The 288,358-nt window shown below is 39.8% G+C and overlaps 1 protein-coding gene, 1 non-coding gene and 4 pseudogenes across 3 annotated transcripts; 3 read left to right on the forward strand and 3 right to left on the reverse strand.

The window, feature by feature from the left end:
* The first annotated feature begins 1,317 nt into the window (after nt 1–1,317).
* RCOR1 (REST corepressor 1) lies at nt 1,318–149,088 on the forward strand. Of its 2 annotated transcripts, XR_013160526.1 has the most exons (13): nt 1,318–1,693; nt 1,772–1,831; nt 65,153–65,236; nt 106,175–106,227; nt 107,532–107,693; nt 108,804–108,922; nt 112,958–113,036; nt 115,223–115,417; nt 130,486–130,563; nt 130,798–130,855; nt 131,493–131,722; nt 134,918–135,015; nt 136,124–149,088. XR_013160526.1 is itself a non-coding variant. In XM_077123622.1 (12 exons), the coding sequence occupies exons 1-12, from the start codon at nt 1,399–1,401 to the stop codon at nt 134,957–134,959; spliced, it is 1,455 nt and encodes a 484-aa protein (XP_076979737.1). In that variant the 5' UTR covers nt 1,318–1,398; the 3' UTR covers nt 134,960–149,088. The 2 variants fall into 2 exon arrangements, 1 of the variants encoding a protein (XP_076979737.1); XM_077123622.1 differs by having other exon boundaries at nt 134,918–149,088.
* On the forward strand, nt 80,820–81,007 carry LOC143652838 (U2 spliceosomal RNA). Its single transcript, XR_013160892.1, has one exon. It is a non-coding gene; the product is annotated as a U2 spliceosomal RNA (small nuclear RNA).
* Nucleotides 96,165–97,566, reverse strand: LOC143652685 (solute carrier family 2, facilitated glucose transporter member 3 pseudogene; annotated as a pseudogene).
* Nucleotides 149,089–162,264: 13,176 nt separating the features above from the next.
* LOC143651560 (uncharacterized) lies at nt 162,265–167,947 on the forward strand (annotated as a pseudogene).
* A 42,101-nt stretch (nt 167,948–210,048) lies between these two features.
* Nucleotides 210,049–211,324, reverse strand: LOC143651561 (AN1-type zinc finger protein 6 pseudogene; annotated as a pseudogene).
* Nucleotides 211,325–234,099: 22,775 nt separating this feature from the next.
* Nucleotides 234,100–235,290, reverse strand: LOC143651562 (uncharacterized protein C6orf136 homolog pseudogene; annotated as a pseudogene).
* Nucleotides 235,291–288,358: the final 53,068 nt, after the last annotated feature.

Raw genomic sequence — 288,358 nt, forward strand, 5'->3', positions numbered from 1 at the left:
CCTCGCTGGGGTGCCCGGGGTGGCATAGGGGGCAGCGCAGGCAGCAACCCCGGAAAGGTAGCTCAGCCTCGGAAGAAGTTGACCCTTCTCCCCTAGCGAGGGCTTGGGACAGAAATCGCTTCTTCCTCTTTGCCTTCCTCGGATTCCAGCCCACCTTTCTCAGCCTATCCCTCCCTTTCTCTAGATGCCCACCACCCCTCCAGACAACCCGGTCTCCTCTATTTATCTTTAAACGGCCTTCAAGGATGATGGCTCGAACCTATCCCGCCGCCCGGACTCGGGGGTATCAGGGCTCCCCACCCCGCACCCAGCACCCTGGCAGGGGCCGCAGGACCTGCCTGCCCACCGGGCAGCGGCGAGGGGGCGGCTCGGGCACTTCCATCAATCCCGACCACTTCCTCCCCTTCCCACCCACCCCCCACCCCCCACCCCCCACCCCCCAATAAGCAAGGAGCACCCTCCGGCTCCCCTACTTCTTTCTCTTCAGGGGTGGCTGTCATCTGGGAACCCTGTCCCCTTGCACCATGGTTCCCCGAACCTTGGAGGCAGCCCCAGGTCCCTTGGGAAAGGGGGGGGGCAATTAGTTTCTTCCAATTAGTTTCCCCTCTTTGTATAGAACCCGTTCAAACTGTGGCATGTAATCCTCCGCGCTAGGGGAAAAGTAGTCCCAACCTTGTATTCTATTTCTGTCTTCGCGTCGGGTACATTTTACTTTCTGAAGCGGAGGGGACTCTCGGTGGCGCCCTCCGGCAAAGGAGGGGGCAGAGGCAGTAGGGGTGTGCGCGGCGGGAGGGGTAGGGGCCGCGGCCGAGGGGAGGGGGCGGGGAGGGCAGCCGACTCCTCACTCTTGCCTAGAGAGAGGGATCATGGGGCGTAAAGAGATTGCAAACCTCAAACCACGTACAGCGGGCGATACGCGTCAACCAAACATGACCAACGGAAGCCCGGAGCCTCCCCCTCCTCGCTTCCCCGCCCCCGTCCTCCGGACAGGCGGCTAAGAGAGCCAACCCGGCTGCCGCTCGCCGTCCGAATCCCGTCAGGACCAATGGGAGCACGGGGGGAGGGCGGAGCCAAGCCGCGTAGGGTTGGGCTGCGCGCGATTTCCCCCCCTCGCCTCAGGCTCCGCCCCCGCCCCCTCCTGGTCGCTGCTCCCGAGTAGTTAGTACCAGTGAAGTGCGGGCGGCGATGAGAGCCAAAGTTGTGCTCGGCTCTGCGCTGCGGGCTTGAAGGGGCTCTAAGCAGCTTTGCGCTCCGCCCGCCAGGGCCGCCCGCGGCCCCGACCCGCTCCCCGGCCTCCCGCCGCCCCCATCTCTCCCCCGCGCCGCCGCCCCCTCCCCGGCGTCCTCTCCTCAGGAGTCGCGGGCCCCCGGCACCTCGGCCCGGCCCCGGTCCCCGCCAATGCCGGCCATGGTGGAGAAGGGCCCCGAGGTTTCAGGAAAGCGGAGAGGGAGGAATAACGCGGCCGCTTCAGCGGCCGCCGCGTCGACCGCCACCGCCTCTGCCGCTACGGTCGCCTCGGCCGCCGCTGCCGCCTCGGCTGCCGCCGCCGCCGCCGCCTCCTCCGCAGCCTCGGCGTCTGCTGCCCCCAGCAATGGGCAGAATAAAAGTTTGGCGGCGACGGCGCCCAATGGCAACAGTAGCAGCAACTCCTGGGAGGAAGGCAGCTCGGGCTCTTCCAGCGACGAGGAGCACGGTAGGTGGCAACCCGCGCCCGCCCGCGCCCCGCACCTCCGCGCCGGCAGCGCTTACCGCCCCTCTGCTTCCCCCGCAGGTGGCGGCGGCATGAGGGTCGGACCCCAGTACCAGGCGATGGTGCCCGACTTCGACCCGGGTGAGTAGCGCCCCGTTCGGGGCCCGCCCGCCCCGCCCCCGCGCGAGTACAGTCGCGGGGACCCCGGGGCCCGGGCGAGCTCGGGGGGATGGAGAGCCCGGCGACAACTTTCTTTTTGTGTGTGTTCGCCCTGCCGTCCGAGGGGAGAACAGCAGGGTGAGGAGGAGGAGGAAAACACAGACGCGCGCGCGCGCGCACACACACACACACACACACACACACACAAACGTGTTCTGCAAACGTGCATTAGACACGGGGGGAGGCCGAAATCGCCCCCTGTTGGGTCGTTTCAGCTGCCCCCTGGCACCTCCGAGGACAGAAATTGGCGGCGGCCACACCTGGCTTGGGGCTGCGAAGGTCCCTATGTTCAGGTGAGGTGCGCTTCGATCAGCGCCCGGGGTAGGGGTGGCAGTGTCGATGAGTTCGAGTACGGCCAGCGCCCCGGATTTTGCATGGCTCGCTTGTCTCAGACACCCCTTTTTCCCGTTGCCAAGCGTTGCCCCACATTCATTTTACTTCTACTGCCTGGCCAGTCCCTGGGCTTTTGCTTGCTCTGCATTCCCTTCCCTTCCCTTCCCTTCCCGAGGGCAAAGGGAATAACGACCCCCACCCCCCACCCCCAATCAACTAATAAAAGAAGTGTATTTTACCGAGGATGCCTGCTGGGCGAAGAGAGGCTCACGTGTGGCAGTTTGATTCTTAGGACCTATTTATTTGTAAATGCATGTCTTATTTCCTTTTTTTTTAAAGGAAGGGGTTATGAAAGAATAGAACCATTAGAAGCTTTAGCCTAACACACGATTTCCACCTACAAGAAATCCCTACACCCTAGTATAGAGCCTGTTCTTCCCTTGCTGCTATTCTGCTTGAAAGCAAATTAAAGTGATACAAGAAAATCCAATCAGACAAAGGAATTCTTCGGATTTTAATGCATGAGATTCTAAGCCCATCTCCTGTATGAGACTGTCTTTAAAGATTGTTGGTATAGAAATGTTTGAAAGGACGTGGGTTTTATTTCAGAAATAAAGTTCAAAAGAGAATCTTGTAGAGCTGAAGTTAACAGTCTTAATGATTGGAGGTCTGTAGAACTGGAGATTTTTTTCTAGGTTATACCATCAGTTTATTTGAAAAAACAAACACATAAATACTTTTCTAGGAAACAAGACTGCAGAAAATTGCAAGGATCTGATCATTGAAAAATGTGATCCCTCTTAAGCCATTATTAAGGTAATAAACTCTGGATGTTCTTTGAAGTGAAAGTGCACAGGGATCCCTGAGTGACCTTTTGGGCAGGCACTTTGGAAATAAATGACTTTTCCCAAATCTGCCTCCCAAATTTTGATCTGTTGATTTAAATCTCTTAAATTTATGTAGTCCAAAACCCAATTTTGAATTCTTTTTAAACCCCTTTTAAACTGTCTTTTGATAGTTTTTCCTTCCCCCACATCTTACTTTTTTGGTGGTCACTTCTCATTTATGTGCGTGACAGGGAACCACTGGGGGACCAGGCTTTTTCTCCATGCTGGGCTGCTCCATTCCTTGGCTAGCCACCAGGGGAAGCTTACTGTTTGGGTTACAGTTGACCCTATTCTCATTTTGTAGGTCAAGTCCATCTTTGCTTTAATACTCAGGACATAAAACTTGTCACCAAGTTCTCCCCACATACTGTTTTTAAAAATCGACTTCCACAAAGTTTTAGTTTTAGTAAGTTGGCCAGTTTTGGATTCATTTCAGTTACATTAATTTTTAAAGCTTTTACTTAAATATGTTGGATGGGACTAAGGAAAAGAGCATATTTGATAGTAACAAATTAGATTTCTGCTTTTTCTCCTAAATATTGATATCAGTCTTTGCATTGTTAGGAATGTACCTGATTTCTTTGGAGTTATGCTCTTATTTGAAGCAACGTATATAATAGGATCATATTTTAAAGTGTCTTTTTAACTTTGATGGAATATGTACAAATTTAAACTTGCTAGAGACCTACCATACCAAAAGGTAGAATACTGTAAATGTTCTACTACATGGTCTTGCTGCCAACTGATTTAGTTTTTTATATTGACATTTCCGAATTTCTCATTTTGTGCTTGTTTTAACCTGGAAAATGATCTAAATGGTGTGGAATAATTTCGGACCTGTTTTGCCAATCTGTCCAGTTGGGACACATTCTTAGGCTGAAAATTGTGGTACTTTACTGTTTCCCAGTGACTTTTTGGTGTGTTCCCTAAGGGAGGGGAGACTCCCATTTTGTAATAGAGATGGTACGCCATGTTTGTTTCATGGGGAAAACTTTCTTCTTAAGGTTTTCAGACTTATGTTTCTTTTCATGTGTACAAGATAGAAATGATAGGGACTGGAGGGTGTGATTGTTACTGCTTTTTCTTTCTCCCTTTTGAGTTTTCAATGCACGTTTAATCTCCCTTACAAGGATTTTAACAACCAGATGTATGTAGAACTCAGCAGAAAGCTTTTTTTTTTTTTTTAAACCATTTCTCTAGTAAAAGTGTGTGAGTGGAAGAGGTGATATTAACTTTTTTTAAAGTCAGATTTTTACTTATACACAGCATCCCAACTTGACTCTATTTGGCTTTAAAAGCAGTTGGTTGGAACTAGGGCCACCTGATATTCCCTGTATAGTCCAAGGAAGATTCAATCATCCCTCACAAATAGTGAATGAAATAGAACACTGTAGTCCTAAATGGTTGCTTCAGTTCTTAAAATTTAATTAAGACCTAGGATAGATCAGTGGAGAAGGGCATGTCATCTCTGTTTACAGTGAAAGAAAAAGTTTTATCAGTTGAAGTTTAACACCAAGCCAGAGTACAGCACTGCCCCTTTATTCAGGCTTTATTCTCAGTGTAGTGTTCAGTGTGTCTTACCAAGTTCCAAGGTAGAGTCTCTGCTGAGTTGGCACAGGTTTCTTTTAGAATTTAGCAGTCAGAGTGGAGTAAAGAGGGAGGCCTATTCCATCCTACCTACACTATCAAAGCATAATTTATTTTGAAATGAGTGGTGTTTTTCTCTGCAAGAATGTGGTTGTTCCTATTATCTTCCCAATAAGGATGCAGAGGAGGAACCTGTAGCCTATTTCTTTAACATAATTTGTTTGGTTCTCTTCTGTGCTGACCTCTGGCTAAAGGAGCACAATGACAGGATTTTAAGGTTGGCTCATGTCCTTTGTTTCGTAAAGCACTTTCATCCCAAATTGGTTTACAGTATCACAGTTCACTAATAATAAAATTAAGTCTCTTAACAGAACAGAAGATTTTTAATGGTGAAAATTTTTTGAGTTAATGGTCTTTAAAAAACAATTACATTGAACCCAATATACTTAGTCACATTTGAACGTTTTTGGTTGTTTTTGGCTTAACTCTCACTTCAGAATTGATATGTATTCGTAAAAAGTGTTTTAATGTTGAATAGATGATTTTACCAAAGAGGGTGTTTTGACCTGTTTTTCATTTGTTTACACTAATGGTTCTAAGTTCCTCTTTGGGCCCATTACTCTCTATGCTTTAGTTTCATTGTAGAAAGACAATTTATACAAATTATATATCTTAAAATTCATAAGTCACAGTGAATGCTTTGTGATTTAAGCATACTTTAAGACAGCGTTCACTCAAATGAGAGGCCAGGGTTTTAGCAGGTAATAATACATCCTGTGAGTGTTGAACTTCATTAATTAGTGTGGTAGAAAGACACCCAGACCAGTTGTCAGGAGATTGAATGTCCTATCTCTGTGACTAAGAAGGTGATAGAAGATGGAGCTGGTCATTTTATCTCCAGGGGCCTCAGTTTCTTCAATTGTGAATCAGGGATTCTTTTCATTGTTAGTAGTTTATGCTTATGTCAGTTATAGAATAGCATCTTTATAAATTTTATGTTTCTTTTAGAAGCAAAATAGAGTAGAATCTGTGAGTTTGGATTGTCAGAGTCTGTCAGATCTGTTTCAATCATGACAATGTCCCTTGCCAACTGTTTGCTGACCCTGGGCTAGTTATTTCATTTTTTTTTTTTTTTTTTGCCTTCATCTGTAAAGTGAAGATAATAGAACTTCTTACTCAAGAGAAAGTATTAGCTGAGGTAATATAGATAAAATGCTTAGCACAGTGGCTGGCACAGTCCCTGCTAAGTAAATTTGTTGCTGTCCTTACAGTTATGATTGGTGTAATTTAAGTTGCTGAGTAGAGGTCCCTGCCATTGCACTTTGCTTGATAGGTGAGATTGGATTGTAATGAAGCCACTGCTTAGAATGCAGATCGTGTGCTGAGATATTGAAGAGGACTGCTTTTGAGTTAAATATACCTACCATAATTTAAATACTCTTTATTGGAAGAGGGAGAACTAGTCCAAAACATTTATATGGAGGAGAATAGTGAGGTCTAGAGAAGGTCAAGTTTGTTTATCAAACTTTTTCCAGATAGTACAAAAGAAACCTTGAATCCAGCCCTGAGCTAGAAGATGTATACGTTAACCAGGTTCCTGGCTGTGGAGTTTTCTCTCAACTTTTAAGTTCTTGTCTTGTCCCTGAGAGTTAACACTTTTGAAGGGAATACTCCCTTCCCTGGATGGTGACCAGTCTAAAGGTTAGACTGGTTGAGGCTAACCAGAGCTGTTGTTTTAAAAGCAGTGTTAAATTCATTCTATTAAAGAAATTTAGGCTTTCTCTTAGTCATTTTCCTATTTTTTTGTATGTATTTTTTGTTTTTCTTTATTAGAGAAGTTTGGGGTTTATAGAACGATCCTGTGTAAAATACAGGATTCCCACACATCACCCCACCGCGAACACCTTGCATTGCTGTGGAACATTTGTCAAATTGATAATAGCATATCTTTATAATTATACTATAACTAAAGTCCATGGTTTAATTTAGGTTCTAATTCGTTGGTATTTTAAAATTCTTTGGGGCAATTTGGTTGAAAGCAATCTTAGTCTTTGGAGATCAGACATTAAAGTTCTGTCTAGTTGACTACATTTTTCCTCAGTTTATTGTGCTTTTTATGTTTTTTCCTTTCCCCATTATGTATAGACTGTTGTGGTTCAGTTTTTATATAGTTTAGCCTTAACTTTCTTCTAAGCCTATCTTCAGAGGGTCTGTGCTTACTGTACAAATAAGAAAAGAAGACAGTGATCTTTGTTAAGGAGTATGTATTATTCTACAGGGAACTTGAAATCACTTTCTGGGGAGAGAGTTTCTAGTAGCAGAGTAAAATCTGAATAAGATAGGAATTTGGAATTGAATGCTGAATCAGTGATTTGAACTGGGTTGATTCCTACGGCTTTAAGATAGTAATTGTGGAAAACGTGACTCTAGAAATAGGAATACAGTTGCAATATAAGTAATTTCTTCTGTGTGTTCTGCAAGTATTGTTCTTTTATTAATGTATATAGAATTAAAAGTGATATCTAACCTTCTGGCTTCAGTTGTTAACTTTTTAAAATGGAATATTTTAAAGTTGGTTTAATGTGGTAAGTGTTTTGCTAAAATGTTTAAAAGCAAAAATTATTTTAAAATAGCATTAATATGTCATTTAAATGGCATGTTATTGGTAGATAAAACTCTTATTTTTCCCAAATGGGCCAGATTTTTAAAAGATGTCGGTCTTGGTAAGAATTGCACACTAGACATAATTCTTTGAAGTTTCTTGATTTTTCTGAGCTACAATATCATCAGAGCAAAATCGTAGATAATCTGGTGTTGCTGTTTTGTAGATAAGGAGTGGAAGGCCTGGAGAGAAAAAATTACTTGTATTTGTCTGTCTTTCCATACTTAATCATTAAGGATATATCTCAAGGTAGATTTTTTTTCTTTTTTTATTAATTTTTAATTTTTAAAAATATGTAGCAACAAACAAACACAAACATTCTTAACATGTGATCATTTCATTATCAAGGTAGATTTTTTTAACTTGAGGGCATATGAGGTCAAATACCAAGTTTTATACTTTTGGCTGTTTTAGCACTTCATTTAACTGGGTGCACTAATTGGGAACAGTAATACATGTTAATAATTTTAGTATCAATAGTAAGATTAAACTTCTAAAAATTGAGGTGATATTAATTATTATGCATAATTTGAGTGTCTTTTTGCAAATTACTATAAAGTAGGATAGAATGGTAAAGATAGAGTTGTTTAGAACAGAAAATAATAACATGTGCCAACCATTGTGATTAAAAAATGTTAATATTAGGCTACATTTACCTCAGGTGCATAAAGGTTAATTGCCCTTTCCCTCCTTCAACTTGGAACTGATATATATATCATTCCTGTGATAGTTCAAATCCTGAGAAGCAAATGCCAAGATATAATTAAATATGTAAGAGATTCGTTGGAGAAAATGCCTGTGAAGGACAAAGAAGGGAGAAAGTTTTCATGGCCAGGCCTTCTCTCTCAAAGAAGAGAGAGAAGGATGGATGGCTAGAAGAGTCTCACACTGCAGTGTAGACTCTTCTTGGAGACTTGGAGAAAATCTCAGCCAGACCAAAGAGTGTTTGTTAGAGGAGTCTGTGGGGCAAGAATGGCCTGGTTCTAGCACACCTACTGTGTGTGGTGATTGACTAGGAGCAGCCTGGGGAGAGCCTGGCCTTGGTGTGCATGCTGAGACGTATCCCAAAGGTGCCGGGTGGCTGGGGACTGTCAGCTGTTGTCTCTTGGCAGGGAATCTGTGTGGCATGCTCTCGAGGCTGTTGTGATTCCCTTGCAGGTCTTCAATACATACTTATGTATGATAAATAATATATTTTATTGTTATTGTTAAAATTTTTATGTAAATAGGTCATATTATGCATGTCCTTTTTCATCTTGCTGTTTTCACTTTGAAGTGATGCACACATGTAGAAGTAATTGATTTATAGTAACTTCTGTGTAGTATTCCTCTATATGAATAAGCCGTGCAAAGGCTTAATTGGTCTACTTATACTTCAAGAGTACTGTAAAAGGTATCCAGAGTTTCTCTGGAGTAGAAGTCAAATGACTGGGTTGTAGAATATGCTCATCTTCAGCTTGACTAGGAATTGCCAAAATGTTTTCCAAACAGATACATTCCCACTAACAAGGTACAGAAGCTCCATTTTTTCACCTGGTGCGAAATTTATTTTTACCCATGTGGATGTGAAATGATAGCTTGCCGCTTTTGTTGGCATTTTTCTAATTACTAGTGAGTTTGAATATCTTTGCATATGATTTTTGGCCAGTTAGGTTCCTATTTTGTGAATTGCTTCTTTATATCTTTTAGAGTGTTGGTCTTCTTTGTGTTGATTGCATAAATCCTTATATATTTGGGTACTCATTCTTTGTTAGGGTTGGATATATAGAGCTTTTGTTCTCTCTTTAGTTGGAGGGGGAAAATTGAGTATCTTTGATTAGGAGGGAGTACAAATACATCTGATTGGAGACTTTGGCTGAAGAGTGACCTTGGTACACAGGCCCTGTAATATTTGTCACCAGGACCCCCAAAATTCTAAGATGAATGTCACTGAGAATTAAGACATTTTTTTCTGTTTTGTCAAATGAATGTTATTCAGTTTATTTTGTTGCACTAGTAAGTGTTTGACCCCAATTACAGTGCAAGATGACCTAAAAAGCCCTGATTTGACTTTTGTCTAGTATATAGTTATAATAGTATACTAGTTAGAGGTTAAAGTTATAGCTTTGATTCCCATAATGGTCAATTTCCCTCAGAGATTAATGTGCTGTGAATTAAAATTCAGCTGTCTGATGGATTTGTCACTGATTACAAGGTAATGGGTGAGTGTGTAGATGGATAGGTGTAATTTGTCATCATTAAAGAAAACCTAAGCTGGTTTGAACATGTTTACAGCTATTAAACCATTTAATTCTCCCAACAATCATATAAGATATAGTTATCTCCATTTTCCAGATGAGGGAAACAGAGGCACAGAGAGGTTTAGTGTTGTGTTTCAACCCAGTGATTAGCCCAAGGTAACCCAATCTAAGACACCATTTAGTTATAAGATGCACCATTATTTTATATATCAATAAGATAGAAGAAACACTAACAAGGATATCATTGATTGTACAATACAATCAGATTTCAATTTAGTTGTTTTAGGGAGAGAAGCCAGAAATCTTTGTAAAAAAGGACATTTAGATAGGATCAAGGCTTTGTAGCGTCAGTTATTTACATGTGACCCCCAGTGTAGAGTTTTATGTTCAGGGGTGCTAAAATTTGCTTCATGCTCCTATCACATTCCTCCTCTTCCTGGCAGCGGAAACAGATGAAATAGGAGGTATCCGTTTTGGTTGATTGGGGACACATTGGAATGAGTTACCTTACTCTTTTTTTTGTTTTAATTAAAAAAAAATGTTTTTTAAACATAACAACATACGAACACGAACATTCTTACCATATGATCATTCCATTCTTGGTATATAATCAGTAACTCACAGTATCATGTAGTTGTATATTCATGACCATGATCATTTCTCAGAACATTTGCATCAATTCAGCAAAAGAAATAAAAAGAAAAAAAAACTCATATATACTATACCTCTTACCCCTCCAATTGACTGCTAGTATTTCTATCTGCCCAATATATTTTAGCCTTTGTTTCTTTATTTTTTTCTATACCCCTTACCACTCCCTTTCATTGATCACTAGCATTTCAATCTACTAAATTTATTTTAATATTTGTTCCCCCTAGTGTTTATTTATTTTTAATCCTTATGTTTTACTCATCTGTCCATACCGTAGATAAAAGGAGCATCAGACACAAGGTTTTCACAATCACACAGTCACATTGCAAAGGCTGTATTATTCATTATACAATCATCTTCAAGAAACATGGCTGCTGGAACACAGCTCTACATTTTCAGGCACTTCCCTCCAGCCTCTCCAATATACCTTACTAAAACGGTGATATTTATGTAATGCATAAGAATAACCTCCAGGATAACCTCTGGACTCTGAAATCTCTCAGCCATTGACACTTTGTCTCGTTTCTCTCTTCCCCCTTTTGGTGGAGGTGTTCTCAATCCCCTGATGCTGAGTCCCATCTCATTCTAGGATTTCTGTCCCATATTGCCAGGAAGGTTTACATCCCTGGGAGTCACATCCCACGTGGAGAGGCGGAGGGCAGTGAGTTTGCCTGTCGTATTGAGTTTCCTTATTCTTGTATGTGTGTTGAAGTAGTCATGTTCAGAGCTTAGTTTTTTTTGAGGTGAGCCATTTAAGTTTGCCAAATAACAGTGTTATATTGTCTTAATGCATATGAGTATAACATTTCGATATCTTCTACCCCACCCCTCAAATATTTTTTTCAGGTTCAAATTGAATTTGAGCTATGGCATGAATTTAGAGCCATGTCTTGAAAAGGTGTAAAATAATAAACAAATTAACATATCTACAAGTATTTTTAAAAACCCTTGATTACGATGTAGCCATCTGGTTAGTATTGTTACTGCCACTAATTTCTATCCCATGCACACTATTCTCATCCTCCTCCTACACCAAAAAGAAAAAAACAAACACCTGCACACACAAAACCAATATATAAATTTCTTGATGTTATTAGGAAATTTTGTTCTATCTTTCAAAGACAAAAGAGTATGCTTGAAGAAAATTAGATACCTTATTCTGATTGACTCAGTGAATGTGCCACATTTGATTTGATCATAGTCTGATTTAACTAAGGGGTTTTTTTTTTTCTTTTGCCCTGAACCTCAATGCTTGCTTTGTACTTAAACCAGGGCACTTAGGTGAGTCTCTGCTCCTGAAATTTGTCTATGGTTATCTTTCTTCAACAGTTTTAAGTGGACAAAAAGATTACCTGATGGCCCTATGTCTGAAAAACTGACCCTAAGATTACATTTTTGGGTTAAATAAACATTCTTAATCACTTGGAATTGGTTATTTCTGTGGAATTTTGTGCACACACACTCTCTCTCACTCGGAGGTTAAAATTCCCGCTTTATCTTTATTGGCATACAAGCTTCTGGGCTTGGGCTTGTTCTAATTTCAAATTTAGCCTAGCTATGGGGAGATGAGGGTAAGAAAAAAGTAGAGTAAGCACTTAACCTGGTCTGTCTGGTCTTACTCACTAACATAAGGTCTTCTGGGAGCTAGTGTTGCCATGTATTGTTGATTTCTCTGAGAGTGGTACTGTAGTTTTTTGAGCCCCTGATTCAAGTATAAATATCTTAGGAGTCATCTTCTAACTCTCTGAGTTTAGTTTGAACATGTGCTTGGTTTGGCTGAATTTCCTTGAATAGGCATTTTGTAATGGACACTTGATAATTAAACATGAAGTCTAATTGTTTAAAGAATGGAAACTCAAGGAAAAAAATGAGACTTTAAATTGCAATTGAAAACTGATTTATTCCCCATATCTGTGGCTTTCTTAATGAAAATGATATAAATCAAAAAGATACACATCTTGTGTAAGATAGTCTTTAAAAATTTTTTTAAAAATTTAGGTGAAATTCACCTCATATAAAATTAACCATTTTAAGTGAACAATTCACTACCATTTTGTACATTCACGTATTGTGCATCTACGACCTCTAGTTACAAGACATTTTTACTCTCTCAGAAAACCCTGTCCCCATTAAGTAGTTAACTACAATTCTCTTCTCCCACCATCCCTTGACAATTATCAGCTGCTTTCTATCTCTATGGATTTATCTATTTTGGATATTTCATATAAATGGAATTATTATCTTTGATCTTTAGTGTCTGCCCTTTTCCCCTTAGCATAGTGTTTCGAGATTCATCTCTGTTGTAGCATGTGTGGAAACTTGGTTTCTTTTTATGGCTGAATAATATTCTGTTGTATGGATATGCCATAATTTGTTTATCCATTTATCACTTCATGGATATTTGGGTTATTTCTACCTTTTAACTGTTGTGAAGAATGCTGCTCTGAACATTTCTGTGCCAGTATTTATTTTAATACCTGTTTTCATTTCTTTTGATATACCTAGGAGTAGACATGCTGGGCCATATCATAATTTTCTGATATGCTTTTTAAGGAATGACTAAACTGTTTTCTATGATAACTGAGCCATTTTATGTGGTTCTAATTCTGCTACATCCTCACTAACGCTTTATTTTTCATATTTTTTTTTTATTAAGTTTCCTTCTTTGAACTGATTTATCAGCAGAGATTCTCTGTATCCCTTTGGTGAGTGTAGGGCAGTGTTCATTGGGCTAGTATAGAGATTTACAATCCAGTGTCTGCTCTTGAGTTCAGCCTACTGTAGGAGATGTAATGTATGAAGTATGAAAATCCTACTAATGAAAGTATACAGAGGGTACTGTAGGATAGTAGGTCACCTAATCCTTCTTGGGGTATAATTTAGGGTGGGAAATTGAAGAAACTAGGAATAATTTTCCAATGAAATGGTTCTTTGAGCCAAGCCTTGAAAAATGCTAGTTTGTAGTCGGTGTTTATGATTTTAATTACTTTAAACATCAATTTAAAAATTATATTATAAATTTTATAAAAGTATTTATTTTGGCAATTCTTATCTTTTTTTAAAATTGAGCCTGAAATTTCTTTTTAATTGTCTAGAGCTGTGCTGTCCAATAATGTAGCCACAAGCTTCATGTAGCTATTTAAGTTTAAATTAATTATAATTAAATGAAGTTAAAATTTATTGCGCCATCCACATTTCAAGTGCTTAGTCTTATATTTCAAGTGCTTAAGTCTTATATGACTACTGGCAGCCATTTTGGACAGTGCAGAATGGAACATGTCCATCATCTCAGAAAATTCTGTTGGCTAGTACTGATTTAGAGGTTCTGATGAATTAAAAGCTTCATTGTTGCTAATTTATATAGTTCAGAAGTCTTGCCTCTTTGATCAAGGTGCATGCTAAAATATGAGATTGATACAGCTGATCAAATATTATGAGTTCTGTATCTTGAATTCCTTTAGTGTAGTATTTGTTTAAATATTGCTACTAAGGTATTTAAAATAAAGCTTTTTCAAAAAGTAATTAGAAATGGAAAGCATAGGAGAGCTTTGTTTTTTGAGGTGGTTATTTAGTACCTGAGTAAACCAAAAAGATGATTAAGAGGAATGGGACATAAAAACCAGCAATGTAATGGTTCAGTCTTGACTTGAAAGATTAGATTCTTTAAAAACAACTTTATTTAGGGACAACTGATATATGATAAACTGTACATATTTAAAGTATACAATAAGATACATACTAGACTGTGTGAAGTTCCCTTGCTTATTGTTGCCCTGTTATGTTTTTAGTTTTTATTGTTTCTTTTTTAATAGTTTCTTTTACTACATCTTCCCAAATTTACTCATCTTTTTTTTCCTCAGTGTCTATATGCCCTTAATACCGTGTAATATATTTTTTGTGGCAAACATTTTAGGTTTCATATCTAGAAATTTGATTAGTGATCTGAAAAATATATCTCTGCCTAACATGGTCATTCTTCCCTTTAACTTATTTTTAAGATAATTTTTAAAATGTGGTAAGATATACATAACATAAAATAATTTTAATGATTTTAAGTGGACAATTCTTTGATAGTAAGTACATTGACAATACTTTGTAACTTCTACCGCTAACTATTTCCAGACTATTTCATCGTCTTAAACCAAAACTAAACTCATTTAGCAGTAACTCCCCATCTTCCCCTCTACCTCTGGTAACCACTATTCAATTTTCTGCCCCCTTGAATTTGCTTATTTATATAGGAGAAACCATTCAACATTTATTCTTTTTTGTCTGGCTTATATCACTTATATATGATGTCTTCAAGGTTCCATGTGTTGTAGATTATACCAGCACTTAACTTTTTACATCTGAGCAATATTTCATGTTATGAACAAACTGCATTTTATTTATCTGTTTGTCTATTGAGGGACACTTGGGTTGCTACCAGCTTTTGGCTGTTGTGAATAAAGCAGGGGTGAACATTGGCATACACATATCTGAGCCCTTGCTTTCAGTTCTTTTGGGTGTATACTTAGGAGTGGAGTTTGCAGGTCACATGGTACTTCTGTGTTTAATTTTCTGAGGAACTGCCAACTGTTTTCCACAGTAACTGTACCATTTTATATTGTTACCGACAGTGTACAAGGGTTTCTACTTCTCTACTTACTCTCCCACACTTATTTTCAGTTTTTTGAATAATAGCTGTACTAGTGGTTGTGAAGTTTTGTAGTTTTAGTTTGCAATCTTTAATGCTAATAATGTTGTGCATCTTTTCATATACTTAAGGCTATTTGAATATCTTCTTTGGAGCAATGTCTGTTTGAATTCTTGGCCTGTTTTTAAATTAGGTCTTTTTGTTGAGTTTTAGGAGTTCTTTATGTATTCTGGATATTAAACCCTTATCAGATATTTGGTTGCCAAATATTTTCTCCCACTTTGTGGGTGCTTTTCACTTTCTTGATAGTATCCTATGATGCATGGGCTGGCTTTAAGTTGTTATGTACCCTCAAAAGACATGTCCTTTTACTTGATCCAATTTTATGGGGGCAGCCATGCTTTTAAATCCTGATTCAGTATTGTGGGGGTGGGGTGGGAACTGTGATTGGATTGTTTTCATGGAGATGTGACACACCCAGTTGCAGGTGGGACCTTTTAGTTGGATTGTTTCCATGGAGATGTGATGCATCCAGTTGTGGGTGGGGCCTTTTGAGTAGATGAAGATGTGACTCTGCCCATTGAAGATGAGTCTTGATTAGTTTATAGGAGTCCTTTAAAAGGGGAAACATTGTGGAGAAACCTCTGCTTGGTGAAAAGTTGTTTCAGAGCCCACAGAGACACAGACATTTGGAGATGATTGAAGTACTAACAGAGAGAGCAGATGCCTAGACGTGGACATTTGGAGATGCATAGCCCAGGAGACATTACCATGTACCTTTCCATGATTGTTAAGCAAGCCAGAACCCAGAGTTGTGTCCTGGAGGAGGTACATGAAGGTCCAGATGCTTAGAGATAACAATACTGGAATCAGAAGCTGGAAGCAGTGGAACCAGGAATAAGGACCAGCAGATGCCAACTACGTGCCTTCCCATGTGGCAGATATTGGCCTTCCTTGAGTCAAAGTATCTGTAGCTGGATGCCTTAGTTTGGACATTTTTATGGCCTTATAACTGTAAACCTGTAATTTAATAAGTTCCCTTTATAAAAGCCAACCCATTTCTGGTATATTGGATTCTGGTGGCGTTAACAAACCAATACAGTACACCAAAGTTTTAAATTTTGATGAAGCCACATTTTATTGATTTTTTTTCTTTGGGTTATGCTTTGTTGTAAAATCTAAAAATTCATTGCTTATGACAAAGTCCTGAAGATATTTCCCTATGTTTTATTCTACAAGTTTTATGGTATTTGCACTTATATTTTGGTCTTTGATCCATTTTGAATTAATTTTTGTATATGGTAAGAGGTCAGGGTCCACATTCATTCTTTTGCATGTGGATTTCCAGTGTCCCAGTACCATTTGTTGAAGATATAGTTCTTTACTCATTGAATTGCTCCGATAGCTTTATCAAAAATCAGTTGGTCATAATGACTTCCATGTGTGTAAATCTCCCTGGCAACTTAGAAGAGAAATCCCAGGATGATCCGGGACCTGGCCTCAAGGAATTGAGAAAGCCTTCATGACCAAAAGGGGGAAGAGAGAAATGAGACAGTGTCAGTGGCTGAGAGATTTCAAGCAGCATTGAGAGGTTATCCTGGAGGTAATTCTTATGCATTATATAGATATCCCTTTTTAGTTTAATGTATTGGAATGGCTGGAGGGAAGTACCTGAAACTGTTGAGCTGTGTTTCAGTGGCCTTGTTGTTGTTTTTTTTTTTAGTAGCCTTGATTCTTTTTTGTTTTTTATTGATAAAACCAAACAATATACAAATGCGAACATTCTTTTTTTTTTTTCTTTTTTTGCATGGGCAGGCACCGGGAATTGAACCCAGGTCTCTGGCATCGCAGGCGAGAACTCTGCCTGCTGAGCCACCTTGGTCTGCCCAAACGCAAACATTCTTTTTTTTTTTTTAAATATTTTTACTGTAAACAACAAACATACAAGCATTCCTGATGTACAAACATTCTTGACATGGTTATAATCCATGGCTCACTATGTCATTACATAGTTGTGTATTCATCACCATGACCATTTTTTGATTAAAAATTTTTTTTAAATACCAAAAACCCAAACAAACACGTTTTTTTGTTTTTCCTCATGCAAAAGCATTTTTTAAATTTGTACATTTAGTCACTGTCATTATACACTCTAGGCATTCCTAGATTATACCATCTCAATCTTTATCGTCTATCTTTCTTTGTGATTTCATTTATGCCCCAGCTCTACTCCCTCTATCATTCTCATATGCAGCTTCATTCAGTATTTTAACATAATTGCATTACAGTTAGGTAATATTGTGCTGTCCATTTCTGAGTTTTTATATTCAGTCCTGTTGCACAATCTGTATCCCTTCAGCTCCAGTTACCCAATATCTTACTATTTCTATCTCCTGATGGTCTCTGTTACCAACGAAATATTCCAGGTTTATTCACTAATGTCAGTTCATATCAATGAGACCATACAGTATTTGTCCTTTTGTTTCTGGCTAATCACACTCAGCATAATGTCTTTAAGGTCCATTCATGTTGTTACATACTTCATAACATTATTCTGTCTTACAGCTGCGTAATAGTCCATCGTATGTTAAATGTCACAGTTTGTTTAGCCAACTGTCTGTTGATGGACATTTTGGCTGTTTCCATCTCTTGGTAATTGTTAATAATGCTGCTATACATATTGGTGTGTAAATGTCCATTTGTGTCCTTGCCCTCATGTCCTGTGAGTAGAAACAGCATATAGATGGGTCCCGTTCCCTAATCCATTCTGCCAGCCCATGTCCCCCGATTGGAGAATTTAATCCAACAACATCAGTGTTATTACTGCCCGGGCAGTACTTTCTTCTACTATTTTGCCTTTTGGCTTTTATATGTCCTTCTAATTTTCCTTCTTTTTACCTTTGCTCATGGTCTTCCTTTCTACAGTCTTCTCCACACCTCTCTCTTCTACCTTCGTATCTGTCTCTAGTGCTCCCTTTAGTATTTCTTGCAGAGCTGGTCTCTTGGTCATGAATTCTCTCAGTGATTTTTTGTCTGAAAATGTTTTAATTTCCCCCTCATTTTTGAAGGACAATTTTGCTGGGCATAGAATTCTTGGTTGGCAGTTTTTCTCTTTTAATAATTTAAATATATCATCCCACTGTCTTCTCGCCTCCATGGCTTCTGTTGAGAAATCTACACATAGTCTTAATGGGCTTCCCTTGTATGTGATGGATTGCTTTTCTCTTGCTGCTTTCAAGATTCTCTCTTTCTCTTTGACCTCTGACATTCTGATTAGTAAATGTCCTGGAATATGTCTATTTGAATCTGTTGTCTTTGGGGTACACCGCACTTCTTGGATCTGTAATTTTAAGTCTTTCATAAGAGTTGGGAAATTTTCAGTGATAATTTCCTCCATTAGTTTTTCTCCTCCTTTTCCCTTCTCTTCTCCTTCTGAGATACCCACAACACGTATATTCGTGTGCTTCATATTGTCCTTCAGTTCCCTGAGTCCCTGCTCATATTTTTCCATTTTTTTCCCTGTAGTTTCTGTTTCTTGTCGGATTTCAGATGTTCCGTCCTCCAGTTCACTAATCCTATGTTCTGTGTCTCAAAATCTACCATTGCAGGTTTCCATTGTTTTTTTCATCTCTTCCACTGTGCCTTTCATTCCCATAAGTTCTGTGATTTGTTTTTTCAGACTTTTGCTTTCTTCTTTTTGTTCATTCCTTGCCTTCTTTATATCCTCCCTCAATTCATTGATTTGGTTTTTGATGAGGTTTTCCATGTCTGTTTGTATATTCTGAATTAATTGTTTCAGCTCCTGTATCTCATTTTTGTTCTTGGTTTGTTCCTTTGACTGACCTATATCTTCAATTTTCCTGCTGTGATTTGTTATTTTTTGCTGGTGTCTAGACATTTAATTAGCTTAGCTAGTTTATTCTGGAGATTGCTTTCACTTCTTTTACCTAGGGTTTTCTTGCTGGATGAATTTGTTGTCTGTCTGTTCATTGACATTCAGTTCAGCTTATTCTGGACCTCTAGCTTAGGTTTTATTTAACAGAGGAGAATTTTTCAATTCTTTTTTTCTTGTTTCTTTCCCTGCTTGTATGGTGCCTCCCCCTCCTCCTCACCTTAGGAGGGTCTACATAGGTATTATAGACCCCAGCTGGGTTTTCCCAGACCAAACTCGCCTCTTATCAGGGGGAAGGAGTCACCTGCATCGGTTTTCCCTGAGGGTGAGACCCAGCAGGTTGAAAGACTTTCCTGTGAAGGCTTTGGGCTCTGTTTTTCTTATCCTGCCCAGTATGTGGTGCTTGTCTGACTGCAGGTCCCACCAGCATAAGATGATGCAGTACCTTTAACTTTGGCTGGGGGCGTGGTGGAGACAGAGGAGAGGTTGTAGGCTGATTTTGATGGCTTCAAATTACCAAGCCCTGGTGTCTGAATTCCTTGATGGAGGGATTCCACCTGGGTGGGGCTTTACCCCTCCCCTGGGAAAGGCACAGGTTCCAGACAAGCCCTCAAAACGAGTTTGTTTCTGCCTATGCCTAGGGCAGTTGCAGCCTGAGGAGCCCTGCTGCTGTATCCAAAGGCAGTCAAGCCTTTGTAGAAACACAGCCACAAAAACCTCTGTTTCCGTCTTTTTTTTTCCTTTTTCTGTCAGCCCTGCCCCCTTGGCGCCGGGAGAAAAATGAGTGACCTCCACTTTGACCAGGTTCACGTGAGCTGGGGGCTTATTTTTAGTAGTCAGAATTTGTTAATTAATTCTACAATTGGCGTTTGGTTGGGCTCAGCCCCTGCTGCTGGTAAGGTCTCTTTCCTTTCCCCTCTGGGAAGCAGCCGTCGGGGAGGGGTGCTGGCCGCCACGGCTTGGGGATCTCACGGTTCTGGAGGGGCTTGCAGCTGGACCAGCTGTTCCAGACTGGGGTACACTGTGTGACCGGTCACTGACGTGGCCCCAGGAGTTGTTCTGTATTGTTTCTGGTTATTTACTAGTTGTTTTGGAGGACGAACTAAAACGCACACACTGCTAAGCCGCCATCTTGGCCCAGAAGTAAAATCCTAGCTTTTAACTAGTGCATTTAGTTCCATTTAATATCATTCGTGATATGTTTGTATTTATAGCTGCTGACTTACTCAGAGTTTTATATTTGTCACATCTGTCTTCCTTTTTCTCTCTGAGTTTTTTTTTTGCATTGATTCAGTATTTTCTTATTACTCTATCTGACCTCTCCTTAGCTTGGTTGGAGAGAGAGGTGGTTGTTGTAGGCTCTTTAAAAAAAATAATAATGTCCATGAGAAATTATGTAATTACTTCTTTTGGATTTAAACTACATATCTGTCCTTTTTATTGCTCTTAATTCGTTTATCCTAACACCTGAGTTTCTATCTGGGTTTCTTTTTCTTCTTTTGTTTGATATGTCTTTCGGCATAAGCCTGCTTGTGATGAATCTTTCTGGAAATGCCTTTATTTCAGCTTCATTCTTGAAGATTAATTGTGCTAGGTATAGGATTCTAGGTTGGGAGTTACTTTCCTATATATCCCATCAGAGGTATTTTGTTGTGTTTTAGTTTCTGTTTTTTCTTAGTAGTAGATTAACTGTCAGTATAATTATAATCTGGTTGTCTTTTCCAGGTTGTTTTAAGTGTTTGCTGTTTGTATTTGGGTTTCAGCTGTTTTATTGTGATGTATCTGGGTTGGTAGTTTAAAGCTGTATGTAGTAGTATTTTAGTCTACCCAATTTATTTTAACCTTTGTTCCCCCATTATTTATTTTTTATCCATTTTTTTTTTTACTCTTCTGTACACACTCTGGATAAAAGAAGTATCAGACACAAGGCTTTGTAAAAGGTATTTTTTTATACAGTCTTCAAGAATCAAGGCTATTGGAACACAGTTCAACAGATTCAGGTACTTTCCTCCAGCCACTCCAATATACCATAAACTATCTATATAGTGCATAAGAATAACCTCCAGGATAACCTCTTGACTCTGTTTGAAATCTTTTCAGCCATTGAAACTTTACTTTGTCTCATTTCTCTCTTCCCCCTCGATGCCGGATCCTGGGTCATCCCAGGAGTTCTGTTCCATGTTACAGGGAGTTTTACATCCCTGGGAGTACTTTCCCATGTAGGAGGGAGGGCAGTGATTATACCTGCCAAGTTGGCTTAGAGAAAGAAGGCCATGTTCTTTTTCTTTTCTTTTTTTTGACTTTTAAAATTGTGTAATATAACATATACAGAACAAAGAAAGAAAAAAGCAGTAGTTTTCAAAACACTCTTCAACAGGTATTTACAGGACAGATCCCAGACTTAGTTATGGGCTACCATACTATCCTCTCAGATTTTTGCTTCTGGCTACTCCAGGCTCTAGGAGGCTAAAAAGAATAAATATATTTTTATCATCACAGTCAACTTTTTTGTGAAAACTAACATATATACAAAAAAGGCAATTAATTTCAAAGCACAGTGCAACAATTAGTTGTAGAACAGCTTTAGCTTTCAGAGCTTGGTATGGGTTATAATTCCACAATTTAAGGTTTTTACTTCTAGCTGCTCTAAGATACTGGAGACTAAAAGAAATGTCAATTTAATGATTCAGCAGTCATATTCATTTGTTAAACCCAATCTTCTCTGTATAACTCCATCATCACTTTGATCTTTCTGTCCTACACTTTAGGGATATTTGGGCTTTGGCCATTCTAACCTTTTCATATTGGAAGGAGCTGTCAATAATATGAGGTAGGGAGATGAAACTAGCTGATGTTCTGGAGAGGGTGGACTCTTTAGGTTTCAGGACTTATCTGGTCTAGGTACCCATCAGGAGGTTGTAGGTTTCTGGAAAGTTATCCTAGTGCATGGAACCTTTGTAGAATCTTATATATAGCTCTAGGTGTTCTTTAGGATTGGCAGGAATGGTTTTGGTTGGGGTTTGGCAAGTTATGATCGGTAGCAATATTTAACTAAAGCTTGCATAAGAGTGACCTCCAGTGTAACCTCTTGACTCTGTTTGAACTCTCTCAGCCAGTGATACTTTGTTAATTACACTTCTTTTCCCCCTCTTGGTCAGGATGGTATTGTTGATTCCATGGTGCCAGGGCTGGACTCACCCCTGGGAGTCATTTCCCACACTGCCAGGGAGACTTTCACCCCTGGATGTCGTGTCCCACGTAGGGGAGAGGGCAAAGATTCCGCTTACAGAGTTGGGCTTGGAGAGAGTCAGGCCACATCTGAGCAACAAAAGAGGTCCTCCATAAGTATCTGTTTGGCATACCTGTAGGTAGGCTAAGCTTGTCTGCTACCTACATAAGCTTCACTAGAGTAAGCCTCAAGATCAAGGGCTTGAAGGCCATGTTCTTTTAATACATTCCTACAGGTGCAGACCTATTGTAGGTGGAATCTTTTTTTTTCTTTTTAAAATTTTTATTAATAAAATCAATTAACATACAGTATGAACATTCTTTTTTTTCTGTTTTCTTTTTCTGAATTGATCATTTCTAAGAAATGATCATAATGATGAATATACAACCATGTGATGTAGGTGAAACTTTTTGATTAGGCTGTTCCAGTTGAGGCCTGTTCCATTCAAGGTGGGTCTTAATCCTCCAATTGGAATCCTTTGTAAGAGGATAAAAAGCCACAGAGAAAGCTAAGAGATGAAATTAAGAGAAACCCACGGAGAAACACCCAGAGAAGTTTGGGAAAAAGCCACGGACAGAGAAACCTGAAGCTGAGGCAACAAAATCTGGATAGAAGAACCAGCAGATGTATCATGTGCTTTGTCATGTGACAGAGAAGCCCTAGATGCTCTCAGTCTGTCTTCAGAGTCCAGGTATCATCCTGTTGATGCCTGGAGCTGTAAATTTTCATGGCCTAAGAACTGTAAGTTTTAAGTTAATCTCTCTTGTAAAAGCCAACCCATTTCTGGTATATTGCGTTTGTCTGCTTTAACAAACCAAAACACTAGTTGTGAAATGTTTTATTTAATTTACTCTGCTCAGGAATCTTTGGTCTTTTTGAATCTTTGTGTGCTGTCTTTTCATTGATTTTATAAAGTTTTCGTTCACTATTCACATATTGCATCTGCCCATTTTCTTCTTTTTTTGGGGGGGATTCCAACTGAGTATATATTCTGTAGCCTCAAATCTGTGTTTTTCTCAAATTTTTCTTGTGTGGACACATATAAACATGAAATTTCCCATTTTGACAACTTTAATGAATATAGTTGTGACATTAATTATGTTCACTATGTTCTGCTGCCATCCCCACTGTTCATTACCGAGACAGAATCGGTACCCATTAATTCCATACTCACTCCTGGCTCCTGATAACCTCTAATCTACTTTTGTCTGTCTGAATCTGCTTACTTTAGGTGTTTCATATATGATATTTGTCCTTTTGTGTTTGGCTTATTTCATTCAATATCATGTCTTCATGTTTCATTCATGTTGTGGCATGTATCAAAGCTTTGTTCCTTTTTATGGCTGAATAACATCCCATTGTATGGAGAGACCACATTTTGTTCATTCATACATCTGTTGATGGACACTTAGGTTGTCCTTTGAGAGACTGAATAATGCTGCTGTGAACATTGGTGTACAAATAGGTCCTTGAGTCCCTACATTAAGTACTTTTTGGGTGTATACTTAAGAGTAGAATTGCTGTGTCAATATGGTAACTTTTTGAACTGTTTTCCACAGTGGCTGCACTATTTTACATTCCCTCCAACAACGTACAAGGGTTCCAGTTTCTCAGAGTCCTTGTTAGTGTTTTTTTTTTTTTTTGAATAATAGTCATCCTAGTGGATGTGGTATCTCATGATTTTGATTTTGATGTCTCTAATGACTAAGGATGTTGAGCATTTTTCAAATGCTTATGGGCCATCTGTATATCTTCTTTGGAAAATGTCTAGTTTTAAATAGGGGCGTTTGTCCTTTTGTTATTGTTGAGTTGTGTTCCAGATATTAAATCCTTATTAAGTATATGACTTGTAAGTATTTCTCCCATTCTGTAGATTGTCTTTTCACTTTCCTGATTATGCCTCTTTTAGTTTGTTAAGCTGCTCAAAGCAGATACTGTGAGATGCATTGGCTTAAACTATGGGAATTTATTAGCATACAAATTTATAGTTTTGAAGCTGTGAAAATGTCCTAATCAAGGCATCATCAGGCTTTGCTTTCTTTACAAAGACCCACTGGGGGCAATCCTGGACTCCTCTGTCACATGGCCAGGCACATGGCAGCATCTGCTGGTCTCTCTCTTCTCTTCCTGATTTCGTCAGCTTCTTGCTTCCCTGGCGGGCGCGCACTCTCTCTCTTCCTCTCTCTTTTGACTTTCAGTTCATTGATCCTACCACCCTTTTCTTTGACTTTATTCTCATGTTTTTACTCGTCTTTCACTTCCTTTTTAAAATTTCGTGGCAGTCGTTATAGACACACATTGTGATTATTGTCCCTTATCTTCTCTGTCTTTTACTCCCTTGTCTTCCTTTTGTTTTGTCTACATCCTTGGCTACACCAGAATCTTTGTCTTAGTCTGGAATCCCTAGAAAACAGAGCATAAGCAAAGTTTATATGCATATTATTCATTGGGGTAGGGGTAGGGGGCAATCCCAGAAAATATAGAGTGAGGGGAAAAAAGAAAGCGAGGTAGGGAAAAGAAATATAAAGAGGTATGTTATTGAGTTGGCGACAGGTTCACGGGAAACTTAGCTGGTTGTTCTGTATCACTGGAGATCTCTAGAGAATCATGGTACGTTTAGGGGGGCAGGAGTGGTATGAGGGGTGGATAGTTGAGAAATTTATTTGGTGGATCCTTCCCCCTCCTGTCTCTCATTGGCCGAAGTTGCCCCATGGGATTTTTTTTTTCCATTTTAAAAAAGTTATTGTTTTGTAATAATTTCAAATGTACAGAATAGTTGTAAAAATAATACAAAACACAGTAAAATAAAACCCATATTCGATTTTCCTCTTTCATTTACTCTACTAGATAGGAGATTAAATATCTCACTTTAAATCTCCAATTCTTCCTCTCTAACCACCTTTTACTTCACTGGGAAAAAAGTTGGAACAATTAGAAGAAAACTTCCACAGGTTCCCACTGCCATATGTATAACTTGCCCACATCTGTGACTAATACTTCACTGTGCCTTGTTCTCCTGTAATCGTTTATACTCGTAGCTAAAACCAACCCCTCTGTATGTGTATCAGACCCCATCCCCTTCCACCTCAAGACATTGCTCCAGTAATTCATCCTTTATTTTCATCATGAATTTTTTCTCCATTGTTGTATCATTCTTATCAACATACAAACAGGCTATTTTTCCCTTTTTTAAAATTCATGCTTGTGCGTGCACACACACAACATGCACAAACAGAAAATTCCTCTTGATCGCATTTCCCCTACCAGCCACTGTCCTCTCTCTGTTTTACTCTACAACAGAACTGAAAGTGTCTGTATTCTCCTGTAATTTCTTTTCTCCTTTTCTCTTTTGAACACATTCCAGTAGGCTTTTACCCACAGTGCTCTTCCAAAATTACCCTTCAGGTCACCAGTGACCTTTATGTTGTTAAATCCAGTGGTCAGTTAGTAGTGATCACCTTATTTGACCCATCTACCCCAAGAGATCCATTGGATCACTGTTCTCTTTGAAACCCTTTCTTCATTTAACATCTTGAGCACTGTAATATCTGGTCTCTGTCACCCCTGACTTCAGCTCTAACGTCTCTTTTTCTCTGGGCATAGTAGCTTACTAGTTGCTAGTACTTGACCATTGCTAGATATATTTCATCTTTCCTGGTTAACCTATCTAAAATTTCAGCTGCATCCTTGGTACTTCCTGTTCCCTTTCCTTGCTTTATTTGCTCTCCTTAGCATAGTGTAACATACTTCACTATCTTTATTGTCTGACTTCTTCAGCTTGAAGGTAAGCTCTGTACAGCATGGGCTTTTATCTTGCTGCCTCTTATACCTCCAGCTTCTAGAATGGTGCTCAGTGTAAAGTTGGCTGTCAGTGATAACTGTTTTGTTTTTATTTAATATGGATGGAAACTTCTTCCAGGAAGTTTATAAAATACAGGTTTCTGACCTGGAATTTTCAGCAATAAATACCTTTATTGGCCTACAAATATCTTTTATATTCTAACCATGGATATAATTCTGAAGGCTTCTTGCCACCTTCTTAACTTTTCCTTTCCTCTCTGTGAGTTTGTTGCACGTGTGTGTAATATCCAACAGGTACTAAAGAACTTTGTAAACATGATCTTTTTTAATCCTCCTAACAATCCTAGGACCCAAATGGAATCATCATCTCCCTTATGCAGCCAATGAAACTGAGGTTTAGAGAACTTAAACAACTTTCCTGAGGTCTCAAGTGATAAGTGGCAGAACCAGCATGGGGTGACTTAATCTAAATCCTATGTTCTTGACTATCATTACATTATGTACCACTTCCAATATACAGAGATGTAATCTTGTTTCTTCCTTTTTAAAAAAAAAACATTTTATTGTGGTAACATACATATAACATAACATTTCCTGTTTTAACCAGTTTCGAGTATACATTCATACAGTTCTCTGGTGTTAATTACATTACGATTACATTGCACCGCCATTACCACCATCCATTATCAAAACTTTTCCATCACCCGAAGAGAAACTCTGTCCCCATTAACCATTTACTCCGTGTTCTAGTTTGCTAGCTGCCGGAATGCAATATAGCAGAAATGTAATGGCTTTTAAAAAGGGGAATTTATTAAGTTGCTAGTTTACAGTTCTAAAATGTCCCAATTAAAGTAAATCTACAAACATGTCCAAATTAGGGTACCAACAAGAGGTTATCTTTACTCAAGAAAGGCCAATGGGTTTCTCTCTCAACTGGAAAGGCACATGGCAAATATTGTGACGTTTGCCAGCTTTCTCTCCAGGTTCTTGTTTTATGGAGCTCCTCCGGGAGTATTTTCCTTCTCTATCTCCAAAGGTCTCTGTCTGGCTGCCTGGGCTCCCTCGTGTGGATCTGTGGCTCTCTCCGAAATACTTCTCCTTTTAAAGGATTCCAGTAAACTAATCAAGACCCACCTGGCATAGGTGGAGTTACAGTTCCATCTAATCAAAAGTTAATACCCACAATTGGGCAAGTCACACCTTCATGGAGATAATATGATCAAGTGTCCGACCCGTACCACTGAATCTTGCTCCCATAGATTGGATCAGGATTAAAACATGGCTTTTCTTGGGTACATAATCCTTTCAAACCAGCACACTCCCCATTTTCCACCAGTCCCATTTCTACTCCTGTCGTCTTGTTTCTTGTCATGCAGGATCGGCGGGGGTGAGGTGGGGGGGTGTCTCAGGTAGGTTATTTAATGCTTTAATTCATGGTAGCGTACCCAAGTACATATTCAGAGTGTCTACTTAGCGTGTACTCTAAGTAACAAATCAGATACGATCAGAACAAAAATAATGTAATACTAAATACCAAGAGGTCTCTAGCAGAGTAAGCCAGGTATCTTAGGTAGTGGCTCAGTGCTTCTAAAATAAATCATTTTGAGAGGGTGGAAATTTTTAGAGGGAGGAGGTAGAAAAAAAGCTAGTGTTTTTAAAGGATAGGCCCAGAGCTGGCACATTATCACTTTTAAAAAACTACCACTAGGGAAGTTACAAATTTACAGAAAAGCAGGCAGAAAGTACAGAGTCTTCATATTCACCCCCATTATTAACACCCTGCATTAGTGTGGTACATTTGTTACAATTAATGAAAGGGTATTATTATAATTGTGCTATTTTTAAAGCAGTTTTATTGAGATATATTCACACACCACACAACCCATCCAAAGTGTACAATTGATGGCTTTTACAATATTCACACAGTTGTGCATTCATTACCACAATAAATTTTAGAACATTTCCTTTATTCCCAAAAGAGGAACCACTTACTCCTTAGCAGTCGTCTCTCAATTCTTCTCTCCTTCCCAAGCCCTACATATAACCACTAATTTAATTCTATCTCAAATAGATTTATATTTAAATTTTACACAAATGGAATTGTACCATAGGTAGTACTTTGTGTCTCTTTTCATTTAGTGTAATTAAAAAAAATTAGTTATTTGAATCAGAGAAGTTATAGGTTTACTTAAGTCATGTAAAAAATACATGTACCTCCCTATTGTTGATACTTTACTTTGATGTGGTACCTTTGTTACCATTGATGAAAGAATACTAAAATATCAATATTAACTATAGTCCATAGTTTGCATTAGGTGTATTTTTTCCATATACCACCCTATTATTAATACCTTGTAATAGTGATGTACATTTGTTATAATTGATGAGAAAACATTCTTATATTTGTATTGTTAACCACAGTCTTTGTCCACAGCTGGATTCACTCTGTTATACGGTCCCCTGTTTTATCCTCTAACTTTTCCTTCTAGTGACCTATGCAACCCCAGACTTCCCCTTCCAATCATATTGACACATGTAATTCAGCACTGTTAATTACAGTCACAACAATGTGCTATCATCACCTCTGTGCATTTCCAATCAACTTTATTAGAAATTCTTCACAAAAGCATCAGTTTTCCATTCTCTACCTGTATTCTATCTGCTGGTAACCTATATTCTAGTTTCTAACTCTGAGTTTTCTTATTAAAATTTGTTCATATCAGTGAAGTCATACAGTATTTGCCCTTTTGTGTCTGCTTATTTTACTTGGCATAATGTCCTCAAGGTTCATTCAAGTTGTCCCATGTGTGAAGACATCATTGCTTTTTACAGATTGTACTATTTGTGCAGTGATTTCACCCTCAAGAAAAAGCTTCCTTTCCTCCATTCCTTCTCCTGGAATCTGGAATCTTGATCTGTTCTGTTTGTTTTTGCTTTGCCTCTATTTTTTTTTTTTAACCTTTCCTTTCATTGCCTTTACCTGCTTTTGATTGGAGGACAAATTCTGGAAGAAGGGTCACACCAGAGACGACTTTCCCAAGTCAGTATTTCAAAGCCAAAACAGGGCCAGGGAGCCAGGTTTGGGGTGCAGACCAGCTTCAAAGAGCCCTGGGAAGAAGGTCAGGAAAGATGTCAAAAGCCTTTTGGATAGCTCCCTGAAGCTGCCCTTCCGTGGCTTACCTAGCAGATGGCGTCCTTCAGCAGACTGCGCCCTGCATCTCTAAGTAGGTCTTTGTCTTCCGCCCTCCACTTTCTTAGTCCCCGTTCACGGGTAGGGTTGAAACAGTGGCCACGGCCGTCCCTATCTAGGGTGGCTAAAGCAGTGGTTCAGAGCCAGAGCTTAGCCACTCCACCTCTTTTTCCCACTCTTCCCTTGATGCTGCTACACAGTGCTCTCCTGGCCTCCAGAGCCCCAACAATTGTTTCAGACAGTTTTTACCTGTCCCCTTGCTGTTTTTGGAGGAGAAATGAGTCTTGGAGCTCCCTACTCTGTCATCTTCCCCGGAAGTTCCTGTAATTATACTATTAACTATATAGTCCATAGTTAATAGTTCACATTAGGGTTCCCTGTTTCTGTTGTACATTCCTATGGTATTTTTTGCACATTATTACTTTTATCACATTCCATTGGTTTATGTGAGTCACAGACCAGCTTGACTCATTGTGAGACGGAATTATACAGGGCAGTAGACAGTGGGAGTAGACCAGCTCCCATATCATCCAGACTACTTTTGAGATGAACAGGGTCCTAATAATTATGCCAGGTTACCAGGTGTGAAGTAGTATTGTCTGGGACTAACGTGGACATATGATTATCCTAATCATACTTATGCCTTGGAGGGGGCAAAAGTTAGATACTTTCTTGAATCTGTTTCTGCATGCTTCTCCTGATGCAGAAAATCTGCAATTCTCATGTTTAAAGGTAACATTTTCTGTTGAACCATGACCTCTAAACATAACCCAGCAACTTTTATTTGGGTGCTCAATGACTAGAGTGACTTGTTTTAACACTAGAGCAAAAAACTGGCTTTGCATTTACTGAGAAATGATTTTGTTTGTTGGTCTCCACTGTAGAGCTTTCCTGAGGGATTCTTCAAGATTGATTTTGACCATATGCCATTTTCACCTTACATGCAAACTTGGAGCCTAATCTTGTCATAAAATATAGCTCTATTCTGCAGCTAATGAGATGATCTCAAAGTTCTCTTTCAATTCTAAAATTCTCCTGTACGCTAATGCAGAGTTGTTACAGGCAGCCAAATGACAGTCTGGAAAGCTATAGTGAAGGTTTTCACAGTTCAGATGTTCTCTGGGGCCAGGTGGGAAGCAAGAGGGAAAGTTTGCTTCACTCCGTACTTTGAAGGAAAATTGGTTTGCAGTCTGAAATGGATTTTTTTCTTAACTGAATATTCATCTTTGAAAAGTTGACAGTAAAAGAAAATTCTAAAATTAAAAATCCTATTTTTCTGTATGATAGAAGGTAGATTCAATCATGCTGTGAAATGTCCCCATAATGTCTCAAGTTATAGTTTAGCTTTTCTAGTATATATTCGATGCCTACATGATGTAGTTCCTATGGAGTGTTTGCCTGAAGCAGTTCTGCATCTTTTCCCAGTTGAGGATTGGGGTGAGTGAGTTGTCAATGACAATTCTTGACTTTAATGCAGTGTAATGGCTTTCTTATTAATCTTGACTACAGTATGAAAAAAAACCAAACCTCTAAACCAGTCTTCTGTAATTCTCTCTGGCTAAACAAGTTGCTGTTATGACTTTGGTCAGATGAAGCTCTATGTTTCGCACTATCTGGGGGTAGAACTTTGTATCTTTGTTTACAGGGTAATGTACATCAAATAAATAGTGTGTTTTATGACTTCTTTCATTGGCATGTTTTATATTGCTTTTTTTTTTAAATGATGCAACAGTTCTAGCACTTGTTACATTAGTGGTAAGGGAGGTTAATTTCATAAACTGGTATCTGTCTGCTTTTAAAGCAAGAGAAGGAAAGTAGATTGGTAAATGAAAATGACTAGTGAACTTTATTTTCACTTGTTTGATAGGCTCATTTATTGCAATCCAGGGACTATGTTAACAAACTTTTGCTTTTAAGATGACTTTGGCATAGATAACATTAATTTCTAAAATTAAATAATCACATGGAGAAATTACCATTTATAAAGCACCTTTTTTGTGTGAGCCTTTATTCCTTTACGGCAATTTTGGGAAGAAGGACATTGGTATTTTACGTAAGAGAAAACTCAAGCTGACTTGCCTAGTGTTATATGTAATATAACTATAATATCAAAGGCATGGCATTTGATCTCAGGTGTGTTTGACTCTAAAATTTCCATGGTTTTCCTCCTCCCATTTTGGTTACTTATACAATGCCCTTTATACAACTACTCCATTTATACTTATCTTTCACTAAGTACATAGATCTAAACATCGTGGAATAACTGTTACATCTGGCTGTATTTACCTTCATATTTTTCACATGCATATTTCTTACACTGCTTTAAATATATTAAACATACTGGATTTTTAAAGCTGGGTCCCTTGAATATTCCAGATTGAATGGGAAATGCGCACTTTTTGTATGTGGAAAATGCCAGCATCCATATATGGGTTTCATCTAATTCTCAGAATGGCTTCTGACTCAAAAAAAAAAAAAAACAACAACAAACGAACTCAAGAATAGCTGTTATATAACGCTAATATTTCCCTAAAACTTTATTGTTAAATGAGTTAATATACATAAAGTGCTTAGAATTGTGCCTGGCATGATGTAATTTCACTGTTATTGTTATGACATAAATATTTTTATATGTGCATGGTCTTCAAATTTGCTCCATTCAGAATTCTTTGTAATAGGGAATATTAGAAATAAGAAAATATCCAACAGAAATATTTGGCTTTCCCCAGATTTTAGGCTTAAAACATGGAATGGGTTTCTACTTCATTTTCAAGCCAGTTGCTTGAATTTGATGCATCAGAAAGAGCAGAAGGCTGTGTACCAGTCCTGGGAATAACACACAGAGAAATTGCTGACGGTCATTTCACCTCGGGGGCAGCACTCATCTGAAGCCTTATTAACGGTTGATTCTAGAGACAGTGGCTGGGCACAGTTGAAGGAGGGAGATTCTGATAGAAAGCCATTTGGGATTTGTAGGGATTGGAGAGATAGGTCTTAATGGAAAGTGTATTCTTACCTTTTCAGTGTGTTTTCTATCCGAATTTTAAATATGGTTCTCTTGGGATTCTTTTCTTGATTCATACAGCTGCCACCGTATTGTTCATGACTGTAGCCATGGAAACGTAAGTAGGATGGCATGAGTTTATAACGTTGCTAGGCAAGTCTAGCTTGTCATGTATTAAAATCTTCTCATTAAAAAGTGTTTGGATATTTTACCTTTTGTGGGAAAGGGTAGCTAAACAGGGTAATTTTGGAGTTAGAACTGCGAAGTTCTATAACCTTTCTAATAGAAGGGACTAGTCATGTTTTTAATTAATTGAATGTTTGAAGTTGAAGATAATTAATTGAGATAACTGATTATATGTCTTAAACCTAGACCCACCCAGTGTCTAAAGATGTGTGAGACTAGATACGAACACCAAATTCATCTTGAGTGTATATTAGATTCCAGTATGACAACAGAGATTTTAGGTAGTCCTTTTTTTTTTTAACATTTTTTTAATTGTATAATATATCTATAAAGCAAAGAAATAAAAAGGCAATAGTTTTCAGGTGGGCCATGGTGGCTCAGCAGGCAGAGTTCTAGCCTGCCATTCCGGAGACCCGGGTTCAATTCCTGGTACCTTCTTATGCAAAAGAAAAAAAAAGAAAGGCAGTAGTTTTCAAAGTAGTCTTCAACAAGTAGTTACAGGACAGACTGTCATGGGCTACCATATGATCTTCTCATATTTTTCCTTCTAGGTGCTCCAGAAGATAGGAGGCTAGAGGGCTTAAATATTTTTTTTATCATCACAGTCGACTTTTTTTCCTTCTTTTTTGTGAAAAATATATATACAAAAAAGCTATAAATTTAGCTTTCACAAAAAGAAATCACAGTTAACTGTAGAAGGTGTTACATAGTTTGACATGGGTTACAATTCCACAATTTTAGGGTTTTGCTCCTAGCTTCTCTAAAATACTAAAAGAGATATCAGTTTAATGATTCAGCATTCATATTCATTTGTTAAATCATATCTTCTCTGTATAACTCCACCATCACGTTTGATATTTCCATCCCTCTCCATAGGGGTGTTTAGGCTATGGTGATTCTTAATTTCTCATATTGGAAGGGTCTGTCATTAATATGGGGTAGGGAAATGGAGCTATCTGATGTTCTGGAGAGGCTGACTTAGGTTTCAGGACTTATCTGGACCAGGGACCCATTTGGAGGTTGTAGGTTTCTGGAAAGTTACTCTAGTGCATGGAACTTTAGGTAGTCCTTTTGACTCTGAATGATTTGGGGTTGGATGGGAAACTAACCAAGGATGCCTCAGGGTGATTGAGATAGCTGGGTCTGGTTTTGATTGTAATTGTAATTTTTTTAAATACCTGTTTTTCAAATAGGTATTGTCATTGTATAAAATGTATACATTTCAAAAAGGTACGGAATGAAAAGTTACCTATATCCTAAAAATCAAATTCCCTTCTCTGGAGTCTCTACCACTCTGTGTTTGATTATAATTTAAATAATTATTTGAGCAGTTATATAGTAATAATAAATAATGTTTATGCATTCCTATGTGCCAGTCATAATAAGTACTTTATAGGACCATTTTTAAGAAGTAGTTATAGGCGGTGTAATGGTGGCTCAGTGGTAAGAATTCTCACCTGCTGAGCTGGAGACCGAGGTTTGATTCCTGGAGCCAGCCATCCCCCCCCCCCCCAAAAAAAGGTAGTTACTATTATCTCTGTTTTACTGATAAGGAAATTGAGATTTAGAGAGGTTAAATAATTTGTACCAGATTTCATAATTGTTATGCCCTAAGACAGGAACCATGGTTTATTTCTGCCGTTTCCCTATGTATCCAAAATAAAATAGTTCCTATGGCGTTTGGGTAGTGTGTTAAATGCAGTGTAATAAAGACTCATTTTTACAAAGATGGTGGTTGTATCCTCATATATTAGTTTTAAACTTGTGAAACTGTAACTCACACTTCTTTAGAGAAGTGAAATTTGGGATTTGAGCAGGACTTTGTTGGCATATTTATGAATCTGATGTGTATCATTTCTGGATTTCATATTGGGAACATTTGAGAGAACCTCTCTTGTGATTTGATACAGTCAGGTATTTGGGAAGAGGGAGGTTAATTTAGGGATTGTCATCATTATGACTCCCTGTCCTTCACTCCTGCCCCAACTGTATCTCCATTCAGTGCTGCTTCTCAGTTTTTTGATCTGATAGAAGGAATAAATAGTTTTATTCATTTGTTTACCAGTGTCAGTAAGTGGCTCTTTGTGATTTGGAAATGTGTATTCAGTATAAAGTTGTATGTATATTCAGTATAAGTTGCCTCTGGTATCTTACCTTTGAATCATAAAAAATAAAATTTTAGAACTGGGTAGGATTAGTATGATTATTTGGCAGGAGGAATTGAGGACCTTAGATAGAGAATACATTTTCTTAATTTTAAAAATAGGGATAGTATTTATCTTATGGATGGATGCTTGGGTTAAGGGATAATTTTTAGCCTTGGGCTGATGATTTTAATGTTAATACTAATAGTTAAACTTGCTGAGCGCTTGGTGTGTGTTGACATAGCATGGGCAGAACATTATTCTGAGACACGGTATAGGTAGGATTTGAGTTTGGGGGCGTGGAGTCCAAAGGATTTTATAGTTTTCTGAATTTGATAGTGAAAGCTGAACTAAGCATTAGAAATGGACCAGTGAGGTTAGATTTGAGAGAATGTGAACAAACCATATGGGACTGACAGGAAGGGAGATAAAGATGGAGTTTTGGTGCCTTGGGTAATGCGATACTATTAAACAGTAGAACAGTCTGGAGATGTCATTAGTATTTTGGAAACTGAAAAAAGAGTTAATTTGTAGTAATTATCTTGGCAGAGCTGAGAAAGCTGAACTAAGGGCAGTAGTGGTGCTGGTAAGAAGCAAGCAGACTGCTGTACCAGAACCTCAGAAAGGCCTACCTAGGAAGGGGAAGTAACAGATTACCACAAAGGCGTAGGTGTGGTGTACAGGAGTTAAACTGGGTGGCTGACCGAAAAAGTCTTTGTAAGAAACCCTTAGATCCTTAGATCCTATCTTCTACCCAGCATCCCAGCATTTGTGCCTTCCCATCCTAGCAGAGGACAGGCTAACTCTTTATAGAGGTCAAACCTGAAAGAGTTTAGATTTGAAGGAGAGAGGTAAGATGGTACTGGACATAGTGGTGCGGTGGGAGGGTTAGTGTATTAAGTGAAAGTTTACATATTGAATGGTAATACCTGAGGGCTAGGTATTCTTGTAACTTGGCTTATACTCGCTAAGTATGAGATTAGAAATTCCTTTTTGGGAGAAAAGTGACTCAGCCAGATGTAAAGAAATACAGACTGATAATTGGGTGTTACTCAGTATGCCAGCTATTGCTGCATAACAACTATTGCCACTACTTATTGCCTTTAATCCAATGTCATGTTATTCTCGCTCATGGTTAGTGGTGTCCAGGAAGAATTTAGGAAGAGCTCAATTGGGCAGTTCCAGCTTGAGTTTCTCATTAGGTTGTATAGTCAGATGGTGGCTAGAACTGTAACAGCAAGGATGCTGAAGCCCAAGCCCCTCAGGCTGGCTGAACATTTTCATATGTTCTCAGGTCCTTTGCACTTGGTCTCTCTGCATGACCTAATTTGCATAGCATATGGCCTCAGGGCAGCCATACCGCTTACAAGGGAGTGCAGTTCAAAGGTAACTATTCTAAGAGAACCAAGTCGAAACTGTTCTTCGTTTTGTGACCTAGCCTTGAAGATCATACAGCGTCTTAAGCCTTACTCAGCTTCAGAGGGAGGGAAATTAGATTCCATCTCTTGATAGGAAACTAATCCAAGGCACATTGGGAGGAGAGCATGTGGGGAAAGAAATATTGTTGTGGCCCTCTTTGGAAAACACAGACTTTCACAGTTTGCCCTGGGGTCACAATAGTACATGCCCGTTTTAAATGCAAATTACTCAGTCCCTATCCCAGCACCCCTAGTCTCATCCCATTATGGCACTAAGTTCCATGTTCAGAATCTTGTCATATAAATTAGGCTGAGTTGTGGTAAGGTGAGGCTCCCCAGGTGAGGCCTCTCTAGATCTGAAGCCTGGTGAACTCAAAGAGGTAAGTCATGTACCACTCCCTCCCACTTAAGTGGCAGGACAGGCTTAGGATAATCGCCATAGACACTTTGTTCAAAAAAAGAGAAACATGAGAAGCAGAGCAGGCGTAGGTACATAGTTTTTTGAGATCTAGCCAGGTTAATGTTGCCAGCTCTGTGATTAGAACTTGGTTCTTCTGTCTGAGTATGATTTTCCAAGGCTCTGGGCTTTGCTCTCTGATGGTTTTGCTTCATCTTCTGAGTCTCCTTTTTCATGAGAAATGGCTGGTGTTTATAGCTGAGTAGTTTTCTCAGCTTGCTTCATGCTAGTAGTAATTTAGGGTGGAACAAAGATCTCCCTTCATTTTGTGCTGTTTTGTCCCTTTCAGTCCAAGGTGATACAGTTGCTTTACAAAATTTATGGGCTTATTGTGTAACAATTTCATATCCACTCCACTACACAAAAGTCACACTCAACAGATCTCATTGTCATGAGTCCTTCTCATCCTTGTGTTCCTTGTGAGTCTGTTATGGAACATCCACCCTTAAGAGTCTCAGAAGCTATGTTCTTTGAGAGAATCTTTGGAGAATGGCCTTTAAGATTCTTAGAAGGCTCTTGGTCTGTCTGTGTATAGGGTTATTGTTTAGCATTAATAGTTTTTTTTAAATCTACATACTGTTTTTCTTTTAATACTTCAATTTTAGTTCTGGTAAAATATACATAACAAAGGTCATTTTAACCATTTTAAGTGGACAGTTCTTTGACATTAAGGATACTGACAATACTTGTAACTTTTACCACTGTCTATTTCTAGATTATTTTCATCATTCTGAACCAAAACTCATGCTCATTTAGCATTGGTTCCTAATTCCCCCTTCGTGCTATCCCTGGTAAACTACTTTGTTTTCTGTTTCTATGAATTTGCTTATTCTAATTATTTCCTAAATGAGAAATTATACAATATTTGTCCTTTTGTGTCTGGCTTATTTCTTTTCTTTTTTTAGAGAAAGTGTGGTTTACAGAAAAATCATTCCTAAAATAGTTCCCATATACCACCCTATAATTAACACTTTGCACTAGTGTGGTACATTTGTTACAATTCATGAAGGAGCATTTTTATGATTATACCGGCAACTAGAATTCATTGTATTCAATAGGGTTCACTGTCTTACAGTTCTTTGTTGTTGTTTTTTTAAACTTTTATTCTAGTAACATATATACAACCTAAAATTTCCCCTTTCAACAGTGTTCAAATACATAATTCAGTGCAGTTAGTTACATTCACAGTGTTGTACTACCATTACCACCATCCATTACCAAAAATTTTCCATCATCCCAAATAGAAACTCTGTATAATTTAAGCTTTGACTCCCCATTCCCTACCTCTACCCTGGCTTCTGGTAACCTATATTCCAGGTATTGAGAATTGCTAACCTGTACTGCCCTGAAAAACAATTTAGCAGCTAGACGTTCAGTGTTCACATATAGTTACGTAGGAAATTGTGTCATATGTTTGTATTGCATCCATCCTGGGACCCCTGGCTTCTGGTTGATTTTTTAAATTTGCATACATTAAAGATCATTCTTAGTCAACTTTTTATTTTTTTAGCTTTTTTATTGTATAGAATAACATATATACAAAGCAAAGAAATAAAAAAGCAATAGTTTTCAAAGCACTCTTCAACAAGTAGCTACAGGACAGACCCCAGAGTTTGTCATGGGCTATCATGTGATCCTCTTATATTTTTCCTTCTAGCTGCTTCAGAATATAAGAGGCTTAAATATTTTTTTATCATCACAATCAGTTTTTTTCCTTCTTTTTTTGTGAAAAATAACATATATACAAGAAGCTATAAATTTTAAAGCACAGCACTACAATTAGTTCTAGAACATATTTCAGAGTTTTTTACTTGTAGCTGCTCTAAAATACTGGAGACTAAAAGAGATGTCAGTTTAATGATTCCGCATTCATATTCATTTGTTAAATCCTAAATGCTCTGTATAACTCCACCATCACCTTTGATCTTCCCATCCCTCTCTTTAGGGGTGTTTGGGCTATGGCAATTCTAAGTTTTTAATATTGAAAGGGTCTGTTACTAATATGAGGCCAGAAGATGGAACTATCTGATATTCTGGAGAGGCTGGGCTGTTTCAGGACTTATCTGGACCAGGGACCCATCTGGAGGTTGTAGGTTTCTGGAAAGTTACTCTAGTGCATGGAACCCTTGTGGAATCTTATATATTGCCCTAGGTGTTCTTTAGGATTGGCTAGAATGGTCCTGGTTGGGTTATCAGGTTATGGTAGGTAGCAAGGTCTAACTGAAACTTGTGTAAGAGCAACCTCCAGAGTAGCCTTTCAACTCTATTTGAACTCTCTCTGCCACTGATAGTTTATTTGTTACACTTCTTTTCCCCGTTTTGGTCAGGATGGAATTGTTGATCCCATGGTGCCAGATCTGGATTCATCCCTGGGAGTCATCTCCCACGTCTCCAGGGAGACTTTTACCTCTGGATGTCATGTCCCATGTAGGGGAGAGGGCAATGATTTCACTTGCAGAGTTGGGCTTAGAGAGAGTGAGGCCACGTCTGAGCAACAAAAGAGGTCTTCTAGAAGTAATTCTTAGGCATGCCTATAGGTGGTTTAAGCTTCTCAGCTACTACGTAAGCTTTACAAGAGTAAGCCTCTTGATTGAGGGCATGTCCTATTGATTTGGGTGTCCCTGAAATTTGACACAGTATCCGGGGATCCCTGATGGTAAGGTTTAATAGTTCCATATTCTTTCTCCCTTCCTTCAGGGGACTTTGCCAATACTTTTTGATTATCTGTTTAATATACTCTAGGGTGTATCCAGGCATTACAATAATCTGTATAGTATTAAAGGACCTCTTTCTTATTCTGGGCTTCCTGTGTTTTAATTGTTCAAGTGAGCAATACAGATAGGTTGAATTAGATTATGCACTACAGAAAATTTCGGTTCCAGACCAAATAAACCTTTGTTCCATTGGTCTCAAAGAGTGTGTGTAGTCTTCCTTACCCCTATGTTCTGAATTACTTTAACCTCGACCTGTTCGGCTTTGTTCTTATTTCTAAATATCAGGTTATATATATAAAACAGCCTCTCAGAATCCAGAAATAATAATCGCCACTCCAGACTTAACGTGTCTGCTCTTAAAGTCTACAGTCTAGGCCCCTGTTTTCTTATAAGCATTTTCTAAAGGTGACCATACCATTATTGTTCTTTTGTTTCTGGCTTATTTTGCCTTACCAAACGTCCCACATGTTCATTCACATCATTGTATTTCTCATGACTTTGTTCCTTTTTGCAGCAGCACAGCCTTTATTCATAAGTATATACCACCATTCACCAGTCTACTTTTCTGTCAGTGCATTCTTCAGCTACCTGCATTCATTGGGCATCATGTATAGGGCCCAAAGTCCATATGTTAACCTTCTATTTTGAAAAATTTCAACCCTAGGGTTGAAGATTTGTAAAAATAACAAACATTCTTATTAACCTTCACCTGAATTTTCCAGTTAACATTTTGTTTTCTACTTCCTCTTACCTAACTGTGGTACAACGATCACATTCAGGACATGTAATAATGGTGCAGAACTATTATCTAATATGTAGTCCATGTTCAGGTTATCTGATTTTCCCAGTGAAGTCCTTCATAACTGCTGTTTTGCTCAGTCAGGAATTCTGTTAAGAATCTTGCCTTACCTTTAGTAGTTGTGCCTCTTCAGTCTCTTTAATCCAGAACAGATTCCTAGCCATTGTTTTTTGTGGCGTTGATACTTTTGTAGTGTTGAGACCAGGTGTTTTGCAGAATTTGGGTTTGTCTGATTGTTTCCATGTATTTAGATCCAAGTTAATGCTTTGGGCAGGAATACAAGATAGGTGAATGCTTCCTTCTCAGTGTGTCACATCAAGGAGACATAGGATGACAGTTTACTCCACTGTAATAATGTAAATTTTTGTGTCTGTTAATTGTTCCATGTGAGTTGATAGTTTCTGTCTCGGCTATTAGCTTATAACCTACTGAAAGGCTTTCCTTCCTTCTCTCCTTGGTCTTGCCTTCTTTTGTCACAGTTCCTCTATTTCTTTTCTTTTTTTTTTTCAGCTTGCCCCTTAAAACTTGGCTGCAATATAAGTTAATATCCTATTAATTATACCTACTTATAATTAAATATATATCATTATCACTTTGGGGGTACAAAAAACTTTGTTTATACTTGATTCATGACATGTTAGAGGGTTGCAAGGTGTTTGGCAACAAAGATTCCTTGCACAGGGCTCCCCCAAAGGCCCCTGGATCCAGAGGCTCCTCTCTGGTCGGCCTTGGGGCGTGGAGTAGATGTGTGAACCTTTTGAAGAGACGCTTGCCCAGCCTGTCCATCAGCTTGCAGAGATTGATCAGGGGGTCTTCCGTCTTCTTGATGAATTTTATCTCTAGAAAGTGGCTCCCAAGGAGGTAGCAGAGAGGAAGGTTTATGGGACAGAACCGAGGGCATACAGATCCCAAAGGGCCAAAGACGGGCTCAGGATCTTCTCCGTGGGTGTGGTGATGCCTGTGGTGCCCAGGCTTTTACCCCACTCATCCTGGGAAGGTTTCTTCATGTCCTGGATGGGCCAGTAGTCCTGCTGGTTTTGCATCTCCCAGGTGTCCTCAAAGGACACTCCCAGGTGTCCTTTGGAAATTTGTGGAAGTCTAACTTCTGAAGATTATAAAGTTAGTGAAAGTCTGGGTGACCAGTTGATACATTCAGGAATAATAATTCATCTAAGTTTTAAGCTTTATTTCTTTTTTATTTTCATGATTCCTACTGATAAGTAATCTATCCTATTTGAAATTCCATATAGTCTTTTTTAACTCCAGGTTTTACTTATTTCCTCATTTTTAACGCATCTATGATGGAAAATTCAAATAGATAAAAACAGAAAGAGTGCTGTATGATAAACACCCATACTCATCACCCAACTTCAACATACAGAATCTTGTTTTATGTATACTTTATTCTTCCCTCTCCGCCTTCATTGGACTCTTTAAAGACAATTCATGAATCAATTCATCTAGAAATGCCTCAGTACGTATCATTAAGAGATAAAAACAATTTAAAAAATCTAAACATAATACCATTGTGATACAAATCAAAATTTTAACTAATTCCTAATATTATGAATTATCCAGTTTGAGTTTCCACAATTGTCTCTTACAATTGGTTGTTTGAATAAGGATCCAACCAAGGTCTACATGTTACACTGAGACGTGGTTTTCTTTAACATTCCCGAATTTCCTGAAAGTTAATAGTTAGATCTTGAGCTGCACTGTCCAGTGCAGTAGCCATTAATTAGATGTGGCTATTTAAATTGAAAGTAATTCAAATCCTACCTCCTCACACCCACAGAATGGCTATTATTATTTTTCTTTTCAGATTAAAAAAAAATTTTAATGCCATTTTTGGATATATATTATGTATTTACATACCGTGTAATCATCCAGAGTGTACAGTCTGTGGTTCACAGTATCATCATGTAGCTATGCATTCATCATCACAGGTTATGCTTTTTTTCTTTTTCGTGAAAAATAACATATATCCAAAACAATAATTTTCAAAGCGTACCACAGCAACTAGTTGTAGGACAGTTTTCAGAGTTTGGTATGGGTTAGAATTCCACAGTTTTAGGTTTTTACTACTAGCTACTCCAAGACACTGGAGAGTAGAAGAAATATCAGTATAATGATTGAGCAGTCATACTCATTTGTTAAACCCTGTCTTTTCTGTATAACTTCACCAGCACCTTTGATCTTTCTCCCACTCTTTGGGGGTATTTGGGCTATGTCCATTCTAATTTTTTTTTTTAACATGAAAATGGCTGTCAGTAATATGGGATAGGGGATGAAACTAGTTGATGTTCTGGAGAGGCTGGCCCCTCTGCATTTTAGGACTTACCTGGTCCAGGAACCAACTGGAGGTTGTAGGTTTCTGGGATGTTACCCTAGTACATGGAACCTTTGTAGAACTTTATATAATTCTCTAGGTATTCTTTAGGATTGGCAGGAATGGTTTTAGTTGGGGTTTGGCAAGTTATGATAAGTAGCAATGTTTAACTGAAGCGTGTGTAAGAGTGACCTCCAGTGTAGCCTCTTGACTCTATTTGAACTCTCTCAGCCACGGAAAGATACCTTATTTTGTTACATTTCTTTACCCCCTTTTGGTCAGGAAGTCATTGTCCGTCCTATTATACCAGGACCAGGTTCATTCCTGGAAGTTATGCCCCACATTTTCAGGGAGACTTTCACCCCTGGATGTCATGTCCCAAATAGTGGGGAGGGTAATGATTTTCCTTGCAGCATTAGGGTTAGAGAGGCCACATCTGAGCAACGAAAGAGGTTTTCTGAAAGTAACTCTTAGGCATAATTAATAGGATAGTTTTAAGCTCCACTTTATAACTTTATTAGAAATTGTCTCAGGCTGTTTCTTTTTGCATGGGCAGGCAAGCAGCAGAAATTGAACCCGGGTCTCTGGCATGGCAGGTGAGAATTCTGCCACTGAGCCACTGTTGCCTGCCCAAACATGTAGGTTTTTTTTTTTTTTTTTAAATATGGACAGGCACCAGGAATTGAATGTGGGTTTCTGGCATGGCAGGCGAGAGTCTCCCACTGAGCCACTGTCGCACCCTCAGGCTATTTTTAAGACCTTTTTTTGATTCTGGCATTCATCAATTTTACCACAACAGACGTGCGTGTGGTTTTGTTTCTCATTCATCCTGTTTGATAGACATAGATATTGCACTTCCTCTCTGTGATGGTTAGGTTGTGGTGTTAACTTGGTTAAGTGATGATTACCCAGTTGCTGGTCAGGCAAGCACTGGCCTGACCGTTGCTGCAAGGATATTTCATGTCTGGTTGATAAACTGGAAAGCTGGTGTATTAAATCATAAGCCAGTTGATTGCATCATAATTGACTACATCTGTGATCAACTAAGGTGTGCCTGCCACCAATGAAATAATCCAATCAGCTGACAATTTTTAAGGGAGAAGAGAATTTCATTTCTTCTGCCAGCTTGCTTCTGCTGTGGAGTTCATCACGGACCTTCATCGAGTTGCCAACCTCATGGCCTGCCCTATGGACTTTTATTTTTTATTTTTTTATTTTTAAATATTTTTTATTGAGAAATCTTTATACAGTCTACACACAGTCTATACAACAGTCAGTGGCTCACAATAATCACATAGTTGTGTATTCATCACCGTGATCATTTTTAGAACATCCATCCTCCATAGCTCTTAATCAACCCATCTTCTATAATTTTTGTGTTTTTATTCTGTTGTTTTGTGATTATTGTTTTAGCTTTAGAGCCTTTCAGCTGCATCTAATCTGCTCTTTAATTTATCCATTAATTTTTTTATTTGGACAAGTGCATATTTTTAAAAAGTCCTGATTGGTTCTTTTTCAAACCTTTTTGGTAATTTTTGATAATATCTTATTGATTCCTCATTTTTTTGTATGCTGTATGGCAGGAGTCACGTTACATTCTTTTTCCATGTGAGTATCCCGTTTTTGCAGCACCATTTGTTGGATTTTTGTTTGTTTGCTTTTTGGGGAAAGTGCATGGGCCGGGAATTGAACCCAGGTCTCCTTCATGGCAAGCAAGAATTCTACCACTGAATTGCCCTTGCACCCCCTCTACCTTTTTTTTTTTTTTAAAACATTTCATTTGTATTTATAATTTTGCATCTCTCAGTTATGGTGGCTTCTTTATTTGTTATTTTTGAATGTGAGCTCATATTGGTTGTTCTTATGTGGCAACCCTCAGAGCCTAGTCCTCCAGTGAAGATAGCTTTATTTCTTTTCTTCCTTTGGGCCAAAGAAAATAAAAAGGGGATAGTCTTGGTTTTTAGTTGTAAGTTTTTAAAGTTGCCTGCTTGTTGCCCAGATATTTTTAGGCACTGGATCTGTTGTAATTTGCTTCAGTGTAATTATACTATAAAATTGCATGGGTTAGATAAAATTTACCAAAACTAAGTGTGGTGCAATTTTCCTTTTTTTAAACTTTATTATAGTGGAAGTACCTGTCAGAGCTCAGAGTCTTAAATTTGAAAGGTGTGTTTACTTTACCTTGTAAGTAATCTGTACTAATTTGCTTGTTTTAGGAAAAGAGTACCATGCAAAATAAAGTTAGCATAATGAAATGCTTCTTCACAGATTTTTTCTTTTTTTGCATGGACAAGCATCGGGAATTGAACCTGGGTCTCCAGCCTGGCAGGCAAGAATTCTGCCTGCTGAGCCACCATGGCGCCCTCTTCACAGATTTTAAATGTGTTTTCTTAACATATTTTTCTCTAAAACTAAACTTAATTGAAGAAGGACAATTGAATACTCTTCTTATGATAAAAGTCCAAATGATAAGATAAAGTATGAAACAAAAATAAAAATTCCATTTATTTCTCCCAATCTAGTGCCCTACTTCTTTCCTAAGAAGTATTCATGATTTAATATATGGGTTGATTTGTGTTATCCACAGTTTGATATTTTTGCCTTAAAATGACATATATTAGTTGATTTTTCTCTGGATTGTATAGATTCAGTTGAGTGGTTCTATTTGGGGTGCACTGGGATCAGTTTTGTGGTTGCATTCACCTGGGAGCTTGGCTAGGGCTAGAGTGTCTGTATATATATATTTATTGATAAACAACATACAACACAAACATTCTTAACATACAAACATTCCATACATGGTGTACAATCAGTAGCTCACAGTTTCATCACATAGCAATATATTTATCACTATGATGCTTTTTTAGAACATTTGCATCACTCCGGAAAAAGAAATAAAAAAAAAAAAATTCATACTTACCGTATCCCTTACCCTTCTCTCTCATTGACCACTAGTATTTCCATCTACTCAATAGATTTTAACCTTTATTCCCCTATTTTTTTTTCTATACTCCTTACCACTCCCTTGATCACTAGTATTTCAGTCTACTCAATTTGTTTTAACATTTGTTCCCCCTACTATTTATTTATTTATTTGGCGTGGGCAGGCACTGGGAATCGAACCTGGGTTTCTGGCATGGCAGGTAGACACTTTGCCTGCTGAGCCACCATGGAACGCCCTGTTTGTTTATTTTTAATCCATATTTTTTACTCATCTGTCTATACTGTAGATAAAAGGAGCATCAGACACAAGGTTTTCACAATCACACAGTCACATGTGAAAGCTGTATTATATGTTCATCTGCAAGATACAAGGCTACTGGAACTCAGCTCTACAGTTTTAGGCATTTCCCTCTAGCCTTTCTAATACACCTTAAACTAAAAAGGGGATATCTGTAAAATGCGTAAGAATAACCACCAGGATAACCCCTCGACTCTGAACTCTCTCAGCCACTGACACTTTATTTTGTATAATTTCTCTCTTCCCCCTTTAGGTTGAGAAGTTTTTCTCAGTCCCTTGATGCTGGGTTTCAGCTCATTCTAGGATTTCTGCCCCATGTTGCCAGGGAAATTTACACCCCTATGAGTCATGTCCCACATAGAGAGGGGGAGTGCAGTGAGTTTGCTTTGCCCTGTTGGTTGAGACAGAGATAGGCCACATCTGAGCAACAAAAGAGGTTCTCTGGGGATGACTCTTAGGCCTAATTTTAAGTAGGCTTAGCTTGTCCTTTGTGGGGATAAGTTTCATATGAATTAACCCTAAGATTGAGGGCTCGGCCTATAGATTTGGTTGTCCCTAGTGCTTGCAAGAATGCTACAGATGGGGAAGTTGAATTTTCCTCCTTTCTTGCCATTACCCCAAGGGGACTTTGCAAATTCTTCTTTATTCACTGTTCAAATCACTCTGGGATTTATCAGGGCATCGCAGTGGACAAACCTACCAAATCTCATGCCCTATTCAAGGTTCCTTGTGCTTAATGGTGTTCAGTTAACCTGTCCATCTAAATTATATTAGGAATGCACTAGTCAAAATACAAATTTTGTACGAAACAAACGTTTTTTGCTTTAGTCTTACACAGAAGTTAAAGTTTTAAAATATGAATGACCATTTATTTTCAACACCTGCAATATTGACATAGAATGTCCATGTGTTTGCTTTTTTTATAATTTTTTTTTTTCCCACATAGACAAGCACCGGGAATCAAACCTGGGTCTCTATGGCAGGCGAGAACTCTGCCTACTGAGCCACCATGGCCCACCCTATGTTTTTGCTTTTTAATTACTTTATTCATAACAAATAATATTTCATGAGAAGTGGTTCATGGAATCATACTTTATTTCCACTTATTTTTATATGATGTCTTTTTTAAGATATAATTCATAAAATGTACAGTTCATATATTGAAATTGTACAACTCAGTGGTTTCCAGTACATTCACAGAGTTGTACACCATCATCACAATCACCCTTAAAAGAAACCTCATACCCATTCGTTGTCACTCCCCATTTCCCTCTAACCTCCCCTGCCCTTGGTAACTGCTGATATCCTTTCTGTCTTTCTAGATTTGCCTGTTGTGGATTGTATATAAGGAAAGTCATATAATTTGTAGTCTTTTCATTTAGCGTAATGCTTTTCAAAGTTCATCCATGATGTAGCATGTATTAGTACTTCATTCCTTTTTCTCTTATTTATTATTGCAGTTGTAGATTTGCAGAAAAATCACACAGGAAATAGAGAGTTCCATTTCACAACCCTACTCCGCTCCTGTCCACATATATGCAGTTCTCCTCCTCAACATTTTGCATTAGTTGGTATCTTTCTTACAATTGATGAAACAGTATTAATATAATTATACTTTTTTTTTTTTTTTTACAATTTGTAGATTACTTTATTCTTTTTTTTTTTATTAACGGAAAGAGAAAAAAAAATTAACACAACATTTAGCAATCATATCATTCTACATATGCACTCAGTAATTCTTAACATCATCACATAGATACATGATCATCGTTTCTTAGTACATTTGCATCAGTTTAGAGGAACTAGCAACACAACAGAAAAAGATATAAAATGTTCATATAGAGAAAAGAAATAAAAGTAGTAATAATAGTAAAAAAAAAAACAAACCCTATAGCTCAGATGCAGCTTCATTCAGTGTTTTAACATGATTACTTTACAATTAGGTATTATTGTGCTGTCCATTTTTGAGTTTTTGTATCTAGTCCTGTTGCACAGTCTGTATCCCTTCAGCTTCAATTACTCATTATCTTACCCTGTTTCTAACTCCTGCTGGACTCTGTTACCAATGACATATTTGAAGTTTATTCTCGAATGTCCGTTCACATCAGTGGGACCATACAGTATTTGTCCTTTAGTTTTTGGCTGGACTCACTCAGCATAATATTCTCTAGGTCCATCCATGTCATTACATGCTTCATAAGTTTATCTTATCTTAAAGCTGCATAGTATTCCATTGTATGTATATACCACAGTTTGTTTAGCCATTCTTCTGTTGATGGACATTTTGGCTGTTTCCATCTCTTTGCAATTGTAAATAACGCTGCTATAAACATTGGTGTGCAAATGTCCGTTTGTGTCTTTGCCCTTAAGTCCTTTGAGTAGATACCTAGCAATGATATTGCTGGGTCGTATGGCAATTCTATATTCAGCTTTTTGAGGAACTGCCAAACTGCCTTCCACAGTGGTTGCACCATTTGACATTCCCACCAACAGTGGATAAGTGTGCCTCTTTCTCTGCATCCTGTCCAGCACTTGTCATTTTCTGTTTTGTTGATAATGGCCATTCTGGTGGGTGTGAGATGATATCTCATTGTGGTTTTGATTTGCATTTCTCTAATGGCCAGGGACATTGAGCATCTCTTCATGTGCCTCTTGGCCATCCGTATTTCCTCTTCTGAGAAGTTTCGCTGTTCAAGTCTTTTTCCCATTTTGTAGTTGGATTGGCTGTCTTTTTGTTGTTGAGTTGAACAATCTCTTTATAAATTCTGGATACTAGACCTTTATCTAATATGTCATTTCCAAATATTATCTCCCATTGTGTAGGCTGTCTTTCTACTTTCTTGATGAAGTTCTTTGATGCACAAAAGTGTTTAAATTTGAGGGGCTCCCATTTCTTTCTTTCTTTCTTCAGTGCTCTTGCTTTAGGTTTAAGGTCCATAAAACCGCCTCCAGTTGTAAGATTTGTAAGATATCTCCCTACATTTTCCTCTAACTGTTTTATGGTCTTAGACCTAATGTTTAGATCTTTGATCCATTTTGAGTTAACTTTTGTATAAGGTGTGAGATACGGGTCTTCTTTCATTCTTTTACATATGGATATCCAGTTCTCTAGGCACCATTTATTGAAGAGACTGTTCTGTCCCAGGTGAGTTGGCTTGACTGCCTTATCAAAGATCAAATGTCCATAGATGAGAGGGTCTATATCTGAGCACTCTGTTCGATTCCATTGGTCGAATATATCTATCTTTATGCCAATACCATGCTGTTTTGACCACTGTGGCTTCATAATATGCCTTAAAGTCCGGCATCGCGAGACCTCCAGCTTCGTTTTTTTTCCTCAAGATGTTTTTAGCAATTCGGGGCACCCTGCCCTTCCAGATAAATTTGCTTATTGGTTTTTCTATTTCTGAAAAATAAGTTGTTGGGATTTTGATTGGTATTGCATTGAATCTGTAGATCAGTTTAGGTAGGATTGACATCTTAATTATATTTAGTCTTCCAATCCATGAACACGGTATGCCCTTCCATCTATATAGGTCTTCTGTGATTTCTTTTAGCAGTTTCTTGTAGTTTTCTTTATATAGGTTTTTTGTCTCTTTGGTTAAATTTATTCCTAGGTATTTTATTCTTTTAGTTGCGATTGTAAATGGGATTCGTTTCTTGATTTCCCCCTCAGCTTGTTCATTACTAGTGTATAGAAAAGCTACAGATTTTTGAATGTTGATCTTGTAGCCTGCTACTTTGCTGTACTCATTTATTAGCTCTAGTAATTTTGTTGTGGATTTTTCTGGGTTTTCTACGTATAGTATCATATTGTCTGCAAACAGTGATAGTTTTACTTCTTCCTTTCCAATTTTGATGCCTTGTGCTTCTTTTTCTTGTCTAATTGCTTTGGCTAGAACTTCCAACACAATGTTGAATAATAGTGGTGATAGTGGACATCCTTGTCTTGTTCCTGATCTTAGGGGGAAAGTTTTCAATTTTTCCCCATTGAGGATGATATTAGCTGTGGGTTTTTCATATATTCCCTCTATCATTTTAAGGAAGTTCCCTTGTATTCCTATCTTTTGAAGTGTTTTCAACAGGAAAGGATGTTGAATCCTGTCAAATGCCTTCTCTGCATCAATTGAGATGATCATGTGATTTTTCTGCTTTGATTTGTTGATATGGTGTATTACATTAATTGATTTTCTTATGTTGAACCATCCTTGCATACCTGGGATGAATCCTACTTGGTCATGATGTATAATTCTTTTAATGTGTTGTTGGATACGATTTGCTAGAATTTTACTGAGGATTTTTGCATCTATATTCATTAGAGAGATTGGCCTGTAGTTTTCTTTTTTTGTAATATCTTTGCCTGGTTTTGGTATGAGGGTGATGTTGGCTTCGTAGAATGAATTAGGTAGTTTTCCCTCCACTTCGATTATTTTGAAGAGTTTGAGGAGAGTTGGTACTAATTCTTTCTGGAATGTTTGATAGAATTCACATGTGAAGCCGTCTGGTCCTGGACTTTTCTTTTTAGGGAGCTTTTGAATGACTAATTCAATCTCTTTACTTGTGATTGGTTTGTTGAGGTCATCTATTTCTTCTTGAGTCAAAGTTGGTTGTTCATGTCTTTCCAGGAACCCGTCCATTTCATCTAAATTGTTGTATTTATTAGCGTAAAGTTAGTTATCCTGTTATTACCTCCTTTATTTCTGTGAGGTCAGTAGTTATGTCTCCTCTTCCATTTCTGATCTTATTTATTTGCATCCTCTCTCTTCTTCTTTTTGTCAATCTTGCTAATGGCCCATCAATCTTATTGATTTTCTCATAAAACCAACTTCTGATCTTATTGATTTTCTCTGTTGTTTTCATGTTTTCAATTTCATTTATTTCTGCTCTAATCTTTCTTATTTCTTTCCTTTTGCTTGCTTTGGGATTAGTTTGCTGTTCTTTCTCCAGTTCTTCCAAGTGGACAGTTAATTCCTGCATTTTTGCCTTTTCTTCTTTTCTGATAAAGGCATTTAGGGCAATAAATTTCCCTCTTAGCACTGCCTTTGCTGTGTCCCATAAGTTTTGATATGTTGTGTTTTCATTTTCATTTGCCTCTAGGTATTTACTAATTTCTCTTGCAATTTCTTCTTTGACCCACTCGTTGTTTAAGAGTGTGTTGTTGAGCCTCCATGTATTTGTGAATTTTCTGGCACTCTACCTATTATTGATTTCCAACTTCATTCCTTTATGATCCGAGAAAGTGTTGTGTATGATTTCAATCTTTTTAAATTTGTTAAGACTTGCTTTGTGACCCAGCATATGGTCTATCTTTGAGAATGATCCATGAGCACTTGAAAAAAAGGTGTATCCTGCTGTTGTGGGATGTAATGTCCTATAAATTTCTGTTAAGTCTAGCTCATTTATAGTAATATTCAGATTCTCTATTTCTTTATTGATCCTCTGTCTAGATGTTCTGTCCATTGATGAGAGCGGTGAATTGAAGTCTCCAACTATTATGGTATATGTGTCTATTTCCCTTTTCAGTGTTTGCAGTGTATTCCTCACGTATTTTGGGGCATTCTGGTTCGGTGCGTAAATATTTATGATTGTTATGTCTTCTTGTTTAATTGTTTCTTTTATTAGTATATAGTGTCCTTCTTTGTCTCTTTTAACTGTTTTACATTTGAAGTCTAATTTGTTGGATATTAGTATAGCCACTCCTGCTCTTTTCTGGTTGTTATTTGCATGAAATATCTTTTCCCAACCTTTCACTTTCAACCTATATTTATCCTTGGGTCTAAGATGTGTTTTTTGTAGACAGCATATAGAAGGATCCTGTTTTTTAATCTATTCTGCCAGTCTATGTCTTTTGATTGGGGAATTCAGTCCATTAACATTTAGAGTTATTAGTGTTTGGATAATATTTTCCTCTACCATTTTGCCTTTTGTATTATATATATATCATATCTGACTTTCCTTCTTTCTACACTCTTCTCCATACCTCTCTCTTCTGTCTTTTTGTATCTGACTCTAGTGCTCCCTTTAGTATTTCTTGCAGAGCTGGTCTCTTGGTCACAAATTCTCTCAGTGCCTTTTTGTCTGAGAATGTTTTAATTTCTCCCTCATTGTTGAAAGACAATTTTGCTGGATATAGGAGTCTTGGTTGGCAGTTTTTCTCTTTTAGTAATTTAAATATATCATCCCACTGTCTTCTAGCTTCCATGGTTTCTGCTGAGAAATCTACACATAGTCTTATTGGGTTTCCCTTGTATGTGATGGATTGTTTTTCTCTTGCTGCTTTCAAGATCCTCTCTTTCTCTTTGACCTCTGACATTCTAACTAGTAAGTGTCTTGGAGAACACCTATTTGGGTCTATTCTCTTTGGGGTGCGCTGCACTTCTTTGATCTGTAATTTTAGGTCTTTCATAAGAGTTGGGAAATTTTCAGTGATAATTTCTTCCATTAGTTTTTCTCCTCCTTTTCCCTTCTCTTCTCCTTCTGGGACACCCACAACACGTATATTTGTGCGATTCACATTGTCCTTGAATTCCCTGATACCCTGTTCAAATTTTTCCATTCTTTTCCGGATAGGTTCTGTTTCTTTTTGGAATTCAGATGTTCCATCCTCCAAATCACTAATTCTATCTTCGGTCTCTTTAAATCTATCATTGTAGGTATCCATTGTTTTTTCCATCTTTTCTACTTTATCCTTCACTTCCATATGCTCTGTGATCTGTTTTTTCAGTTTTTCTATTCTTTTTGATCAGCCCATGTCTTCTTCATGTCCTCCCTCAATTTATCGATTTCGTTTTTGAAGAGGTTTTCCATTTCTGTTCGTATATTCAGCATTAGTTGTTTCAGCTCCTGTATCTCATTTGAACTATTGGTTTGTTCCTTTGACTGGGCCATATTTTCAATTTTCTGAGTGTGATCCGTTATCTTCTGCTGGCGTCTGGGCATTTAGTCAGATTTCCCTGGGTGTTGGACCCCACAGGTTGAAAGATTTTTCTGTGAAATCTCTGGGTTCTGTTTTTCTTATCCTGCCCAGTAGGTGGCGCTTGTGGCACGCATTTGTCTACGGGTTCCACCAGTCAAAGTTGCTGTGGGTCCTTTAACTCTGGAAAACTCTCGCCGTAGGGGAGGTTCGGCAGCCAAAGCGTCTTGGAAGAGTACCAGCGGGCCTGGGGGTCCGAACGCGGGGAGGGTCGCCGACCGCCGCAGCACGGGAGAGCGCCCAACCGAATTTCCTAGTCGGCCCGGGGTGCCATGCGTGGCGGGAGGGCGTCAGCTGTCGCAGCCCGGGAGAGTGCACTGTTCCCAGCCGGACCGGGGAGTCACGTGTTTGGAAGGGACCCTCCCGGTCACCGTTCTCCGCAGCCTGGGGATTTCCGACCCAACTCTCTCAGTTGGTCCGGGGGGCCTCGCGTGGTGGGGGCACCAGCCGCTGTGGCCCAAGGGGACCGCTTGCCCAATTCTGCCAGCTGGCCTGGGAAGGAGGGAGGGAGGGACTCTGGCCGCTTGCTGTCCCGCCCGGGAAAGCCCGCGCCCCTCGGTGATCTCACCGGAGCTGGTTCTCCCAGACAGTCGGCCGTTCCAGGATGGGGTACGCCGTCCCTTTGATCTCCGTCGTGGCCCTGGGAGCTGCTCTGTATTGTCTCCACTCCCCCAGTATCTGTTCTGGAGGAGGAAAGGTGAGGGTGGCAAGGCTGTCGAGGCCGGTGGCGGAGGAGCCGGTGAAGGCGGAAGAGGGCACGGTGGTGGTTGGAGAGCCGCCAGAGCAGGAGGGGGAAGTGGGGAGAGGACGGCAGGCGGGCCGACTGCTGCGGGGTGTGGGCGCCGCGCGCCGGGCCGGCGGACAAAGAGGGGAGAGGAGGGCGGGCGGGCCGGCCACCGCGGGGCGTGGGTGCCACACTCCTGGCTGGCGGACAAAGAGGGGAGAGGAGGGCGGGCGGGCCGGCTGCTGCGGGGCGTGGGCGCCTACAATTATACTTTTAACTATAGTCCATAGTTTGCATTTGGATTCACTCTTTGTTTTGTGTAGTTCTACGGTGTGTTTGTTTTTAATTCTGGTAGCATATCTATAATCTAAAATTCCCCATTTTACCAACTTTCATATATACAATTCAGTGGCATTAGTCACATTCACAATAGTGTGTTCCCATCACCACCATCTATTACCAAAACTTTTCCATCTTACCCTAAATAGCAATTTTCTACTAATTAAGCACTAACTCCCAGTACTTCTACTGTCCCTTGGTAATCTGTATTCTAATTTCTGGCTATGAATTTGTGTATTCTAATGATATCATAGAAGTAAGAGCATGTATTTGTCCTTTTGTGTCTTGCTTATTTCATCCAGTATGGTATCTTCAAGGCTCATCCATGTTATAGCATGTACCAGGACTAAACTTTTTACAGCTGAACAATATTCCATTGTATAGTGGACCACATTTTGTTTATCCATTCTTCTGTTGATGGACCCTTGGTTGCTTCCATCTTTTGGCAACTGTGAATAATGCCACCATGAACATTAATATGAAAATACCGGTTCGAATCTCTGCTTTTTAGTTCTTTTGGGTATACACCTAGAAGTGGGATTGCCAGCTCATGTGGTAATTCTGTGTTTAAAACTCTGAGGAACTGTCACACTGTTTTCCTGAGGGGCTGTACCATTCTACATTCCCACCATCAGTATATGAGGGTTCCTGTTTCTGCATATCGTTGAGGAGCCAAAACTTGTTATTTTCCATTTTTTTTAATAGTAGTTATTCTAGAGGGGTTGAAATTTCATTCTCTTTTTATAACATTCCATTGTATGCCTACACCACACTTTATTTATCTAATCATCAGTTGTTCAACATTTGGATTGTCTCTACTTTTTGGCTAAACAGACAGACACTATATTAAGTTACATCAAATCACATAATGAAAGCTTCATCCTTTTTAGTTCTTTTTTTAAGTTTGAAACTGAATAAACTTTAATAATTCAGAAAATAGTTTTTGTTTACCTACCACTAAGATTTATCAAACATTAACCTTTTCCTGCTAGAGCAATTGAAATGTTGATGTAGCCAAAGCAAAATCTCCCTCCCCCATTGTGGCCGTTAACCTGATTTTTTATATCATTTTAAGGTATTTTATACTTTAAATATATGTACTTCCAACAATGTTTTCAAAGTTCATATATTTCAATATTCTATTCCAATAATATACCATTTTTCCCCTGTGCTGTGTGGTGGAGATTACATTTCATTGTTTTTCCATGTGACTATCCTGTTACTCTCTACCATTTGTCGATTTTTTTTGTGGGGGGAAGTTGTAGTGCATGGCCAGGAATTGAACCTGGGTCTCCTGCATGGCAGGTGAGAATTCTACCACTTAAGTACCCTTGTACCCCCATATCCTTTCTCTTTTCTTTCTTTTTTTTTTTTGTTTTGGCATGAGCAGGAATCAAACCCAGGTCTCTGGCATGACAGGTGAGAATTCTGCCACTGAGTCACTGTTGCACGCCCACCCCATATTATTTTGTATTTTAAAGATTGATGTTATGATATCATACATTTTCTGTACCTTGCTTTTTGTAATTAAAGTTGTTGATATCTATAGATCTGATTAATTTTATTTTCCCGTAATTCCTTTGAACCTACATACCACGATTTATTCAGTTCTTTTTTTTTTTTTTTCTTTTCGTGGGCAGACACCTTTTTTTTTCATGGGAATCAAACCCGGCAGACGAGAACTCTGCCTGCTGAGCCACTGTGGCCCGCTCTATTCAATTCATTTTGATGGACTTTGAAGATGTTCCAATATTTCACTCTAACAAACAAAACTATAGTAACTTTTCTTCCGTATGTTTCCATGTGTATGTTTTTTAAACCTCCACCAATAGTTTACACACACATTTAGTAAAACAATTTGCTCATATTTTCTGTTCTCACCCTTTAAAAAATGCTGGTTGGGATTCTATATAGTAATTTCAGTAGGTCTGACATAGTTTTAAGAACAATATTTTTGGGTATATTCTGTATCTAGAAAAGGAATTTTTGTGTTCTAGGATATATGTATGTCAACTTTAGTATACATTGACACTTTTCTCTCAAAAGTACTTGTACAAATGTTTATTCCCACCACCAGTGTGAATACCCTTTCAACCCCCACCCACCCCAATGGCAGTTGGTAATTTCATTTTCTTGAAATTGTAATTACTCAAGGTAGGACTGGGTTTATTTTTTAAGGCCTTTAACTCTTGATAATCACCTTTACACAAAGAGAGTGGCCTCATACTTAGCACCTTCAGCAGACATAAGAACGTAGAAATTGAAGATATTACGTTGTTTTCCTTGTATTTAGATCTTCCAGATTACATAGAGCAAAAATGACTTCTTGGCATGCTTATCTTGAATTTTAAGGCATGTTTCATTTTACGTAACCAACACTGCATTTGAGAAACAGAACAGTTCCATCTCCTCAAGAAACTTTACCCCGAAGTTTTCTTAACTCTTCTTCCACTTCTAATCTCTATAAACCATTGGTCTGCTCTCTATCCCTGTAGTTTCACCTTTGCATTTTAGCATATGAATGAAATGCTGAAATATGTAACATTTTCAGACTGGCTTCTTTCATTCACTGTAATGCTTTTGAAACCTAATCTGTGTTATTGCATATATTAATCATTCTGTTATTTTTTTTTCATTTAAAAAAAATTTATTAATTTTAAAAAATTAAGAACAAACAAAAACATTACCATATATTCTGTTCTACATATATAATCAGTAAGTCTCAATATCATCATAGTTGCATATTCATCATTTCTTAGAACATTTGCATCAATTCAGAAAAAGAAATAAAAAGAACAAAATAAAATGATAACAGAGAAAAAAGAAAAGATTATACATACCATACCCCTTACCCCTCGCTTTCATTTATCACTAACATTTCGAACTAAATTTAACATTTGTTCCCCCTATTTATTTTTATTCCATATGTCCTACTCGTCTATTGACATTGTAGATAAAAGGAGCATCACACATGAGGTTTTCACAATCACACAGTCACATTGTGAAAGCTGTATCATTATTCAGTCATCATCAAGAAACATGGCTACTGGAACACAGCTCTACATTTTCAGGCAGTTCCCTCCAGCCTCTCCACTACATCTTGAAAAACAAGGAGATATCTACTTAATGTGTAAGACTAACCCCCAGGAAAACCTCTCAACTCTCTTTGGAATCTGTCAGCCATTGACGCTTTGTCCCATTTCACTCTTCCCCCATTTGGTGGAGAAGGTTTTTCTTAATCCCTTGATGCTGAGTCTCAGCTGATTCTAGGATTTCTGTCCCACGTTGCCAGGAAGGTCCACACCCGTGGGAGTCATGTCCCATGTAGACCGGGGGAGGGTGGTGAGTTTGTTGTTGTGTTGGCTGAAGAGAGAGGCCACATCTGAGCAACAAAAGAAGCTCTCTTGGGAGTGACTGTTAGGCCTTTCATATGAACAAACCCCAAGACAGGGGGCTCAGCCTATAGCTTTGGTTGTCCATACTGCTTGAGAGAATATCAAAAATTCAACTTGGAAAAGTTGAATCTCTCCCTGTTCTCACAATTTTTGCGAATACTTTTCCACTCACTGATCAAATCACTCTGGGATTCATCAGGGCATCACTCTGGACAAACCAACAAATTCTCATGTCCAACCCAAGATTCCAAGTACTTATGGTGTTCAATCAAGCTATCTATATAAGTTATATTAGGAAATGCACTAGTCAAAATATAAATTTTTTACCAAATATTTTTTGCTTTCATCTCACACATAAGGTGAAATTTTAAAATATTAATTATCATCTATTTTCAGCACCCTGTAGTAATGACATTCCTTTGTTCCTCCTCATGCAAAAATATTTTTAAAATTTGTATATTTAGTCACTATTATTATACACTCTAGGCATTCCTAGATTATACCACCTCAATCTTTAACATCTATCTTTCTTTCTGATTTTCTTTTTGCCCCCAGTCCTCCTCCATCGATCATTCTCACATTCAGCTTCATTCAGTGTTTTAACATAATTGTATTACAGTTAGATAGTTTTGTACTGTCCATTTCTGAGTTTTTATATTCAGTACTGTTGCACAATCTGTATCTCTTCAGCTCCAATTACCCAATATCTTACCCTATTTCTGTCTCCTGATGGTCTCTGTTACCAATGAAATATTCCAAGTTTATTCACTAATGTCAGTTCATATCAGTGAGACCATACAGTATTTGTCCTTTTGTTTTTGGATAGTCTCACTCAGTATAATGTTCCCAAGGTCCATCCATGTTGTTACATACTTCATAACTTTATTCTGTCTAAAAGCTGCATAATATTCCATCGTACATATATGCCACAGTTTGTTTAGCCACTTCTCTGTTGATGAACATTTTGGCTGTTTCCATCTCTTTGCAATCGCAAATAATGCTACTATAAACATTGGTGTGCAAGTGTTTGTCTGTGTCTTTGCCCTTATGTCCTTTGAGTAGATACCTAGCAATGGTATTGCTGAGTCATATGACAATTCTATATTCAGCTTTTTGAGGAACCGCCGAATTGCCTTTCACAGCAGTTGCATCATTTGACATTCCTACACACAGTGAATAAGTATGCCTCTTTCTCCACATCCTCTCCAGCACTTGTCATTTTCTGTTTTGTTGATATTGGCCATTCTGGTGGGTGTGAGATGATTTGGTTTAGATTTGCTTTTCTCTGATGGCCAGGGACGTTGAGCATCTGTTCATGTGCCTTTTGGCCATTTGTATTTCCTCTTCTGAGAGTTGTCTGTTCAAGTCTTTTTCCCATTTTGTAATTTGATTGGCTTTCATTTTGTGGTTGAGTTGAACAATCTCTTTATAAATTCTGGATGCTAGACCTTTATCTGATATGTCGTTTCCAAATATTGTCTCCCACTGTGTAGGATGTCTTTTTACTTTCTTGATGAAGTTCTTTGATGCGCAAAAGTGTTTAATTTTGAGGAGTTCCCATTTCTTTCTTTCTTTCTTCTGGGCTCTTGCTTTAGGTGTAAGGTCTATAAAACCTCCTCCAGTTATATGATTTATAAGATATTTCCCTACATTTTCCTCTAACTGTTTTATGGTCTTATACCTAATGTTTAGATCTTTGATCCATTTTGACTCAACTTTTGTATAGGGTGTGAGATATGGGTCCTCCTTCTTTCTTTTGCATATGGATATCCAGTTCTCTAGGCACCATTTATTGAAGAAGCTGTTCTGTCCCAGGTGAGTTGGCTTGACTGCCTTATCAAAGATCAAATGTCCATAGATGAGAGGGTCTATATCTGACACCCTATTCGATTCCATTGGTCAATATATCTATCTTTATGCCAGTACCATGCTGTTTTGACCACTGTAGCTTCATAATATGCCTTAAAGTCAGGCAGCGTGAGAACTCTGGCTTCATTTTTTTTCCTCAGGATACTTTTAGCTATTCAGGGCACCCTGCCCTGCCAGATAAATTTGCTTATTGGTTTTTCTATTTCCGAAAAGTAGGTTGTTGGGATTTTGATTGGTATTGTGTTGAATATGTAAATCAATTTAGGTAGGATTGACATCTTAACTATATTTAGTCTTCCAATCCATGAACATGGTATGCCCTTCCATCTATTTAGGTCTTCTGTGATTTCTTTTAACAGTTTTTTGTAGTTTTCTTTATATAGGTTTTTTGTCTCTTTGGTTAAATTTATTCCTAGGTATTTTATTCTTTTAGTTGCGATTGTAAATGGGATTCGTTTCTTGATTTCCCCCTCAGCTTGTTCAATACTAGGGTATAGAAATGCTGCAGATTTTTGAATGTTGATCTTGTAACCTGCTACTTTGCTGTACTCACTTATTAGCTCTAGTAGTTTTGTTGTGGATTTTTCCGGGTTTTCGACGTATAGTATCATATCGTCTGCAAACAGTGATAGTTTTACTTCTTCCTTTCCAATTTTGATGCCTTGTATTTCTTTTTCTTGTCTAATTGCTCTGGCTAGAACCTCCAACACAATGTTGAATAATAGTGGTGATAGTGGACATCCTTGTCTTGTTCCTGATCTTAGGGGAAAAGTTTTCAATTTTTCCCCATTGAGGATGATATTAGCTGTGGGTTTTTCATATATTCCCTCTATCATTTTAAGGAAGTTCCCTTGTATTCTATCTTTTGAAGTGTTTTCAACAGGAAAGGATGTTGAATCTTGTCAAATGCCTTCTCTGCATCAATTGAGATGATCATGTGATTTTTCTGCTTTGATTTGTTGATATGGTGTATTACATTAATTGATTTTCTTATGTTGAACCATCCTTGCATACCTGGGATGAATCCTACTTGGTCATGATGTATAATTCTTTTAATGTGTTGTTGGATACGATTTGCTAGAATTTTATTGAGGATTTTTGCATCTATATTCATTAGAGAGATTGGCCTGTAGTTTTCTTTTTTTGTAATATCTTTGCCTGGTTTTGGTATGAGGGTGATGTTGGCTTCGTAGAATGAATTAGGTAGGTTTCCCTCCACTTCAATTTTTTTGAAGAGTTTGAGCAGAGTTGGTACTAATTCTTTCTGGAATGTTTGGTAGAATTCACATGTGAAGCCGTCTGGTCCTGGACTTTTCTTTTTGGGAAGCTTTTGAATGACTGATTCAATTTCTTTACTTGTGATTGGTTTGTTGAGGTCATCTATTTCTTCTTGAGTCAAAGTTGGTTGTTCATGCCTTTCCAGGAACCCGTCCATTTCATCTAAATTGTTGTATTTATTAACGTAAAGTTGTTCATAGTATCCTGTTATTACCTCCTTTATTTCTGTGAGGTCAGTGGTTATGTCTCCTCTTCCGTTTCTGATCTTATTTATTTGCGTCCTCTCTCTTCTTCTTTTTGTCAGTCTTGCTAAGGGCCCATCAATCTTATTGATTTTCTCATAGAACCAACTTCTGATCTTATTGATTTTCTCTATTGTTTTCATGTTCTCAATTTCATTTATTTCTGCTCTAATCTTTGTTATTTCTTTCCTTTTGCTTGCTTTGGGGTTAGTTTGCTGTTCTTTCTCCAGTTCTTCCAAGTGGACAGTTAATTCCTGCATTTTTGCCTTTTCTTCTTTTCTGATAAAGGCATTTAGGGCAATAAATTTCCCTCTTAGTGCTTTTGCTGCGTCCCATAGGTTTTGATATGTTGTGTTTTCGTTTTCATTCGCCTCGAGGTATTTACTAATTTCTCTTGCAATTTCTTTGACGCACTTGTTGTTTAAGAGTGTGTTGTTCAGCCTCCACGTATTTGTGAATTTTCTGGCACTCCGCCTATTATTGATTTCCAACTTCATTCCTTTATGATCCGAGAAAGTGTTGTGTATGATTTCAATCTTTTAAAATTTAAGACTTGCTTTGTGACCCAGCATATGGTCTATCTTTGAGAATGATCCATGAGCACTTGAGAAAAAGGCGTATCCTGCTGTTGTGGGGTGTAATGTTCTATAAATGTCTGTTAAGTCTAGCTCATTTATTGTAATATTCAAAGTCTCTATTTCTTTATTGATCCTCTGTCTAAATGTTCTGTCCATTGATGAGAGTGGCGAATTGAAGTGTCCAACAATTAGGGTAGATGTATCTATTTCCCTTTTCAGTGATTGCAGTGTATTCCTCATGTATTTTGGGGCATTCTGGTTCAGTGTGTAAATATTTATGATTGTTATGTCTTCTTGTTTAATTGTTCCTTTTATTAGTATATAGTGTCCTTCTTTGTCTCTTTTAACTGTTTTACATTTGAAGTCTAATTTGTTGGATATTAGTATAGCCACTCCTGCTCTTTTCTGGTTGTTATTTGCATGATATATCTTTTCGCAACCTTTCACTTTCAACCTATGTTTATCTTTGGGTCTAAGATGTGTTTCCTGTATTACAGCATATAGAAGGATCCTGTTTTTTTAATCCATTCTGCCAGTCTGTGTCTTTTGATTGGGGAATTCAGTCCATTAACATTTAGTGTTATTACTGTTTGGATAATGTTTTCCTCTACCATTTTGCCTTTTGTATTATATATATCATATTTGACTTTCCTTCTTTCTACACTCTTCTCCATACCTCTCTCCTCTGTCTTTTCGTATCTGACTCTAGTGCTCCCTTTAGTATTTCTTGCAGAGCTGGTCTCTTGGTCACAAATTCTCTCAGTGACTTTTTGTCTGAGGATGTTTTAATTTCTCCCTCATTTTTGAAGGACAATTTTGCTGGATATAGGAGTCTTGGTTGGCAGTTTTTCTCTTTTAGTAATTTAAATATATCATCCCACTGTCTTCTAGCTTCCATGGTTTCTGCTGAGAAATCTACACATAGTCTTATTGGGTTTCCCTTGTATGTGATGGATTGTTTTTCTCTTGCTGCTTTCAAGATCCTCTCTTTCTCTTTGACCTCTGAGATTCTAACTAGTAAATGTCTTGGAGAACGCCTATTTGGGTTTAATCTCTTTGGGGTGCGCTGCACTTCTTGGATCTGTAATTTTAGGTCTTTCATAAGAGTTGGGAAATTTTCAGTGATAATTTCTTCCATTAGTTTTTCTCCTCCTTTTCCCTTCTCTTCTCCTTCTGGGACACCCACAACACGTATATTTGTGCGGTTTATATTGTCCTTGAGTTCCCTGATTCCCTGTTCAAAATCTTCCATTCTTTTCCCGATAGTTTCTGTTTCTTTTTGGAATTCAGATGTTCCATCCTCCAAATCACTAATTCTATCTTCCGTCTCTTTAAATCTATCATTGTAGGTATCCATTGTTTTTTCCATCTTTTCTACTTTATCCTTCACTTCCATAAGCTCTGTGATTTGTTTTTTCAGTTTTTCTATTTCTTCTTTTTGATCAGCCCATGTCTTCTTCATGTCCTCCCTCAATTTATCGATTTCGTTTTTGAAGAGGTTTTCCATTTCTGTTCGTATATTCAGCATTAGTTGTCTCAGCTCCTGTATCTCATTTGAACTATTTTTTTGTTCCTTTGACTGGACCATATTTTCAATCTTCTGAGCGTGGTCCGTTATCTTCTGCTGGCGTCTGGGCATTTAGTCAGATTTCCCTGCGTGTTGGACCCAGCAGGTTGGAAGATTTGTCTGTGAAATCTCTGGGTTCTGTTTTCCTTATCCTGCCCAGTAGGTGGCGCTCGTGGCACATGTTTGTCTCAAGTGTTTGGAAGGGATCCTCCTGATCACTGTTCTCCGCGGCCTGGTGATTTCCGATCCAATTCTCTCAGTTGGTCCCAGGGGCCGCGCGTGGTGGTGGCGCCAGCCGTCGCGGCTTGATGGGACCCTGTGGCTCCTTTATTAATGCCCCTATTGGTGTTTGGTTGGACCCAGTCCCTGCTACTGTCGGAAATTCCCTCCTCTCCCTGGAGGGTTGCCAGTCACCGGCCGCCGCGGCCCCTGGAACTTGCCACTGGACCAGAAAGCCGCCTGTGGGGAAGGGGCACCGGTCGCCGGCCGCCTTAGCCTGGGGAACTCGCCACCGGACCAGGAAGCCACCCGCGGGGGTGGGTGGCGCCGGTTGCCGGCCACTGCGGCTTGGGTAGCCCTCTGATCCGAGACTCGTAGCCGGTCCAGAAAGCCGCCCGCAAAAGAGGGGCGCGGGCCGTCGTGGCTTGCGAAACTTGCCTCTCCGAGACTCTCAGCCGGCCCGGGAAGGAGGGAGGGAGGAGCTCCAGCGCCAGCTGCTGTGGCTCGGGGAAGAGCGTGCCGCTCGGGGATCTCACCGCAGCAGAGTCTCGCAGTCAGTGTAGCTAGTCCAGACTGGGGTACGCTGTGTGTCCATTCCCTGCCGTGACCCCGGGAGCTGTTCTGCACTGTTTCTGTTCACCTAGTACTTGCTCTGGAGGGGAAACTAAGACGCGCGTACCTTACTAAGCCGCCATCTTGGCCCCGCCCCCGCTTTCAGTCTTTTTTTGACCTTGATTTTTATTTGAAATAACAGCAAGGCTCACTGATCTTTGTACTCCATTTGGGGTCTTCACCTCCACATACATGTTCATTGCCTTTATTTTATTTTTAGATTATGTATAACTTTAACAGTGTTCTAATAAGTCAAAATTATATTCAAGGGTACACTCAGATAGGGCACCTGCATTCATTTTGTTGTATACTTGTCTTCCATTCTTCAAGACCTGTTTCCATCCACCTGATAAATTCAGCTTTTAACTTGCCTGATTCAGAGCATGTATACTTGGGGTCTTTTTTCCCCACCTTGCAAGTAACAGCCCCAAAGATTTTTATCAAAAGTATAGAAGCCCTTTCTTTATAAAAGCCAGAGCACATTGAAAGATAGAATTAAAGATTGCAGATCTAGTAGTTTCCTAAAAGCAGGAATTCTTTTTTTTAATTAATTTAAAAACAAAAAAAAAATGACAAGAAAGAAACAAGCATTCTTAACGTATGATCATTCCATTCTACATATATAATCAGTAGTTCACAATATCATCACATAGTTGCATATTCATGAGCATGATCATTTCTTAGAACATTTGCATTAATTCAGAAAAAGAAATAAAAAGACAACAGAAAAAAATTCGTACATACATACCCTTTACCCTTCCCTTTCATTGATCACTAGCGTTTCAATCTAAATTTTTTTTTAACATTTGTTCCCCCTATTATTTATTTTTATTCCATATGTTTTACTCATCTGCTGATAAGGTAGATAAAAGGAGCATCAGATACAAGGTTTTCACAGTCACACAGTCACATTGTGAAAGCCAAATCCTTATACAATCATCTTCAAGAAACATGGCTAATGGAACAGAGGTCCACATTTTCAGGCAGTTCCCTCCAACCTCTCCATTACACCTTAACTAAACAGATGATATCTATTTAATGCGTAAGAGTAACCTTCAGGATAACATCTTGACTCTGTTTGGAATCTCTCAGCCATTGACACTTTATTTTGTCTCATTTCACTCTTTCCTTTCGGTGAAGAAGGTTTTCTCAATCCCTTGATGTTGAGTCTCAGCTCATTCTAGGATTTCTGTCCCATGTTGTCACTGAGGTCCATACCCCTGGGAGTCATGCCCCACATAGACAGGGGGAGGGCAGTGAGTTTGCTTGTTGTCTTGGCTGGAGAGAGGCCAACATCTAACCAACAAAAGATATTCTTTTGGGGTGTGACTCTTAGGCCTAATTTTAAGTAGGCTTGATCTATCCTTTGTGGGGTTAAGTTTCATATAAACAAACCCCAAGATTGGGGGCTCAGCCTATTGCTTTGGTTGTCCTCACTGCTTGTGAGAATATCAAAATTCAACTTGGGTGGGCGCCTCTTTTTAGTTGTCAGAATTAGTTAATGAATTCCACAATTGGAGCTTGGTTGCGCTCAGCCCCTTGCTGCTGGTGAAGTCTTTTTCCTTTCCCGTCTGGGAAGCAGCTTGTGGGGGAGGGCTGCCGGCCACTGCAGCTTGGGGAGCTCACGGTTCTGGGTTGGATTGCAGCTGGTCGCCTGGTCCAGACTCATGTACGCTGTGTGTCCGGTCACTGATGTGGCCCCAGCAGTTGTTTTATACTGTTCCTGGCTATTTATTAGCTTCTCTGGAGGATGAACTAAATCCCACACCTCACTAAACTGCCATCTTGACTCTCTCTCTAAATAAGAGTAAAACAGGAGAGGATTAAGAAGTAGAAATGTTCTGGTGAACTCGGGTACCTTCCCCAATCCTACCCTCAAGTTATGATGGGTAAATGCATGAATTCCATTAGGGCAGATTTACATAAAGGGTGGAGATATCATCATTTGGAGGCTTGGAAAGACTAGAGTGCTGTTGTTAACTCATTGCTTGTTATATGTTTAATTTTAATAATTAGATGAGCATTTTCTTTTTTTTTTCCTATCAAGCCAAACTGGCAAGACGCAGTCAAGAAAGAGACAACCTTGGCATGCTGGTGTGGTCACCTAATCAGAATTTATCAGAGGCAAAATGTAAGTCTTGGAGAACCTTCATTTTCTACGCTTCTTATTTAATATAAGGTTTCAAAGTTTCCCTTTGTATCTATAAGTTCCTGCATATATTGCATTTCTCATGCATATTTTTTTAGTTAGATAAGTAGTGGATTACAAGACAATCATGCATAAAATACAGGATTCCCATGTACTACCCTGTCAGTAACACCTTACATTGATGTGGAATATTTGTTACAGTTAATGAAACCACAGTTTAATAATTATAACAGTAGTTCATGGTTTAATTTAGGGTTCACTGTTTGTGTTGTGAAGTCTTATGCTTTTTTAAAAATTAGTTTTTACTCTTGTAACATATATATGACCTAACATTTCTCCTTTTAACTACATTCACATATATAGATCGGTACTGTTAATTTATGTTCACAATGTTGTGCTACCATCACTACCATCCATTATGAAAACTTTTCCATCATCACAAGTAGGAACTCTGTACATTTAAAGCTTTAGCTCCCAATTCCCTTCCCCCATCCCATTGCCTCGTAACCTGTATTGTAGATTCTGACTGTGTATTCTAATTTAGTTTTATCCTTTTGTTTCTGGTTTATTTCACTCCACATGATGTCTTCAGGGTTCATCCACTTTGTCCCATGTATCAGAACTTCAGGCCTTTTTATGGCTGAATAAAATTCCATTGTATGCATAGAATACATATTGTTTATCCATTCATGAGTTGATAGATACTTGGTTTGCTTCCATCTTTTGGAAATAATAATGATGCTGCTATGAATATCTGTGTGCAAGTATCTCTTTGACTCCCTGGTTTCAGTTCTTTCTGGGTATATATCTAGAAGTGAAATTGCCGGGTAATATGATGATTCTATATTTTCGCCTCCTGAGGAACTGCCAAACTCTTCCACAGCAGCTATACCATTTTATATTCCTGTCAGCAATGAATGAGTGTCCCCGTTTTTCCACACCCTGCCAACGCTTGTAATTTTCGTTCTTTCTTTTCTTCTTTTGATAGCGTCCATTCTGTTGGGAGTGGACTGGTATCTCATTGTGGTTTTGATTTGCATTTCCCTGATGGCTAATGATATTGGGAATCTTTTCATGTATTTTCTAGCCATCTGTATATCTTATGTGACAGAGATCTATTCAAGTCTTTTGCCTGTTTTTAAATTGTGTTGTTTTTCTTTTTGTTGTTGAGTTGAAGGACTTCTTTATATATTCTGGATGTTAAACCCCTATCAGATATGTGGCTTCCAAATATTTTCTCCCTTTGGACAGGCTGTTTTTTACTTTTATGATAAAGTTTTTTGATGCACCAAAGTTTTAAATTCTGATGAAGTCCTATATTTATTTCTTTTTGTTTGTGCTTTGAGTGTAAAGTCTAAGAAATCATGGTCTAAAACAAGGTCCTCAAGATGCTTCCCTGTGTTTTCTTCTATAGTTAGATATCTTTGGCTCTTATATTTAAATCTTTGATCCATTTTGAGTTGATTTCTACATATGATAGGATGTAGGGCTCCACATTCATTCTTTTGCAAAGGGAGATCTAGTTCCCAACAATATTTGTTGAAGAGACTGTTCTTTCTCAATTGAGAAGTCACTCTGGAGGTCACTCTTACACAAGGTTCATTTAGGCATTACTGCCTATCCTAGCTTGCCAAACCACAACCACAACCATGGTTAAAGAACACCTAGGGCATTATATAAGATTCTATGAAGGTTCCATGCACTACGGTTCCAGAAACCTTCAGAAACCTACAACCTCCAGATGGGTCCTTGGACCAGATAAGTCCTGAAATGCAGAGGGGCCAGCCTCTCCAGAACATGTAGTACCATCCCCTTACCCCATATTATCAGTAACCCTTTTGAACATTAAAAAGTTAGAATGAACATACCCCAAATACCCCTAAAGAGTGGGAGAAAGATCAGAGATGATGGTGGAGTATACAGAGAAGGTAGGGTTTAACAAATGAGTATGACTGTTGAATCATTATATTGATATTTTCTTTTAGTTTCCAGTATCTTAGAGCAGCCAGAAATAAAAACGTGCAATGGTGGAACTGTAACCCATACCAAACTCTAATATCTGTTCTACATTTAATAGTTGCAATGTGCTTTGAAATTTATTATTTTTTTTGTATATATGTAATTTTTCACCAAAAAGAAAAAAAAGTCGATTGTGATAAATGCACAGCTATATGATGATATTGATAACCTTTTGATTGTATACTTTGGATGATTAAATGGCATGTGAATATATAATATATATAAATAAAAAATAAATAATTAAGAAAAACCATATAGGCCAAAAACAAACAGAAGTTTGGTAGAGCCCTCTGGTGGTCCAAAGGTAAAAAAAAAAACCAAAAAGATATATATATTTATCTATATATATGAAAATGGAACTATTAAACTTTCCCATCTGGAAAACCCCAGGTACCTCTCAACCATTGGGGACTCCCAAGAAAATAGACCAAGCCCTTGATGTTTTTTGGTTTTAATTTTTTTGTGTGGGCAGGCACTGGGAATCAACCCAGGTCTCCAGCACGGCAGGCAGAGAATTCTGCCACTGAGCCACAGTCAAACTGCCCTAAGCTCTTGATTTTGAGGCTTGTCCTTATGAAACTTATTTCTGTAGGGAAGAAACTAAGATTACCCATAAGAAGCCCTAAGAGTTACTTCCAGGAAACTTCTTTTGTTGCTCAGACGTTACCCTCTCTCTCTCTAAGCCCAACTCTGTAAGGAAAATCATTACCCTCTACCCTATATGGGACATGACATTCAGGGATGAAAATCTCCCTGGCACCGTGGGGTGTGACTCCAGGGGATGAATCTGGCCCTGGAACCGTGGGATCAACAACGCTTTCTGCACTAAAAGGGGGGAAAGATAAGTATAATAAAGTATCAGTGGTCAAGAGAGATCAAACAGAGTCAGAGGCTATTCTGAAGGCTACTTTTATGCAAGCTTCAGTTCCATAGTGCTAATTGCCTTGGTTTGCTAAACCCCAACCAACATCACTCCAGTTACCTCTTAAGAACACCTAGGACTCAAACTGAGACTCTAGAAAGTACTCATGCACTGTTTGCTTTTCTGGATCCTATAATTCTCAAAGGGTTCATAGGTCAGATAAATCCTAAAACCCAGAGGATAAGTCTTTCCAGGACTATCAATTAATTACACCTATTCTTTAGTGGTGACACTCCTTCTGAAAGTGAAACAGTCATTGCAGTGTCGATCTGCATTTCCCTTATAGTCAATGAAGATGAGCACCTCTTCATTTGCTTTTTAGCCCTCTGTATTTGCTCTTCAGAAATTCATTACTTTTTTGTATATATGTAATTTGTCACCAAAAGGAAAAAAAAAAGTCCGTTGTGATAAATGCACAGCTATATGATGATATTGAGAAACTTTGATTGTACACTTTGGATGATTACATGGTATGTGAATATATAATATATACAAATAAAACTAAATTAAAAAAACGTATAGACCAAAAACAAATATTTCCTCCACCCGTTTTGTAATTAAGTTGTCTGTGTTTTTGTCGTTGAGCTGAATAATTTCTTTATGTACACAGCATATCAAGCTTTTTTTTGGGGGGTGGGGGGGGGGCATGGTCTGGGAATCGAACCTGGGTCTCCCGCAAGGAAGGCGGGCATTCTAACCACTAAACTACCCATGCACCCCAGGATATCAAACTTTTATCCCATATGTGGTTTCCAAATATTTTCTCCCACTGAGTTAGCTGCCTCTTCACCATTTTAACAAAGTCCTTTGAGGCACAGAGGCTCTTGATCTTAAGTAGTTCTCATTTGTCTATTTTTTCTTTTGCTGCTTGTCCTTTAGGTGTAAAGTTTAAGAAGCTACCTCCTATTACTAGATCTTGAAGATGTTTCGCTGCCTTTTCTTGTTTTATGGTACTGTTTCTCCATTTAGGTCTTTGATCCATTTTGAATTCATTTTTGTATAGGGTATAAGGTAGGAGTCTTATTTCATTCTTTTGGCTATTGAAATCCAGTTCTCCCATGCACCTTTATTGAAAAAACTATTCTGTCCTAGTTCAGTGGATTTGGGGGCCTTATAGAAGGTCAATCTCTGCACTCTCGATTCTATTCCATTGGTCAGTCCTTCTGTCTTTGTGCCAGTATCATGCTGTTTTGACCTCTATGGCTTTGTAGTAAGCTTCAATATCAGGAAGTGTTAGTCCTCTCACTTTGTTCTTCTTTTGTAGGATGTTTTTAGCTATTTGGAGTCTCTTTCCCTTTCATATAAATTTGATAACCAATTTTTCCAAGTCTTCAAAGTAGGTTGTTGGGATTTTAATTGATATTGCATTGACTCTGTAGATCAGTTTGGGGTAAAATTAACATCTTAACAACATTCAGTTTTCCTATCAGTGAGCATCTATTTAGGTTTTTTAAAATTTATTTTAGCAATTTTTGCATTTTTCTATGTATAAGTCCTTGATTTAGGTTTATTCCTAGATACTTGATTCTCCTGGTCACTTTTTATTTTGCATAAGCAGGCACCGGAAATCGAACCTGGGTCTCCAGCATGGCAGGCAGGAAATCTGCCTGCTGAGCCACTGTGGCTCAGATAAGGTCATTTCTTGTGTACAGAAACATTGCTGACTTTTGTACATTAATCTTATTCCCACATCTTTGCTGAATTTATGTATTAACTCAGGAGATTCCTCAGGGTTTTCTAAGTATATTATCATGTCATCTGCAAATTATTCCTTTCCTATTTGGATGCCTTTTGTTTCTTTATCCTGTCTAATTGCTTCAGCTAGGACTTCTAGTACAGTGTTGAATAATAGTGGTGACAATTGCATCCTTCTCTCATTCCTGATCTTAGCTAAGGGGAATGCTTTCAATTTCTCACTGTTAAGTATGATGCCAGCTATGGGTTTTTCTTATACCTTTTATGATATTGAGAAAGTTTCCTTTAAACTTTCAGTGTTTTCCATCAGGAAAGGATGATGGATTTTGTCAAATACTTTTTCAGCATCAGTTGATATGATCATGTGATTTTTCCCTTTTAAACTGAAAGGGAAAACTGAACTTTCCCTTAAACTGAAAGTGTTATATTACATTGATTGATTTTCTTATGTTGAGCTACACTTGCATTCCTAGTATCAGTCCCACTTGGTTGTGATGTATAATTCTTTTAATGTGGCTTTGGATTTGATTTGCTAGTATTTTGTTAAGAATTTTCGCATTTATGTTCATTAGGGAGACTGGTCTAAAGTTTTCTTGTATTTTTGTTCAGTTTCGGTATTAGAATGATGTTAGCTTCATAAAATGAATTAGGTAGCATTCCTTTTTCCTCAGTTTTTTGGAAGAGTTTGATCAGGATTGGCATTAGTTCTTTTTGGAATGTTTGATAGAATACTTCTGTGAAGCTTAGTCCTGGGCTTTTCTTTGTGGTAAGATTTTTAATGACTGATTGAATCTTTTACTTGTAATTGGTTTCTTCAGAGTTTCTATTTCTTCTCCAGTCATTACAGGTAATTCGTGTGTTTCTTGAAATTTGCCCATTTCATCTGAGTTGTCTAATTTGTTGGCATATAAGTTGTTCATAATAGTCTCATATGATTTCTAAAATTTCTTAATGATCTGTGGTAATAAACCTGTCCCGTCCCCCCCCACCCCCGTTTCTGATTTTGTTTATTTGTGTCTTCGCTAGGGGTCCATCAACTTTATTGAAGTTTCTGAAAGTACCAACTTTTGGTTTTGTTGATTCTTTCTATTATTTTTATTCTCATTTTTAAAATTTCTGCTTTAATCTTTATTATTTCTCTTCTTTTGTTTGCTTTGGGGATTAGTTTGCTGTTTCACTAAATTCTCTAGGTGAACAATTAAATTTTCAAGTTTTGCTTGTCCTTCTGTTTTTTGGGGCAGGGTGCAGGGGAGAGTACATGTGGGTATCGAACCTGGGTCTCCTGCATGGAAGGTGAGCGTTCTACCACCGAACCAGCCATGCACCCCAATTGCCCTTGTTTTTTAACATAGGCATTTAGGGCAATAAATTTCCCTCTCAGCATTGCCTTATGCTGCATCCCATAAGCTATATTCTCAGTATCATTTGTCTCCAGATATTTACCAATTTCTCTAGCAATATCTTCCTTGATTCACTTATTATTTAAAAGTGTGTTGTTTGTCTCCATATATTTGTGAAAGCTCTGGTTCTTTGGTGGTTATTAATTTCTAACTTTATTTTGATGTCAGAAAGTGCTTTGAATAATTTCAATCTTAATAAATTTATAAAGACTCAGTTTTGGTCCCAGCATATGACCTATCCTGGAGAACATTCTGCATGTACTAGACAAGAATGTAAATCCTGGTATTCTGGGGTGTAATGTTCTATATATGTCTATTAGATCTAATTCATTTATCCCATTATTTAGGTTCTCTATTTCCTTGTTGATCCTCCATCTGGTTGTTCTGTCTAGTAAGTAGAGAGTGGTGTATTGAAGTCTCTCACTATTACTGTTGTTATGTCTATAGCTCCCTTCAGTTTTTACAATGTGTGCCTCATATACTTTGAAGCTCCTTGATTGGGAACATAAACATTTATGATTGTTATTTCTTCTTGGTGAATTGTCACTTTATGTAGTGTCCTTCTTTGTCTCATGACGTCTTTACAATTTAAGACTATTTTGTCTGGTGTTAGTGTAGCAATTCCTGCTCTCTTTTGGTTACAGCTTGTATAGATCTTTTTCTATCCTTTCACTTTTAATCTAATTGTGCCCTTCAGTCTAAGATGAGTGTCTTATAAACAGCATATGGATGGATTATGTTTTGAAATCCATTCTGCAAGTCGGTATCTTTTAATTGGTGAGTTTAGTCCATTAACATTCGAAGTAATTACTGTAAAAGCGGTCTTGACTCTACCATCTTGTCCTTTATTTGTCAGATTTATACATTACTTTCCTTCTCTCTCTTTTTATCCTTACTTGTTACTCGTATTCTTCAATTCTGTGCCCTCCTCCAGACTTCCCTTTCCTGTCTTTTTATTCTTATAGGGCAGATCTTTTGTTTACCAGTTCTCTCAATATTTGTTTGTCTTTGAAGATTTTAATCTCCCCTAAATTTTGAAGGACTAGCTGGATAAAAATTCTTGACTGGAAGCCTTTCTAGTTTAGGATGATAAATATGTCATACGTAGTGCCTTCTCACTTCCATGGTGCCTGTTGATTAGTCTGAACTCGGTCACTTGTGTTTTCCCTTGTATGTAGTAGATTGCTTTTCTTGTGTTGCTTTCCAGACTTTCTGCTTCTCTTCAAGATTTGACAGCTTGATTAGTATGTGTCTTGGAGGAGGTCTGTTCAGATGTATTCTATTGGGAGTACACTCGGCCTCTTTGATTTGCATATCTTTTTTGTATTTTATAAAGGTTGAAAAGTTTTCCCTTATTGTATCTTCAACTAATTTTCCCAGCCCTTTACTCTTCTCCTTCTCAGACACCAATGAGTCATACATTTGTGCATCTCTTGTCCATCATTTCCTAAGATCCAGTTGCATTTTTTCCTGTTGCTTTTGCCATTTTTTTCTTTGGTGCTTTCTAGTTCAATTGTTCTGTCTTCTATCTCACTTACTCTTCTGCTTATTTGAATCTGCTATTGTGTGTGTGTAGTATATTTCTAATTTGATCTACTGTATCTTTCATTTCTGTAAGATCTGCTGTTTTTCTATTTAATGTTCGGAATTCTTCTTTATGCTCTTCTATTATGTTCCTGATACCTTTATTTTTTTACATGGGCAGGCACCGGGAATCGAACCCGGGTCCTCGGGCATGGCAGGCAAGCATTCTTACCTGCTGAGCCACCGTGGCCCGCTCTATCCTTTATTTCTTTTTAAGTATCCTTGAGTAGTTGTTTTTCCCTCTGAAATTTTGACTGGGGCATTTCTGCTTGGATGTTCATGTGCTTTGTGATTTTTTTTTGTTGTGTTCGGGGCATTTGCTTATCTTAATAGGATTATTTTGCAAGTTGCTTTCCTTCAGTGTTCTAAAGTTTTGTATTTACTTGGTTTTTGCTGAAGGTTTCCTTTTGCATTTGGTTTGTTGATTATTCTCTGCCAAATCAAGGTCATATAGGGGATGAAGTTCAACTTGAGAGTCTGTTGGAAGTTAGGCCGGGATGCATGGGTACTTCCAGTGGCAGAATGGCCGCCCATCACGTGGGAGACCCAGGCTCAACTCCTGGCCCATGCACCTAAAAAAAGAAAAAGAACTGACAATAAAATAGAATCATAATGTAATAAGAGTATGGAAAAAAACAACAACAAAGCACAACTAAAGAGTAAATATGTCCCAGAATCAAAAGTAGGCACCCCAAGATATACTGGGAGTGAAGTCAGACTGGTGCTCACAAAAAGGAGAAAAAATTTAAGAGAAAAAATAGTAATAATTTAAAAATGAAATGAATGGTAAAGAAGAATATGTGAAATAAGAAATAGAAAACAAAGAATAAAAATATAAAATATCTATAAAAATAAGATAATGAAAAATAATCCTACTAATAAAAATATATAGAAATAATATATTTTTAAAAAGGGGGAAAAGAGAAAAAATAAAAAAGGGGGAAAGTAAAAAGAATATTAAGAGAAAAATAAAAATAAAACCCTAGCAGAAATGGAGTTTGTCTGCCTACACTTACTCTTTCTCCCCATCAGGTGGATGGCAGGTCTGCTAGATGCCACGCCCGAGGGACTGGCTGTTCCTGCATCCAGCTGGGTCATTGCTTTCCTCACTCTGAGAAATTTAAAGGAGCATCTGAATTTTACCTCTATCAGGCTGCTATTTGATGAGTTTAGAATGGAGAATAGAATAGGAGAAGGAAGAGTATTTCATTTCTGGTGTCTTTAACAAGCCCCTGGAAGACCTTTGAAGTATTCTTGAGAATTTTGTTTTTATTTCAACACTTTCAGTAACTTAGAAAAGCAATCTATCCATTTTTACCATGCTATTCTTTCTTCCACAGTCCTGAAAATCTGCCTTGTTTTCCTGAATGCTGGTAATCTAAATCTACTTCCATGTGGCTTTTAGATAGTCACTCGTCCTGCCACACTTTATGACCTTTATCTAAGCTAAACATACCTAGTTACTTCAACTTTTTAAACAATTATTTTATTTTTCAGATCTCTTCATCTCTTGGTTCTCCTGGATATATTCCAGTTGTCACAAAGCCCATTTTAAATTATGATGCCCAGAACTGAATATTAATAATATTGAGCATGTGTAGAGCCTTTATGCCAAACACAGAACTAAAATACTTTCTGTGCTCCTGTATCATTCAGTCTTCACAATAACCCAAGAGGAGGTTTTTTTTAATTGGCAAACGAAACAACATACAAACTCGAACATTCTTAACATATGAACATTCCATTCTTCGTATAAAATCAGTGACTCACAGTATCATCACATAGTAGTATATTCATCACCATGATCATTTTTTTAGAACATTTGCATCCCTCCAGAAAAAGAAATAAAAAGAAAAAAGGAAAAAAACTCACACCATATCTCTTACCTCTCCCTCTCATTGACCACTGGTATTTCCATCTAACCCAGTATATTTTAACCTTTTTAATCTTTAACCTTTGTTCCCTCTATTTTTTTTCTATACTACCACTCCCTTTCACTGATCATTAGTATTTCAGTCTATTCATTTTGTTCCCCCTATTATTTATTTCAAATTTTTAAAATTAATTTTTAAATTAAAAAATATGATGACAAGCACATTCTTAACATATGATCATTCCGTTTTACATATATAATCAGTAATTCACAGTATCATCGCATAGTTGCATATTCATCATCATCATCATCATCATTTCTTAGAACATCTGCATCAATTCAGAAAAAGCAATAAAAAGAAGACAGAAAAGAATTCATACATACCATACCCCTTACCCCTCCACTGACCACCAGCATTTCAGTCTACTGAATTTATTTTAACATTTGTTCCCTCTATTATTTATTTATTTTTAATCCATATTTTTTGCTCGTCTGTCCATACCATAGATAGAAGGAGCATCAGACACAAGGTTTTCACGATCACACAGTCACATTGAGACAGCTATATCTGTCTGAGACAGATATATACATTCATTTTCAAGAAATGTGGGTACTGGAACATAGCTCTACAGTTTCAGCCACTTCCCTCTAGCCTAATATACCTTAAACTAAAAAGGGGATATCTATATAATGTGTAAGAATAATCTCCAGGATAACCTTTCAGCCACTGATGCTTTATTTTGTCTCATTTCTCTCTTCTCCCTTTCGGTCAAGAACGTTTTCGCAATCCCTCAATGCTGAGTCCCAGCTCATTCTAAGATTTCTGTCCCATGTTGCCAGGGAGGTTTATACCACTGGGAGTCATGTCCCTCATAGAGATGGGGAGGGCAGTGAGTTTGCTTGCCGTGTTGGTTGAGAAAGATAGGCCACATCTGAGCAACAAAAGAGGTTCTCTGGGGGTGACCAAGAGGACGTTTTTGCCTGCATTTCATAGATGGGTGTTCTACACTTCAAAGAGGATTACATAACACACAGAAAGTAGTGAAGGCAAGTGTAAGATCCAGGTTTCTTTCCTGGACAGTGCTCTAAACATAGCTCTCAGGTTGAGTTCATTAAGTTCTTGTTCCCCCTTTATTCCAATCACTGTACTTCTGTTTTAACTGACCAAACTATAGCCTGTTTTTACAGCCTATGCTGTTGCATCTGTTGGAGTCTTAATATTATCCTATTTCTCTAGACTTAGGGAAAAAAAAGAACGGAATATGAAAAAAACATTGATAAACTTTTAATTGCCTGAATTTGTAATTTGTAAACCTTGCTACTATTGATTAAATCTTTGAACATTGAATACCAGCCTAAAAGTAACATTTTATATGTTGTTGACAGATCAGATAAGTATAAAGGAAAAAACCACTCATTATTTTATCATCCAGAGATAGCCATTGTTGGCCATGACATATTTCTTCCAGTACAGTGTTTTTTCATTAACAGTGTAATATTCCATCATATGGACGCATTTGTGCTTTTAACCATTCCTCTATTGCATAGTTGTTTCTAATTTGTCACGCTTATAAAGGAACGCCATTTAGTGCTTTGTCCTCCTTTTTTTGTTTTTAAGATTTTCTTAAGAGAGAGCCCTAGAAATGGAATTGTGGGCCAAAGGGAATTGCTCGCATTGAGGATGTGAGCATAACATAAATGTGATTCACTGTTCGTGATTTAGGTTCTTCTTATTTAAGGTCCCGTTTATGGAGCTGTGGGAATTGTACTCCTTGACTACTAGTTTAATCATAGTTAGGCCTTAAAATATTTTAAATGTGATTATAGTGTGAGTGCAGACATATTTGTTTTCTTTGCCATCTTATTATCCTCCCCTCATTTCCTACCATATATAGGCTAGGTTTTAGTTTGCTAAAATTGCCAGAATGCAAAATACCAGAAATGGAAAGGCTTTTTATTTTTTGGCGTGGGCAGTCTCTGGGAATTGAACCTGGGTCTCTGGCATGGCAGGTGAGAATTCTGCCACTGAGTCACCTTTGCACTGCCCTTGGAATTACTTTTATAAAGGGAATTTATTAAGTTGCAAATTTACAGTTCTAAGGCCATGAAAATGCCCAAGTTAAGGCACCAACAAGAGGTTACCTGCACTCAAAAAAGGCGGATGTCATCCAAAGCTTCTCTGTTAGCTGTGAATGTAAGTGGCTGGCATCTGTTGGAGTCATTGGCTTCTGAACATGTCTTTCAGCTGGGAAGGCACATGGCCATGTCTGCTAACTTTCTCTTCTCATTTCATAAGGCTTCCCTGGGGGCATTTTCCTTCTGCATCTCCAAAGGTCTCTGGCTGTGTGGGCTCTGGCTCTGAAGCTTATTTATTTATTTATTTAGTTTTAATTAAAAAAAATTTTTTTTTATTTCCTTAGTAAATGCAGTAGTCAGAATATAAATTTTGTAGCAAATAATATTTTTTTGCTTTGGTCTCACACAGAAGTTGAAGTTTTAAAATATGAATGACCATCTGTTTTCAACACCCTGCAGTATTGACATTCCTTTGTTCTTCCTCAGGCAAAAACATTTTTTAATTTGTACATTTAGTCACTGTCATTGTATACTCTAGGCATTCCTAGATTATACCATCTCAGTCTTTATCATATCCTTCTGGTTTCATATGTGCCCCAGCCCTCCTCCCTCTATCATTCTCACATTCAGCTTCATTCAGTGTACTTACATTGCTGTTCTACAGTCAGGTAGTATTGTGCTATCCATGTCTGAATTTTTACAATCAGTCCTGTTGCACAATCTGTATCACTTCAGCTCCAATTTCCCAATCTCTACCCTATTTCTGTCTCCTGATGGCCTCTGTACCTAACTGAAATTCTCCAAGTTCATTCATTAATGTTAATTCATACCAGTGAGACCATACAGTATTTGTCCTTTTGTTTCTGGCTTCTCTCACTCAGCATAATGCCCTCAAGGTCTGAAGCTTTTTCTAAAATGTTCCCTCTTAAAGGGCTCCAGTAAGCAGCTGTACCTTTAATGGGTGGAGAGACATTCCCTTGGAAACCACCTAATCAAAAGGTCCTACCGTAGTTGGGTGGGTCGCATTTCCACGGAAACAATAAAAAAGATCCCACCCAGCAATATTGAATGAGGATTAAAAGAATCTGGCTTTTCTAAGGTACACAACAATTTCATAGCAATCATAGGCAAAAATAACTGTTTTCTACCTACTTTTCCTCTTTATTTTGAAAAAAGGAAGTTTTTGTTGTTCAACTTATTTTCTGACTTTAAATAGAAATGGGAGATTTGGGACATGTGTATAGATTTCTAGCAGGTATCCAAAAATTCTATGTAAGGGTATCTTTTGAACCCTGGCATTTCCTGTGTTGGTTTCTTTCCTCTCCAAGTGGCTGCCCCATAAGGTTACTGAAAAATTTTAAAATTATCTTGTGATTGTGAAAATAAATGCTCATTGTATAAAATTGATATAATAGCAAATATATGATGTAGGCAGTGAAAGCCCTCTCATTTACAGTGCATGATTTTCCTAATATTTTAATGCATGATTTTCCTAATATTTTAATGCATATACATAAGCACTCTGTAAAGTAACAAAACATGAACTTTTTGGCAACTTGCCATTGACAATATATCTGAGACTTTGTTCCCTCTCCGTGGTTTTACTTTTTTTACTTTTTTATTTTTAAAGAAAATTTCCTTTTGGTGGATTTTTTTATTAGAGATATAAAATATAATTTATGTAGAACATTTGTTAGAACTGATGATAGCACATTTATATAACTGTACTATTAATTATAGTCCATAGTTTAACTTAGGATTCACTGTTTGCATAGTGTAGTTTCATAAATTTTTTTAAATTATATATTTTTTAATTTTTGAAAAAAAATTATATTCTAGTTTGCAAGCTGCTGGAATGTGAGATGCCAGAAACAGAATGGCTTTTTTTTTATCTTGGTCAGGCACCGGGAATCAAACTTGAGTCTCCTCTGCCTGCTTGAGCCACAGTGGCCCGCCCGAAACAGAATGGCTTTTAAGAAGGGGAATTTATTAAGTTGCAAGTTTACAGTTCTAAGGCCATGAAAATGTCCAAATTAAGGTACCAACAAGAGGCTTCCTTCACTCAAAAAAGTCCAGTGAAGTTCGGGGTTTCTCTTTCAGCTGGAAGGGCACATGATGACGTGTGGTACCTTCCTCTCCTGGCTTCTTGTTTCATGACACTCCCCCAGGGTTTTCTTTCTTTATCTCCAGAGGTCTCTGGCTGTGTAGACTCTGTTAGTTCTGGTGGCTCTACAGCTTTTTCCAAAATGGTTCCCTCTTAAAGGGCTCCAGTAAGCAACGCTTCCTTGAATGAGTAGAGGCTCATCTGCATGGAAAGCATCTAATCAAAAGTTACCACCCACAGTTGGGTGGGTTACATCTCCATGGAAACAGTAAAAATGGTACCACCCAGGAATATTGAATGAGAATTAAAGAACATGGCTTTTCTGGGGTACACAACAGATTAAAACCAGCACACCATACAATGTACTGCAATGTATACTAACATTTTCCCTTTAAACACAAGCAGATATATATTTCATTGCTGTTAATTACATTCACAGTGTTGTGCTACTGTCACCACCATCCATTACTAAAACTTTTCCATCATTACAAATAGGATCTCTGTACATTTTAACCTTTAATTTCTCATTTCATACCCCCACCCCATCTTTTGTTTTTAACTTTTAATTCCTTTAGGATAAATCCCTCGAAATAGAGTTTGTAGGTCAAAGGGTAACTGCATCATGCTTTCTTATTTTCTTTTAAACAAAATAATAATAATACTCAATATATAAATTTAAAATGTGAAAAGTACCCTACTTCCCCCCAAGTTCCACTGTTATGTTAATTTTTAGTTTTCTGTTCGTCACCGTAGACTTAATTTTTTTAAATGGACATATAATGCTGGTGTTCCAAATGAAACGTTTCTAAACAGTGCTACAGTGAACATCATTGTATGTTTGTAAGACAGTTTCTAAATAATCCGATTGCTGTGTCATATGGTCCATACATTTAAAACATTTATGAATTTTTCCAGGTTTGGGCTAGACCTTTGGTTTCCAGACTGAATTTTTTCTGCCATCACGTGATGGAATCTGGAGGTTTGGCAAAAAGTGAGAGATGAAAAAGGTTCACTAATTGGTAAAGAGAACTTTTACATTATTTAGCACCATGCATCTTTGCTCTGTACATTTTCTGTGGTAATAACAAGGAAAGCTTAGGATACAGCATTTAAATGACATGTTGAAGAACGGATAGGACTTTGCTGAATGGACAAGGATACTAATGCATTATAGATAGAAGTAGTTGTATTTGCAGCTGTAAAACCTTTGAAGATGGGGCTGGGTGACAGTGGGGGCTATAGTGCTTTCATATAGAGACTTGCTTGGATGTAAAACTGTCACAGAAGCTGTCCATTTAAAATCAAGGATTGCTTTACCCTTTAATCACATCGCTATATCTTACCTTCATCCTTCTAAATTAAAAAAAATAAATTGTCATATAAAGTTAGGTAGGCTAAGCTTCTCCACTACCTACATAAGCTTTACAAGAGCAAACCTCAAGATCAAGGGCTTGGCCTATTGATTTGGGTGTTCCTAATGTTTGACATAGTATCAGAAATTTCCCCAGTGGTAAAGTTTAATAGTTCCATATACTTTTCTCCCATTCTTCAAGACACTTTGCCAATATGTTTTGATTATTTGTTTAATATACAAGGATGTATCCAGGTATTACATTAAACTATATGGGATTAAAGGCCCTCATTCTTATTCTGGGTCTCCTGTGTTTGGATTGTTTAAATGATTTTCCCAGGTAGGTTGAGTTAGATTATGTGCTACAGAAATTTTAGGTTCTGAACAAAATAAACCTTTCTTCCTTTGGTCTTAAAGAGTAGATGAGGTCTTCCTGCCCCTCTGTCCTGAATTACCTTAATCCCGACCTGATCAGTTTAGTTCTTACCTCTAAATACCAAGCTATACATGTATAAAATAGCTTGTCAAAATCTAGAAATTTATCGCTTCTCGTCCTTTTGGCTAAGATCGTGTAGTATCTGTTCTTATCAGTTTAATATCTGATACGTCCTCTATCTGAGGAAAATATGCTAAATGGATTTTTGGAACTGGGGGTTGGAATAGAAGATTGCTTCATCCACTCCATGCATCGACTTGGTATTGCAGTACTTCCAGGAATGTGCACCCCCCTGGGGGAACAATAAATGTGTGAAAAATCAGGAAAAAAAATCTAGAAATAACAGTTACCACTCTGGATTAAATGTGACCTCTGTAAGAACTCCTCTAGGCCCCTGTTTTCTTAGAAGTGTTTTCTAAATGAGATCGTACAATAATTGCTCTTTTGTTTCTGGCCTCACCAAATGTCCCATGGTTTCATTCATGATGCTGCATGCCTCACAACTTCATTCCTTTTTTCTAGCAATACAATATACGATAATATGTATACACCATCGTTCACCAATTTAGTTCTCAGTCAGTGCATCCTTCAGCCATCTCCATTCATTGGGCATCATGTATAATGTCCAGAGTCATCAGTACATCAACACTCTCAATTTTAGATAATTTCACTTTTCAAAGAGAAAGATAACCAATAAACACAGCCTCACCAAATAGAAAATCTAAATCTCTGTTTAATTCTTGTCCCTCCCCCCATTATTTACCCCTGGTGTTGCTGTGGTACTGTTAATGTTTTTTGTTGTAAATATAGCTCTTAGCTTGCAATAGCGTTTTCCCCATACCACAAATTTATGCACTCTTTGTTCAAGATTCATACATTTGCAGTAGTTTATGGAAGAACTTATTTATATTTGTAGTGTCAATTGGCGGAACACAGTCTATACAATCCCTTTCCATCATGTTTACCTTCAATATGGTAATATTACCTCTAGTGAACTGCCTTCATTTGTATCTATTCCCTTACATTTAAGTTCAACCTCATTTAGCTAATTGTGTCATCTCAAGCTTCCATGTATCTCTAGATCCCTTATATTCTGTATTATAAGCCTCTGATTTTACCTTTACCATGATCATAAAAGTGGAATCATACAGTATCTATCCGGTTGTGTGTGGCTTATGTCACTCAGCATTATGTCCTCAAGGCTTATCTATCTTGTCATGTGCTTCAGGATGTCATTTCGTCTTACTGTTGCATAATATTCCATTGTATGTACATACCACATTTTGTTAATCTACTTGTCTGTTGATGGACACTTGGATTGTTTCCATCTTTTGGAGATTATGAATAATGTTAGTATGAACATCTGTGTTCAAATGTCTATTTGTGTCACTGTTGTCAGCACTGCTGTCAGCTCTTCTGACTATATAAAGTAGTGGTATTGCCAGGTCATAGGACAACTTGAGATTTAGTTTTCTGAGGAACCACCAGGCTGTCTTCTATAGTGGTTGTACCATTATACATTCCTAGCAACAGTGCGTAAGTGTCCCAATTTGTCCACATCCTCTCCAACATTTGTAGTTTCCTGTTTGTTTGATAGCAGCCGTTACTATAGGTGAGAGGTGGTATATCATTGTAATCTCAATCTGTATTTCCCTTATAGCTGATGAGAATGAGCATCTCTTCTTGTGTTTTTTAGCCATCTGTTTTTGCTTTTCATTAAAATGTCTATTCATATTATTAGCCCACTTTATAATTTGGTTGTTTGTTCTATTGTTGTTGAATTGTATGCCTTCTTTATGTATACACGATATCAAATCTTTATCCGATGTGTGATTTCCAAATATTTTCTCTCACTGAGTTGGCTGCCTCTTTACCTTTTTGACAAGGTCTTTTGAGATGCGGAAGTATCTGATTTTGAGGAGTTCACATTTATCTGTTTTTTTCTCTTGTTGCACGTGCTTCAGGTGTAAAGTTTGGGAAGCTACCTCCTGTTATTGGTCTTGAAGATGTTTCCCTATATTTTCTTCTAGGAGCTTTATGGTACTGGTTCTCATGTTTTTAGGTGTTTGATCCAGTTTGAGTTAATTTTTATATAAGGTGTAAGGTCAGGGTCTTCCTTCATTCTTTTGGTTATGGATAGCCAATTCTCCCATGCCCATTTATTGAAAATACTGTTTCTCCCAGTTCAGTGGATTTGGGGGCTTTGTTGAAGATCAGTTGACCATAGATTTTGTAGTCTATTTCTGTACTCTTTATTAAATTCCATTGGTCAGTGCTTCTGTGTTTGTGCCAGTACCATGCTGTTTTGACCACTGTGGCTTTATAATAAGTTTTAAAATCAGGAAGTGTTAATTCTCCCACTTTGTTCTTTTTTATAGGATGCTTTTAGCTATTCCAGGTTTCTTTCCCTTCCAGATGAATTTGGTAACTAACTTTTCCAAGTCTTCAAAGTAGGTTGTTGGAATTTTGATTGGTACTGTGTTGAATCTGTAGATGAATTTGGGTAGAATTGACATCTTAACTACATTTAACCTTTTGTCCATGAGCATGGAATGTCTTTCCACCTATTTAGGTCTTCTGTGATTTCTTTTAGGAATGTTATGTAGTTTTCTGTATACAAGTCCTTTATGTCCCTAGTTAAGTTCATTCCTAAATACTTGATTCTTTTAGTTGCTACTTTGAATGGGATTATTTTTTCAATTGACTTCTTAGTTACATCATTGCTTTTATATAGAAACCTTACTCATTTTGCATATTAGTTTTATATCCAGCAACCTTGCTGGATTTATTAGCTCAAGTAGCTTTGTTGTAGATTTCTCAGAATTTTCTAAGTATAGTATCATGTCATCTGCAAATAATGAAAGTTTTACTTTCTCTTTTCCAATTTAGATGCCTTTTATTTCTTTATCCTCCCTGATTGCTCTAGCTAGAACTTCTAGTACAATGTTGAATAATAGCAGTAACAAAGGGTATCCTTGTCTCGTCTCTGATCTTAGTGGGAAAGGTTTTAGTCTCTCACCGCTGATCACAGTGGTGTTTAATGGTTTTTCACATGTCCTTTATCATTTTGAGGAAATTGCCTTTGATTCCTACCTTTTGCAGTGTTTTTATGAGGAAAGGATGCTGAGTTTTGTTGAATACTCTTTCAGCATCCGTTGAGATGATCATGTGATTTTTGCCTTTCTATTTTTTAATGTGCTGCGCATTATGTGGATTGTGTTGAACCATCCTTGCATTCCTGGTATAAACCCCTCTTGATCGTGGTGTATAATTCTTTTAATGTGTTGTTGGATTCTATTTGTTAGTGATATTTTGAGAATCTTTGCATCTATGTTCATTAAGGATATTAGCCTGTAGTTTTCCTTTCTTGTAGCATCTTTACTTGACTTTGGTATTAAAGTGATGTTAGCTTCATAAAATGACGTAAGTAGTGTTCGTTTTCCTCAATTTTTTTGAAAAGTTTGAGGAGAATAAGTGCAGTTCTTTTTGGAATGTTTTATAAAATTCCCCTGTGAAGCCATGTGGCCCTGGGCTTTTCTTTGTAGGAAGACTTTTGATGACTGATTGAATCTCTTTAATTGTGATTGGTTTGTTGAGATCTTCTATTTCTTAAGTCATTGTAGCTTGTTCATGTGTTCCTAGGAATTTGTCCATTTCATCTAAGTTTCTAGTTTGTTGGCGTATAGTTGTTCATAGTATCCTCATATGATTATTTTTTCTTTATTTGTTCAGAGTGGTGGTAATGACCCCCCACTCATTTCTGATTTTATTTGTGTCCTCTTTTTTTCTTAGTTGGCCTTGATTTTTTTCTATTGTTCTTTTGTTCTCCCATTCATTTAACTCTGCTTTAATCTTTCATATTTTTCTTCTTGTATTTGCTTTGAGGTTAGTTTGCTGTTCTTTCTCAAGTTCCTCCAGGTGAGCAGTTAAGTCCTCAATTTTTGCTCTTATTTAATTTAGGCATTTAGGGCAATAAATTTCCCTCTCAGCACAGCCTTTGCTGCCTTCCACAAGTTCTGATATGTTATATTTTCATTTGTCTCCAGTTAGCTACCGATTTCTCTAACAATTTATTCTTTGACCCACTGGTTGTTTTAGCGTGTGTTATTTAACACCATATATTTGTGAAAGTTCTCAGTCTTTGGTGGTTATTGAGATCCAACTTCATCCCATTGTGATCAGAGAAAGTTCATTGAATAATTTCAGTGTTAAATTTATAAAGACCCGTTTTGTGCCCCAGCATATGATCTATCTTGGAGAATGTTCCATGAGCACTAGAGAAGAATGTATATCCTGGTGTTTTGGGATGTAATGACCTATAAATATCTGTTAGGTCTGATTCATTCAATAAATTAGATTCTCTATTTCCTTGTTGATCCTTTGTCTGATTGTTCTGTCTATAGAGGAGAGTGATATAAGAGAGTCTCTTACTATTATTGTTAAAATGTCTGTCACTACCTTCAGTTTTGCCAGTGTTTGTCTCATGTACTTTAAGCTCCTTGATTTATGATTGCTATTTCTTCTTGGCGAATTGATCCTTTTATTAATATATAGCGTTCTTCTTTGTCTCTTATGTCTTTATATTTAAAGTCCATTTTATCTGATATTAGTACAGCTTTCTTTTGGTTACAGCTTGCATGGAACATCCTTTTCCATCCTTTCACTTTCAGTCTATTTTTGTCCTTGTGTCTAAGATGAGTCTCTTGTAAGCAGCGTATGGCTGTATTATATTTCTTAATCCATTCTACCAACCTGTATCTTTTAATTGGTAAGTTCAGTCCATTAACATTCAAAGTTATTCTTGTAAAGGAAATTATTACTGTAAAGGTGTTTCCTGAGTCCACCATCTTATCCTTTGGATTTCCCTTTTATCCTTCAAGTAACCCTTAGTGGTACTCTTCAATTCTGTGCCCTCCTCCAGACCTTCCTCTCCTGTTTTTTCTTTTTGTTTCATCTCGCAGTAATCCCTTTAGTGTTTCTTGTAGGGCCTATCTCTTGTTGACAAATTCTTTCAGGATATCTTTCTGTGCATATCTTAATTTCTCACTCAGTTTTGAAGGACAATTTGGCTGGGTATAGAATTCTTGGCTAGAAGTTTTTCCCTTTCAGGATCTTAAATATATCATAACACTGCCTTCTTGCCTCCATAGTGCCAGTTGAGTAGGGTAAACTCAGTCTTAAGTGGTTTCTCTTGTATGTAGTAGATTGTTTTTCTCTTGCTGCTTTTAGGATTTTCTGCCTCTATTCAACATTTGACAGACTGATTAGTATGTGTCTTGGGGAAGGCCTATTTGGATTTATTCTATTTGGAGTTCATTGGGCTTCTTTGATTTGTGTATTTATGTCCTTTATAGGGGTTGGGAAGTTTTTCCCATCATCTCCTCAGCTAATCTTCCTAGCCTTTTATTCTTCTGTTCTCCTTCTGGGACACCAATGATTCTATCCATCACTTCCCTGAGATCCAATTCAAATTTTTTCATCTTTTTTTACCATTTGCTCTTTTTTTGTATTTAAAATCAGTTATGCTGTTGTTTAGTTTACATATTCTTTCTTCTGCCTTTTCAGATCTGTTGCTATGTGTCTGTAGTATATTTTTATTTGGTCTACAACATTTTTTATCTTTGGTATCTGCTATTTTTCTGTTCTTCAAATTTCCTCTATATACTGTTCTAGTGTCTTCTTCTTTTATTGTTTCTTTATTGTGAAATATGGCATATATATACAAAAAAGCAAGAAATTTCCAGGTACATTTTAACAAGAAGTTATAGAGCAGATTTTAAAGTTTGGTATGGTTACTATTTCAGAAGTCTTTGGTTTTTCCTTATAGCTGCTCTAAGGTACTGGAGACCAAAAGAAATACCAATATAATGTTTCAGGAATCATAATCATTTGTTAACCCTACCTTCTCTGTATAACTCCATCATCATCTTTGATTTTTTCCCTACTTTCTAGGTGTATTTGGACTATGCCCATTCAAATATTTTCGTGTTGGAAGGGGCTCCCAATGATATGGGATAGGGAGATGGAGCTAGTTGATATTCTGGAGAGGCTGGCCCCTCTGTATTTCAGGATTTTTCTGTTCCAGGGACCTATCTGGAGGTTGTGGATTTCTGGAAAGTTACTCTAGTGCATGAAACCTTTGTAGAATCTTATATAATGCCCTAGGTATTCTTTAGGGTTGGCAAGAGTTCTTCAGGTGTCTTATTGATCTCCTTGTGTCATTAGTCATCACATTGATTTTTTTTTTTTTCCGAATATCTTTGATTAGTTGTTCCAAGATCTGTGTCTGCTCCAGACTTTTAATTTGGTCATTAGGCTGGCATACATCTTTCTGCAAGTTGATATGCTTAGTGATTTTCTGTTGTCTTTGAGGTATGTAAATATCTTGATAGGGTAACTTTGGAAGTTAATTTCCTTCAGTAGTCTAAAGCTTTGTATTTGCCAGAAGAATGTGCAGCAGTATGCAGGTGTGGGGTAGGGCACAACAGTGTGGTGACGGGTTGCCCTGCAGATATAGGCATGGGTTGGGGACACTGTGCTGGTGCCTGTGATAGTGGGGTGCAGGGCACTGGGTTGTGGAGGTGCATTAAGGGGGCCATTGGGCTGGGGCGCAAGAGCCGGGTGCTGAGTGGTAGTGCACAGCAGGAGGCGATAGGGAGGTCAGTGAGAATGCATGGCGATTGGTATGCAGTCAGGATGTAATTGTGCATTGGGGTCATTGCCATCAGGGTGTAGGGTACATGGCACAGGTAGGTCAGGGTACAGGTATGTCCTTGCACAGTGGGGAGGGGTCCAGGGGAACTGGGTTGCGGGTACCTGAGTGTGTAGGGGCAGGACACACAGGTTGCTGGAGTTACGGTACATTCATTAGGGCCAGGTGAAGTCGGGTTGGGCCCTGTTTTGGGTGTGCAGGTGCAGCGAAGTGGTGTTGGGGCAGGGGTGTACATGTTTGAAGGGCAAGGACTATGTGGCACAGATGTGCACCTGAGCACCTGGCAGGTGTGGGAGCAGGGTGCTTGTGTCAGGGTGGTTGGGGCAAGGTTGTGCACTTCTGCGCGGTAGGGGGTTGGAGTGTAGGGATTGGTACAGGGAATTGTGAGTGCCTGGTGGAGAGAATGTGGTTACATCCTTGTGTGGGTCTGGGGGGCTCAGGCGGCATGGGCTGGGGGCGTTTGTGGCCTAGATGCACAGGTGAGCACTTGCCCAGATGTGTGCGTGGTAGGGGTGCAGGCTGTGTATACACAGATGTGGTGCTGCTGGATGCTAACATACACGTGCATAGAGCTCATGGGAGGTGGGGCAGGGTTGCACGACTGTATGGACTGGTGAATATGGCCAGGGCATGAATGGTGAGTACCCATAGCCTGGATGCATAGGCGACTGCCTGCAGGGTGGAGTAGGGGAAGGTTGAGTGGCTGCGTATGAGCATGTGGGTTTCAGAAGGGGCTGGGTGATAATGTGCGTCTGCTCGGGAGAGGTGTGTTGAACTGGGGCAGGCGTCTGTGTATGCCTGTGCACATGTGGAAGGGTGGGTGGGTGATGAGCTTCAGGTGCATGGGTGCGGGGACTGGGCAGTGAGAGTAGTGCATTCAGTGCTGCTTGGCTTACTTCCTTGTCTCTGTCTTCTTGTCCGTGCACTCCTGAGGGCTCCCAGCTTCTGTTTCCAAAGGGAAGTTTTAGGCTGTTGTGCAGTAGGTGATGGTCTCCAGTTCTCTGCGTCTCAAATCTTCAGCTTTTGCAACCAGGGCCTACCTGTGTGGTGTAGAAGAGCCTCCCAGGTTGCTTACACACTAGAATCACTGTCCTAGTCCCCTCTTCTAGTTGTTCCTTGGAGCAGGTGTGAACTTGACCCATCCTATTCTGCCATGTCTAAAGTTGTTTTTATTATTAAAAATAGTCTATAATTCCTCCACCCTGCCATATAGATATAACTACTAAAATATTGATTCCCAGTTTTTTCTGTTTGCTTCTATGCAGTCTGATTTTCAACACAAATGTGATCATACTCGTGTAAGTTTTTCAACTTCACTTTTCCTGTATTTTAAAATTAAACTGTTTCTTGCCTGCAATGCAGGGGACCTGGGTTCGATTCCTGGAACCTGCACATGCCACCCAAAATATATATATATATATATATTATTCTTAGGCTGAGTAGTATTCTGTCTTATAATTTAATAATTATTTAACCTTGTACCGTTGTTGAACATTTAGATTTTTTCAATTTTTTTCTGCTATGAATGAAACAAGTGAGCAAGAAATTATAATGTCCTTTTCCAGTAGAAAAAGAGTTATCTTTGATTCTGTAGGTCAGGTTTCCCAGTTAAGTGCATTTATATTTCTTTTTCTGTGACACTTATGACAGTTGGAATTAATTATCTGTTTAATTATTTCTCTCTTCAGACAGACTGTGTTATATGAGGGCAGATTTTGTTTATTTTAATCACAGCAATATAAGCAATAGTAGGTATAGTAGGCTCAATACATTTCTTAAATCAGTGAATAATAATTAAATGTAAAGCCTATTCGTTTATTATAAAATAATCATTCTGCTGCAACCTATTTTGAAAGCTCTTAAAAGAATCTGCTTCTATAGCAGTGCTTATTAAAGATTTTTTTATTAGATGAGGGGGAGAAAATCCCACAGGATTCAAGCTTTGATAATTATAGGACTTAAAATAGAAGAATCTGCCCCTACCCAACACAAATAAAGCCCTTACTCTCACCACGTTAAAATGCAGTTTAGCTTCCAGTTTCAGAGCTATGGAAACTGCGGCCCTCGGAGGGGAAAACTTGCTCAAAGCTTGTTGTGGGTAGAGCCTTGGACCAACATACAGTATAATGCAGCCTCCTTCTGTGTTTTTAGTAGCTGGACTGCCATTTTGAATCTCATACAGACCCTTCTTCCTTGTGTCCTTGTCTACAGATAAATTGTACTGAGCAAAGGATCACTGTATATGTAGATTGGAAGAGAGGGGTTTGTCAGACAAAAGCCTCCTATGAGGTGTGGTTTGTATACAAGTTAAGCTGCAAGAAGTCACTGTTTTGCAGACTTTTAAATCTCTCTTCTGACTTCCCTCTTTTCCACTTACCTAGTAACTCCCCAGCAGGAGGAGATAGGCTTGAAATCAGTAATTTTCAAAAGGACATCTTTAGTTAATGAAAGAAAATTTTTTGTTTCTTGTGTGATGGAATGTCAGAAATTAAGTAGTAGTAGTAATGTAGAAAGCACATTTCTTGTTTCTGTGATTTTGATAATTTCATAATCTTGCTTACTGTTTAAAATGGGGAATGTTGGCAAGCCTGTGCTTTTAATAAGCTTTAAAGTTAGGAAGTGTGTGTCCTCCAACTTCATTCTTCTTTTTCAAGATATTTTTGTCTATTTGAGGCCGCATTCCTTTCCAAGTAAATTAGATGACTAGCTTTTCCAATTCTCCAAAGTAGGTTGGAATTTTGATTGGTATTTCCTTGAATTTGTAGATCAATTTGGGTGGAATTGACATCTTAATGACATTTAGCTTTCCAATCCATGAACACAGAACATCTTTCCACTTATTTAGTTCTTCTTTATTTTCCTTTAGTGATGTTTTGTAGTTTTCTGTGTACAAGTCCTTTACCTCCTTGGTTAAGTTTATGCCTAGATATTTGATTCTAGATAATTCTTTTTTTTTTTTTTTCTTTTTTTTAGCGGATCTGGAGACAGCAGTCTTCAGACAAGTTTATTATAGCTGAATGCACAATTTATGTATTAGCAAGAAGTATGTGGAAGGTTGTTTGCATGCAAAAGTTTAAGGAATAAGCAGTACAATAACAACTTTAAGGGAACATATCTACGATTAAAGTATTCTTTTCCTTCAAGCTAGTCTCTTCTGCACATCCTTATGCTTTATCTGCACATCTAAGTTTCTATTGAAATTTCCTGTTCTTATGGCAGATGCTTTCACTTCTTCACTTCCTCGAAGTTTATGACCCAAGTCTGCAACTTCGAGTTAAGTATTGACCTTTTAACTCCTACATTTCCCCCTTTTTATTAAGCTATAGTGACTGTGCCTGTCTTAGGTTGCCCTTATTCTCTGAAGTAAGGGTCTTACCTGTCATTGACTACCAGCCAAGCTCTATAGCTTAATTAGGGGTGGAGTTCAGAGTTTTATGTTGAGTGCTTGTGTTTATGTGCTGATGAGATAGCAGAAGATAAATAGTGCTTCAGGACACTTAGAAGGAAAAGAAGTAATATAAAAAATAAAATCCCTATTCCCATAGTAGTCAAAAAATGAGACAATTTCCACCAATTAGTAGGATTCCAATTGTTAAGAGTATTCTTGAAAGCTTCCACAAATTCTTCCCCGGGAACCATGGTTAATTTTTTTTTTTGCGCATTTCAAGAATCTGCTTCTGCAAGGATAAAATCTTGGCAGAAAGATTAGTAGAATGTTTGAGCAACTGTTTTTTTGTTTTATTCCACCAAGATTCATATGAACTGTTATGTTATTGGAGTGATACAAAATGAGGTCTCATTACAATCACATTTTAGGCCTTGTTGTAATTCTAAATTATATAAATGATCGCCAATTGATATCATTGCTGTTTCAAGATCATTAATTCTGTTATTCATTTGAAGATCCACATCAGCTTGGTGTTTCCATACAATACTAGCATTATGATGCCAATTTCTTACATAATGGTGTGTCTGTATACCTTGACTTAATGCTGTGCCAGCTACAGCAGCGGCTGTCACAATTCCTATAGTTTCAATTATCATGGCAATAAATAAACCTATAAATCTTTTAGTGCACTTTAAGAAGGCATGCAAAAGTGCCAGCCACTGACTATCTGCGGAAGCCTGATAGGGCCAATCTAACTGAATTGGCAACCATATGCCTCTTTTTCTTCTCATAATTAAGAAAGTATAATTTTCTGAAATACTGGAATTTAAACATGTATATAATCTACAATCATTACACTCCAAGAGAGGTGAAGTTAATAGCTCCTACTAAAATTACATATGGTTCAGGAACACATGTCTTCATATATTTAATCTCACTTACATTAAATTGTAAGGTATAATTTCCTGAATTACTACGATAACTTCCAACCCAATATCTTAGTTCATGTAATCCGAGTACCCGTTTCCAAATAGCAGAATGTTCTGCATATCCTTTATCTTTCTAACTTATAAAGAAATTGGCCATGACCAATTTAGACTCATTTATTTATTGCCATATTAATTCTGTAAATTGACCAGAGTCATTATAGATATCCCTTATCCAGTCCTCCACAATTCCATAGGAACTATTATATAACACTGATCGTTTCATTGCATGGCAGTGTTCAATAAATGTGTTTGGTAGGAGGATTCCAATCATGAATTTTATAGGAATCACATAAGGGAGCCAAATTAGGAACCTGATCAGAATAATTCATTTGGGTGAAATTGAATGTCATGGCACTTAAACTAATATTAGCATGTGTATGACTAGTTTTTGGTTGCCATAAAAGCCAGTTTTGTTCCCTGTAACCAAAACAAGGGGATGTGCTCTCCGGTTGATTTTTAAAAGCATATAGGAAACGTTCCCCTGCCCATATCCATACTTCTATTATACATTTTTCCTTCCTCCTGGGGGAATAGAGGCAATCTCAAATCAATGGGTCCAGGTAAATATTTTGTTTCATTAATATAAACTTGCACTTTTGGATCTCACCATTCTACTGGCTGTAATAATGGCAGGTTAGGAACATAAGCCCAGTATGAATGGTTCTTTGGAGCAAGCAAACTTACCAATTGTAGGAGCCATATCCATTTCATGTTGAATCTTCTTTTATCATTGGCTTTCTGAGTAATGGGATATTTTATATTCAAAAACATTTTCTCAGCCTTTTCAGAAATGGTCAGAATGTGTATATACACTCCACGTTGGCTTAATAGGTCTCAACCCCATAAATTTATACCCACATTACTTACATATGGCTGTAGCTTTGATTTTTGGCCCTCGGGACCCATTATGGTAAATTCAGTTGTACTCTGATACACATCTGTCATGATGTCCACTCCCGTAAAGACTGTAAGTACCTTTTGAAGAGTCCAAGATTGTGGCCAAAATTTTTTTTGCTATAATTGTAACATCAGCTCTAGTATCAACTAAACCTAGGAATATTTTGTCATTAATGGCAATAGTTATTTCAGGATGATCATCTCCAATGAATGTTTGCCAGTATATATTGTTCCCAGTGGATCCAAAACTTGCTTTCCTTAATATAGGTAATGTATCGGGTATATGATATGGTAGTAAAAGTAACTGTGCTATTCTTTGTCCTTTATTAATGGGAAAAGATTTGTCAGCTTTAGCCATTATTTTAATTTGTTTATAATCACTATTAATCCAATTTGAACCGATAACCCTTGTAACGTAAGGCTACCCTTCTTCCAATAATTAATCTAACAGTATCCTTAGGAATGTTTATAATCACTGTTAATCCAATTTGAACTGATAACCCTTGTAACGTAAGGCTACCCTTCTTCCAATAATTAATCTAACAGTATCCTTAGGAATAGGGCCATTAATTTCCATAGATGTTAAAGACATTCCCATATTAGGAGTTAAAGTGATTGTTTCAGCTGAAGGCAAGTCAACTGCTGCACTTCCCTTTGTAGCTGCTTTTAGTTCTATGACTGGGATGCATGCCACTGACCATTGCTGACTGGCATGGCTAAAGAGCTGCTCATCATGTTGCTTGTCTGAGGGCCCTGAATTAAGCCCACAGTCTTGTTTCCCCACGTTACTGGTCGTCCATTCTTATATTTAGAATGGCACTCATTAGCCCAGTGAAACCTTTTTTGACAGATGGGACATTTTTTAGATAATTTGATTCTTTTGGTTGCTATTGTGAATGGAATTATTTTCTTGCTTACCACTGCAAATAGCCCATTGCTAGTATATAGAAACTCTACTGAATTTTGCATGTTGATGTTTTATCCTGCCACTTTGCTGAGTTCATTTATTGACTCAAGTAGCTTTGTTATTTTTTTTTTTTCAGGATTTTCTAAATATAGGATCATACCATCTGAAAACAGTTGAGTTTTACTTCTTCCTTTTCACTTCAGTTGCCTTTTAGTTCTTTTTCTTGCCTAATTACTCTAGCTAGAATTTCCAAGTACAGTGTTAGAGTGGCAGCTGTGGATATCCTTGTCTTGTTTCCGATTTTCACGGGACAGCTTTTAGTCTCATTGTTGAGGTTGATATTAGCTGTGGGTTTTCATATATGTCCTTTATCATGTTGAGGAAGTTTTCCTTTGAGTGTCCTGCCTTTTGAAGTTTTTTTTCTCCTAATCAAGAAAAGATGCTGAATTTTGTGAAAAGCCTTTTCTGCATCAGTTGATATGATCATGTGTTTTTTCTCTTTTGATTTGTTAACGTGGTGTATTATGTTAATTGATTATCTTGTGTTGAACTAAACTTGCATACCTGGGCTATCATACTGTCTCAGATGTGGTCAATTGGAAAGGTCCAAGACCCCTTTGGGCGATAAAACAGACATAGGACAAGCATGCCATGACCCTAAAACAACAAACTTAAATTAAAATCATTCAGGAAAATTCCTCTTCCAGAGTTGAGGTTATAAATTCCAAATTAGCTATAAATATTCTCCTCTGAAGTCCTTTAAAAGGTCTGTAGGTTAAAATGAACAAAAATCAGCACCTAAATTTCCTAAAGAGCAGAATAGAATACTGAACCTCTAACAAAATATATGTATTATTTAAACAGTTTTATTCACACATCATACCATCCATCCTAAGCCAGTGGTTCTTGGTGTAATCACATACTTATGTATTCACCACCACAGTCAATATGAGAATGTTTTCATTTCTTCAGGGTAAAAAAAAATCCCACAACCCTGTATCCCCCTATTATTGAGAATTTAACTTTGGTATAGTGCCTTTGTTAAGAATTTTGCAGTGTTCTGTTAAGTCTAGGTCTTAGTTTGTTCTAGTTCATGTATGAACTTTTTTTATTTGTACAATTAACTACCATCATCATCCACTCTTAAGTTTAGCTAAGTTAGACTGTCCCAGTTTGAATCCTCCAGCTTTCCTTCTGGCGACATACATGATTCTAGTCTTCTCTGTTTAGCCATACACTCAGCTTTGTTATTTACACTTACTGTATTGTGTTGTCCATCTCCAAACCTTTACAGTCAACCTTTAAAACATTCTATACTCCTTGAATACGGGTTGCCCAGTCTCTACCCTTTTTCCATCTCCTGATAACCTATCCTCTTGAATTTAACTCCCAGATTATAGTTAATTCATATTAGTGAGACCATACAAAATCTTTCCTTTTGTCTCTGACTTATTGTACTCAAGAAATGTCCTCTAGGAGAACCAATATTTTACGTTTCTCATTTGGAGGGCTTGCCCACCAGATGAGTGGTGAAAGTGTTTTGGAAACATGAGAACACTACAAAGGGAAGGAGTTGTTTGCTCCAGTGAGGGGGAGAGAAGTGCTAGAAATGACCTTCCCTCTCTGGACTCCACCCCAAATTAGAACCCATTAACTGCCATTAATTAGAATTCCCATTTTAATAACGATCCTGGGTTTCAAGTAATGCTACATCTAGACTATATATTAAAGAAAAAAGTTCCAAAGGAAACTAGTAGCTTTTTTTATAGAGGCATATGACTTTACAGAGAAATTAAGCTCAAGGATTTCCATCTGAAAGACAAATTGTTAGGAAGTAACGTGCAAACTTTAGGCACCGTTCATATACCCTTCAGTAGCACTTTAAGCTTTTATTCTCCCTTAAATGCTTCCCTTTTTATTGCACCTTAATCTCTCTACTATCAAATCTGCGATCCTATAGCTTCTCTTTAAACACCTTTCTATCTCAGTCTTCTTATGTTTTCTGTTATTTTGGTAAAATTACTTTACACTTTTAAAAAACAAATATTTATGCAGTAAATCCAGAGAATAAAATAAATAAACTCAATGTGCTCTACAGAGCTATATGGAAGTGAGAAAGTTGATCTCATATTTAATCCTCCTGTTCTCCACACTCAAGTATATCTGCTTCCTGATAAGAGATTGGGAGAACTGCATCCTCCCTGTCACTCCCCTGGATGCCCTATTAGGCATCATTAAAATCTAACAGAGAAGGTGGGCCACAGTGGCTCAGTGGCAGAGTTCTTGCCTGCCATGCTGGAGACCCAGGTTCGATTCCTGGAGCCTGCCCATGCAAAAAAAAAAAATCTAGTAGAGAAGGAGCTGGCAAAGTTGTCCTATGTCAAGTGGCCAATCCCTCCTGAAATGAATGTAGGTTTACCTATTCTCTTCTAAACAGAAGAGGATACTGAAGAAATGAAATGTTTAAAAAGCTACTAAAGATAACTAACCCTAGCATTGATTCATCTGTGTGCTCATAGAGTGTGTGGGATGAGAAAGGAATCAAGTAGCAGCATTCAAAAACAGTCTTGGGTTATATCCTGCTGTGGTCTCTCTCTCTCTCTCTCTCTTACAGGGAGAGGTTACTTTTCCATGTTGGGAGAGAGCTGGGAAGGAGGCATGACTTAGACCTTTGTTGTGGTCTCCTTCACAGGCTGGGTGCTGTTCCTCTCCACAATAGGGCTTTTCTTGGCTCAATTGGCCTCCTGTAGCTGCCTTTAAATATACCTGTAATATCCTCTTAAGTCCTGCTACAAGTCTCAGGGACTTTGAAGAAGGCGAAAACCAAGAAGGTGACAAGTAAGCCAGTGAAGACGATAAAAATACAGGCTGCTAAATAGGATGTAACTGAGGAAGAGCAGTCCCATCAGAAAAGTTGGAGGTCCACTTGGAACCACCAGCCATGCTGTTGCAGCTGCACAAAGTCCCAGGCTGAAAAGTTCAGCTGCAATAAGCCAGGGAATGGGGCCAGGTCCAGTTTCAAAGAAGGCCACAAGGTTCATGCTGGCTCCGGTACCGAAAAATCTGGTTCAATCATGTTCATCTTTTAGTAGCTAAGAAATAGTCATGAGAATGGAACAAGGAGCCGTCCCTCCAAGGCCTAGCTATGAGTCCTTCTTCCCACCTTTTCCACCAGAAACAGTGAAACCACAGTGAAGATAGTATTGACCACGCTGGCACCAGTAGCGGCATAGATTAGCTCCTCAGTGCCTGCACCTTTGAAGATTCCTGTAGAGAATTAGACACAGCATTGATCTGAGAGAGCTGCTGAGAGATCTGGAGCTCGATGGAAATGATGGTGGGCTGTTGGTAGGTGGGTGCTCTAAAGAGCTCCAGCACATTGACTTTCTTTTCTTGTGCCATCCTGTCAGTCTTGTCTTTCACCTCCTGGCTCCCATCCTGAAGGCCCATAACTGCTGGAGGACCTGCTTGGCATTCTCCTCTTCCTTTTTGTTAATGAGCTTAAGAATCTAGGACTTTCGGGGTGAAATGGAAGTGCTGCACTCTGCAGGACTGCTGGAGTGATGGTGAAGCTTAATCAGACCACAAGCCATAGCTCCTCAGGCCCCAAGATGACTTCCAGATCAAAGATCTTGACCACCAGAATCCAAATGACCTTGCCCAACTGGTTAAGAGTTCCAAAGGCACCCTATAGGATAGTAGGAGATATCTTTCCAATGTTCATGGGTAGAAAACCTGTGTAGAGGCAGCCCATAACCAACATTTCAACCAACTTTTCTATTTTACAGAATTCTATTAAGGCAGCCACCAACTACAGCCAATAGATTCACAATAAGCATCAAATTACACCTGTGAAAGCAGTTGACAAAGAGTCCAATGGAAAAGAAACCATTGGAAAAGATTGTCACAGATAAAGACCAGAGGGATGTGAGCAAGACTTCACGGGGATGGTTGTCCATCGTCTTTTCCAAAGTATAATTGAGAAAGAATTTTATGATTGTCTCAGGAGCATTAATGTGCATTGTAGACAAGCTCAGGAGCATTAATTTTATTAATTGTCTCAGGAGCATTAATGAGCATTGTAGACAAACTGGAAACAACCGATTATGGCAATGGCGATGACAAAGATTAGTGATGTGGCAACCTTTTGTGTCTCGTTGGTCCTAATTTGTTCCTTTTGAATTCTCAGTGAAGATCTAGGAGTAATATTCTAGAGATACCCCTTCTAGGAAATAATATTCAAAAAGTTCTATTTTTTTTAATTATCAAACCAAAACAACACACGAATGTGTATTCTTAACATATAAACATTCTGTGCATGATGTACAATCAGTAGCTCACAATATCATCACATAGTAGTGTATTCATCACCATGGTCATTTTTTTAGAATATTTGCATCACTCCAGAAAAAGAAATAAAAAGAAAAAACTCATATATACCATACCCCTTACCCTCCCTCTCTTGACTACCAGTATTTCCATCTACTCAATAAATTTTAATCTTTGTTCCCCTATTTTTTCTATTTTTCACTAGTATTTCAGTCTGCTCAATTTATTTTAACATTTGTTCCCTCTATTATTTATGTATGTATTTTATTTTATAATTATTATTTTTTACATGGGCAGGCACTGGGAATCAAACCCAGGTCTTTGACATGGACGGCAAGAACTCTGCCAGGGAGCCACTGTGGCCCGCCCTATTTATGTATTTTTAATCCATATTTTTTTACTCTTCTGTCAATATCGTAGATAAAAAGAGCATCAGACAGAAGATTTTCACAATCACACAGTTACATTGTGAAAGCTGTATCATTATACAGTCATCTTCAAGAAACATGGCTACTGGAACACAGTTCTACAGTTTCAGGCACTTCCCTCTAGCCTCTCTAATACATCTTAAACTAAAAAGGGGATATCTGTATAATGCAAAAGAATAACCTTCAGGATAACCTCTCAACTCTGTTTCAAATATCTCAGCCACTGACACTCCATTTTGTCTCATTTCTCTCTTCCCCCTTTTGGTTGAAAAGTTTTCTCAGTCCCTTGATGCTGAGTCCGAGCTCATTCTAGGATTTCTGTCCCATGTAGCCAGGGAGGTTTATACCCCTGGAAGTCATGTTTCATGTAGAGAAGAGGAGGGCGGTGAGTTTGCTTGCCATGTTGGCTGAGAGAAAGATAGGCCACATCTGAGCAACAAAAGAGGTTGTCTGAGGGGTGACTCTTAGGCCTAATTTTAAGTAGGCTTAAAAGGTCCTTCTTGGCAGCAAGTTTTCTTCTGGTGCTCCGTAACACTTTGCAACCTCACTCCCCAACTGTAATAGCAGTCACTCTGGTTCTTTTCTGATCTTGTTCATTTTGTGAAAATTGACTGGGCACTACCCTCATGTGTGTGCTTTTCTCTATGCATGTGTAACATGCATAGAACTATATATCATAACTGTGATATATAGCGCGCGCACACACACACACACACACACACACACACACATATATACCCACATACACATATGCACACCTACATATGCACTGCAGGGTAGATCCCAAGAGCCTGTATTTTGTGTGTGTGTGTTTTGATGTGATATTAATGTTTAATGTGAATGCAGTTTCTTTAGCAGAAAGATAATCTTTTTGTTTTTGAACATGTGTTCAATTGGTTCCTTTTTTTTAAATATACACTAAATATGTGGGTAACATGCCACAGCCATGTTGATATTTTTGAGAATTTCTCTGTCTTATTGTATCCTCCTGGGATAGAACCGCATTTCCCTGTGTGGTTTCCCAGGTCATGCCTCATGCTGAGAGGTCAGGTAATTGGAGACACGTTATACACTAGCATTTTAAAGGCCCTACCGAAGATACCTGTTTGATGTTAAGCTGGCATCTCCCAAAGATGCTTAACCTCAGAAGTTCTACAGAATGCCCAACTCTCTTCACACCTTTTGGGAAGTACAAGATGGTGAGAAAAATATAATCAACAACCCAAACTGAATGTGAACCCAGTGGCCCAAGCCTCCACTGGTGACACCAACTTGATGGCTTTCCATTCTGTTCACACTGGGGTGGAGCTAGGCCCTTTCCAAGACTATGTTCTATTTTTCCCCCTGCCCACCTCCACAGTGGCCTGTTGGGCTCTGGCCTAGCCAAAAATGATATAAAATTTCTCATGTGAAGAGTCAGTATTTTAAAGAAGTTTTTCACATGATTCTGATCAGTTAAGACTGGAAACTTCTGAATTGGACCATAGCATTAGTAGAGTTAAAGGACTGGCTTTGATTCTCTTGTTAAACCAATTCTATGGTTATAAACAATAATACCCCTACCTATAGTTGAATCTCTCACAAATGTTAATAAAGGAATTCATTTTAATAATCCTTTATATTTGTATATTTTTACTCCTTTACTACTTTGTGGAGGATTAGAGCAAGGATAGCTTATTCTTGTTTTATAGGTGAGAAAATGGATTCAGCCAGCAAGTTTTTGACAGAAAGTGAAGACTCTGATCATGGTCCATGGCTCTTCCAACTTAGTCTGTCCTGAGTTTATTGGTGAATCAGCAGTGGCAACCTTTTTTTTTCTTTCTTCTTCCCCTTTAGTGTTAGGGAGTGTTACCTTTACTCAGAGGAGATGCTCTTCTTGTTTTTAGCATGGTTCCTTCCTTCTGTTGTACAATGCATGGTGTTTATAGGTCATGGTATTTATATCTATTGGAATTTTATTTGTTTTAATAAGTAGTGCAAACAAAAGTTTAAATATTTAAAAATGTTAAAAATTACTCAAAGTGTTAGTCCTGGAAGAAACTTTTAAGATCCCTCTTTTTACTGATAAGGAAATTGAGGCACAGAGATGGGATGTGGAACTTATAACTTGAACCTGGAAAGAGGATGGAGAAGCAATTTAGGTAGGAAAAAATGCCAGAAGCTAAATTTAAATGTACCTGGTTAAGTAGGGTGTTCATATTTTTTATCACCATCTGATCAGATTTTCTGTGCAACTGTGTGTGATTTTGTAGAATTTACTGAGGGTTGGAGTCACTCATTGTATAAAAAGGAATTTTTACAAAATGACAGTAGGATAGAGCCTCTTCAGAAAAAACAATGCATTTTATTTCTGACTTTGAAGGACTGGTTGATTTTTATTATGCCAGGCCAAAGTCTCTGTGTCTTATCTTGTTTCTTGTGACCTCTGTTCCCTCCAAAGATACATAGAGGAGCTCATTCAAATGCCAATTGTAGTAATGTGTGTCCCCACCAGGTGGCAGAATTGCCTAAATGATTGAGCTGCTTGTGCTTTGAGTGTAACTCACTTATTTTAAACCTAAAAGGAGATGCCATGGATATTTATCATGTTCTGAAGAAAATTTTGGCATGCTCAGTCTGCGTTATGAGAGAAATTGGTGCCATGTTTCCTTTGCAGTACTCAATATTATTGCAAGTGTTATGATTTTTAAAGAAAGCTGGTTTAAGACTCTAGCTCTGTCCTCCACCCATCTTCTGGTATCAATCTATTGCTCTGCATAGAATATGCAGGATCGCACGGTGTTCTGCATGTGCAGTGTCTAGGGGTAGGAAAGGGTGAGTTGGGGTTGCTGTGGCACTGTTCGTCTGCATTCTTCCCCCCTTTTGCAGTTGAATTTGAGAATCATTATTGGTGTTAAAGGCCATTTGGTTACCTGGATGACAGAAGTGAACAGAGAAATAAATGAAGCCTTGTGCAGGAATGAAACCTCATCTCACGTAGGGCATCCATCTCTCTGTTACCCTCAGTCTTTACTGCTTTCTTCATCAGCCACAGTTCTCTCTTTTTTACTTCATTCGGTTTTGTTGACCAGTCTTACTTGTTTCCCTGGTACCCTGTAGACTGTACTCATATGAAGTCACGCCCCTCTCTGCCTTCTCAACACAAGGAAGGAGGCTAATGCCTAGAGGTTTGAGCCTGTGCATTCTCAGGTCACACTCTTAGAGGCTAAGTCGTGTTTCTGCCTTTTATCCAGCTATGTGACCCTGGGCAAGTTACTTAATGTCTTTGAGCCTCAATTTCTTCATTTCTTAATGGGAGTGATTATAGAATTATTGGAAGGATTTAAAAGGTCATCCTTGAACAGGGCTTAGAACAATGGCTGGCACATAGATGGCTATTGACATTTCTTAACCAACATAGTTTTGAATCTTTGAGAAGTTTTTCTTGGTTTAACATTGTTATTATTTACTCATTACTTTGCATTCCCATGTGTCCTTCATCTGTACTGCTATTTCATTTAATTATGTTCTTTTCTGTTACCTATGTGCATAAATTCTCTCATGTATGCATGTTGCTTTACCTCAGTAGCACAACAGTTTCAATTATGTGCTTTCTATAAGAGTTATTGTCTCTTCAGAATAGCTGTTGGTTTATGCAGTCTGTGTACTTAGAGAATCAAAGTGATGCATATCTTTATTCATTATAATTTAAAATTAGATAATTCTTCTTGGTTGTCTCAATGGGAGTTTTCAAGTTTTAAAAATAATTGCATGTACGGGGTACAAGGGTAGTTAAGTGGTAGAATTTTTGCCTCCCATGCAGGAGATCCAGGTTCAATTCCTGGTCCACGCACTTCCCAAAAAACAAAGCAAGCAAAACAAACAAAAACAACAAAAATTCCTACCAGCAGTGAATAAATGTTCCAATTTCTCCACATCCTCTCCAGATTTTGTACTTCTGTTTGTTTAATAGCAGCCATTCCTATAGGTGTGAGGTGATAATCTCATTGTTGTCTTATTTACATGTCCCTTATAGCTAAGGAAAATCAGCATCTTTTTATGTGCTTTTTAGCCATCTGTGTTTGTTCTTCAGGAAGGTGTCTTTATCTTCTGCCCATTTTATAATTGGGTTGTTTGTTCCTTTTTATTGTGCTGTTAATTTCCTTATGTATACAGGATATTAAGCCTTTATCCAATAGGTGATTTCCAAATATTTTCTCCCATTGAGTTTGCTGCCTCTTCACCTCTCTGACAAAGTTCTTTGAGGCACAGAAGCTCTTGATCTTAAGTAGTTCCCATTTGTCTGTTTTTTCTTTCTCTGCTTATGCTTTAGGTGTAAAGTTTAAGAAGCTACCTCCTATTACTAGATCTTGAAGATGTTTCCCTGCATTTTCTGTGCTGCTTTCAGGACTTTTTGCTTCCCTTCAACATTTGACAGTTTGATTAGTATGTATCTTGGAGTAAGCCTGTCTGGATTTATTGTATTTAGTGTTCGTAGGGCCTCTTTGATTTGCATATTTATGTATTTTATAAGAGTTGGGGGAGTTTTCTCCAATTATATCTTCAACCAACCTTCCCAGACATTCCACTCTTCTCTTCTCTTCTTCTTCTGGGACATCTTTTGTTGTCCCTTATTTATCTACAGTACAGTTCCATTTTTTCTATTTTTCTTGGCATTCGTTCTTTTGTGCATTCTGATTCAATTGTTCTGTCTTCTAGGTCATTTATTCTTCCTTTGAATTCAAATTAGTATATTTCTAATTTGGTCTGCTGTATCTTTCATCTCTGTGAGATCTACCAATTTTTGTATTTTTCTAGTCTCTCAAATTCTTCTTTATGCTTTTCTGGTGTCTTCCTGATATCCTTTATTTCTTTATAAATTTCTTTGTGTAGTTCCATATTCTGTGTCTCCTCCAGAGTTTTGATTTGGTTGTTTGGTTTGGCCATTTCTGCCTGGATCTTCACGTGCTTTGTGATTTTCTGTTGTGCTCAGGGCATTTGATTATCTTAATAAAATTTTTTCCAAGTGGTTTCCTTCACTTGTCTAAAGTTTTATATTTACTTGGTTTTGCGTTGACACAAAAATCAGTAATTCCCCGCCAAACCAAGGTCCAAATATCATGTAGGGAGCACAGTTTTGCTTGAGGGTCAATTAGAATCTAGGCAGGGTAGAAGGAAGGCCTACTCTCGGGTCATTTTCACAGTTAGCTGATAACTTGGCTGTACTGTGAGAGCTAATTCCTGGAAGGGTCAAGGGCATGGCTTAAGGTAACATACTCATTAAACGTAGTGCTTACCATGTGGCAGGCATCACTCAATGAACTCATGAAGAATAAAGAACCAAGATTTGACCTGGATCTTTCCTACCTCATACCTGAACTGTCTGCCTTTTGCCTCACTGGAAAAGATCTTAAAAATTCAGTAGCACAGCACCCCAGTGTTCATTCACCAAATGTTTGTCTAATCTTTGTTGGACATACTGGGGACAATGAAAATAATGAAAAAAATTGCCTGTTTGCTAGTGGGTGTCAGATGGCAGTTCTTTTACAGGTTATAAGACTTCTCGTACATTACCTTATTTTATCATAACTGTCAGGGCATCTGGTAACTTTAAGGAGTTCTGACAGAGTAGCATTCTTTTGTTCCTTTACTTTAGAGTTGAATTCTCAGAGTAGCTCCAAGAAAATTCAAAAGGTACATGGTTTTGAAGGCCATTTTAGTAAGAATGTCCTGCTGTTGATAATGTGACATGGCAGAGCTGTACTCAGCTGCAGTAGTCAGAATCCACCTTTATTAGTCTGTTCCAGTGTTCCTGTTGTCATCTAGTTCCGAATTCTGATGAAAATGGAGTAGTCTATAAAGAATGTTTGTATTCTCCTTGTGATTTTTTTCGCTAAATCTTGGTGGAGACGATGAAGAGCAGCCTGATGAGACAAAACTAATTTAGCAGAACAAACTGAAGCAATGAGCATCTGCCCTGAGAAAGTGGGCAGGGCAGGCATTCTGCCCCTTCTTCAGCCCAGGTATTTATGGAAACTATGGAAGTTTGAGGGTTATTTCTTGTGCTTTTGACAAGTATTTATGAAAAGCCGTTTTTAGACAGAGGAAACAAAAACAATCAGGCCTTCTTCAGCGCTGACCCTCAATTCACTTGGTTCCCTCCTTTCTCCTCATATATTCTTGACCCCAGTCTCATTACCTAGTTCTTATCTGCTGACCAGCCCTTTCTACCTGTGCTTTTGTGGGCATCTAGGTGGCCTCCAGCATGAACCTCAGAATCAGCTGCTGCTTTCAGCGAGGCCCTGACGGGTGTCCAGAACCACCTTTTCATGAACTGCACGTCACATTAGTATTTCTTATAACCTTAGACCACTTCTCTGTTATTTTGTCATAACCCACCCTATAGTGAAGAAAAACCAAGCTACATGATTTAGATTGTCATCCCACCCCCCCACCTTTAAAAAATCCTCTTTTTCAATTTTTGTGTGAATCTGAGATCATTTAGTTGTCACTAACTGCCCTGCAGATAAATTGGAATATTACTATATTCTGGATAAAGCAGCCAGTCAGTTTGTACTGACTGACAGTGTAAATCAGAACAACCTTTTTAGAAGGCAATATGGCAATGTATATGAAATAAAAAACTGCAGATATGTCAAGGGTATATAATTGTTTGCAGAGATATAAGTGTGTGATAGATACATAAGACCAAAACTTAGATGGCTTAATACTTCTATGATTAGGGACTAAATAAATGAGGTTCATATTTACATGAGGACACAGAAAGAAAACAGACATCATCAGTAAAAACACGTCACAAACAGCAAGTTCAGTATGGCCTCATTTCTACTTAAAAAATATAATTATCAGGTAATATCTGGAACCAATCTGAAACCACTGAGATTTAGGTGAGGAGGAGATATGAGGTAGTGGGGATATTACTGTTTATTTCATGCCACTCTACGCTACTTGACTTTTTGTTTTTGAGCTTGTTATTTTTATAATTCATTTTATAAAGGAAAATCATACATGAGTAAAGGCAGAGCTGCTGACTCATTCTATTGTCTCTGTAAACAGTCACAATGCGCCTGTGTCTTATAAGAGATTAAAGCCATTTTCACATCTAATAAACTTAGAAATAATTCCTTTAGAATATCTAATGCCCATTGCAAGGCGCTGCCCCCCCCCTTTATCGTCACAAGGTACCTTTTATCATTCTAAATTAGAATTAATACACTTTAACACTGTAAAATTAGTGGTATTCTTTCCTTATAGATCAACCTGAAGCTCAGAACAGGTAAGTATTTTGTTTATGGTTGTAAGCTAGTGAGTTGAGTGACAGGGTCCAAGTATTTCCATACCCAGTTGATAGACAACTTATATAAAATTTGGAATTTACTCTTAGAAATTTTTTAACCTCAGTGTACTTGTTTTTCAGCCTCACTCAAAATTAAAAGTGAACCCAAATTTCATATTTCTTTTTAATTCTAAATAATTATTTTTCCAAGTACCAAAATATTATGTTTGCTGTGGAAAGTTGAAGAAGTAGAACCAAGTTTTAAATAAAATAAGAAAATAGTCATAATCTCACTGTGCAGAAATAACTGCTGTAGCATTTAAATATGTTCTTCCAGCCATTTTTCTGTGGGATTTATATATGTGGAAGAAATCCATAATGGGATCCTCTTAAATGGGGTACTGTGTTACCTTCTATTCTTTATTTTTAGTCTTGTGCATGGCAGGCTTGAACTAGATCTCTCAATATCAATTCCAGCAACATAAACCTTACTATGTTCCTCTGCCTGCTTACCGGTCTCACCTTGTTTTTCAGTGGATGAATACATTGCCATTGCTAAAGAGAAACATGGGTACAACATGGAACAGGTAATGAAATGATTTTCTTTGGTTGTTAGAATGGATTCTTTAGCTAGCCCATTAAGTTTTTTCTTCTCTTTGTAGGATAATATCACTTTCTTATTAGCACCCATTTTGGAGGTGATTAGCACTATTATGTACATTGCTTTAGTCCCCTTTTTACTGCTCGGGGATGTATATTAGAGGCTCCTTTGGTGTGAAAGACAGGTTTTCAGCATTTAAGGCAGAGGTAGTTCTAAGGCACTGGACACTTGAGCATACCACTTTGTCATTTGGACATATGATTTGTGTGTCATTCTTCTGGTTGCGCAGTGGCTTTTCTCATCTTACACACATCTACAGTGTTTTGATATTCATGGTTTTGAGTCACTTTTAGGTTATAAAGATTTGATTTTTTTCTTTTAAATATTCTGTGGATCATTTTGATGAGATTTTCTCCAAATTTTCTTATTTCAGTCTTATTTATAGTTATTGTGCCTTAAATTGGCTTAGTGGTCTAAGTCCTACAACCTGTAAGTTACTGATTTCTCATTTATCCTTATACCAGAGGGTATCACTAGTTTAGGCTATATAGAATTGTACTCTTTCATCTTTCCTTTAGTTTTACTTATTAGTCCCTAACTCATTGAAAGTACTTTTAGAAAAACCACTTCAAATATTTCCAAAATCTTTCAAAGCAAGAAATGCATGCTTATCTTTTTCTGAATGCCGCTCATGAAATTCACAAGATTGCTTAGAAAATCCTCAGTGTTTTATTCTATTTAGAAAGTGATTACCAAATATATTTAGATGAATTCCAAAGTATGATCATTCCCACATTAGAATTACAGTACAGGAAACTTTCTCAGGAAAGTATTACTGAATTATTTCTGTTCTGTTTCTTATTTGTTACCCATTTGTATTTTTTTTTCCTTTCTCAATAAAAATGACACATCCAACTTTATATTGAGATTTTTTTTTCTGCAAAAAGAACACAAAACAATCAAGTTGTTTTTCTGAAGAGCACAGATTCTGAGCCATACTGCTTGGGTTCTGATGCTGCTTCTACACTTCTGAGGGCTGTAACAGTTGGCAGATTATTTAATTTCTCAGGGCCTCTGTATTCTCATTTGGGAAGTGGAAATAGTGGGATTTATTTCATAGAGTCTGTGAATTAAATGAATTAATGAAGAAAAGGACTGCCACTTAACACTGTATATGAATTCTTTATTAATTTGGTTATAGAGAACATGCTGTCTTTTTGCCAACTTCTTTTCCATTTCAACTTTTCAATGAAGTTGTTGGTCTAAAATTTTACTGATATTTTTCCCTAGGCTCTTGGGATGCTTTTTTGGCATAAGCATAATATTGAAAAATCTCTGGCGGATTTGCCCAACTTTACCCCATTCCCAGATGAGTGGACTGTGGAAGATAAAGTCTTGTTTGAACAAGCCTTTAGTTTTCATGGGAAAACTTTTCATAGAATCCAACAAATGGTAAGTAAAGAGGCTATTGTTATATTTTCTTTTTTTAAGCCTCTCTCCTCTGCATCATAGCAGGGGCTTTCCCATTTTTTCTAAAGCTCTCTGGACAGCTCATTACCTGCTACTATGTGGATGCAAACCTTCAAATTACAGCCCAGAAGTGCTTCCCAACTTGTTAAGGGTAACTCCACCCTCCATTCCACACCTCCTCTACCTCTTTCCAGAAAGCTATTTGGTAGATTCTTACCATGAAAACTTATTCATATTTGTTTACATTGAGTGTTAAAATGAATTTTAAATAAATAAACCCAAAGTTGTATAAGAACGTTGAGAGTTTTCAAACTCTTAATTGTTCTTGAACTAGCCTAACAATCTTTCATGGGGTAATGGGGTAAGTTTCCCATGCAAACTTTAGTAAATTTGAAAATATGTTGATGAGAATTCTTTTATCAAATTTTTCCTCATCAGAAAAAAAAAGCAGCTGTGACTTAGGACATTTATGAGCATGTGGGGGTGACCCTTATTAAATGTATCTAAACCCACTGGATTTTTTTTTAATTCAACATAATACACAAGCACATTCTTACCATGTGATCATTCCATTCTTGTTATATAATCAGTAACTCACAGTATCATCACATAGTTGTGTATTCATCATCATGATCATTTCTTAGAACACTTGCATCAATTCAAAAAAAGAAATGAAAAGAAAACAAAAAAATTTATACATTCCATACCCCTTACCCCTTCCTTCCTTTGATCACTAGTATTTCAATCAACTGAATTTATTTTAACATTTGTTCCCCCAATATTTATTTATTTATTTATTTTTAATCCATGTTTTACTTGTCTGTCGATAAGTAGATAAAAGGAGTGAGGTTTTCACAATCACACAGTCACATTGTGAAAGCTATATCATTGTATTATCATCTTCAAGAAACATGGCTACTGGAACACAGCTCTATATTTTCAGGCAGTTCCCACCAACCTCTCCATTACACCTTAATTAAAAAGGTGATATCTATATAATGTGTAAGAATAACCTCCAGGATAACCTTGAACCCACTTGATTTTCAAATCCAAACGAACTCAAATCCAAACGAACTCACTTTTCACGTCTAGCTTCCTGATAAATCTATTGCAAGTCTGGTGAAATTTTACTACTCTTGGAAAAAGACAAGGACCAAAACCAGTGTGATGGATCGCCATGCTCGGAAACAAAAACGGGAGCGTGAAGAAAGGTGAGTTCGTGGCTGCAGGTGTTGTCACACCACAGGAATCTTTGACTTGCTAGAATCCTAGGATTTGCCAGTTACAAAAAATAGAACAACTAGATTTCCCCTCATTAGATTCCTGATGGAGCAAGCAAAGTATTCTTCAGCTGAATGTTCTAAATATTCACAAGATGTATTAAAGGATGTTTGGCTTTGACCATATACTTTTTCTCACCACCTTTTTCATGCAGTCAGTGAGTGAATTTCCCTTTCGAATGAGTGAAATTCTCTACATATTCTTTCCATGCCCCTTTCAAATAAAAAAGTATCTTTGATTTCTCCCCAGGACAAAGTTCATTTTATATGTTAATATAAGATGGATTTAACATTTTAAACAATACAGTTTAGATTCCTTTTTTCCCCTTTTTTGACCATCTGTTTTGTAAAGGTATATGAAAGAAAAACGTTTTGTAATTTCTTAATAAGTGTACTAGTTTTAGGATAGCCTCTGTTGGGCAGGTTACATGTTTTAACCCTCACTCTCAGTCTTCACACAGTCTTGTATACAGCATTGAGGAATAGAGATAGCTGTGTGTGTACATTTAGGAGAGGGTTCTGGTCTTAGGTCTGCGGGTGCTGCCTAACCCACTTACAGGCTTGTTAGTTTAATACTCCTCTCTCCCAAGCCTCTCAGTTGTAAAATGAAGATGACAGACAAAAGACCAAAAAAAAAAAGTGAAGTTCAGAAGGCAATATACATAAACATGATTTTTTTTTTTGTGGTGAGGCTGTAGTCTTTAAAATTAATTTTTCCACATTTTCAATTTATGTGTATATATTTAAAACTTTTATTCTGAAATATAACATATATACAAAGAAAAAGAGATAATTTTCAGTGTACTTCAACAAGTAGCTGCACAACAGATTTCAGAGTTTGTTATAGGTTACCATTCCACTATTTCAGATTTTTTCTTCTAGCTGCTCTAAAACACTGGAGGCTAAAAGAAATATAGATATAGTGATTCAGCAGTCATACTCATTTGTTAAATCCTATTTTCTCTATTATAACTCCTCCTTTTCCTTTGATCCTTCTCCTGGTTCATAAGGATCTTTAGGCAGTGCTTGTTCTGACTTTTTCTTGTTGAAAAGGTTTCGACACCAAAGGATAGGGAGATGTAAGTAATTGATAGTCTTGGAGATGCTTGTTTCTCTGCATTTCAGGATTTATCTGGCGTAGGAACTCTTCGGAAGTTATAGGTTCCAGGAAAGCAAACTTAGTGCATGAAACTTTTATAGGGTCTCAATTCGAGCCCTAGATGTTCTTAAGAGTTAATAGGAGTGATGTTGATTGGGGTTTAGCAAGCCATGGTAGTTACAACTGTCTAACTGAAGCTTGCATAAGAATAGCCTCCAGAACAGCCTCTTGACTCTAATCTCTCGCCACTGATGGCTTTACTCTTCTTTTCCCCCTTTTGTCAGGAAGGTGTTGTTGATCCCACAGTGCCAGGGCCAGATTCTTCCCTGGGAGGTATGCCCCATGTTGTCAAGGAGACTTTCACCCCAGAATGTTATGTTCTACATAGAGGGGAGGAAAATGACATTACTTTCAGGGTTGGGTCTAGAGAGAAAAAGACCACATCTGAGCAACAAAAGAGGTTTCCTAGAAGCAGCTCTTTAGCGTTGTTATAGGTAGTTGTAGCTTCTTCACTACACAAATAAGTTTCATAAGGGCAAGCCACAAAATCAAGGGCTTGGCCTGTTTTCTTGGGAGTCCCCAGTGGTTGAGAGGTACCTGGGGTTTCCCAGATGGAATGGTTTATAGTTCCAATCCTTCCCTCTTCCCTGCCTTTGTACCCCCAAAGAACTGACTCTACAATACTTTTTTTTTTTGGTGGGGTGGGGGGCATGGGCAGGCTGCAGGAATTGAACCCGGTTCCCTGGCATGGCATGCGAGAATTCTGCCACTGAGCCATTGTTTTAACACCCAATACTTTTTTCTTTTCTTTTCTTTTTCACATGGGCAGTCACTGGGAACAAAACCCGGGTCTCCAGCATGGCAGGCAAGAATTCTGCCACTAAACCATGTGGCCCACCCCACCGCCCAATACTTTTTAATTATTAGCCTACCTTAGTCTGAGTTGTATCCTGATATTACATTAAGTTATACAGAATTACAAGGCTTCTTTCTCATTCTAGATTTCAGGAGTTTGGGTTATTTAAATGAACTATCCAAACAGACTGATTTAGATTGTGTGTTATAGAAAATTTAGGTTCTAGACATAATACAGTTGGTGAGGGTCTAGAGTATATATGCTGTCATCTTTTATCCTGTATTTTGATTTACTTTATTTTATTCTGAGCCAGATTAGCTTTGTTTTTATCTCTAATTGAGGCCTGATATCTTTTTCTTCAGCTTTTTCTTTTTTTCGTTATCTGTTCTTATGTATAGCTACTCTATCTTTGAGGGCTGCAACACTCCATTTCTGTCTTAGGTGTCACTAAATATATTTTTATAAATTAATACCATGAAGGAAAAGGAAGGATTATGAACTAGATGATCTCTAAGATCCCCATTTAGTACAGTGTTTTATGATTTTAAATGAAAGCATGTGATGACAAAGTCAAGGAACAGTTTTGGAGAAATCAAATCTCTGGGGCAAGCATAAAATGAAAATGATGCTGAGAACATCTCTCAAGCTCTTTCTGACTCTAATAGTCTATAAAATTGTTGGCTTTGATTCATTTGCTTTTTTTTTTGTCTGTAATATACATACTTGTGGGTCTCTTTATGGATTTGTGCATGCCTAACCAAAGAAAGGTAATAAACACTACTGGAGCTTTTTAAAATATTGTGGCAACATTTCATTAGAATTTTTTATTTACTTCCATTACATGTTTATAAATTGGTTTACTACAAACAGATGTGTTCTCTAGTACGTGGCAGTCAGAATTAAATCAACAAATAGATTGGACTATGTTATCCCTGAACATGAAATCATGAAAGTGTCAATTGACGCACCCCCATTCTCAATTCCCAGGTGCTTTTCTTTGCATCACTCACTCCCTGCAGTGCTGAGAACTGCCGTACTCCCACCCTTACCTGAAACTTCGCTACTGTTGGCATGCAGATGGCTGAGAGGCATACTGGTCATGGCAGCAGCACTTGAGAGATTGCTGCCTAGGAGAGTTATGTCAGGGATTTGGACAAAATTCCTTCCATCCCAGGCTCGTTTTCCTAGTAGACACCCTTTCCTCAGCTAGAGCTGCTCACCACCTTGGGGATGGGAGTGTGATGGGGGTGATAGTACAGTGACATAGTCACCTGGGATGGATTCTTGGAACATGGTAGAGTTCTGACGTCTGTAGACCTGAGTATCCTGTGGTACCACTTTTCATTTGGTTTTCACTGTAGGCAAACTGGGGTAGGTGGCTTGAATTCCACAAACCTGAGCTGTTCTTATTCTTTAAAGTAAAATTTCCCTGCCTAACACAGGGCTTTTTAAAGAAATACTTCATGGAAGGGTCTAACAAGAGCATTTGAAATATCATACAAATATGTTTCCTTTTTTAAATTTAATTTTGAAACATCAGTTATTCAGGCCACCAGAAAGCACCTCATTATATGGCTATGAGTAGACAAATGTGACTAGAAAAATGAAGCTTTACTTTCCAAAGGGTTTGTTTCCAGTGCAATGGAATTTTTATTATTGCATAATTTCTCTGTTATATCTAATGATCATGTTTTAGTCCTCCTATAGATAATTATAAGTAAATTTCTTTTAAATTTGATATTTTCCATTGAGAGTTTGTTCTTTTGGTACACTTAGAAATATAAAGCAATAATGTTCTAGACCTGGTTTGGGATGTTAGAAATCTATTTTAATATTTTTTCATTTAGACTAAAACAGCTACATAGTTGGTATTATTTTATTTGCATTGTAAAATGTTCTGAAAAAATAAATTTTGTATTAACTCTACCATTAAATCAATGTATTACCTATATTGTATATTAAATAGAATTAGTATAAAATAATCTTTCAGTAACTTGTTCTTGTCTTCCAGTGAGGATGAACTGGAAGAAACAAATGGAAATAACCCCATTGACATTGAGGTTGATCAAAACAAGGAAAGCAAAAAGGAGGTATTTCTTCCCTAGTATTTTTAGGTGGATAAATTTTATTTTTAGCTCCATATTAAGACATTCCTCTTATTCATTCAGCTCCATACGAATACTATATACAAAGCATCATGATATACTTTTTTTTTTGCATGGGCAGGCTTTTTAAATGGTACTGACTCTGCTTTATTAAACTTAGAATTTTGTTAGGTAACGCAGGTATAGGAAGCCTTAAAGGAAAATACAGCTGATGACAATAAATATAGATTTTGTCTATAGTAGCAGTCCTCACTGCTTTCTGTCCGGAGCCATTAGCTCAGTGGTTTAGAAAGTGGTGCTAATCAGGACACCCATGCACCAGCTTGTCTCCTTGCTCTTCACAGCCTCCTTCCTACCTGTAGTTAGGTCTGCCCATTCCATGAGGTAACTGCAGGGACAGTCAAGGATAAGCCAGGATGGTCCCCACACATAGAGAATTTTAAAATCTCTTACGTCTTCAAAGTTATTAAACAAGAGACCCTGCAATTAATATAGGCGACTTTTACTTGTGTTCTTGTACATATTTTTCTAAAGTTTCAATAAAATTTTCAGTGTTTTCTGTCTTCCTAAAGCCTGGAAAAAACAGAGTTTAAATATACTTAAACTTTAAAATTCTATCAATAGTATATGCTTTTTGTAGACAAGGTGGGAAATATAGCTAAATAAAATTAAAATTATTCACAATTTGTCACCCATAGCCACTGTTGACATTTTGGAGACTGTCTTTCCAGACAATTTTCTCTATAAAATCTATGTGCATATGTTCATAATTCTGAATCAGTACTCACTTTTTAAAAATATAAAATAGGATGTCACTATCATTTTATATATAACCTTTTAAATTTATTCTTCCTTGAAAGTATTTTTGTCAAATATATTTTCTATACATAGCTGCATATTATTTCATTATCTGAATCTTTTACAATTGAGTAAATTTAATCCTATATAAATTTCTGCGTGGTTTTTTTTGCCCTTTTGCTGTAATAAACAATGCTGAAATGATGCTCTCATAGCTAAATATTTGTGCACTTAATTTTTTCCATTAATTTTTGGAAATTGAGTTGTTGGGTGAAAGTGTTCAGATACATTTTACGGCTTTTATATCTTCAAGTTAGAAAGAGGTAACCCCTTCTGGATAGCACTCTTACCAGAGGTTTATATGAGCACACAAATATCAAGATCATTTAGGGATTAATTAAATTAAATTGTAATTACAGTACTTTTTATTTATATAGCACAGTTTCTGATTCAAAAGGAAAAATGGTTAAATCTTAGTTTCTTTTAAGTACTAGATCAGATATATGGTCAATAGATGAACTTAATCAAGAGCATAATGATGTATCAGATATGGGTTATCACCTGCTAGTATAATAGAAGGTCAGCAGTCCTATCGTAGTTTGCACCATCTTTTTAGTCATTCTTTTAATATGATGCAAAAAGCCTGAACAGCTTTATCGGTATAATAAACGTGGGTATGCTTACACGTTGAGATTATGAGCAATCACAAAAACTCTTGTTCTTAAAATGTTGGTAGTATGATATAATCCTTTCCTTTCCGCAATTTACTGTTTCATTCCTGAAGGTTTTACTTTTAGAGAAAGCACTTAAAATCATTAGTCATGCATTTTTAATAAAAGCATATATATTTTGAAGCAAATTATAAAAGTTGACCTAAAAGTTAAATATCATCGAAAAGGAAAAGGTGTGAAAAGTCATAGTTTCATATTGAAGTTTCTTAATTTTTTTCCTTTCTGTGGTCATATATCCATCTATATAGCGAGGTTCAGTTAGGATAAAATAATTCCCCATTTAAAAAAAATAATGTGAGGGGAATACATTTTTCTCTCCCTGTATTGCTGTAGGAAGCTCAGAATACTTATGCTGTGCCCTTGAAAGAATGCTAAATGTCAAGAGGCTCACAGTGATGAAAAAAGGGTGAATCTGTACAAGAAAGAAATGGAGTTCACTGTTAAGTGTTTAGTCAAAATCCAACAGCCCATGTTTTTGTCTTCTAACTGCCTATTATAATTTGTAGATGATTATTATGGGATGGAACGATATTTGTCTTAGATTGTTTAGAGCCATATTAGGAAAATACATTTATTACTGTTCATTTGATATGAAATTTTAATGTTTTAGAGTCTCATTTACTAAATGTGTCTATTGTGCAGGTCCCCCCAACTGAGACAGTTCCTCAGGTCAAAAAAGAAAAACATAGCACACAGGCTAAAAATAGAGCAAAAAGGAAACCTCCAAAAGGAATGTTTCTTTCTCAAGAAGATGTTGAGGCCGTTTCTGCTAATGCCACTGCTGCTACCACGGTGCTGAGACAACTAGATATGGAGCTGGTTTCACTCAAGCGACAGGTATCTGTGTGAGCGCTATAGAGGTGTTTTATTCTTCACACATGTACATGCTTTCTTTTCACAACTCTCTAAAGGGCATTCAGTTACTAAGGAATTGAGAGACATCTTGGAAACTGGCCTACTGATTTTTCTTTAACTTCATTTTTTAAATGTATTTCTTTATTGAGAAATCTTCCCATGCATAGAGTCCATACATGGTATATAATCAGTGGCTCATAATATCATCACAAACTTGTGTATTTGTTGCGGTGATCATTTTTAGAACATTTACATCACTCCAGAAAAATACATAAAAAGAAAAAATACTCATATACTCCATACCCCTTACCCCTCTCTCATTGACCATTAGTATTTCAATCTACCCAAATTTTTACCCTTTATCCCTCTAGTATTTATTATTTATTTATTTATTTTTACTCATCTATGCATACTCTGGGTAATCCACATGTCCCTTCCATTCATTACCCGCCCAATAGGTGACCACTATTATTTTTTTTTTTTTAATTTTTGATCATTCCATTCTACATATATAATTAGTAATTCACGATATCATCACATAGTTGCATATTCATCATCATGATGATATCTTGGAATATTTGCATCTATTCAGAAAAAGAAAAATAAAACAGAAAAAAGTTCATACCCCCACCCCTCCCCCTCACCAATCACCAGCATTTCACTCTAAATTTATTTTAACATTTGTTCCCCCTATTATTCATCTTTATTCCATATGTTTTACTTGTCTGTTGACAGGGTAGATAAAAGGAGCATCAGGCACATGGTTTTCACAGTCACACAGGGTGTCCCCTATTTTGACCTTTAAAACCACACATTTATTTTTCCATTTTTGGATTGTATGTAAACAGAATCATATGACAGTTTCCTTTCTGTCTGGCTTTCATTCAATGTAGCATTAGAGCCCTAGTTCTTACTCTTTCTCATGCTATGTGAATATCCTACAGATTATCCATTCTACTTTAGTAGACAAAAGTTTTGATAGTCTTTTTATAGACAAACATCCATTTCCATTTTTGGCCATTATAAATAATGGAACATTATTTTATATAACTCTCAGTGCATTAGGTATGCATTTCTATTGGGTATGTATCTAAGTGTAGAATTGCTAGATTATTAACTATGCAAATGTCTAGCATAAGAAGACACTGCCAAGCAGCTTTCCAAAGTGGCCTTGTCAATTTATGTGAGTTTTTGTTGTATTACATCAGTACCATTGACATTTCGGGCTGGATAATTCATTGTTGTGGGGGCCTGTCCTTTGCATTGTAAGATAGCATCCCTGGCCTCTACCCAGTAGACATCAGGAGCACTTCCTCCCTCCCCAGTTGTTAGAACTAAAACGTCTCCAGACATTGTTCTTGGGGGTCAGAATTGACCTTGTTAAGAAGTACTACACTACCTCATTGTCAGCATTTGCTACTCTTTTAAATTTTAACCTTTCTGATAGGTTTGTATGATCTCTTACAGTAATTTTAAAAATGTTTTAGCTTTTACTTTTTATTTTAATAACAGATATACAACCTAAAATTTCCCCCTTTAACCACATTCACACATATAATTTATTACTGTTATTTACACTTACAATAATGTGCTATATAAGTACTACCTGTTTCCAAAACTTCACAATCAATATAAATAGAAATTCTGTACAAATTAAGCATTAGCTCCCCATTCTCTACCTCCAGTGTAGTCTATGGTAGCTTATAATTCTAGATTTTAACTCTATGAATTTGTTTATTATAATTAATTCATATCAGTGAGAGCATACAATATTTGTCATTTTGTGTCCGACTTATTTCACTTAACATAACGTCCTCAAGGTTCATCCATGTTGTTGCATGCATCCTGACTTTTTCCTTCTTATAACTGAATAATATTCAGTGGCATGGATATAACACATTTTGTTGTTGGATTCTTTGGTTGATGGGCATTTGGGTTGCTTCCATCTTTTGGCATTGTGATTAATACTTCAGTAAACATTGGTGTGCAAATGTCTGTTCAAGTCCCTGCTTTCAGTTCTTCGGGTATATACCTAGTAATGGGATTGCCAGATCATATGGTAGTTCTATACTTAACCTCCTGAGGAACTTCCAAACTGTCTTCCACAGCCGCTACACCATTTTATATTTCTACCAGCAGTGAATGAGTGTTTCTATTTTTCCACATTCTCTCCTATCTTGGGGAGAAGATAGGATTTAACAAATGAATTTGACTGCTGAATCAATATATTGATATTTCTTTTAGTCTCCAGTGTGTTGGAGTAGCTAGAAGAAAACTCTAAAATTGTAGAGTTGTAACCCATACTGGACTCTGAAATCTTTTCTACAACTAATTGTTGTGATGTGCTTTGAAATTTATTGCTTTTTTGTATATATGTTATTTTTCACAATTAAAAAAAAATTACTGAGACTTGTTTTGTGACCCAGTACATGGTCTACCTGGAGAATGATCCCTGTGCATTTGAGAAGAAAGTATATCCTGTTGTTTTGGGGTGCAGTGTTCTGTATGTGTTTGTTGAGTCTAGTTCGTTTATCATATTATTCAAATTCTTTGTTTTCTGATTGTCTTCCATCTAAATGTCCTGTCTATTAATGAGGGTGATATACCGAAGTGTCCAACTGTTACTGTCAAGGTGTCTTTCTCCCTTCATTTTTGCCACTGTTTGCCTCATGTATTTTGGGACACCGTGGTTAGGTACATAAATATTTATGATTGCTATTTCTTCTTGGTGGCTTGCCCTTTTTATTGGTATATAGTATCTTTGTCTCTTATAACAATTGCATTTAAAGTCTATTTTGTCTGGTATTGGAATAACTACCCCAGCTCTTTTTTGTTTATAATTTGCATGGAATATCTTTTTCCATCCTTTTACTTTTAATCTGTTTATGTCTAAGATGAGTCTCTTGTAAACAACATATATTTGGATCATGCTTTTTTACCCATTCTGGCAGTCTTTGTTTTTTGATTGAGGGAATTTAACCCATTGACATTCAGTGTTATTACTGTAAAGGTATTTACTTACTTAAGCCATTCTGTGCTTTGGTTTTTATATATATCATATCTTTCTTTTGTCTCTCATTTCCTTTATTGCAACCTCCTTTTCTGCTTAGTTGATCTTTTTTGTTTGTTTGTTTGTTTTTTGTCTGTCACTAATTTGGTTTATTTCCAGTGGTGTGTATACATACACAAAACTCCCTTTTTTATAATTGAGAATCAAGAACATAGTTTTTTTTAACATTTATTTTATTTATTAAACATGCCAACATATAAACACATTCTTACCATATGATCATTCCGTTCTACATATATAATCAGTAATTCACAATATCATCACATATTTGTGTATTCATCATCATGATCATTTCTTACAACATTTGCATCAATTCAGGAAAAGAAATTTAAAAACAGAAAAGAATTCATATATATCATACCCGTTACCCCTCCCTTTCATTGATCACTAGCATTTCAATCTACTAAATTTGTTTTAACATTTATTCCCCCTATTATTTATTTTTAATCCCTATGTTTTACTCATCTGTTCATAAGGTAGATAAAAGAAGCATCAGACACAAGGTTTTCACAACCACACAGTCACATTGTGAAAGCTATATATTATATAATTATCTTCAAGAAATATGGTTACTGGAACACAGGTCTACATTTTCCGGGAGTTCCTTCCAGCCTCTCCATTACACCTTAACTAAAAAGGTGATATCTATTTAATGCATAAGAACACCCTCCAGGCTAACCTCTCGACTCTGTTTGGAATCTCTCAGCCATTGACACTCTATTTTGTCTCATTTCTCTCTTCCCCCTTTCAGTCAGGAAGATTTTCTCAATCCTTGATGCTGAGTCCCAGCTCATTCTAGGATTTCTGTCTCCTTGTTCTTTTGCCTGGCCCAGGGTTGCTTGCTGGATGATTTTGGCATCCCCACCATCCTCTGTTCATTTCTGCTTTGGGGCACCCCTTGGTGAGCTGCAGCTCACCACCATCCTGCCCACCAAAGCCCTCACACCCAGGGCTGGTGAAGGAGGAGGTGGCTTTGACTCTGGGGGTCCCATTCCAGGTACTTCACCAGGTACTCCTGGGCAGAGATAGAAGGGTAGCAGGGAACAGAGCAAGTAACTCTCTGTCCCTGTTCTGGCCATAGTTTCCTGGAGCTCTGACACAGACTCCAACAACTGCAGGAGAGCCTGACCTAGGGTTGCAGCTGGCATAGGTTGTCCATGGCTGTAGTGTCTTCATCCCCTGGACATGGAGAATGTGACCCAGGTGCATGGTGCCACCCTCCTCCGCCTCTTCAGCTTCCACTCATTGTAGCCCAGGGCTGGGGCAATCGGGCCTAGTCAGGCCAGGCAATAGGATTTCTTCTCATGCCTAGGGGGTACTGGCTGGTCCCTAAGTCCTCTGTTGTCCTTGGGGACTTGGGAGGGGACATACAGGGTAGCAAGTTTTTTCCTTTGGCCCTAGTAGTGCCACTTGTGCCAGGTGCCCTGAACCACACAGCATTCCATACCCTACCCTCTGTCTGTTTCTAAAATACTTTCTTTGTGCGTATACTGGGGTTTATATTGTACAACCTTTATCTGTATCCTACCAATTTGAAAAGATAACCTATCTGCAGTAGCATACATGTTCTCTGCTCCCAAATCCCTCTCTTTCCCCTCTTTAGGTTATTTTTGTTCCACTTTACCACTTTATATTTTACCTCTCATTATCAGGAAATATGTCTTTTTCTTGTTCAATTATATTTTGACTCTTAGAGGAGTAGAATCATATAATGAGGATATGGTACTATTGTTTTTTGCATTTTCCCTTGTATTTAGCCTTACTGAAGATCTCCATTTCTTCACACTACTCTAAGGTACTCTTTCGACCTGCAGTAATTCTTGTTGACACACTCTCTCAGTATCTGTTTATCTGTAATTATTTATCCACCCACCCTACCCTCATTTTTGAAAGACAGTTTTGCTGGATAAAGAATTTTGGACTGGCAGGTTCTTTCTTTCAGTGCATAAATATATCGTGCCACTGCGTTTTCATCTCCATGGTTTCTGATAAGAAATTGGAACTTAGCAGTCTTATTGAGGATCCCTTGTATGTGATGAATCACTTTTCTCTTGCTCCTTTCCGAAGTCTTTCTTTATCCTTGGCATCTGAAATTTTGATTAGTATCTGTCTCAGAGCAGATCTATAGGGTTTATTCTGTTTGAATTTTTTTTAAGTATACTTTTCAAGATTGTGCTTTTTATGCAGTTGTTTGACCTATAGAAGAAAACTTCTTTTCCTCTGTTCTTCTCAAGGAGTCTTGACCTGTTCTCTTTGTTTTTGTACAGACTTTTCTCTCCATCTTCTGTGATTTGTTTAAATTTTCTCCCTCACTCAGTGCTCTTCTTTCCCTACACTTTTCAGTTCTGGGATCCATCCTGTGGATTTAACTACCCACCAACACCCCCCCAACCTTTTTTTTTTCCCTGATGGGGCTTTTCTGCCTCCAGTTATCTCCCCATTAGGGTGTCCCACCTGGGAACCCAGATGATGTCAATCCAGAAAGGTGATTACTCTAGATAAGTCCATTTTGGGTTTAGGTGGTCCAGCAACAGAAACTGAGTTAAGTGAACATGACTCTTCCTTTTTAAAATTTATTTTGTATTATCAAACCAAAACAACATGCAAACATGAACATTCTTAACATACAAACATTCTGTGTATGGTGTAAAATCAATGGCTCACAGTATCATTACATAGCAATATATTCATCACCATGGTCATTTTTTAGAACATTTGCATCACTCCAGAAAAAGAAATAAAAAGAAAGAAAACAAAACTCATACATACCATACCCCTTACCCCTCCCTCTCATTGCCCACTAGTATTTCCATCTACTCAATAGATTTTAATGTTTCTTCCCACTATTTTTTTTCTGTACCCCATACCACTCACTTTCATTGATCACTAGTATTTCAACCTACTCAACTTATTTTTACATTTGTCCCCCCATTATTTATTTATTTTTAATCCATATTTTTCACTCATCTGTCAATATCGTAGATAAAAGGAGCATCAGACACAAGGTTTTCACAATCACGTAGTCATATTGAGAAAGCTGCATCATTATACATTCATCTTCAAGAAACCTGACTACTGGAATGCAGCTCTACAGTTTCAGGCACTTCACTCTAGCCTCTTTAATGAACCTTAAATTAAAAAGGGGATATCGATAAGATGCATAAGAATAACCTCCAGGATAACCTCTCGTTGCCAGGGAGGTTTACACCCCTGGGAGTTATGTCCCATGTAGAGAGGGAGGAGGGTGGTGCATTCACTTGCCGTGTTGGCTGAGAGAGAGCTAGGTCACATCTGAGCAACAAAAGAGGTTCTCTGGGGGTGACTCTTAGGCCTAATTTTAAGTAGGCTTAGCCTATCCTTTGTGGGGATAAATTTCATATGAACAAACCCCAAGATTGAGGACTTGGCCTATTGATTTGACTGTTCCCACTGCTTGTGAGAATATCAGGAAGTCTCCAAATGGAGGAGTTGAATTTTCCCCCTTTCTCGCCATTCCCACGAGGGGCTTTGCAAATACTTTTCCATTCACTGTTCAAATCACCCTGGAATTTATCGGGATATCACTTTGGACAAACCCACAAAATCTCATGCCCTATTCAAGGTTCCATGTACCAAGTGAACTATGGTGTTCGCTTAAACTGTCCATGTAAGTTATATTAGGAAATGCACTAGTCAAAATATAAATTTTTGGACCAAATAGACATTTTTTTCTTTAGTCTCATGCGTAGGTCAAAGCTCCAAAATATGAATTACTATCTGTTTTCAACACCCTGCAATATTGACATTCCTTTGTTCTTCCTCATGCAAAAACATTTTTAAATTTGTACATTTAGTCACTACCATTGAACACTTTAAGCATTTCTAGATTATACCATCTCAGTCTTTATCATCTGTCTTATCTTCTGGTTTCATTTGTGGCCACAGCTCTCCTCCTGCTATCATTCTCATATTCAGCTTCATTCAGTGTACTGACATTATTGTGATACAATTAGGTAGTATTGTGCTATGCATATCTGATTTTTACGGTCAGTCCTATTGCCCAGTCTGTATCCCTTCAGCTCCAATTACCCAAAATCTACCCTCTTTCTTTCTCTTGATGGCCTCTGTTCTTAACTGAAAAACCAATAACCAAATTTGTCTGGAAGGGCAGGGTGCCCTGAATAACTAAAAGTATCCTGAGAAAGGACAGTGAAGTCGGGAGTCTCACACTACCTGACTTTAAAGCACATTACGACGCTACAGTGGTCAAAACAGCATGGTAGTGGCATAAAGATAGATATACTGACCAGTGGAATCAAATAGAGTATTCAGATATAGACCCTCTCATCTGTGGACAATTAATCTTTGATAAGGTAGTCAAGCCACTCACGTGGGACAGAACAGTCTCTTCAATAAATGGTGCCTAGAAAATTGGATATCCACATGGAAAAGAATGAAAGACAATCCATATTTCACACCCTATACAAAAATTAACTCAAAATGATCAAAGACCTAAACATTAGACCTAAGACCATAAAACTTTTAGAAGAAAATGTAGGGAAATATCTTATAAATCTTATAATATGAGGCAGTTTCCTAGACCTTACACCCAAGCATTGAAGAAAGAAAGAAAGAAATGGAAACTCCTCAAAATTAAACACTTTTGTGCATCAAAGGACTTCATCATGAAAATTAAAAGATCACCTACACAATGGGAGACAATAGATGGAAACAGTATATCAGATAAAGGCTTAGTATCGGGAATATATAAAGAAATTGTTCAACTCAACGACAAAAAGACAGACAACCCAATTACAAAATGGGCAAAAGACATGAACAGACCCTTCTCAGAAGAGGAAATACAACAGCACATGAAACAACGCTCAACTTCCCTGACTACTAGGGAAATGCAAATCAAAGCCACAATGAGATATCATCTCACACCCACCAAAATGGCTGTTATCAATGAAGCAGAAAACAACAGGTGCTGGAGAGGATGTGGAGAAAGAGGCACACTTATCCACCGTTGGTGGGAATGTCAAATGGTACAACCGCTGTGGAAGGCAGTTTGGCGGTTCCTCAGGAAGCTAAGTATAGAATTACCATATGACCTGGCAATAGCATTGTTAGGTATCCACTCAGAGGACATGAGGGCAAGAACAAAAACGGATATTTGCACACCAATGTTTGTATCAGCATTATTTACATTTGTCAAGAGATGGAAACAGCCTGAATGTCCATCAACAGACAAGTGGCTAAACAAGCTGTGTTATATACATACAATGGAATATTTTGCAGTCGTAAGACAGAATAAAGTTATGAAGTGTGTAACAACATGAACGGATCTTAAGGAAATTATGTTGAGTGTGATTAGCCAGAAACAAAATGACAGATACTGTATGATCTCACTCATATGAACTGACATTAGTGAATGAACTTGGGAAACTTCAGTTGGAAACAGAGACCATCACGAGATAGAAATAGGGTAGATATTGGGTAATTGGACCTGAAGGGATACAGATTGTGCAACAGGACTGATTGTAAAAATTCAGAAACGGATAACCCAATACTATGTAAGTGTAATGCAATAATGTTAGAACACTGAATTATGAAGCTGGTTGTGAGAATGATAGAGGGAGGAGGCTTCGGGGCACAAGTGAAATCAGAAGGAAAGATAGTCAATAAAGACTGAGATGGTATAATCTAGGAATGCCTAGAGTATATAATGATACTTAATTGTACAGATTTAAAAATGTTTTCGCATGAGGAAGAACAAAGGAATGTCAATATTGCAGGGTGTTGAAAATAGATGGTAATTAATATTTTTAAAGTTTAACTTATGAATGAGACTAAAGCAAAAAATGTTCTTTTGGTACAAAATTTATATTTTGACTAGTTCATTTCCTAATATAACTTATGTGGACAGCTTAATTGAACACCGTAAGTACATGAAACCTTGAATAGGGCATGAGATTTTGTAGGTTTGCCAGAGTGATGCCCCAGTATATCCCAGAGTGATTTGACAGTGAATGAAAAAGTACTTGCAAAGTCCCCTTGGAGAAATGGTGAGAAAGGGGGAAATTTCAGCTTCCCCAAGTGGAGAATTCTTGATATTCTCACAAGCAGTGGGAATGACCAAATCAATAGGCTGAGCCCGCTTTTGGAGTTTGTCCATATGAAACTTATCCCCACAAAGGATAGGCTAAGCCTACTTAAAATTAGTCCTAAGAGTCACACCAAAAGAACCTCTTTTGTTGCTCAGAAGTGGCCTCTCTCTCTCAGCCAGCATGACGAGCAAACTCACTCACCTCCTCCCCCTCTCTACGTGGGGCACTCCTCGGGGTGTGGACCTTCCTGCAACGTGGAACAAAAATCCTAGAATGAGCTGGGACTCAGCATCAAGGGATTGAGAAAACCTTCTCAACCAAAAATGGAAAGAATGAAATGAGACAAAATAAAGTGCCAGTGGCTGAGAGATTCCAAACAGAATCAAGAGGTTACCCTAGAGGGTATTAACGCCTAGTATAGATATCACATTTTTAGTTAAGGTGTAATGAAGAGGCTGTAGGGAACTCCCTGGAAATGTAGAGCTGTGTTCCAGTAGCCATGTTTCTTGAAGATGATTGTTTAATGATGGAGCTTTTGCAGTGTGTGTGATTGTGAAAACTTTGTGTCTGATGGTCCTTTTATCTACCTTATCAACAGATGAGTAAAACATATGGATTAAAAATAAAAAAATAATGGGGGGAAGAAATGTTAAAATAAATTTAGTAGATTGAAATGCTAGTGATCAATGAAAGGAAGGGGTAAGGGGTATGGTATGTATGAAATTTTTTGTTTTCTTTTTATTTCTTCTGAATTGATGTAAATGTTGTAAGAAATGATCATGATGATGAATATACAACTATGTGATGAAAAATAAAAACAACTTCATATATATTTCCTAAGAACGTGGATATTCACCCGTGTAATACATAAGTGCAGTTATCAAGTTCAGAAAATTCAGTCTTTATTTAAAGTTTACAGTCTATATTCCAATTTTTTCATATGCTCCTTCTCTTCCCCTTCCCCTCACGTCTCCCACCTTTCCTCCCTCTCCCTATCCTTTCTCTCTTTTCTTTCTTGTTCAGTTGTGGAAACATGACCCAAATCTTCCCATCCCAGTACCTCCCAAGTATACCATTCCCAGTGGGATTAATTACCTGCAGTACCCTCACCAATATCCATTACTACAACTTTCCTTTCACTGCAAACAGAAACTCGACAACCATTTAGCATCGATTCCCTATTGTCCCTTCCCCCTATCCCTGGTAACCTGTAGTCTATGTTCTGACTCTGAGTTTGCATGTTTTGATATTTTCTTTGAATCAGTATCTTTATTGAGTCTTTTGATACATGAATATGATATATCCTTCTGATTATGTAGATCATCTTTAATTTTACTCTAGGTTTTGTTTTCTCGTGTACAAGTCTTTTACATATCCTCTGCTTTATTCTTCGATCAATTTGAGACTTTTCTGGTGCTTTTATAGAAGATGTTGGCTTTAAATTTTCCTCTTTCTAATTGTGTGCTGATATGTAGAAATGGCCTATCCATTATATCTGATTGTGTAATACATTTAAATAAAAACGTAAACCCTAGTAGCCTAGTATTATCCATTCATTAGTTCATATTTATTATGTTCATGTTCTGTCTCTCTCTCTGGAATTGAAAGCAGTATGGATTGATGATTTATTTTTGTTTGTTTGTGCTTTTGCTGCTTTTGATTTCTTAATCTTGATGGTTCCCTTGGAAGGTTAAGTGGGAAGTCAGCTGTCAGTTCTCAAATGAGAAGCCTGGGTTCTGGTGTGGGTCTATGGCCCCTTTCTTACTTTGGTTTTAGAAAGGCAGTGTGCCCATGGTATCAATAGCTGCTTCTTTTCTTGGCTTGTTGGCACAGCTTTTATCTTAGGAGAACCGCTTAATCTTTCTGGGTTTATTAATTCTTGCCTGTTTAATTTTACAGGATATATAAGGGCTGCTGCTGTGTGTGAGCATTTATGCTCTCTTCATGTTGGAGAGCTCTCTCTGATTGGGGCATGAGTTCTAGTCCATATTTTCATCTTCTTCTTTGAGGGGCCTCATTCCCTCCTCCCTTGAGTGAGTTCTTAATGATTGCTGTTTGATGTTCGTATGTTGAGGAAAGAAAGGTAGTGCCCTCTTCCAGGAAGGAGTTACTGACTCTGTAGTATGATGTACAAAAGATGCTTTGGTTTTCAGAGCAGGAATTTTTAAATTAAAGGTAGCTGTTCAAAGTTGACATTGATGAAGGGGGCAGGCTTAGGGTCTAAATTACTAGGAGAGGTAACAGGGTTGTTTACTTGCCATAGCCTTTTAGGACTCCCGTTGAGTAGTGAGTTCACTTTCAAATGCACTTGACTCAAAGTGGCAGTTATTTAGTGGGCATTTTCTTAAGAATGCCCCTACTTTCAGTGTTCTGTCACCTGGCTGATAACCACTTCAACAATTAAGGATTTGTGTTTCCCAGATTACAGGGCATTCCAGCATCAGTGGTTGTTTGCATACTAATTCATTTCTTCATGATGTTCCCTGGGACCCAGCTTCTTTCATTTTTTCCACTCCACCATTCGTAGCTTATTGGCTTCTCATCTTTTTTTTTTTTTCCTTTATATATTTATTAGAGGCAAATAAAAGATAGGCTTATTATGTTCATAGACATAAAAGTAAGTTTGTAGATAACCAAACAGAACTTCTAGAAATAAAAGTACAATAACTGAAATTGAAAGATCTAATGATTTACTAGCATATTAGACATATCAAAGAGTGATGAGTTCATTGGGTGATAAATCATAAGAAATTATCCAGAATTTTGCACAGGGCTACAAAAGACAGAAAATATAGAGTAGAGGTTAAGAGATGTGGAAGGTAGAGTAAAACGATCTAACATACATTTAATTGGAGTTCAAAAAGAAGAGAAAAAATAATGAAGCAGAAGCAATTATTTGAGGAAATAGTGACAGATTTTTTGAGAATTGATGAAAGATTTCATTGGCTTCTCATCTCACTTGTTGCCTCATGTTTAAAGCTGCAAATTCATTTTGCAATCATCATATCTACATTCAAGGCAGTGAGGGAAGGAGATGAAGGCACTGCTAGCCTGTTTGTCCCTTTTATCAGAAAAGGGACAGCCTTACCAGAAATGCCTAGGCAGCTTCTGCATGTCTTCCTGGGTAGAGCTTTGCGATATGGCTGCTCCTAGCTGCAAGGGACCTCTTCTCAGTCCATGTTGAAGCAAGAACAGAGCTGGGAATGAACGGATGTTAGATTAGCCTGCCTGTAGTGCCTGCTGCATTACATCTTTCACTGGAGAATAAAAAGCCCTGACATTAGGGAGAACCACAGTGCAGGTAATAAAGTAGAAAAAAGAAAATTGTGTTTCACTGAGAGGTTTAGGAAGTCAGCAAAGCCAATAGTCTGCCTGTTTTATCTTTCTCTTTCTTTCTCTTTTACTTTCTTTCTCATTCTTTCTTTCCCTGATTACCTTTGTATCCTGTTTTTTAGCCAACTTGTTACCACTTTGACTTCCTTTCCAGTTGGCATGATGCTGGCAACTAACTCCTACTCTTGACTGTTAGTACACATCAGGTGTTTATGATTTGGAAAATGCTTCAGTAGTAGAGATATAAAAAAGTGACAGTTTTAAAACTAATTTTTGGTTAAGAATTTCTAAATAGTTTACTTTGTAGCCATTCATTTAATCTCCATGCTGATCAGTTGATTGTAGAGGAAAAATGGACATATTAAACTTGGAAAATAAAATGTTACTTAATCACATAGCACCGTATGTCCAGGTTTGGGCCACATGTGAACAGCCAATTAGAAGGAACAGAGAGACATACTTAACTTGAATGCCAGAGTCCGGCAGTGTTCTCACCCCTGCCTTTCAAAGATTCCCTGTGAGAAAGTTCTAAGTCTAGTTTTTTACCTAAGGGAGAACTCAGTGAACAAATCTGAGTACTTAAAGTATTTAATGGGTTGTTGGAAACTGAAAGCACTGAGTGTAAGGCTAACTTTGGTTGTCTAGTACAATTTGAGGCTATTTGATTTGAAGTTGGAAAAAATAAAAAATTTAATTCCACATCTACACTAGCCACACTTGAAGTGTTTAGTAACAACATGTGGCTTGTGGTTACTGTGTTAGTTCAGCTGTAGAATAAATCCATCGTTGTATTAAGTTCTACTGAACAGTGCTGGACTAAGCTTGGCCTTACTGTCCTGACCAAGTAAATTTACTAAGTAAATTCTAGTCTGTTTTCTTCTGATTTGTACTTTTCAAAGTAAAATAAATGAAATAAAAGCAAGTTTCATGTAGCCACTTGTTGAAGTATGCTTTGAAAATTATTGCCTTTTTCTTTCTTTGCTATGTGTGTATACACATATATATACATGTTAGGTTTTACAAAAAAAGGTAAAAAAAGAAAAACTAGAGGCAAGTATAGTTATAATAGATAAAATAAATTCCTGAAATTTAAAAAAACAAATCAAACCCCCCATGTATGGTTTTACTGTAGAATAAAGTTTATGTACATGTTTCCTGTATTTTCTTGGCAGTTGTCTTTATGTTCTGATTTTATATTAATACAAAAAGATAATGGAGTGTGCAGTATTTCTGGTAGACTCCATAGCCCTTATTAATGGCAAACAGATGCATGCACTGGTCCTTACAGTGGTGTATCTTACTTACTTGGGCACTAGGCCAGCAGCATGGAGTTTTCTTGCCACCTTGACCCCCTTTTGACCTTTTAGAAGATAGAGGAAAGGATGTGTGAATCTGGAATTCTTTAAAATTATAAATGTATAAAGAATAGAACAAAGAGAATTCTTTAAAACTACTCATACAACAGGACCCACTCCCCAGCCCCATCCCACATTATTGCTCCCCTCTCACCCTTTTTCCGTTTCTGTGAACCTGCTTTTTTCATTTACCTTAATGCACTCTCTTCTATGGAAGGGATAGGCATTTACTTGCTTGTGTGTGATTGTTAATGATGACAAGTGCTAGGGCTGGGGTTTTCATAGTGTGAGGACCAGAAATGCCCCACTGCTTAGAATTGAGAGCACAGGGCCTGGACTGTGTCCCCTCATTCGTTTGTCTCTGGGAAGATTAAAGATTAGTTGTGGATTGGGTGGTTAGTTTGTATTGTTTGTGTTTGTTTTGATTAGGCAAGGGCAATGAAAGATTAGGGACATTGAGGCAAGGCAATAATGTGGAAAAAGATACTTTGTGAGAAAATGAAGACAGTTACAATTGATCAAAGTTAGTGTTGTAGAAAATTTGCTGACATGTTGCTCTCTTTTTCTCATTGAATAAGTCTACACATGTTGGGTGGACAGTGGTAGCTCAGTGGCAGAGTTTTCACCTGCCATGACGGAGACCTGGGTTCGATCCTCAGTTCCTGCCCATGTGAAAAAAAAATAAAAACTAAGTCTGCACACATGCACTGGTGCCCTACATAGAGTGGTCCCACTCCCTCACAGCACAGCACATAGCTGGGCTGTGGGAGGCTGTGAGCACAGCTTTGCACAGCCTGTACTTCTTTTGCCTTGATTTACTATATCTGCTCTGTCACTTCAGCTGAATTTTGTGTTGTAAGAAGCCCAGGCATTTCCTTCATTTTTTTGGTATCATACCCAAGACATACGTTTTGATGAGGTGATCCTCTACTGTTTCATGGTGGATTAGGATGTGTACACAAGAGCCTTTTTACCACCATCCCTTCCTTGATTGCGCCTTTATCTGTTTGCTCTAAACAAGCCCTAATGAAAGATTCTATTTAGATGCACTCAAAGGTGCTATAGGAATCTCAAATTTTAGCTATAATACAAGTCTAGAACTTTTGTGCTCTTGGTTTTTTGTTTGTTTTAGTTTTAGTTTTTTTTTTTTCTCCATATCTTTATAAAATTTTTCACTTTTAAAATGAGAATATTTTTTCCCCCCAGATTCAGAATATTAAACAGACAAACAGTGCTCTCAAGGAAAAACTTGATGGTGGAATAGAACCTTATCGACTTCCAGAGGTAGGATTATGTTCACATTGTTTCAGACATTAGACTCAAGCTTTAATTTTGGAGAATTTGGTATCTGTGTAATACATCTTCAGTGTATACCTCCTAGAAAGAAGGTCATAGCTATAATTTTAAAAGCATAGTTGATGTTAAAATTCTGATTATGAGAAAGATTCATTAAACCTTCAGGGGCACATATTCCTCTCTAAATACAAATGTGCTAATTTGAATTATTTGGATATCTAGATGGTTCAGAAATTTAATGCACGTTGGACCACAGAAGAGCAGCTTCTCGCCGTACAAGGTATGGGAAAAGTTCTCTTTAGAGTTTAGTTGCAATGGTAGCTTTTAGGAAAAAGTTCAGAAGCAAATTCTTAGAGGATTACATTCTTCTAATGAATATCATTTTAGTCAAAATACTGTATTCCCTTTTGAGTTCCCCCCTTTTCACCACCACCCCCACCTCTTTCCCTTGTCTCACAAGCTGTAAAAATTAAGTTGGGAGCCTCGGTTTCTAAGGGTATAAGCCTTTCATTTTAGCAGTAATTTGTTGAGTTCTGAATAGTCAGCAAGAAGAAAACCTGAAAGAAGCAGATTGTTAAATTTTTAAGATTAGAGCTATTCTGGACCTGAAGTTCCTAAAAACGGGAATCCAGTGTGTTTTCGCAACTATAGGGTAATTGTTTAGTGACCTCAGTTGTCATGTGACGTATGGGAAGGCACAGACTTAGGGCACAGGATTGTACTGAGCTTGGATCAGTCCTCTTGGGTTCAATCTTGAGCAAACCATTCTTTTTTACCACTAGTATGATGTGCTAAGCTAATGCCTGCTATGTAAATGCGTGTATGCATTCTTATCTGGGTGAGGTTTAAGTCTCCCTTGTGTTTTTAAAAATTGTTTTTCTCTTGTTTAAAAAATAAATGCTCTCTTGTATCCTTAGCCATCAGGAAATATGGCCGAGATTTTCAGGCAATCTCAGATGTCATTGGGAACAAATCAGTGATACAAGTGAAAAACTTTTTTGTAAATTATCGACGCCGCTTCAACATAGATGAAGTTTTACAAGAATGGGAGGCAGAACATGGCAAAGAAGGGACCAATGGGCCCAGTAACCAGAAACCTGTAAAGTCCCCGGATAATTCTGTTAAGATGCCTGAAGAGGAAGATGAGGTAAATCTGAAACAATACAGTCTCTTCTCTGACAGGTTTATGTTTGATATTTCAGTTAGTTTCTAAGTTGACCTTTTCAGCTACAGAAGTATTTTTAGGTTTCAATTTGACTTTCATCTGTAAATACCATACTGTGTATGTTGACTCAATTCTTGGTCACTATGAGTATTACTCAGATTCTTAATTCCATCCTGGTATATTCCAGCCACAAAATATTCTGTATTACCAGCATTCCCTTAAATACTATAAGAACTTTGCCATGAAAACAAAAAATTGGATGAGAAACTTAGAAAAAGCTCAATCATGTAAAATGTGGGGTCATGTCATTGTGCTAGGTTAATGTGTCAGTGGGCAAATCTGCAGTTAGCCAGCCAGTTGCTCCTGGAGACCGTATTTGCTGTCCAAGTCTCCCAGCCTTTGCTGTTGTTTGGGGCTAACTGGCTTAAATATTGATAGGGCCTATGATTGGCTAGAATTTTCAGAACTGTGGCTGACATTCTGATAATTTCCAGGATGGTGGCACTGCTCCCATCATCCCAGTCAAGATAGACGAAGCAGAAAGATTACTGAGGCTGTAGGACCTTATATGCCTGCTTTTTGTGACAGGGTGGCTTGCATTTGCCCATTTAGTCTGTGGCCCTCTGCACTGGATACCCCTACACACACACACACACATACACATACACACAACACACACACACACACACACACGATGAGAAGCTGGGACTAGACAAAAGTAATTGCTGATCATTGTGCATCTGAATCCAGTGACGTGGGAATTTCAGCATTAAATTGAGCCTAATAAGGAAAATCATTTTCTCGTCAAAGTGTTCCCCAAACCATGTAGGAATGATTTGAAGTTGCTGATATTGTGTTGTCTGTGTTACTTCTTTGCTCTGAGAGCACGGTGTATAGAAACAGATCCTCTCCGGATGTTCCTCTGGGGATGTCTTGTAAGGAAGAAGGTGTCCCCTGAGGCACAGCATGGCTGGTGCAGGCAGTGCCTCCCAGCCACTAACACTTCCAGCTGCCAGGAAAGTGATTGTTTATAAAGCTTTTTGCCCGTAAGTGGTCAAAACCTGTGGACAGAATAAGTGGTATCCTTGGGTCACCCACATGCATGGGCCCAGTTTAAGGTCCTAGATTATAATAAATGGTGTATGAACAAGATGAAGGCGTTTTCTTCTGACATTGAGTTTGTCTCAGTACTCATTTAGCAACAAATTAACTTCCTTAAAGTCCTGGATTCTATTTAAGAAGCATTGAAAAGATGGGGATTACTGAGGAAGGAACATTAAAATTTGCAAAGAATGTGAAAAGCCTTCCATATATGTTTTCCAACTTCATCCTAGGGTTACTAGAAGGAAAAATAATAGGATTAAACTCTGGCTGTATTCCCTCTTCAAATTTAATCAAAACATGTTGACAGGGCTGGCATCAAAAATCTGATAGTAAATTTATGTCTGAGGGTCACCACCAACTTTTCTTCTTCGTCTTATTCCTGGTTTATTTCCTCACTGACTCTAGATAAATCAATTCCTTTTTTTTTCCTTTATTGTTTGTCCATGTTCCATCCTCAGTGACATGGTCTACTTTACCGAGTTGATTGCAGTCTGTAGGAGCACTGGCTTTTCTGTAGCTGGACCCCGCCAAACAGCAGATCTTAGTTTCTCTTTGGTAGTTGGCTTTCTCTATGTCTGTTTACCCAACTTTCTCTTCAAAGAAAACAAGAGAGAAGCAGAATGGTATTATCTAATTCACTTTTTTTTTCTTTTTTGTTTTTTTTTTTTTACATGGGCAGGCACTGGGAACCGAACCCAGGTCCTCTGGCATCGCAGGCAAGCGTCCTTGCCTGCTGAGCCACCGTGACCCACCCTATCTAATTCACTTTTAATGTGTCATCTTTATATTTACTTGAAAAAGTTTTCTCCTTTAATCATTTAAAATATGCACTCACACTCATGCGCTTCTATCTTATTTTCTTAAGTCTCTTTTCTTTTATGGTTCTTAGTGAACCAACGTTCCCCTCCAGTGCTCTGCTTTTCTTTTCTCCATATGTTAGTTTGCAGAAGGAAATCCATCTGTATTGGCCAGCTGCTTCTCTGTGTCCACCAATGGCCTAAGGGAACTTGTTAGAATGCTGGTTAATTGTCAGTGCTCAGAACTGATGTCCTTATAACTGCACATTCTAGTCTGTCCCTTGGAGCCCAGCAGCTAAGAAAGATGTATGCTGATGTTCTGCCTGCCCCCTCTGCCCTTAAATTGTATGTATTATGTAGTATAAATAGTGAGGGGAATGAACATCAGAATTGCCACAAGTTCTGTTAACATTAGTCCGTCAGTTTTGGACATCAAGTAATGAGTTTATTCTCTGAGAGGTTAGACTAAGGGGTTTGAGCCTTTGAGACTCAGAGATCTGTAAATTAGCCAGGCAGTGGGGATTGGAAGGGAGGGGGAGGACAGTAATACCCAACTTTGCATTGAAGGAAGGGCACCGAGTAGAGATAAAGATTCTCACTTAAAATAGTGGGATCACTGAAAATATATTATCAGTGAGGAGAAATCTCCTGATTGAGCTAAAAAAACAGTTCTAGCCAATTGTGATTTTAATTACAGGAACAACAATTTTCAGAATTGGATTCAGAGCCTGATTTGTTTCCATAGCAATAAGACACAGTTGTAACCCCATGATAGCATGAGTTGGTACTCATGTAACCTTTAGGTTTGGATCTGGGAGTGTTTTGAAAAGTTGAGAGAACACTTAAAGCTTTTTAAGACAGCCCAGTGATCTCTGTGTCCTAGCAGGTCCTGGGGACTGCTCGTGGGTGGGGCAGGTGGTTAGCCTCCCCACTGTCCAGTACAGTTATCACCACTAACACACCTCGAGCACTACTGCTTGCAAGTGCTGGGCTGATATGCTCTTTACACATATTTTTATTTAACCCTGTGAGGAAAGTGTCACTGTGATGCATATTCTGTCGATGAGGAAACTCATCCTCAAGACATAGAGGCCACACTCTTACGCCTTCCTCACCTTGGTGTAGCTGAATCCTCAGTGTGTGGGTTTGAAATGCATTGTATTTGCCACACAGATTTGGTGGGGTTGTGCCATCTTCTGTTCTTTGAGTGCACTAGAATTGTCCCTCCTTGACTGACCTGTTCTCTTTGATCCTTCATTTCTTTTCTTCTTCTCAGGCTGTTTCTGTTCTTGATGTCAGATATACAGTCGCCTCATGAGCAACGCTGGTGTCTTGGACACTTGGTGTGGACTACTGTGTTATCCAGGATATCAGGTATCACTAGACATCTCCTAGCCATCTGCATCACATCTCTGTGGACAAGCAGCTATTACCAAAAAAGGCATCTACTTCCAGTCCTGTGCTACATCTGCCTTAATTCTTCGCTCGTTCCTCCACATTGGCACCACTTCCCAGAGAGCCCCATTGCATCTCTCCCGTTCTGCCTAAGTGCTGGGGAAATCTCATGGCCTGCAAACCTCCTGGGACTCTGGGAATTGCCTCCCCAGTCGGAGCCCTGGGCCCCACCCATGGCAGCTCTTCCCAGTCAGCAGCTTCAGACCAGGGAGTCGACTAGGAAGGCATGTCTCTTCCTGCATGGCCTGTAATTTCTACTTTGTGCATAATGTAATTTTCAGAGTAACTGTGACCCTCGACCTTCTAGGAAGTTTTTCATGTTCTTTTCTGAGGCAACCACCTACGTGATATCATGCTTCTTTGGAAGTCACGACGCATGGGCAGACTGCATTAGAACCTTCATTGTGCCAAGCATCCTGATGGAACTTACACTTTCCTTAACTTAGGTTATAATTATGGTTTATAAATTTGGTTGGCTTAAATCTCTCCCTTCTCCCTTCCCTAATAATAGAAAGCCCGTTTACAGCAACTGTCCCTGGACACTATAGCTTGAAGGGAATGTGGACCTCAAAGCTTTTGGCCTTCATCTTTCAGCACTGTTATCACAGGATGGTTGCTACCCCCTTCCCACCACCACCCAGCTCCAAGAGATTTGGTCCATACCACTGTACCTGGTGCTTGTACATTTGGAATTGGTGCCTTCTCCCTTTGGCAACCATATTACCAATTTTTTTTTCTATTTTAGTGTCTTATTTCTTTAAAGTTTATTGCTTGCCAAAGATGACATCACTGGGATTAAGAGACAGGGGAGAGCTAGCTGCATATTCTGACAGAGTACAGAATCTAAAATGTCAGGTTAGCTCGATAAAGGGTATTAGAATAGCTGGTGATGGTTTTATAAAAGCTACACATTTTCCCGTAGTCTCTTGGTTTGCCTGTCTTTTTCATGTCACTCCATATATCCTTTTGAGTCCTTCACGTACTGATTTGATCACACCACAGCAGCACCCCTCTCTTGATATTATAGTATGGAACAGAGAAGTGATCAATTTATGGGTCTATGAAGACCAAGATGAAAAGAAGCAATCTACGAAATGGTATGTAATGCCTTTAGCTTGGGCTGGTAACAAGTAAAAAATTCTAATAAATGTTCTAAAACTCCAGAATCATTTTGGTTTTTTACCAGATCGTGGACCTGCTAGGGGTTGAGAAACAGACTGTTAAACTGAATTCTAATGGACTCCTCTTTCCCCATCTCCACATTGAGTTCAGCCTGCACGAATTATGTTGAAGTACATTCTCTTTTTAGTTTTTGATTTTTTGCCACCAGTTAAAGAGTTAAACACTTTTTCTGCTTTCAGTACCAAAAAAGAGGGAAAAAATGCAGATGCTTTAAGGCATAAACAGAATTCTTAAGAATTATTAGATATGCAATTAAAATTTGATGTGTTTTAAGTCCCAAGCACCTTGCTTTTTCTCTAAGTCAGCTGATACTCTCTTTAGAAAGGGTCAACTAGAGACTGACCCTAGAGATTAGAATTGTACAGTTTTTTTTAGAAACCTAGAGAAAGGCTCTTCAAAAGGGGACTTTCCCAGTTTTCATAATTTTGCACCTATACCAGCTGTCTGTTGGTCAAGTGTGAAAGCATGCGAAGAACAGCAGAGCAAGTCAGAGGGCAGTCACAGCTTGCTTTTCCTACCTGGAGACAAGAGTAGCAAAATAACACTAGTAATGATGGAAGCTTTTGTTTTTGTTTGCGTCATCAGCCTGCTGTGTAATTGAAAAAGGGCAAGAGAAACATGGGAAGGAGTCCACTGACATCATTTAAAGGGGACACTAAGGATGAACCAAAGATTTAGGTTCTCCTTGCTTCTTGTCGAGAGACCTCCTTCCTATTAACGTCAGCAGTAGGCAGTTTGCTGCAATGGGTTTCTCACTCTGCCAGGAGATCTGTTCCTCTCTTCACACCCAGGTTATTTTCCTTAAGAATCGATCCCTTCTGGCAGTGCTTAGAGGTTTGATGCTAATTATTATTTAGCAGGGCTAGCAGACAACAGTGCTAGGCATTTGTCTGCATTTTGCACTGTCCCCATATGTGGTTCCTGGTACTGCCTGGTCTCAAGTCCTGAACAGTCATGGTGCTGATGTGCTTAGGATCTCAGCAGTCGAATTTTGGCTTTCCCTCTAAGGGAAAGGGACATACAATTTTCATTTGATAGAAGGGAAAAACATAGTGTCTTGGCCTGACTGCCTTTGTTGTAGTTTCATGCATAAGAAACTGTGCTTTAACCTTGTTTTCATTATGCTGTCTTTGCAATGATGTTGTAAATGCAAGAAATCACTTAGCTTTAAAAGTTGAGTGGTTTGATCTTATTTATGTGAAGACCCTTTTTAACATATCAAGAATTAGGTGCATCAGCAGGTAGCGTCTGGGATGTTAGGGGTCCACCGTGATAACTGCTTAAGACATAATGTTCCCTTAAGCTTTGTCTTCTTAAAAATTATCAATGTGAATGTCATAATTATATATATTTTTGTGGAAAAATTCTCCTAAGTATAAGTTATTGTGCAAAATATAGTATCATTGAAGCAAATGATAGTTTAACTTTTAGTTTAGAAACCCTAAAAGATATAAATTGTATTGCATATGCATTAAAAGTTTGTTTTATTTAATTTTATGTATATGTGTAAAGTGTTAGGTAAAAAAATTTTCAGTTACCCATTCAAACACCTTGTTACTTGAATATTGTGTTAACTGGTCCGAAACAGTGATGGATTCTGTAATATATCTCTTTTTACCCAGGAAGCGCCCATGCCTTGGTTGTGCTGATTAGAGTAGTGTAGGTGCCCAGTGAGATGCTGGTGTTGGCAGGAGCCAGGGTTTACTGTAGCACATCTCCTTCATCCTCTTGGTATGTTTGTGCTTACCAAGATGGCAGTCCCTCCAAATGGTTTTTTATAGTTTTTAACCTGTAAGACCCTTTATGGTCACAAACCTCTAATCAGAAAATGAAAATATAGTTGAGTTTTAAAACCTTATTGTGGTGAATTAATTAAGCAGTTTTCTGTGTACATAAAGTTTTCTCCACTATAAGTGTGCCCATTGTCACTTTAAATTTCAACTATGCCCTATTTTTGTCTTCTAAGTACCAGATATGCTATTGGTGCAATTGCCCACCAAAAATAAGCCAAGCAGTGCACTACACTAATGGGTTCCCTGCTTATGGGAGCAAATGAAAGATGGAACCAACTCCAAAATTAGAGCTTCGGTTTTTCTTTTGTCTAGTATATTTCTAAATCTAGTGACCCCGGGGTTCAAGCTTTTACTATCAAGTGAAATGTTGCCTCAGATTGGCTCACTGTGGTTAGCTAATCTATACTAGTGATCTTGTGCAGTGCTTGAAAACAGATACTCTTTCTGCCACTCCCTGGACCTCTGCAGCTTTTCCTAATTTTAGTAAAGCACAATTGCAGTCAAATTACAGTTCAGAAGAAGGAAGGTCAGTATAGTCTATGCATGTTGTATAATATTGAGTGTTTACAGTCACCTTCTCCTAAATTTAAAATTTATACTGGAGTGGATAGTATTCCATTATGTAGACTTATCAACTTTGCTAAGTGCTTTTTAGATTGCTTAAAAATTTTTCAAGATTTTAAAAGATGTTTAAGGTTAAGTTTGCAAATATAACGGAAATGCTGTATATCTTTTGAAGTGGTAAAATCCATGTTGGAATTTTAAAGAAAATATGTTGTAATAATGCTGTTGTAATATTTTAATGTCTCTCTTTGCCTGTTTTCTATTTCAGCACATTTGTTGTGATAAACATTAATAGCATTATAATTGCTTAAATATTGAATGATAACATTTGTTAGTGGAAATTGGAAGGTTTATTTGTGAAATTCTGCAGAATTCCTTTTTCTATTTCCAATATTTGCTGACATTAAATAAAAATTTTCAAGCCATTGATGTAATAAAATATGAAGTAAAACCATTTTCTCCCTCCCCCAAAGCTATATCCCACCCTAATACAAAGTGGATTTTTCTCCCCCAACTCTTTTGCCCTGAGACTTGAAGTAATTTCCCCAGATTTATGACCTGTAGAAATATAGGTGGGGTTGCCTTTTATAGCCTTTAACTCTATTTGAACTGCATTCTTTGTTATATAAGATACTCATATCATGGTTGGAATCAAATTGGGAAACACGAGTTTCTGATAGTTGAGGGCATAAATTAAAATTTTCAGTAAGAGAGCTTTTTTTGTTTGTTTCCATTAGCTGTTTTACATTTTTTAACTCCCTTGTTGATGATGCCCTGTCACAGCCCCTGGCTTGTGGCAGGAAAGAGACAGACACCACATCCTTGGCCCCTCTGGTCAACCAGAAGGGCAGAGCACCAGCCCCAGCACGTCTTGGAGTACTTTGAAGACTACTGTAAGCTCCACTGGCAGTCAACAGCCTCTGTGCTCATTCCTCTTTTTAGCTGGAATATTGGACTTGGTTAAATAATTACTATAAAAGCCTGGCTTCCAAATCCAGTGCTGCCCCAGACCACATTTAAAGTAGGAAGATGGGGTCTCTGTCTGAATGACTTTGCCTAGTGTAGAAGGGGTTGGGTGTATGTTACAGAGTCTGGTCTTCTCAGAGTTTATAACATCATAGAGAAAACTGAACACACACTGCAGGTCATAGCAGTATATGCCACCAGAGATTATTCCAAGTGCTAGGGAGTATCTGAGAGGGAAGGGCTCAACTGTCTTGCGCATTCAAGGAGCAAATCCTGAGGAAAGAATACATTCTTCTTGAATGAAATCTGAGGGAGGCACCTAGGAGAGCAGGTCAGTCGTTTAGAGAGATCTCAATACAATTGAGAAGTAGGGGCCAGAGTTTCACTTCAAATATTCACCCTGTATTGATTTTCTTGCCATGTGTCACTTTTTCTAGTTCACTGCTCCTGTGACCAAGGCTCCCTCACAAAGTCAAACTTTACCCTAGCTCTCACACAGGTGAGAGCTGAATACCCCAGGCCTTGCACAGCCTTGGTATCTTCTCTCAGGCAGAGGCATCTCGAGAGCATCTCACTGGAAAGGGAGTGAAACCCATTTTGGAACTCTCATTTCTCCATGGCTTCCCCTGACTTGACTTCTATATGCATACTAGAAAGAGGAGGTGGCTGGGCTGCTCTCATATCTGGTCTCAGCAGTTTGTCTCGTTGGCCTCTTCCATGCTTCCTGCATCCCAAATAGCGTGCTCAGTGTGGACTCGGGTAGTTGTCAGGAACATTCCAAGTGGTTGGATTCATTTCCCTTTGAGCAGATTTGAGACCAGGCTTGTCTCTCTGCAGCTGCTTCATGTTTGGGGCATCATTTGGACCAAGATAGTCTTCTGGGTAATCCTAGCTTACTCTTTTGTCCAGTGCTGGGTGGAGTCCAGCTGCATGGGCTCCACTTGCATGTCCATGTGTACCTTGGAAGGGTATGTCCAAGTCAGGTGCTCTCTCCTGGTCCTTCCCTCTGCTCTTCTTTTGTTAATGGCACTGCTGTGTATCTGGTTACCAAACTAAACATCAAACCAGCATTGTCCACCTCCAGAATTCCACTCGAGTCTCCTCTGTTACTACACCAAGGACTGTTGAAGTGCTCCCTCTCTCCCTAGGTCACACATAGCCACCGAATTTGCTTTGTCTCTAACCCCCAGCATCCCACCCACCACCCCCCTAGTCAGGGCCCTTGCCTACTTAAAAGGCTTCATTCATCTGTAACAAAAAATGCAAAGCCGTATGTGCCTGCTGCAGAATAATTTTCCTGCATTGGTCTCTGTTGGATGGACCTCCAGCGCTGGCCCTTCCTTCAAGGTTCAGTCCAATGCCACCAGTTCTGGGAAAGGTGTTTGGCCTACCACTCTCTCACCTTCAGCAGAGGAAATAGTTCTCAGGGCTTCTGCTCTGCTGAGGCCCATGCTGTGCTTTTCCTCTTTGTATATACTATAAAGAAGTGGTTTTTTTGTTTGTTTTAACATTTGTTCCTCCATTACTTATTTATTTTTAATGCATATGTATTACTCATGTGTTGATAAGGTCGGTGAAAGCAGCATCAGACACAAGGTTTTCACAGTCACATTGTGAAAACTGTATCATTATACAATCATCTTCAAGAAACATGGCTACTGGGACACAGCTCTACATTTTCAGGCACTTCCCTCCAGCCTCTCCATTACATCTTGACTAACAAGGTGATATCTGTTTAATTCATAAGAATAGCCTCCAAGATAACCTCTCAACTCTGGAAAGTCTCAGCCATTGACACTTTATTTTGTCTCATTTCACTCTTCCCCTTTTGGTTGAGAAGATTTTCTTAATCCCTTAATACTGAATCTCAGCTCATGCTAGGATTTCTGTCCCATGTTGCCAGGAAGGTCCACACGCCTGGGACTCATGTCCCGTGTAGACGGGGAGGGCAGTGAGTTTGCTCGTTGTGTTGGCTGGAGAGAGAGGCCACATCTGAGCAACAAAAGGGGTTCTCTTGGGGGTAACACTTTGGCCTAATTTTGAGTAGGCTTGACCTATCCTTTGTGAGATTAAGTTTCATATGAACAAACCCCAAGATTGGGGGCTCAGCCTATTGCTTTGGTTGTCCCCACTGCTTGTGAGAGTATCAAGAATTCAACTTGGGAAAGTTGAATTTTCCCCCTTTCTCACCGTTTCCCCACGGGGACTTTGCAAATACTTTTTTATTCACTTTTCAAATCACTCTGGGATTTATCGGGGGAACACTCTGGACAAAGCAACAAAATCTCATGACCTACTCAAGGTTCCATGTGCTTATGGTGTTCAGTTAAGCTGCCTACATAAGTTATATTAGGAAATGTACTAGTCAAAACATAAATTTTGTACCAAATAGACATTTTTTGCTTTAGTCTCACATAAGTTAAAATTTTAAAATATTAATTACCATCTATTTTCAACACCTGCAGTGATGACATTCCTTTGTTCTTCCTCGTACAAAAACATTAAATTTGTGCATTTAGTCACTGTCATTACATACTCTAGGCATTCCTAGATTATACCATCTCAGTCTTTATTGTCTATCTTTCTTTCTGATTTCATTTGTGACTTCAGGCCTCCGTCTATCATTCTCACATTCACCTTCATTCAGTTTTAACATAATTGTATTAGTTATGTAGTATTGTGCTATCCATTTCTCAGTTTTTACAGTCAATTCTGTTGCAAATCTGTATCCCTTCAGCTCCAATTACCCAATATCTTACCCTATTTCTACCTCCTGATGGTCTCTGTTACCAATGAAATTCTCCAAATTTATTCACTAATGTCAGGTCCTATCAGTGAGACCATACAGTGTTTTTCCTTTTGTTTCTGGCTAATCTCACTCAGCATAATGTCCTTCAAGTCCATCCATGTTGTTACAGACTTCATAACTTTATTTTGTCTTACACTTGGGAGTATCAAGAATTCAACTTGGGAAATATTCTGCGTAATATTCCATTGTATGTATATAGCACAATTGTTTTAGCCACTTGTCTGTTGTTGGACATTTTGGCTGTTTCCATCTCTTGGTAATTGTAAATAATGCTGCTGTGAACATTGGTGTGCAAATACCCGTTTGTGTTCTTGCCCTCATGTCCTCTGAGTAGATACCTTGCAATTCTATTGCTGGGTCATATGGCAATTCTATACTTAGCTTCCTGAGGAATCGCCAAACTGCCTTCCACCACGGTTGTACAATTTGACATTCCCACCAACAGTGGATAAGTGTGCCTCTTTCTCCACATCCTCTCCAGCACTTGTCGTTTTCTGTTTTATTGATAATGGCCATTCTGGTGGGTGTGAGATGATATCTCATTATGGTTTTCATTTGCATTTCCCTAGTAGCCAGGGAAGTTGAGCATCTTTTCATGTGCCTTTTGAACCATTTGTATTTCCTCTTCTGAGAAATGTCCGTTCAAGTCTTTTGCCCATTTTGTGATTGGGTTGTCTGTTTTTTGGTTGTTGAGATGAACAGTATCTTTATATATTCTAGATACTAGACCTTTATCTGAAATATTGTTTCCAAATCTCGTCTCCTGTTGTGTAGGCTGTCTTTTTACTTTCTTGACAGAGTTCATTGATGCACCAAAGTGTTTAATTTTGAGGAGTTCCCATTTCTTTCTTTCTTCAAAACTGGTGCTTTGGGTGTAAGGTCTAGGAAACCACCTTCTAATATAAGATTTATAAGATATTTCCTTATATTTTCTTCTAACAGTTTGGTGGTGTTAGATCTAATGTTTGGGTCTTTGATCCATTTTGAGTTAATTTTTGTATAGGGTGTGAGATATGAATCCTCTTTCATTCTTTTGCATATGGATATCCAGTACTCTAGGCACCATTTATTGAAGGGACTGTTCTGTTCCAGGTGAGTTGACTTGAGTGCCTTATCAAAGATCAATTGTCCATAGGTGAGGGGGTCTATATCTGAACACTCTATTCGATTCCATTGCTCAGTATATGTATCTTTATGCTAGTACCATGCTGTTTTGACCATTGTAGCTTCATAATACACCTTAAAGTCAGGTAGCATGAGACCTCCGACTTCCTTTTTTCCCCCCTCAGGATACTTTTAGCTATTCAGGGCATCCTGCCCTTCCAGATAAATTTGGTTATTGGTTTTTCTATTTCTGAAAAGTAAGTTTTTAGGATTTTACTTGGTATTTCATTGAATCTGTAAGTCAATTTAGATAGAATTGGCATTTTAGCTATGTTTAGTCTTCCAGTCTATGAACATGGTATGCCCTTTCATTTATTTAGGTCTTCTGTGATTTCTTTTTAGAAATGTCTCTTTAGTTAAATTTATTCCTAAATATTTTATTCTTTTGGTTGCAATTGTAAATGGAATATTTTTCTTGATTTCCCCCTCTGATTGTTCATTACTAGTGTGTAGAAACAATAAGATTCTTTAGTGTATAGAAACACTACAGAGTGTTGATCTTGTAACCTGCCACTTTGCTGTACTCATTTATTAGCTCTCATAGTTTGCTGTGGATTTTGGGGGGGTTTTCAACGTAGAGTATCATATCATATGCAAACAATGAGAGTTTTACTTCTTCCTTTCCAATTTTGATGCCTTGTATTTCTTTTTCTTGTCTAATAGCTCTGGCTAGAACTTCCAACACAATGTTGAATAACAGTGGTGAAGTGGACATCCTTGTCTTGTTCCTGATCTTAGGGGGAATGTTTTCAGTTTTTCCCCATTGAAGATGGTGTTAGCTGTGGGTTTTTCATATATTCCCATTATCATGTTGAGGAAGTTCCCTTCTATTCCTATCCTTTGAAGTGTTTTCAATAGGAAAGGATGTTGAATTTTGTCAAATGCCTTTTCTGCATCAATCAAGATGATCATGTGGTTTTTCTGCGTTGATTTGTTGATATGGTGTATTACATTAATTGATTTTCTTATGTTGAACCATCCTTGCATACCTGGGTTGAATCCTAGTTGGTCATGGTGTATAATTCTTTTAATGTGTTGCTGAATTTGATTGCTAGAATTTTGTTGAGGATTTTTGTATCTATATTTATTAGAGAGATTGGTCTGTGGTTTTTTTTTTTTTGCAATATGTGTGTCTGGCCTTGGTATGAGGGTGATGTTGGCTTTGTAGAATGAGTTAGGTAGCTTTCCCTCCTGTTTTAGTTTGCTAGCTGCTAGAATGCAATATACCAGAAGCAGAATGGCTTTTTAAAAGGGAATTTAATATGTTGGTAGTTTACAGTTCTAAGGCCGAGAAAATGTCCCAATTAAAACAAGTCTATAGAAATGTCCAAGCTAAGGCATCCAGATAAAGATACCTTGGTTCAGGAAGGCTGATGAAGTTCAGGGTTTCTCTCTCAAGTGAGAAGGCACATGGCAAACACAGTGTGGGCTTCTCTCTCAGCTAGAAGGGCACATGGCAAACACAGCATCATCTGCTAGCTTCTGTTCCTGCCTTCCTGTTTCATGAAGCTCCCCGGGAGATGTTTTCCTTCTTCATCTCCAAAGGTCGCTAGCTGGTGAACTCTGCTTCTTGTGGCTATGCCATTCTGCTCTGTTCTCTCTGAATCTCTTTCTCTAAAACGTTTCTTCTTTTACAGGACTCCAACAAACCAATCAAGACCCACCCAAAAGGGTGGAGACATGTCATCATCTATCTAATCCAGTTTAACAACCACTCTTGACTAAATCACATCATCCAGGGAGATGATCTGATTACAGTTTCAAACATACAGTATTGAATAGGGATTATTCTATCTTTATGAAATGGGATCTTGATTAAAACATGGCTTTTCTAGGGGTCATACTTCCTTTCAAACCAGCACACCTCCTCTTCAATTTTTTTGAAGAGTTTGGGCAGATTGATACTAATTCTTTCTGGATTGTTTGGTAGAATTCACGTGTAAAGCCATCTGGTCCTGGACTGTTCTTTTTGAGGAGCTTCTTTTTTTATTATTATTTAAAGAAAAATTTTTTTTAATACCAAAAACCCACAAAATAAATGCAAACATTCCTATTTTGATCATTCCGTTCTGCATATATAATCAGTAATTCACAATATCATCACATAGTTGCATATTCGTCATCATGATCATTTCTTGGAATATTTGCTTCGATTCAGAAGAAGAAATAAAACAAAAACAGAAAAAGAAAAAAAATTATACATACCATACCCCTTACCCCTCACTTTCATTTATCACTAGCATTTCAAACTAAATTTATTTTAACATTTGTTCCCCCTATTATTTATTTTTATTCCATATGTTCTACTCGTCTGTTGACAAGGTAGATAAAAGGAGCATCAGACACAAGGTTTTCACAATCACACAGTCACATTGTGAATGCTATATCATTATACAATCATCTTCAAGAAACATGGCTACTGGGACATAGCTGTACATTTTCAGGCAGTTCCCTCCAGCCTCTCCATTACATCTTGACTAAAAAGGTGATATCTACTTAATGCGTAAGAGTAACCTCCAGGATAACCTCTCGACTCTGGAATCTCTCAGCCATTAATACTTTGTCTCATTTCACTCTTCCCCCTTTTGGTGGAGAAGGTTTTCCCAGTCCCCTGATGCTGAGTCTCAACTCATTCTAGGATTTCTGTCCCACATTGCCAGGAAGGTCCACACCCCTGGGAGTCATGTCCCATGTAGACAGTGGGAGGTTGGTGAGTTTGCTTGTTGTGTTGACTGGAGAAAGAGTCCACATCTGAGCAACAAAGAGGTTCTCCTGGGGGTGACTCTTAGACCTAATTTTAAGCAGTCTTGAACTATTCTTTGCGGGGTTAAGTTTCATATGAACCTCAACACTGGGGGCTCAGCCTGTAGCTTTGGTTGTCCACACAGCTTGTGAGAATATCAAGAATTCAACTTGAGGAAGTTGAATTTTCTCCCATTCTCACCATTCCCTGACGGGGACTTTGCAAATACTTTTTTATTCACTGATCAAATCACTCTGGGATTTATCGGGGCATCACTCTGGACAAACCAACAAAATCTCATGTCCTACTCAAGGTTCCATGTACTTATGGTGTTCAATTATGCTGTCTACATAAGTTATATTAGGAAATGTACTAGTCAAAATATAGATTTTATACCACACAAACACTTTTTGCTTCAGTCTCATAGATAATCTGAAATTTTAAAATATTAATTGCCATCTATTCTCAGCACTCTGCAGCAAATTTTTCAGCATTCCTCTGCTTTGAGGAGCTTCTTAATGACTGATTCAATTTCTTTACTTGTGATTATTTTGTTGAGGTCGTCTGTTTCTTCTCAAGTCAATGTTGGTTGTTCATGTGTTTCTAGAAAGTTGTCCATTTCATCTACACTGTCGAATTTATTAGCATAAAGTTGTTCATAGTGTCCTCTCATTACTTCCTTTATTTCTTTGGGGTCAGTGTTTATGTCTCCTCTTCCATTTCTGATTTTATTTATTTGCAGCCTCTCTCCTCTTCTTTTAGTCAACCTCACTAAGGGTGCATCAATCTTACTGATTTTCTCATAGAACCAACTTCTGGTTTTGTTGATTTTCTCAATTGTTTTCATGTTCTCAATTTCATTTATTTCTGCTCTAATCTTCATTTTTCTTTCCTTTTGCTTGCTTTGGGGTTAGTTTGCTGTTCTTGCTCTAGGTCTTCCAAGTGAACAGTTAATTCCTCTGTTTTTTTTTTTTGTTCTTCTTTTTTGATATAGGCATTTAGGGCAATAAATTTCCCTCAGCACTGCCTTTGCTGCGTCCCATAAATTTTGATATTTTGTGTTTTCATTTTCATTTGCCTCGAGGTATTTACTGATTTCTCTTGTAATTTCTTCCTTGATCCACTGGTTGTTTAAGAGTGTGTTTTTGAGCCTCCACATATTTGTAAATTTTCTGGCGCTCTGCCTATTATTGATTTCCAACTTCTTTCCTTTATGATCTGAGAAAGTGTTTTGAATGATTTCAGTCCTTTTAAATTTATTGAGACTTGCTTTGTGACCCAGCATATGGTCTATCCTTGAGAATGATCCATGAGCACTTGAGAAAAAGGTGTATCTTGCTGTTGTAGGTTGTAATGTTCTATAAATGTCTGTTAAGTCTAGCTCATTTATTGTATTATTCAACTTCTCTATTTCTTTATTGATCCTCTGTCTAGATGTTCTGGACAATGGACAGAACATCAAGATAGAGGATCAATAAAGACATTGGTAAGAGTGTGGAATTGAAGTCTCCAACTATTATGGTAGATGTGTCTATTTCTCTTTTCAGTGTTTGCCTCATGTATTTTGCAGCATAAACAATATTTATGATTGTTATGTCTTGTTGAATTGTTCCTTTTATTAATACATAGTGTCCTTCTTTGTCTCTTTTAACTGTTTTACATTTGAAGTCTCCTTTGATGGATTTTAGTATAGCTACTCCTGCTCTTCTCTGATTGTAATTTGCATGAAATATCTTTTCCCAACCTTTGACTTTCAACCTGTGTTTATCCTTGGGTCTAAGATGTGTTTCCTGTAAACAGCATATAGATGGGTCCTGTTTTTTAATCCATTCTGCCAATCTATGTCTTTTGATTGGAAATTAATCCATTAACATTTAGTGTTATTACTGTATGGGTAGTACTTTCTTCTACCATTTTGCCTTTTGGATTTTATATGTCACATCTAATTTTTCTTCTTTTTACCTTTACTGGTAGTCTTCCTTTCTACACTGTTCTCCACACCTCTCTTTTTTTGTTTTTTTCATATCTGCCTCTTGTGCTCCCTTTAGTATTTCTTGCGGAGCTGGTCTCTTGGTCACAAATTCGCTCAGTGATTTTTTTGTCCGCAAATGTTTTCATTTCCCCCTCATTTTTGAAGGTAAGTTTTGCTGGATAAAGAATTCTTGGTTGTCTGTTTTTCTCATTTAATATCTTAAATATATCATCCCACTGTCTTCTCGCCTCCATGGTTTCTGCTGAGAAATCTATGCATAGGCTTATTGGGCTTCCCTTGTATGTGATGGATTGCTTTTCTCTTGCTGCTTTCAGGATTCTCTCTTTCTCTTTGAGATTGACATTCTGATTAGTGAGTGTATTGGAGTATGTCTATTTGGATCTCTATTCTGTTTGGGCTATGCTGCACTTCTTGGATCTGTAATTTTAGGTCTTACAGAAGAGTTGGGAAATTTTCAGTGATAATTTTCTCCATTAGTTTTTCTCCTCCTTTTCCCTTCTCTTCTCCTTCTGGGACACCCACAACACATATATTCGTGTGCTTCATATTGTCATTCAATTCCCTGAGTCCCTGCTCATATCTTTCCATTTTTTCCCCTAGATTTTCTTTTGCTTGTCGGATTTCAGATGTTCCAACCTCCAGTTCACTAACCTATCTTCTGTGTCTTGAAATCTGACATTGTAGGTTTCCGTTGTTTTTTCGTCTCTTCTACTGTGCCTTTCATTCCCATAAGTTCTGTCATTTGTTTTTTTTCAGTCTTTCGATTTCTTCTTTTTCTTCATTCCTTGGCTTCTTTATATCTTCCCTCAATTCATTGATTTGATTTTTGATGAGGTTTTTCATGTCTGTTCGAATATTCTGAATTCATTGTTTCAGTTCCTGTATCTCATTTGAATTGTTGGTTTGTTTCTTTGTGCCATATCTTCAATTTTCCTAGTGTGATTTGTTATTTTTTGCTGGCTTCTACCTTACTAATTACTAATCACCTTACTAATTACCTTAATTAGTTTATTCTGGAGATTGTTTCACTTCTTTTACCTAGGGTTTTCTTGCTGGATGACTTTGTTGTCTATTTGTTCTTTGACATTCAGTTCAGCTTATTCTGGACCACTAGCTTAGGTTTTGTTTAACAGAGCAGAATTTTTCAGTTTTTTTCTTGTTTCTTGCCCTGCCTGTATGGTGCCTTTCCCCCCCACACCCTTAGGAGTGTCTACTTAGGTATAATAGACCCCAGCCAGATTTTGCCAGATCATACAGGCCTCCTGTCAGGAGGAAAGAGTCACCTGCATCAGTTTTCCCTGAGGTTGAGACCCAGCAGATTGAAAGACTTTCCTGTGAAGTCTCTGGACTCTGTTTTTCTTATCCTGCCCAATATGTGGCGCTTGTCTGCCTGCGGTTCCCACCAGCATAAGGTGATGTAGAACCTTTCAGTTTGGTAGACTCTCCCAGCTGGGGGCATGGTGGAGCCAGAGGAGAGATTGTAGGCTGGCTTTTATCACTTCCAATTTCCAAACCCTGGGGTCTGAATTCCTTGAGGGAATGAATCCACCCGAACTGGGCCCCACCCCTCTCTGGGGAACGCACAGGCAGCATATAAGCTCTGAAACAAGCTTGTTTCTGCCTATGCCTGGGGCAGTTGCAGCCTGAGAATCCCTGCCGCTGTATCCGAAGTCAGTCAGGCCTTTGTAAAACACAGCCACAAAAAAGAAAGAGAAAAGTCCTTCTCAGAGCAGGATCCCCATTCTTGGGGTTTGCCAATCAAGAGCATAAGTTGGTATGTTGCTTTGTGTACCTTCAGATCCTATGTACCCCTTCCTTTCCTTCAGGGTCCAGACCCTTTCAAGTATTATGTGCTATCCAATCAAAAAAACCTCTGTTTCTTTTTTTCTTTTTCCATCAGCCCTGCCCTCTTGGCACCAGGGCAAAAATCAGCAACCTCCACTTTGACCTGGTTCAGCTGAGCTGGGGGCCTATTTTTAGTAGTCAGAATTTGTGAATTAATTCCACAATTGAAACTTAGTTGCACTGCTGCTGATAAAGTCTCTTTCCTTTTCCCTCTGGGAAGCAACCTATCGGGAAGGGGGGCCGGCCGCTGCAGCTTGGGGAACTCACGGTTCTGGGGCGGCTCTCAGCCGGTCCAGCTGGTCTAGACTGGGGAACACTGTGTATCTGGTCACTGACATGGCCCCAGCAGTTGTTCTGTACTGTTCCTGGCTGTTTAGTAGCTGGTTTGGGAGACAAACTAAATCCCACACCTTGCTAAGCCGCTGTCTTAGCACTCTCTTTAGATGTGTACTTTTGTAGACCTCATCACCCCACATTATTAACATTCCTTTGTTCTTCCTCATGCAAAAACATTTTTAAATTTGCACATTTGATCACTATCATTATATACTCTAGGCATTCCTGTATTATACCATTTCTGTCTTTATCGTCTATCTATCCTTCTGATTTTATTTATGCCCCCAGGCCTCCTCCCTCTGCCACTCTCACATTCAGCTTCATTCAGTGTTCTAACATTATTGTATTACAGTTAGGTGGTATTGTGCTATCTGTTTCTGAATTTTTACAATCAGTCCTGTTGCCCAATCTGTATCCCTTCAGCTCCAACTGCCCAATATCTACCCTATTTCTATCTGCTGATGTTCTCTGTTACCAACTGAAATTCTCCAAGTTCATTTGCTAATGTCAGTGAGACCGTACAGTATTTGTCCTTTTGTTTCTGGCTAATCTCACTGAGCATGATGTCCTTAAGGTCCATCCATGTTGTTACATACTTCATTACTTTCTTTTGTCTTATAGTGAAGAAGTGGTTTTAAGTATTTGTTCTTTTAAATAGGTAACCAATGTAGATGATGTGAAAGGCATGCAGTGAAAAGCAAGTTTCCTGTCCTTGTCCTTCCACCACCCAGTTCTTTTTACCGGCCCTCCTTGTTTGCAGTCCCAGCGATGGACAACACAACTATACACATGCACACACGCAATAATTACTTCCACACAAATGACATGCTCTATATACTGTTGAGAATCTTGCTTTTCTCACTTGATACGTTGAGATCTGAGTCTTTCTTTAGTAGCACATATATGTAAAGTGGCTTCATTCTTTTCTACTGGCTTCATGGTATTTTATTTATTAAAATAATTATTTTTAAAACGTCAGTTGACAAGTACTTAAGTATCATTTGTAAATAACCAATATCATTTTGAATACATACACGGTAATTGTAGAATAAATATCTAGGATTGATGTTCCTGGGGTCAAAAGATGTCTTTTACATTTTATGCATATTGCGGTATTGCCTTGAGTAGTAGTAGAACTAGTTTCACCTTCCATCTGCTGTGTTTCCCCACATCCTTCCTAATACCGATTATTGAACATTTTGACCCATCATGTTGTGTGAGCTCTTCAGCCCTCTAGACTGAGTGTCTTGAGGTCAGGACTTGAACATTTTGACCCATCATGTTGTGTGAGCTCTTCAGCCCTCTAGACTGAGTGTCTTGAGGTCAGGACTGTCATATTCATCTCTGTACCCCAAGCTAGTAGCAAAAGCCATATACATGGCTGTTAAAGGAATGGGGTAATTAGATTCATGGAGGAGAAAAAAGATAAAAGGCCCTGTTAATGGTTTGTGATTGACTCCCAGAGAGTGGGATTCCCTTCTCCCAATTTCTGGGCATCCAGAGAGGGATTCAGTGAGATTTTCTAGGTTTTTTGCTTTTTTATTGAGCTTTTTTGCCATTTAGCTATTTATTGTCAAAGTAATGGGAAAAGAAAAGAATTCAAATTAAAGGTTTGGTTTTAGGTCAGAAATGTGGTTGAAGATTATGTTACAGATTCTGGTTTCAGGTCCTCTTCCTCCCATGTGCTCCTCACCGTCCCTTCTCCCCTCATTGGTAATACCTGGAATTGAGTGTTCTAGTGCTCTGACCTCCTTCGAGTGGAGGGGCGGGCAAGGAGAGCTTTCCAGAACTGAGACAGGCAGGACCCGGTGCTGCAGAGGCGACTCTTGGGGAAGGCAGCCCAGAGGGTGACAGGTATTCCAGCAGACCTGGCAGTTTAACTGGGACCAGCCAGCCTCCTGGGCATCAAGTCAGGGCTCTTGTTTCATCATCTAGTTGTGGGGGTTCTGTGGTAGGTCATACAGCAGCCTGGCCCCTACCCCTGGTAGATGCTTAACAAGTGTGGGATGACTCCCAGGGCCTGCGATACACACTGCCTGAAAGACTTCTCTGGCCATTCTGTGGGCCAAGTCCCAGGGGAAAGGGTCAGATGTGATGCGGTCGAATCTTGCACATGCACCTCTGCCTGCAGTTTGCTTTAGAAAGCTCCTTGCCTCGGGTCTGGGTAGGCACAGTCACCTCTGTTCTCAGAGCAGGCTCTCACCCAACCTCTGCTCCCTGGAGATTGGCCCCAAGAAGCTCTGCTGGAGGGGTTCTCCTGCCCATTCTTCACATACTTCTTGCGTGTCACAGTGATCTTGAGAATGATGGTTCACGGCACTGAAATAATTCAATAAATTTAGCAACCAGGGAGTCTTCTGCGAATGATCATGTTTAGCAAAGTATTTGTGTTTTTTAGCAATAATTGCTTTCTTTATCGAAGATTGCCTTGCCCCTTAAAAACAGAAAAAGTTGATTTTTTCATCCTCACAACAAACTTCAAGCAGGGGCTATCACTCCCCTTGTTTTACAAAAGGGGAAATGGAGACTCAGAAGAGTGTCTAACCTATGGTCAGATGGCCAGGAAAGGCTCGAGCCAGACTGGAAGCCTCCTGGCCTCTTCTCCCCTGTGCAGCCCTCTACTTAGACTCGAGAATGCTGTGCTCCTGACCTCACTCTACCATGAAATCTCCCCTTTACCTCTCCAGGCCTGTTTCCTCACCTGGAAAGCAGGGATAAACACCATTTTAATAAGGGAGGTGAGCTTAAGTGAGAGAGTACATGTAAAAGTTTCCTTTAGCCCAGTTGTCTTGCAGGGACAAGATGCTTGATAAATGTCTGATATGTTCCTTCTACAGAAAAGTCTTAGTGTGTTGCTGGCATTTTCTGTGGGGTTGAGGGCAAAAGTTGACCTTTTCCCAGCTCATCATCCTTCAGACAGAATCCTAACTTCTCAAGCTGTTCTCTAAATCTTGCCCCACTGGACCAGTTAACCAAGATTTTTTTTAAATGGCATAACCTGTCAAACAATTTCCTGACCATATATTCTCATTAAATTTGCATTTATTTGTAGTTTATGTGCATGTACTGATTTTAAGCAAAACTAGCAAGTTGTTTTCTTCATATACCTGCTATTGTAGATCATTCTAACCATGATGACCCCTGGCCATCAGAGGTCTGTGGCTTGGGATGACTCTGGTGCTAGGAGAAAGGCAACCACTTTTCAGATGACAAAACCCAGGCCCAGAGAGCTGAAGTGTTTTGCTCAAAGGCTAGTCAGCAGCAGATTAGGCCAAGACAAGCTGGCCTGGCTGCCCTGGCTGCTTTTCAGTGAAGGAGCAATGGAATGAGAACTGAGGGTGTGGGCTGATGCCTTCCTGTCTATCAGCTCAGGCTGTACTTGGCTCTGTCCTGATCCTCTCCATGGCCACAACCATGGGAGCAGTCCCGTGGGCCACTATAGGGGTGGTGTGCTACCTGCAGTCCTCTGGCTGTATAGGGGAACTTCCATCACAAGGCCTGCTGCTCATTCAATCCCTCTCCAAGTTGCCCTGGTCCTTCATCCCCACACTTTTCTGTGTGGGGCTCTGCATCAGCAGAGCCTTGAAAAGCTCTTGCTGTGAGAACTCTGCCACCCTACGAAGAAGCCCAACACAAGCTACTGGAGAAGGGTCCCGCTGAGAGCCAGCACAGAACACCAACCTCTGGCCCAGTGAAGTGGCCTGGTGACTACAGCTACATACATGAGCCAGGCAAGAGCAGTCCCAATCACTGACTGGCAGAATAGTAAGCAAATAGAATGGCTGCTATTTCAAACCACTGAGTTTTGGAGTAATGACAATGTTCAGACCACAGAAAATGGTGCTCATACTTTTGATACCTGGGATGCTGCTTGGATCCACAACTTTCAGAAACAAGACACCTTTCCCACGTCCCCTCAGGGGTGCAGGCTAGAGGGAAGAAAAATACAAGCCCCTGCCTGCCTGATGAGGCTGGAATGGCCACCTCTCTGGCTGTTGGGGGCTGACTGGCTCCAGAGTTCCTGGAGTGACATTGCCATTGCAGAGAAACACTTGCAGCTCCTTGGAACAGCTCCTCTGAGGTCCCTGAGCCAGCCCCTCACAGTTTTCTGCCTGAGATTAAGCACATTTCACTTGGGGCTTTCTTGGCAGAGCTCTCTCAATAGCCCTCCAAGCTAATAAGTCTGTGTTGTGTTGTTTGACAACCCTCTTCATTAAGGAGATTTAGAATGAAATGCTTTTCTTCCTCACCAGTTTCTTTTACCCACGTTCTCCTTTCCTTTGGCTATAGCCTACATTTGGTTGGAGAAATTTCCAACTCTGTGTAGCCCAATCTTGCCTAGTCAGTATTCAGGAACTCAGAGTCTGTCCCTAAGTTGCTGGATGGTCTTGGGCAAGTCACCTCCCCTTTGGTGCCTCTGTTCCTCCATCTGGAGACAGTACATCTTCCACTGCTAGGCTTCTGTGGCAAGGAGGTTGAGGAACAAGAATTGGAGGCTCTTCCCTTCCACAGCAGCTAGCCTAGACCAAGGCACAGGACAAAGTGCGTTGGGCTATGGTTCCCAACCTTTCTGGGAGTAGCCAGTAGGCCTGGACCTGCACCTAATGGATTCAGCAGTACATGGGGTAACCCAGGGCTGCTTTAAGATAGCCTGGAGTCTGGGTCCCCATTCCTGCTCTGCAGTTGAATTCCAGTGGGGAAGATTGCAGAAGATTACCTATAAAGGAAGTGATGGGATATGGTCATGAGAGGAGCTGGGGGATACCTTAGTTGGCTGGACGGGGATGACCCCTAAGCTTGGGGCACTGGGATGGCCAGAGGGTGACCACAGGCCTCATTCTACCTCAGAGCCCAGAGTGTCCCTCCCTGTGTGGAATCCATGAAGCCTTTGTGGGCACCTAGCCTACCCTGTAAGAGGCTAGGGAGCAGGTCCAAGCCTTTTTTTTGGCAGTGGGAAGGCAGAGGTAGGCAGGTCCTGAGCTGGTGCCATATGAGATACTGGCTGGAATTTGGACCTGCCCTTCTCTACATCCCCACCTCCAAACCCAGACTGTGGTATCTGAATGCTATTTCCCAATAAAAGCAACCTCGGCTTTTTGCAGAAATGGCCAGCTCCAGATGGGAGGACCTGGACAAGAGGAACCTGGCATACCTTGTTCCAGGAAGACAAGAAGCATTTGGACTAGTGGGATTGTGTCAAAGCACTCAGGAGCCAGCACTTCAGGACGTTCATGGGCCTAAAATGGAGCAATTCGACATCAAAGAATGCTGACTAATTAACACAGCAAATATAAGAATCCAAAAGTTCTTGATAAGTTTTTTTTTTAAAAGTGCCCTTAAGATAGTTATAGTGACCAATGGAATCCAATTGAGAGTTTATAAATAGGCCCTTGCATCTACAGATGATTTTTGACAAGGTGGCCAAGTCCACTCAAATGGGATAGAACAGTCTCTTGAGCAAATGGTGCTTGGAGAACTGGCTATCCATATCCAGAAGAATGAAAGAGGACCCCTGTCTCACACCTTATACAAAAATTAACTCAAAATGGATCAAAGACCTAAATATTTGAGCTAAGATCATAAACTTTTAGAGGAGAATTTAGGGAAACATCTTAAAGATCTTGGAATAGGAGGTGGTTTCCTAGACCTTACACCCAAAGCACAAGCAATGAAAGTAGAAAAAGATGAATGGGATTTCAAAATTAAATACTTTTGCGTGTCAAAGGACTTTGTCAGGAAAATAAAAAGGTAGCCTACTCAATGGGAGACAATATTTGGAAACCACATACCAGATAAGGGTTTAATATCCAGAATATATAAAGAAGTCCTACAACTCAACAACAAAAGACAGACAACCAATTTTAAAATGGGCAAAAAACATGTATAGAAACTTTCCCAAAGAGGAAATACGAATGGCTCAAAAGCATGCTAAAGTGCACTAGCTGTTAGGGAAATACAATCAAAACCACAATGAGATATCTCACACTTACTAGAATGGCCATTATAAAAAAACAACAAAACAAAACTACAAGTGCTAGAGAGGATGTAGAGAAATAGGTACACTTATTCATTGTTGGTGGGAATGTAGAATGGTTCAGCCACTCTGGAAGGCAGTTTGGAGGTTCCTCAGGAAGCTACATATAGAACTGCTATATAATCCAGCAAATCCCATTACTAGACATTTACACACTGATGTTTATAGAGGCATTATTCATGATTGCCAATAGATGGAAACAATCCAAACATCCATCAACTGATGAGTGGATGAACAAACTAGGGTATATACATATGATGGAGTATTATGCAGCTAAAAGTCATGCACACAACAACTTGATGAACCTTGAGGATATTATGTTGAACGAAATAAGCCAGAAACAAAAAGACAAACACTTTACAGTCTCGTTAATATGAGCTAATTATAATGAGCAAACTCTGAGAATTGAAGTTGAGACATTATGTTGAATGAAATAAGCCAGAATGAAAGGACAAATATTGTCCAGCCTCACAAATATGAACTATAATGAGTAAACTCAGAATCAAATTTGAGATCAATAAGTTATCAGGAGATAGAAGGCAGATATTGGGCAATCTGTCATTAGGGAGTACAGAATATTCAGTAAGGCTCATTGTAAAGTTTGCTAGGTTGTAAGCTCTTAAAGTAAGCATATTTATTCCTAAGTTTTAACTGTTATCTATAAATTCTGAGTTGATATGCTCTTTGTGTATAACCTGGAAGTTCCCTGGGATTTTGGGTATCTGTGTGACACTTGAGACTCAGAGTTAGAATTCTGCTACTCTGAAAGTGAGCATTATTCCATACAGCAATGGTTTTAAAAGCTGAGGTCTAATTGAAGAGGTCAGACTTCAATTAGAGATATGAAAGAAGCTGATCTGGTTAGATCAGAATATAGGGTAAAGAATGATATTGTCTGTATTTTAAGACTTCAACTTTTGTGTGAGACCAAAGGAAGAGATGTTTATTTTGTCCAAAATTTAAATTTTCTGTAGCACGCTATTGAATTTAACCTCTTTATTTTAAAAACCTAACTAAATGGAATTTATGATAGGGAATGAAATCTTGCTGTTCTGTATAGGTTAATGTAGTACCCTGATAGATTGCAGAGTATTTTGGGCAGAAAATATTAAAAGATTTGCAAAATCTCTTGAGGGAGTAGAGAAAAAATGTGAAACTACCCCACTTGGGTCATTCTGGAGGTTACTCTTACACAAGCTTCAGCCAGATGTTGCAAATTGCCACAGAATGCCGAGCCCTGATCAACAGTATTCCTGAAAACCCTAGAGAATATCATGGGCTCTAAGACGGTATAAAAATTTCAGTAAATAAGTTTATATTTACAGAAATTTAAGGCCTCCAGATGGCTCCTATGCCAGGTAAGTCCTGAAACCAGAGGTACCAGTCTCTCCAAAAACATCAACCAGTTTTATTCCTCTACCCCATAATGTCAACACCCCTTTTCAGCATGAAGAAGTTAGAATGGTCATTGCCCAGATATCTCTGAAGAATGAGAGAATGATCAAATGAGAGGGAGGAGCTGTAACTGAGAAATTAGAATTTAACAAATGATTTTGACTACTCACTCTACATAGGTATCTTTTTAGTTTCTAGTGTATTAGAATGCCAAAAGAAAATACCTGAAATTGTTGAAGTTAACCCGTAGCCTTGATTTTTGATAATGATTGTATAACTATATAGCTTTCCTCTTGTAACCATGTGATTATAAAAACCTTGTGACTGACACCACATTTATCCAGTGCATGGATAAAGGAATAATAAAATAAAGGCCAACCCTATGTAAAATATAAGCAGTAGTTGTGCTGGTTTGAAAGGATGTATGGACCCTAGAAAAGCCATGTTTTAATCAAAATCCCATTTCATAAAGGTAGAATAATCCCTATTCAATACTGTATGTTTGAAACTATAATCAGATCATCTCCCTGGATGATGTGATTTAGTCAAAAGTGGTTGTTAAACTGGGTTAGGTGACAACACATCTCCACCCATTTGAGTGGGTCTTGATAAGTTTCTGGAGTCCTATAAAAGAGGAAACATTTTGAAGAATGGAGGTTCGGAGAGAGCAGAGAATGCTGTAGCACCACGAAGCAGAGTCCACCAGCCAGCGACCTCTGGAGATGAAGAAGGAAAACACCTGGGGAGCTTCATGAAACCGGAAGCCAGGAGAGAAAGTTAGCAGATGACACCGTGTTTGCCGTGTGCCCTTCCAGCTGAGAGAGAAGCCCTGACTGTGTTTGCCATGTGCCTTCTCACTTGAGAGAGAAACCCTGATCTTCATCAGCCTTCCTGAACCAAGGTATCTTTCCCTGGATTGATGCTTTTGATTGGACATTTCTATAGGCTTGTTGTAATTGGGACATTTTCTCGGTCTTAGAACTGTAAAACTAGCAACTTATTAAATCCCCCTTTTCAAAAGCCATTCCATTTCTGGTAATTGCGTTCTGGCAGCTAGCAAACTAGAACAATAATAATATTACCTTAATAAACTTTCCTTAATTGTAGCAAATGTAACTACTGTTAAAAAAAAATACTAGAATTACAAAAAAAAGTCTATCAATTGTAACTAATTTTCCTCATCAATGCAAGTGTTGGTGGTTAGGAGGTTTATGAGAATCCTGTGTTTGAAGCATGATTGTTCTGCAAACCTACAACTTCGCTAATAAAAAAAGTGTTTTAAATGCCCATTGATCATCATTGGAGACTAGAGGGTCTCAGGCATTTTATTCAACTTTCCTATACAAACTCTTTCAGGAAAATAGTTCTTTATGGAAGAATTCCAGCTAATAAACATGGAAGGATATGGAACTAGAAAATTACTAATTTACAACCCCTTATGGAATCATGGGTCTAATTGCTGATGGTAAGTAGTTGCTAAAACTATCAGGTAAAAAGGTTGAAGAAGAACTTGATAATGAAGACAAGCTGAATGATTTTATGTATAAGGGAGTCACATAAAATGTGCCTTCTGAGGCTTCTAGCAGAGGAAGGGCACAATGCCTCCCAGCAAGTATTCTTGTCAGAAATATCAAATCCCAAAGTTTTCCTTTTGAATTAAATTAAAATTAACTTTATTGAAATATATGTCCTGCTTTTAAGTGTAGAGTCCAGTGAGTTTTGATGAAACTGTATAACTGCCACCACAATTAAGATATAGAACATGTTCCATCATCCCCCCAAATTCCCTCAGTCTCCTTCCTGGTGAATTATACCCAGGCCCAGGCAGCCTTTTATTACTGTAGATTTGTTTTGTCCACTCTAGAATTTCATGTAATTAGAATCATAGACTAATCTTTTATATGCTTAACATAATGTTTTTGAGATTCATCCATGTTGTGTGTATATTAGCAGGTTGTACCATTTTATTGCCATGTTATCCATCGTATGCATATACTACACAATTTGCTTATCCATCACTTGTTAGTGGTCATTTGGGTTGTTTCCAATTACTGGATATTATGAGTAATTTTTGAACTATGGAAATCCCTGTACAAGTCTTTTTCTAAATGTTTTCATTTTTCTTGGATAAATTACCTATAAGCAGAACTGCTGGGTAAGAGTCAGTAACTGCCAAGCCGTTCTCTGAAGTGGTTGTAACAACTTCCCACAGCAGTGTATGTGAGTTCCAGGTACTCCACATCCTCACCAACGCTTGCTATTGTTGGTCTTTTTAATTTCAGTCACTTTAGTTGCAAACTGATTCTAAATGATATATGAAAATGCAAATACCTAGAACAGCCAAGCTATTTTGAAAAGAAGACAAAGTCAGAGGACTCACTGGCACTGTCTGATAACTTATAAAAACTACAATAATCACAAGAGTATAGTATTGGCAGATTTAGACATATAATCAGTGAAACAAAATAGAGTCCTAAAAGAAACCCAGGCAAATAGTCAATCATATTTTTTAACTTTTTTTAATTGTGAAAAATAACATATATACAAAAAAGCAATAAATTTCTACATTAAACAAGTAGTTAAAACTACATTTTAACAAGTAGTTAAACAACAGATTTTAAAGTTAGTATGGGTTACAGTTCCCCGGTTTTTCATTTTTTCTTCTAGCCGCTCTAAGACTGGAGACCAAAAGAAGTATCAACATATTGATTCAGCAGTCATATTCATTTGTTAAATCATATCTTCTCTAACATACCCTTCTCTTTTTCTGTGTGTGAAAAATAACATATACCAAAAAAAGCAATAAATTTCAAAGTACATTGCAACAATTAGTTGTGGAACAGATTTCAGAGTTTGGTGTGGGTGATGGTGGAGAAGGTTGGGTTTAATAAATTAATCAATCAGCTTTTGACAAAGGATAGTTTTTCCCAACAATGATGCTTCAGCCGTCCCTGTAGGTGAGAAATGAACCTCAATTCTTATCTTGCACCAGGTATAAAAATTAACTCAAAATAGATTATAAACCTAAAGGTAAAAGCTAACACAAGAAAACTTCTAAAAGAAAGCATAGGAGAAAAGCTCTGTAACCTTGGGGTAGGTCAAGATGTCTTATAACAAGAATACACTGATCATAAAAACAAACAAACAAAAAAACATTGCTAACATGAACCCTAATGTGAGTTTCTAGATCTAAATTACCATTTACAGGATGTATGAGGAATAGAGGAGTAATTTAAATGGCACCCCAAGGAAACAATCAGCCCAACGTACAAATGTTGGAAATTTCCTTAGAGAGGTGGAAATCGAGTGAGATTTAAAGAGACTTGACTGGGTAACTGGTTTTAAGAAGGGATTAATTGTGGGCTTCCTGGAAGGTCATGGAGTAGGTGGGATTGAATTCATCCTGCTCCATGGAACAAGATAGGGGAGGGGGAGAATAACCTGGACTGGTCCTGGGGAGCAGGGCATGAGTAATCATAGAGGGCCTTCACTGTTTGTTAAGGAGGGGAGAAATAGAGGGATTGGGGTAGAGAGAACAGGGTGAGTTAGAGTGGCCATGATCACCACCAGGGGTGGACAGTGGGCATCAGGGAGGTGCAAACTGAAGGGACCTGACTATCCAGCTGCAGCCTGCCCCAGTTGCTGGCTGGGGAAACCTCCCAAAAAGTTCCACAGCCGGCAGCAGCCATGGGGAGCACTGAGAGCAGTCGCCCGGCCGACGCTGCTAATAGCAATCTCGTCAGGCAAAGCGTGTGGCAGATCCGCCCACACTAAAAGATCAGCTGCTCCCGCAGTCAGCCCCGCCCCCCCGTGCCATGCCTGCTATCTTCCCAGCCGGCTGCTGCAGTCGGGGTAGGGTAGGGCCTGAGGGAGGCGGGGCCTCGGGAGCGCCACCTGCCGTTAAGAAGCCGTAGGTGTAGGCAGACAAACTCCCAGTCTGCCTAGGGCTTTTTTTTTTTATTAATCACCATACATCACGAACATTCTTAATATATGAACATTCCATACTTGGCGTGCAATCACTGGCTCACAATATCATCACATAGTTGTGTATTCATCACCATGGTCCCTAGGGCTTTTTTAAAATATATTTTTTCTATTAATATTTTTTGTTTGTTTTAATACATATATTTTTAATAGTAGTATTATTATATGTTATTTTTATTGATTTTTATTTTATTTTAAAAAAATTTTCTCTCCTATGGGCTACAGCCTACATTCATTCCCAATATATTTGGGGGTATGTCCTTCTGACTTTGGGGCCTACTATTAAGGAATGTTTTTTCTCATGTTTTTATTATACTTTGTTGTTATTGTATTATTTTTTGGGTCCACAGCCAGTAATTGAACCCAGGTCTCCTATGTGGCAGGCAGGCATTCTGCCACTGAAGTAAACACGCAACCCTGTCTAGCTTTTAATAGACCCTCAAGCAGAATAGTACCCCGTACATGAGATCTGGGCCTTGGTTTGGTGGGGAATTACTGACAAACCAACTGCAAAAGGGAACCTTCAATGCAAAACCCAAGTAAATGCAAAATTTTAGATGACCGAAGGTAACCAACTTGCAAAATAATGTTGAGATAATCAAATGCCCCAAACACAAAGCACGTGACAGTCAAAGCAGAAATGGCCCAGCTAAATGACTAAATCAAAGCTCTGGAGGGGACACAGAATAAGGAACAATTAAGGATATTTATAAAGAAATAAAGGATATCAGGAAGACACTACAAGACCATAAAGAAGAATTTGAAAGATTAAATAGAAAAATGGCAGATCTCACAGAGATGAAAGATAAAGTAGACCAAATTAGAAATATAATGGAGACACATGATATGAGATTCGAAGAAGCAGAAGGAAGAATAGGTTGAAGAATAAGCGATCTAGAAGAAAGAACGATTTAACAATTTACCTAGAGGACACTAAAGAGCAAATGTCAAGAATGATGGAAAAAATTGTACTGGATCTTAGGGAACTGATGGACAACAAAAGGTGCACAAATATAAGAATCATTGGTGTCCCAGAAGGAGAAGAAAAGAGTAAAGGGCTGAAAAGTTAGTTGATATGATCAGGGAAAACTTCTGAGCCCTTATAAAAGACATAGATAAGCAAATCAAAGAGGCCAGTGAACCCCAAAGAGAACAAATCCAAGTAGGCCTACTCCAAGGCACGTACCAATCAAACTGTCAAGCATTGAAGAGAAGCAGAAAGTCTTGAAAGCAGCACAAGAAAAGCAATCTACTACATAACAGGGAAAACACATAAAACTGCATTTGGACTACTTAACAGGCATGATGGAGTCCAGAAGGCAGTGGTATGACATAATTAAGATCCTGAACAAGAAAGGCTTCCAGCCAAGAATTTTTATGCAGTCAAGGTGTCCTTTAAAATTGAGGGAGAGGCTCAGTCTTCGAGACATTGGTGCTCTGTAGTGTTGGAATTTTTTGCTTGTCAGCCTGTATGCACATGCGCAGACATGGCCTCAAACGAATATACCCAAAAAACAACTCAAAGCTACAGGGCCTACCCCACTGACCTGGGCAGGGCTACTCCCATCAAAGTAGTCAACCCTACAGACAGTAGAGTTATGGTGGATATGGCCAGTCAGCGGACATTTGAGGCTGTGGTCAGAGCAGCTATGCTTCTTATGGGCAGACTGAGAACATTTATGGCACCCAGTCAACTCCTCAGGGATATGGCTCAACTTGTGTCTATGGTGGTGGCCACAGTTCCCAACTATCTTATGGTCAGCAATCTTTCTACCCCAGGTATGGCAGCAGCCCACTCGCAGAAGCACCTCTGGAAGCTATAATAGCACTTCTCAGAGCAGCAGTTTGGGACAGCCCCAGAGTGGGGGCTATGGCCAACAGTCCAACTATGGTGGACAGCAGCAAAACTCCTATAAGCCTCCTCAGGGTTATGGACAGCAGAGCCAGTACAACAGTAGCAGTGCGGCCAGGGTGGTGGAGGTCACTACAAACAAGATCTGTCACCCATGTGTGGTGGCGGTTATGACAATCAGGACCAGAGTGGCAGCTAGAGGGGAGGCCAACAGGACTGTGGGGGCCAAGGCCAGGGCAGTGGCAGTGGTTACAACCATGGTAGTGGTGGCTGTGAATCCAGGGGTCATGGAGGTGGCCAAGGAAGCAGAGGCGGCATGGGTGAAAGTGACCACCAAATAAATTTGGTGCTCTTCAGGACCAAGGATCATGTCATGACTCTGAACAGGATAATTCAGACAACACCATCTTCATACAACCTTTGGGTGAAAATGTTACAGTTGGACCTGTGGCTGATTACTTCCAGCAGATTGGTATTATCAAGACAAATAAGAAAAACAGGCAGCCCATAATTAATCTGTGAACAGGCAGGGAAGCAGGCAAGCTGAAGGGAGAAGCAACAGTCTCATTTGATGACCCACATTCTGCTAAAGCTGCCATTGACTGGTTTGATGGTAAAGAATTCTCTCGAAATCCTATGAAGGTCTTCTTTGCTACTTGGCAAACAGACTTCATTCAGCAATAAATGGTGGCAATGGCCATGGAGGCCAAGGGCAGGGAGGACCTAAGGGCCATGGAGGCTATGTAGGTGGTGGCAGTGGAGGATTCCTCAGCAGAGGTGGTAGTGGTGGAGCACTGCAACGGCTGGGGATTGGAAGTGTCCTAAACTAACATGAGAATGAAAGATTTTAAGATATGAGGTATTTGAGAGAAAGGAAAGTAGACAAAATGATTTTGAGTGTGCTTTATTGGCTGCGCTCCCGGGCAGAACTCACCGAACCCAAGATGGAGTGAAGTGAGTCTGCGCACAGGCTTTGGCGAGTGCAGTTTTTAAGGGCAGGGGTTAGGTGATGACATGAAAGGAGCGGCATGTTAAACAAAGGATTATTATGCTAGTGGGTTGAGCAGCAGGTGGTTAGATGTCCGTTGAACAATGAGTGAATAGATGTTTGTTGCGCAAAGACCTTGATAGTAACGGTTCACCTCCTGTTCCGGAGTGACTTCATGATTCCAGCCATAGAGCCCTCCTTTATTCCCTCGACCTAACAGAGAACATGAACTTTTCTTGGAGGACTGAGTACAACCAGTAAGGACCCTAAGCCCAAGAGCCCAGGAGGAGGCCCAGGAGGCTCTCACAAGGTGGGTAACTATGGAGATGATCATCACGTGGCAGAGGAGGCTATGATTGGGGCGGCTATAGAAGCCATTTTGGGGATCATGGGGGCTTCTGAGGGGACTGGGGTGGTGGAGACAGAGTTGGTTTTGGCCCTGGAAAGATGGACTCTAGGGGGAGCACAGACAGGATTGCAGGGAGAGGCCATATTAACCTGGCTCCCAAGGCTCTCTGGAACAGCTTTTCTTCCTGCACATCCAATGTTAACCTCTTTATTTTGTAACCTTCCAATTCCTGATCCACCCATGGTTTCTTTGTATTGGACTATGTAATTATAACCATACCTCTGTTTCCCATTAAAAACCATTGTTCTGAGGGTGCATGGATGGTTTGGTGGTAAATACTCATCTTCCATGAAGAAGACCCGGGTTCGATTCCCAGACCATGCATCCCAAAACCAAACCAAACCAAATGATCATTTTTGTTTAAAAAAAAAATAATAGGGGGAGAGATTAAAATCTTCAAAGAAAAACAAAGACTGAGAGAACTAGCCAACAAGAGACTTTCCCTACAAGAAATACTGAAGGCCTATCTGCTGAAAAAAAAAGATAGGCGAGGGAGGTCTAGAGGAGGGCACAGAATTGAAGAGTACCAGTAACAATTTAAAGGATAAAGGGAGAGAGAGAGAAAAGAATATATATATATCTAAAAAATAAAGAATAAAGAATAAGATGGTAGATTCAAGAACTGTTTTACAGTAATAACTTGAAAGTTAATGACTAAACTCACCAATTAAAAGATAAAGGTTGCATAAGGGATTTAGAAATACAGTCCATCTATATAGTGCTTATAAGAAATGCCTCTTGGACCCAAGGATATAATTAGATTGAAAGTGAAAGGATGGAAAGAGATGTTCTAGTGCAAGCTGTAAACAAAAGAATGTAATAGTAGCCATACTAATATCAGATGAAATAGACTTAAATGTGAAGATGTCATAAGAGACAAAGAAGGACGCTACATATTAATAAAAGGGACAATTCACCAAGAGGATATAGCAATTATGAATGTTTATACTCCCAATCAAGAATCTCCAAAGTACATGAGGCAAACAATGGCAAAACTGAAGGGAGCTGTAGACCTTTCAGCAATAATAGTGGGAGACTTTAATACACCACTCTCCTCTATAGCTAGAACAACTAGAGGATCAGCAAGGAAATAGAGAAACTAAACAATGTGATAAACAAATTAGACCTAACAGACATATATATTATTACATCCCCAAACACCTGGATATACATTCTTCTTTAGTGCACATAATACATTCTCCAGGACAGATCATATGCTGGGGCACAGAATAAGTTTTTATATATTTAATAAAATTGAATTTATCCAAAGCACTTTTTCTGACCACAACAGAATGAAGCTGGAAATTAATAATCACCAACGAATAAGAGCTTTCACAAATATATGGAGATTAAACAACACACTCTTAAGTAATCAGCTGGTCAAAGAAGAAATTGCTAGAGAAATTGGTACATTTCTGGAGCAGATGATAATGAAAATACAACATACAAAAACTCATGGGTCCTCCAGACCAGCTAATAAATAGCCAGGAACAGTACAGAACAACTGCTGGGGCTACATCAGAGACCACTCACACAGTGTACACCATTCTGGACCAGGTGGAACAGCTGAGACCCCACAAAGAATTGCAAGTCCTCCAAAGCTGTTGAGGCTGGCCCCCCACCCCCCACAGGCATCGTAGGCTGGTTCCCCAAGGGGAGAGGAAACAGTTTACTAGCAGCAAGGGCTTAGCTCAACCAAATTCCAATCGTGGAATTAACAAATTCTGCCTACTGAAATTAGCTCTCCAGCACAGATAAATGTGGAATAAGCACTGAAGAAACTAGGAGATTTTGCCCCAGCAGAGAGGGGGTGGGGCTGATGGAAAAAAAAAAAGAGGCTTTTTGAGTGAGACAGCACAAAATACTGGAAAAGAGCTGTACTCCAAGAAAAGGGGCACAAAGAACCTGGAAATACACAATCACATGCCAAATTAAGCTCTTTAATTACAAACCTGAGTTGTGGGGGGGCCACTTGGAAAAGGCTTGCTTTTTTGTTCTTTTATTTTTGTTTTTTCCTACTCCATAACATCTCATTAGATGGAACTGGAAGTTTTATCAAGCTCCAGCACTGTCCCACACAAGGGTGGAATTAAATTGTCTGAGAGACAAAGTAACTAGTCAGGTGAAAGGAGTTAATTCCCTAAAGATTGTATCTTTCCCAAGAGAGAGAGGCAGCCCAACTCAGGTGGAATCCCTTCTTCAAGGAATTCAGGCACTAGGGACTGGAAAATTAAACAATTAATGCCAAACTACAACCTCACCTCTGTCTCAACCACACCCCCAGCAGGGAAAGTCTGCTGAAATTAAAGGCACCATAACATTTTGTGCTGGTGGTAAGCCATGGGTAGACAATGTTGGGCAGGATAGGAAAAATACAGAGTCTAGAGGCTTCACAGGAAAGTCTGACAACATGCTGGGTCTCACTCTTAGGGAAAACAGGTTCTGGTAACTCTTTCCTCCTGAGACATGGGCCAGTCCAGTCTGGGAAAATTTGACTGGAGTCTGTAATATCTGAGAAGACCCTCCTACCAAAAAAAAAAAAGAAAGAAAGAAAAGAAAAACCCTCCATATAGACAGGGCAAGAAAAAGAAAAACAAGAACTGAAAAAAACTCTGATCAATTAAACAGAACCTATGCTGAAGGTCCAGAATAAACTAATTAAGGAAATCAAATGCCTAGACACCAGCAAAAAAATAACAAGTCATACTAGGAAAATCAAAGATATGGGATAGTTAAAGGAACAAACTAATGATTCAAATAAAATAGAGGAGTTGAAACAACCAATTCAAGATGTTCGAACAGATGTGGAAAATCTCATCAAAAATCAAATCAATGAGTTGAGGAAGGATTTAAAGAAAACATTAGGTGAACAAAAAGAAGAACTTGAAAGTTTGAAATAAACAAATTGCAGAACTTATGGAAATAAAAAGTGTCATAAAAGAAATAAAAAAAAAAAAACCAAAAACTGGAAACCTACAATAGGTTTGAAAAGGCAGAAGAAAGGATTAGTGAACTAAAGGACTGGACATTTGAAATCTGACACACAAAAGAAAATATAGGGAGAAAAATGGAAAAATATGAGCAGGGTCTCAGGGAATTGAATGACAACACAAAGCTCATGAATACACATGTTGTGGGAGTCCCAGAAGGAGAAGAGAAGGGAAAAGGAAGAGAAAGACTAGTGGAGGAAATAATCACTGAAAATTTCCCATCTCTTATGAAAAACATAAAATTACTGATCCAAGAAATGCAGCATACCCCCAAAAGAATAGATCCAAATAGACAAACTCCAAGACACTGACTAATCAGATTGTCAATGTCAAAGAAAAAGAATTTTGAAAGCAGCAAAAGAAAAGCAATCCATCACATACAAGGGAAGACCAATAAGACTATGTGTGGATTTCTCAGCAGAAACCATGGAGGCGAAAAGGCAGTGGTATGATATATTTAAGATTCTAAAAGAGAAAAAAACTGCCAACCAAGAATTCTATATCCAGCAAAATTGTCCTTCAAAAATGAGGGGGAGATTAAAACATTTTTTAATCACAGACAATCACAGAGAATTTGTGACCAAGCAGCTGGCTCTGCAAGAAATACTAAATGGGGGTGGGCCACGGTGGCTCAGCAGGCAAGAATGCTTGCCTGCCATGCCAGAGGACCCGGGTTCGATTCCCGGTGCCTGCCCATGTAAAAAAAAAAAAGAAAGAAATACTAAAGGGAGCACTGCAGGTGGATAGGAAAAGGCAGGAGAAAGGTCTGAAAAAGAGTATAGAAATGACAACTATCAGTAAGGGTAAAAAGAGAAAAAAAATTAGATATCACATATAAAATCCAAAAGATAAAATGGTAGAAGAAAGTACTACCATTACAGTAATAACATTAAATGTTAATGGATTAAACTCCCCAATCAAAAGACATAGACTGGCAGAATGGATTAAAAAACAGGACCCATTTGTATGCTATCTACAGGAGACTCATTTTAGACCCAAGGAAAAAAATAGGTTGAAAGTAAAAGGTTGGGAAGAGATACTTCTAGCAAACAACATACAGAAAAGAGCAAGAGTAACTAACTATACTAACATCTGACAAATTAGACTTCAAATATAAAACTGTTCTAGTTTGCTAGCTGCTGGAATGCAACATACCAGAGACGGATTGGCTTTTAATAAAAGGAGATTTATTTTGTTAGTTCTTCAGAGGGAAGACAGCTAACTTTCCACTGAGGTTCTTTCTTATGTGGGAAGGCACAGGATGGTCTCTGCTGGCCTTCTCTCCAGGCCCCTGGGTTCCAACAACTTTCCCCGGGGTGACTTCTTTCTGCATCTCCAAAGGCCTGGGCTGAGCTGCGAGTGCTGAGATGAGGAATGCTGAGCTGCTTGGGCTGTGCTATGTTGAGTCTCTCATTTAAGCACCAGCCAATTAAGTCAAACGTCTTTCATTGCAGCAGGCATGCCTCCTAGCCAACTGCAGATGTAAATCAGCAACAGATGAGGTTCACGTACCATTGGCTCATGGCCACAGCAACAGAACTAGGCATCTTCACCTGGCCAAGTTGACAACTGAATCTAACTACCACAAACACAAAAGAGAAAAAGAAGGACACTATGTATTACTAAAAGGAACAATTCAACAAGAAGACATAACAATCATAAGTATTTATGCACTGAGCCAGAGAACTCCAAAGTGCATGACGCAAACACTGACAACATTGAAGGGAGAAATAGACACTTCTACCATAATAGTTGGAGACTTCAATTCCCCACTCTCATCAGTGAGTAGAACATTTAGACAGAGGATCAATTAAGAAACAGAATTTGAACAGCACAATAAATGAACTAGACTTAACAGATACTCAGAGAACATTACACCCCACAACAGCAAGATACACATTTTTAAGTGCACATGGATCATTCTCAAGGAGAGACAATATACTGTGTAGCAAGCCAGGTCTCAATAAATTTAAAAAGTCTGAAATCATACAAAACACATAATGGAATGAAGTTGGAAATACATAACAGGCAGAGGGCCAGAAAATTCACAAATATATGAAGGCTAAACAACACACTCTTAAATAACCAGTGGGTCAAGGAAAAAATTACAATAGAAATCAGTAAATGTCTCAAGGCAAATGAAAATGAAAATATAACACTTAAAATTTATTGGATGCAGCAAAGGCAGTGCTAAGAGGAAAATTTATTGCCTTAACTGCCTATATTAAAAAAGAAGAGCAAATTCAAGGAATTAACTGTTCACTTGGAAGTACTAGAGAAAGAACAGCAAACTAACCCCAAAGCAAACAAAAGGAAAGAAAAAAACGAAGATTGGAGCAGAAATAAATGGAATTGAACATGAAAACACTTGAGAAAATCAACAAAACCGGAAATTGGCTCTTTCAGAAAATCTATAAAATAGATGGACCGTTAGCTAGGTTGACAAAAAAAAAAAAGAGCAAGGATGCAAATAAATGGAATCAGAAATGGAAGAGGAGACATAACCACTGGCTCTGTAGAAATAAAGGATGTAATGAGAGGATATTATAAGCAACTATATGCTAATAAACTAGATAAGGTGCATGAAATGGATAACTTCCTAGAAAGGCATGAACAACCAACATTGACTCAAGAAGAAATAGACCTCAACAAAACAATCAGAAATAACAAGATTGAATCAGTCATCAAGAAGCCACAAAAGAGAAAAGTCCAGGACCAGATGGCGTCATATGTGAATTCTACCAAGCTTTCAAGAAAGAATTAGTACAAATCCTGCTTAAACTCTTCTAAACACTTGAAGAGGAGGGAAACCTACCTAACTCATTCTATGAAGTCAACATTACTCCAATATCAAAGCCAGACAAATGTACTACAAGAAAAGAAAATTACAGACCAATATCTCTAGTGAATATAGATGCAAAAATTCTCAGCAAAATAATTGCAAATCAAAGTCAGCAGAATGTTAAAATAATTATACACCATGGCCAAGTGGGATTTATTCCAGGTACACAAGGATGGTTCAACATAAGAAAATCAATTAATGTAATATATTGTATTAGTTAGGGTCCTCTGGAGAAACAAAATCAATAACCATAAATATAAATCTTTTTTTTTAACATGGGCAGGCACTGGGAATCGAACCCGGGTCCTCTGGCATGACAGGCAAGCATTCTTGCCTGCTGAGCCACCGTGGCCCACCCATAAATATAAAATTTATAAAAAGTGTCTCACATAACCATGGGAATGTACAGTCCAAAATCCATAAGGCAGGTTGTGAAGCTGATGACTTTGATGGAAGGTCTGGGTGAACGCCACAGGACAGTCTTGCCGGCCGAAGCAGGAAGAAGAGACCGTCTCTCCTGAATCCTCCTTAAAAGCCTTCCATTGATTAGATTAAGTATCACTCATTACAGAAGACACTCCCCTTAGCTGATTACAAATGGAATCAGCTGTGGATGCAGCTGACGTGATCATGTCTTAATTCTATGAAATGTCCTCATAGCGACAGACAGGCCAGCACTTGCCCCACCAGCCCATGCAAAACCTCCATCCCTACCACCATGACCACTCTGTTCATGAGCCCTTTGGGCAATGACATGAGTTGATGGGGAAAAAGGCTGATTGGTATCCACAGAAAGGATCACTTGATTATTAAAACCATCATCTGCTGAAGTCACCCTCTGGTGCACATTCACATGGGACACAAATATCTTCATGTTTTTAGCCCACTCAGAACGGTCTACCCACATACCTCTTCCCCAGACCTCTTTGTTGCCAATTTTCCAATTATGGCCTTTCCAAGTCCCTGACCATCCAACCAAACCATTAGCAACAGTATATAAATGCACCCCTGGCTAGTCCTCTTTCCAAGCAAAATGAACAACCAGGTGCACTGCTTGAAGTTCTGCCCACTGGGAGGATTTCCCCTCACCACTGTCCTTCAAGGACACCCCAGAAAGGAGCTGGAGTGCTGCAGCTGTCCACTTTTGGGTGGTACCTGTATATCATGTCAAACCATCTGTAAACCAGTCCCAAGTTTTCTCTTCCTTAGTCAATTCACTCTAAAGAACTCCCCAAAGGCCATACCTCTGGTCTGAGAAAGAGAAGGTAATGTGACAGGAGGGGAGACCGTGGGCACTTGGGCCACTTCTTCATGTAACCTACTTGTGCCTTCAGGACCTGCTCTGGTCCTATCTCATATATACCTGTCACGGTCAGGTTCATGTGTCAACTTGGCCAAGTTGTGCTACCTGTTTGTCTGGTTGGGCAAGTGCTGGCCTGTCTGTTGCAATGAGGACATTTCATAGAATTAGATCATGATCAAGTCAGCTGCATCCACAGCTGATTCCATTTGTAATCAGCCAAAGGGGAGTGTCCTCTGCAATGAGCGATGCTTAATCTAATCATGGGAAACCTTTTAAGGAAGATTCAGAAGAGACAGACTCTATTCCTGCTTCAGCTGGTGAACCTCTCCTGTGGACTTCGTCCAGACCTTCCATCGGAATTGTTGGCTTCACAGACTGCCCTGCGGATTTTGGACTCTGCGTTCCCGCGGTCATGTGAGACACTTTTATAAATTTTATATTTGTGAGTGTTCCCTCTTGATTCTGTTTCTCTAGAGAACCCTAACTAATACAATACCATTTCCATTTTACAATGGAGTGCTGCTGTGCATGCCCAACTTTATGGCTTGGTGGGTCAGACAACACCCAGTTCATGATAGGTGTTCTAGTTTGCTAGCTGCCAGAATGCAACACACCAGACACAGATTGGTTTTCAATAAAAGGGGATTTATTTAGTTAACGTATAGTTCTTCAGAGAAAAGGCAGCTAATTTTCAACTGAAGTTCTTTCTTATGTGGGAAGGCACAGGACAATCTCTGCTGGCCTTCTCTCCAGGCCTCTGGGTTCCAACAACTTTCCCCGGGGTGATTCCTTTCTGCATCTCCAAAGGCCTGGGCTGAGCTGCAAGTACTGAGATGAGGTATGCTGAGCTGCTTTGGCTGTGCTACTTTGAGCTCTCTCAGTTAAGCACCAGCCAATTAAATCAAACATCATCCACTGCAGCAGGCACACCTCTTAGCCCACTGCAGATGTAATCAGGAACAGATGAGGTTCACATGCCATTGGCTCATGTCCACAGCAATAGAACTAGGCACCTTCACCTAGCCAAGTTGACACCTGAATCTACCTACCACAATAGACAACTCAGGTCTCATGGTAACTTGGCAGCCCATGGTTAAGTGTTCAGTCTCTACTAAGGCCCAGTAGTAGGCCAAAAACTGCTTTTCAAAAAGGGGAATGATTATCTGCAGCAGATGGCAAGACTTTGCTCCAAAATCCTAAGGGTCTGCACTGTGATTCTCCTATAGGGGCCTGACAAAGGCTCCAGATAGCATCTCTATTTGCCACTGACACTTCCAACACGATTGCCATCTGCTGGATCATTGTTCTAGTTTGCTAGCTGCCAGAATGTAACACACCAGAGACAGATTGGCTTTTAATAAAAGGGGATTTATTTTGTTAGTTCTTCAGAGGAAAGGCAGCTAACTTTCCACTGAGGCTCTTTCTTACATGGAAGGCACAGGATGGTCTCTGCTGGCCTTCTCTCCAGGCCCCTGGATTTCAACAACTTTCCCCAGGGTGACTTCTTTCTGCATCTCCAAAGGCCTGGGCTGAGCTGCGAGTGCTGAGATGAGGAATGCTGAGCTGCTTAGGCTGTGCTACTTTGTGCTCTCTCATTTAAGCACCAGCCAATTAAGTCAAACATCATTCATTGCAGCAGACACGCCTCCTAGCCAATTGAGATGTAATGAGCAACGGATGAGGTTCACCTACCATTAGCTCATGTCCACAGCAACAGAACTAGGCACCTTCACCTGGCCAAGTTGACAACTGAATCTAACTACCACAATCATACAGTCCAAGTGTCAGAACAGCTTGTACAGCAGCCTAGACCTGTCACAGAGCCTCCTCTTGTTCAGGTCCACACTCAAAACTAGCAGCTTTTCTGGTCACTACTGAGTCAGAGTAGCACACCCAAATGAGGAATATGTTGTCGCCAAAATTCAAAGAGGCTAACTAGGCATTGTGCCTCTTTTTTGGTTGTAGGAGGGGCCAAACGCAGTAACGTATCCTTCACCTTAGAAGGGATATCTCAACATGCCCCACACCATTGGACACCTAGAAATTTCACTGAGTGAGAAGGCCCCTGTATTTGTGTTGAATTTATCTCCCATCCTCTGACACACAAATGCCTTACCAATAAGTCTAGAGTAGTTGCTGCTTCTTGTTCACTAGATCTAATTAACATAATATCATCAATATAATGGACCAGTGTGATGCCTTGTGGGAGGGAGAAATTATCAAGTTTCCTGCAGACAATATTATGACATAGGGCTGGAGAGTTTATATATCCCTGAGGTAGGACAGTGAAAGTATATTGCTGACCTTGCCAGCTGAAAGCAAACTGTTTCTGGTGGTCCTTACTAACAGCTATTGAGAAAAAAGCATTTTCCAGATCAAGAGCTGCATACCAGGTACCACAGGAGGTATTGATTTGCTCAAGCAATAAGCCACATCTGGAACAGCAGCTGCAATTGGAGTTACCACCTGGTTGAGCTTATGATAATCTGCTGTCATCCTCCATGACCCATCTGTTTGCCGCACAGACCAAATAGAAGAGTTGAATAGGGATGTGGTGGGAATCACCACCCTTACATCCTCCAAGTCCTTAAGAGTGGCACTAATCTCTGCAATCTCTCCAGGAATCCAGTATTGCTTCTGATTTACTATTTTGCTAGGTAGGGGCAGTTCTAGTGGCTTCCACTTGACCTTTCCCACCATAATAGCCCTCACTCCATTAGTTAGAGAGCCAATGTGGGGATTCTGCCTGTTACTTAGTATGTTTATTCCAATTATGCATTCTGGAACTGGGGAAATAACTACAGTGTGTCCAGGGGCCCACTGGACCCACTGTGAGATGGACATGAGCTAAAACTCCATTGATCACCTGACCTCCATAAACCCCCACTCTGACTGGTGGACCAGAGTGACATTTTGAGTCCCCTGGAATTAATGTTACTTCTGAACCAGTGTCTAATAATCCCCTAAATAGCTGATCATTTCCTTTTCCCCAATTCACAGTTACCCTGGTAAAAGGCCATCAGTCTCCTTGGAGAAGGCTTGGAGGAAGATTAACAGTATAAATTTGTGGTAGTATAACAGGATCCTCCCCCAAAGAGACCTGCTCCCTGCCCCCCCATTCAAGGGGCTCTGGATCTGTAAGCTGTCTCAAGTCTGGAAATTGATTAAGGGGCCGTGACTCTGTGTTTTTGTAATTCAGGTTAGACTTTTGTTCATTTGACCTAGAACTCTTGTTTATACAGCTCAAACACAAATTTAGTAGACTACCCATCTACTGTACTTCTAGGTACCCCATGATTTACTAGCCAATGGCACAAGCCTCTGTGAGTAAGATTATTTTGACTCCTGCTTTGAGTCTGCTGTCTATCATGATAGCCACGTCCACCTTGTCTTTGGTGATTAAGTGCTGCCACCTGGTTTCTGCCAACTCAGGATCCACTCATCCCCATTGTGTTTAAGGATTCCAGCTCAGTGACAGCAGTTCCCACAGTAATATCTGACCTACAGAGAAGTGCAACTACAGAGCTCTTCAGGGATGATGTCTCGCAAATTTATTTCTCACAGTTCTGGTAAAAGGTGCATCCTCTGGACATTCCTGAGGTGTAAGAGCAGGCTTTGCATGATAAATCCACTCTAACGTTGCAGTCTCTCTAAGCCTCTGGATCCCCTCATCTACATTATACCAGGGCAGTTCTGGCATTTCAACCTCAGTTGATGTTGAAATTAAATGGCCACCTTTTGACCCATATTTCAGCCAACCATCCAAACTGTTAATGTCTTTTCTAACCCCTTGAGCTATAACATTGAATGCAGAATCTCTGCTTAGTGGGCCCATATTAATAAATTCAGACTGATCCAGCTTTATATTCCTCCCACCATTACTTACACCCTTAAAATCCATTGCCACATATAGTCCCCTAATTTCTATATTCTTTTGGAATATAATGTACCTCCTCATGTGTGATACTTTGTACCTCACCTTTAGGGGTCTGTAGGGACTTTTGTCTAGTTATAGGTCTGGAAGAAATGAGGGTTGGTGGGGATGGGTCATGAAAAGAATTAGAAGTATCTTCCAAGCCAATTGCTTCAGGGCATTCATTTGCAGTTTCATCTGGTGAAACAAGATTAATCACTCTAGGGCTAATCCCTTCAGGTGGAGGTTGGGTGACTGACTCCTCAGGGCAGGCTGGAGGTGGGGCAGCTATGTCCTCAGGGCAGACAATTATAGAGTTATCTAGAGAAGACTCAGCATAACCTAGGGTTTCAACCTCTCCACTGACATCATTATCAATCCATATGTTGCCATCCCATTTTTCAGGGTCCCATTCCTTTCCAGCCAATGACCTTACTTTAATGGCAGACACCATGCAGATTGAGGCTGCAGTTTACTTTGTAAAGTTGCTACTCTAACAATAAGATTCTGAGTCTGATTTTTGGAGATCTCAAGTCTACAGCTATAGGAAATAAGATTTTCCTTCAGGACACTCATAGAAATGTTTCTAGCAGTCAGATGGCGCTTAAGCTTCTCATTTGAAGACTTAAGCTCATCCCTTTCACTCATTAATGTATATAGTGTATCTAACAACAATCAGCCAACATCTCTATGCCTCCTATTTCCACAAAACTCCATAAAGGTGTCAAAAACATTATCCTCCAGAGCCTGGCTTAGTACAAGCGAAGCTTTAGAAGAATCGAATGGTGATATTTTTACTATCTCTTTTGCCAACTCACCCCATGGATTGGTAGTATCATTCTGGTTATGGGAATCAGAGTCCTTAGTACCTCTGAGTCCAGTCAGAGTAGAAGACCAATCATAAAAACCCATTTTTAAGATTCTGTTTTTTAAGAACCAGTCCTGGTACCAAGCTATATTAGTTAGGGTTCTCTAGAGAAACAGAATAAACAAGAAATATCATACATATAAAAGTTATAAAAGTACCTCTCATAATCATGGGAATGTAGAGTCCAAATCCATAGGGTAGGCTGTGAAGCTGACGACTCCGATGGAGGTTCTGGATGAACTCCACAGGACAGTCTTGCAGGCTGACGCACAAAGAAGAGACTCTTCTGAATCCTCCTTAAAAGCCTTCTGTTGATTAGATTAAATGTCACTCATTGCAGAAGACACTCCCTTTGGCTGATTAAAAATGGAATCAACTGTGGATGCAGCTGACATGATCATGATTTAGCTTTATAACATGTCCTCATAATGATAAACAGGCCAGCACTTGCTCAATCAGACAAATGGGTACCACCACCTGGCTAAGTTGACACATGAATCTGACCATGACACATATTATATGAACAAGTCAAAGCAGAAAAACCACATGATCATTTAGATTGATGCAGAAAAGACATTTGGCAAAATTCAACATTCTTTCTCAATGAAAACACTTCAAAGGATGGGATTTGAAAGGGACTTCCTCTATAACTGGTAGTCCTGCCTGGATTGGGTTATTGCTATTTTCCATTGACTTTAATCATAGGGTATGGTAATATTAAGAGACACCCAAAGAAATCTCCTATATTTCAGGAAAACTTTTCTTTGCCTCCATTGTGCAGTAACAGTCCTATTTCCCCTTGTTAGTCAGAATCAATCACCCCAGCCAATACAGTAATCCTCTTCTTTGCCTGTTTGATTCAGAGGCATGAGAAATCCAGTGGCCAGATGGCAATCTTAACTTCCAGTTCAATGGAATAGTTGTTGTATCTCCTGGTGGAAGCACTCCTTTTGAAACTATGACCTGTAAATCACCAAAGCTCAAGGTTGCAGGGACAGGAAGTAAAAATTTTTCTAGTGGATCACTAGGAATGATAGTTGTGCCACTCTCATTTTCACACATTCATTCCTGGACCCGTAAATCCTAGCTATGAGAGAAAGAGCACCATAGAATGGATGCTGATTCAGAGCATACACAGCCTCTTGGAGAACACTGCCCCAGCCATGCAAGGTCTTGCCACCTAGTTGGCACTGTAATTGAGTCTTCAAAAGGCCATTCCACACTGTATCAATCCAGCTACTTCAGAATGATGAGGAAACAATGTAAGACCAGAGAATTCCATGAGCATATGCCCATTCCCACACTTCATTTGCTGTGAAGTGGGTGCCTTCATCAGAAGCAATGCTGTCAAAATACCTTGGTGGTGGATAAGCCATCTGTAAGTCCACGGATGGCATTTTTTGGCAGAAGCATCACATTCAGGGATGGCAAACCCATATTCAGAGTATGTCTCTACTCCAGTTAGAACAAATCACTGCTCCTTCCATGATGGAAGTCATCCAATGTAATCAACTTGTCACCAGGTAGCAGACTGATTACCTAGAGGAATGGTGTCATATGGAGGACTGAGTGTTGGTCTCAGCTGCTGGCAGATTGGGCACTCAACAGTGGCCACAGTCAGGTTGACCTTGATGAGTGGAAGTCTATGTTGCTAAGCCCATGCATAAACTCCATCCCAACCACTTTGGTCATGAGCCCATTGGGCAATGACAGGAGTGGCTGGAAAAAGAGGCTGACTGGTAGCCACAGAATGGGTCATCTTATCCACTTGATTATTAAAACCTTCCTCTGCTGAAGTCACCTTCAGTAAAAAATGCACCTCCTGCCAGTTCTCCCTCCAAGCAAAATGAACAACCAGGTACCCTTCTCTGACTTCCACCCACGGGGAGGATTTCCCCTCACCACTGTCCTTCAGGGATACCCCAGAAAGGGCTACAGTGATACAGTTGTCCACTTTGGGGTGGTACCTGCATATCGTGTGGAACCATCCGTGAACCAGACTCAAGTTTTCTCTTCCTCAGTCAACCAAATGTAAGGAACTCCCCAAGTGGCCATAGTTCTGGGCTGGAAAAGAGAAGGTAATATGGTAGGAATGGGGACCATAGGAATTTGGGCCACTTCCTCATGTAACTTACTGGTGCCTTGAGGACCTGCTTAAGCCCTTTCTCTAATATATTAATTCCATTTTATGATGAAGTGCTGCTGTGCACACCCAACTTTACAGCTTGGTGGGTCAGACAACACCCAGCTCATGGTAGGCAACTCAGGTCTCATGGCAACTTAGTGGCCCATGGTTAAGTGCTCAGTCTCTACTAAGGCCCAGTAGCAGGCCAAAAGCTGTTTCTTAAAAGGACAGTAGTTATCTGCAGTGGATGGTAAGGCTTTACTCCAAAACCCTAAAGGGTCTGAATTGTGATTCTCCTACAGGGGCCTGCCAAAGCCTCTAGACAGCCTCCCTATTTGCCACTGACACTTCCAGCACCATTGGATCTGCTGGATCATATGGTCCAAGTGGCAGAACAGCTTGCACAACAGCTTGGACCTGTCACAGAACCTCCTCTTGTTCTGGTCGCTACTCAAAACTAGCAGCTTCTCTGGTCACTTTGTAAATGGGCCAGAGTATCACATCCAAATGAGGAATATGTTGTCGCCAAAATCCAAAGAGGTCAACTTTGGATTGTGCTTCTTTTTTGGTCATAGGAGTAGCCAGATACAACAGCTTATTGTTTGCCTTAGAAGGGATATCAACATGGGCCACACCACTGGACACCGAGAAATTTCACTGAGGTGGAAGGCCCTTGTGTTTTTGTTGGATTAATCTCCCTTCCTCAGATATGTAAATGTCTTACCAATAAGTTTAGAGTAATTGCTACTTCTTGCTCACTAGGTCCAATCAACATGATATCATCAATATAATGGACCAGTGTGTTATCTTGTGGGAGGGATAAATGATAAAGAACCCTGCAAACTAGATTATGACATAGGGCTGGAGAGTTGATACACCCCTGAGCAGGACTGGTGGTCCTTACTGATAGCTATTGAGAAAAAAAGCGTTTGCCAGATTAATAGCTGCATATCGGGTACCAGGCGATGTGTGGATTTGCTCAAGGAATGATGCCACATCTGGAAAAGCCTCTGCAATTGGAGCTACCATCTGGTTAAATTTATGATAACCCATTGTCATCCTCTAAGACCCATTTGCTTTCTGCATAGGCCATATAGGAGAGTTGAATGGGGGATGTGGTGGGAACCACCATCCCTGCATCCTTCAAGTCCCTAAGTGTGGTACTAATCTCTGCAATCCTTCCAGGAATCTGGTGTTGCTTCTGACTTACTATTTTGCTAAGTAGGGGCAGTTCTAGTGGCTTCCACTTGGCATTTCCTGTCATAATAGCCCCCCACTCCATGAGTCAGAGAATGAATATCAGGATTCTGCCAGTTGCTCAGTATGTCTATTGCAATTATGCATTCTGGAACTGGGGAAATGACCACAGAATGGGTCCAGGGACTCACTGGACCCACTGTGAGATAGAACCGAGATAAAACTCCATCTATTATCTGACCTACATAAGCCCCCACTCTGACTGGTGGACCAGAGTGATGTTTTCGGTCTCCTGGAATTAGTGTCACTTCTGAGCCAGTGTCTAATAATCCCTGAAATATCAAATCATTTCCTTTTCCCCAGTGCACAGTCACCCTGGTAAAAAAGGCTGTAGGTCTCCTTGGGGAAGACTGGGAGGAAGGGTGACAGTGTAAATTTTGGGCAGTGTAAAAGTGTCCTTCCCCAAGGGTACCCGTCCCTCCCCTCATTCAAGGGACTCTGGGTCTGTAAACTGTCTCAAGTCTGGGAGTTGATTAAGAGCCACGGACTCCGTTTTTGCAATTCAAGTTTGACTTCTGTTCACTTGACAGACATCTTCTGCTTATACAGTTCAAAGAAGAATTTAATAGCCTGCCCATCTATTTTATTACTAGGTACCCCATGATCTACTAGTCAACTCCACAAGTCTCTGTGAGTCAGATTATTTTTACTGCTGCTTTGAATCTGCTGTGCATTGTGGTGGCCACACCCACCTTGTCTCAGGTGATGAACTATCACCACATGGCTTCTGACAACTTGGAATCCAATCATTCTCATACTATTTAAGGATTCCAGATCAGTGACAGCAGTTCCCACAGCAATATCTAACCTACAGAGAAGGACAACTACAGTACTCTTCAGGGATGATGGAGCTGGTGTCACAAATTTATTTCTTAAGATTCTCATGAAAGATGTGTCCTCCAGACATTCCTGGGGTATGTGAGATCTTCCATGATAAATCCACTCTAACATTCCAATCTCTCTAAGCCTCTAGATTCCCTCATCTACATTATACTAGGGCAGTTCCTGCATTCAACCTCAGGTAATGTCAGCTTCATTTTGATCCATGTTACAGCCAGTCACCCAAACTATTAATGCCCTTTCTATCCCCTTGAGCTACAACATTGAATGCAGAATCTCTACTTGGTGGGCCCATATTAATAAATTCAGCTTGATCCAGATTTATATTCCTTCCACCATTATCCTACATCCTTAATATATATTCCCACCACATATTCCCTTGGTTTCTGTCTATATAGATTGGAAAACTCATGCAGTTCTTTTGGAGTACAGTGTACCTCCTCATGGGTCACACTTTGTACCTCATGTTTGGGGGCCTGTTGTGACTTTAGTTACAGTTGTTGAGGAAAGATGGGTGGTGAGAGTGGGCCATGAAAAGAATTAGAAGTGTCTTTCAAGCCAGTTACTTCAGGGCATTCTGTTGCAGTTTCATCTGGTGAAACAGGATTAGTTGCTTCAGACCGAGAGTGAGGATGTCTACAGGGTTAGCAGGCACCGATGGGTTAATTTCTTACTAGTAAGTGTCTTGGAGAATGCCTATTTGGGTCTAATCTCTTTGGGGTGCGCTGCACTTCTTGGATCTGTAATTTTAGGTCTTTCATAAGAGTTGGGAAGTTTTCAGTGATAATTTCTTCCATTAGTTTTTCTCCTCCTTTTCCCTTCTCTTCTCCTTCTGGGACACCCACAACACATATATTTGTGCGGTTCATATTGTCCTTGAGTTCCCTGATACCCTGTTCAAATTTTTCCATTCTTTTCCCGATAGTTTCTGTTTCTTTTTGGAATTCAGATGTTCCATCCTCCAAATCACTAATTCTATCTTCTGTCTCTTTAAATCTATCATTGTAGGTATCCATTGTTTTTTCCATCTTTTCTACTTTATCCTTCACTTCCATAAGCTCTGTGATTTGTTTTTTCAGTTTTTCTATTTCTTATTTTTGTTCAGCCCATGTCTTCTTCATGTCCTCCCTCAATTTATCGATTTCGTTTTTGAAGAGGCTTTCCATTTCTGTTCGTATATTCAGCATTAGTTGTCTCATCTCCTGTATCTCATTTGAACTATTGGTTTGTTCCTTTGACTGGGCCATATTTTCAATTTTTTGAGTGTGATCCGTTATCTTCTGCTGGTGTCTGGGCATTTAGTCAGATTTCCCTGGGTGCTAGACCCAACAGTTTGGAAGATTTTTCTGTGAAATCTCTGGGATCTGTTTTTCTTATCCTGCCCAGTAGGTGGCGCTCATGGCACACGTTTGTCTGCGGGTCCCACCAGTAAAAGGTGCTGTGGGTCCTTTAACTTTGGAAAACTCTCGCCGTCGGGGAGGTTCACCAGCCGAAGCGGCTTGGAAGAGTGCCAGCCGGCCCAGGGTCCGAACACGGGGAGGGTCGCTGGCCGCCGCAGCCCGGGAGAGTGCCCGTCCGAATTTCCTAGTCAGCCCGGGGTGCCAAGCGTGGCGGGAGGGCGCCAGCCGCCGCAGCCCGCCCAGGAGAGTGCACTGTTCCCAGGGAGTCACGTGTTTGGAAGGGCCCCCCCCATCACCGTTCTCCGCGGCCTGGGGATTTCGGATCCAATTCTCTGAGTTGGTCTGGGGGGCCGCGCGTGGTGTGGGCGCCAGCCGCCGCGGCTTGAGGGTACCGCCTGTCCAATTCTCCCAGCCGGCCCAGGAAAGGGGAAGGGAGGAACTCCGGCCGCTTGCCGCCCCGTCCAGTGAAGCCCGTGCCCCTCGGCGATCTCACCGGAGCGGGTTCTCTCAGCCAGTCAGCCGTTCCAGGATGGGGTACGCTGTCTTTTTTATCTCTGTCGTGGCTCTGGAAGCTGTTCTGTATCATTTCTACTCCCCTAGTAGCTGTTCTGGAGGAAGAACTAAGATCCGTGCATCTTACTAAGTCGCCATCTTTTCCGGAAGTCCGGGTTAATTTCTTTATGTGGAGTTTGGATGGCAAACTCCCCTGGGCAGACTGGAAGCCAGGAAACTGTTTCCTCAAGGCGGTCTTTTACAGGTCTATCTAACAAAGGCTCAGCAGATTCCAGAGAGTCCATCTCCTATCACCATCCTTATAAAGCCATATATCTCTATCCCAATTTTCAGGATCCCATTCTTTTCCAATCAGACTTCTTACACCCTGCAAGCTTGAGATTTTAGTTTACATTGTAAATCTGCTACGTGTGCAATGAGGCTCTGTGTCTAGTTTTCAGAGATCTCAAGTCTGTGACCACAGGGAATAAGGTTTTCTTTCAGGGGCACCGTAGAAACTTTTACATCATTCATATGGCACTGAAGTTGCCAATTTGAAGTCTTCCATTCATCCCTCTCCCTCATCACTGCATCCAGTGAATCTAACAATAATCAACCAACATCATTATATCTCTTACTTCCACAAAACTCCAGATGAGCCTTACCTCATTAGCATTATCTTGCCACCTCACCCCATGGTCTGTCAGTGCCATCTTGATTATTGGAAACAGAGTCATTAGTGCATCTGAGTCTAATCAGAGTATAAAACCAATTGAAAAAAAGCCATTTTTAAGATTCTGTTTCTCAAGAATCACTCCCAGTACCAAACTGTATAAGTCAGGATTCTCTAGAGAAACAGAACCAACTGCAGATATCTGTAACTATTAGATTTATAAAGATGTTTAATGCAACTATAGAAATGGAAAAGTCCAAAATCTGTAGGGCACTGTGAAGCTGGCAGCTCCAATGAAGCGTCTACATGAAATCCATAAGAGAGGCTCACTGGCTTAAGAAGCAATGAAAAAGTCTCTTATCTCCCTTAAAAACCTCAACTGATTGGATTATCTCACTGGTGGGAGACATACCTTAGGTGATCACAGATGTAATCAGCCATGGATGCAATCAACTGACTGGTGATTTAATATACCAGCCTTCTGGCTTATCACCTAGCCATGAAATATCCTTGCAGTGATGGTCAGGCCAGTACTTGCCTGAACAGCCAACTGGGCATCATCACTTGGCCAAGTTGACACCAGAACCTAAGCATCACAGAGCCCTAGATGTTCCTTAGGGTTGACTGGGATGGTTTTGGTTGGGGGTTTGTAAGCCATGGTAAATAGCAATATTATTTGAAGCCTGCATGTAAGAGTAGCCTCCAGAATACTTGACTCTATTTGATCTCTCTCAGCCACTAATACCTTATTTTGTTACAATCTTTTCCCCCACTTGGTCAGTTAGTCATTATCAATCCCTCAGTGCCACAGCCAGGCTCATCCCCAGAAGTCATGCCTCATGTTGTCAGGGAGAGTTTCACCCCTGAATGTCATGTCCCACATACAAAGTGTAATGATTTTCCTTGCAGAGTTGGGCTCAGAGAAAGAAAGAAGCCACATCTGAGCAACAACATAGCTTCCTGGAAGCACATCTTAGGCCTCATCATGGGTAATCTTAGCTTCTCCACTACAGAAAAAGTTTCATAAGAGCAAGCCCCCAAATCAAGGGCTTGACCCACTTTCTTGGGAGTCTGCATGGTTGAGAGAGTGCCTAGGGTTTCCCAGATTGGAAAGTTTAATAGTTCTCTCTATATATTATTCCCCTTTGGACTCTCAAGGGACTCTATCAATACCCTTTAATTATGGGCCCACCTTAGCCTGAGATGTACCCAGGTATTACATTAAGCTATACAAAATTACAGCACCTCATCCTCATTCTAGACTCCAGGAGTTTGGGTTGTTTAAATGAGCCATCTGGACAGACTGATTTAGATTATGTGTTATAGAAAGTTTAGGTTCTAGACATAATAAATCTCTCTTCCTTTGGTCTCATACAGTAGGTGAAGGTCTAGAGTACATACACTATCATCTTTTACACTGCATTCTGATTTTCTTTAGTCCCAGCTAGGCTGGCTTCTTTTTTTAATTCTAATGAGGCTTGATCTCTCTTCATATTACTTTAACTGTTATTGTCTAAGGCAATGCTAACTTTCACGGCCATTTCTGGGTCTTAGATGTCATCGAATTACTCAAAGTTCCAGGCAATTACTAGAAGATACATATATAGCTCAGTGTCTCAGAATCTAGAAATACATTTACAACTTCAGACTAAATGTGTAAACCTCTTTAAAGGTTTACAATCTAGGCCCCAGTTTTCTTACAAGTGTTTTCTGAAAGAGATCTAGCACAGCTCTTCTTTTGTTTCTGGCTTATTTTTCAGAAAACATTGTCCCCAAGGTTTATTCAGTTCATTGTGTGCCTCTCAACATCCTTCCTTTTTGTAGATACACCATATTCAATCATATAAATGTATCATGGTTCATCATCCTGCTTCTCAGACATTGTACCCTTAGGCTTCCTCCATCCATTGGACATCATGGATAATGTCCAAAATAAGCAAACCATGTTTTACAATATCCACCCTTGGTTGTACAATCAAAAGCACTCTCAATTTTAGAAAAATTTCATTGCTCCATAGCAACAAAAACCGGCAAACATAGTGTCACCACATATCAAATCAAGACTACCCCTTATTCACTTATCCCTCCCTGTAATTATTTACTCCTGGTAGTGCTGTAGTACTGTTGATGTCTTCCTGTTAACTACTGGCCATAGCATGCAGTTGTAGTTTTCCCTCTATACTCCTCTATACTATTGGCTGTCCAGTATCAAACCTTTGAAATAGTTCATGTGAGAACTTATTTATAATTGTAGATTAATCAGAAGGATGCATTGCACTATATATCCCCTTTCAGTAAAAGTCACCTTCGATATGGCAATGTTACTTATTACCCCACTAATCAGTTAACATAACGTCTATTCATTCCCTTGCATTTAGGTTCAACCTCATTGGTAGCCTTTCCCCCAACCTTATCTTCTGGGTACCTGATATATTTTACAGTGTAACCTCTGAGATTATATTTACTGAAGCCATAATAGCAAAATCATACAGTATCTGTCCTTTTGTGTCTGACTTATTTCACTCAGCATTATGTCCTCAAGATTCATCCATGTTGTCTTGTGCTTCAGGACCTCATTTTGTCTTACTGCTGCATAATATTCTATTGTATGTATATACCACAATTTTGTTTATTCACTTTTCCATTGATGGGCATTGGATTGCTTCCATCTTTTGTCAACTGTGAATAGTGCTGCTATTTTTTCTGTTTAATCTTTTGAATTCTTCTTTATGCTCTTCTACTGTCTTCCTGATATCCTTTATTTCTTTATAAATATCCTTGAGTAATTGTTCCATATTCTGTGTCCCCTCTGGAGTTTTGATTTGGTTGTTTGGCTGTGCCATTTGTGCTTGGATCTTTACATGCTCTGTGATTTTCTGTTGTGTTTAAAAGGCATTTGATTATCTTAATAAGGTCATTTTGCAAATTGGTTTCCTTCACTTGTATAAAGTTTTGTATTTACTTGGTTTTGCCCTGAAGATTCCCTTTGCACTTGTTTTTCAGTAATTCTCCATCCAACCAAGGCCTGAGTCTCATGTAGGGGGTACAATTATACTTGAGAGCCTATTAAAAGCTAGGGTAAGGTTCATGGGTAATTCAGTGGCAGAATGCCCACCCACCATAACAGAGATTTGGACTCAATTCCCAGCCCATGCACCCCCAAAAAATAATAAAATAAAAAATATATAAAAGAACACCACACCTTAACAGTAGTAAGTAAGTAAGAAGGAGACACATAAGATATATTGGGAATGAACTCAGGCTGGTACCCACAGAAGGGAGAGAGAATAAAGAAAAAAAGTTAAAAATAACAAGCAAATATATTTAAATATATAAATATAAATAAGTAAATAAATAACAATCGTACTACTAATAAAAAATACATAGAGAAAAAATATTTTTAAAAACCCACTAGGCAGATAGGGAATTTGCTTGCCTGCACTTACCACTCCTCACCAGCAGATAGCACCTCCTCCTCTCAGGCCCACCCATCCTGTACTGCAGAGGCAGGCTGGGGAAAGAGCACTGCCCGGCATCTAGTGGATCCATCACACACCACACCCAATGGGTCAGCCACTTGCAGCGCCCAGCTATGTGCCCACTCCCAGCATGCATGGTTGTGACTTTTTGTGGTGGATGGCCATGCCTGCCTCTGGGCTCCGTGCAGGCCCTGCCATTGTGGAGCTGCTCCGGAAATTCTCCCCAGCCAGCAGCTGGGGGGGGTGGGGAGGTTGAAGTGGAGAGATGGTCAGTTCCCTCGTAGCCACACTTCCCTGCACCACCGCCATCTACCCAGGTCGGGGCCGTCAGACCGACTCTCCCCGCCCCCTCCCCATGTCCCAATTCCCCCACCTCTCTTCTTCCCACGAAACCTTGGAGGCCCTCTTTGATTACTCACTCCCAGGGACTGCAGTTCTGGTCTTTCTTTCCCAGTCCTTTATCTTGTCCCAGAAAGCATGGGTAATCTCAATCCACCCTTCTCTGCCACCTTCCAGTTTACTGCTCTCTTAACTGACTGTGTACCCAAACTTACTGCTTCAATGGCAGAAAGCCAAAGCTGAAGTCTTACTGGCTTGACATATCAGAGGACAAAGCCTGATGCTGGCAGAGCACCTGTCAATTAGGAAGTAATCCTCAGAACCAAGGGACCACAGAGAGTGAAACCACAAAGCCAAGTATAAACTTACCATAATCCTTGACTGGCCACAAAACTCTACAGGTGCAAGGGAGATCTCCAAGGAAGCAGGCTAACAAAATCATCAGCTAAGAACTGAAATGAATAAGCAGAGATATCAGCAGCTACACATTGTGGGGAAAAAAAGAGTTGTATGAATCCAGGTATGTAAACTTCCTTCTACAATCACAGAACAGTCAATATAAGAACACAACAGAATTGGGTCACCATAATGTACTATCTCCAGTGTTAAATTTTCAACTAAAAATTATTAGACATGTAAAGAAATAGGAAAAGGATGAACAGGAATAAGACAGTTGTCATGGTCAGGGTCACGTGTCAACTTGGCCAGGTGGTGGTGCCTGTCTGGTTGGGCAAGTGCTAAGCTGTCTGTTGCTATGAGGACATTTCATAGAGTTAAATCATGATCACGTCAGCTGCATCCACAGCTGATTGCATTTGTACTCAACCAAGGGGAGTATCTTCTGCAATGAGTGATGCTTAATCTAATCACTGGAAGACTTTTAAGGAAGATTCAGAAGAGACAGTCTCTCTTCCTGCTTTGGCCAGCAAGCCTCTCCTGTGGCATTCGTCCAGACCCTTCATTGGACTCGTCAGCTTCACAGCCTGCCCTATGGATTTTGGACTCTATGTTCCCATGGTTACATGAGACACTTTTATAAATTTTATATCTACAGATATTTCCTGCTGACTGTTTCTTTAGAGAACCCTAGCTAATACAACAGTCAATAGAAATTGACCCAAGTGGGCCCAAGAGCTTGGACTTAGCAGACAATGGTTTCCTAATAGCTATTATAAATATGTATAAAGAACTAAGGGAAAATTTGTTTTCAAAACTATTAGAAATGGAATATGTAGAGCCAAGAGGTATAATAACTGAAATGAAAAATTCACTAGATGGGTTAAATAGCAGATTAACAATGGCAGATGGAAGAATCAGTGAACTTCAATATAGATCAATAGAAATTAACCAATCCAAAAAATGGGCCTTCAGAGAGAGGTGGGACAATATCAAGCGGTTCACATCTATGTGATTGTCTCAGGAGGGATGGAGTTGGAATAGGAAAAATATTTGAAGAAATAATGGCTGAAACCTCCCCAAATTTGGGGGGAAACATTGTTATATATCCAAGAATCTTAGCAAACCCCAAAGAATAAAAACAATGGAAACCCCTCTTATGTACATCACAGTTCAACTGATGAAAGCCAAATATGAGAAAATTTTTTAAAGCAACAAGATAAGAATACCATATTATATAGAAGGGGAGCAATTATATGATTAACAGGTGACTTCTCAAGAAAAACAATAATGGTAAGAAAAATTTAACAATACCTTTAAAGTGCCAAAATGAAAAACTACCAACCAAGAATCTATATCCAGCAAAATTATTCTTCAAAATGAAGGCAAAATAAGGACATATTCCTACAAACTTAAATTGAAAAAGTTTCACCAGCAGATCTTTGTTATAAGAAATGGTAAAGCTCATTCTTCAGTAAAAGGGAATGGCCCAGATGCCTGCCCAGATCTACAGGTTGGAAGGGGGAGCAACAGAAATGGCAAATATGTGAGTGAATATAAAGGACTAGATGTGCCAGTCAGAGAGACAGTGCACCCATAATTTGAACAGGGAGAAATTAACATGAAGAATTATAACTAGTAAATGGTGGTTAACTAGTAAAACGGGTAAAAGAGAACTTTGAGGAATACAGGAATAGCATATGCAGAAAGCAGCTACTACATCTAGTGCTGAGGGAGAATGATGAAAGAAGAAGATAAGAACCCAGAAGAGGTTCCCACCCCAAGGCTGAGATTCAGGTCTCGCTGGTGAGGTGGTGGATGGCACTAGAGCAGGCAGCCTGGCGGTCAAGAAGAGGCATGACAAAGAGTGTTGGCTGGAGTTGATTTATAGTTATGGAAGCAGCAGTGGCCCCTGCAAGCTGCTGGCAGATGTACTATAGGGGAACAAAGAGCATGCCAGAACCAGAAAGAGAAGCCCCTTCTTTGGCTATAGCTTAGCTGTGTCCCTCCACTGCCCTGTATAGACAAAGCCTAGCATGGTTCTTGCTGACAAAGAAGAATCATTTCCACGGTCAGGCCCCAGCAGCACAAAGCAGGTATGTTACTGGAGCTGACAGCAATCAGCTGATATATTCACCTCGCTTGTCTTCTCTTACTCTATTTAAAAGACATATATTAATGTCTAAAGCAAAAATGGTAATACCACTGTGTTGTGTTTATAACATATAATAGTAGCAAGGACAGGGCGAAATGGAAGTGTACTGTCACTGGATGCCTACGTATTTTTTATTTTTTAAAACAAGCAAATTACATATATATTCCTTTATTTTACCTGAATAATCCAAAATTAATTCTAAATAATTTGGGATAAGTTAAAATGCATGTTTTAATCTCAAAAGGGACCGTTAAGAGACAATGCGCTCTCCCTCTTTCTCCGCCTGCGGCGCTCCCACCGCCAGCCAGCCCTCCTCTCCCTCTTTCTCCACCTGCGGCGCTCGCACCACCAGCCAGCCCTCCTCTTCCCCCTTCTGCTCTGGTGGCGCTCCCGCCGCCATCTTGCCCTCCTCTTTCCCTTTCTACTCTGGTGGCACTCCATCCACCATCTTATCCTTCCCTTTCTCCTCCTGCTCCGGCGGATCTCCAACCACCACCATGCCCTCTTCCACCTTCACCGGCTCCTCCGACACCGGCCTCGACAGCCTTGCCACCCTCACCTTTCCTCCTCCAGAACAGCTACTGGGGGAGTGGAGATGATACAGTGCAGCTCCCGGAGCCACAACGGAGATCAAAGGGATGGCGTACCCCATCCTGGAACGACTGACTGTCTGGGAGAACCAGCTCCGGTGAGATCGCCGAGGGGCGCGGGCTTTCCCGGGCGGGACGGCAAGCGGCCGGAGTCCCTCCTTTCCTCCTTCCCAGGCCAGCTGGCAGATTGGGCAGGCGGTCCCCTCGGGCCATGGTGGCTGGCGCCCCCACTACGCAAGCCTCCCGGACCAACTGAGAGAGTTGGGTCGGAAATCACCAGACCGCAGAGAATGATGACCAGGGGGGTCCCTTCCAAACACGTGACTCCCCGGTCCGGCTGGGAACGGTGCACTCTCCGGGGCTGCGGCGGCTGGCGCCCTACCACGACACTTGGCGCCCTGGGCCAACTAGCAAATTCGGTCGGGCGCTCTCCCGGGCTGCGGCGGCCAGCGACCCTCCCCACGTTCGGACCCTGGGCTGGCAGGCACTCTTCCAAGCCGCTTCAGCTGGCGAACCTCCCCCACGGCGAGAGTTTTCCAAAGTTAAAGGACCCACAGCACCTTTTACTGGTGGGACCCGCAGAAAACGTGTGCCACGAGCGCCAACTACTGGGCAGGATAAGAAAAACAGAACCCAGAGATTTCACAGAAAAATCTTTCAACCTGTTGGGTCCAACACCCAGGGAAATCTGACTAAATGCCCAGACACCAGCAGAAGATAACGGATCACGCTCAGAAAATTGAAAATATGGCCCAGTCAAAGGAACAAACCAATAGTTCAAAGGAGATACAGGAGCTGAGACAACTAATGCTGAATATATGAACAGAAATGGAAAACCTCTTCAAAAACGAAATCGATAAATTGAGGGAGGACATGAAGAAGACATGGGCCGAACAAAAATAAGAAATAGAAAAACTGAAAAAACAAATCACAGAGCTTATGGAAGTGAAGGATAAAGTAGAAAAGATGGAAAAAACAATGGATACCTACAATGATAGATTTAAAGAGACAGAAGATAGAATTAGTGATTTGGAGGGTGGAACATCTGAATTCCAAAAAGAAACAGAAACTATCGGGAAAAGAATGGAGAAATTTGAACAGGGTATCAGGGAACTCAAGGACAATATGAACCACACAAATATACATGTTGTGGGTGTCCCAGAAGGAGAAGAGAAGGGAAAAGGAGGAGAAAAACTAATGGAAGAAATTATCACTGAAAATTTCCCAACTCTTATGAAAGACCTAAAATTACAGATCCAAGAAGTGCAGCACACCCCAAAGAGATTAGAACCAAATAGGTGTTCTCCAAGACACTCACTAGTTAGAATGTCAGAGGTCAAAGAGAAAGAGAGGATCTTGAAAGCAGCAAGAGAAAAACAATCCATCACACACAAGGGAAACCCAATAAGACTATGTATAGATTTCTCAGCAGAAACCATGGAAGCTAGAAGACAGTGGGATGATATATTTAAATTACTAAAAGAGAAAAACTGCCAACCAAGACTCCTATATCCAGCAAAATTGTCCTTCAAAAATGAGGGAGAAATTAAAACATTCTCAGACAAAAAGTCACTGAGAGAATTTGTGACCAAGAGACCAGCTCTGCAAGAAATACTAAAGGGAGCTCTAGAGTCAGATACGAAACGACAGAAGAGAGAGGTATGGAGAAGAGTGTAGAAAGAAGGAAAGTCAGATATGATAATATATAATACAAAAGGCAAAATGGTAGAGGAAAATATTATCCAAACAGTAATAACACTAAATGTCAATGGACTGAATTCCCCAATCAAAAGACATAGACTGGCAGAATGAATTAAAAAACTGGATCCTTCTATATGCTGTCTACAGGAAACACATCGTAGACCCAAAGATAAACATAGGTTGAAAGTGAAAGGTTGGGAAAAGATATTTTATGCAAATAACAACCAGAAAAGAGCAGGAGTGGCTATACTAATATCCAACAAATTAGACTTCAAATGTAAAACAGTTAAAAGAGACAAAGAAGGACACTATATACTAATAAAAGGAACAATCAAACAAGAAGACATAACAATCATAAATATTTACGCACCGAACCAGAATGCCCAAAATACGTGAGGAATACACTGCAAACACTGAAAAGGGAAATAGACACATATACCATAATAGTTGGAGACTTCAATTCACCACTCTCATCAATGGACAGAACATCTAGACAGAGGATCAATAAAGAAATAGAGAATCTGAATATTACTATAAATGAGCTAGACTTAACAGACATTTATAGGACATTACATCCCACAACTGCAGGATACACCTTTTTCTCAAGCGCTCATTGATCATTCTCAAAGATAGACCATATGCTGGGTCACAAAGCAAGTCTTAACAAATTTAAAAAGATTGAAATCATACACAACACTTTCTCGGATCATAAAGGAATGAAGTTGCAAATCAACAATAGGCGGAGTGCCAGAAAATTCACAAACACGTGGAGGCTCAACAACACACTCTTAAACAACAAGTAGGTCAAAGAAGAAATTGCAAGAGAAATTAGTAAATACCTCGAGGCGAATGAAAATGAAAACACAACATTTCAAAACTTATGGGATGCAGCAAAGGCAGTGCTAAAAGGGAAATTTATTGCCCTAAATGCCTATATCAGAAAAGAAGAAAAGGCAAAAATGCAGGAATTAACTGTCCACTTGGAAGAACTGGAGAAAGAACAGCAAACTAATCCCAAAGCAAGCAAAAGGAAAGAAATAACAAAGATCAGAGCAGATATAAATGAAATTGAAAACATGAAAACAATAGAGAAAATCAATAACACCAGAAGTTGGTTCTATGAGAAAATCAATAAGATTGATGGGCCCTTATCAAGATTGACAAAAAGAAGAAGAGAGAGGATGCAAATAAATAAGATCAGAAATGGAAGAGGAGACATAACTACTGACCTCACAGAAATAAAGGAGGTAATAACAGGATACAATGAACAACTTTACGCTAATAAATACAACAATTTAGATGAAATGGACGGGTTCCTGGAAAGACATGAACAAGCAACTTTGACTCAAGAAGACATAGATGACCTCAACAAACCAATCACAAGTAAAGAAATTGAATCAGTCATTCAAAAGCTTCCTAAAAAGAAAAGTCCAGGACCGGACGGCTTAACATGTGAATTCTATCAAACATTCCAGAAAGAATTAGTACCAACTCTCCTCAAACTCTTCAAAAAAATCGAAGCGGAGGGAAAACTACCTAATTCGTTCTATGAAGCCAACATCACCCTCATACCAAAACCAGGCAAAGATATTACAAAAAAAGAAAACTACAGACCAATCTCTCTAATGAATATAGATGCAAAAATCCTCAATAAAATTCTAGCAAATAGTATCCAACAACACATTAAAAGAATTATACATCATGACCAAGTAGAATTCATCCCAGGTATGCAAGGATGGTTCAACATAAGAAAATCAATTAATGTAATACACCACATCAACAAATCAAAGCAGAAAAATCACATGATCATCTCAATTGATGCAGAGAAGGCATTTGACAAGATTCAACATCCTTTCCTGTTGAAAACACTTCAAAAGATAGGAATACAAGGGAACTTCCTTAAAATGATAGAGGGAATATATGAAAAACCCACAGCTAATATCATCCTCAATGGGGAAAAATTGAAAACTTTTCCCCTAAGATCAGGAACAAGACAAGGATGTCCACTATCACCACTATTATTCAACATTGTGTTGGAGGTTCTAGCCAGAGCAATTAGACAAGAAAAAGAAATACAAGGCATCAAAATTGGAAAGGAAGAAGTAAAACTATCACTGTTTGCAGACGATATGATACTATATGTCGAAAACCCGGAAAAATCCACAACAAAACTACTAGAGCTAATAAATGAGTACAGCAAAGTAGCAGGTTACAAGATCAACATTCAAAAATCTGTAGCATTTCTATACATGAGCCATGAACAAGCTGAGGGGGAAATCAAAAAACGAATCCCATTTACAATCACAACTAAAAGAATAAAATACCTAGGAATAAATTTAACTAAAGAGACAAAAGAACCTATATAAAGAAAACTACAAAAAACTGCTAAAAGAAATCACAGAAGACCTAAATAGATGGAAGGGCATACCGTGTTCATGGATTGGAAGACTAAATATAGTTAAGATGTCAATCCTACCTAAATTGATCTACAGATTCAATGCAATACCAATCAAAATTCCAACAACTTATTTTTCAGAAATAGAAAAACCAATAAGCAAATTTATCTGGAAGGGCAGGGTGCCCTGAATTGCTAAAAACATCTTGAGGAAAAGAAACGAAGCTGGAGGTCTTCCACTGCCTGACTTTAAGGCATATTATGAAGCCACAGTGGTCAAAACAGCATGGTATTGGCATAAAGATAGATATATCGACCAATGGAATCGAATAGAGTGCTCAGATATAGACCCTCTCATCTATGGACATTTGATCTTTGATAAGGCAGTCAAGCCAAGTCACCTGGGACAGAACAGTCTCTTCAACAAATGGTGCCTAGAGAACTGGATATCCATATGCAAAACAATGAAAGAAGACCCATATGTCACACCTTATACAAAAGTTAACTCAAAATGGATCAAAGATCTAAACATTAGGTCTAAGACCATAAAACAGTTAGAGGAAAATGTAGGGAGGTATCTTATGAATCTTACAATTGGAGGCAGTTTTATGGACCTTAAACCTAAAGCAAGAGCACTGCAGAAGGAAATAAATAAATGGGAGCTCCTCAAAATTAAACACTTTTGTGCATCAAAGAACTTCATCAAGAAAGTAGAAAGACAGCCTACACAATGGGAAATAATATTTGGAAATGACATATCAGATAAAGGTCTAGTATCCAGAATTTATAAAGAGATTGTTCAACTCAACAACAAAAAGACAGCCAACCCAATTACAAAATGGGAAAAAGACTTGAATAGACACCTCTCAGAGGAGGAAATACAAATGGCCAAAAGGCACATGAAGAGATGCTCAATGTCCCTGGCCATTAGAGAAATGCAAATCAAAACCACAATGAGATATCATCTCACACCCACCAGAATGGCCATTATCAACAAAACAGAAAATGACAAGTGCTGGAGAGGATGCGGAGAAAGAGGCACACTTATCCACTGTTGGTGGGAATGTCAAATGGTGCAACCACTGTGGAAGGCAGTTTGGCAGTTCCTCAAAAAGCTGAATATAGAATTGCCATACGACCCAGCAATACCATTGCTGGGAATCTACTCAAAGGAATTAAGGGCAAAGACACAAACGGACATTTGCACACCAATGTTTATAGCAGCGTTATTTACAATTGCAAAGAGATGGAAACTGCCAAAATGTCCATCAACAGACGAGTGGCTAAACAAACTGTGCTATATACATACGATGGAATATTATGCAGCTTTAAGGCAGGATAAACTTATGAAGCATGTAATAACATGGATGGACCTAGAGAACATTATGCTGAGTGAGTCCAGCCAAAAACTAAAAGACAAATACTGTATGGTCCCAATGATGTGAATCGACACTCGAGAATAAACTTGGAATTTGTCATTGGTAACAGAGTTCAGCAGGAGTTAGAAACAGGGTAAGATAATGGGTAATTGGAGCTGATGGGATACAGACTGTGCAATAGGACTAGATACAAAAACTCAAAAATGGACAGCACAATAATACCTAATTGTAAAGTAATGATGTTAAAACACTGAATAAAGCTGCATCCGAGCTATAGGTTTTTGTTTTATTTTGTTTTGTTTTGTTTTGTTCTTACTATTATTACTTTTATTTTTTTTCTCAATATTAACATTCTATATCTTTTTTGGTTATATTGCTACTTCTTCTAAACCGATGCAAATGTACTAAGAAACGATGATCATGCATCTATGTGATGATGTTAAGAATTACTGATTGCATATGTAGAATGGTATGATTTCTAAAAAAAAAAAAAAAATGGACAGCACAATACTACCTAATTGTAATGTAATTATGTTAAAACACTGAATGAAGCTGCATCTGAGCTATAGTTGTTTTTTTTCTTATATATTTTTGTATTATTTATTTTTATTTTTATTTTTTCTCTATATTATCATTTTATTTCTTTTTCTGTTGTCTTGCTATTTCTTTTTCTAAATTGATGCATATGTACTAAGAAATGATGATCATACATCTATGTGATGATATTAAGAATTACTGATTGCATATGTAGAATGGAATGATTTCTAAATGTTGTGTTAGTTAATTTTTTTTAATTAGTAAAAAAAAACATAGAAAAAAAAAAGATCAGAAATGGAAGAGAAGACATAACTACTGACCTCACAGAAATAAAGGAGGTAATAACAGGATACTATGAACAACTTTACGCTAATAAATACAACAATTTAGATGAAATGGACGGGTTCCTGGAAAGACATGAACAAGCAACTTTGACTCAAGAAGACATAGATGACCTCAACAAACCAATCACAAGTAAAGAAATTGAATCAGTCATTCAAAAGCTTCCTAAAAAGAAAAGTCCAGGACCAGATGGCTTCACATGTGAATTCTATCAAACATTCCAGAAAGAATTAGTACCAACTCTCCTCAAACTCTTCAAAATAATTGAAGTGGAGGGAAAACTACCTAATTCATTCTACAAAGCCAACATCACCCTCATACCAAAACCAGGCAAAGATATGACAAAAAAAGAAAACTACAGACCAATCTCTCTAATGAATATAGATGCAAAAATCCTCAATAAAATTCTAGCAAATAGTATCCAACAACACATTAAAAGAATTATACATCATGACCAAGTAGGAAACATCCCAGGTATGCAAGGATGGTTCAACATAAGAAAATCAATTAATGTAATACACCATATCAACAAATCAAAGCAGAAAAATCACATGATCATCTCAATTGATGCAGAGAAGGCATTTGACAAGATTCAACATCCTTTCCTGTTGAAAACACTTCAAAAGATAGGAATACAAGGGAACTTCCTTAAAATGATAGAGGGAATATATGAAAAACCCACAGCTAATATCATCCTCAATGGGGAAAAATTGAAAACTTTCCCCCTAAGATCAGGAACAAGACAAGGATGTCCACTATCACCACTATTATTCAACATTGTGTTGGAAGTTCTAGCCAGAGCAATTAGACAAGAAAAAGAAATACAAGGCATCAAAATTGGAAAGGAAGAAGTAAAACTATCACTGTTTGCAGACGATATGATACTATATGTCGAAAACCCGGAAAAATCCACAACAAAACTACTAGAGCTAATAAATGAGTACAGCAAAGTAGCAGGTTACAAGATCAACATTCAAAAATCTGTAGCATTTCTATACATGAGCCATGAACAAGCTGAGGGGGAAATCAAAAAACGAATCCCATTTACAATCACAACTAAAAGAATAAAATACCTAGGAATAAATTTAACTAAAGAGACAAAAGAACCTATATAAAGAAAACTACAAAAAATTGCTAAAAGAAATCACAGAAGACCTAAATAGATGGAAGGGCATACCGTGTTCATGGATTGGAAGACTAAATATAGTTAAGATGTCAATCCTACCTAAATTGATCTACAGATTTATTGCAATACCAATCAAAATTCCAACAACTTATTTTTCAGAAATAGAAAAACCAATAAGCAAATTTATCTGGAAGGGCAGGGTGCCCCGAATTGCTAAAAACATCTTGAGGAAAAAAAACGAAGCTGGAGGTCTCGCGCTGCCTGACTTTAAGGCATATTATGAAGCCACAGTGGCCAAAACAGCATGATATTGGCATAAAGATAGATATATCGACCAATGGAATCGAATAGAGTGCTCAGATATAGACCCTCTCATCTATGGACATTTGATCTTTGATAAGGCAGTCAAGCCAAGTCACCTGGGACAGAACAGTCTCTTCAACAAATGGTGCCTAGAGAACTGGATATCCATATGCAAAACAATGAAAGAAGACCCATATGTCACACCTTATACAAAAGTTAACTCAAAATGGATCAAAGATCTAAACATTAGGTCTAAGACCATAAAACAGTTAGAGGAAAATGTAGGGAGGTATCTTATGAATCTTACAATTGGAGGCAGTTTTATGGACCTTAAACCTAAAGCAAGAGCACTGAAGAAGGAAATAAATAAATGGGAGCTCCTCAAAATTAAACACTTTTGTGCATCAAAGAACTTCATCAAGAAAGTAGAAAGACAGCCTACACAATGGGAGATAATGTTTGGAAATGACATATCAGATAAAGGTCTAGTATCCAGAATTTATAAAGAGATTGTTCAACTCAACAACAAAAAGACAGCCAACCCAATTACAAAATGGGAAAAAGACTTGAATAGACACCTCTCAGAGGAGGAAATACAAATGGCCAAAAGGCTCATGAAGAGATGCTCAATGTCCCTGGCCATTAGAGAAATGCAAATCAAAACCACAATGAGATATCATCTCACACCCACCAGAATGGCCATTATCAACAAAACAGAAAATGACAAGTGCTGGAGAGGATGCGGAGAAAGAGGCACACTTATCCACTGTTGGTGGGAATGTCAAATGGTGCAACCACTGTGGAAGGCAGTTTGGCGGTTCCTCAAAAAGCTGAATATAGAATTGCCATACGACCCAGCAATACCATTGCTGGGTATCTACTCAAAGGACTTAAGGGCAAAGACACAAACGGACATTTGCACACCAATGTTTATAGCAGTGTTATTTACAATTGCAAAGAGATGGAAACAGCCAAAATCTCCATCAACAGAAGAGTGGCTAAACAAACTGTGGTATATACATACGATGGAATATTATGCAGCTTTAAGACAGGATAAACTTATGAAGCATGTAATAACATGGATGGACCTAGAGAACATTACTGAGTGAGTCCAGCCAAAAACTAAAGGACAAATACTGTATGGTCCCACTGATGTGAACCGACATTCGAGAATAAACTTGCAATATGTGATTGGTAACAGATTCCAGCAGGAGTTAGAAACAGGGTAAGATAATGGGTAATTGGAGCTGAAGGGATACAGACTGTGCAACAGGACTAGATACAAAAGCTCAGAAATGGACAGCACAATAATGCCTAATTTAAAATAATCATGTTAAAACACTGAATGAAGCTGCATCTGAGCTATAGGTTTTTTTTTTAGTATTATTATTACTTTTATTTTTTTCTCTATATTAACATTCTATATCTTTTTCTGTTGTGTTGCTAGTTCTTCTTAACCGATGCAAATGTACTAAGAAACAATGATCATGCATCTTTGTGATGATGTTAAGAATTACTGATTGCATATGTAGAATGATATGATTTCTAAATGTTGGGTTAATTTCTTTTTTTCCGTTAATTAATAATAAAAAAAGGGTAAATGTGAAAGAGACAATGCAAGGGTATATAGTTAGAAACCCAATAGAGAAATTATAGTATACTAAGAAATTTTGTATTAATACAAAAGAAGGCAGGAAAGGAGCACCAGAGAGCCAAACAAAATGACTACACTAAATTTAAAAAACAACAACACTGAAATGGCAGACCTAGATTAACATAATTCCAACCTGAAGTCCATGTAAATAGAAGAAATATGCCAATTAAAAGGGAAAGATTGCCAGACTAGATTTAAAAAACAGGATCCAGTTATATGTTATCTACAAGACACCCTTTCAGTACAAAGGCACAGCTGGATGGAAAGTAAAAGTATGGAAAAGAGAACCCATGTACACGGGGAGCTGAGAAAGCAGGTGTGGCCACGTTAGGATTGTGCCAAACAGACTTCAAGGAAATGTACTTTTTCAGGAGGGACCTGCCACAATGATGAAGGGTCAGCTCCTCTGGAAGATGTAACCTTTACAAATGTTGGCCCAGCAGTGAAACAGCTTTGAAATACCTGAAGCAGAAGCCGACAGAATGGAAAGGAGAAGTGGACAAACCTGCAGCTGGAGTTGAAGGATTTAACGCACCCATCACAGGATTCACAGGACAGCTAGAGAAAGAAGTCAGTAATGAGACAAACTCTAAAATAAGGTGGGATCCCCACAACTTCTTTGAGAGGGCAAGAGAACCTGGCTAGAGCGGCCTGGGGCTAGGAACGGCTCCCAGAATCTCAAGCCAGAAGTGCTCCCCCCGGCCACTGAACCGGGCCCTGGAGCTGGACCTGGCACCTCATCAGAGTGGATGGCACATGGCACTGCCTCTGGTTCATTCCTCGATCTCTCCCTGAGCCTGCATGGTCATTTCACAGAACTTCTCCCCAACAGCTGTCACTAATCCCATTTGCTGATGAGATGGGGTCCGGCTTGCCCCCAATTCCACAGCGAGGAGGTGAAGACAGCAGGACTCAAGTCTGGGCAACTGAGAGGCCCAGCTCTGATGGGCTCACTGCACAGGATGCCCTCTTTGCCGGCTGGGCACAGCCAGGACTGGGATGGGGGGCCCCGGCTTCCAAGGCCCCTCCACCTGTGAAGCTGCCAGTGCTGTGGGGTTCAGGAGAAAGGGGGTCCCTGACGGCCAGGGTGGGTGCAGGGCCTGGAGTGGGCCAAGCCCGGCTGAACTTGCAAGGCTGGTCAGGGCCTGGGAAGGAGGGGAAGCAGCTTGAACAGGGGCCACCTGGGGCCACTGCAGGGGGAGGTGGCTGGGGCTCAAGGTGAGGGGAGAAAGAGTGGGCTGGGGGCCACGAGGGCAGGGGAGGGCTGATGGGGAAGGCCTTCCTGTGGACCAGGGAGCAAGCGCCAGTGGGTGTTTCCCACAGGCAGGTGAAGCAAGAACCACAGCAAACACAAGGCTCCCAGGAGCTGCCTGGTGGAAGCAGGCATGAGATGCCCCCAGGCCCAGGAACTCTGGAGCCACGTGGGATATCCAGGACCCATGTGCATGTGCATACGCGCGTGTGCATGTGCGTGAGTGCATGTGCATATGTGTAGGCATGTAAGGAGGGGAACCCAGTGGCATTTGGGCTGTTACTGTTCCTGGGAATTTCTGCCAGGTTTTTGGGACTTCTTGGGGAAGTGGACACAGCGAAGGGAGTCCCTGTCCCCACCAGCATGGCCCAGGAAGAAGGCTGATCCCTGGCCTGGCCTGGTCCTCAGGCCACTGCCAAGACACAGCAACTGTGGTTGGCAGCTGCTGGGGGCAGGAGAGGCCACCCCCATGCCCTGTGCCCCCTCCAGCAGCAAATTTTGCTCAGTTAGCTTGGACCGGGCTCTGTCTCCATGCTTAGGCGTCGATCTATTGCAGATCAGATATGCCTGGGTGGTCAGGATGGTCGGCCCCTGGGTCGATGCTCTGGCTTCCCCTCCATCGTGTACATGTGCCAGGGACAGGCGAGTTTGAGAGCTGGGTGGGGCTAGGGAGTGGCCTGCAAGGAAGACAACAAGTGACACTTGTTTCAGAATGCAGAGGCCCCACCTTCCTTCTGGGACCTCACCTTCCCCACACCTGTCACCAACCCCCCATCCCGGTCCCTCCAGATGGTGGCTCTAGGGAGAGAAGTGGCAGGAATCACAAGGCTGACACAAGTCCCGAGGCCAGCGTGGGAGGCACAGGGTGCTTAGGGCACACTGGGGTCCCTGAACAGTTAGGGGTGCCTGTGCACCCCGCAGGGGTGTCCAATGACATGGGACAGCCAGCTGTATCCAAGGGCCCCTGGGAGAAGGAGGCCACCACCCAATTCCTCGGTCCCCATCCCACAGTCGTGACATCAGAATCCCTATGTGGGGACAAGTGTCCAGTCGCTCAGGGCCAAGGGCAGAGACGGGTGGGGACACTCGCTGGGCGGGGCAGGAGTACGGGCTGAACTGTGTCCTCCAAACCCTCCATGCCCTAGCATGTGCCCTTACTTAGAAATAGGGCCTTTGCAGCTGGAGTTGATCAGGTTAGACTGAGGTCCTTCAAGGAGAGGGGCCCTAAACCAGGGTGGCTGGTGTCCACCCAGGAAGCCACAAGAGGCCCAGGAAAGGAGGCCGCATGAGGGAGAGGCGGGGCTTGGGTGCTGGGGCCATGAGCTGGGGACTGCTGGCACCACAGGAAGCTGGAAGAGCCGGGGCATTTCTCCCTGAGAGCCAGTGACGAGGGCCTGCCCACCAGCACCGATATCTTGGACATCTGCCTCCAGAACTGCAGGTCAAGAGATTTTAGTGGTTTAAGCTGCCTAGTCCTGGTCCTCTGTTACTCAGCCCCAGTAAGCGCAGGCCACAGGGGCCATGGCCCAGGGCCAGCTCAGTCGGGACATCATAAGTGGTGGAGCAGAGCCTTCAGAAGCATTCCTGGGTGCCTGTGGGCTGTGGAGCTCGGCTGTTCTGAGCCAGGGCCCACAAGAATGTACTAGCTTGACAGAGAAAGGGCAGGTGACTGGGAGCCCATAGAAATTTTTTCTCTATAAGCCTGTCCAAGGTTTCCGGAACCTCCTAGGAAGCTTCTGGTCCACCCTTGATAAGCCAGGTGGCCTTCCAGGCTCACTGCACAGCCCTGCAGTTACTGGGCAGCACCCGGTTCCAGGGAGCATGGGCCTCCACCACCAGGCAGACCTCCAGGGTTGTGGAAGCTGAGGTATGTGGGCCCTCGGCCTCCTGCCACCTTCTTCCCCTTTTCTCCAGAGGGGCTGTAGGCTCCATCTGTGCCACCCCTTACCCCTGACAAACCGGGGCTGACCTGTGAGTTTAACAAGTCCTCTCAGCCTGGGGCCCTCTCAGGCACATTCACAAAGTGGAACTGTCCCCCTGAAGGCCAGGCCTGGCTGGTTTCAGACACTCTGTGGAATGTGACAAGGAAATTTTTTGCTTCCGATGACACAGCCCAAGGGCTTTCCACAGGCTGGGCCTCCAGGCAGCAGCTCGGGCCCTTTTCACGGGAAAAATGATGAGAAAGAGATGAGAGATGAGAAAGTCAGTCCAATGTGGGCACTGGGGGTTCTTAGAGGAACAGAGCCTGCCAGCCACCCCAGTTCTGAAATGAGGGGGTCTGAAACCCTCCCCACCCCAAACCAGAGAATCTCATCTCCTCAACACACTGCACGGCAGCCCCCATCCAACCAGGAACATGTCCATCTCTTTTCTCAAAAATGCCCAACACTGAAGTCCCATTCCCCCTCCCTGCTCCTGGAGTTGCCTCTTGCAGGGAAGGTCCTGCCACCATCCCAGGGTTGCAACCAGGAACCCAGGAGTCTCCTCTTCCAAATGGGCACCAAGTCCAGACATTCTTCATCCTATCCCACTCTCAGCCCTTGTCTACCCTACAGACATGCTTTTAGGTTCCTGGGCTATTCAGGCAGATACTGTGCAATGGGTTGGCTTAAACGGTGGGGATTTATTGGCATACAATTTTGAGGCTAATAGAAGTCTAAATCAAAGCATCTTCAAGGCAATGCTTTCTTCCCAAAGATGTGGCATTCTGGGGCTGGCTGCCAGCCATCGTGGGTCCTGGGCTTCTCTGTCTCCTGGCCATGCACATGGCAACCTCTCCTGGCCTCTCTTCTTTCCTGGCTTCTACTGACCTTCACCTTCTTGCTTCCCATGGATTTCTCTGTGTCTGCATTTCATTCTGCTTATAAAATACCCCAGTAATAGGATTAAGACTCATCCTGACTGAGGTGAGTCACACTTTAAATGAAGTAGCCTCATCAAAAGGTCCTATTTATAATGGGTTCACATCCACAGGAATGTGTTAAGAACATGTTATTATGGGGTACAGAGCTCCAACCACCACAGACACTGCCTTAACTCAGCTCCTTAGCTTCTTCTCAGAACAGAGTTACAAAGTCCTGTCTCTGGGGACTGAGGCCCTCTAGCACCTCCCACATTGCTGCCATCCCCAAATTGCAGATCTAAAGGAACCAAGACATTCTGAACATCCCACTGTCCTTTGAATACACAGGCTTCCTTATAACTCTGTACCTGCCTGGAGTGCCATTTCCCTAGCCCTCTCTGCCTGGCAAACTCCTATTCATCCTTCAAAAACCAGAACACATGACCCCTCTTCCATGAAGCCATTATCTAATCATCTCTAGCCACTCACCCCAAGATTTAGAAACCCTTCCTCTAGGTACCCTAACCCAGTTTGTGCTTCTGTTATAAAATTATGGTGTGGTATTATAATTATCTGACTATATATATAGTGGGATTGAAATGTTGCTATTTCTTTTAAGCCAACAGGGCCCTTTCCATCCTTTCTTCTTTCATTGTTTCCTTCCTTTTGGTCAGGGCAGGGGTGGGGGAAGGTGAGAAGTGTTCTTTGGTTGACCAGATTCTCTAGGGTGGGGTTCTTGGTCTTGGAAGGTCAAGTCCAAAGCACAGTTTGGAAGGGGAGGTGCAGGTCCCAGAGGGCGGGGTGGGAGCTTGCTCCAGCTAACCCCTGGGGTAGGCTGACAGATGAATTCTCATTTCCTTGTGGTGGGTTCTGAGACAGGAGAGGGGGTCCCTGGGAGCTGAGGAGAGAGGATGTGAAATAGAGGACTGTGTCGAGTAAAGACAAGTTCTAAGCGAAGGAAGGAGGCCCTGGCAAGGAGCCAGTGGGACTCTGGCTCAAGGCTTCTGAGGGTCTTGCTAGGGCGCCCTCCTGGCCTCCCTGATCAGTGTGTGTGTGGGGGCGGGTGTTGTCCTGGCTAAGTGCCCCCCTGGGGGGAGGGGTCTGAGCCACATTCCAGGGGCAAAGATACCCAGAGCAAGTGGGGGTCAAGAAGAGCCGGTGGGAGATGAGGAGGGTGGGAGATGGGTCAGAGATGTTGGGCAAGCACGGAGGAAGGACCAGTCCTATTCAGGGGGCCACTGCCCTTGGCTGGGGAGAGGGGCTGGGGCTACTTGACTTAGCAGTTTGTTGGCTAGCTAGATAGGAAGTGGCGAGCTGGGGCCCCTGGGAACAGCAGTGGTGTCCCTACTGTCTGTACCTGCTGCAGAATGAGTTCCCAAAGCCACAGCACTTTCTCCCAGGAGCAGCGCTGCTATCTGGAGGAGATTCTGCAGAAGCAGTCTTGTCCCCAAGCCGGACTCCGAGCGGGGGAAGGAGGATGGCCTTCTCAAACCCCAAATCAGCCTGAGGGTTACTTTAACAGCTTCTCCAGGGGACTCTGCGGCGGCGGTAGTGGGGTTCTCCCACCCTGGGCCCCCTATCCCTTGCCCCTCCCCCGACCCACTCCCCCACCCCATTCCCAGGCACCCAGAGCGGCTGGGCTCTGAGTCCAGGTGGCAGCTGCATGTGCTTCCTAATAAAATGGAAGAAGGAATCGCAAAGTCCCCTTGCACTTCCAGCTATGCTGGGGGCAGTCACTGGGTGTTATATTCTGATAACTTGAGCTCGATGTTCAAGAGTGCAGTAGCCCTTCTGCCCTGGCGTCTGCGTCCCTGATGAACCTTTTTAGTTGCAGAGCAGGCCACTTCCAAGAAGTCTAGGACTGAAAAACTCATGGCAGTGGCCTGTTCGTGTCAACTGTCCAGGGATAGGGTGTGTGCCAGGGGGAGGAGGGTGGGCAGAGTGCTGGCCTCCATTTTCACTGTGCCCTGGAACTGGAGGGAACCCACCCAGCCTCACCCCATCTCCTAGCCTGGCTCACACCCACCTTTTACCCGCCCCTGCCCTGGAAACACAGGGCAGAGGGGACTGTGTCCTCCACCGACACCCCTGTCCCTCTGTGAGTTTGGGGTGCCAGGCCCAGACAGCCCAGCATCTGCAGCACCCCCACCCTTACCCATCACCCTATGAAGCTGGACGCAGGGTGCTCAGTGTGTGGATGAAGAGGCTGCACCCCCAAGAGTTCAGGGACCTCCCCCCACCCCTGCAGTTCACAGCTAAATTCAGGATGCGGACCCCCCACTTGGGCTCCAAAGTCAATGGTGGCTGTGATGGGACATGGTCACCTTCAGCCAGTTCTGCCCGTCCCGTCATTGTTTTCCGCCTGCTTCCAAGTCCTCCGCAGGACAGGGGTCCCAGGCTGTCAGGCTGTTCCCCCGTATGGCTCAGCTGAGGGATTGAGTGGGCCCTGCCAGTGTCCCTGTTCCCCCAAAGTCAGGCCTTCACTGCAGACTCAGGGTCAGTCCGTGAGGAGATGGGGGTGCCCGTACCCTCCCCTCTGGGGGTTGCTGCCCATTCTGGTCCGGCCCACTTGCTGGGAGGTCCTGGTAATGGGGCCAGGGGTCAAGGCCCCAGCCATCTAAAGATGGCGCCTTCAGCTCCGAGGCTGCGCTCCACACCTCTCGGGTTCTGGAGTCTCTCCTCTCTGGACCACGGCTGTCATGTTTCCGGGCGGGCCCAGACGACACTACTGAAGTGTCCCGCGGACCCCTCACCCTCCCGCAGCAGAAACTGGCCCCGCGCTCCCAGAGCCCCGATTCCGCAATTTCCGTGCCCCCCACCCCACCCCACCCCTCCGGAGCCAGGCGGCCGCCTGGAGCGGACCACGCAGGCAGAGGAAGGGGCGAGAAGCAATGCGAGGGGAAGCGCTGCCGGCGCTGTGAGCCCCCGCAAGCCCGGGGCCCGGCCTGCCCCGCCAGCCTCCCACGCCGTGCGCCCAGCGCCTAGCGCCCGTGGGCGGCCATGGGATGTGGCGGGACATTCCTCGATGTTACCGGTTGGGCAGATGTCCCTCAATGTGTTAGCGTGTCGCGGTGTATCAAGACAGCCCAGTCAGCCCTTGTAGCGCTGGGCTCCGGGGCGGGACAAGGGGCAGGACGCGCGCGTGGGGACGGTGGCCTGTCTCCGCGGCCACGGGGGCGTCTGCGTGGGGAGGCCCTCTTCTGGCTGTGCTTTCTTTTCTTTTCTTTTTTTTTCTGGCTGTGCTTTCGGAGTGGGTCTGGGGACTCCCGGAGCTGGCATCTGTGCGCACCGCTGCCCTTCCGCGCCTTTCATCCTGCGTGCCCTCCTTGTTGCAGGCGACAGCCAGGCACCAGTCGCGGGCCGCGCGTTCTGGTTTTGCTTGAAATAGCCTGGAAACAGCAGGGAATGTGGCTGAAGGTATCTGAGTATTTGTGGCTGTGCAATCCCAGAATCAACAAATACCAAATCAGCAGAGCAATAAAAATAACGCCAACTATCAGCAAATAATAATGCATCAGAAACCCGCTAGGAATGAGAGCGGGGTGCAGCATCGTGGCTCCGTGTCCACAGCCTGCGCAGAGCGGATTCGTGGGCAGAGCCGGGTCGGCTTCCTGGGTGCACAGCCGCAGCCAGCAGGCCAATTAAGAGAATCTCCTGAAGTTCTATTCTATTCTGTTCTTTTTTAAAAAAGCTTTTTAAAAATAAAATTCTAATATTAGAAGAGTTTTTAATTTACAGGAAAAGTATGAGTTCCATATCCCCACACCCAGTTTCTCCCATTAACTCTTTTTTTTTTCCTATACAAAGTTCCATGTACTTAAGGTGTTCAATCAACTATCTACATAAGTTATATTAGGAGATGCACTAGTCAAAGTATAGATTTTTACCAAATAAACATTTTTTGCTTTAGTCTCACACATTAGTTGAAATTTAAAAATATTAAGCACCATCTATTTTCAGCACACTGCAGTAATGACATTCCTCTGTTCTTCCTCATGCAAAAACATTTTTTAAATTTGTACATTTAGTCACTATCATTATACACTCTAGGCATTCCTAAATTACACCATCTCAATCTTTATCGTCTATCTTTCTTTGTGATTTCATTTATGCCCCAGCCCTCCTCCCTCTATCATTCTCATATGCAGCTTCATTCGGTGTTTTAACATAATTGCATTACAGTTAGGTAATATTGTGCTGTCCATTTCTGAGTTTTTATATTCAGTCCTGTTGCACAATCTGTATCCCTTCAGCTCCAATTACCCAATATCTTACCCTGTTTCTATCTCCTGACGGTCTCTGTTACCAAGGAAATATTCCAAGATTATTCACTAATGTCAGTTCATATCAGTGAGACCATACAGTATTTGTCCTTTTGTTTCTAGCTAATCACACTCAGCATAATGTCCTTAAGGTCCATTCATGTTGTTACATACTTCATAACTTTATTCTGTCTTACAGCTGCATAATATTCCATCTTATGTAAATGTCACAGTTTGTTTAGCCAACTGTCTGTTGATGGACATTTTGGCTGTTTCCATCTCTTGGTAATTGTTAATAATGCTGCTATAAACATTGGTGTGTAAATGTCCATTTGTGTCCTTGGCCTCGTGTCCTTTGAGTAGAGACAGCATATAGATGGGTCCCATTTTTTAATCCATTCTGCCAGACTATGTCTTTTGATTGGAGAGTTTAATCCATTAACATTCAGTGTTATTACTGCATGGGTAGTACTTTCTTCTACTATTTTGCCTTCTGGATTTTATATGTCATATCTGATTTTCCTTCTTTTTACCTTTACTCATAGTCTTCCTTTCTACACTCTTCTCCACACCTCTCTCTTCTGTCTTCGTATCTGTCTCTAGTGTTCCCTTTAGTATTTCTTACAGAGCTGGTCTCTTGGTCACAAATTCTCTCAGTGATTTTTTGTCTGAAAATGTTTTAATTTCTCCCTCATTTTTGAAGGACAATTTTGCTGGATATAGAACTGTTGGTTGACAGTTTTTCTCTTTTAATAATTTAAATATATTATCCCACTGTCTTCTCGCCTCCATGGTTTCTGCTGAGAGATCTGCACATAGTCTTATTGGGCTTCCCTTGTATGTGATGGATTGCTTTTCTCTTGCTGCTTTCAAGATCCTCTCTTTCTTTTTGACCTCTGACATTCTGATTATTAAATGTCTTGGAGTATGTCTATTTGGATCTATTCTTTTGGGGTATGCTGCACTTCTTGGATCTGTTATTTTAAGTCTTTCATAAGAGTTGGGAAATTTTCAGTGATAATTTCCTCCATTAGTTTTTCTCCTCCTTTTCCCTTCTGTTCTCCTTCTGGGACACCCACAACACATATATTCATGCGCTTCATATTGTCTTTCAATTCCCTGAGTCCCTGCTCATATTTTTCCATTTTTTTCCCTATAGTTTCTGTTTCTTGTCGGATTTCAGATGTTCTGTAATCCAGTTCAGAAATCCTATGTTCTGTCTCTCAAAATCTACCATTGTAGGTTTCCATTGTTTTTTTTTTTTTATTTTCCTTTTTATTTAATCAAAGACTGGTGGATAAACATAAATACAGCACAATTACTTCAGATCATTCTTCATATTGGGTACACACAGACCAGTGAATGTAATCTGAAAGAAACCTGCAGTCAGCAATGAAATGCGTACAGCTTTTCCTTCCCTTGCTCAAAAAAAATTTTAAACCACACAAACTTAGAATCTCATCAGCACACTCTCTCCTGTGACAAATGATTCAGACATAAATAGTGGGTGCAAAGAAACTATATGCTAACATATGTATAACCTTTGTTAATGAAAAAAACAGAAGCAGCCATAATGATTAAGATACATTCAGTTACTGATAACTAGTTATGCCCTAAGGGGCATTATCAAAAGAGAAATCGTGCTGCAGAGAAAAGCTATATATACATACACAATGAGAAAATAAACAGCAAGATTAACGCATGCATGTTTAATACCGGAAAAATCACAGCCCTCCAAAATTTCTCCACGTTTGTTATAAAAAGCCCTCTGCACTCAACTAAAATTAAAATGATCTTAAAAGGATAATACTTGCAAAGTTTAAGTCTTTTCAGCCACAGAAACTGCAATGGAAATAAATGTTCAGAGTCATTTTCAAAACCAAAACTAAAATCTATTCTTCTGATGTCATGCATGATTAAAAGGTCTATGCAAGATACATTGCTCTACATTCCCAATGACTAGGAAAAAAAAGCTCAAGTCAATTTTTAGTTTGCAGATGGTCAAAGGATTTTGTATTCCAGCAGTTCAAATCTTCTGGATCTTTTCACCAACAACTACTGGATTTTCTTTTCTGATTTTCTCAACAGCATCGGCTTTGTAATTGTAAGAGCAATTGTGTACATCTGAGTAACGGTGTACACCACAGTAAACATTTCCACACCGGCATTCAAACCCAGTAAGTCCCACTTTCTTCCTACACATGAAACAGCGATTCTTCTTTTGTTTTGGTTTTTCAAGAGACTTGCTTTGCTCTTCAGATGGCTGATGTGCTGTATCTGATACTGAAGATGGAGGATCACATTCAAGAGGAACAAGGCCCTCTGCTCTGGGTCCTTGCAGATCTTCTGTTTCAGGTACTGCTTTGTCCACAGATGAACTGTCCACTTGGGAAGAAGCTACAGATTCTGATAAAAGTGACTGATTTGATACAGGGCTTGGCTGCATAGGTGAAGACATAGGGTCTAACGTTGACTGAACTTCTGGGACACTGCCATCTGTGCACTGAACAGGTAAAGACTCAGACAGACTACTGACAGAAGTTGCAGGTGGGCTTACTCTACCATTACTACTATTCTGTCTTTGAAGGTGTTGTTTATAGCACATTGAACACATGCCATTTGTACGAGGGTTTCCATAAAATCTGCAGCCAGTGGAGCAAAGCATAGGCACTTGGCTGTGATTAGTTTCTTGAGCCATGTTCCTCTGTTGTACACCTGGTGGCGGCCCTCCCCGCCGGATGCGCTGCCCGCCGCCGCTGGTTGCCGCTGGTGAATGGGGACAGGTGAGGCCGCCGAACCTCTGCTCGCTCCGGCCCCGCCGCCGCCGCCGCCGGCCCTCCATTGTTTTTTTCATCTCTTCTACTGTGTCTTTCATTCCCATAAGTTCTGTGATTTGTTTTTACAGACTTTCAGTTTCTTCTTTTTGTTCTTTCCTTGCATTCTTTATATCCTCCCTCAATTCATTGATTTAGTTTTTGATGAGGTTTTCCATGTCTGTTCGTATATTCTGAATTAATTGTTTCAGCTCCTGTATGTCATTTGAATTGTTGGTTTGTTCCTTTGACTGGGCCATATCTTCAATTTTCTTAGCGTGATTTGTTATTTTTTGCTGGTGTCTAGGCATTTAATTACTTTAATTAGTTTATTCTGGAGATTGCTTTCACTTCTTTTATCTAGGGTTTTCTTGCTGGATGAATTTGTTGTCTATCTGTTCTTTGACATTCCATTCAGCTTTATCTGGACCTTTAGCTTAAGTTTTATTTAACAGAGGAGAATTTCTCAGTTCTTATTTTCTTGTTTCTTGCCCTGCTTGTATGGTGCCTTTTCCCCCCCACACACACTTAGGAGGGTCTACTTAGATATTATAGACCCCAGCCAGATTTTCCCAGACCAAACTCGCCTCCTATCATGAGGAAAGAGTCACGTGCGTTGGTTTTCCCTGAGCGTGAGACCCAGCAGGTTGAAAGACTTTCCTGTGAAGTCTCTGGACTCTGTTTTTCTTATCCTGCCCAGTATGTGGTGCTTGTCTGACTGCAGGTCCCACCAGCATAAGATGATGAGGTACCTTTAACTTTGGCTGGGGGCATGTTGGAGACAGAGGAGAGGTTGTAGGCTGGTTTTAATGGCTTCAAATTACCAAGCCCTGGTGTCTGAATTCCTTGATGGAGGGATTCTACCTGGGTGGGGCTTCACCCCTCCCCTGGGGAAGGCACAAGCTCCAGATAAGCCCCCAAAAGAGCTCACTTCTGCCTATACCTGGGGCAGTTGCAGTCTGAAAAGTCCTGCCGCTGTATCCAGAGGCAGTCAAACCTTTGTAGATACACAGCCACAAAAACCTCTGTTTCCTTCTCTTTTTTTCCCCCTTTTTCTATCAGTCCTGCCCCCTTGGTGCCGGGGCAAAAATGAGCAACCTCCGCTTTGATCAGGTTCACCTAAGCTGGGGGCCTATTTTTAGTAGTCAGAATGTGTTAATTAATTCCACAATTGGCGTTTGATTGTGCCCAGTCCCTGCTGCTGGTAAAGTCCTTTCCTTTCCCCTCTGGGAAGCGGCCTGTGGGGGAGGGGTGCTGGCCGCCGCAGCTTTGGGAACTCACGGTTCTGGGGGGTGCTCACAGCCAGTCCAGCTGGTCCAGACTAGGGTACGCTGTGTGTCCAGTCACTGGCGTGGCCCCAGGAGCTGTTCTGTACTGTTTCTGGTTATTTAATAGTTGTTCTGGGGGACGAACTAAAATGCACACATTGTTAAGCTGCCATCTTGACCCAGAGCCAAGATTCTTTCTTACATGGAAGGCACAGGATGGTCTCTGCTGGCCTTCTCTCCAGGTCCCTGGGTTCCAACAACTTTCCCCGGGGTGACTTCTTTCTGCATCTCCAAAGACCTGGGCTGAGCTGCAAGTCGCCCATTAACTCTTGCAATAGCATGGTGGTACCTGTCACAATTAATGAACAAATGTTGCTTCATTATTAATCAGAGCCCATCCTTTACTTATATTGCCTCGTTTCCACCCTAAATGTCCTGTTACTGTCCTGGGATCCCACCCAGGGCCTCAGAGCTCCTCTGGGCTAAGGTGGGCTCTCAGGCCTTTGGCTGTGCTGGCTGTGATGGTTTAGAGGAAGCAGGATCATGTGTCCCGCAGAGGCCAGGTGTCGCATGGAGGCCAGGTAGCCCTCGGAAACCAGGTGTCCCATTGAGGCCAGTGTCCCACAGAGACCAGGTGTCCTGTTGAACCCAAGTTTCCTACAGAGGCCAAGGGTCCCATGGAGACCAGGTGTCCCACGGAGGCCAGGTATCCCACAGAGACTAGGTGTCCCACAAAGACCAGATGTCCCACAGAGGCAAGGTGTCCTGTAGAGCCTAGATGTCCCATACAGGCTAGGTGACTTGCAGAGTCCAGGTGATCAAAGAGACCAGTCCCCAGAGGCCAGGTGTCCTTTCTACTGAGGTCTGCCCCATGGTTTTCTCAGGATAAGCTGGAGCTATGTGTTTCTAGAGGAAGACTACAGAGGTACATGCCATTTTCATCACATCACACCTGGTCCTGGCCACCATGGTGAGTTATTGTCAGCATTGTTCTGTATCACTGGCTGAAGGTGTGTGTCCATCCTCCCTGCTGTAAGTCCTCTTTGCTCCTGTTCCTGCCCGGCTCACACTTGATTTGGGGTGATGGTCCACCTCTCCCAGGGCAGAGGAACTTCAGGAAGTCACTGGAATTCTTATGCCTGGGAGATTAGTCCCTTCTTTCCCATTTGCTTATTTACTTAATCATTTATTTATAGCACTGCGTACTCATGGATATTTATTTTCTACTTCGGCGTCTTAGTCTGCCACGGCTGCTATGACAATAGTGAGTAGCTTAAACAGCAAGAATTTATTGTCTTCCAGTTTGGGAGGCTGGAAGTCCAGCATCAAGGTCTGAACAGGCTGGGCTCTCTCCTGGAGTCTGGAGCCTTTCTTGACCTGCCACCATCCTTGGGGACCCTTGGCTGGCATCTCTGCCTCTGTCACATGGTGCTCTTGTCTCCTTGTTCTCCTCCTGTGGACATCTCTGACTTGCCCAAATTTCTCTCTTTGTAAGGCCTCTAATCATACAGATTGAGGCCCACACTGATTCAATTTGGCCTCATCCAGTCTAAGACCTGGAAGATCTTAGAAATCTTATGAGAATACCCTTAATGAATAATAGCCTCCTCAGAGGTCCTGTTTACACATGAGTTTACACCCACATGAATGCAGCTTAAGACTTGAACTCATCTTTATGTGGGACTTGCCATGTGGGTTAGCATCCAACCCTGCTTTATTTTTTTGCTGCACCAGTTGTCATGGCTCTGGCCATTGGGAGCTCTTTCAGTTGGCCCCTGGGCCCTGATGGCGTACTACCATCATTGTGATGTTTTGTTTTGTTTTTTAACTTTATAAAAAATTGTATAATATACCATATATACAAAGCAAAGAAAGAAAAAAGCAATAATTTTCAAAGCACACTTCAAGTAGTTACAGAATAGATCCCAGAGTTTGATATGGACTACCATTCCACCTTCTCAGACTTTTCCTTCTAGCTGCTCTAAAATGCTGGAGGCTAGAAGGAATATTAATATAGCGATTCAGCAGACATACACATTTGTTAAATCTCATTTTCTCTGTTATACCTTCTCTTTCTCCTTTAATCCTTCTCAAAATCTATAGGGATCTTTGGGGAATGCCTGTTCTGACTTTTTCATGTTGAGAAGGGGTGTCCACACTAAAGAATAGGGGGATGTAATTAGTTGATAATCCTGGAGAGGCTGGTTTCTCTGAGTTTCAGGATTTATTTGATTTAGGAACCCTCTGGGAATTATATGTTCCAGGAAGGCAAACTTAGTGCCTGAAACCTTTGCAGAGTCTCAGTTCAAGCCCGAGGTGTTCTTAGAGACAATAGGAGTGACATTGGTTGGAGTTTAGCATACCAAGGAATTAGCACTAACTAAAGCTTGCATAAGAGCAGCCTCCAGCATAGCCTCTCGACTCCATTTGATCTCTTTTGGCCACTGATACCTTACTTTATTAGACTTCTTTCCTCCCTTTTGGTCAGGAAGGCATGTCAATCCCATGGTGCCAGGGCCAGACTCATACTTGGGGTCATGCACCCAGATGGTCAGGGAGACTTTCACCCCTGGAGGTCATGTCCCATGTAGGGAGGAGGGCAATGATTTTCCTTTCAGAGTTGGGCTTAGAGAGAGAGAGGCCACATATGAACAACAAAGAGCCTTCCTGGAAGAAACTCTTAGGCCCTGTTACGAGTAGTCTTAGCTTCTCCCCTACAGAAATAAGTTTCATAAGAGCAAGCCTCAAAAACTAGGGCTTGGCTTATTTTCTTGAGAGTCCTCAATAGTTGAGAGGGTACCCAGGGTTTCCCTGATGAAAGAGTTTTGTATATACACACACACATATATATATATATAATTTTTTTTTCCCCTTCAGGTCCTAAAGGGACTCTACCGATACTATGTTTTTAAATACTGTTTTGATAAACAACATACAAACACAAGTATTCTTAACATACAAACATTTCATACATGGTATACAATCAATGGCTCACTACATCATCACATAGTTGTATATTCATCGTCATGATAATTTCTTAGAACATTTGTATCACCCCAGAAAAAGAAATAAGAAGAAAAAAACTCATACATACCATGCCCCTTACCCCTCCCTCTCATTGACCGTTAGTATTTCCATATACCAATTTATTTTGACATTTGTTCCCCCCTTATTTATTTATTTTTAATCCATATGTTTTACTCATCTACCATACCATAGATAAAAAGAGTATCAGACGCAAGGTTTTCACAATCACACAGTTACATTGCGAAAGCTGTATCATTATACAATCATCTTCAAGAAACATGGCTACTGGAACACAGCTCTACATTTTCAGGCACTTCCCTCCAGCCTCTCTAATACACCTTAAACTAAAGAGGGGATATCTATAAAATGTGTAAGAATGACCTTCAAGATAACCTCTCGACTCTTTTTGAAATCTGTCAGCCACTGACACTCTGTCTCATTTCTCTCTTCCCCCTTTCGGTCGAGAAGATTTTCTCAATCCCTTGATGCTGAGTCTCAGCTCATTCTAGGATTTCTGTCCCACGTTGACAGGGAGGTATACAACCCTGAGAATCATGTCCCACGTAGAAAGGGGGAGGGTGGAGAGTTTGCTTGTCATGTTGACTGAGAGAGAGATAGGCCACATCTGAGCAACAAAAGAGGTTCTCTTGGGGTGACTCTTAGGCCTAATTTTTTTTAAATTTAAATTAAAAAATATATATGACAACAAAGAAACACAAACATTTTTAATATATAATCATTCCGTTGCACATATATAATCAGTAATTCACAATATCATCACATAGTTGCATATTCATTATCATGATCATTTCTTAGAACATTTGCATCAATTCAGAAAAAGAAATAAAAAGACAACATAAAAAGAAATAAAATGAAAACAGAAAAAAAATTATACATACCATACCCCTTACCCTGCCCTTTCATTGATCACTAGCATTTCAAACTAAATTTATTTTAGCATTTGTTCCCCCTATTATTTATTTTCATTCCATATGTTCTATTCATCTGTTGACAAGGTAGATAAAAGGAGCATCATACACAAGGTTTTCACAATCACATGGTCACATTGTGAAAGCTGTATCATTATATAATCATCATCAAGAAACATGGCTACTGGAACACAGCTCTACATTTTCAGGCAGTTCCCTCCAGCCTCTCCATTACATCTTGAATAACAAGGTGATATCTACTTAATGCGTAAGAATAACCTCCAGGATAACTTCTCGACTCTGTTTGGAATCTCTCAGCCATTGACACTGTCTCATTTCACTCTTCCCCTTTTTGGTCGAGAAGGTTTTCTCAATCCCTTGATGCTGAGTCTCAGCTCATTTCTGTCCCACGTTGCTTAGGCCTAATTTTAAGTAGGCTTAGCCTATCCTTTGCAGGGATAAGTTTCCTATGAACAAACCCCAAGATTGAGAGCTCAGCCTACTGATTTGGTTGTCCCCATTGCTTTTGAGTATATCAGGAATTCTCCAAATGGGGAAGTTGAATTTTCCCCCTTTCTCATTGTTCCTCCAAGGGGACTTTGCAAATACGTCTTTATTCACTGTTCAAATCAATCGTCTATCTTTCCTTCTGGTTTCATTTGTGCCCTCAGCCCTCCTCCCTCTATCATTCTCACATTCATCTTCATTGAATGTACTAACATTATTGTGCTACAGTTAGGTAGCATTGTGCTATCCATTTCTGAATTTTTACAATCAGTCCTGTTGCACAATCTGTCTCTTCGGCTCCAATTACCCAATATCTTACCCTATTTCTATCTCCTGATGGCCTCTATTCTTAACTGAAATTCTCCAAGTTCATTCATTAATATTAGTTCGTATCAGTGAGACCATAAAGTATTTGTCTTTTTGTTTCTGGCTAATATCACTCAGCATAATGCCCTCAAGTTCCATCCATGTTATTATATACTTCATAACTTTATTCTGTCTTATAGCTGTGTAATATTCCACTGTATGTATATACCACAGCTTGTTTAGCCACTCTTCTGTTGATGGACATTTGGGCTGTTTCCATCTCTTGGCAATTGTAAATAATGCTATAAACTTTGGTGTGCAAATGTTCATTTGTGTCCTTGCCCTCATGTCCTCTGAATAGATACCTAGCAATGGTATTGCAGGATCATATGGCAATTCTATACTTAGCTTCCTGAGAAACTGCCAAACTACCTTCCACAGCGGTTGCACTATTTGACATTCCCACCAACAGTGGATAAGTGTGCCTCTTTCTCCACATCCTCTCCAGCCTTTGTTGTTTTCTGTTTTATTGATAACGGCCATTCTTGTGAGTGTGAGATATCTCATTGTGGCGTTGGTTTGCATTTCCCAAACAGCCAGGGAAGTTGAGCATCTTTTCATGTGGCTTTTTGCCATTTGTATTTTCTCTTCTGAGAAGTGTCTGTTCAAGTCTTTTGCCCATTTTGTAATTGGGTTGTTTGTCTTTTTGTTGTTGAATTGAATAATCTCTTTATATATTCTGGATACTAGACCCTTATCTGATACATTGCTTCCAAATATTGTCTCCCAGAGTAGGCTGTCTTTTTACTTTCTTGACAAAGTTCTTTGATGCACATAAGTGTTTAATTTTGAGGAGTTCCCATTTATCTATTTCTCTCTTCAATGCTCGTGCTTTGGGTATAAGATCTAGAAAACTGCCTCCTATTATAAGATTTGTAAGATATTTCCCTACATTTTCTTCTAGAAGTTTTATGGTCTTAGATCTAATGTTTAGGTGTTTGATCCATTTTGAGTTAGTTTTTGTATAGGGCTCTTTCATTCTTTTGAATGTGGATATCCAGTTCTCCAGGCACCATTTATTGAAGAGACTGTTCTGTCCCAGATGTGTTGCTTGACTGCCTTATCAAAGATCAATTGTTCATAGATGAGAGGGTCTATATCTGAACACTCTATTTGATTCCATTGGTCAGCATATCTATCTTTATGCCAGTACCATGCTCTTTTGACCACAGTAACTTCGTAATATGCCTTAAAGTCAGGTAATGTGAGACCTCCAACTTCATTTTTCTTTCTCAGGATATTTTAGCTACTCAGAGCACCCTGCCCTTCCAGGTGAACTTGCTTATTTGTTTTTCTATTTCTGCAAAGTAAGCTTTTGAGATTTTAATTGGTTGCACATTGAATCTATAAATCAATTTAGGTAGAATTGACATCTTAACTTTATTTAGTCTTCCAATCCATGAACACGGTATGTCCTTCCATTTATTTAGGTTGTCCATGATTTCTCTTAGCAATTTCTTGCAGTTTTCTTTGTATAGGTCCTTTGTATCATTAGTTAAATTTATTCCTAAATATTTATTCTTTTGGTTGCAATTGTAAATGGAATTTTTTTCTTGATTTCCCCTTCAGATTGCTCATTACTAGCATATAGAAACACTACAGATTTTTGAGTGTTGACCTTGTAACTGCCACTTTGCTGTACTCATTTATTAGGTCTAGTAGTTTTGCTGTGGATTTTTCAGGGTTTTCAACCTATAGGATCATATCATCTACAAACAGTGAGAGTTTTACTTCTTCCTTTCCAATTTTGATACCCTGTATTTCTTTTTCTTGTCTAATCGCTCTGACTAGAACTTCCAGCACAGTGTTGAATAACAATGGTGATAGTGGACATCCTTGTCTTGTTTCTGATCTTACGGGGAAAGTTTTCAGTTTTTCTCCATTGAGGATGAGGTTTGCTGTGGGTTTTTCATATATCCCCCTTATCATGTTGAGGAAGTTCCCTTCTGTCTCTATCTTTTGTAGGGTTTTCAACAAGAAAGGATGTTGAATTTTGCCAGATGCATTTTCTGCATCAATTAAGATGATCATGTGGTTTTCCTGCTTTGATATGGTGTATTACATTAACTGGTTTTCTTATGTTGAACCATCCTTGCATACCTGGAATAAATCCCACCTGTTCATTGTGTATAATTCTTTTAATGTGCTGCTGGACTCAATTTGTGAGTATTTTGTTGAGGGTTTTGCATTTATATTCATTAGAGAGATTGGTCTGTAATTTTCTTTTCTTGTAGTATCTTTGTCTGGCTTTGGTATGAAGGTGAAGTTGGCTTCATAAAATGGGTAGGTAGCTTTCCCTCCTCTTCAAGTGTTTTTGAAGAGTTTGAACAGGATTGGTACTAATTCTTTCTTGAATGCCTGGTAGATTTCACATGTGAAGCCATCTCGTCCTGGACTTTTCTGGTTTGGGGAGCTTCTTGATGACTGATTCAACTTCTTTACTTGTGATTGGTTTGTTGAGGTCATCTATTTCTTCTTCAGTCAATGTTGGTTGTTCATGCCTTTCTAGGAAGCTGTCCATTTCATCTACATTGCTAGTTTATTAGCATATAATTGTTTATAGCATCCTCTCATTACCTCCTTTATTAGGGGTTAGTGGTTATGTTTCTTCTTCCATTTCTGATTTTATTTATTTTCATCTTCTCTCTCTCTCTCTCTCTCTCTCTCTCTCTTTTAACCCAGCTAAAAGCCCATAGATTTTCTTGATTTTCTCAAAGAACCAACTTCTGGCCTTGTTTATTTTCTCAACTATTTCCATTTCAATTTCATTTATTTCTGCTCTAATATTTGTTATTTCTTTCCTTTTGCTTGCTTTGGGGTTAGTTTGCTGTTCTTTCTCTAGTTCTTCCAAGTGAACAGTTAATTCCTCGATTTTTGCTTTCTTCTTTTTTGATATAGGCATTTACAGCAATAAATTTCCCTCTTAGCACTGCCTTTGCTACATCCCATAAGTTTTGATATGTTGTGCTTTCATTTTCACTTACCTTGAGATCTTTACTGATTTCTCTTGTAAGTTCTTTCTTGAGCCACTGGTTGTTTAAGAATGTGTTGTTGAGGTGGCGCCTCTCCCCTCTTTGTCCACGCCCCGCAGCAGCCGGCCCGCCCACCCTCCTCTCCCCTCTTTGTCCGCCGGCCCGGCGTGCGGCGCCCATGCCCCGCAGCAGCCGGCCCGCCCGCCCTCCTCTCCCCTCTTTGTCCGCCGGGCCTCTTCCCCCTCCTGCTCCGGCAGCTCTCCAACCACCACCGTGCCCTCTTCCGCCTTCACCGGCTCCTCCGCCACTGGCCTCGACAGCCTTGCCACCCTCACCTTTCCTCCTCCAGAACAGATACTGGGGGAGTGGAGACAATACAGAGCAGCTCCTGGAGCCACGACGGAGATCAAAGGGACGGCGTACCCCATCCTGGAACGGCTGACTGTCTGGGAGAACCAGCTCCAGTGAGATCACCGAGGGGCGCGGGCTTTCCCGGGCGGGACGGCAAGTGGCCGGACTCCCTCCCTTCCGCCTTCCCAGGCCAGCTGGCAGAATTGGGCAGGCGGTCCCCTTGGGCCGCGGCGGCTGGCGCCCCCACCACGCGAGGCCCCCCGGACCAACTGAGAGAGTTGGGTCGGAAATCCCCAGACTGCAGAGAACGGTGACCAGGGGGTCCCTTCCAAACACGTGACTCCCCGGTCTGGCTGGGAACAGCTGGCTGCAACAGCTGGCGCCCTCCCGCCACGCTTGCCGCCCTGGGCCAACTAGGTAATTCGGTCGGGCGCTCTCCCGTGCTGCGGCGGCCGGCGACCCTCCCCGCCTTCAGAACCCCAGCCGACTGGCACTCTTCCAAGACGCTTCGGCTGCCAAACCTCCCCTACGGTGAGAGTTTTCCAGAGTTAAAGGACCCACACCAACTTTCACTGGTGGAACCCGTAGACAAACGTGTGCCACGAACGCCACCTACTGGGCAGGATAAGAAAAACAGAACCCAGAGATTTCAAAGAAAAATCTTTCAACCTGTTGGGTCCAACACCCAGGGAAATCTGACTAAATGCCCAGACGCCAGCAGAAGATAACGGATCATGCTCAGAAAATTGAAAATATGGCCCAGTCAAAGGAACAAACCAATAGTTCAAATGAGATACAGGAGCTGAGACAACTAATGCTGAATATACGAACAGAAATGGAAAACCTCTTCAAAAATGAAATCGATAAATTGAGGGAGGACATGAAGAAGACATGGGCTGATCAAAAAGAAGAAATAGAAAAACTGAAAACAAAATCACAGAGCTTATGGGAGTGAAGGATAAAGTAGAAAAGATGGAAAAAACAATGGATACCTACAATGATAGATTTAAAGAGACAGAAGATAGAATTAGTGATTTGGAGGGTGGAACATCTGAAAACCAAAAAGAAACAGAAACTGTCAGGAAAAGAATGGAAAAATTTGAACAGGGTATCAGGGAACTCAAGGACAATATGAATCACACAAATATACGTGTTGTGGGTGTCCCAGAAGGAGAAGAGAAGGGAAAAGGAGGAGAAAAACTAATGGAAGAAATTATCACTGAAAATTTCCCAACTCTTATGAAAGACCTAAAATTACAGATCCAAGAAGTGCAGCGCACCCCAAAGAGAATAGACCCAAATAGTCGTTCTCCAAGACACTTACTAGTTAGAATGTCAGAGGTCAAAGAGAAAGAGAGGATCTTGAAAGCAGCGAGAGAGAAGCAATCCATCACATACAAAGGAAACCCAATAAGAATATGTGTAGATTTCTCAGCAGAAACCATGGAAGCTAGAAGACAGTGGGATGATATATTTAAATTACTAAAAGAGAAAAACTGCCAACCAAGACTCCTATATCCAGCAAAATTGTCCTTCAAAAATAAGGGAGAAATTAAAACATTCTCAGACAAAAAGTCACTGAGAGAATTTGTGACCAAGAGACCAGCTCTGCAAGAAATACTAAAGGGAGCACTAGAGTCAGAACCGAAACGACAGAAGAGAGAGGTATGGAGAAGAGTGTAGAAAGAAGGAAAGTCAGATATGATATATATAATACAAAAGGCAAAATGGTAGAGGAAAATATTATCCAAACAATAATAACACTAAATGTTAATGGACTGAATTCCCCAATCAAAAGACATAGATTGGCAGAATGGATTAAAAAACAGGATCCTTCTATATGCTGTCTACAGGAAACACATCTTAGACCCAAAGATAAACATAGGTTGAAAGTGAAAGGTTGGGAAAAGATATTTCATGCAAATAACAACCAGAAAAGAGCAGGAGTGGCTATACTAATATCCAACAAATTAGACTTCAAATGTAAAACAGTTAAAAGAGACAAAGAAGGACACTATATACTAATAAAAGGAACAATTAAACAAGAAGACATAACAATCATAAATATTTACGCACCGAACCAGAATGCCCCAAAATACGTGAGGAATACACTGCTAACACTGAAAAAGGAAATAGACACAAATACCATAATAGTTGGAGACTTCAATTCCCCACTCTCATCAATGGACAGAACATCTAGACAGAGGATCAATAAAGAAATAGAGAATCTGAATATTACTATAAAGGAGCTAGACTTAACAGACATTTATAGGACATTAAATCCCACAACAGCAGGATACACCTTTTTCTCAAGTGCTCATGGATCATTCTCAAAGATAGACCATATGCTGGGTCACATAGCAAGTCTTAACAAATTTAAAAAGATTGAAATCATACACAACACTTTCTCGGATCATAAAGGAATGAAGTTGGAAATCAATAATAGGCAGAATGCCAGAAAATTCACAAATACTTGGAGGCTCAACAACACACTCTTAAACAACGAGTGGGTCAAAGAAGAAATTGGAAGAGAAATTAGTAAATACCTCGAGGCAAATGAAAATGAAAACACAACATATCAAAACTTATGGGATGCAGCAAAGGCAGTGCTAAGAGGGAAATTTATTGCCCTAAATGCCTATATCAGAAAAGAAGAAAAGGCAAAAATGCAGGAATTAACTGTCCACTTGGAAGAACTGGAGAAAGAACAGCAAACTAATCCCAAAGCAAGCAAAAGGAAAGAAATAACAAAGATCAGAGCAGAAATAAATGAAATTGAAAACACGAAAACAATAGAGAAAATCAATAACACCAGAAGTTGGTTCTATGAGAAAATCAATAAGATTGATGGGCCCTTATCAAGATTGACAAAAAGAAGAAGAGAGAGGATGCAAATAAATAAGATCAGAAATGGAAGAGGAGACATAACTACTGACCTCACAGAAATAAAGGAGGTAATAACAGGATACTATGAACAACTTTACGCTAATAAATACAACAATTTAGAGGAAATGGACGGGTTCCTGGAAAGACATGAACAAGCAACTTTGACTCAAGAAGACATAGATGACCTCAACAAACCAATCACAAGTAAAGAAATTGAATTAGTCATTCAAAAGCTTCCTGAAAAAAGACTTCCGGAGAAGATGGCGGCTTAGTAAGACGCGCGGGTCTTGGTTCCTTCTCCAGAAAAGCAACTAAAGAAACAGAAACAATACGAAACAGCTCCCGGAGTCACGACAGAGACCAAAAAGACAGCGTACCCCATTCTGGAACGGCTGAACGGGCAGGGAGAATCCACTGCGGTGAGATACCCGAGGGGCGCGCGTTTTCCCGGCCGGGGTGGCTGGCGACTGGGGTCCCCTCCACGCACGTGGCTCCCCAGTTTGACTGGGAACGTTGGATAGCGGGGCCCTCCCGTCACACTTGGCGTCTCGGGCCAGCTGGGCAATTTGGACCGGCACTCCCCCAAGCCGCGGCGGCCAGCGACCCCCGCCTCCACGCGCGGTTTCCCGGCCGACTGCCCCGCAGACAGACGAGCGCCACGAGCGCCACCTACTGGGCAGGAGAAGAAAAACAGAGCCCAGAGATTTCACAGAAAAAGCTTTCAACCAGCTGGGTCCCACACCCAGGGAAATCTGATCAAATGCCCAGACACCAGCAGAAAATAATGGATGATGCTCAGAAAATTGAAGATATGGCCCAGTCAAAGGAACAAACCAATAGTTCAAATGAGATACAGGAGCTGAGACAACTAATGCTGAATATACGAACAGAAATGGAAAAACTCTTCAAAAACCAAATCAATAAATTGAGGGAGGACATGAAGAAGACATGGGCTGAACAAAAAGAAGAAATAGAAAATCTGAAAAAACAAATCACAGAACTTACGGGAGTGAAGGACAAAGAAGAAAAAATGGAAAAAACAATGGATACCTACAATGGTGGATCTAAAGAGACAGAAGCTACAATTAGTGAACTGGAGGATGGAACATCTGAATTCCAAAAAGAAACAGAAACTATAGGGAAAAGAATGGAAAAACTTGAGCAGGGAATCAGGGAACTGAATGACAATATGAAGCGTACAAATATACGTGTTGTGGGTGTCCCAGAAGGAGAAGAGAAGGGAAAAGGAGGAGAAAAACTAATGGAAGAAATTATCACTGAAAATTTCCCAAGTCTTATGAAAGACCTAAATTTGCAGATCCAAGAAGTGCAGCGCACCCCAAAGAGAATAGACCCAAATAGGCGTTCTCCAAGACACTTACTAGTTAGAATGTCAGAGGTCAAAGAGAAAGAGAGGATCTTGAAAGCAGCAAGAGAAAAATAATCTGTCACATACAAGGGAAACCCAATAAGACTATGTGTAGATTTCTCAGCAGAAACCATGGAAGCTAGAAGACAGTGGGATGATATATTTAAATTACTAAAAGAGAAAAACTGCCAACCAAGACTCCTATATCCAGCAAAATTGTCCTTCAAAAATGAAGGAGAAATTAAAACATTTATAGACAAAAAGTCACTGAGAGAATTTGTGACCAAGAGACCAGCTCTGCAAGAAATACTAAAGGGAGCACTAGAGTCAGATACGAAAAGACAGAAGAGAGAGGTATGGAGTAAAGTGTAGAAAGAAGGAAAATCAGATATGATATATATAATACAAAAGGCAAAATGGTAGAGGAAAATATTATCCAAACAGTAATAATACTAAAAGTTAATGGACTGAATTTCCCAATCAAAAGACATAGAATGGCAGAATGGATTACGACCCAGCAATACCACTGCTAGGTATCTACTCAAAGGACTTAAGGGCAAAGACACAGACGGACATTTGCACACCAGTGTTTATAGCAGCATTATCTACAATTGCAAAGAGATGGAAACAGCCAAAATGTTCATCAACAGACGAGTGGCTAAACAAACTGTGGCGTATACCTACGATGGAATATTATGCAGCTTTAAGACAGACTAAACTTATGAAGCATGTAATAACATGGATGGACCTAGAGAACATTATGCTGAGTGAGTCTAGCCCAAAACTAAAGGACAGATACTGTAAGGTCCCACTGATGTGAACCGACATTCGAGAATCAGCTTGGAATATATCATTGGTAACAGACCAGCAGGAGTTAGAAACAGGGTAAGATAATGGGTAATTGGAGCTGAAGGGATACAGACTGTGCAACAGGACTAGATACAAAAACTCAAAAATGGACAGCACAATAATACCTAAGTGTAATGTAACTATGTTGGAACACTGAATGAAGCTGCACCTGAAATATGAAAAAAAAAAAAAAAAAAAAAAAGCTTCCTGAAAAGAAAAGTCCAGGACCAGATGGCTTCACATGTGAATTCTACCAAACGTTCCAGAAAGAATTAGTACCAATTCTCCTCAAACTCTTCAAAATAATCGAAGTGGAGGGAAAACTACCTAATTCATTCTATGAAGCCAACATCACCTTCATACCAAAACCAGGCAAAGATATTACAAAAAAAGAAAACTACAGGCCAATCTCTCTAATGAATATAGATGCAAAAATCCTCAATAAAATTCTAGCAAATCGTATCCAACAACACATTAAAAGAATTATACATCATGACCAAGTAGGATTCATCCCAGGTATGCAAGGATGGTTCAACATAAGAAAATCAATTAATGTAATACACCATATCAACAAATCAAAGCAGAAAAATCACATGATCATCTCAATTGATGCAGAGAAGGCATTTGACAAGATTCAACATCCTTTCCTGTTGAAAACACTTCAAAAGATAGGAATACAAGGGAACTTCCTTAAAATGATAGAGGGAATATATGAAAAACCCACAGCTAATATCATCCTCAATGGGGAAAAATTGAAAACTTTCCCCCTAAGATCAGGAACAAGACAAGGATGTCCACTATCACCACTATTATTCAACATTGTGTTGGAGGTTCTAGCCAGAGCAATTAAACAAGAAAAAGAAATACAAGGCATCAAAATTGGAAAGGAAGAAGTAAAACTATCACTGTTTGCAGACGATATGATACTATACGTCGAAAACCCAGAAAAATCCACAACAAAACTACTAGAGCTAATAAATGAGTACAGCAAAGTAGCAGGTTACAAGATCAACATCAAAAATCTGTAGCATTTCTATACACTAGTAATGAACAAGCGGAGGGGGAAATCAAGAAACGAATCCCATTTACAATTGCAACTAAAAGAATAAAATACCTAGGAATAAATTTAACCAAAGAGACGAAAAACTATACAAAGAAAACTACAAAAAACTGCTAAAAGAAATCACAGAAGACCTAAATAGATGGAAGGGCATACCGTGTTCATGGATTGGAAGACTAAATATAGTTAAGATGTCAATCCTACCTAAATTGATTTACAGATTCAATGCAATACCAATCAAAATCCCTACAACTTATTTTTCAGAATTAGAAAAACCAATAAGCAAATTTATCTGGAAGGGCAGGGTGCCCCGAATTGCTAAAAACATCTTGAGGAAAAAAAACGAAGCTGGAGGTCTCGCACTGCCTGACTTTAAGGCATATTATGAAGCCACAGTGGTCAAAACAGCATGGTATTGGCATAAAGATAGATATATCGACCAATGGAATCGAATAGAGTGCTCAGATATAGACCCTCTCATCTATGGACATTTGATCTTTGATAAGGCAGTCAAGCCAACTCACCTGGGACAGAACAGTCTCTTCAATAAATGGTGCCTAGAGAACTGGATATCCATATGCAAAAGAATGAAAGAAGACCCATCTCTCACACCCTATACAAAAGTTAACTCAAAATGGATCAAAGATCTAAACATTAGGTCTAAGACCATAAAACAGTTAGAGGAAAATGTTGGGAGATATCTTATGGATCTTACAACTGGAGGCGGTTTTATGGACCTTAAACCTAAAGCAAGAGCACTGAAGAAGAAAATAAATAAATGGGAGCTCCTCAAAATTAAACACTTTTGTGCATCAAAGAACTTCATCAAGAAAGTAGAAAGACAGCCTACACAATGGGAGATAACATTTGGAAATGATATATCAGATAAAGGTCTAGTATCCAGAATTTATAAAGAGATTGTTCATCTCAACAACAAAAAGACAGCCAACCCAATTACAAAATGGGAAAAAGACTTGAACAGACACCTATCAGAAGAGGAAATACAAATGGCCAAAAGGCACATGAAGAGATGCTCAATGTCCCTGGCCATTAGAGAAATGCAAATCAAAACCACAATGAGATATCATCTCACACCCACCAGAATGGCCATTATCAACAAAACAGAAAATGACAAGTGCTGGAGAGGATGCGGAGAAAGAGGCACACTTATCCACTGTTGGTGGGAATGTCAAATGGTGCAACCACTGTGGAAGGCAGTTTGGCGGTTCCTCAAAAAGCTGAATATAGAATTGCCATACGACCCAGCAATACCATTGCTGGGAATATACTCAAAGGACTTAGGGGCAAAGACACAAACGGACATTTGCACACCAAGGTTTATAGCAGCGTTATTTACAATTGCAAAGAGATGGAAACAGCCGAAATCTCCATCAACAGAAGAGTGGCTAAACAAACTGTGGTATATACATACGATGGAATACTATGCAGCTTTAAGACAGGATAAACTTATGAAGCATGAAATAACATGGATGGACCTAGAGAACATTATGCTGAGTGAGTCTAGCCAAAAACTAAAGGACAAATACTGTATGGTCCCATTGATGTGAACAGACATTCGAGAATAAATTTGGAATATGTCATTGGTAACAGAGTCCAGCAGGAGGTAGAAACAGGGTAAGATAATGGGCAATTGGAGTTGAAGGGATACAGACTGTGCAACAGGACTAGATACAAAAACTCAAAATTGGACAACACAATAATACCTAATTGTAAAGTAATCTTGTTAAAACACTGAATGAAGCTGCATCTGAGCTATAGGTTTTTGTTTTGTTTTGTTTTGTTTTGTTTTGACTTTACTATTATTACTTTTATTTTTGTCTCTATATTAACATTCTTTATCTTTTTCGGTTATGTTGCTAGTTTTTCTAAACCGATGCAAATGTACTAAGAAATGATGATCATGCATCTATGTGATGATGTTAAGAATTACTGATTGCATATGTAGAATGGTATGATTTCTAAATGTTGGGTTAATTTCTTTTTTTCCGCTAATTAAAAAAAAAAAAGTGAAGGGGTAATTGGAGCTGAAGGGATACAGACTGTACAATGGGACTGGATATAAAAACTCAGAAATGGACAGCACAATACTACCCAATTGTAATGTAATTATGTTAAAACACTGAATGAAGCTGCATGTGAGGTATAGGTTTTTTGTTTTTGTTTTTTTTTCTTTCTATTAATGTTTTTTTTTTTTTTTTTTTTAAAGAGAGAGGGAGGAAGGGAAGGAAAGACAGAGAGAAGGAAGGAAGGATGGAAGGAAGGGAAACATCTTTAAACATTTTCTTGTTTTATTATATTTTGTTTGTTTGTTTGTTTTTTACATGGGCTGGGGCCGGGAATCGAACCGGGGTCCTCCGGCATGGCAGGCAAGCACTCTTGCCCGCTGAGCCACCGCGGCCCACCCTCTTTCTATTAATGTTTTAATACTTATTCTGTTGTCTTTTTATTTCTTTTTCTAAATCGATGCAAATGTACTAAGAAATGATGAATATGCAACTATGTGATGTTATTAAGAATTACTGATTGTCCATGTAGAATGGAATGATTTCTAATTGTTTTGTTAATTCTTTTTTTAATTAATAAAAAAAAGAAATTCTAAAGGGAGCACTAGAGTCAGATACAAAAAGACAGAAGAGAGAGGCATGGAGAAGAGTGTAGAAAGAAGGAAAGTCAGATATGATATATATAATACAAAAGGCAAAATGGTAGAGGAAAATATTATCCAAACAGTAATAACACTAAATGTTAATGGACTGAATTCCCCAATCAAAAGACATAGACTGGCAGAATGGATTAAAAAACAGGATCCTTCTATATGCTGTCTACAGGAAACACATCTTAGACCCAAAGATAAATATAGGTTGAAAGTGAAAGGTTGGGAAAAGATATTTCATGCAAATAACAACCAGAAAAGAGCAGGAGTGGCTATACTAATATCCAACAAATTAGACTTCAAATGTAAAACAGTTAAAAGAGACAAAGAAGGACACTATATACTAATAAAAGGAACAATTAAACAAGAAGACATAATAATCATAAATATTTATGCACCGAACCAGAAGCCCCAAAATACGTGAGGAATACACTGCAAACACTGAAAAGGGAAATAGACTCATATGCCATAATAGTTGGAGACTTCAATTCACCACTCTCATCAATGGACAGAACATCTAGACAGAGGATCAATAAAGAAATAGAGAATCTGAATATTACTATAAATGAGCTAGACTTAACAGACATTTATAGGACATTACATCCCACAACAGCAGGATACACCTTTTTTTCAAGTGCTCATGGATCATTCTCAAAGATAGACCATATGCTGGGTCACAAAGCAAGTCTTAACAAATTTAAAAAGATTGAAATCATACACAACACTTTCTCAGATCATAAAGGAATGAAGTTGGAAATCAATAATAGGCGGAGTGCCAGAAAATTTACAAATACTTGGAGGCTCAACAACACACTCTTAAACAACAAGTGGGTCAAAGAAGAAATTGCAAGAGAAATTAGTAAATACCTAGAGGTGAATGAAAATGAAAACACAACATATCAAAACTTATGGGACGCAGCAAAGGCAGTGCTAAGAGGGAAATTTTTTGCCCTAAATGCCTTTATCAGAAAAGAAGAAAAGGTAAAAATGCAGGAATTAACTGTCCACTTGGAAGAACTGGAGAAAGAACAGCAAACTAATCCCAAAGCAAGCAAAAGGAAAGAAATAACAAAGATCAGAGCAGAAATAAATGAAATTGAAAACATGAAAACAATAGAGAAAATCAATAACACCAGAAGTTGGTTCTATGAGAAAATCAATAAGATTGATGGGCCCTTATCAAGATTGACAAAAAGAAGAAGAGAGAGGATGCAAATAAATAAGATCAGAAATGGAAGAGGAGACATAACTACTGACCTCACAGAAATAAAGGAGATAATAACAGGATACTATGAACAACTTTACACTAATAAATACAACAATTTAGATGAAATGGACGGGTTCCTGGAAAGACATGAACAACCAACTTTGACTCAAGAAGACATAGATGACCTCAACAAACCAATCACAAGTAAAGAGATTGAATTAGTCATTCAAAAGCTCCCTAAAAAGAAAAGTCCAGGACCAGACGGCTTCACATGTGAATTCTATCAAACATTCCAGAAAGAATTAGTACCAACTCTCCTCAAACTCTTCAAAATAATCGAAGTGGGGGGAAAACTACGTAATTCATTCTATGAAGCCAACATCATCCTCATACCAAAACCAGGCAAAGATATTACAAAAAAAGAAAACTACAGACCAATCTCTCTAATGAATATAGATGCAAAAATCCTCAATAAAATTCTAGCAAATCGTATCCAACAACACATTAAAAGAATTATACATCATGACCAAGTAGGATTCATCCCAGGTATGCAAGGATGGTTCAACATAAGAAAATCAATTAATGTAATACACCACATCAACAAATCAAAGCAGAAAAATCACATGATCATCTCAGTTGATGCAGAGAAGGCATTCGACAAGATTCAACATCCTTTCCTGTTAAAAACACTTCAAAAGATAGGAATACAAGGGAACTTCCTTAAAATGATAGAGGGAATATATGAAAAACCCACAGCTAATATCATCCTCAATGGGGAAAAATTGAAAACTTTCTCCCTAAGATCAGGAACAAGACAAGGATGTCCACTATCACCACTATTATTCAACATTGTGTTGGAGTTTCTAGCCAAAGCAATTAGACAAGAAAAAGAAATACAAGGCATCAAAATAGGAAAGGAAGAAGTAAAACTATCACTGTTTGCAGATGATATGATACTATACGTAGAAAACCCAGAAAAATCCACAACAAAATTACTAGAGGTAATAAATGAGTACAGCAAAGTAGCAGGCTACAAGATCAACATTCAAAAATCTGTAGCTTTTCTATACACTAGTAATGAACAAGCTGAGGGGAAAATCAAGAAACGAATCCCATTTACAATCGCAACTAAAAGAATAAAATACCTAGGAATAAATTTAACCAAAGAGACCAAAAACTATACAAAGAAAACTACAAAAAACTGCTAAAAGAAATCACAGAAGACCTAAATAGATGGAAGGGCATACCGTGTTCATGGATTGGAAGACTAAATATAATTAAGATGTCAATCCTACCTAAACTGATCTACAGATTCAATGCAATACCAATCAAAATCCCAACAACTTATTTTTCAGAAATAGAAAAACCAATAAGCAAATTTATCTGGAAGGGCAGGGTGCCCCGAATTGCTAAAAACATCTTGAGGGAAAAAAACGAAGCTGGAGGTCTCGTGATGCCGGACTTTAAGGCATATTATGAAGCCACAGTGGTCAAAACAGCATGGTATTGGCATAAAGATAGATATATCGACCAATGGAATCGAATAGAGTGCTCAGATATAGACCCTCTCATCTATGGACATTTGATCTTTGATAAGACAGTCAAGCCAACTCACCTGGGACAGAACAGTCTCTTCAATAAATGGTGCCTAGCGAACTGGATATCCATATGTAAAAGAATGAAAGAAGACCCGTATCTCACACCTTATACAAAAGTTAACTCAAAATGGATCAAAGATCTAAACATTAGGTCTAAGACCATAAAACAGTTAGAGGAAAATGTAGGGAGATATCTTATGAATCTTACAACTGGAGGCGGTTTTATGGATCTTAAACCTAAAGCAAGAGCACTGAAGAAATAAATAAATAAATGGGAACTCCTCAAAATTAAACACTTTTGTGCATCAAAGAACTTCATCAAGAAAGTAGAAAGACAGCCTACACAATGGGAGATAATATTTGGAAATGACATATCAGATAAAGGTCTAGTATCCAGAATTTATAAAGAGATTGTTCATCTCAACAACAAAAAGACAGCCAACCCAATTACAAAATGGGAAAAAGACTTGAACAGACACCTACCAGAAGAGGAAATACGGATGGCCAAGAGGCACATGAAGAGATGCTCAATGTCCCTGGCCATCAGAGAAATGCAAATCAAAACCACAATGTGATATTATCTCACACCCACCAGAATGGCCATTATCAACAAAACAGAAAATGACAAGTGCTGGAGAGGATGCGGAGAAAGAGGCACACTTATCCACTGTTGGTGGGAATGTCAAATGGTGCAACCACTGTGGAAGGCAGTTTGGCAGTTCCTCAAAAAGCTGAATATAGAATTGCCATACGACCCAGCAATACCATTGCTAGGTATCTACTCAAAGGACTTAAGGGCAAAGACACAAATGGACATTTGCACACCAAGGTTTATAGCAGCATTATTTACAATTGCAAAGAGATGGAAACAGCCAAAATATCCATCAACAGACGAATGGCTAAATAAACTGTGGTATATACATACGATGGAATATTATGCAGCTTTAAGACAAGATAAACTTATGAAGCATGTAATAACATGGATGGACCTAGAGAATATTATGCTGAGTGAGTCCAGCCAATAACTAAAGGACAAATACTGTATGGTCCCACTGATGTGAACGGACATTCGAGAATAAACTTGAAATATGTCATTGGTAACAGATTCCAGCAGGAGTTAGAAACAGGGTAAGACAATGGGTAATTGAAGCTGAAGGGATACAGACTGTGCAACAGGACTAGATACAAAAACTCAAAAATGGACAGCACAATAATACCTAATTGCAAAGAAATCATGTTAAAACACTGTATGAAGCTGCATCTGAGCTATAGGGTTTTTTTTTTTTTTTTTTACTGTTATTACTACTTTTACTACTTTTATTTCTTTTCTCTATATTAACATTTTATATCTTTTTCTGTTGTGTTGCTAGTTCCTCTAAACCGATGCAAATGTACTAAGAAACGATGATCATGCATCTATGTGATGATGTTAAGAATTACTGAGTGCATATGTAGAATGGTATGATTTCTAAAAAAAAAAAAACAAAAAACGAATGTGTTGTTGAGCCTCCATATATTTGTGAATTTTCTGGCCTGTTATTGATCTCTGTCTTCATTCCTTTTTTTTTTTTTTTTTTATTCATGTAAGCTTTATTATTTACAAGTTAAGTTATACAGCAGCCTTACACAGCATGAGATGGAAAGGAACGAAGGATAATTGGGGAGGAAGGTGGCTACTGAAATTCTTGACGACCTCCACCGCTGTCTCTTGTGCATAACAAAGTCTTCAGTGCTGCCTCCATTCCAATTCCTGGGTCAGGATCAGGCCTTGGGACACAGGTACAAGTTGGGTTCTGGCTCTGACAGCCCCAAGGCCACCAGGGCTCCCACTAGCAGCTTCTTCACAGGTGTTGGGGGTGAGTGTGAAGGCATCAGTTTGTCCAGGTGATGGTGACAAATGAGGCCATTGGAATTCAGATAGAAAGTAGAATAGGCATCATAGGTCTGGTAAAGCTCATCCTTGTCACGTTTGTAGAAATGCAGAAAGAATATGTGGATGGGCAACCCCACAAGGCACCAACGGGCTTGCAGGGTCCAATTCTCAGAGTGGCGGGTCAGCTGTAGAACCTCCAACCGAAGTTGTGCAAAATAGTTCCAGGCCAGGAAGCGGCAGAGGGTCAGTGACAGAATGTACCATGTCCGGCCTTTGGTACGTATGTTCAGGATCTTGTTGATAAATTCCACATCTGATGAGTAGAGAGCGTAGTCATGGGAGTGAAGGAACAGGTTGGGAAGCTCTTGTCTCAGTCTCTCATACATAACAGCCAGGTGCTCTTCCATACTGGGATCCCCTGATGGTGTGGAAGGGGAAGGGTGGGTGGTCCCAGGGGCTTGGAAAGGTATCAGAGCCCCAGGAGAGGGGCAGGGAAGTCTCTCAAATAGGCATCTAAGCCCATCCAGGCAGCCCCCATGTAATTCAGGTCCCGGTCCCTCCTCCCTCTTTCCTGGAGGGAGGACCACCCACGGTGAGCTGAGGGCCTGAATCTGAGGTAGAGGTAGCTGGGGAGCCTGGAGAAGTGGCTGAGCAAGAGAGCATAGTGGTGAAGGAGACCAAAGGAGGGGAGAAGATGGAAAAGTGGTTGTTGTGGAGTGGGGCCAAAGGGGTGGGAATGGTAGAGCCCGTGAAGAAAGCCCGTCCTGGGGTCGAGCCTGGTAGGCGCAGAGGCAGGGGCCTAGACGCCGGGCCACCCCCCGGCTTGGGTGGTACATGATCTTCTGGGAGTGGAGAGAGCACCTCTTGAGTGGGACCTCCGGCCTCCTCACCGGGGTGAGCTTGCCTCAGCACCGGCTTCGTGAAGGTGAAAGGGGGAGGGGGGGCGGTAAGGGGCTGAGGGGAGAACTACGAAGATGTTGCGCGCTTCTGTCTTCATTCCTTTATGGTCTGAGAAAGTGTTTTGTATTATTTCAACCTTTTTAAATTTGCTGAGACTTGCTTTGTGACCCAGCATATGGTCTATCCTTGAGAAAAATCTATGAACACTCGAGAAAAAGGTGTATCCTGCTGTTGTGGGGTGTAATGTTCTATAAATGTCTGTTAAGTCTAGCTCATTTATTGTATTATTCAACTTCTCTGTTTCTTTATTGATCCTCCGTCTAGATGTTCGGTCCGTTGATGAGAGCAGGGAATTGAGGTCTCCAACTATTATGGTAGATGTGTCTATTTCTCTTTTCAGTGTTTGCCTCATGTATTTTGGAGCACTCTGGCTCAGTGTATAAATATTTATGATTGTTATGTCTGCTCGTTGAATTGTTCCTTTTATTAGTACATAGTGTCCTTCTTTGTCTCTTTTAATTGTTTTACATTTGAAGTTTAATTTGTCGGATATTGGTATAACTACTCCTGCTCTTTTATGATTATTATTTGCATGAAATATCTTTTCCCAACCTTTCACTTTCAACCTATTTTTATCCTTGGGTCTAAAATACATCTGTAAACAGCCTATAGATGTGTCCTGTGTTTTAATCCATTCTCCTAGTCTATGTCTTTTTTTTTTTTTTTTTTTTTAAGGAAAGACAGATAGAAGGAAGGAAGGAAGGAAGAAAGGGAAACATCTTTAAACATTTTCTTGTTTTATTGTATTTTTGTTTTTCCGTTTTTTGTTACATGGGCTGGGGCCGGGAATCGAACCGAGGTCCTCCGGCATAGCAGGCAAGCACTTTGCCCGCTGAGCCACCGCGGCCCGCCCACTCCTAGTCTATGTCTTTTGATTGGGGAGTTTAATCCATTGATTGGGGCATTTAATCCATTAACATTTAGTGTTATTACTGTATGGGCAGTTCTTTCTTCTACCATTTTGCCTTTTGGATTCTATATGTCATATCTAATTTTTCTTCTTTTATCTTTACTGATAGTCTTCATTTCTACACTCTTCTTCACACCTCTCCCTTCTGTCTTTTTCCTATCTGTCTCTAGTGCTTACTTTAGTATTTCTTGCAGAGCTGGTCTCTTGGTTACAAATTCGCTCAGTGATATTTTAGTCTGAAAATGTTTTAATTTCCCCCTCATTTTGGAGGACATTTTTGCTGGGTATTGAATTCTTGGTTGGCATTTCTCTTTTAGTAATTTAAATATATCATCCCACTGTCTTCTCACCTCCATGGTTTCTGCTGAGAAATCTACACATAGTCTTATTGGGCTTCCCTTGTATGTGATGGATTGCTTTTCTCTTGCTGCTTTCAAAATTCTCTCTTTCTCTTTGACATCTGACATTCTGATTAGTAAGTGTCTTGGAGTACGTCTATTTGGATCTATTCTGTTTGGGGAATGCTGCACTTCTTGGATCTGTAATTTTAAATCTTTCATAAGAGTTGGGAAATTTTCAGTGATAATTTCCTCTATTAGTTTTTCTCCTTTTCTCTTCTCTTCTCCTTCTGGGACACACATAAAACGTATATTCATGCACTTCATGTTGACATTCAGTTCCTGAGTCCTTGCTCATATTTTTCCATTCTTTTCCCTATATTTTCTTTTGCTTGTTGGATTTCAGATATCCCATCCTCCAGTCCACTAGTCCTATCTTCTTCCTATTGAAATCTAACATTGTAGGTTTTCATTGCTTTTTTCATCTGTTCTACTGTGCCTTTCATTCCCATAAGTTCTGTGATTTGTTTTTTCAGACTTTCAATTTCTTCTTTTTGTTCATCCCTTACCTTCTTTATTTCCTCCCTCAAGTCATTGATTTGATTTTTGATGAGATTTTCCACATCTGTTTGAACATCCTGAATTGTTTCAACTCCTGTATCTCATTTGAATGGTTGGTTTGTTCCTTTGACTGGGCCATATCTTCTATTTTCCTCATATGATTTGTTATTTTTTGCCTGCATTTAGACATTTAATTTCCTTAATTAGTTCATTCTGGAGAGTGTTTTCACTTTTTTGGCTAAGAGTTTCTTTCTGGATGACTTTGTTGTCTATCTGTTCTTTGACATTCAGTTCAGCTTATTCTAGACCTCTAGTTAGGTTTTGTTTAACAGATCAAAATTTTTCAGTTCTTGTTTTCTTGTTTCTTGCCCTGACTGTATGGTGCTTTTTTTTTCCCCCTTAGGAAGGTCTACTTAGATATTATAGACCCAAGTCAGATTTTCCAAATCAGATTTTCCTCTCAGGAGGAAAGTGTCACCTGCATCAGTTTTCCCTGAGAGTGAGACCCAGCAGATTGAAAGGCTTTCCAATGAAGCCTCTATATTCTGTGTTTTTTCTATCCTGCCCAGTATGTGGTGCTTGTCTGCCTGTGGATCCCACCAGCATAAAGTGATACGGTACCTTTAATTTCAGCAGACTCTCCCTGCTGGGGGCGTAGTTGAGACAGAGGAGAGGTTGTAGGCTGGTTTAATCGCTCCAGTTTTCCAGACCCTGGGGTCTGAATTCCTTGAGGGAGGGGTTCCACCTGAGCTGGGCCCCACCCCTCTCCTGGAGAAGGCGCAGCTTCAGGGAAGTACTTCTTTCCCCCTAACCTGCCTCTTTGCCTTTCAGACAAGCTTAATTCCGCCCTTGCCTGGGGCAGTAGGAGCCTGAGAAGCCTTGCAGTTGTATGCAAAGGGGAGTCAAGCCATGGAAACACAGCCACAAAAAAGAAAAGAAAAAAAATCCTTTTCAAAGCTGGACCCCAGTTCCTCAGGTTTGCCAATCAATAGCTTAAGTTGGTAAGTTGCTCTATGTATCTCCAGGTCCTATGCCACGGCCTAGACCTTTCTAATCTGAGAAAACCTTTTTTTTTTCTTTTTCCATCAACCCTGCCCTCTCTGAGCTAGGGCAAAACCCAGCAACTTCAGCTTTTACTTGAAGTTCAGCTGAGCAGGAGGCCTATTTTTAGTAGTCAGAATTCCACAATTGGAGCTTGGTTGAACTCAGCCCCTTGCTTTTAGTAAAGGCTCTTTCCTTTCCCCTTTGGAAAACAGCCTGTGGGGGAGGGGCACCGGCTTCCATGGCTTGGGGGACTCATGGTTCTGGGTGGGCTTGCAACCAGTCCAGCTTGTCCAGACTGGGGTATGCTATATGTCCAGTCACTAATGTGGCCCCAGAAGTTGTTCTGTACTGTTCCTGGCTATTTACTAGCTGCTCTGGAAGACAAACTAAATCCTACACCTCACTAAGCTGCCATCTTGATCATTTTTAGGGGAAGGGGAAAATGGGGCCACAGTGGGCCAGACAGCAATTGCAGGATAGCAGCGGCCTGAATTGAGGGCGGGAAGCTTTTCTGAAATATGTTGCTTAACCTCTCTTTTCCTAAGGTTTCTTATATGTTTGGTTTTGGTCCAATCAGTGCATGTGAAGTTTTTTCATATGGTCCAGGCAACATTTTTTCCTGTCTAGGTCCAGGGACATCTATTCATGATCTTTTTTGTCATATGTACAATTCATGGCCAATTTTGCATCTCTTTTATAGTAATTTTGGAGCAGGGCATTACCACAATGCAGTCTCTTGTAGAGTGCAGAGAAGGAAGTGGATGGAGAGGGTCTGGTGGGAGTAGACAATGGAGCTGAGACTCTACCGATACTTTTTTTTTTTTTTACATGGGCAGGCACCGGAAATCGAACCCGTGTCCCGGGCAGGGCAGGCAAGCACTCTTACCTGCTGAGCCACCGAGGCCCGCTTGCTACCGATATTTTTAATTACCAGCCCACCATAGTCTTAGATGTATCCTAGTATTATACATTAAAGTACACAGAATTATAAGGCTTCATTCTCGTTCTGGGCTCCAGGAGTTTGGGTTGTTTAAATGAGCTACCCAGAGAGGTTGATTGAGATTATGTGTTACAAAAAATTTAGGCTCTAGATGTAATAAACCTCTCTGCCTTTGATCTCATATAGTTGCTGAAGGTCTAGAGTACATACACACTATCATCTTTTACCCTCATTCTAATTTACCTGAGACCCAGCCAGTCTGGCTTTGTTGTAAACTGTAATTGAGGCCTCATCTCCTTTTCGGTTACTTCAACTATTATTATACAGAGCTATATATAAAATCGAGCTATTATATAGAACTTTCAGGGCTGCAGCACTCCATTTCTGGGACCCAGGTGTCACAAAGCTACTCAAAGTTCCAGGGAAATGGCAGCTGATACACATGTCTCAGAACCCAAAAATACATCTACAACTTCAGACCAAATGTGGCTGCTATAAGGGTGTTCTAGTTTGCTAGCTACCAGAATGCAACACACCAGAGATGGATTGGCTTTTAATTAAAGAGAATTTATTTAGTTAACGTATAGTTCTTCATAGGAAAGGCAGCTAACTTTCAACAGAGGTTCTTTCTTACGTGGGAAGGCACACTCCAGCCCTCTGGATTCCAACAACTTTCCCCAGGGTAATTTCTTTCTGCATCTCCAAAGGCCTAGGCCGAGCTGTGAGTGCTGAGATGAGGCATACTGAGCTGCTTGGGCTGTGCTACGCTGAGCTCTCATTTAAGCACCAGCCAATTAAATCAAACATCATTTGTTGCAGCAGGCACACCTTCTAGCCAACTGCAGATGTAATGACTAACAGATGAGGTTCACGTACCATTGGCTCATGTCCACAGCAACAGAACTAGGCATCTTCACCTGGCCAAATTGACACCTGAACCTAACTACCACAAAGGGTTTACAATCTAGCCTCCAATTTTTTATAAGTATTTTCTGAAAGGGACCTCAGCATATTTGTTATTTTGTTTCTGGCTTATTTTACACAAAACGTTGTCTCCAAGGTTTATTCATTTCGTCCCTTGCCATCCCTCCTTTTTGTAGTCGCACCAAATTCTATCATATAAATGTATCACAGTTCACCATTCTGCTTCTCAATTATTGTATCCTTCGGCTCCCTCCATCCTTTGAGCATTATGGATAATGTTCAAAATAAACAAGCCATGTCTTACAGTATCTTTATTTGGTTCTATAATCACAGCACTCTCAATTTTAGACAATTTTCATTGGTCCATAGAGACAAAGAACAGACAAACAGCGTCACCATGTATGGAATCAAAACTACCCCCACCAGTTAGTTGCCCCTGGTAGTGCTGTGGTACTGTTGATGTCTTCCTGTTAACTGTTGGCTATGGCATGCATTTTTAGTTCTCTCCCTATATCCCTCTACTATTAGAGTCTGTTATCGATTCTTTGACCACTATAAAACCATTGAAAGAGTTCATGTGAGAACTTATTTATAATCATAATTTTACCATTGGGATACATGGCACTATAAATCCCCTTCCAATCATACTCATACTCATGTATGGCAATGTTCCTTATAAACCATCTAATTAGTTATCATCACTTCTATCCATTCCCTTGCATTTGGATTCAACTTCTTTGGGTAGCCTTTCCCCATCTCTAGCTTTTGCCTCCCTCTACATCTGCTGTATTCTACAGTGTGATCTCTGAGATTACCTTTACCAGAGTCATAATAGTGAAATCATGTAGTATCTGTCCTTTTGTGTCTGACTTATTTCACTCAGTATTATGTCCTCAAAGTTCATCTACGTTGTCAGATGTTTCAGGACATCATTTAGTCTTACTGCTCCATAATATTTGATCATACGTATATACCACATTTTGTTTATCCACTTGTCTGTTGATGGGCACTTGGATTGTTTCCATCTCTTGGCCATTGTGAATAGTGCTCCTATGAACATCAGTGTGCCAATGTCTGTTCGTGTCACTGTTTTCAGCTCTTCTGGGTATATACCGAGTATTGTTATTGCCGGGTCATAGGGCAACTCTGTATTTAGTTTTCTAAGGAATCGCCAAACTGTCGTCCACAGCAGCTGCACCATTATACATTCCCACCAACAGTGAATAAGTATTTAATTGTTCCACATCCTCTCCAACATTTGTAGTTGCTTGTTTAATAGCAGCCATTCTTATAGGTGTGAGGTGATAACTCATTGTCATCTTAATTTGCACTTCCTTTATAACTAATGAAAATGAGCATCTCTTCATGTGCTTTGTAGCCATCTGTATTTGCTCTTTAAAAAATTTCTATACATATCCTTTGCCCATTTTACTATTGGGTTGTTTGTTCTTTTGTTGTTGAGCTGTATAATTTCTCTATGTACACAGGATATCAAACTTTTATCCAATAAGTGGTTTCCAAATATTTTCTCCCTTTGAGTTGGCTGCCTCTTCACCTTTTTAACAAAGTCTCGAGGCACAGAATCCCATGTTCTTTTTTTTTTTAATTTTTTTTCTTTCATTACAGGTATTTATTAAGTTAGAATTTCACAGTTAAGGCCACAAAAATATTCAAACTAAGGCATCCAGAAAAAGATACCTTGACTCAGGAAAGGGCGAATGGCATCAGGGATTTCTCTGTCAGCTGGGGAGGCATGTGGCTTGTGTCCGAGGGTTCTTGTTCCCAGTTCAGTTGCTTCCAGCTTCTGTGGGGCCTGACTTTGCTGCTCTGGAGCAAAACTCTGGGCTTTATCTCTTAGTTCAGCATTTCATGGAAAGGCACATGGTGATGTCTGCTGGGCTCTGTTTCCTCCAAGCATCTATGTCTAGGTGTTTGCTCTCTTGTCAGCACTCCAAGCATTTCCAAATGTCTGCGTCTATGTTGCTTCTGAGCTTTCTCCAAAATGTTTCCACTTTTTAAGGACTCCAGTAAACTAATCAAGACACACCTTAAATGGGAAGCCCTTCATCTTAAATAGTTCCCATTTGTCTATTTTTTCTTTTGCTGCTTGTACTTTAGGTGTAAAGTTTAAGAAGCCACCTCCTGTTCCTAGATCTTGAAGATGTTTCCCTACCCTTTTTTTCAAGAAGTTTTATGGTAGTGGCTCTTACATTTAGGTCTTTAATCCATTTTGTATTAATTTAACTCTGTAAGGTAGGGGTCCTCTTTCATTCTTTTGGCTATTGATATACAGTTCTCTCATTCCCATTTATTGAAAAGATTATTCTTTCCCAGTTCAGTGAATTTAGAAGCCTTATCAAAGGTCAAATGTCCAAGATTTGGTCACCTATCTCCACACTCTCAATTCTATACCATTGGTTGATCTTTCTATCTTTGTGCCAGTACTATGCTGTCTTGACCACTGTGGCTTTATAGTAAGCTTTAAAGTCAGGAAGTGATAGTCCTCCCATTTCACACTTTTTTTAAGGATATCTTTAGCTATTCAGGGTTTCTTTCCTTTCCATACAAATTTGATAACCAGCTTTTCCAAGTCTTCAAAGTAGCTTGTTGGGATTTTGATTGGTATTACATTGACTCTCTAGATCAGTTTGGGTAAAATTGACATTTTGACAATATTCAACCTTCCTATCCATAAGCATGGAATATCTTTTAAGGTCATTTTTTAGTTCTTGTAGCAATTTTTTTGTAGTTTTCTATGTATATATCCTTGATATCCCTTGTTATGTTTATTCCTAGATACCTGATTCTTCTGGTCGCTGGTTTGAATGGATTTTTTTCCTAAATTGTCTCCTCAAATAGGTCACTGCTTGTGTATAGAAATATTACTGATTTTTGTATATTAATCTTGTTTCCCACAATTTTGCTGACTGTGTTTATTAGCTCAAGTAGCTTTGCCTTAGATTTCTCAGAGTTTTCTAAACATGGGATCATGTCATCTGCAAATAATGAAAGTTTTAATTCTTTTCCTATTCAGATGCCTTCTGTTTCTCTCTCCTGTCTAATCGCTCCAGCTAGGAATTCTAGTACTATGTTGAATAATAGTGACCATGGGCATCCTTGTCTTGTTCTTGATCTTGAGGGAATGCTTTCAGTCTCTCACTGTTAAGTATGATGCTGGCTATAGGTTTTTTATATATGCCTTTTATGATATTGAGACAATTTCTTTTGATTTCTAACTTTTGAAGTGTTTTTATCATCCAAAGGATGCTGAATTTCCCAAATGCTTTTTCAGAATCACTCGATATGATCTTGAGATTTTTCCCTTCAGATTTGTGAATGTACTGTTTTATGTTGATTGATTTCCTTAGGTTGAACCACCCCACTTGGTCACAGTGTAAAATTCTTTTTTTTTTTTTTTTTTTTTTTGGTGTGGGTGCATGGTCCAGGAATCAAACCTGGGTCTCCCACATGGAAGGTGAGCGTTCTACCACTGAACTACCCAGGCACCCAATTCTTTTAATGTGTTCTTAGATTCAATTTGCTAGTATTTTGTTAAGAATTTTTGCATCTATGTTCATTAGGAAGATTGGTCTGTAGTTTTCCTTTCTTGTGGCATCTTTATCTGATTTTGGTATTAGTGTGATATTAGTGTCACAAAAATGAGTCAGTTTTTTTGGAAGAGTTTGAGTATGATTGGTGTTAGTTCTTTTGGGAATGTTTGATAAAATTCCCGTGTGAAGCCGTCAGGTCCTGGGATTTTATTTGTGGGAAGACTTTTTTTTTTTTTTTCAATGTTGTACTTTTTTCTTTTATTAATTAAAAAAAATTAACAACAAACAAAACATTAAGATATCATTCCATTCTACATATACAATCAGTAATTCTTAATATCATCACAAAATTCACATATTCATCATTTCTTAGAACATTTGCATCGATTTAGAAAAAGAAATAAAAAGACAACAGGAAAAAGAAATAAAACGATAATAGAGAAAAAAAAGATTATACATACCATATCCCTTACCCCTCGCTTTCATTTACCACTAGCATTTCAAACTAAATTTATTTTAACATTTGTTCCCCCTATTATTTATTTTTATTCCATATGTTCTACTCTTCTGTTGATAGAGTAGCTAAAAGGAGCATCAGATACAAGGTTTTCACATTCACAGAGTCTCATTGTGAAAGCTATATCATTGTTCAATCATCAAGAAACATGGCTACTGGATGTGGGAAGACTTTTAATGACTAATTGAATTTCTTTACTTGTAACTGTTTTTAGAGATTTTCTATTTCTTCTCAAGTCAGTATAAGTAATTTGTGTTTCTAGGAATTTATCCATTTCATCTAAGTTGTCTAGTTTGTTGGCATGTAGTTGTTCATAATATTCTCTTATGATTTAAAAAATTTCTTCATGATCCATGGTAACGACCCCCCTCTCATTTCTGATTTTGTGTATTTGCATCCCCTTTCTCTTTTTCTTTGTTAGTCTAGCTAGGGGTCCACCAATTTTATTGATTTTCTCAAAGAACCAACTTTTGGTTTTGTTGATTCTTTCTATTGTCCTCCAGTTTGTTTATTTTGCTTCAATCTTTATTACATCTCTTTTTTTTATTTATTTGGTGTTAATTTGCTGTTCTTTCTCTAAATTCTCCAAGTGAGCACTTAAATCCTCATGTTTTGCTCATTCCTATTTTTTTAATACAGGCATTTAGGGCAATAAATTTCCCTCTCAGCACTGCCTTTGCCATATCCCCTAAGTTTTGATATGTTATATTCTCACTATCATTCATTTCCAGATATTTACTGATTTCTCTAGCAAGTTCTTCCTTGACCCATTGATTATTTAAGAATGTGTTGTTAATCTCCATATATTTGTGAAAAGTCTGGTTCTTTGGTGATTATTAATTCCCAGCTTTATTCTATTGTGATCAGAGAAAGTGTTTTGAATAATTTCAATCTTATTAAATTTATAAAGACCCACTTTGTGTCCCAGTATATGATCTATCCTGGAGAACATTCCATGTGCTCTAGAGAGGAATGCATAGCCTGCTGTTTGGGGGTGTAGTGATCTATATGTGCCTATTAGGCCTAATTCATTTATCCCATTGTTTAGGTTCTCTATTTCCTCATTGATCCTCTGTCTGGTTCTTCTATCTATGGAGGAGAGTGGTGTTTTGAAGACTCCCACTATGACTCTTGAAACATCTATATCTCCCTTCAGTTTCGGCAATATTTATCTCATGTACTCTGAAGCTCCTTTATTGGGAGCATAAACATTTAAAATTGTTATTTCCTCTTGGCAAGTTGTCCCTGTTATTAATGTGTAGTGACCTTCTTTGTTTCTTATGACTTCTTTACATTTAAAGTCTGTTTTGTCTGCTGCTTTCTTTTGGTTGCAGCTTGCATAGAACATCGTTTACTAACCTTTCATTTTCAATCTAATTGTGTCCTTGAGTCTAAGATATACTCTTATAAACAGCATATAGATAGAATATGTTTTTTAATCCATTCTGCCAATCTATATATTTTAATTAGTGAGTTATCCCATTAACGTTCAAAGTAATTACTATAAAAGCAGTTCTTGACTCTAGCATCTTATCCTTTAGTTTTTATTTGTCAGCTCTATATGTTCTCTTCCTTGTCCCTCTTTTTATACTTTAAGTTACCATTACTCATATTCCTCAATTCTGTGCTCTCCTCCAGATCTTCCTCTCCTATCTTTTTTTCAGCTGACAGGATTCCATTTAGTATTTCTTGTAGGGTCGGTCTCTTGTTTACTATTTCTCTCAATGTTTGTCTTTGAAGATTTTAATCTCTCCCTAAATTTTGAGACAGTTTGGCTGGATAAAAAATTCCTGGCTCGATGCCTTCATCATTCAGGATCTTAAATATATCATACCACTGCCTTCTTGCTTCCATGGTGCCTGTTGATTAGTCTAAACTCAGTCGTATGTGTTTTCCCTTGTCTGTAGTAGTTTGCTTTTCTTGTGCTGCTTTCAGGACTTTCTGCTTCTCTTCAAGATTTGACAATTTGATTAGTATGTCTTGGAGTATGCTTATTCACATTTATTTTATTTGGAGTTCATTGGGCCTCTTTTTTTGGGGGCTTGGGAGGGTGCATGGCCTGAGAATTGAACTCTGGTTTCCCATATGGAAGGCAAGCATTCTACCAACTGAACCATCCGTGCACCCCATTGGGCCTCTGTGATTTGCATATTTATGTATTTTATAAGGGTTGGGAAGTTTCCCTTGACTAAATCTTCCACTGACTTTCCCAGTCCTTAATTCTTTTCTTCTCCTTCTTGGACACCAATTTGTGTGCCTCTTGTTGTCCATCATTTCTCTAAGATCCAGTTGCATTTTTTCCGTCTTTTTGGTCATGTGTTTATTTTGTGTGCTCTAGTTCACTTATTCTTCCTTCTGCTTCTTTGAATCTGCTATTGTGTGTCTTTGGTATATTTCTAATTTGATCTACTGTATCTTTCATTTCTGTGAGATCTGCCATTCTTCTATCTAATCTTCCAGATTCTTCTTTATGCATTTCTAGTGTCTTCCTGATGTCCTTTATTTCTTTATAAATATCCTTGAGTAGATGTTCTGTATTTTGTGTCCCTTCCGGAATTTTGATTTGGTCATTTGGCTGGGCCATTTCTGCTTGGATCTGCATGTGCTTTGTTTCTGTTGCGTTCAGGGCGTATGATTATCTTGATATGATTATTTTGCAAGTTGGTTTCTTCCACTCATCTAAGGTTTTGTATTTACTTGGCTTTGTGTTGAGGTTTCCATTTGCATCTTTTTGTCAGTTATTCCCTGCCAAATCAAGGTCTGGATCTCAACTTGAGGGTCTACTAGAAGCTAGTAGTATCTACTGAGGGTACTTCAGTGGTAGAATGACCCCCCACCATGGGGGAGACCCAGACTTGACTCCCAGCTTATGCACCCCCCAAAAAAGAAAATGATAATAAAATAAAATAAAAATATAAAAATATGAAAAAACAACAAGAGCCAGAACAAAACACACCTCAACTCTAGCAGGCCCTAGAGTCAGAAAAAGACATCCCAAGATACATTGGGAGTGGTACCCACCAAAGGGAGAGAAAATGTAAGAAAATAAAGATAAATGAAATAAAATAGAATAATAAAAATCATATATAAAATAAGAAATTAAAAATAATCAATAAAATGCATAAAAATAAAAATAATGAAATAACAATTATACTGCTACTAATATATATATATATATATATATAAACATATTTTTTGGGGGGGAAGAATATTAAGAAAAATAAAGACCTAGGCAAATAGAAAGTTAGCCTGCCTGCCCTTACCACTTTTTCCCAGCAGATGGCGTGCCGGAGGCTCCTTCTCCCTCAGGAACATTCCTTCCGGCTGCAGCTGCTCTCATGGACGGGGTGCACTGGAGTAGGGGGAGGGAGGGACTGACCAGTACCCGGTGGCGACAGCTCCCAGTGCCTGGGTGCCCAGCCCCCCGCGGTGGATGATCAGATTCGCCCCCAACCACACCGCAGGCGCTGCCCACTACAACCCGCGAGGGGAGGTTTCCCCAGCCAGCGCTGGGGCAGGCTGGGGCGGAGGGACAGTCAGTTCCCTCTGATCGCACCTCCCCTCATGCCACAGCCTGCTTGGGTGGGAATCTAGGATACATGAGCCACCCCTCTCTCCTTGTCCTGATCCCCTCTTTCCTCCCCAAAACTCCTAGAGACCCTGTTTGATCACTCACACCCTGGGACTGCAGTCATGTTCATTCTCTCCGCTCCCCTGTCTTGTTCCACGGAGCAGGGGTGAACACCTGTTGTGATGTTTTTTGAGCAATGGGATAAATTGTGATATGCGTGATCACCCATGAAATCAGCACCACAATCAGGATTATGAACATGTCCATCACCCCAAAAGGATTCTTTTTGCCTCCTGGCTGTCCCTCTCTCTAGCATCCCCACTACCTCCTCCAGGCTGACCATTATTATGAATTAGTTTGCATTTTCTAGAGTTTTACATACCACAATTTGGTTATCCCCTCATCTGTTGATGGACATCTGGGTTCTTTCCAATTTTTGCTTGTTACAAATAAAGCTGCTGTAAACATTCCTGTAGACACAGGCAAAAATGATTGTACCATTTCACACCCTACCTCGTCTGCCAGCAGTTTATGAGAGCTCCGGTTGCTCCGCATTCTCACCGACAGTTGCTGTGGTCAGTCTTTTTCATTTTACCAGGCTGATGGGAGGGTATTGGTGCCTTATTGGGATTTTAATTTGCTTTTCCTAATGACTAACCACATCAAGTATCTTCATATTCTTTTTTGCCACTCATATATCTTTAAGAAGTGAGAGTGTCTGTTCAAATTTTTACCCATTTAAAAAATTAGGTTGTTTCCTTATTATTAAATTGCAACAGTTCTTTACATATTTTGATACAAGTCCTTTTTCAGATAAGGGATTTGCACGAAATTTGATTTTAAAGTAAAGGCCTTAATTATATCAAATTTTAAAAGATGAAAACTGTCATTTTAATTTTAATTTCAACCATCAATATTTCAGACATACAGAGAGAGTGAAAGCCTAGTGTTAACACTGCCCTGCATATACCCATCGCTCAGCTTCAGCAATTATCAACCCCAAACAATGTTGTCCCCACCTCCCTCATGGGCGCATTTTAAAACAAACCTCAGAATTGAACCATTTTACTTATAATCATTCTAGCTGATAAAGACCTAGAAAGCATAACCGTCATGCTCTTACGCTGAATGTCATCTGCTACCCAGCCCCTCTTCTGCGCTCCCTGTTCACAGTTGCCTTCTCAGGATTGGTTTGTCTGCCCTAGGATCCAGAAAAGGTCACACAGTACAGGTCAGAGGATGTCTCCCAAGCCCCCTCCCCTGCCTCCGGCTCCTCCTCCTCTATACCCTTGAGTTGCTGGAGAAAAACAGAACTTGGTCCTATTCAGGTCTTGCATTCTGAACTTGACAGATTTCTTCCTCCTGGTATCTTTTAACTCGTTCTTTCCTCTCTGATATTTTCTGTTATCTGGTTGGTTGTTTGATTGATGGGCTGGATTAAATGCGAGTTAATTTTGTAGGTAAGCATATTCTCAAGGTGGTGCTGCAGGCTCCTAGAGTCGGGTCTCACTTCTGGAGATGCTAAGATTGATTCATGGGATCAGGTGGGGATTTTTCCATTTCCAGGGTTTCCATCCACAGTGGCCCCCATAGCTATAGCATCCATTTGTGTTTGCTGCCTAGAACACTCTTTCTTTTCTTTCTTCTTAATCTTTTTATCTTGAAGTGATTTCAGACTTATAGAAGGACAGTTGCAAAAGTAATACAAAACCAATACATCGAACGCCAACACAACTCCTACACAGATACCTGACTTACCAACTTTTAAAGTTTTGTTCTATCATTCTATCATCTATGTATCTATATACTTATCTGTTTGTATATCTACTTTCTGCACACTTGTAGGTTGCATACCTCACACTCTTTGAACACTTAATATTCTATGTACATTTCCTAAGAACAAGGATATTCACTTATTTAGCCGCCTGAAGTGCTATTACCGAGTTCAAGAATTTAACACTGAACTAAAACTTACAGCCTATATTCCAATTTTTTTCAATTGTCTTGATAATGCCCTTTGAGCATTTTCTCCTCCACTATTAGATCCAGTCCAGCATCATGTGTTGCCTTTAATGGTTATTGTCTTTTAATTCTTTCCCTTTCTCTCTTAAAATTGTGGAACCACATAAACAACATAAATTTTCTGCTCTCAGCCACCCCCAGGCCTGCCGCTCCGTGGAATTAGACACGTCCAGATGTTGTGAGGGTAGATGAACTGCCACATTCCTCGCTTGATAAGGGGCATTCTATTCCAGGTGAGGAAGTTGGGGCTCAGAGAATTCATGGCCTGTGTGCTCCCCAGGAAACCGTGGCCTAGCAAAGATGAGGTGCAGGCCGTTTATTCGGGAGATGATAAATTAAAAGGAGGAGGCCAGGGAGGAGCTGCTCCAGGTCTCTGTTTGCAGCTGGGGTTCGGGCAGGGGGCACCCGAAGGAATCAGGCAGCAGGCACCCTGGGAGGCAGAGCAGGAGGCAAGGCCGCGCTTCATCCAGTGACTCCTGCCCGGTGGCCAAGTGTCGGCACTTTCCACTGCCAGGGGCTGAGCCACCTTCCAGGCTTCAGTGACCTTTGAGCCAGACCCAGCTCAGCCCAGCCCGGCCATGTGGAATGAGGGTGCAGGTCAGAGACACCCAGAGAGAGGCTAGTCTGGGGCCCCAGGGCCAAGCCCAGCACCCCAAAGACCACACTGGCCCTGGGAGCTGAGGGGCCCGGGTGGCAGCACCGCTGCCTGGTGTGTCCGGAAGTTCTGTTGGGACAAAACACCCCAGGGAGTTAACAGCCAGCAAGAACCTCCAAGATTTTAAGGAAAAGCAGTGTATGCAGATTTCCCTGCTGCCTGGCCTGCCCGGAGCTCAGGTACCCCGAGACCAGCTCTCCCACCATTAGGGACTGGAAAGAATCTCAGAGCGCAGGGCCCCTCCAGCAAGGCCTGCCGTGGAGCAGTACGCCTGTCCTGGGAGAAGAGCAGATTCACCAGGGCACAGGATGGTGGAGAAGGGGGTTGGGACCTGGGGATGGAGGGCGCAGGAGGTGGAGGACTCACGTTTGGACCCACAACAAAATCCCTGCGAATGCAGAGGAATCCGTCAGAGAGTGCCCGCACTTTATCCTCTGTGTGCATCTGCCAAACTGTGCGGGCTCGTCCTAAAGTGCCCCAGCCTCTCCTGCCATGTGGGGGCAGAAGGGCTTCTGGTTGTGCCTGTGATGCTGGAGGCCCACATGGCTGCGCTCACATCGCAGCTCCACCCTCAGGAGCTCTGTGACCCTGAGTCAGTTACTTTCCCTCTCTGTGCCTTGACTTTCTCATCTCTAACTTGATGTCAGAACCTCCCCTGTAGGGCTAAGGAGTGGGGCATACAGAGGTTACTGGCAGGGTCCTCCACTCCCCTCCCCCAGCACAGACTTCAGAACAAGCGAGCAGCCATTTCTAAAGAGCGCCAGCACGGAAAAAAACAAAATTCATATTTTGTTTTTAGTTTTCTCATTCCAAAATGGCAATTACCTCTACGGAGACCCATCAATTAAAAAGTAGAACCTCCCAATAAATAGATTCTAGAAGAAACTAGCTTGGCTGCTTAGTTACTGGAAAGTTCTGTAGGGGCATAATTGGGAGTCGGGGGCGCTTTCCGGGGACTCCCTGAGAGCTGGACTTCAAGGCCACCCTGGGGAGCCCTGGGGGGCAAACACCCCGGTTTCACATCTTGCCCTCTCCCCCTCAGACCTCTCACTCAAGGCAGTGTCCTCTCCTTCCTGCTTCACCCCATCAGCCAGGCCCGAGGACCTTGGTTCCCATTCAGCCTCAGCAGCATGGAGGGAGTCCCCTACCCTCCACCCCACCCCCCACCTCTCTGCCTAAGGCTCCTGCCCTGCCCCGGGCTCCTCCCTTGGCCCCCCACTGGCTTGGCCACATCCTCGCAGACTCAAGCTCAAAGCAACCTCTTCCTAGATGTGCCACCCTGTCCCCAGCCCCAGCCTCACCTCCCAGGGGCTCCCTACCTGCTGCCTTGGGGTTTCTGGCTCCCACACTCCTAACACAGCTTTGTCCAAGATTGCTGAGACCTCCCCATTTGGTATATGCAGCTCTGGGCCTCCTGACCTGGCAGCTCCTCTGTGCAAATTACAAAGGGACTTTTCAAGACACTTGGCTCCACCAAATAGAAAACAGTAGTAATATATTGCTTAGGTCACGGCCCTTTATTGTATCTGCATCTAAGATGTCTATGTTGAATAACCACTCTCTCCTCCTGGAAATTCACTTCTTCACTATTGCCTGGTACAAGCTCATGTCTGGATCTTCTCTTGCAATCCTAGGCTTCTCCTGGGTCTTTATCTCAGTAAGTGGCACCACTCTCCCTCTGGCCACCTCAGCCCCAACCCTGATCATCATCTTGTTAGTTATCGCCCCTTTCTCAGTCCCCAGCCTCTTAGTCTCCTCCCAGTCTATCTGCCTCCACAGCTGCCCCCAAACCTTCCGCTGGATGCCTCTGCTCCCTCCTCATCAGACCATCACTGCATGGGGCCACCAGGGGTCAAAATGCACATCTGACCAGGTCCTTCCTCTTCCCTCAAGGTAAACCCTCAGTGCCCCAGCCTGCCTCCTCGGCTTTACATGCTCTGGCCTCTGCCTTTCCTCAGATTCTATCACTCTTCCCAGGCTCCCCAGTACTACATACCTCACATATCTACCTATGGCCCTGAAAATACAGCCCTTGGTCCTACTGTGCCCTCTGCCTGGTGTCCTCCACTGCTGACTCCTTGATTTTGAAACTTGGGCTCAGGCATCCCCTCCTCCAGGCAACCCCCCATGATAACCCCAGGGCCTGAGCATGGGGTATACACTTGTACTGACCACTGTGCAGATGTTATCTGTTTCCCCATTAAACTGAAGTCCTTCGAGGGTAGGAACCATGTCTTATTAACCCTCACATCCCCCTTTCTCAGTGACAGACACAGCCCCATGCACACAGTTGGTGCTCCTAAATTGTCTGTGCCACGCCACTGAGGCATTTTGACTTGTGGTTGACCATGGGGGCAGAGGGTGACATGCCGGCCGTGGAATACTAAGGGCAGAGTTATGTGGCCATGCGCAGGTGGAGAGGAAGAAGGTGGCCAGTGAGGGCAGGAGCCCAAGCCAGCATGGGGTGTGTGGAAACAGGAGGGTCCTGGCACATGGAAGGAAGGGTAGGCTCCTCCTTGTCCTGGAGACCAGGGCTGTGTGGCTGATGAGTCACAACAGCTGTCAGAGCCGAATGCAGGGCCCACCAGGAGGACACCAAGCCAAGGATAGCCGCCTGCTCTGTGCAGAGCCTGGATATGGCTCCTGTAAGCGAAGGCAGGATGGACCACGGACGCATGCACGGAAGATACCTGTGCTGGTGTGAAGCTGCCATGTACCCCCCAAAAAAGGCCATGTTTTTCTTTAAAAAAAAATTTATTGCAAAATATAAATTTATTTTATATTTATATATTATTATATAATATATAATATATATTAAATATTATTATTTATAAATTTATTGCAAAATACATGCAAAGCACATTGCAACAAGTAGTTACAGAAAAGATTCCAGAGTTTGTTGTGGGCTACCATTCCACTATATCAAATTTTTCCTTCTAACTGCTCCAAAACACCGGAAGCTGGAAGGAATATTAATATCACAAATCAGCAGTCATACTCTTCTGTTAAATCCTATTTTCTTTGTTATAACTCCTCCTTTAATTCTTCTCCCAATGTATAAGGATCTTTAGGCAATGCCCATTCTTTTTCATGTTGAGAAGGGGCGTCCACACTAAAGGATAGGGGGAGGTAACTGATAATATTGGAGAGGCTGGTCCCTCTGGGTTTCAGAATTTATCCGACCTAGGAACCCTCTGGAAATTATAGGTTCCAGGAAGGCAAACCTAGTGCATGAAACTTTTATAAAGACCCAATTTGAGCCCTAGGTGTTGCTAACAGTCAACAGGAGTGATGTTGGTTGGGGTTTAGCAGACCATGGCATTTAACACTACCTGAAGCTTAGAGAAGAGCAACCTCCACAAGAGTCTCTTGGCACTATTTTGATCTCTCTTAGCAACCGATGCCTTATTTTATTACACTTCTTTTCCCCCTTTTGGTCAGGAAGGTGTTGTTGATTCCACGGTGCCAGGGCCAGACTCATCCCCAGGAGCCAAGTCCCATATTGTCAGGGAGACTTTCACCCCTGAATGTCATTTCCCAGGTAGGGTGGAGGGTAATGATTTTCCTTGCAGAGTTGGACTAAGAGAGACAGAAAGGCCACATCTGAGCACAACAGAGGCTCCCTGGAAGCAACTCTTAGGCCTCATTATAGGTAGTCTTAGCTTCTCCACTACAGAAATAAGTTTCATAGGGCAAGCCTCAAAATCCAGGGGTTGCCCTATTTTTCTGGGCATCCCTTATGGTTGAGAGGGTACCCATGGTTTCCCAGATGGGAAAGTTTCCAAAAATAATTCCTTTTTTTTTTTCCCTTCAGATCTTCAAAGATTCTATCAATACTTTTTAATTATCGCCCATGGTAGTCTGAGACGTATCTGGGCATACATTAAGTTATATAGAATTACAAGGCCTCGTTTCCATTCTGGACTCCAGGAGTTTGGATTGTTTAAATGGGCAGTCCAGACAGGTTAACTTTGATTGTGTATTACGGAAATTTAGGTGCTAGACACAGTAAATCTCCTGCCTCTGGTCTGATATAGTAGGTGAAGATCTAGAGGACACACACTATCATCTTTAACCCTGTATTCGGATTTACCTTAGTCCTAGCCAAATTGGCTTCCTTTTGATCTCTTTTTATCATATATAGCTATGCTAACTTTCAAGGCTGTGGAACCCCAGCTCTGAATCTTAGGTGTCACAGAGTTACTCAAAGTTCCAGGGAAATAGCTGGTACACATATAATTCAGTGTCTGAGAATCTAGAACTACACTTACAACTTCAGAGTAAGTGTGGCTGCTATAAGGGCTTACACTCTAGGTTCCCATTTTCTTATAAGCTTTTTCTGAAAGAGACTTTATTTATTCTTTTGTTTCTGGCTTATTTTACACATGGTCTCCAACTTTTTTCAGTTCATTGTGTGCCTCTCGACATCTTTCCTTTTTGAAGCCACTCCATATTACATCATATAAATGTATCGGAGTTCGCCAGTCTGCTTCTCAGGCATCGTTCTCTTTGGCTCCCTCCATCTACTGGGCAACATGGATAATATGTCCATAATAAACAAACCATGTCTTACAGTGTCCTCACTTGTTGTGCAATCATCACCACTCTCAATCTTAGACAATTTTCACTGGTCTATAGAGCTAAAGAACAAAGAAACACAGCGTCACCAACTATCAAACCAAAACTCCCCCTTATCACTTGTCCCTCCTCCTAATTATTTACCCCTGGTGGTGCCGTGGTACTATTTATGTCTTTCTGTTAACTGTTGGCCATGGCATACAATTTTAGTTTTCCCCCTAACACCTCTGCTATTGACTCTGTCCAATATCAAAACTTTGAAATAGTTTCATGTGAGGACTTGTTTATAATTGTACATTTAATCAGTGGCTTATACGGCACTATACATCCCCTTTCAATCATATTGACCTTCAATATGGCAATGTTACACATAACCTCACTAATTACTTACAATCATTTCAATCCATTTCCTTACATTTAAGTTTAACCTCATTGGGTAGCCTTTCCACCATCTCTATCTTCTGTGTACCTCTAGATCTGCTATATTTTACAGTGTAAAATTCTGAGATTATCTTTACCACAGTTATAACAGCAAAGTCATTTTGTTATTTTTGTGTCTAACTTCACCCAGCAATATGTCAAGTTTCACCCATATTGCCATATGCTTCAGGACCTCATTTTGTCTTACTGATGCATAACGTTCCATATATATATATATATCACATTATGTTTGTCCACTTGCCTATTGATGAGGACTTGGATTGATTCCAACTCCTGGCAATTGTGAATCATATTCCTATGAACATCAGTTTGCAAATGTCTGTTCATGTCACTGCTTTCAGCTCTTCTGGGTATATACTGAGTAGTGGTATTGCTGGTATTTGCAACTCCAAATTTAGTTTTCTGAGGAATCACCAAAAGGTCTTGCACAGCAGCTACACCATTATACATTCTACCAACAGTGAATAAGTGTTCCAATTTCTCCACATCCTCTCCAACATTTAAAGTTTCCTGTTTGTTTAATAGCAGCCATTCTTATCGGTGTGAGGTGATCTCATTGTCATCTCGATTTGCATTTCCCTTATAGCTATTGAAAATGAACATTTCTTCATGTACCTTTTAGCCATCTATAGTTGCTCTTCAGAAAAGTATCTATTTATACCCTCTGGGTTGCTTGTTCTTTTGTTGTTGAGCTGTATAATTTTTTTTACGTACACAGGATATCAAGCCTTTATTTGATATGTGGTTTCCAAATATTTTCTCCCATTGAGTTGGCTGCCTCTTTACCTTTAGACAAAATCCTCTGAGGTTCAGAAGTTCTTGATCTTAAGGAGTTCTCATTGGTCTGTTTTTTTTTCTCTTGCTGCTTGTACTTTAGGTGTAAAGCTTAGAAAGCAACCAGCTATTACAAGATCTTGAAAATGTTTCCCCATATTTTCTTCTAGAGGCTTTATAGTATTGCTTCTTAAATTTAGGTCTTTAATACATTTTGAATTCATTTTTGTATAAGGTGTAAGATAGGGGTCCTCTTTCATTTCTTTGACCTTTAATATCCAATTCTCCTATGCTCATTTATTGAAAAGACTATTCTGTCCCAGCTTAGCGGATATGGGGGCCTTATCAAAGATCAATTGTCCATAGATTTGGTGGTCTATCTCTGCACCCTCAATTAAATTCCATTGGTTGATTCTTCTATCTTTGTGTCAGGAAGTGACATAAACCTTAATGTCAGGAAGTGTTAACCCTTCCACTTTGCTCTTCTTTTTTTTTTTTTTCTTTGTCATGGTCAGGCACCAGGAATTGAACCTGGGACTCCGGCATAGCAGACAAGAATTCTGCCACTGAGCCACCGTCACACTGCCCTTAGCTCTTCTTTTTTAAGATCTCTACCCGTACAGGGTCTCTTCCCCTTCCAAATAAATTTGATAACTAGCTTTTCCAAGTCTTCAAAGTAGGTTGTTGGGATTTTGATTGATATTGCATTGAATCTGTAGACCAATTTGGGTAGAATAGATATCTTGATAGTCAACCTTCCTATCCATGAACATGGAATATTTTTCCATCTGTTTAGGCCATTTTAAAATTTCTTTTAGCAATGTTTTGTAGTTTTGCGTGTAAAAGTCTTTGACATCCCTGGTTAGGCTTATTCCTAGATACCTGATTCTTTTGTTCACTGTTTTGAATGGAATTTTTTCCTTGTCTTCTCAGATAGATCATTACTCATGTATAGAAACATTAGAGAATTTTACACATTATATATTCATCCTTTATAGGATATGTTGCTTCCAAATATTTTCTCCCATTGTGTAGATTGTCATTTTACTTTCATGATAAAGTCCTTTGAGGAACAGGTTTGTAGTTTTGATGAGGTCCAATTTATCTATATTTTATTTTGTTGCTTGTACTGTGGGTGTAAAGTGTAAGAAATACATTTTAACAAGTAGTTATAGGGCAGGTTTTAAAGTTTGGTATGGGTTGCAGTTCCACGATTTTTTGTTTTTTCTTGTAGCTGCTCCAAGACACTGGAGACCAACAAAAATACCAATATGATGATTCAGCAGTCATACTCATTTGTTAAATCCTATCTTCTCTGTTATACTCCTCCTTTTCTTTAAATAACATATATACATAAAAACAATAAATTTCAAAGTACATCACAACAATTAGTTGTAGAACAGATTTCAGAGTTTGGCATGGGTTACAATTCCACAGTTTTAGGTTTTTATTTCTAGCTGCTCTAAGGTACTGGAGACTAATAGATATATCAGTATAATGTTTCACGAATCATACTCATTTGTTAAACCCTACCTTCTCTGTATAACTCCACCATCATCTTTGATCTTTCTCCCACTCTTTAGGGGTACTTGGGTTATGCCCATTCCAACTTTGGAAAGGCTGATGTTCTAGAAAGGCTGGCCCCTCTGCATTTCAGGACTTATCTGGCTCAGGGACCCATCTGGAGGTTGTAGGTTTCTGGAAAGTTACCCTAGTGCATGCAACCTATGTAAAATTATATGTAATGCCCTAGGTATTCTTTAGAATTGGCAGGAATGGTTTTAGTTGGGGTTTGGCAGGTTACGATAGGTAGCAATGTCTAACTGAAACATGCATAAGAGTGACTTCCAGTGTAGCCTCTTGACTCTATTTATACTCTATCAGTCACTGATACCTTATTTGTTACACTTTTTCCCCCTTTTGGTCAGGTTGTCATTGTTGATCCCATGGTGCCAGGACCAGGCTCATCCCTGGCGGTCATCTCCCACACCAACAGGAAAGCTTTCATCCCTGGATGTCATGTCCCACATAGTGGGCAAGGCAATGGTTTCGCTTGCAGAGTTGGGCTTAGAGAAAAGCCACATCTGAGCAACAAAAGAGGTCCTCTGAAGGTGACTCTTAAGCATACCTATAGGTAAGCCAAACTTCTCTGCTACATATTCAAGCTTTACAACAGCAACCTCAAGAATAAGGGATTGGCCTATTGATTTGGGTGCCCCTATGTTTGGCACAGCATCCGGGATTTCTCCAGTGGTAAAGTCTAATAGTTCCATAATTTTCCTCCCATCCCTCAAGGGACTTTACCAATACCATTTGATTATCTGCTTAATATACTAAACTCATCTGATATGTGGTTTCCAAATATGGTCTTCCATTGCATAGGCTCCTTTTTACTCTCTTGACAAAGTTATTTGATGCACAAAAGTGTTTAATTTTGAGGAGTTCCCATTTATCTATTTCTTTGTTCAATGCTTGTGCTATGTCTGTAAGGTCTAGGAAACCTCCTATTACAAGTTTTATAAGTTATTTTCCTTCATTTTCTTCTAAAAGTTTTATGATCTTAGCTCTAATGTTTAGGTCTTTGATCCATTTTGAATTAATTTTTGTATATGTATATGTATTTTCATATGTGTATAGATATTTTTGTTTATGTATTATATATTTTTTGCATATGGATATCCAGTTCTCCAAGCACCATTTATTGAAGAGACTGCTCTGTCCCAGGTAGGTTGGCTTGACCATGTTATCAAAGATCAGTTGTCCATAAATGAGAGGGTCTGTATCTGAACACTCAATTCGATTCCGTTGGTTAATATATCTCTTTATGCTAGCACCATGCAGTTTTGACCACCATAGCTTCATAATATGCTTTAAAGTCAGGTAGTGTGAGACCTCCCACTTCATTTTTCTTTCTCAAGACATTTCTAGCTATTTGGGGCAACTTTCCCTTCCAAATACATTTAGTTATTGGTTTTTCTATTTCTGAAAAGTAAGTTGTTGGGATTTAATTGGTATTGTATTGAATCTATAAATCTATTTAAGTAGAATTGACATCTTAACTATATTTAGTCTTCCAATCTATGAACACAGTATGCCCTTCCATTTATTTAGGTTTTCCATAATTTCCTATACAAATTTCTTGTAATTTTCTTCATATAGTTATTTTGTATCCTTAGTTAAATTTATTCCTAAATATTTGATTCTTTCCGTTGCTAATATAAATGGAATTTTTTTCTTGATTTCCTCCTCAGATTGCTCATTAGTAGTGCATAGAAGCATTACTGATTTTGGGGAGTTGATCTTGTACCCTGCCACTTTGCTGTACTCATTTATTAACTCTTGTAGCTTTGCTGAAGATTTTTCAGGATCTTCAACATATAGTATCATATCATCCACAAATAGTAAGAGTTTTACTTCCTCATTTCCACTTTGCATGCCTTTTATTTCTTTTTCTTTTCTAATTGCTCTGGCTAGAACTTCCAGCACAATGTTGAATAATAATGGTAACAGTGGGCATCTTTGTCATGGTTTCTGATTTTAGAGGAAAAGCTTTCAGTCGTTCTTCATTGAGGATGATGTTAGTTGTTGGTTTTTCATATATTCCCTTTATCATGTTGGTTCCTATTCCTATTCTTTGAAGCGTTTTCATTGAGAAAGAATGTTGAATTTTGTCAAATGCCTTTTCTTCATCAATCGAGATGATCATGTGGCTTTTCTGCTTTGATTTGTTGATATGGTGTATTACATTAATTGATTTCCTTATGTTGAACCGTCCTTGCATACCTGGAATAAATCCCACTTGTTCATGGTGTATAATTATTATTTATTTATTATTTTTTTAAATCTTTGGCATGGACAGGCTCCAGGAATTGAACCCAGATCTCCAGCACAGCAGGTGAGAATTCTGCCACTGAGCCATCAGTGCACTGCCTGGTGTATAATTATTTTAATGTGCTGCTGAATTCAATTTGCAAGTATTTTGCTGAGGATTTTGGCATCTATATTAAAGAGATTGGTCTGTAATTTTCTTTTCTTGTAGTATCTTTGTCTGGCTTTCATATGAGGGTGAAGTTGGCTTCATAGAACGAGTTAAGTAGCTTTCCCTCCTCTTCAAGTTTTTTGAAGAGTTTGAGCAGGATTGGTAGTAATTCCTTCTTGAGTACTTGGTAGAATTCACATGTGAAGCCATCTCGTCCTGGACTTTTCTGGTTTGGGGAGCTTCTTGATGCCTGATTCAATCTCTTTACTTGTGATTCGTTTGTTGAGGTCATCTATTTCTTCTCAAGTCAATGTTGGTTGTTCATGCGTTTCTAGGAAGTTGTCCATTTCATCTGTGTTGCCTTGTTTATCAGCATATAGTTGTTCATAGTATCCTCTCATTACCTCCTTTATTTCTGTGGGGTCCTTGGTTACGTTTCTTCTTCCATTTCTGATTTCATTTATTTGCATCTTCTCTCTCTCTCTCTCTCTCTCTCTCTCTCTCTCTCTCTCTCTCTCTCAACCTAGCTAAGGGCCTATCAATTTTCTCAAAGAACCAACTTCTGGTTTTGTTAATTTTCTCAACTGTTTTCATGTTCAATTTCATTTATTTCTGCTCTAATATTTGTTATTTCTTTCCTTTTGCTTGCTTTGGGGTTAATTTGCTGTTCTTTCTCTAGTTCTTCCAAGTGAACAGCTAATTCCTTAACATTTTTACTTTCTTCTTTTTTAATATAAGCATTTAAGGCAATAAATTTTCTGGCCCTTTGCCTGTTATTACCAACTTCATTCAATTATTATCCAAGAAAATGTCATGTATTATTTCAATCTTTTAAAATTTGTTAAGACTTGCTTTGTGACCCAGCATATGATCTTACCCTTGAGAATGATCCATGAGCACTTGAGAAAAATGTGTATCCTTCTGTTGTGGGGTGTAATATTCTGTAAATGTCTATTAAGTCTAGTTCTTGTATTATTCAAATTCTCTGTTTCTTCATTGATCCTCTGTCTAGATGTTCTATCTACTAATGAGGGTGGGGAGTTGAAGTCTCCAACTATTATGGTCGAGTGCCTATTTCTCCCTTCAATGTTGCCTGTGTTTGCCTCATGTATTTTGGAGCACTCTGGCTCAGTGCATAAATATTTATGATTATTATATCTTCTTGTTGAATTGTCCTTTGTATTAATATAGGGTCCTTCTTTGTCTTTTTTTTCCTTCTTTGTCTTTTTAATTGTTTTACATTTGAAGTCTAATTTGTCAAATATTAGTATAGCTACTCTTGCTCTTTTCTGATTGTTGTTTCCATGAAATATCTCTTCTTAACCATTCACTTTCAACCTATTTTTGTTCTTGGGACTAAAAGTGAGTCTCCTATAGATAGCACATAGATGGGTCCTGATTTTTAATCCATCCTGCTAGTCTATGTCTTTTTTTTTTAATTTATTTGTTAATTAAAAAAATTTAACAAACCACATAAAACAGCAACATATATAATCAGTAATTCACAATATCATCACTTAGTTGCATATTCATCATTTCTTAGAACATTTGCATCAATTCAGAAAAAGAAATAAAAAGACAATAGAAAAAGAAATAAAATGAAAACAGAAAAGAAAAAAAAAGATTATACCTACCATACGCCTTACCCCTCGCTTTCATTGATCACTAGCATTTCAAACTAAATTTATTTTAACATTTGTTCCCCCTATTATTTATTTTTATTCCATATGTTCTACTCGTTTGTTGACAAGGTAGATAAAAGGAGCGTCAGACACAAGGTTTTCACAATCACACAGTCACACTGTGAAAGCTATATCATTATTCAGTCATCCTCAAGAAACACGACTACTGGAACACAGCTCTACATTTTCAGGCAGTTCCCTCCAGCCTCTCCATTACATCTTGACTAACCAGGTGATATCTACTTAATGCGTGAGAATAACCTCCAGGATAACCTCTCAACTGTGTTCGGAATCTCTCAGCCATTGCTACTTTGTCTCATTTTACTCTTCCCCCTTTTGGTTGAGAAGGTTTTCTCAATCCCCTGATGCTGAGTCTCAGCTCATTCTAGGGTTTTTCTCAATCCCTTCATGCTGAGTCTCAGCTCATTCTAGGATTTCTGTTCCACATTGCCAGGAAGGTCCACACCCCTGGGATTCATGTCCCATGTAGACAGGGGAAGGGTGGTGAGTTTGCTTGTTGTGTTGGCTGGAGAGAGAGGCCACATCTGAGCAACAAAGAGGCTCTCTTGGGGGTGACTCTTAGGCCTAATTTTGAGTATACTTGACCTATCCTTTGTGGGGTTAAGTTTCATATGAACAAACCCCAAGACTGGGGGTTCAGCCTATAGCTTTGGTTGTCCACACTGCTTGTGAGAATATCTCGTTGTGGTTTTAATTTGCATTTCTCTAATCCCCAGGGACGTTGAGCACCTCTTTACGTGCCTTTTGGCCATCTGTATTTCCTCTTCTGGGAAGTGTCTGTTCAAGTCTTTTTCCCATTTTGTAATTGGATTGGCTGTCTTTCTGTTGTTGAGTTGAACAATCTCTTTATAAATTCTGGATACTAGACCTTTATCTGATATGTCATTTCCAAATATTGTCTCCCATTATGTTGGCTGTCTTTTGACTTTTTTGATGAAGTTCTTTGATGCACAAAAGTGTTTAATTTTGAGGAGTTCCCATTTCTTTCTTTCTTCAGGGCTCTTGCTTTAGGTGTAAGTTCTATAAAACCACCTCCAATTATACGATTTATAAGATATTTCCCTACATTTTCCTCTAACTGTTTTATGGTCTTAGACCTGATGTTTAGATCTTTGATCCATTTTGAGTTAACTTTTGTATAGGGTGTGAGATACGGGTCCTCTTTCATTCTTTTGCATATGGATATCCAGTTCTCTAGGCACCATTTATTGAAGAGACTGTTCTGTCCTAGGTGAGTTGACTTGACTGCCTTATCAAAGATCAGATATCCATAGATGAGAGGGTCTATATCTGAACACTCTATTCGATTCCATTGGTCAATATATCTATCTTTATGCCAGTACCATACTGTTTTGACCACTGTAGGTTCATAATATGCCTTGAAGTCAGGCAGCATGAGACCTCCAGCTTTTTTTTCCTCAAGATACTTTTAGCAATTCGGGGCACCCTGCCCTTCCAGATAAATTTGCTTATTGGTTTTTCTATTTCTGAAAAGTAAGTTGTTGGGATTTTGATTGGTATTGCATTGAATCTGTAAATCAATTTAGGTAGAATTTACATCTTAACTATATTTAGTCTTTCAATCCATGAATACGGTATGCCCTTCCATCTATTTAGGTCTTCTGAGATTTCTTTTAACAATATCTTATAGTGTTCTTTGTATAGTCTTTTGTCTCTTCAGTTAAATTTATTATTAAATATTTTATTCTTTTGGTTGCAATTGTAAATGGAATTCGTTTCTTGATTGCCCCCTCAGATTGTTCATTACTAGTTGTGCTGGTTTGAAAGGAAGTGTGCCCCCTAAGAAAAGCCATGTTTTAATATAAATCTCATTTCATAAAGGTAGAATAATCTCTATTCAATACTATATGTTTGAAACTGTAATGAGATCATCTCCCTGGATGATGTGATTTAGTCAAGAATGGTTGTTAAACTGGATTAGGGGACGATATGTCTCCACCCATTTGGGTGGGTCTTGATTGGTTTGTTGGAGTCCTGTAAAAGAGAAAATATTTTGGAGAATCAGAGATTCAGAGAGAGCAATACTATGAAGCAGAGAGTCCACCAGCCAGTGACCTTTGGAGATAAAGAAGGAAAACGCCTCCCAGGGAGCTTCATGAAACTGGAGGCCAGGAAAGAAAGCTAGCAGACGCTGCCATGTTCGCCATCTGCCCTTCCAGCTGAGAGAGAAGTGCTGAATATCATCGGCCTTCTTGAACCAAGGTATCTTTCCCTGGACATTTGCCTTAGATTGGACATTTCTATAGACTTGTTTTAATTGGGACATTTTCTCAGCCTTAGAACTGTAAACTAGCAACTCATTAAATTCCCCCTTTTAAAAGCCATTCCGTTTCTGGTATATTGCATCCTGGCAGCTAGCAAACTAGAACACTAGTGTATAGAAACACTACAGATTTTTGAATGTTGATCTTGTAACCTACCACTTTGCTATACTCGTTTATTAGCTCTAGTATTTTTGCTGTGGATTTTTCGGGGTTTTTGACATAGAGTATCATATCATCTGCAAACAGTGAGAGTTTTACTTCTTCCTTTCCAATTCTGATGCCTTGTATTTCTTTTTCTTGTCTAATTGCTTTGGCTAGAACTTCCAACACAATGTTGAATAACAGTGGTGATAGTGGACATCCTTGTCTTGTTCCTGATCTTAGGGGGAACGTTTTCAGTTTTTCCCCATTGAGGATGATATTAGCTGTGGGTTTTTCATATATTCCCTTTATCATTTTAAGGAAATTCCCTTGTATTCCTATCCTTTGAAGTGTTTTCAACAGGAAAGGATGCTGAATTTTGTCAAATGCCTTCTCTGCATCAATCGAGATAATCATGTGCTTTTTCTGCTTTGATTTGTTGATATGGTGTATTACATTAATTGGTTTTCTTATGTTGAACCATCCTTGCATACCTGGGATGAATCCTACTTGGTCATGATATATAATTCTTTTAATGTGTTGGTGAATTCGATTTGCTAGAATTTTGTTGAGGATTTTTGCATCTAAATTCATTAGAGAGATTGGTCTGTAGTTTTCTTTTTTTGTAATATCTTTGCCTGGTTTTGGTATGAGGGTGATGTTGGCTTCATAGAATGAATTAGGAAGCTTTCCCTCCTCTTCAATTTTTTTGAAGAGTTTGAGCAGGATTGGTACTAATTCTTTCTGGAATGTCTGTTAGAATTCACATGTGAAGCCATCTGGTCCTGGACTTTTCTTTTTGGAAAACTTTTTAATGACTGATTTGATTTCTTTACTTGTGATTGCTTTGTTGAGGTTGTCTGTTTCTTCTAGAGTCAAAGTTGGTTGTTCATGCTTTTCTAGGAAGTTGTCCATTTCATCTACATTGTTGTATTTATTAGCATAAAGTTATTCATAGTATCCTGTTATTACCTCCTTTATTTCTGTGAGGTCAGTGGTTATGTCTCCTCTTCCGTTTCTGATCTTATTTATTGGCATCATCTCTCTTCTTCTTTTTGTCAGTCTTGCTAAGGGCCCATCAATCTTATTGATTTTCTCATAGAACCAGCTTCTGGTTTTATTGATTTTCTCAATTGTTTTCATGTTCCCAATTTCATTTATTTCTGCTCTAATCTTTGTTATTTCCTTCCTTTTGCTTGCTTTGGGGTTAGTTTTCTGCTCTTTCTCCAATTTCTCTAGGACCTAACAGGTCCTTTTTGCTCATTCTTGTTTTTTAATATATGCATTTAGGGCAATAAATTTCCCTCTCAGCACTGCTTTTGCTGCATCCCATAAGTTGTAATATGTTGTGTTCTCAATATCATTTGTCTCCAGATATTTACTGATTTCTCTACTAATTTCTTCTTTAACCAACTATTATTTAAGAATATGTTGTTTAATGGCCACATATTTGTGAAATCTTTGGTTCTTTAGTGACTATTAATTCACAGCTTCATTCCATTGTGGTCAGAGAAAGTGCTTTGCATAATTTCAATCTCATTGAATTAATGAAGGCTTATTTTGTGTTTCAGCATATGATCTATCCTAGAGAACATTCCATGTGCACTGAAGAAGAATGTATATCCTGGTGTTTGGGGTTAAGGATCTATATATGTCTATTATGTCTAATTCATTTATCACTTTGTTTAGGTTCTCTTATTTCTTTTTTTTTTCCCTTAAATGACTTTTCTTATTTCTTTGTTGATCCTCTAGCTATAGAGTAGACCAGTGTATTGAAGTCTCCCATTATTATTATTGAAATGTCTATAGCTTCCTTCAGTTTTACCAATGTTTGCCTCATATACTTTGGACCTCCTTGATTTGGAGCATAAATATTTATGCTTTTTAATTGATCTTGGGGCATTGTCTTATTAATATATATAGTGTCCTTTTGTCTCATATGATGTCTTTACATTTAAAGTCTATTTTATCTGATATTAGTAAAGCTATTCCTGCTTTCTTTTGGTTACAGCTTGCATAGAACATCTTTTTCCATCCTTTCACTTTCAATCTATTTGTATCCTTGGTCTAAGATATGTCTCTTGTAAACAGCATATAGATGGATTCTATTCTTTAATCCATTCTGTCGATCTGTATCTTTTAATTAGTGAGTGTTCTAGTTTGCTAGCTGCCGGAATGCAACACACCAGAGACGGATTGGCTTTTAATAAAAGGGGATTTATTTTGTTAGTTCTTCAGAGGAAAGGCAGTTAACTTTCCACTGAGGTACTTTCTTACGTGGGAAGGCACAGGACGGTCTCTGCTGGCCTTCTCTCCAGGCCCCTGGGTTCCAACAACTTTCCCCGGGGTGACTTCTTTCTGCACCTCCAAAGGCCTGGGCTGAACTGTGAGTGCTGAGATGAGGAATGCCAAGCTGCTTAGGCTGTGCTATGTTGCGGTCTCTCATTTAAGCACCAGCCAATTAAGTCAAACGTCTTTCATTGCAGCAGGCACGCCTCCTAGCCGACTGCAGGTGTAAATCGGCAACAGGTGAGGTTCACGTACTATTGGCTCATGTCCACAGCTACAGAACTAGGTGCCTTCACCTGGCCAAGTTGACAACTGAATCTAACTGCCACAGTGAGTTTAGTTAAAACTCAAAGTTATTACTGCAAAAGCAGTTCTTCAATCTAATATCTTATCTTTTAACATCTTATCTTTTAGATAAAGTAACATCTTTTAGTTTTTATTTGTTAGATTTATATATTCTTTCCCCTTTCTCTCTTTATCCCTTCAAATTTGATTGAAGGGATAAAGAGGCACTCTTCAACTCTGTGGCCTCCTCCAGACCTTCCTCTCCTGTCTTATTTTTTTTTCAGCTGACAGGACTCCCTTTAGTATTTCTTGTGGGGCAGGTCTCTTGTTGACTAGTTCTCTCAGTCTTTGTCATTGTAGATTTTAATCAATTTTGAAGGACAGTTTGGCTGGATACAGAATTCTTGGCTGGAAGTCTGTCTTTTTTAGGATCTTAAACATGTCTTGTCACTGTCTTCCTGGCTCCATGGGGCCTGTTGAGTAGTCCAAACTCAGTCTTATGTGTTTTCTCTTGTATGTAATAGATCGCTTTTCTCATGCTGCCTTCAGGACTTCCTGCTTCTCTTCAACATTTAACAGTTTGATTAGCATGTGTCTTGGAGTGGACCTACTTGGGTTTATTCTATTTGGGATTTGCTGGATTCTTTGATTTGTGTGTTTATGTCCTTTATAAGGTTGAGAAGTTTTCCCCTATTATGTCTTCTACTAATCTTCCCAGGCTTTTATCCTTCTCTTCTCCTTCTGGGTCACCAGTGATTCTTATATGTGTATGCCTTTTGTTGTCCATAATTTTCCTAAGATCCAGTTCATTTTTTCCATTTTTCTTGCCATTTTCTTCCTTTGCGTGCTCTAGTTCAATTGTTCTATCTTCTAGCTCACTTATTCTTCCTTCTGCTTCTTCAGATCTGCTATTGTGTGGCTTTATTATATTTCTAATTTGGTCTATTGTATCTTTCACCTCTGTGAGATCTGCCATTTTTCTATTTAATCTTTCAAATGTTTTATGCTTTTCTAGTGTCTTCCTGATATCCTTTATTTCTTTATAAATAACCTTGAGTAGTTATTCCATATTCTGTGTTCCTCTGGTGTTTTGATATGGTCATTTGTCTGGGCTTTCTCTGCCTGGATTTTCACATGCTTTGTGTTTTTGTCGTATTTGGGACTTTTGATTATCTTAATAAGGTTAGTTTGCAAGTTGGTTTCCTTCATTCATCTAAAGTTTGCATATACTTGTTAAAGATTTCCTTTTGTACTTGGTGTTCATTAATTCCCTGCCCACAAAACCAAGGCCGGGATCTCACGTAGGGTGAACAGTTCTATTTTACAGTGTATTAGTGTATTAGGCAGGTGTGTATGGCTATGTCCATGGCCGAAAGCCTGCCCGCCACATGGGTAACTTCGGCTTGATTCCCAGCTAATGCACACCTCCCAAAAATATATATATATATAAAATAAAAATAATAAAAAAAACTACACCTCAGTGATATAGGCCCTGAAGTCAGAAGGCAACACCTCAAGATATATTGGGAATGGGCTCAGTCTGGTCCTCACAGAAGAGAAGAAACTCTTTAAAAATTAAAAATAAATAATAAATAAAAATATAAACACAGTAAAAGTATTTACATAAATAAAAAATAAAATAATAATACTAATAAAGATATCGAAAAAATATATTTTAAAAAACACTGAGCAGCTACGGAGTTTGCCAGGCTGCATTTAGCGCTTCTTCCCAGCAGGTGGCACTCCTGAGGCACTCCTACCCGCCCACCTACCCCTCTTCGACCGCATCAGCAGGTGGGAAAATGGCCTACGCGGCACGGGGAAGGCGGGGCGGGGAGGGCTTCCCCCAGCATTGGCAGCGGAACCTCTGGTCCTGGTACACGGGATGGGGGAGGGGAGCCGACCATAGTATCTGGCAGAGTAGCTGATTATGGCACCCAGCGGAGTTGTCATTCACATGCCAACGGGACGGCTATTCGTAGCACCTGACCCGGCAATGAGTCCCAGCACCCAGAGGTTCGGCTTTTTGCAGTGGACAGCCAGGCACCCCTCCGGATTCTCCCCAGAGACACGGGAGGTTTCCCCAGACAGACGGGAGGTTTCCCCAGACAGCTCCTGGGACGGGCAGAGTGGAGGGATGGTCAGCTCCCTCGGATCCTCACTACCTGCACACTGTCGCCTGTCCCCCGTTAGGGTCGTAGTCTATGGGCTGATCCTGCTCTCCCCAACTCTAGTCCTCAGCCTCTCTCCTCCCTATGAAATACTGAAGACCTTCTTCCATCACTCACCCCTGGGACTACAGTCTTGGTCATTTTTTCCCTGTCCCCTATCTTGTTCTATGGAGCAGAGGTGAATCCAGCCTACCCAACTCCACCATCTTCAGAGCCATGTTCATTCGTTTGTTTTTTAACCTTTTAAATGGTTTTTATTGTGAAATATAACTGATATACAAAGAAAAGAAAGAAAAAACAATTTTCAAAAAACACTTCAACAAATAGTTCCAGAACAGATCCCAGAGTTTGCCGTGGGCTACCATTCCACTATTTCAGAATTTTCCTTCTAGCTGCTCTAAAACACTGGCGGCTGGAAGAAATATGATATAGTGATTCAGTAGTTATACTCACTTGTTAAATCCTTTTTCCTCTGTTATAACTCCTCCTTCTCCTTAGAGCCCTCTCACAACCAACAGGGATCTTTAGGCAATGCCTGTTCTAACTTTCTGATGTTGAGAAGAGGTGTTGACACTAAAGGATAGAGGGATGTAATTAGTTGATAATCTTGGAGAGGCTGGTCCCTCTGGGTTTCAGAATATATTTATCTGGCCTAGGAACCCTCTGGATATTATAGGAAAGCAAACTTAGTGCATGAAACTTTTATAGAGTCTCAGTTCAAGCCCTTGGTTTTCTTAAAAGTTAACAGGAGTGATATTGGTTGGGATTTGGCAAACCATGGTAAATAGTAATATCTAGCTGAAACTTGTGTAAGAGTAACCTCCAAAATAGCCATTGACTCTATTTGAAAGGCCATGTTCTTTTGATGCATTTTTGTGGGTGTGGACCTGTTGTGTAGGGGGCCTTTTGATGAGGTATTTCAATTGAGATGTGTGTCCCACCACATTCAAGGGGGTTCTTAATCCCCTACTGGTGACCTTTATAAAGAGGATGAAAGACGCAGGGAAGCTAAGAAGTTAATTAAGGGAAGTTTAGAGAAAAGCCCTGGAAAAGCCAAGAGAGAAACAGCCTGAGAAGTTTAAGAAAAAGCCACAGACAGAGAAGCCAGAGATGAAGCAATAAAACCCAGGAGAGAAGGACCAGCAGATGCTGCCATGTGTCTTGTTGTCTGACAGAGCAATCTCTGGTAACTGGTTTTCAGAGCAGGTATTGTCCTGTCGATGCCTTCATTTGGACATTTGCATGACCTTGGAATTGTAAATATATAAGCTAAAAATCCTCATTGTCAAGCACCTGTCCATTTCTGTTATACTGCATTTCATCAGCTGCAGCAAGATCATATCCATCCGTGCTGCAGACCATTTGAAGAAAAGTACAAAAGTTCACTTGGCTTGCCTAGTCTTCCTTCCCTTCCCTCCAGTGTTTGTCACTACCACCTTTCGCCCACCCCCCTCCCCAGGACATTGCCACTCTAGTGATGAGACAAAGTTTTGGGAGCAAAGGAAGAGGAGTGACAGTCAGGAAGGACCCTCTCAGAGACTCTGATGCTGTGCGAGGCCAGGGTGATGGCCTACAGAAGTGGGGCTGAGTCCTGCCCCACGCCCTGGCCTTTGGAGGCGATGAACTCACCACTGACCAATGAAGTTGAATTCCAGATCCTAAGTATAAAATTGCGTTCTCAGAATATATATAAATCCTTATTTTGGGATTGGCCAATTGGTGTCAACATTGAATGTCCACATGCTTTTTTGGGGGGGGGGGCCTGGCTGCATATCTGCAGGATGGTGATATATCGGGAAGGTCAGTAACTTGGCCAGTGTCACCATGAAAAACACTGGCCTGAGAGGAGAAGAAAATGAATTTAGAAAGCCTGGGTGGTGGAAGCCAGTTCTCAGTGATTTCAAAGAAGACCAAAAGTGGCCCCAAGATGTCATTTGAGGACACCACAGACCAAAACTCCCCTGTTCATTTATTTTGATAGGTGGAATTTAGTTTCAATTATTTAAGATAATACTTCATGAGATATTTTCAAAGAGAAATGAGATCTTAATAATCTGAGCTGTTCTTACAGCTCTCTGCTATTAAATCTTTATAAATCTTGGCTTGGAAGCCTGGAGAGGCAGCTGGGTGTGGAGAAATGTGAACCGGGAGGATGAGTGAGTGGAAAGCGAGGGTTCAAATATAGGGGGAGGGCTCATTTCTTCATAGAGGCCTCGAGTTTTAGGGTGACAACTACTCCCCAGCTGACATTATGAATGGGGGCCATTCCAACACCCAAGGGGACCCAGAAACTGGTCTCCAGGGTGTGGGTTTATTTTCTCTCTTATCTGAAGTTTTCCATGCTCTAAAATTGGGGGATATCAGCACCTTAGGGAAGAGGTTAAGTTTGAATTATTTTTATTACCCCTTAAATAATGCACGTGCAGGGCCTGTGCAAGCCCCTGGGACCTAATTTCTGCTTCCCTGTTTCTCTTTTCCCTCTGCTGAGGCTTTTAGGCTCAAGGAAACTGAGCCAGACTCAGGTTCACACCCACCAGGGCTCTCAGCTACGTTGCTGTTTCCTGTTGGAAAGGAACGCCCTATGGGGGCCTTGTAGGTAGATTTTCTACCTCCGGTCCCGTTGTCCTCACCTCCACAGCGCACATCCCTGAACTGTACCCTCTTTCCACCACTACATTTCTGTGGGGGCGCCTACGGATCTAATACAGATGCTTCAAATTGTACATGCCAAGCTCATCAAGGCCATTTCTCCCCAACCTCACTGCTCCAGCCTCATGCCCAGTGAAGGACACCCAGACCCCTTGAAGCCTCTGCGTGCACTGCACCCTCCCACTTTGTCCACTGGTCATTAAATCCTTCTGATGGCAGGTCCCAGACCCACCTCAGATCCATCCTAATCTCCTACCTGCTAGTTCCAGGCTTGGCCGCCTGTCACAGCAGCTGTCTTGGTCCACACTCCCCACCAAATTTCCACAAAGAATTTGAATATCACGTCACCTTCTCACTGCAGAACTGGGACTCCACAGGGTGGGACCCACCTTCCAGTCACCACTGCCAACAACCCCCTACAGTCTCAGATTCCCCTCTGGGCCCTGAGCACATGCGCCCTGGTGTCTCTCTGCCCCAGCCCATCTCAAGTGAACTTCCTGAGACCACCCCTCACCTTCAGAGACTAGAGGGCCTCAGCTGGTCTTTGAAAAGGAGCTTTAAGTGCAGCTCCTTTGTGGAACGTAGGAAGTCAATGAATGTTATGGAATAAAGGAAGGAAGGAAGGAACATTCTTCTGCAACATGGGGAGAAGTAGCTGTGTTCCTTTTGTCAGATGCCACTGTGATGAGAAATCACAGCATGTCTGACATAGGTGGGACATGGCAGTCCTCTGGTCTTCATTGACAATGGGGGAAACTGAGGCAGTGGTGGAATCAGCCTCCTGACTTCCAGATCATGCCTGAGTCCACAAGGCTGCAGTTTCCTGAAGGGGCCCCCCAAGGTGTAGGCTGAGCTCCTCAGAGCTGTTCCTGGCCTCGTATAGGTTCCAACCGGGCCTTCTCTCCTTGCAAGCTCTTCCCTGAGGGATTGTCCAGAGAGAAGCTGTGAGGCTGGGTCAGCTTTCGAGGCCTCTCTATGACACCCTGGAGAGGAAGCGAGTCTGAGGGACACCATTTTGGTGGATTTTGATATCCTCTTGTTTAGGGCCAAGGACATGGCACACAAAGGAAAAATTAAGCACAAGGTTAAGTTTTCTTCCAGATAAGGTGACTGTTTTCCTTTCCAGAAACCAGTCCTGGAGCCCAGCACATGTATCCATCATAGACTGAGAAGAACTATGCTTTCTACAGGTACATGCTGGAAATAAGAGTGGGGGGATCAAGAAGAAAATAACCAAATGGCTTACACTTATTTGGAAAATATGCCTGCCTGCCACCCCATACTAACATCAGGCCCTCCTGTGGATTCAGAGAAGGGAATATCCTCACCACAACGCCCCCCTCCCCAGCCCACCCCATCATTTCAGCTAGCAGTGTCATTGGCTTAGCGTATCAGAATGAAGTGTTGCCCTGGCTGCCCCTCTCCATGGGCCAGAGGGGACTGAGAGGCAAGCAGCTCTGCTGGGGTGACTGGGCATGGGGAGCCCAGGATCTCTTCAGCACCTTCGTACTGAGAGGTCCTCATGCTGACCGAGTCTCCAAGGGCAGCCACAGCCAAGTGTCACAAACGGGGTGTCTTCAAGCAAGAGAAGTGTCTTATCTGACAGTTTTGGAGGCCAGAAGACTGAAATCAATGAGGCAAGGCCTCGTCCCCTTGAGACCTGTGGAGGGACCCTGGCCTCTCCCAGCTTCTGGTTATAGCTGGCGTCTTTAATGTCCCCCTGGCTTGCAACTGAACACTTTAATCTCTTTCTCCATCTTCAAATGACCTACTTCACATCTGTCACTGGCTCCAGATTTTCCCTCTTGTTATAAGGACACCAGTCCCATTGGACTAGGGCACACCCTCACCTGGTTTGACCCCATCTTAAGGAATCACATCTCCAAACACCCTGGTCCCAAATAAGGTCATGTTCATGGGATCAGGCATTCAGCCTTGAACATGTGTTTTGGGGGACACAATTCATCCCATCACACATGTCCTTGCCTAAAACTACAGAGGGCTGAATCTTTGCCCTTTGCCAGCTGCCACCATTCTGTCCCCATGCTAGAGCTGGGGAATGACAGGGCAGAGGCTGAGATTAGTTGGCTAAAGTTCCACAGCAGCTGGGGGAGCCGGAGCCCAGGCGCTTACACTGTCCCCCACATCCAACCAGTTGAAAGTCCTTCTTTTAAAAATTGAATATCATTCACATATCATAAAATTCACTATTTTAATATATACAAGAAAGTGGTTTTTAATATATTCATGAGGTTGTGCAACGATCACCACAGTCAATTTCAGAACCAGTTCATTCCTTCAAAGAGAAACCCTGCACCCCTTAGTGGTCACCCCTACTCCCCTCCCTCTAACCCCAGACAACCACTAATCTACTTCCTTTTTCTATAGATCTGTCTCTTCTGGGCATTTTGTATAAATGGAATCAGATAATATGTGGCCTTTTTTTTCTGGCTTCCTTCACTTGCCAGATTGTTCCAGAGTTCTTCTGTGTTATAGCATGAATCCATGCTTATTCCTTTTCATTGCTGAATAATATTCCATTGTATAGCTCTACCACATTTGAGTTATCCATTCATCAGTGATGGATGCTCACTTTTTGGTTACTGTGAATAATATTGCTATGAAAGTGGTGTACTCGTTTCTGTAGGGACACAGGCTTTCATTTCTCTTAGGTAGGTATCCAGGAGTGAAATTGCTAGGCAAATGTTCTTTTTATCAGGTGAAAGTGTGTGCATATTTAAGGGGTTTGCGGGTGGGAGCAGTGTCCTGAGCACTGCACATGGAGTCAGGAGGTGTGGGCCACGGTGGGACCTTGGGCAAGAGCTTTCTCTGGGTGGGTTTCCATGACAAGGGGGCTAGAGGACACACCAATTCTTGACTGAGTGCCAGCACGCTCATGTCCTCCCTGGGGAGGGAGCACAACTCTCTCTGACACCCTGGTGCAGGGGAGAGCTGGGGAGCCCTGCCTCAGGGACAGAGACAGCCCAGCACCCCGGACTCTGCTTCTTAGGGGAAGACACTTACATCTTGCACTGATTTTTCACTTGCATTTCAGCATCTACATGGCTTTTTCTAGTCTCTGCCTAAACTTGAAAGTAAAACTGAGCTAATCTCAATAGAATTGATGTGTGAAGCTCAGCCAGAAATTTAATTGTGTTTACTAAATAGCTAATAAATATTTACCACCAACCTCATTGCTCCATAAAATTGAAGACGACTCCTTCTGCATGCTTTCTTGGCTGTGAGGCAGGACTAAAGGAGAGGGAATGGGTTGGGGAGGCAAGAGGAAAATCCAGCGTGCTTCTTTCTTCCTGCAGAGCTGTGGTCTGGAGGCTGGTGCTGTCTGTAATGAGATGGGGCCAGTCACCACTGCCTTTGATCTGATCCTGATAATTTTATTCAGAAAGTGAGCACTTACAAGGGTTCATTTCAGTTACAATTGCAAACCAGATCTCTTTCATTATGCATGGAAAGCTTACAAAATTTTCCACTGAGATGATTTTTTACATTAACTGAAAACTTAGCAGTTCCATAATTTTCGAATTATACATTTTTGATTCTCCTTCTTGGTCTCCTAAATCCACCACTGGGTCTTTCAAAATCTGAAATTTGACTGACATGGACTGAGTCTTCAAAGAATGATATATAAAAAGAAAATGATGGATAATTACTAAATCCCTTCAATTGCTACATTGAAATGTAGTAACAGTTCTCTCCCAGGTCTAGTGAGAATTTAATAATAGCAGAATCTTAAAGTTTAATATTGAAATCTTTATTCAAAAAACAAAAATACATTTACAAGGGGCAGTTTGGCATTCGCTGGTTTAGCTACCTGGCTCTAGTTTGGAGCTGGTCAACTGGAGAGATGGCCTGATGACCTTGAATTTAAACCCAAGGTCAGACCAAAAATCTGCGGCTTCAGACAAGGGCAGAGCTCCAAAGACAAAAAGAATGGGTGTGGCAGAGTGCCCTGGAAATTCTCAAGGGCTGCTTTCCACTTGCCTCCATAACCCACAAGAGCCCCAAAGCCCCTCACTTATGGGGCTAGGGAGGGGAGATGCTAGCTGTTCCAGATTCTTGGGTGACAACTATGTAGGTCAGCATGAGAAGCAGGCCAAAGGATCAGAGGGTCAGAGGGTCAAAGACCAGGGCCAGGAGAAAGTCTCTCCTTTTCTTTACCTATGCAGTTATAGAAGCTTATAAGGCCTTTGGGTCTACTAGATTTCCATAGTGGACACTGTTGGTTCCTTTATCAGTTAGCTTTTGCTGCAGAATGAGTAACCCAGAAACACAGTGACTTTAAAATAAGAATCGTTTACTGGTCCTTGATTCTGGACTGGGCTCAGCTGGGTGGTTCAGATGGTCTTGGCTGGACTCACTCAGGTGGTTTATCAGGATGGCCTGATTCACATTTCTGGAGGTGGTAGACCAGTTGGCTGGAATGCCTGCATTCCCCTCTAGGTAGCCCTTCTGGGGGTTGGTTTGGGCTTATTCGCCTGGATTCAAGGTTCTAAGTGCAAGATAGAGTCACCCTCAATGCACAAGCATGTGCCAAGCCTCTGCTTGCCTCACATTTGCTAATGCCCCATTGGCCAAAGCAAGTCACACGGCCGAGCCTATATCTAAGGTGAGGAATAGCCTCCTCTTAATGGGGAGAACATCAGTGTTACCTGCAAAAGGCATGGCTACAAGGAAAGGAGGAATTTGTGGCCACTCTACTGTCATGCCTCACCTAGACTACCATTCCCCACCTGCTATAAATATTGGCTGCTAACAGCTCACAGCTGCCTCCTCCAGAGACTCCCCTAGGCTGATGGGAGCCATCTTAACTCACCTTATACCCGTTCGTGTGCTCAGCCCCACAGAGCCCCCGCGTCAGCCGCTGCTGACCACAAATGGAGGAGACCAAAGTTCTGAATTTCTGACCCACAGAAACCTGGAGGGAGAGTGAAATGATTGTTATTGCTTTATGCCCTAAGCTTTGGTCTAACTTTTCATACAGTGATGGTAACTGGGCTCTGACCTGCAGCAACATCCATCTCCTTGTTACTACCAGGTGCACAGACAAGAATGGGTGTCCTAAGGACTCCCCGGGGTACCGTCCAAAACACTGGTCCTCGTTTATCACACTGTACACCAGCTATCTGTGTGTGTGTCTGTCTGCCCTGCAGTCTCATTTGTCTTTCCACCTTGGAGCCAGGTCAATAACGTTAGCTAAAGTCCCAACATCTCAGAACCTTGTCTTTAGCCAGGTGGGTCTTCCTTGTTCTCTAGCATTCCTTTCTGTTCCTCTAACCTCCCTTCCACGAGAGAATACCAGAGAGAAACTTCTGGAACAGTTGGTACCAATTGGAAAGGACAACACCTGGTGGTGTTGGTTCAGGGCCTTTCTTCTGTGTGGGAAACTCTGGAAGGAACAGAAATTCATCTGGGATTCCACTCATCCTCTCCAACCTGTTGATTCAAGTACCCCAGTCTTGGGACAGTGGGAGGCGATCTCTGCAAAAAGAGCTAAAGTATCTGAGGACTGTCAAGGCAGCCCCTGGGGTCACTTCAGAGGTGTTGGCATCCATTCCCAGCCCCCAAAGTCTGCCCGTTCTTCACTATAGGGGAGGGCGACCCACTTGTTCACCCAGGAAGGTGAGGCTGGTGAGGGGCAGGGAATGGCAGTGGGGAATGGGGAGGGGAAGTCATTGGCAGGAGATGAATGCTGGAGGAATGGTGGGCGGGAGGGCAGGGCAGTGTGAGTGGGATGGTGGGGGGATGGTAGAGAGATTGTGGGGGAGTTGGGGGGGGAGTGCTGAGGGTGAATGGTGAAGGGAACATGAGGGGACTGTGGGGAGAGAGTGGTTGACAGGGAAGTGACAAGGGAGGAATGGAGGATGGCAGGGGATGGAGGGTGGTAGAGAGGGGTGAGGGGTAGTGTGTGGCAGGGAACAGCTTGGGAAAACTCCGGCACTTGTGGAACTGCAATGCATATTAGCTAAAAGATGCTTCTGAATTTTTCCCAATTACAAGTAATGCTAGGAATTGTATATTTAGGTTGTCTGGTTATTCTGGGCAAATATCAGTGATTTCTATTGCATTTTTAGGGTGTAACATCCTTTGACCAGCCAGTGACAACTGGGTCCTTGTCCAGGGGCAAAAATAAAAAGTTGAAAAAACAAAAAAATCAACGCAGCCACTTCTGAAAAAATTTCAGTGGATTTACGGCCACCCCTTTGTCACAGTTCACCCAGGGGATCATGAAGCTTGGGCAGAGTGAAGTTAAGAGGAGGGAGGGGGGAAGACACCATCGAAGGTGCAGCCCTGAGGGGCCCCAATAGTGGCTACAGGAATTTGTCGAGCTAGGCAGAGACTCAGGGTTCACAGATGGAACAGGCTTGGGCTTGGTCCCATTGCTCAATGGGCCAGTGGACATTTGTGGATAAATAATGACTCATTCAGAGACATACACATGACATTACTCTGTCCAGGGACAAAATCAATCTTATTTGGGCTTTTAAGTGGGGGAAAACACAATCAAAGCTCTGGACAAGTTGGAGGATTTTCCTTAATTCTACTCTAACTTTTGTTTTCTTTTAGGAAAGCATCTCTCAAAGTCTAGAATTAGATAGGGAAACAAGAGATGCAACATCTGCCAGAGTTGGAGCGTGGAAGTAAACTGCAAATCCCGTTCCTAATTGTCCTAGAGACCTCAGTCAACCAAGGCCATCGGATTGCTTTCTGGGAGAGGACAGGGTCTGCAGGCTGCCGTGGGGCTGATGGTGTCTTTTTAGAGGACTGCCTGGAGGTGGCGGCACAAAAGAAGCCTGGTTCCAGGGCACTGGTGGTGCAGTTTCCACATTCGAAGTTGCAGAATGAAGGGCCCCATCCAGAAGAGCAAAATCCCCAAACCAAAGTTAGAGCACTTGATTTTGGTTCCTTAACCATCTGAGGGGAAATTTTTTAGCTTGCCACACACTCAAAAGGAAACAGCAGAGCAGGACAGGCTGTTTCCTGTGACCCCAGCATCCCAGGCTTGAGCAGAGCACCCATCGTGCCCACCTGGGACTCTCCTCTGTGGGGCCTCAGTCATGGGCAGCCCCCGATTTTTGTTATTACCCCCAGAAGAGGGGGACTATGTCACCCAAGAGGTGTGGTAGGAGGCTTATGACACTGGACGTCCTCCCAGCTTTTCTTGCTAGCTCTGCATCCCCAGCTTTAGGAAGGATGGCACAGCAGACTCTTTTTGAGCTGGTGAAACATTACTTGTCTAGCCTGCTCATTCTAAAGGGAATCATTATTTACTTAAGCCCAGATTCTATCAGTTCAGATACCAGCACACATGAGGTGTTAGATCCCTGCCATGCATTGAGCTGATTTTGGGTTCCTCTCGAAAAACAGCAGTGGGAAATTTGAGCTTATAGTGATGAAAATCACTTCCCCCTCATTACCCGTGAAATTAAACAAGAGAGGAGATCTGAGTTAGAGCCATTGATAAGCTCCAGAGGTGTAATGAGAACTTGGATTTGTGAATCTGCCGATTTTCAATTCTTGCCACCCAGGACAGAGAACAGAGGTGCTTTGGTGGTGACGGGGCTCATTAGAGCACCACAGGCCTCCAGCCTGGACCTCAGAGACCCCTTTCAACCAGGGCGAGCTGCCCTCCTAGCGAGTGGCTTCCACGGAGACAGATCCCGAAACCAGACTCCAGACACAGGCCTCAGCTCACTCCCGAAGCCTTGAACTGCCCCAGAGTCTGGGAATTCTATTCTTGTTTCTCTACTAATTACAGTTTAGATGTTTTGAATGAAAAACGAGACACAAATACAGCTGGGCTGACCCAGATGAGAGCCAGGTAGGACTCACAAAATCAAGACTGGTATCATGGCCGCTCGTAGGGACGTACCTTCTGCACGGTTCTTGAGAGGATTCTTGGTGAGCCTGAGCTGGGGCCATTTGTGTGTGCTCAGTGGCTGGGCCAAGTCTTGGCCAAAGATCCCAGTCTTCAACAGTGACCCCAAATGCATCCCAAACAAACAGGTTACACCGAGGACATGTGCTTGTTATGACAATGTGGATTCAAGACAAGTGCCCTGAGCTCTCTTCCAAATGGGTCGTTCCCCATAAAACCCCACAAGGTGAAATTCCAGAGTCCGCCCCAGTTCTGTGCTGAGTCCCAGCCTAGAGTCCTGTGTGGGGGCTGTTTCCTAAAGAAGTTTGACAAAGTGAAAATGCAAGTGGTCAGTGTGGAAAGGAGAGACTTGCTAATTTGTTGGCTAGTTCATGCATTCATTTGCTCAGCTGTAGGCTCTGAGGGCTGCATCCTCCAGGCCAGGCCTTGCGTAGGGGTTCTTGTGGGACCTGGGGAAGGGGAGAGAAATGGCTAAGTGGACCAAGTGGGATCAAAATAAATAAGTGGGGTCCGAAGAGAGACCACTGTTCCCTCTGCCTGGAGCCCTCCAGACATTTGCGCACAATATCAACCCCATCATCACCTAAACTTTTTGACTAGAGCAAACCTCCTTAATTAAGATTCTACTGTTTTAAACATTTCTCCACAGGGGCGTGTGGTGCTTCCACTTTGCCCTAGACACAGAAAAGATGCACTGGCAGATCTAAGAAAAATAGCTTTCAAACGCTGATACTTTTATGCATGGTGTCCAAATGACAGTTAAGTCCTGGCTTTGTCAACATGGTGCCTTTTGAACTCCTTCCCTGCCACCCACACCAAGTTCATCTCACTTGCAGATCAAATGCACGCATGGATAGCCACGCTTAGCTGAAGCAGAAGATTCATGAAGCTGTACTGACCCTTACTAGGTATGAAGCATTTCTGCCACTTTCTATTTTATTTGATTTCATTTCACTTTTAAAAAATTGTGGGTAACACCCACTCAAATTACTTTTAGGACCTGTCCATGGATTGCAACCTGCAGCAGTGGGGATCTGAGGATTCTCCAAAAATGCTCTTCAGTGACCGGATAAAGAGGTTTCTCTGTTCATTTAACATCGCAAAGGGCTGGTACCCCTAAACGTGTGATAAAAAAGTAAGTGCTCAGGTGGCATCTCCATTACAAGTCAGAGCCGTTGTGACATCTACTGGGCCCGAGATAAAAGCAAGCCTTACACCTCAAGCAAAGCCAACCTGGCTTTTCTGACATAGGACGATGGCAAGGGCATCTCAAATGTCACCCCACACTGTTCTTTTGGGTGATTGCAGGCCTCCCAGGGCCCTGTTCACCACATGGTCCTCACTGGCCCAGCCATCTTCTCACAGCCCCCCTGGGGAAGGACAGGCAGTCGTGTTTCCGTTCTACAAAAGGGGAAACCCAGTGCCAGGAGGGTAAAGAGCCTTCCGAGAGCATGCAGTTAGTCATCAGCCGAGTTCTGCTTTTTTGATTCCTGCTCTGGAGTCCTCCAGCTCCAGTGAATTCCTCTTTGCTTCACTTTTCCTAGGGAACTCACCTCCAGGATATTTTGGGGGCCCATTGGGGCAGCAGATTTGGTGAGACCTAGAGACCTGCCTTCTATCTAGAGTCACCCCAACAGCCTCTGTCCTGCTGCAAGACAGAAACAAAGGCCTGTGGGCACCTGGGGTAGGAGCATTCCAGGCACAGAGAATGGCCTGGACTAAGGCCCAGAGAGAATCTGCTGGCCAGCTGAGCAGCCCTGGAGGCCAGCGAGCCTGTAGTGGGTGGGTGAGGCAGGGTCACAGAGCCCGAGGTAACTGCCCCTGGCTCTTCCTGGGAACTTGGCTGCTGAGAGCAGCTCAGCAAAAGCTGTTGCCCAAAGAAAGACTGCACCACCATCAAAACTGCCTTCGCCATGTACCGAGGGCCATGGGTGCCAGGCCCACTAGGTAACTGCCCATGTCCTTTCCTCTCCAAAGTCTCTGACATGGATCTGCTTTAACTGCTGAACATCTCTCTATGGCCTCTGGACATAAAAATGGAAGGATTTAACATGAAGCCTTTTTTTTTTTTTAACATTTTTTTATTTATGAGAACAAACAATACACTCAGAACCATCAAAAATGGATATCTTCTGCCAGGCCAGAGACCTGGGTTCAATTCCTGGAGCCTGTCCGTGCCAAAAATAAAAAATAAAAAAATGAGTATCTTAGCTAGCTTAACCATAGGCGTATTTAAATATAGTATCCATATAATCATTGTAAAGCCTGTGTTTGTGCAGTAAGTTTCAAAAACCAACTTAAAATTAAGGTGTGCTGGTTTGAAAGGATGTATGTCCCCTAGAAAAACCATGTTTTAATCAAAATTCCGTTTTGTAAAGGCAGAATAATCCCTATTCAATACTGTATGTTTGAGTCTGTGATTAGATCATCTCCCTGGAGATGTGATTTAATCAAGAGTGATTGTTAAACTGGATTAGGTGACGACATGTCTCCACCCATTTGGGTGGGCCTTGATAAGTTTCTGGAGTCCTATAAAAGATGAAACATTTTAGAGAATGGAGGAGATTCAGAGAGAGCAGAGCAGAACGACATAGTCACTTGAAGCAGAGTCCACCAGCCAGCGACCTTTGAAGATGAAGAAGGAACATGCCTCCCGGGGAGCTTCATGAAACAGGAAGCCAGGAGAAGAAGCTAACAGATGACACTGTGCTCGCCATGTGCCCTTCCAGATGAGAGAGGAACCCTGACAGTGTTCACCATGTGCCCTTCTCACTTGAGAGAGAAACCCTAAACTTCATCAGCCTTCTTGAGCCAAGGTATCTTTTCCTGGATGCCTTAGATTGACATTTCTATAGACTTGTTTTAATTGGGATGTTTTCTCGACTTAAGAACTGTAAACTAGCAATTTATTAAGTTCCCTTTTTAAAAAGCCGTTCTGTTTCTGGTATATTGCATTCCAGCAGCTAGCAAACTAGAACATAATGCAACAAGGAAAAAAAAATCTACATATTCACATAGGCAAAGTTCTTAAATTCTAATTATTAAAAACTAGCTTAGATACCATTTGACCAGCTGTCAAAACTGTGAATGTTCTCAGAATATCAAGTAGAAAGTTCTTGCAAATATCTGCATTGCTATAGTAATGACCTCTTTTACTAAATATTTTCCTTATTTCAGAAAAATATGAAGAAACTAACATTTTTACAATAGACATATGGAAATCTTAACCACCTAAAATGTATGTCTTAGTTAGCTTATCCATAGGCATTGAAAAAAAAAATCTAAGTAATCATAGTAAAGCCTGTTTGTATAGTATGTTTCATGAACCAATTTAAAATTAAAACAAGAGGGCGGGCCACAGTGGCTCAGCAGGCAGGGATGCTTGCCTGCGATGCCAGAGGACCTGGGTTCATTTCCCGGTGCCTACCCATGTATAAAAAGAAAAAAAAATGATTCATTAAAAAAAAAAGACTTAAAATTAAAACAAGAAAGGAAAAAAATCTATAAAAAACAGTTACTTGAATTCTAAGTATTAGATAGTATCTTGAATACCATTTGATTAATGATTAAAACTGTGTGCGTTCTCAAAATACCAAGTAAAAAGTTATTACAAATATCGACTTTGCTATAATAGTGAGCTATGTTACTAAATATTTCCGAATTTTTGATTTCAAGAATTTATCCAATACTACTGTAACTGACTATAGTTTTTTTAAACTATGTTTTAGTTTTATAATATAACATATATATACAAAGAAAAGAAAGAAAATAATTTTCAAAGCACACTTCAACAAACAGCTGCAGAACAGTCATGGGCTACCATGCCCTCAACTCATATTTTTCCTTGTAGCTTCTCCAAAACACTGGCGGCTTTATCAGAGTCATTAATAATGTAACATACAATATGTCTTTTTGTGTCTGACTTATTTCACTCAGCATTATGTCCTCAAGGTTCATCCATGTTGTCATATATTTTGGGACATCATTTTGTCTAAATGCTGCATAATACTCCAATCATAACACATTTTGTGTCATCCACTTGTCTGTTGATGGGCACCTGGATTGTTCCATCTCTTGACAATTGTGAATAGTGCTGCTGTGAACATCGGTGTGCAAATGTCTATTTATGTCACTGCCCTCAACTCTTCTGGGTATATACCAAGTATTTGTATTGCCGGGTCTTAGGGCAACTCAATATTTAATTTTCTGAGGAATCACCAAACTGATTTCCACAGCAGCTAAACCATTTTACATTCCCACCAACAGTGAATAAGTGTTCCAATTTCTCTGCATCCTCTCCAACATTTATACTTTCCTATTTGTTTAATAGCAGCCATTCTTATAGGTGTGAGGTCATATCTCATTGTTGTCTTAATTTGCATTTCTCTTATAGCCAATGAAAATGAGCAGCTCTTCATATGCTTTTTAGTCATCTTTATTTGCTCTTCAGAATAGTGCCTGTTCATTTCCTCTGCCCATTTTATAATTGGTTGTTATTTTGTTGATGAGCTGTATAATTTCTTTATGTACACAGGATATTAAGCTTTTATCTGCTATATGGTTTCCAAATATTTCCTCCCATTGAGTTGGCTGCCTCTTCACCTTTTTAACAAAGTCCTTTGAGGCACAGAAGCTCTTGATCTTAAGGAGTTGCCATTTGTCTATTTCACAGCCTGTACTTCAGGTGTAAAGTTTAAGAAGCTACCTCCTATTATTAGATCTTGAAGATATTTCTCTATATTTTTTTCAAGAAGTTTTATGGTAGTGCCTCTTACATTAAGGTCTTTGATCCATTTTGAATTAATTTTTGTATAGGATGTAAGGTAGGGGTCCTCTTTCATTCTTTTGCCTATTGAAACCCAGTTCTCCCCTGCCCATTTATTGAAAAGACTGTTCTGTCCCAATTCTGTGGATTTGGGGGCCTTATTGAAGATCAAATGTCCATAAATTTGGTGGTCAATATCTGCACTCTTGATTCTATTCCACTGGTCAGTCCTTCTGTCTTTGTGTCAGTACCATGCTGTTTTGACCACTGCGGCTTTATAGTAAGCTTTAAAGTCAGGAAGTGATAGATCTTCCAGTTCGCTCTTCTTTTTAAGGATATGTTTAGCTGTTCAAGGTCTCTTTCCTTTCCATATAAATTTGATAATCAATTTTTACAAGTCTTCACAGTGGGTTGTTGGGATTTTTATTGGTATTGCATTGAATCTATAGATCAGTTTGGGTAGAATTGACATTTTGATGATATTCAACTTTCCTATCCATAAACATGGAATATATTTCCATCCTTTAGGTCGTTTTTTTTTTTTTATTATTAATTAAAAAAAATTAACTAACACAACATTTAGGAATCATTCCATTCTACATATGCAATCAGTAATTCTTAATATCATCACATAGGTGTATGATCATCATTTCTTAGTACATATGCATCGATTTAGAAAAAGAAATAGCAAGACAACAGAAAAAGAAATAAAATGATAATATAGAGAAAAAATAAAAATAAGAATAAAAAATACAAAAATATATAAGAAAAAAACTATAGCTCAGATGCAGCTTCATTCAGTGTTTTAACATAATTACATTACAATTAGGTAGTATTGTGCTGTCCATTTTTTTTTTTTTTTTTAGAAATCATACCATTCTACATATGCAATCAGTAATTCTTAACATCATCACATAGGATGCATGATCATTGTTTCTTAGTACATTTGGATCAGTTTAGAAGAACTAGCAATATAACCGAAAAAGATATAGAATGTTAATATAGAGAAAAAAAATAAAAGTAATAATAGTAAGAACAAAACAAAACAAAACAAAACAAAAACCTATAGCTCGGATGCAGCTTCATTCAGTGTTTTAACATGATTACTTTACAATTAGGTATTATTGTGCTGTCCATTTTTGAGTTTTTGTATCTAGTCCTATTGCACAGTCTGTATCCCATCAGCTCCAATTACCCATTATCTTACCCTGTTTCTAACTCCTGCTGAACTCTGTTACCAATGACATATTCCAAGTTTATTCTCAAGTGTCGATTCACATCATTGGGACCATACAGTATTTGTCTTTTAGTTTTTGGCTAGACTCACTCAGCATAATGTTCTCTAGGTCCATCCATGTTATTACATGCTTCGTAAGTTTATCCTGCCTTAAAGCTGCATAATATTCCATCGTATGTATATACCACAGTTTGTTTAGCCACTCGTCTGTTGATGGACATTTTGGCTGTTTCCATCTCTTTGCAATTGTAAATAACGCTGCTATAAACATTGGTGTGCAAATGTCCGTTTGAGTTTTTGCCCTTAATTCCTTTGAGTAGATTCCCAGCAATGGTATTGCTGGGTCGTATGGCAATTCTATATTCAGCTTTTTGAGGAACCGCCAAACTGCCTTCCACAGTGGTTGCACCATTTGACATTCCCACCAACAGTGGATAAGTGTGCCTCTTTCACCGCATCCTCTCCAGCACTTGTCATTTTCTGTTTTGTTGATAATGGCCATTCTGGTGGGTGTGAGATGATATCTCATTGTGGTTTTGATTTGCATTTCTCTAATAGCCAGGGACATTGAGCATCTCTTCATGTGCCTTTTGGCCATTTGTATTTCCTCCTCTGAGAGGTGTCTATTCATGTCTTTTTCCCATTTTGTAATTGGGTTGGCTGTCTTTTTGTTGTTGAGTTGAACAATCTCTTTATAAATTCTGGATACGAGAACTTTATCTGATATGTCGTTTCCAAATATTGATTCCCATTGTGTAGGCTGTCTTTCTACTTTCTTGATGAAGTTCTTTGATGCACAAATTGTTTAATTTTGAGGAGTTCCCATTTATTTATTTCGTTCTTCAGTGCTCTTGCTTTAGGTTTAAGGTCCATAAAACTGCCTCCAATTGTAAGATTCATAAGATATCTCCCTACATTTTCCTCTAACTGTTTTATGGTCTTAGACCTAATGTTTAGATCTTTGATCCATTTTGAGTTAACTTTTGTGTAGGGTGTGAGATATGGGTCTTCTTTCATTCTTTTGCATATGGATATCCAGTTCTCTAGGCACCATTTATTGAATAGACTGTTCTGTCCCAGGTGAATTGGCTTGACTGCCTTATCAAAGATCAAATGTCCATAGATGAGAGGGTCTATATCTGAGCACTCTATTCAATTCCATTGGTCGATATATTTATCTTTATGCCAATACCATGCTGTTTTGGCCACTGTGGCTTCATAATATGCCTTAAAGTCAGGCAGTGCGAGACCTCCAGCTTCGTTTTTTTCCCTCAAGATGTTTTTAGCAATTCGGGGCACCCTGCCCTTCCAGATAAATTTGCTTATTGGTTTTTCTATTTCTGAAAAATAAGTTGTTGGGATTTTGATTGGTATTGCATTGAATCTGTAAATCAATTTAGGTAGGATTGACATCTTAACTATATTTAGTCTTCCAATCCATGAACACGGTATGCCCTTCCATCTATTTAGGTCTTCTGTGATTTCTTTTAGCAGTTTTTTATAGTTTTCTTTATATAGGTTTTTTGTTTCTTTAGTTAAATTTATTCCTAGGTATTTTATTCTTTTAGTTGCAATTGTAAATGGGATTCGTTTCTTGATTTCCCCCTCCGCTTGTTCATTGCTAGTGTATAGAAATGCTACAGATTTTTGAATGTTGATCTTGTAACCTGCTACTTTGCTGTACTCATTTATTACCTCTAGTAGTTTTGTTGTGGATTTTTCAGGGTTTTCGACGTATAGTATCATATCGTCTGCAAACAGTGATAGTTTTACTTCTTCCTTTCCAATTTTGATGCCTTGTATTTCTTTTTCTTGTTTAATTGCTCTGGCTAGAACCTTCAACACAATGTTGAATAATAGTGGTGATAGTGGACATCCTTGTCTTGTTCCTGATCTTAGGGGGAAAGTTTTCAATTTTTCCCCATTGAGGATGATATTAGCTGTGGGTTTTTCATGTATTCCCTCTATCATTTTAAGGAAGTTCCCTTGTATTCCTATCCTTTGAAGTGTTTTCAACAGGAAAGGATGTTGAATCTTGTCAAATGCCTTCTCTGCATCAATTGAGATGATCATGTGATTTTTCTGCTTTGATTTGTTGATATGGTGTATTACATTAATTGATTTTCTTATGTTGAACCATCCTTGCATACCTGGGATGAATCCTACTTGGTCATGATGTATAATTCTTTTAATGTGTTGTTGGATACGATTTGCTAGAATTTTATTGAGGATTTTTGCATCTATATTCATTAGAGAGATTGGTCTGTAGTTTTCTTTTTTTGTAATATCTTTGCCTGGTTTTGGTATGAGGGTGATGTTGGCTTCATAGAATGAATTAGATAGTTTTCCCTCCACTTCGATTATTTTGAAGAGTTTGAGGAGAGTTGGTACTAATTCTTTCTGGAATGTTTGATAGAATTCAGATGTGAAGCCGTCTGGTCCTGGACTTTTCTTTTTAGGAAGCTTTTGAATGACTGATTCAATTTCTTTACTTGTGATTGGTTTGTTGAGGTCATCTATGTCTTCTTGAGTCAAAGTTGGTTGTTCATGTCTTTCCAGGAACCCGTCCATTTCCTCTAAATTGTTGTATTTATTAGCATAAAGTTGTTCATAGTATCCTGTTATTACCTCCTTTATTTCTGTGAGGTCAGTAGTTATGTCTCCTCTTCCATTTCTGATCTTATTTATTTGCATCCTCTCTCTTCTTCTTTTTGTCAATCTTGCTAAGGGCCCATCAATCTTATTGATTTTCTCATAGAACCAACTTCTGGTCTTATTGATTTTCTCTATTGTTTTCATGTTTTCAATTTC

Source organism: Tamandua tetradactyla, chromosome 12 (genome assembly GCF_023851605.1).
Source record: "Tamandua tetradactyla isolate mTamTet1 chromosome 12, mTamTet1.pri, whole genome shotgun sequence".
NCBI lineage: Eukaryota > Metazoa > Chordata > Mammalia > Pilosa > Myrmecophagidae > Tamandua > Tamandua tetradactyla.

Bases quoted from the DNA above. Each gene is read 5' to 3' on its own strand.
- RCOR1 (XM_077123622.1), top strand. From the start codon at position 1,399: ATGCCGGCCATGGTGGAGAAGGGCCCCGAGGTTTCAGGAAAGCGGAGA. The intron at 115,418-130,485 runs GTATCTGTGTGA...TTTTCCCCCCAG, and splicing joins TGGTTTCACTCAAGCGACAG to ATTCAGAATATTAAACAGAC. The intron at 131,723-134,917 runs GTAAATCTGAAA...TCTTCTTCTCAG, and splicing joins TGCCTGAAGAGGAAGATGAG to GCTGTTTCTGTTCTTGATGT.